The sequence below is a fragment of the Erythrolamprus reginae genome, chromosome 5 (assembly GCF_031021105.1).
Source record: "Erythrolamprus reginae isolate rEryReg1 chromosome 5, rEryReg1.hap1, whole genome shotgun sequence".
NCBI lineage: Eukaryota > Metazoa > Chordata > Lepidosauria > Squamata > Dipsadidae > Erythrolamprus > Erythrolamprus reginae.
The window spans coordinates 35,779,725-36,023,517 of NC_091954.1; the positions used below are offsets into that span (position 1 = coordinate 35,779,725).

The 243,793-nt window shown below is 42.1% G+C and overlaps 5 protein-coding genes across 6 annotated transcripts; 2 read left to right on the top strand and 3 right to left on the bottom strand.

The window, feature by feature from the left end:
* Window positions 1–5,954: 5,954 nt before the first annotated feature.
* FGFBP3 (fibroblast growth factor binding protein 3) lies at window positions 5,955–8,352 on the bottom strand. Its single transcript, XM_070752361.1, has 2 exons — window positions 8,220–8,352; window positions 5,955–7,277 (listed from the first exon to the last, which is right to left on the bottom strand). The coding sequence occupies exon 2, from the start codon at window positions 7,185–7,187 to the stop codon at window positions 6,411–6,413; it is 777 nt and encodes a 258-aa protein (XP_070608462.1). The 5' UTR covers window positions 7,188–7,277; window positions 8,220–8,352; the 3' UTR covers window positions 5,955–6,410.
* A 25,191-nt stretch (window positions 8,353–33,543) lies between these two features.
* On the bottom strand, window positions 33,544–34,866 carry LOC139168395 (D(1) dopamine receptor-like). Its single transcript, XM_070753974.1, has one exon. It carries the CDS (start codon window positions 34,864–34,866, stop codon window positions 33,544–33,546), a length of 1,323 nt encoding a protein of 440 aa, XP_070610075.1.
* An 81,247-nt stretch (window positions 34,867–116,113) lies between these two features.
* TBC1D12 (TBC1 domain family member 12) lies at window positions 116,114–195,178 on the top strand. 2 transcript variants are annotated; one of them, XM_070752362.1, is made up of 14 exons: window positions 116,114–117,125; window positions 139,818–139,941; window positions 157,014–157,070; window positions 163,294–163,409; window positions 165,554–165,636; window positions 168,680–168,797; window positions 169,134–169,240; window positions 176,366–176,446; window positions 179,375–179,469; window positions 185,268–185,339; window positions 187,036–187,164; window positions 188,755–188,864; window positions 190,773–191,031; window positions 193,542–195,178. In XM_070752362.1, exons 1-14 carry the CDS (start codon window positions 116,152–116,154, stop codon window positions 193,608–193,610), a joined length of 2,394 nt encoding a protein of 797 aa, XP_070608463.1. In that variant the 5' UTR covers window positions 116,114–116,151; the 3' UTR covers window positions 193,611–195,178. The 2 variants fall into 2 exon arrangements, with proteins under 2 accessions (XP_070608463.1, XP_070608464.1); XM_070752363.1 differs by lacking the exon at window positions 157,014–157,070.
* A 2,379-nt stretch (window positions 195,179–197,557) lies between these two features.
* On the top strand, window positions 197,558–242,947 carry NOC3L (NOC3 like DNA replication regulator). The gene is made up of 21 exons (XM_070752365.1): window positions 197,558–197,694; window positions 199,502–199,706; window positions 200,849–200,978; window positions 202,030–202,187; window positions 202,288–202,353; window positions 214,556–214,683; window positions 215,809–215,970; window positions 217,341–217,434; window positions 219,292–219,467; window positions 219,564–219,692; window positions 220,745–220,876; window positions 222,397–222,477; window positions 223,819–223,919; window positions 224,837–224,909; window positions 225,541–225,604; window positions 233,389–233,460; window positions 233,824–234,005; window positions 236,693–236,821; window positions 237,411–237,508; window positions 242,096–242,180; window positions 242,282–242,947. Exons 1-21 carry the CDS (start codon window positions 197,686–197,688, stop codon window positions 242,414–242,416), a joined length of 2,409 nt encoding a protein of 802 aa, XP_070608466.1. The 5' UTR covers window positions 197,558–197,685; the 3' UTR covers window positions 242,417–242,947.
* Window positions 238,432–240,268, bottom strand: LOC139168313 (piggyBac transposable element-derived protein 4-like). Its single transcript, XM_070753894.1, is given in 3 exon segments — window positions 238,432–238,998; window positions 239,000–240,138; window positions 240,246–240,268. Coding segments are annotated over 2 exon segments (1,701 nt in total). The 5' UTR covers window positions 240,134–240,138; window positions 240,246–240,268.
* Window positions 242,948–243,793: the final 846 nt, after the last annotated feature.

Below are 243,793 nucleotides of genomic sequence, written 5' to 3' on the forward strand. Positions count from 1 at the left end.
TCAACAACCTTCCCCATAAAGGGAAGGTTGGAGACTGGACGGTAGTTATTAAGCACGGCTGGGTCCAGGGAAGGCTTCTTGAGGAGGGGGTGCACAAGTGCCTCCTTATAAGGAGCCTGGAAGGACCCCCTCCCCAAGGAAGCATTGACAATCTCCTGGACCCAGCTCTGTGTCACCTCTCGGCTGGCCGAAACCAACCAAGAGGGATATGGAACTCACAGCTCCAATGGCCTTGTCCACTTCATCAGGTGTCACCAAGTCAAACTCCTCCCAGACAGATGGACAAAGATGAGTCCCAGTCACCTCGACTGACTTGTTGTCAGCTGATACTGCTATGCAATTGGAGTTGAGGTCTACCCGAATCCAAGCGATTTTATCAGCGAAAAACGAGTTAAATTCCTCGGCACTGCCCTGCAAGGGCTCCCCAACTCCCCCCTGATTCAGAAGGGAGTGGGTCACCCTAAAGAGAGCAGCTGGGTGGGATTCCGCTGATGCAATCAAGTAAGTGCCCGCTTGTGGCGGGGCAGGGCAGGTGTAGGTCCGGGGAAGCGCCGGTGGTGCGGGCAAATGCGGCATTGCCACTGGAGCTAGGCTACACGCTACATGGCCACCACTGGAACCGTATTTCCCACCATTTAGGCTGGGGCCCACCACTGTGCTCTGCTGAATAAACCACTGTGAAGTGATAATAAAGGATGAGCATGAGGAAGGGAGGACCAAGCGAAAGAGGACAGAAGCAAAGACCAACCTCCAGCAATCCAGAAGAGTCGCTAACTGGAGGAGAAAAGAGAAATATCCTTGTCCCATCTACATGAGAGATCCTTCCATTCCAATGCATCTTTTGCAGTCATATTTTCCAACCAATTGTTTTAAAGCAATTGTGGATTTTAAAAAATCCTTTCTTTCCATCCTTTTCCATAGCTAGGGGTTGGTGTGGAATGTCGATCATCAATAAACACGTGGTGACAACTTTTGTGGCAAGTATTTTGTAGTGGTTCTTCGTTGCTAGCAGCAATACAGCTTCAGGAGTGTTAGCCCTACAACAAAAGCCTATCACACTTTATCCAAATATTTCCAGAAATTGCTGGGAAATTGTGCTGCTTAGTGTTTGCTGCTTAGTCTTTGAATTGTGCAGCTCTGGATTCTATAAGTCCAGAAGAACTAATAGCACAAAAGGTGGTTTCAGAGAACCACATGTGGCCTGCAAATTGTTCAGTTATATTACCTGGTCCCAGAACAATTAACATTACTGCAGTAAAGGTTGTGTTTACAATGAAATCTAGATGTTTGGAAGATCACACATCTTGTTGCTATTGTTACATTTGTGGAGGAAGTGAGTAGTCATGTTGATAGTTTTAGGTTGTTGTTTTTTAAAAGCATCTAGCAAGGGCAAGCATACTTCTGCACGTAGAACTGAAAATTTAAAAATAAAATAAGGCTAAGGAATTATTCATAGGTTTATAGATACACACTGAACATTTTTCAGCAGAATGTGACTTATATAATCAAACTAGAAAGTGAGGACAGCCACATATGGTCTCACCTGAAAATGTTTTCATCATAAATAAAGACAAAAACGTGTGATGATGGCTACAATTAGTAGTAGCTAATCATAATGTACCCTATACTTTTAGTGTTCAACTGTTCTGAGTAAGGCAGTGTCAGAAGTATTCACAATTTTAATTTCTCACAGTACTTGAACCCTTAACAAACCTTAATTGTTGATGAAGGGTTTGGAGCTTGACACCTTTGGGAGAATCAGGATGGCAACAGATTACAGTCATTGCAACAGTGCTTTGTAGGAGTTCAAACTCTGTATTTTTTGAAGACGCTTCTGCCATTCCAAAACAAAATTAAGTCCACTTATTATTGGACTTTGTATTTTTTAAAAAGTCCATTCTTAAGATTCCTTATTTTAAGGCAGTGCTTCTCAAATAGTGGGGCATGACCTCCAGGGGGGGCACAGATTGATGTGGGTGGGTGTGACCCTGAAGAACAGGTGTGGTCCCTCTCGATCAATTCCCCCAGTGTTTCCCCAGTTGCATGTTGCTCTGAGCCCGGAAGAGAAGGCGGCCAGGCAGGGCAGGGAGGCTGAGTGGGTTCTTGTTGTTCTCAGCGGGTGCCAAGTATCCACGAGCAGTGTGGCGAACCTGCTGCTGGACAAGGAGGAGCATCCTCTGCAGCTGGGCAAAAGCTTCGAACGACACCCTAAAGCAGTGATCCCGTTTTTCCCTTCGGTGCCGAAAGCAGGTGTGCATCAGTGATGGGCTACCAAAATGTTTACTACCATACTGTGGATGTGGCTTATGCATTTTGTTTCAACATCTTTCAGTGCAAATTTATTTATTTATTTATTCATTCATTCATTCATTCATTCATTCATTCGATTGATTGATTGATTTCTATGCCGCCCTTCTCGAGACAACTCAGGACAGTGTACAACAATTGGGTGTTCTGGGGTGGAGCTACATTTTTGCTATCCCACTGTGCCCGCCCCCTGTCTGGGCAGTAGCCCACCCCTGATTATCTACTATGTAAAGTGTATGTACATACACGCATGCACAGCTCTTCTAAAATTATATACATTCAACCTCATTTACTGTGATAGGAAAAACATACCCAGAGCCCGGAAGGGGAAAAAAGAAATCAAAATTTTGCTACCAGTACTGTGTACCTGACTAAAATTTTGCTACCGATACTGCATACCTGACCATACCCATAGGAGCCCTCCACTGGTGTGCATGCACTATAAGTGCCCACACCCATAATTCAATGCGTGGGGAGGGCGAAAATTGCCTTCCTGCCCCCCCCCCCCCCGAGACCCTCTGGAGGCCAGAAACAGCCCATTTCCCAACTTCTGGTAGGCCAGTTTTTCATTATCCCCAGGCTCCAGAAGCTTCCCTGGAGCCTGTGGAGGGCAAAAACGCCCACCCCCATCCCCCCAGAGGCCCTCTGGAAGCTGAAAACACCCTCCCAGAGCCTCTGTGTGAGCCAAAAATCAGCTGCCCAGTGCGCGCATACACATTGGAGCTGAGCTAGGGCAACAATTTGCGTGCTAGCAGATATGGCTCCCCGTGCCACCTGTGGCACCCGTGCCATAGGTTGGCCACCAGTGCCCTAAAGCCCCCTTCCACATCATTCGCTGTGAATGCCCAGAAGAGGCAGCACTTATGGGCCAGGCCAAGGACCCCAAAACTTCAGCTTGATTAAGCTGGCCTGGTCCCATGTCAAAAGAGGCCCCTAACCATGGTAGCCTATGTCTGTCTAACTAAAAACAGGCTCAATTGAGTTCAGTGTGACTTATTCCCAGGTAAGTGGGTGGAGCAGCCTTTCCCAGCCAATAGTTTGCTTGCAGCTTATTATAAGTAAAATAATAAATATTAACACTAAAATTCCATTGGGGCCCAGATCGAAGAGTTCGTGGGGGGTGGGGGTGTGTTTACTTCTTCCTGGGAAAGCATAACAGAAAATAATTGAGAAACACTGTTTTAAGGGATGGATTTCAATATGTCAAACTAGTCCTCTTTCTGTTTATGCAAATTTGGATTGTAGGACAAAATAACAGATAAATTTAGACATCACTCTCCAGAAGCAGACAATTTGGTTTAATGGTTAAGGTGTGATTTAAGACTGGGAAACCCAACTTCACTGGTAATCTCTCAACTTTGGGGTAATCTGTCCTTCAGCTAACCTGTTTCACAGGATTGTTTGTGGTGTGAAAAAAAAATTGGCAAGAACCATATGTACCATTATGTGTGTTTGGAAGAAAAGCAAACTATTTTATGCCAAACAACAAATGAAAAGGGGAAGCAAATAGGAACATGAAAAGATAAAATACCACTTAGGATCCAGGATTTTTTTTTTAATCTTCCTAAAGAGAAGACCAAAAAGAAATGGAAAAAGTTCTCACAACCTTAAAAAGACCTCCATGGCTTTAGACCAAGGAAATAGTTTCTGCTTGCTGAATGCCTTTCATTTTGAAGACGTAATGTCGCTCAACATCCAAACTAGCTGTCTTGTGGAGCCCCCTTTTCGATTTCTCCAATGTTGAGATCTAAGAAGCTAGTGTGGTGCCTAGACCAATCACTTCCATTGAGTTCCTTGTACACCAGAACAAAAGAGCCAAAGGGTCAAAGGTTGCTGTCTAAACTGGGTCATGTGACCAACTATCTCTGGAGCTTGCAAACATCAAACAGGCTTTCCAAAGCTCCTTCTCTATTCATGGGGAGGTCTGGGTAACCTAGCAACGGCTTCTAGCAGTCCCTTTACTTTGTCCAAAGCTTTTCACCGCCACTGTGGCTTCCTTGTGAAAGCTTCAGATTTTTATATTTGTATTATTATTATTATTAGTTTTCCTTTGGTGGTCAGCGTGGTGCAGCCACCCTAGGGAAGCAGCGGTATAGTCCCCATTTCACATCCTCCTAATCCTGCATTACAGACAGTTCCTTCATTTCACCAAATTGTTTGCTCAGCATTTTGATGTTCTGCTGGAGCTAAGTGCAAACTCTAGGTTTATTTTCTTTTCCCAAACTCTTTCTAAATCTGCCTAACAAGGCTTTTAATTTATACTGCAATTGGTGGCTGGCTTCATTCATCGAATCTCTCTCTCTCTCTCTCTCTCTCTCTCTCTCTCTCTCTCTCTCTCTCTCTCTCTCTCTCTCTCTCTCTCTCTCTCTCTCTCTCTCTCTCTCTCTGTGTGTGTATTCTTCCCTTTATTCCCCCCTTTGCTACCTCTTTGTTTCTTATTGGGGGAAAATACTCTATATTGATTATAAACAAAAATCCAGGGTCAGGCCTTTCAAGAGCATAAGAAACCCCTCATCTGAAATGTGCTTTTCATTTGTAGGGTGAAACAATGGTGGCACAGGATTTCTTGTAAAACAAGAAATTATCTGAAGCATTTTTATACAATTTGAAATACTCTATAACAGTTTGAATGATTTGCATCCATAGATCAATCTATATTTGCACTGAAAAACAATTCTCAAGAGATCAGGTTCTTGGAACACGTGGTTGGATATTTAAAAAGCACCATGATTCAATGTAATGATTACAGGAAAATGACACAAGTGGAGGGGATTAGATCCTACCTATTTTGGTTAGAGAGTGTGTTGATGTTTTACCCAGAGTCCTCGTGAAACACTGTGAAGAGTGCTTAGTACAAACCCAAATGAAAATTAGAAGAAAATGTAGAAGAATTTGTAATCATGACTTCAAATCCAAGTTCAGTGTTTCCACTTCCAAAGCCTTAGAGAACAGCTCATTTGTCAGAGAACAGAGAAAAGAGAACTTCTGAAGGCTCTATAAGGCGAGTGGCGTGAAAACAAGAGAGCAATAGCTTCTTTTCTCATCTCATATAAACACTGACTAGTAGTCTTCAAGCATTTGACCAAAGCTATTGCATAAACTATGGTATCTCAAGCATGTGTATATCAGTGCTCGGAGTTGTTGAGAATATGGTGGCATGCACAGTTGATAAACAAATAAGTAAACAAGTAAATAAACAAATGAAATAATTGGATTAATTAGAATAGAAAGATTTAAAAATTAATTTAGCCATGTCTAGAATGACTTTCACGATCATCTAGAACTGGAAAAGTCAATATCGATACATTGACCTCCCTTATTATATCCAGTTCTTGAGCTATCCAAATGGAGGATATAGGGTAAACTATTTTGATGGAGCCAAGCAAAAAAGTTTAGATTTAAACAACAATCTAACACTTCATACAGCATTCTGCCACTATTGTAGACAGAGGAACAGTTCATATGGCATTCTGCCTCTGTTGTATACAATTTTGTCAAATAAATAAATTTGGTGTATTTGATTATATTGTTCCAACATGAACACAGATTATAATTGCACAATTGTGCAATTTTGATAGTAACATATATAATTGTATAATAGAACTTCATTTATTATTGTCATTAAAATAGTTGTTTAACACCCAGTAGCAAGTGGTACATTAGCATTTATTATTCAGTTGTTAGACATTTCCAAAGTACAAAATAAAACTCCATAAGCGACTGATGATCCTGTAAAATTTGTTACAATTACAGATTAGCATCTCAGTGATTGTAAAGCAAAAAATTATCGGAAGGCAGCAGAGCCATGTAGTACAAATGGATCCCATTTAGTATAGGAGGAGGAAGGAGACATATTGTATATTAATGCACAAATCCTATGCAAAAGTAACTTCCACACACCCTTAGCGTCTTCATAATCAAGGTTAGTAGGAGTGAGAAAATTATGTATCAAATAAAATTACAAATCTTTCATTGTTGCTCCACCATCTTTTCATTTCACCTGACTTCGTTTTGTTTCTACCCTTAGATCAAACCATCCCTTCCATATTTATCACTGTCTTCTTCTGTACACTTCCATCCCCCCTTCCTCTTACCCTGCAAGTTCAGCCATTCCAGATATTCACAAAAAAGTTACACAAGGAATGCCATTTCTCTTCACAATAAGTGTCTACCACGTCAGCATTAAGGTCTGTGGGCCATACAGTGCCTTCCCCCATTGCGGTTGTAGGCTGCCTAAGGGCTGGACGGGTTGGAGCGGCTGGAGAATTGGGGTTCCCTTTTCTCTTCCTCCCTTTCTTCTGCTTCTTCAAGGCACCATTCTTTGCTGGATTGGTGGCGGTCATATCTTGGTGCGCTTGTGGCGATCTCTGTGATGCTGGTAGGTTTTTGCCGTGGCTTTTCCCCTTGGACCTTCCTTGAGTGACATTTGCAGTGGTCACCGGGATCTCTGTGCTTGGTGTGGATTGTACCAGGCGCAGTTGGGCTTCAGACATCTCCTTCTTGCCGCTGCAAAGCCGGGATTTGAGAGGGCTGGTGTCCTGGCAGGGATGGCGTTTCCGGCGGAGCTTCCCCAGGATCTGCTTCCAGAACTGACGTCCTTTGGTACTGTAGGCCGCACATATCTCTGGCCGGCCCTGGTAGACACACCTCTGTGCCTCTCCTTCTGCTGCACGACAGGTGATCTGGAGCTCTGTATCCCTCTCTCCAGAGATGAGTTGCCAGCTGCACATATGCTCATCATGGGTGGAGAACTCCCCAGACTGAGCCCAAGGGAAAGGAGGTTTTCCTTTTTCACTGGTATCCCTACCCTTCTTAGAAGGGCTACATTCCAGGCAACTGAGGAAGAGGAGAGTGAGGGGGAATGTTTGGGGCAGCTTCATTTTCTGAAGTCAACAGAGCTGATGGCACCCCTCATTCAAGAGCATTAGTGGGGAAAGCTTGATCAAGGACTCCGCAGTGCCTTTCAGGTCCTATGGAGACAAAAATACAATGAGCCATCTGGAACAGGCATCATCAACAAGGATCAGCAGCAGCAGCAGCTAATTGCAAACAGGGTCTTCTACTTGACCAAGCACATTCTTCCTCCCCAACTTTTCAGCAGAGAACAATTCTACTATAGCTAAAAACAATAAACTGCAACCCCCATCAGATGTGGTTAAGACCTACACCAGATGGGGATGGGTTGCATTTACAAAAGCAGATGCTTGCTTTTGTTATCCGATCAGCCAGCGGTGGCAGATTTTGACTGATCGCTTTAGATTAGTAGGACATTCATTGGGTGTTCCCATTTACATTAGTGGCATTTTAACTCAGCCCACAGCCAATAAGTCTCTGCGTGTTTCACCAAGATAAACATTCTTGTTCTTCTTAAAGAACTCAATAGAAACACTGCCTTTTATCTACAGCATGAAATTGGTCCTTGCTTTCAATTCATGTAAATGCTCTAAATCCTTTTTTTTAGAAGTCCAAATGTGCATAGCTTGCTTTTACAGCAAAAGTCTTTCTGCAACTTCAGTGGAGAAAGAAAAAGCTTCATAATGTTCTTTTTTAGCTTGGCTTCTTGACACAATTCTCCTTCCGCGCCAACTCTTCCCAGTTCCCACCTTTAACAAAGATCCTGCACATTCAACGTCTCTTCTGCAATTCCCACTCTTTTCTTCCCTGCATTCCCTAACTGCAAGCAGATCTCTGAAACCTGGTGTCTTTCTTAAAATACTAGCAAGCTGGTGCAGATATGAGCATGAGGTTGCTGCTAATACAATGGTGGTGGTGATGGGGGGGGGGGAGAAGTTGCTTTCTTATTAAGGAAGCAACAATTTTAAAACCAACATGGCCCAAATCCTCAGGCACAATGAAGCCCATCTTGACACTCAATATTTCCCACTTCCCAAGGTCTTGCTGGCTCCACTTACCTTTGAGTGGAAGATAGCTGTACGGGAGAAATGCCAGTCTAAGCTCAAGATTAGACTGTTGGAGGGGAGTTCAGAGCATGCTTGCATTATCAAGAGTCCAGGAGGGGCTAACCACAGCCTATGCCCCTCCTCATGCATGCAAACAGGCACACACACACACACAAACACACACACACCACTCGGAGGCAGAGCAAGGGAAGAACCCTGAAAAGCAAACAGAAAGCTTTTTTTGTTTGATCCTTGTACGTTCAGGTGCCTAAACCATATCAGAGATTTTTAGAAATATGATCCTCTGCCCACTGGGGAAATTGTCACTGTTTGTCCTGTTTAATTGATTATTTATTTTATTATTATTTTATTATTATTTTATTTATTTAATTTTGTCCAATACACAATAATACTCCATGAAGGTAGTAGAGGAAGGGAAAAGGGGGGGGGGATTAGAGAAGGAATAGAAAAGAGAGTATAGGATAAGATAAATCAAAGAGAGAATTTGAAAAATATGTATTGGGCACACTCTTTTTCTAAAAGACCTCCTGATTGCAATGGAATATGGGTACTCCTTGACTTAAAACCACAATTGTGGCCAACATTTCTGTTAAGTGAGACATCGGGTAAGGCATTTTTTGGCCTTTCTTGTCACAGCTGTTTAAATGAATCCCTGTAGTCGATAAATTAGTAACCCTGTTGTTAAGTGAAGCCGGCTTCCCCATAGACTTTTCTTGCCAAGAGGTCATAAAAAGGGGATCCCATGACCTTGGGGCACAGCCGTGGTCATAAGTATGAACCACTCGCCAAACATTTGAAGTTGGATCACATGATCATAGAGATGCTACAAAGGTTGTAACTGAAAAATGATCATTCATAAGTCACTTTTTCCGATGCTGTTGCAACTTTGAACAGTCACTAAATGAACTGTTGTAAGTCAAGGCCTCTCTGTACTATAGTTTGTCACAGTTGCACCACAGCCCTGTTGAATAGAGAAGGACTGATGTACTTATACCAAATGTTCAGTGGCTGTGCATGTCCTATTTCGGTGATGGCGAACCTTTTCTTCCTCGGGTGCTGAAACTGCGTGTATGCATGCTATCATGCATGCACGAGTGCCACACCCATAATTTAATGCCAGGGGAGGGTGAAAACAGCTTCCCCCACCCCCTCAAGGCCCTCTGGAGGCCGGAAACATCATTTTCCCCAACTTCTGCTGGGCCCTGATTAGCTGTGCTTCAGGCAAAGAAATTACTGTAGCAGCCTTGTATCTTTCCATTACTCTTCTTTAAATGGCTGTTCATTTGATAAAAATGTATTATGCTTATAGCATATTAATTCATTAAAGCAGTGTTTCCCAACCTTGGCAACTTGAAGATATTTGGACTTCAACTCCCAGAATTCCCCAGCCAGAAAATGCTGGCTGGGGAATTCTGGGAGTTGAAGTCCAAATATCTTCAAGTTGCCAAGGTTGGGAAACACTGCATTAAAGATGAGATGCAGTAAAAAATATTCTTTGAATCTGAATGTCTACAGACCACATATGTGCTCTGTATTCAAAGAGAAACATGGAGCTACATTTTGCCACATGAAGTCCAGTTTGCATATAGTATTATGTCAATTGGTGACTTTTATGCCAATTGATTTTTATGTCAGTTGGTGAAGTAAATGTCAGAATTAACCCGGGGATGGGCGGATCTTTTTCCAAGCACGAACAAACAAAGAAAAGCCATCAAAACATAGGAAAATTGGCCAAAAATTCAGAAAAAAAAGATGCCACAGACCGAACCAGATCCATGATGCCAAAATTATGACAACTGCGGGTCACAAACGGTTCGGGTGAGCTGGTCCAAATCAAGAGGAATTCACCTCTGGTCACAATATCTATTAAAATGAACTGCTTCTTCAAAGATGCAAAAAAATTCTCTGTATTTATTACTATATTTTTCAGAGTATAAGACGCACCTTTTCCCCCTAAAAGGGGTGAAATTTTTGGGTGTGTCTTATACTTTGAATGTAGCTTTTTTGAAACTTTTTTCCCCAGCCCTAACGAGGTGCTAACAATCTTCCCAGCTTGCAGGCTTGTCTTCATTGCTACTCCAAAGTTAATCTTTGCAGGCTTGTTTTCATTGCTATTTCCTCTGAAAAAATATTTATTCAGCCCTAACCAGGGAATGAAACGAGGTGCTGAAGCTGACCAGATTAAGGATGCTACCCAGATGAATTTATTTGTTTATTTGTTTATTTGTTTATTTGTTTATTTGTTTATTTGTTTATTTGTTTATTTGTTTATTTGTTTATTTGTTTATTTGTTTATTTGTTTATTTGTTTATTTGTTTATTTGTTTATTTGTTTATTTGTTTATTTGTTTATTTGTTTATTTGTTTATTTGTTTATTTGTTTATTTGTTTATTTGTTTATTTGTTTATTTGTTTATTTGTTTATTTGTTTATTTGTTTATTTGTTTATTTGTTTATTTGTTTATTTGTTTATTTGTTTATTTGTTTATTTGATTGTTTGTTTGTTTGTTTGTTTGTTTGTTTGTTTGTTTATCTATCTATCTATCTATCTATTTATTTATTTATTTATTTATTTATTTATTTATTTATTTATATGCCGCCCCTCTCCGAAGACTCGGGGCGGCTAACAGCAATCAATACCTGGTATGTAGATTTCCCCCCTATTTTCATTCACATAAACTAAGGTGCATCTTATACTCTGAAAAATACTGTAGTTGGTGCATGCTTTCAAAGCACTGAGCTTTAGTCCTGATCTTTCTAAATGAATGATGGAGGGTTTTAATCGATGGATGGATGGATGGATGGATGGATGGATGGATGGATGGATTTACTTACTTACTTACTTACTTACTTACTTACTTACTTACTTACTTACTTACTTACTTACTTACTTACTTACTTATTTATTTATGGAATCTCTAGGGCCGCCTGTTTCAATTCAATTGACTCTTGAGTTGCAGAAGACAATCTGACCTTGACTGAGCATCAATCTAGATCCCACCTGGTGTGGACCACTGAGTACCACTTTGAGTGTTTCCCCCACCTGTGAAATAAAGAGACCTAACAATAGCAATTTTTCACTCCAGCTTTGCAAATTCCCTCTTGGTTTTCTTCTTCTGTCTGGTAGCTTTTGATCTTTATTATCAAGTCACTTTGCAAACTAAAATCAGAAACATGTTCTGATCTTAATCTTTCTTCAATCACAGAGGTTTAATTTCTCTTGTTTGAAATGATGGAGTTTGCGTTATCTATCCACAAATCAGTACTGAGGTTTTCACCACTTTTCATTTCTGTTCCTTTCATGGACACAACAGCTCTGCATTAACCACTGAGCAAAATCCTAAGCAGGTGTTTAGGGCACCAAAGGAAAAAGGGGGCACCCATTCAGTGCTAGATTCAGCTTTCATTCTCAGTACTTAGTCTTAATATTAACACCTTTCTATCCTCTTTTATCCTTAAAAAACCAGCTTACAGACCACAAATGTTTAAACTAGAAGTCTGTAGAGATTCTCAGTCATCCAGATCATGGTTGTCCCAAAGGTGCTTTTTCAGGAGTTTCTTGTTTTTTCTTGGTAGACGTTTTGCTTTTCACACAAGAAGCTTCTAAATGACCAGCTATCTGCAAGGGATATAAACCCTTCCATTCCCCACTATCCTGTCAGAGCTGACGAAGCTTCTTGGATGAAAAGTGAAAGGTCTTCAAACGAAAGAAAATAAGCTTTCTTCTTCGTCTTCTTCTTCTTCTTCTTCTTCTTCTTCTTCTTCTTCTTCTTCTTCTTCTTCTTCCTCCTCTTCCTCCTCCTCCTCCTTTATGTACATACACATACCTTAAAGGAAACATACAATAATAGTTCATGTCTCTCTCTCTTAATTTTTTTATATGCATATCTCAGATTATCCACACTGAATCTAACACCAACACTTTTATGAAAAATGAATACAGTATAAGATACAGCTCCTCACTGTTGGTCTGCATCATTTTAACACCAGCATGGAGTAAAAGGTCATTTTGCTGATATGTTATTTCAGCTGCTTTTGAATTTTTCAAAATCCATAACATTTATAAAGTCTTGCTCATGCTGTTCTTTTGTCTCTTCATTACTTCATTACTTAATTTCATCTTATTCTTTGTTATTATTGTTCTTTGACCCAGGAGACCTACAGAACAAAGGCAGTTTTTAAAAATATGGTATTTTTATGTCTCCAAGCTGTTTTTTCCATGCCTTCCTTCCCAAAGATGGACAATCTTACATTATTTGTGATGTTATGTCGCAGGGTCAGAGCAAATATATTCTCTGCATGAATGAATTTATGTCTCCAAGTACTTTCGCCATTTTCATTTTGCTCTAGAGTCTAGACAAAACATACAAGCAATAGGACATAGTGCCAAAAGGTTTACAGGCTTCATAGGCCACAGGAAGATAAAATATCTATGATTCTTCTCAATATTTCATAGCAACCTGAGAATTGATAATGTTCTATTCCAGAAAGATAATGTTCTTTGGCCCTCAAAGAAAATGTTCTATTTTCTTTGAGGGCCAAATCAGCATTGCAGTTCTCCTTTGAAGGCTGGTGAGGGGAGGGGAAGACGGGACGGGCGTCTCCTGCAGCATCCTGCCACCCACCACGGGGTGCGTTGGCTTCTAGAGGCACTGAAGGCCAGTCCTTTGCTATTTCCGGCTGGCCCAGCAGGCCAGATTTAAGGCTGCGGCCCATGGGCCTTGAGTTTGACACTTAAGTTTAATACGTGTGAGTGTGTGTTAAAAATTGCATTTTCTCTGCATTTTGGATTTCTTATAATCAAAAATATGATACAAATGCGGCAGTAATCTCATTACTGAGGTGATCAGATTTTAACTTTGGTAAAACGGGACACCATTCACTGGGGGGGGGCAGGAAGCAGCCATCAGAGCGAATAAAGCGCTTCCTTTCTCTTGGCGATGAGAGAAGCTTCCTCCTCCCAGTGCCCAGAGAAAAAAAGCACTTTATTCGCTCTGAGCCATCCGGTGGGAGAAGTTTATTCCCTCTCCTAGTGCCCAGAGAAAGGAAACACTTTATTCGCTCTGGACTGCCCAGAGCGTACAAGTGCTTCCTTTTTCTCGGCAGTGGGAGAAGTTCCCTAGCTTGACATGCATTCTTTCCAAAAATCAGAACTTTTTAAAAATGCCAGGGGACGCGGGGCAAATTATTAAATATTAGGACTGTCCCAACAAAAGTGGAATGTCTGGTCACCTTACTCATTGCACAATCAAGATGAAGCTAACTTTGGCTTTATGGGGTTCTCATCAACAGCTCTCTGAACCACAAAAGACCATTGGTTATTTTGGACTAAGAAAATACTTCATTGTTTAATATACTTTGTTGATTGAAGAAGGAAGTTCTGTATTAACCATTGATTGGAGTTAGAGCTTAGCTATAAAATTCCCAGCAGTTTGAATGGAAGCATCAAGCTGGACCAGTCAGCTGCACATAGGATGGTTTGTATCTGGCATGAACATGACAACACAAGAAGAAAGAAATTCTGTACTTGTACTTCTGTACTTGACCTGTACTTTCCAGGTCAAAATATGGGGCTACCTTTGAAGAGTGTTCGGAAACTTCAGATTGTCCAAAATGCAGCCGCGCAAGCGGTATTGGGTCTTCCAAGACATGCCCATATCTCGTCATCACTCCATGGACTGCATTGGCTGCCGATCTGTTTCTGGACACAATTCAAAGTGTTGGTTATGACCTATAAAGCCCTACATGGCATAGGACCAGACTACCTCCGAGACCGCCTTCTGCCGCACGAATCCCAGTGACCAGTGAGGTCCCACAGAGTTGGTCTTCTTAGGGTCCCATCGACCAAACAATGTCAGCTGGCAGGATCTAGAGGAAGAGTCTTTTCTGGGGGCCCCCAGCCCTCTGGAATCAGCTCCCCCTGGAGATTCGCACTGCCCTCACCCTCTTTGCCTTCCGAAAGAGCTTAAAAACTCATCTTTGCTGTCAGGCCTGGGTTTTTTAGATCTTCCCCCTGACCAATGAATGTTTCTTAGTATGATTGTTGAATGAATTGTTAATAGAAGTTTTTTTAATCAGAATTTTAAGGATTGTTTTTTAATGTATTATTAATTGGATTATTTATTACTGTTTCTTGTATATGTTGTGAGCCGCCCCGAGACCTTGGAGAGGGGCAGCATACAAATCCAATTAAACTTGAAACTTGAAACTTGAAAATAGAGGACTGCTCTGATATTGCTCCTTGAAGAGAAATATATTGCAGCAGAGGCGGAGTAACGACACGGACACAGAGAGCTGGATTTAAATTGGGTCATTTTTATTAATTAAATTTGCATAATTTATTCATTAAATTAGCATAAATTTAATTAAAACCTAACAAGGACCCGCAGGGTCAAACAATTATTTCCGGGGCGGAAAATGACGTCAGAAAAACTTCCGGGGCAACTTATGGGCGTAGCTCCATGCTGATCCAGTTGAAGGGCCCCACCTTCACCTCGATCCCAGCCATGCACCTACATGTGGGAGGTCTTGCCGTCTAACCCCTACAAGGGGATAGAAATGGGCGGGACCCAAAGACAGGTACCCCCCAATTGCTCAGATCGAACTAAAGGCACCATGAGCCTTTGGAGAGAACCTGTCAATCATCCCCAAAGATGCCCAACAGAGAACACGCAGTTGCTAAACACCACCCAGTTTTCCGCCCCTAACCTGCCTACCCAAATGACTAAAGGTAAGCCAATTAGCCTAAACAGGGGGCGAAGCACCCCCTAACCACCTATCCTTCACCACAGTGTGGAATAGGCAAAAAAACGGTCACAGAAAATACTGAGACCGCCAAAAATTCCTATTCGGCCCCCTGAAGGCGACCCACTGGAAGATAGGGAGGGCGGGTGGGTGTTTGCTGCTCGTTGTCGTCGGGGCAAAATGGAGGCCCCAAGCCTGCACAGTCTCTTTTATAGGGCTGGCAGGCTCCGCCCCCGACAACATCATCGGCCTGGGCCAATGACCCAAAATGGCCGGAAAATCTCACGAGATCCCAGCCTTCAAAATGGCGTCTGCGCTGAGGGCCGTGTCTCCCTGGCCCTGCAGCAAATCCGGGCTGGGGATGAATCACCGGCCGCGCATTTTTATGAGATAATTTGCTCCCCAGACTTTTTTGAATACATGTCAAGCAAATCTGAATTTTTCTGTAAGATTTAGATAGCTATTCTGTGCCTCATTCTGCTTTCTTTCTTTCTTTCTTTCTTTCTTTCTTTCTTTCTTTTTATTTATTGATTTGCTTGTTTTGTCAAGTATATGATGGTGCCATACAAAGATATAATAATACACTGCTCAAAAAAATAAAGGGAACACTCAGATAACACATCCTAGATCTGAATGAATGAAATATTCTCACTGAATACTTTGTTCTGTACAGAGTTGAATGTGAAATTGATTGTCAATCAGTGTTGCTTCCTAAGTGGACAGTTTGATTTCACAGAAGTTTGATTTACTTGGAGTTATATTGTGTTGTTTAAGTGTTCCCTTTATATACAGAATCTCTGTAAGGTGTAAATAATAAAACACTTTTTTATTTTTTATTGTTTTTCACACCTTACAGAGATTCCAATTTACATACCTCAAATTAAAATATACAATATAATATCAAATGCCAAATTCTTAGTCAAATTAATCAATTTTTTCTAATTATTTATCCAATTTATTCGGGTATATATCATTCATCCTGTGCTATCTCCTTTCCAAATACTATCATCTGGATTTTAGATATTGTTCTTCGCCTTCATTTGCATTTAAAGTGCTGTAGCTATCTAGATTTCTCTTGGCTATTTGCTGTTTTTCATAACTATGCCATCGTGCTTCAGTCCATTTCTAGCATTCTTACTAAACTCATTCCTGTTTTTATTTTAAAAAAACCTCATTTTATCGTAACTGCCCTTAACAAAAGAAATATCCAAATTTACTTCTGTTTAAAACCCAGGAAGGAAAGAAAAAAAAAAGAAAAAAGAAAAGAAACACTATTCATATCGTATCTTAATCTAATTATAACAATATCAATATACATAGGAGGAAGGGTTGTTGTTAGAAATTTTTTTGAGCAGCATATTTATATACATGATACTAGTAAAAAAAAAAAAAACATTAGGAGAGGGGCACTCCATTCTCCTGGAAGAAATAGCAACAACATAGGATTAGCCTGTTTTCATAAGAGATCTATGAGCTGTTGCTGTATTGCTGGGCTACCTTAGCTGAGCTGCCGAAATATGTCAATCAATCAATAAGAACAGTTAAAAAAATATGTATCAAGTTTTGCAGCTGAGATGCAATAGACCAAAATCTATGAGAGGAATCTACTTCAGTCTGGACAAGTAGTCTCAATGCTATAGGATTGTCTGTCTGTCTGTCTGTCTGTCTGTCTGTCTGTCTGTCTGTCTGTCTGTCTGTCTGTCTGTCTGTTTGTTTGTTTGTTTGTTTTTCTCAGCCTTCATAATTTTTACAAATAATTCAGGTGCAAAACATATCCGACACACCATCCTCCTATTTTCCCTACAACAACCCTGTGAGGTGAGCATGGCCGAGAGAGAATGACTGGCCCAAAGTCACCCAGTTGGCCCTCATGGTTAAAACGGGATTTGAACTCACAGTTTCCTCCATTTTAGGAGCCTTAACCTTAACTGGCTGTTAAGTAGAAACCTTCTCAAACCAAACAATCTCATTGATTTCCCATCAAGATCCATTAATGTTTGACCTGCGTGATTATTAACATAAATATACTTACCCATCTATATTAACGAGTCACTAGATTACCATTTTCCAAGTTAAATTTGCTGCTTCCAAAATGGTTGTGCCAAAGAGTTAAATTTCTGATTTATTCCCTGAAAATTTTTGATAAAGTGTCTTCACCCATCTGGTGCTTTCAATATCTTTTGAATCATATGTCCCACCATCTTCAGCATAATCAATCTTGTGATATAACTGAAAAACAGAACATGCAAATATAAAAGTCCTACTTTCATTTATTTTAATTCTATATTTTTAAAGCTGTTTCGGATAAGCTCAGAAGCAGAAAATATTTCCAAATCATTTGAATGAGTGATTCATATTATCTTGTGAGATTTTTCTCCTCATGAAAATTCAGATATAAAATAATTCTAAACTGTATTGACAGCGAATAGCAGTAGAAATATGGCACCTAAAAAGAAAGACTGATCTCTACTTCCCTTTGTCTTAGGCCATACACATAAGGAAAGTAAACACAGAGTTGTGTGATTGGCAGGTGGGCCTTACTCAGCGATGGGCTATTAGCCGGAACACTAAATTGCGCTCACCGCCCTGGCTCGTAAGTGCTTGTGGGACCGGCGCGATTTTGCTTCTGCACCTGTGGAGGTAGCAAAATTGCACATGGAGCGGCAGGTGTGTCCGTGTTTTGGCATGCGCAGAAGCAAAAAACCTTGCCAGAACATGGGCGCACCTGTAGCTCCGTGCGTGATTTTGCTACCTCCACAGGTGCACAAGTAAAATCACGCTGGCCCCACAAGTGCTTACGAGCCGCCACGGCGAGCGAAATTTAGCATTCTGGCTAGTAGCCCACGGCTGGCTTTATTGTTGTAACGCTAATATTATGGAACTGCATTTTGAAAGATGGTCATAAACTTTTCCAAGTTTATGGTGATTCAAGGTTTTGAATCACTACTCCCATCATCCTTTTGACCTAGGCCTGACTGAGTCTAGAACCGTGAGCTTTAAAAAATGATGATCATGATCATGATCATGACGATGACGATGACTTCAGTTGCTTTTGAAAGGAAATATAAATAGCAACTTCTCAATAAATGCTATCATAGAATTATACCTTCCTTGGCCTACTCAGTCTTTACCCAAAGATATAGTCTCTGACCTTATATAGTTTGCTAATATTCAGCTACACTGCTACACTGGAATTTACGTTCTCTAGCAGCATTAATCTGGTATGAATATTTTTAGCAGGCTATTTGGAATTTAATTTTTTGCATTTCATTTTATCAGCTGCATTAGTTAATTCTTGCTATTTTGCAAATTTGTTACAATTTATTTATTTGTTTGATTTCTATAACTGCCCATCTCAACAGGGATATTCTGGGTGACATACATCATGCCTTTTATCCTTATGATTTTATTGTTTTTACTCAAAAAATGTCATGTGTTTATTATAATTGTTGTTATCAGTGACCATCTAATTTCAAGGTGAGCTTGTCTAATTTGTGCTACAACTGAATAAACAGATGACTATTTACAAATGATTTAATAAATATTAAGAAAGTAAGTACATCTATTTTCTATTTCATAGAACTAGTGAAGGCACTAATTATTTTGAAATTCTGAAAGAAGTTACTGGAGAATATCTATATTTTTACAGCTCAAAAGAGACACCTAGTGGTATTTGAAATTAATTCTCTCTCTCTCTCTCTCTCTCTCTCTCACACACACACACACACACACACACACACACACTGAGTTGTCCAATTCAGCAATTTTATGGTCTGTGACTGGAGAATTCTGGGTGTTGAATTCTATACATCTCAAAGTTACTGAGCTTGAGAAACACTTCTCTAACCATTGCATTCAAGAAATGTGGCAAAGTTAAATAACTTCACACTTAGTGCTCTGTGAAATCATTACATAATTTTGAGTAAATGTTTATACATTTAGTAGCATAAAATAATGCAACATAATGTTCAGTTTAACACCCGATTTTCACTCTTTAATGTCAAGTGAAGTGGAAGTCTCTGTTGTTTTTACTATGGCAGATGGACATACCGTGTTTCCCCGAAAGTAAGACAGTGTCTTACTTTCTTTTTATCCCCAAAAGCCCCACTATGTCTTACTTTCGGGGTATGTCTTATATTGGAAAAAAATTGTTGAATTTTTTGTTTTAACCATAAAATTAACATTTAGACGCGGTGACGTATGGAGGGGGGGCGGCGTGGAAGTGGGCAGGAGGCGGCGCTCATTAAGATCAGAGGGAGGTGGCAGACGCGGCGACATATGGAGAGGGGGACGGTGCAGGCGTGGGCAGGAGGCGGCGCTCATTTGGATCAGACGGAGGCAGCAGACGCGGTGACGTATGGAGGGGGGGCGGCGCGGAAGTGGGCAGGAGGCGGCGCTCATTAAGATCAGAGGGAGGTGGCAGACGTGGCGACGTATGGAGAGGGGGACGGTGTGGACATGGGCAGGAGGCGGCACGCAGCTAGATGAGAGGGAGGCGGCAATACCCCCCGTGTTTCCCCGAAAGTAAGACATATGTCTTACTTTCGGGGTACGGCTTATATTAGCCGACCCCCCTGAAACCCCCGATACGTCTTACAATCGGGGGTGTCTTACTATCGGGGAAGTCCAGCAACACAGCTCAAATATATCCCATTCCTGGGTATTGCTCTCATAACATTTTACTGATGGGAAATATTTGCTGTATGACTAACCATAGTAACAGCAAACAGTGGGAGAAAACATTCTTCAGATTTAATTCTCCAACTTTTCTCATAAACTTAGCATCACTTTTCCCCTCCCTTCCCATTTCAGAAAACACCAGACAGTAACATAGGAGGAGTTGGGCAAGAGATGTGCTTAGAGAGAAATAATAATAAACACAACAATAACAAAATACACAACCCATTATGGGATGCCTCCTTGTGGTGATTCAGTGTTACTGAGAAGTATTCTGGCAGAAACTTTGTGCTAGAATAGGGGTGGGCAATTAATTTTGCCATGGTGCCGCATGAGAAATTGGGATGGTTTTAGAGGGCCGGACTAATATAATTAACTCAGTTCTATCCTCTTCCTTGTTTTCTTTCACCCAAATTACCCCCACCCCCCAATACACACACACACACACACACACAAAGAGTGCAAACCTCCCCCCTGTTCCTTATTTATTTATTTGCCCCTCCGCTCTCCTCCCCCTCCTCCCTTCACTTCCTCACTCATGCTGCCCCTCCCCAGCAGCCCATACCCCCACTCCTGGCTGGCCCTGCCCCCGCATTATCACAATAATACTCACTTATGGCAAAATAACACACAATATGGCATGAAGCCACCCGCCCGCCTTCCTCACCTCTGTGTCGGCCTGCTGCAGCCTCCCCCGCAGCCCTCTGCCCTTGCATCCTATCCTCTGGGCTGTTGTCTCCCCCCCCCCCATCTCAGCTGCCCAGCCTGTTCCCACCGTGGTTGGTCTGCTGCTGCTGCCTCCCTGTGTCTCAGCAACTGCCCCCCTCCTAACCCGAGCCATGAAGAAGCCATGTTGCTTTCCTGTGGCAAAACGGGACTAAAAAAGGCGACCCCGATTTGTCCCGCGATGGTGGGGTTCTAACAGAGTCTTGTTGGTGGGTGCTTTTTGTCCTATTCATTCATTCAACCACTCCATGGTTTCCTTCTTCAGGAAACCGGTCACAGACAGAGGACGGGCCAGATGTGGCCCGTGGGCCACCCCTTGCCTAGGTCTGCCCTAGAAGGATTGTCCATTCCAAGAAGACCTCAAGTGAGGAACGAGAGTAAATCCCAAGGGTGTTTTTTCAAACGGCAACTAGACTTTCTTGTTTTTTCTCTGAAGACATTTCACTTCTCATCCAAGAAGCTTCTTCAGCTCTGACTGGATGGGGGGAATGGAAGGATTTATACTCCTTGCAGACAGCTGGTCATTTACACCCTTTTAGAGAATCCTTGAGGCTACTTGGAAGTATCTCAACAACTGTCTAAAACAGTGTTTCTCAATTATTTTCTGTTAGCCCCCCCCCCCCCAGAAGAAGTAAACATTTCGTGTCTCCCCAACTCTCCACTGGGACGATTGTTTGCAATATTCAGCACATTTTCACTGACAAAACTCAAGCGGCTTATCAGCATGATAGGGGTATAATGTATTTAAGTGATGCCTTAATTTATTTGGCTCCATGCTGTCTACTGCCAACATTTTTACACACAGTAAACATACCGGTCTTTCCTCCTCTCCCACTATAGACACAGTGAAGTCAAGCACTACATAAGCTTTGTCATATTTCCTCATCTTAGCTTTGGGGAGACTTATGTTTGTCTCATTATGTCCGTCTCTCTCCTCCTTTCTTTTTATCCCTGTTAAATATTTTTTCATAGAGTCTCTTAAGGTTTTTTATATGCACTTCATATCTCCTGCTCTGTACTGTATGCTATTGTTCGGTTCAAAAAACCCCTACTCCTTGTGGCAAAAAAGCATGTTCCCCAGGTCACACACACACACACCCTAGCATCGCTCTGTGCCCCCCCAGGGGGGCCCGCCCCACTATTTTAGAAACACTGCTCTAAAAGGATGCAAATGATCAGAGTACTGTATAAACAAGAAAGTCCAGTTGCCTCTTGAAAAAGCACTTTTGGACAACTATGAATATCACCATAGACTTTTAAGTGCATTCTGTAACCCATATCTCAACCCTGCAAATCAATGTCATCCAAATCAATAACAAGGGGCCACAACCAGGTGGGGGTTCCAATTTACCGCCACTACCGGGGCTGATGCATGCGCAGCTCTGGGTGACCAGTAGGCATGCATGCATGCCTGGTGGATCTGCGTACACATCGGAGCAAGATTTGGCTTCTGCACATGTGCTGGAAGCAAATGTTGCAAGAAGACACGTGGGCGTGTGATAGTTCGGTGATTTTTTTTTGCTTCCGCACACGTGCAGAAGCAAAAAATCACCAAAATTTGCCGAAATCTCACACACGCATCCTCTCACAAGATTTTGCTCCCTGTGCATATGACAAATCCAATATTTAAAATAACTAAAAACCCTTATTAAAAACCAAACATACACACAAACATACCATGCATAAATTGTATAGGCTGGGGGGAAAGGAATATCTCAATTCCCCCATGCCTGACAACAGAGGTGGGTTTTAAGGAACTTATGAAAGGCGAGGAGGGTGGGGCAATTCTGATCTCTGGGGGAGCTGGTTCCAGAGGGTCAGGGCCGCCACAGAGAAGGCTCTTCCCCTGGATCCTGCCAAACAGCATTGTTTAGTCAACAGGACCCGGAGAAGGCCAGCTCTGTGGGACCTAACTGGTCGCTGGGATTCGTGCGGCAGAAGGCGGTCCCGGAGATATTCTGGTCCAATGACAATGTTAGAAGGATTGCAGCTTCCCTAGTTCTTACATATGTGGAAATATATCAGGAGAAGGGAGAAGAGCCAAGGATAGTGATGAATGTGGAGGCAGAAGTCTGTTCACGGCCTGTTTTCTCCTTCCTCCCACAGACTCCAGAAGCTGTGAAGAACTAAAAATGAAGCAAAAATGAAGCAATTGTTGATGAGGTCAGATAATATACAGGATGGCCAAATAAATGTAGATGAACATTATTGCAAATAATAATAATACTTATAATAATGAATTGAGCAGCAGCATTTTAATTAGATGATTGCTTGAAAGCAGCTTTACCAAATGATGTTGATCCCAAATGTGTGGGTTGTACTCCCTGTAATTTAATTAAGAATGGTTGCAGGAATTGGGTATGTCTAATTTAATGAAAAGAAGGAATAGGGGTGACAAGATAGTATTGTTCCTGTATCCAAAGGTGGGCTGCTAAGGTGGAACAGTGACATGTGCTCACCCCTGTGGCTCTGAGTGCTAGCAGAGTCTGACGCAATTATGCTACTGCACCTGGGCAGGTAGCAAAATCACGCACGGACATGCAGGGACCTCCACAGACTGGCATCAACCATTCCGGTTCCATGACATCATCATGACATCACTAGCAAGTTGCTACTGGTTCGGGCAAACCGGTCCAAACCTAGAGGAATCCACCTCTGATATTCTCCTACCTTTCAAAGCAAAGCTCTGAACTTTTAGCCAGGGTGTTATTTCATTTATCAAGAGCCTTCGGAGAGGGGCGGCATACAAATCTAATAAATAATAATAATAATAATAATAATAATAATTATTATTATTATTATTATTATTATTATTATTATTATTATTATTATTATTAAGAGAACAAATGTTTCATTTATGTGTGTATTTTTTGGTACACCATTAGAAGCTTTGAGCTTCAGCATTGCTCTTGGCCTTCTTCCGGCTTACAGAAGTTTTAGAAGTCCAGAAACCAGAATAATAGAATGTAAAGGTTTTTCCTCAATTAAAAGCTGGCTGGGGAATTCTGGGAGTTGAAGTCCAAACATCTTTAAGTTGCCAAGGTTGACTCTGCTGAAAGGATTACAAGGATAAAAGGATACGTGTTTTTAAAAGCCTCTGTTTCCAGCCACAATGATTAGTTATTGACTAATCAATACTTGTGAGAACTGAGATTTGTCTCTCTCTTCGCTATCAGCAATTATTTTTTAACTTTTGGAATTGTAGTCTATGCTAATTTCATCCTTTGAACTACAGTATTGTTCTTTTCATACCATTAGATGAGACCTCTCATAAGTAAAATGTATCACATTTGAATACACAACACATTTTATGCAAATGGAACATTCTTCCTTGTTGCAAGTGAATGCAATTCGGCCTGAAATAACAGATTGCTTCTACCCGGGATCTCCTTGAGAAGAACATTTTAAGAGTTGTTTACTCACTTACACCATGCTTTGTTTCACATCACTAATAAATTTTGCACAGCAGGTAAGGAATCTTTTTCTTTTTAATTTCAGCTATCGAATTCCTAATAAGATACACCAAACACATCATGCTGGAATCAAAGAAAGCATACGTTTGCTGTCATGTAAATGAAGGAAAAACTGGCTTAAACCAATCTAGCTTAAAATATTCATTTTTTAAAAAGCCTTTGCTGGTGTTACACAGAGCCCTACTGTAGTGTCTTCAGACATTTTCTTACCATCTTGCCTCCTTTCCCTTATTAAGCTCTAACACTGAAGGCCAGTAGAAAGCTAGAATGATGTCAAAGGGACACGGGTATCATGATATCATGTGCATGTTGCCATGACATGCTTATGTCATAACCCCCTATGTAGTGGACATGGAGACATGATTTCTGAACAAAGCTTTTCCAAGCTAAGAAGTTCTCTCTGAGCTGAGAATCCTGCTTGTACAGCTGCATTTATTCTTATAGCAAACTTCTTGTGTACACAATTACAATGATTGACTTACCCCAAAGATAGCTAGCAGGAACAGGTTAATATAAAGACAGATCATGTCAAGATATAGGTGACTGTGTGATACTAGTTGAACCTTTGCTCTTAAATAGAACAATAGAATAATCTGTACTCTAAACAGAAGAGCTGAGTAAGTAATCAGTACTCTAAATAGAAAAAGAGAACAGGATGTTTGTTTAGTCAATGTTAGCCATGATAGGCATCCCATATCACTGACAACAATTGACTACACTTCTACACATTTTTTTACAACCCTTTAATCCCTTTATTTGGGGTAAAGTCAACTGAATGGAGTTGAGAGTTTGCCAGCTGGATACCCTTCCTGATGCCTAAGCAGAGTTCACAGCAAATATTTTCTCTTTGCGCCCTGAAAGAGAAACATCTGCCAGTGCCTTGTATTGAACTGTCAACCTTCCAAATGGGAGACGAGTGTCTTCATGTCTATACCACCATGCCACTATAACACCCTACACAATTACAAGTAGGCAATTCATAGCATTTGTGTGATGATGATGATGATGATGTTAAGAATGTGTCAAGGCTCATGAACCTTCTGCAGCTTTGAAAATGAAATTTATTTATTTATTTATTTATTTATTTATTTATTTATTTGGATTTCTATGCCGCCCTCTCCGAGGACTTGGGATGGCTCACAACATATCAAACAATATACAATGTACATATCTAAAAATACAATTAATATTGCTAAAAAACTTTAAAAACTCTAATAACATTTAAAATCATTCATTCCCATTCACACAGCAAGACATGCTATACTTGTCGGCCAACTGGGTGTCATCAGCATATTGATGACAACACACCCTATGCCCTTGGATGATCTCACCCAGCGGTTTCATGTAGATATTAAACAGCAGGGAGGAGAGGACCGATCCCTGAGGAACTCCACAAGGGGTCACCCTCTGACTCCTCACTAACACTGACTGTGACCGACCGGAGAGGTAGGAGGAGAACCAGCATAAGATGGTGCCTCCCACTCCCAACTCCTCCAGTCAGTGCAGAAGGATACCATGGTCGATGGTATTGAAAGCCACTGAGAGGTCAAGGAGCACCAGGATAGAGGATAAACCTCTATCCCGGGCCCGCCAGAGATCATCCATCAGCGTAACCAAAGCAGTTTCCGCGCTGTAGCTAGGCCTGAATTCTGACTGCTGAGGGCCTAGATAATTATCAAGCTTCATCCAAGGACCGTTGGAGCTGGAGCGACACCATCTTCTCAACAACCTTCTCTATAAAGGGAAATCATATCATTTCTGAAATTTTATAACCAAAAGGGTCCCCCTCCCATGCAACTCTTCTACGGTTGAATTGGCAAAGAAGGTGATCAGTTTTAAGCAAAGCATATAAGTAAAGAGCCACAAATAGGATGCTGAAATTGATAGTGGGAGGAAAACAGAGTAATGACTAATTTAACCTAAAAACCAGATAGTAAAATAAGGCAAGGTACCATCTGTGGAAAAACAGGTTGCCCACAAAGTCTGCAGAGCTGCAGCTAAGTCAACTCCCTGAGCATATTGTGCCATGAGCTCAGGTTTACTTCCAATTCTGGAACAAAATGTTGATTTAGAACTTTATCTTGACAGTCTTAACAAACTGACCCACAGTTTGGGTCAGTAAAAAAAAACATGTCTCATGTTCCTCTATAGAGAAAGAAAGATGCCCAAACAAATGTGGAAGATACCATACTGTTAAGATATTCCTGAACTGGGAGAGCCATATTAACAAGGTTAGCCAATGAATAAGCATAGCAACTAAGTCATCCAATGAGAGCTAAACACTTCTAAGTCTGTGCAGAGAATCGAAACTGGAACTGGGTGGGGCTCCAGCCCTCTCTGTTCTCTGTCCTTTCTGAACTCTGCTGAAATGAAACTGTTATCTCCTGCTTGTGTTTACTTGAAGAAATAATCTGCTAATTATATTATAAATTCATCTGTTACTATGTTTATAAAGAAATTAATGAATCCAGCTAAATCAGTCATCTCTATGTGCTTCTGGTTTTGATTTTGCAACAAACACACCATAGTCTTTCCAATTTTTGTGTTCTTTTGGAGGCATTGATCTTCAATCCCATCCATCCCTTATCTCAAATCCAGCTCAACAGTGGGGAGCGGGAAGGGAAAAATCATGTAATTGATGGTATTATTAAGCAATACACTCAAAACAATTTTTTGGTTTACTAAAAATCTTTTACACATCTAGATATTTTCTCTGCCCACCCTTGTAAGAGAGGAGTTAAAAAAAAAACCAACACAAGTTAAAGGAACAGATGTCAAGCAACAAATGATTTATAGCTTTGCAACTATAATTAACTACATATTTTTTGCTCTGTTTATGGATTAATATATGTCTAGGTTATATTCATAAATGTAGATATTAGCAGGATACTTACAGGAGGTTCCTTCTGGGCTGAAATGGAGCAGATGGAAGCATGATTTTTCAAGTACACCACTATTTTAAGATAGTATAATGACTTTTCATGTTATGTAATTTGGAGGCTTATATACCCATTCTAATTCTTTCAAAAATTCTTGTAAAACAAATTAAAGCTTTTATGGTTTTAAATGGAAAAAATAAAGGTTTCACAGTAAAGCTTTCCAAAACTTGGGATTGCTGTTAAAATCCAACAAATGTTACAAAGTTTGCACTTAGATTTGGAAATTTTAAATTAGAAAAGTATCAAAAGCCTCCAACAGGAGCTAGAGCAAAGGACGAGAGTTCACCTCATCTCACAGCACCATTCGGTTTCTAACGCAGGCTTGCTAGCCTCTGACCCATTTCCTTACCACAAGGGCTCCTGTGCTCCTCTCTAGACACTAGAAGACAGGGGTGTCAGACTCTATTTCACTGAGGACTTCATCAGAGTTGTGTTTGACCCCAGGGGGAGTTGGTGTGTGTGGCTAACTCAATGCCACTTGTGTTGGGGATGCCTGTAGCAGCCCAAGCACTCTGCCAAAGAAAAACAGTCTCCCGAGCTCTGTTTTCAGCTGTGATGGCTTCCTGCAATCCTCTGCCAGTGAAAATAGAACTCGGGTAGGCTGCCCGGGGCCCTCACAAGCTTTGTTTTCACTGGCAGAGGCACTGAGGGCCAGTCATTTGCTGTTTCCAGGGCAGTCTCACAAGCCAGATCTAAACACCCCGCAGGCCAGATCTGGCCCCCGGGCCTTGAGTTTGATACCCCAGTATAAGACGAGGATTCCCTCTCCCTGTGTTGCATTTCATCTCAAAGTCTAAATATTTTTGTAATCTTATTCCATATGTCATATGTTAAATTGTAAATCTACACTACTCAAAAAAGTAAAGCGAACACTCAAAGAACACATCCTAGATCTGAATGAATGAAATATTCTCATTGAATACTTTGTTCTGTACAAAGTTGAATGTGCTGATAACATGTGAAATTGATTGCCAGTCAGTGTTGCTTCCTAAGTGGACAGTTTGATTTCACAGAAGTTTGATTTACTTGGAGTTATGTTGCGTTGTTTAAGTTGTTGCATTGTTTATTTTTTTTTAGCAGCATATATTGTTCTAAGAAGAGGAAATAGTGCAATGCAACTGTAGTCAACATATATATGAACGACAATAGATGAAATTCAACATTGCTGTACGCTGCTCAGAGCCACTTCTTGTGAGATGAGTGATATAAATTTGGTAAACAAACAAACAGTACACATTTTGATTTTGAAACTGGATTTTCCATGTAGGGGAATTTTGAAGGAATATAGGGAGTGCAGAGATAAGACAAATCACCACTTTCTGCTCTGTTGCTAAAAATAAATGTATCAAGAGGGGCATATCAAAGGATTTAATCCAAAGAGAAGAATTTATAAATACTTTTTAGCTTGATGCAATCAGCCTTATAAATTAAACATGCAACCTCCAAACTCTCAGAGTCTTTAACTGTTAACTAAGCTATTTATATCAGCAATATTTTTCAAAAAAAAATCATCTCAAATCAAGTCAATTAGATTTTCCATGAACATTAACTTTGAAGGGCTAGGAAAACAAAGTTTATACATAGACTATCTCCTTTTATAGCATGTAGTCAGTAGCAAAAAGTCCACAAGAAATCAAGGAACTGTCGCTGTAGAATTTCATGTTTCGTTTCTTATGATGCCAGCTCCTATTTTAGTTCAAAGCATTGCTAAGTATCTCTGGAGATCTAAAAAATCAAATAAGGCTTCGGCTTATCCAAGTTGGATAAATTGCTCCCTTGCTTTGAAAAAGACAACACTCTAGGGATCCTCCTGCAAAAAATGCAGAGCTGAAGAAACCTTATCTGCTTGATGCAAAGAGAAGATACCCATGCACTGTAAAAGATAATAAATTAGCTGGTTCTCGGTGCTTTCATGTTAAGGCTCCTGAGAGCTACTAATCGAAAGGCCCCATGCCACAGGCCTACTGTTTTCTTCTTGTTAAGGAAGAATGCAGAGTTAGCCCTAAGTTATCAAGGATGCACATGTGCACAAGAAGCGTGGAATTCTATCAGATATCCAGCAGATAGTCAGGAGATATGAGTAATGGTTTAGTCATACAAACCAGATACATTAAAGCGTATAAAATAGTATTTACCTTAGCAAATATTGTAAACAGTCCAGTCTTATCAGTCAATAACTCTCAATACATTAACAATACTACAAGCCTAACTTGTACAGCTTACAAATACATAAACTATCATCGAACACACAGTTCTTACTACAGCAGTCACAATGAATCGGCAATACCAAACAGGGAAATTATAGAGACAGAGAGAGAGAATCACCCTTCTGGCTCCCTTTTATGGCAATCTGCAACACTAACTCTTAAAGCTATAGTGCTTCAATACTTACAAGCATTCATTGTTAGCTTGTTTATATATTGTCAAACCCAAACTGTTATGTACATACTACTAACGCTTCTTAAAAGATTTTCTCTGGAAAAAAAATTACAGAAGAGATGCAGGTTGTAAATAGATATGGTGCCTGGCACTAATTTCTTATCATGGTTGTCAACCCTGGAGTTGATCTGACTGAAGTCATCTTGACAGCTTCAGTGCTGCCACATGGGAGCTGAGGAATAGGAAGGGGAGGGGTGGATTCCGCTTATCTTTGCTACCGGTGTGCATCGCAACATTTCGTGCGCACTTGCTCCTCTTGCACATGCGTGCACATCCCTTACAGCAATTTCACTTCAGTGCATGCTCAGAAAGTAGTTTCAGGATCTGATAAAGGAAATTTGAGTCCAGAGCAGAAAAGTAACTTCAGACTGTGTCTCAGACATGAAGGCAAAGAGTAGGGAGGGGGAAGCATATTTACACTTGCATGATTCTCTTACTCTAATCATAAGTAGTATTATCAGTCATAACTTTTCTTTCCTAGTCTTGTTTACCTCAAAGGGCTGATAGTCGCAGAGGTTTTGTGCACCATTTTAAACACACACACACATCCTTTCATAAAGCAAAAATCATCCTGTCAAAAATCACCTTTGGAGATCTGGGGTGTAGGCACTTCCTTGTTGCTCCTTGGTTGATATCTTATAAGACTATGATTACAGGCACATTGGATGCCATCCTGATCAGAGATGGGTTTCAGCAAGTTCTGGCCAGTTCTAGAGATATTTTGAGTAGTTCGGAGAACCAGAAGCGGAAATTTTGAGTACTTTGGAGAACCGGTAAATACACCACCTCTGACTCATCCTGCCCCCAACTATTCTCTTCCTTCTGGGTCCCAGCTGATTGGGAGGAAATGGGGATTTTGCAGTAACCTTCCCCTGGAGTAGGGTGTGAATGGAGCTTTTATAGTATCCTTCTGCTGCCACGCCCACCAAGCCACACCACACTCACCAAGCCACTCCCACAGAATCAGTGGTAAAAAAATTTCAATCCTACTACTGATCCTGATGCTCTTCAGTAGGGTTTGGACTCCAATTCCTAGAATTTATGTGACAACAATGAGGTCTGGAATCAGTGGCAGGCAGCCACTTACCTCGCTACCCGGATGGTCCTCGGCGGATGGCGTGGGCGCACACGCTTCCGACATGTGCACGTGCATGCCCCATGCGATATTGGGCTTCTGCGCATGTGCATCAAGCTAAATCTTGTGAGAGTTAAGTTAATTTCACTGATATTTTTGCTTCCATGAATGCGCAGAAGCAAAACATGGCAGAAATTGATGAATTCTTGTGAGCACAAGTGAGATTTCGGCTATTTTCGCTGGTATTTTTGCTTCCACGCATGCACAAAAGCAAAAAATTGGAGATTTTAGCCAGAAATCTGTCGGTGATGCTGTTACCCAGGCCATTTCTGCCACCTGGAGGGCATTTCCCCACGTGGGGGATGAGCCCATGACTGTCTGGAATGCTCTGCTGAATATTCCAACACAATTGTGAGGAAAACCAAAATGGCCAGCAGCATTATAGTTTCATTTGCCCCAGAGATCTTGGTGGGCATAAGCAGAGGTAACAACAGCAGCAGGAACTGAAGAATATGCAAGCGACTTTGGTTCTAGGGATATGGCAGAATGTAGAATCATTAGAGATTCTTTTGTTTATTGGAATTTTGACATTGTGTTCAAAAAGGAGTATAATAAGGCTGTCATGCACATATAATTACTCTGGATTCCAATACAAAAGGTACAATTAGGGCAAAACCATACTGAGCTTTGAAAATGCCTTCTTTAATGTCCAACTGATTTGTCCTCAAAAAGACATTTATTTTTGCTAGAAGATTTTTATTTGCCAGGGAGCTGAACAAAAGAAGTGAGAAACAAATGCTTACATTTCCTGTATAATCACATTTTCACTGGGCCTGATGTAGTCCACTGATTTTATGCCCACCATAACAATAGTGCAGAACAGTAACTTACACAACTGCAAAAGTGTTAAATTGCATACAAGCAGTATACTGTATTTTCAAAATCACTCTAAAGTCTCAACAAATACAAGTAAAGCATAAAACCCATCAGGAAAGACTTAATGAAGTCAATCTGTATAGTCTGGAGGACAGAAGGGAAAGGGGGGACATGATCGAAACATTTAAATATGTTAAAGGGTTAAATAAGGTTCAGAAGGGAAGTGTTCTTAATAGGAAAATAAACACAAGAACAAGGGGGCACAATCTGAGGTTAGTTGGGGGAAAGATCAGAAGCAACGTGCAAAAATATTATTTTACTGAAAGAGTAGTAGATGCTTGGAACAAACTTCCAGCAGACGTGATTGGTAAATCCACAGTAACTGAATTTAAACACGCCTGGGATAAACATATATCCATCCTAAGATAAAATACAGGAAATAGTATAAGGGCAGACTAGATGGACCACGAGGTCTTTTTCTGCCATCAGTCTTCTATGTTTCTATGTTTCTATGTTTAAATTAGACAAGTGATTAGCGTATATTCTGATAATATACTTGAGATTGCAGAGACTTATTAAGGAAACCATGTCTGATCTTCTATTATTCAACATTTTAAAAACAAGCAAAAGGATTTTAGTTTTATAAAATGTACATCTGTGAAAGGTTGGTATGGGAACATTAAAATATGCACATAAACTCTTATGCATAAAGATAATACATATCATTAATCCAATAAGAGACATATGGTCAAAATTATTTGAGTCTTAACAATCACCAGCTAAATTTCTTAGCTCAAAGTGGTAATGGCTATATCATTTAACTAGAGCTTCCTGTCCTCTTCACATAAGGCTGCTTTTTGATAAATTAATTAAAATAAACAATTGCAGCTGTACATTCTGCCAAGTTCATGTAACAGAGCTTTCCAAATTTTTCAACATGCATACTTGAAGTATTTATTGGCAAAATGTATTTGAAGCAAAATCTCTACACTATCTATTTTTTTATCTTTACACCCAATAAAGAATTAATTTGCATGATTTAAAAAAATTCTCATAACTTTGGGACAGATGGATTGTTCCACTGGAATAAAACCTAAATTTTTGGAATTAGGATATATTTCATTTAGTATAAATTTGCATTAATCAGATTAATATTTAATACGGAATTTCTTATTTCCTTAGATACTCCATCCTGGTCAATGGTCTTTGCAACATACTGTAATAGTAATAAGAGTAACTGAACACTAGCTGTACTGGTTTGTCTGGACATAAGAAAGAAAAAAGGAAGGAAGGGAGGGAGGGAAGGATTATTACTATTTATTCTGTATTACATCCTCATAGTAATATTGATAGATTATCCTGAAGAAATGGAGGCTGAGGTTTATTTCAAGTCAAACAAACTATCAACGAAAAATGCTTTGGGTATTTACATAAAAAGCAGCCAAGAGCAAGAAATGATGCAAGTTAAAATGGGAACTTACTGAATGTATAGGAAACAAAACATGAATATTGTAATAATGTAATAATGTAATAAATACACAAATAGAATGCTGGCAAGGAAAATCCAAGATCAAGAGGAAGGTGGATAAAGATAAAATCTGGCAATGGCTTACAATAGGAACATGAAAAAAGAAACTGAAGGCTTGATTTAGGCAGCTCAAGAACAAGTTCTTTGAACTTATAAAATCAAGACAAGAATTGAAAAATCATCAAGTGATTTAAAATGCAGATTGTGCACCACAGAAAAAACAATAGATCACAAGATCACACAAACTGATTATAAAAAATGACATAACATAGTGGCCAATCCAAACATCTGGCTAACTTACCAACCAACAATAATTCAACTCTTCTCAAAAGCCTCCAATTTTCCACAGTGCTAAATTTGAACCTGAGCTGCACCATTTCAAATAGGGATCCCTATTCACGCATACTCACCTTCTTATTGGAAACTTGTATGTCAGAAGAAAAGCTACGTTAAAACTATTTCTTCTGACATTACACGGGAAGATAAAATGTGTGTGTGTGTGTGTGTGTGTGTGTGTGTTAAATTCAAGCCAACTGCTATCCAGAAGTAGTTAGAAAAGTCAGACATGATTATGGCCACCGATTTAAATGACTGTGGAAAGGAATTGGCTGTATTCATGGAGCAACTTAGTCCAAATTCAGAAGCCTGTTGGGTTGCTATATACTTTCTAGAGATAGCCTACTTCGGCGTAGCAGTCACTCCAAACAACCCTTTAAGAGAACATATCAGGTGTGTTGGTCTCTTATTTTCTTCTTCTGTCCTAACATGTTCTCATGTGGTTTGTAGATCTAGGCACACATAGGCCAGCAGTACCACTCTGAGGTGAGGTTGGGGCGTTTCTAAGTTCCATCATGGAGTATATCCGTTTCCAAAATTAGCTCACTCTCACACTGAAAGGGAAGCAAAACTGGCATGTTGGAACTGCTTCTGCGAGTCCTTGGAGAGGATGGAAGCATCTCCTTCTCTGATAGGAGTCTCCCATGGTGCTCTTCTTGGATGCTTGCTGTGGAGGGGAGTGGCTCATTCCAAGCTACAATGGCCTGTGCGGGTAATGACAGCGGTGAATCTTCATCGTTTCTGTGGGGGTAGGAGGTCAACTCACCGCTCAGATGGACTCTCTGGGTGGCAGAATGGTTGGAAACACAACAAGGAAAATGGTGGCCACCCAACAGGCTCCTGAATGCCCGCTGGAAGTCTACATTGAAAGCATAGATCACTGGGTTGATGGTGGAGTTGGCCCAGCCAAGCCACATGAAAATGTTGAAGACGGATGGGTTGATGATGCAGGTCAGCTGTTCAGGGCTTCTGTCCTTGGGCCCTGTGTCACAAAAGGGCAACAGGCAATTGAGCAAGAAGAATGGCAGCCAGCAGCAGACAAAGACTCCTAAGATGATGGTCAGGGTTTGAAGCAACTTGGTTTCTTTGCACAGTGAGCTGCGCAGAGAAGAAACTGGCTCCTTCCCCTTGACCAAGCCCAGGCCACCTGCTCTTTCCAAGGAGGAGATGCGACGGATCTGAGCCTTAGCAATGCGAAATATCTGCGCGTACATCCCAATCATGACGGAGACAGGAATGTAGAAGCTGACCAGGGAGGAGGTGATGGCATAAGTACGGTTGAGACGAGTGTCACAGTGGTAGGGAAGCAAGCCAGAGTTCGCCTCGGCACTGTGCCAATGGAGGTGGACAGGGATGAAGGAAATGAGAACGGAGAGGGTCCAAGCCAACATGATCATAGTGAAGGCCAAGGACTGGGTCATCCGCCGCTCATAGCAGAAGGGGTTGGCAATGGCCCAGTAGCGATCCAGGCTGATGATGCAGAGGTGGAGGATAGAAGCTGTGGAGCACATGATGTCAAAGGCCACCCAGGTGTCACAGAAGTGGCTGCCAAAGAGCCACACCCCACCTGCCACTTCTGTGACTGCTTTCCAGGGCATGACCAGCAGTCCCACGCAAAAGTCAGACAAAGCCAAGGAGAGCACGAACCAGTTGGTGGCTCTGGTCCGCAGGTGGGGGAAATGGAGGACGGCCAGGCACACCATGCTGTTGCCCACCAGGGTGCTCAGCACCAACAGGGACAGCAAGCATCCTGCCAACACCCTCAAGCCACTGAGTGGACCCCGGGGCTCCCAGGCCTCCAAGCTGTGGTTGGAGGCATTCTCCATCAGGGATGATCTTTCTCTTTCTCCTTTTCTTGGCTTCTTCTTTGAAAAAAAAAAAAGTCCCTCCCCAAGGCCAAATTTGGCAGAGGACCTGAGCAGCACGGGTTCATCAGCAGCTCTGCAACACCAGCATCTTGTAATCAGGATCAGGATCACAGAATTGGAAGGGACCTTGGATGTTTTATAAGAGCCGCCGTGGTGTAGTAGTTAGAATGCAGTCCTGCAGGTTACTTCTGCTGACTGCCAGCTAACTGAAATTTTGGCAGATCGAATCTCATCAGGCTCAAAGTTGACTATCCTTCCATTCTTCTGCAGTGGGTAAAATGAGGACCCAGGTTGTCGGGAGGCAAGAGGCTGATTCTGTAAACCGCTTAGAGAGAGAGATCTCCACAGAGCGGTATATAAGTCTAAGTGCTATTGCTATTCTAGTCCAACCCCCTGCTCTCAATCAAGCAGGAGACCCTATGCATTCCAGACAAATGGTTATCCAGTCCCTTCTTAAAAACCTCCCGTGATGGAGCACCCACAACTGAGCCTTGGTGGTGCATTGGTCAGAGCGAAGTACCGCAAGCTGCTTCTGCCTGACTGCTGGCTGCAGTTCAAATCTCAGCAGGCTCAAGGTTGACTTAGTCTTCCATCCTTCCCAGGTGGGTAAAATGAGGATCTAGATTGTTGGCTGACTCTGTAAACCGCTTGGAGAGGGCTGTAAAGCAGTGAAGCCGTATATAAGTCTAAATGCTATAAATGCTATTCGGAAGCAAAGCCGTTCCACTGGTTCATCTTTTTCACAGTTAGGAAGTTTCTCCTCAAATTCCAGCTTTGTTTCTTCTGTCCTCGATCAGTTTCCGTCCCTTGTTTCTTCTCTTGCCTTCTGGGGCTTTGGAAAATAAGTTGATACACAGCCCCCCCCCCCCCCCCCCCAATCTCCTTAAATCCTGGGATATGACCGGTCGCGCATCGCCCTTCCTAATTAAACTCCCAGCCAAGGAAGAATTCTACGACCGGCTGCCTTCATTCTTGAGAGTGGTCCAAGGCAATGCAGACTGGAAGAAAGAAGAAAACTGGGCATCGCGTCTCCTTGGTTGAATTGCCCCTTCTCCTTCTATCAAGCAAACTTTCCTGCGCCGACTGGGATGCTCTTCGGAGGAGAACGGGCTGCTCCTTCCAGGCTGGAGCGGGTTCGGGGCTGCTGGAGCCGCGGGATGCTACGAAAGCCGAGCGCTCCGCCGCTCCCTTGACGCGGAGGCGAAGGAGACGAGGGGAGGCGAAGGAGACGGTCCCAGGCGCGGGGGTCGCGCCCGTTAACCAGGTTAGCTGGTTGCCGGCGTCTCGTTTGGAGGTGCTCCCTCCGGATCTTTTAACCAGCTTTCCCGCTCTTGAAAGGACGGGCAGATTCCTTCCTTTCGCTGGGTCTGACAAAACAGCTCAAATTACTGGCGCCAGTGTGTGTGTGTGTGTGTGTGTGTGTGTGTGTGTGTGTGTGTGTGTGTGTGTGTGTGAGAGAGAGAGAGAGAGAGAGAGAGAGAGAGAGTGCGTATGTGTATCTATATCTAATCTATATCTATCTATCTATCATCTAGCTAGCTAGCTATCATCTTTCTCATCTATCTCTCTCAATCTATCTATCTGCCTGTCTGTCCATCCATCCATCTATTATCTATCTATCTACCTATCGTCCATCATCCATCCATCCATCCATCCATCCATCTATCTATCTATCTATCTATCTATCTATCATCCATCATCCATCCATCCATCTATCATCAATCTATCATATCTCTCTCTCTATCTATCTATCCATCCATCCATCCATCCATCATTTAGCTAGCTATCATCTCTGTCATCTCTTTCCTTTTCTCTCTCTCTCAGTCTACAGTATATATCTATCACCTATCTGTTATCTATCTATCTATCCATCCATCCATCCATCCATCCATCCATCCATCCATCCATCTATCTATCTATCTATCTATCTATCTATCATCCATTATCCATCCATCCATCTATCATCAATCTATCATATCTCTCTCTCTATCCATCTATCTATCTATCTATCTATCTATCTATCTATCTATCTATCTATCCATCTATCCATCATTTAGCTAGCTATCATCTCTATCATCTCTTTCTCTCTCTCTCTCAGTCTACAGTATATATCTATCACCTATCTATCTGTTATCTATCTATCTATCTATCTATCTATCTATCTATCTATCTATCTATCTTCTGAGCTCTTTCCTATGCTGAGCCAGCTTCAGAGTGGGCTGTCTTCAAAGCATCATGGGAGCTGGGCAGAAATTCTACAGGTGTAGCTTTCCACTCTGATAAGAAGGAAGGGCAGGGTGGATGACGTGGTTGCTGCCTAATGCACAAAGGTGTAATATTTTACATTTTGTTAATATAAAAAAAAAACCCTACTGGATAGAAATGTCAACTGACAAAGGGCTGACAAAGTTTAAACCTGTGAAAAAAAGGGCAAACCAGTTTAGACATACTTATCTGATCCAAGTCAGCAATTTAAGAGCTGCGGTGGCTCAGTGATTAGAGTGCAGCACTGCAGGCTACTTCAGCTAACTGCTAGCTATAGTTCAGCAGTTCAAATCTCACCACCAGCTCAAGGTTGACTCAACCTTCCAACCTTCCGAGGTGGGTAAAATGAGGACCCAGATTGTTGGGGCCAATATGCTGATTCTGTAAAATTGCTTAGAGAGGGATGTAAAAGCACTATGAAGCGGTATATAAGTCAAAACGCTATTTCTATTGCTAATTCCTTTGAATTGGATAGTAATTAAAAGAATTTGGACACAATTAATAGAAGAATAGAATTGGAAGGGACCTTGGAGGTCTTCTAGTCTAACCCTCTACTCAAGCATGAGACCCCCATGCTATTTTCGAAAAATGATTGTCCAGTCCCTCTTTAAATGACATGAGTTCAATGTGTGGTTACCTGCTCTTGATTGTCAGGAAGCGAGATAAACCACCATATCTTGGGGGAAAGAACAAAAGTGAATTAATTTGTCTCTCCCTTCATCACACAAAAGCACCCAGTTTATTGATATATCTTATCGCAGCCCTGAAATCACCCTGAGGGTTTTTAATCTGTGCTATTGTGGCTTTTGAGAGGAGAGACAGCAGTTAATCTGATTAAAAAGGTTTCCTGAATTGTGGTTTAGCCATTCTGCTCAGTTGTTTGTTTTGTCTTTTGATTCGGAAACTTTATTGCTTCCATCCTTCACCAGAAAATTGTAAGAGCCTGACATTTGCCTTCCTGATTGGCCATCTCTATCCTGATTTTGTTACTCCCAGTCACTGCAAAGTGGCAAAGCTCAACACATTTTACATCCCTTCTGGTTGCCTTGAGACAGGGCTGACAGGAGAGAGAAAATGCTCCTTTAAGACCAGAATAACTAAGATTCTCACTCATGGAATTGACATGAAATGAAGGCAGCATAATTAATTTTTAGCATCATTTTCAAGTTTTAAAACTATATGTACTTTTAAAATACATTACTAATGGATTTCTCCATTAGTAATAGGGTAAACATTACAGGCTACAGTGTTGGATTTATTCATTTTAGGGCACTCCCCCTTTCGCTGAACTCACAAGCACTTGCCATCTTCACCCTTTTTAATGTTGCTGTAAAAATTATATATTGTTCTGTGAAAGTTCTTGGATCTAAATGAAGAAACCAGCTGGCATCCAGGTTGGTAATAACATGTTCTTTTTTTAAAAAAAAGTACAACATTGAATTTTTAATGTTGCAAATCTAAGCCATAATTTAAAACACAAAATAAGATTTGCAAAGAATAACCTCCATTTGGGCTTCTAAGTGAACTAAGCAATTGTCTTTTCAAAAATTAACCCAATTTTTTTTCAATCTTTGGAGAAACCCTTCAAGGCAATCCATTCTTTTATTTCTTCATGTGATTTAGATTCCGTTGTATTCAGGCAAAGTAGACATGAATGAACAGAATCCCAAAAATTAAAATATAAGCTAACTTTAATGCTTAAACCAACGAACAATTAAATGAATGCAAACAAAAGACATCTTTACATGTTTTCTTAAGAATTGGGTGTGATAAACTCAAATGCTTTCAGATAGTTCTTTGGAAAGTAACTGTTTTAAAATAAGAATGTTGTTTATACTTATCGTACCAAATAAAGGCAAGCCATCCTAACATTAAATCGTGTCCTTCAATTTTCCAAAGTTAACCATTCTTTTATCCAAGATAAGGCTTCTGCTTGGTAATATAATTTCCAGTTTGGAAGGGCGAGCCCACCCCTCATCTTCAAATCTTCTAAAACGCTCTGTTTTATTCTTGTTTTTTCCCCTTGCCATATATATTTTTTGTGATCTTAGTCAATTCTTTAAAAAAAAATTCTCCTGGGTTAATTGGAATTACCTGAAATATAAACAATACTTTTGGAAGAATGTTCATTTTTATTGTAGAAATTCTTCCAAGTACTGTAATGTTAATCGTAAATTATTCCATATTTCTAAATCTTTTTTAATTTGACTTAACAATTTCTCATGGTTATCATTCTTTAATGATATAGTTTTGGCAGTAATCCAAATACCTAAATATTTTACTTTCTTTGTTATTTTCATACTTGTCGACCTTTCTAATTGGTTTTTCTGTTGATCTGTCATATTTTTTGTTAGTAATTGCATTTTTTTCTTATTAATTTTCAGACCCGCCACTTTTCCATAATCTTCTATTAATTCTATTAATTTTAATATTGATGTCAAAGGGTCTTCTATTATAAAAACTATGTCGTCAGCAAATGCCTGAGCTTTATAAGATTCTTTTTTAGTCTCTAGTCCTTTAATGTCACTGTTAGGTCTTATTTTTATTAACAATGTTTCTAATGTTAGAATAAATAACAATGGTGAGATGGGGCAGCCCTGTCTAACTCCTCCATATATTTCTAACCTTTCTGTTTGTTCATTATTTAAGATATTTTTAGCTGATTGGTTTGAGTATATAGCATCAATGATATTTAAAAAATTTGTACCGACATTCATCTTATTTTATTGCAGTTTCATAAAAGTCCAGTAACATTATCAAATGCTTTTTTAGCATCTAAAAATAATAACGCCATTTGTTTTTCAGGGTGTTGTTCATAAAATTCCAATGTATTTATAATTGTCCTTAAATTGTTTTTAATTTGTCTACCTGGGAGGAATCCATTTTGATTTTCATGAATTATATCATTCATAATATTTTAAAATCTAATTGCATATATGGAAATAAATTTTTTGTAATCTACGTTCAATAACGATATTGGTCTATAATTTTGAATTTTTTCCTTCTCTGTTCCTGATTTATGTATCAATGTTATTAAAGCTTCTGACCAAGATCTGGGTAATTTTCCCTCTGCTGTTATCTTGTTAAAAATCTCTAGCATATTTGAAGTAAGAATACTACTTTTTAGTTTATAAAATTCAGTGGGTATAGCATCCGAACCTGTAGCTTTGTTATTTTTCTGATTTTTAAGTATTTGTTGTAATTCAAGCATTGTAAATGGAGCATTAAGCTTTTGTCATTGATCCTCTGTTAATATTGGTAAGTCAATAGAACTTAAAAAATTAAAAATCTTATCTTCTTTTATTTCTTCTTTTTGGTATAATTTTTATAAAATTCTAAGGCTATTTCCTTCTCTTCTTCTGCTCTATGTCTTATTATGACTTTATTATCTACTAATTTCTTTATTGTTTTAGTTTCTCTGTCTTTTCTCAGTTTATAAGCTAACCACCTTCCTGGCTTATTTGCATGTTCAAAATGTTCCTGTTTAGCTCTTTTTATTTTTGCAGCTATTTCTTCTTGTTCTATCAAGTTTATCTTATTTTAAAAGACATACAATTAGAAAGGCTTTATTAAATGAATGGAATGCAATAAGGAAAAATCACTTCTTAGTTATGCCAGAATGGATTTCTCCAATAGAAGCAATATGCCCCCCAAATCTATTACAAGAAGATAAAATTTGGAAGTATAGGGATGTATTAGATAATCAACTGAAATTAAAAATGAGACAAGAGTTACAACTGGCAGGGATAGTAACTGACTGATGGCAGTATGCGCAGATCAAATCCAGATTTCAAAAAGATGTAAGAACATATATATTTAAGAAAGACAATAATATACTAGGGAAATATTAATTAAAAGTCAAGGAAAATTGATCAGGAAGGTATATAAATACTTGATTAACTATAGGACAATAGGTTGGATTTTAAAAGATAATATGATAAGTTGGTGTAAAAATATAGGAAAAAAAATAGATATAGACCAATGGGAAAAGGTCTGGACATACAACTGGAAGATAACTAAATGAGTCTCTTTTAAAGAAAATCAAATAAAAATGTTCTACAGATGGCATTTGCCACTAAATAGAATCTCAAAAGTGTTTCCAAATACATCCCCTGATTGCTGGAAATGTAAAAAAGAAATTGGTACATATTTCCACTTATGGTGGATGTGTCCGAAAGCAAAGAATTATTGGAACAAGGTAGAAAGATGGCTAAGAGAAATAACACAACAAGAAATTAAGAAGACTCCAGAATTTTTCTTATTAGGTATTACAAAAGATAAATATAAAAAAGAAATATACTACTTAATAATTCATATTTTAGTAGCTGCAAGGATTGCAGGATTTTGTGCAAGGATTTGCACAAAAATGGAAAGATATGGAAATCCCCAAGGGTGATGATGTTTTTGGTAAGATTATGGAATGTGCAGAATTAGATATGATGACGAGGCGGTTGAATAATCAAGTGGATACAGAGTTTTATAAAACTTGGCAAAAGGTGGAATAAAAGAAATGCTTAATGATGTTGAAGTATAGAGTTTTAATAGTTAAATGTATTAGATATAGAATAGATTATATAAAGAAATTTTAAAGACATGTTTACTTTTCTGAATAGATCTAAATTATAATCAACTTTTCCTTTCTGTATTAAGAAGACTTCTATACTGACTGGAGCAATTGTAGCTCATTTTTATGTTAGGTGGTATGTTTTGTTTATTTTATGTTTGTCTGTCTTGTAATGTCTTATTATTTTGAAAATAATAAAAAAAAATATTTTTTTTTTAAAAAGTGAAGTAACTGTTTTGTGGTCTCAGGGATGAAACTACAGATAGTCCTTGACTTACAACAGTTCATTTTGTGACCGTTTGAAGTTACAACGGCACTGAAAAAAGTGATTTGTGGTCATTTTTCACACTTAACAACGACTGCAAGGTCCCCGTGGTCATGTGATAAAAATTCAGACAAAAATTCAGCAGGTTCTGAAGAACCTGGAGCAGAAATTTTGTGTAGTTCAGAAAACTGTCAAACACCACCTCTGGCTGGCCCAAGAGTGGGGTGGGAATGGAGATTTTGCAGTGTTTGTTTGTTTGTTTATTTATTGGATATATATATATATGTCACATGTTTTTTTTGCTGAATTTGAAAATTAAGGGAGACTAGGATAGATCTATTTTGGCCTTATATTGGCCTCATCAGCTGGCCATACCCTCACTGGGACTTGAACCTGCAACCTTTGCCTTGTAAGGCAGAGAATTAACCTCTAGGCTACAGTATCCAATCCCTTCAGCTCTGCACCAGGGAAGGGTTACATATTTTTGTGTCAAATCACCCTGGTGTATTGAAGGAACATCACAGCTCCTTATTTGCCTCTTGGCCCAACCAATATATATGCTGCCCCTCTCTGAGGACTTGAGGTGGCTTACAACATATAGAAAAACAAGATGAGCATACTAACCCAATTAAATTAAAACTACTTACTCCAAAAACCTCAATGATATTAAAATCAATCATTTACCATTCACACAACAGACATACATCCATTGAAGAGCTACCAAAATTTTTACTACCACACTGTGGGTGTGGCCTATGCAGGACATCCTGCATTTTCTTTCAACATTTGGCAGTGCAACTTGGGTGCTCTGGGGCGGAGCTCCATTTTCGCTACCCCACTGCATTTCCCCCCATCCGGGCAGTAGCCCACCCCTGCAATCATCACATTTGCTGGCCAGCAGGCTAAAGTCTAATAGCATAAATGAGTCTTAAGACTCTTGCAGAAGGCAAGGAGGATGGGGGCAGTGCGAATCCCTGGGGGGAACTGATTCCAGAGGGCTGATGCCCCCACAGAGAAGGCTCTTCCCCTAGGCCCCACCAAGCGACATTGTCTAGTTGAAGGGACCTGGAGAAGGCTAATCCAGATTGACTTAACAATAGTGTTACTAATTTAACAACTTAACAACTATGACAAGAGAGGTCGTAAAATGTGGCAAAACTCAGTTAATAAATATCTCGCTTAGTAACATAAATTTTAAGCTCAATTGTGGTCATAAATTGAGGACTACCTATATTAGGTAGGTAGTTAATAGCTTTTTTTTTTTACAGAAGTTGACACCTATTAATCACACTACTTTCCAAACTACAGGAAAAAGTGAATTATTATGCTCCATTGAGAAATAAACAGTCCCCTTTTATCAACTACCTTATTTAGAGACCATTATGACATTGAGGAAAAGTAACTTTATAATCTATCTGCACATTTACAACCCCCACAAATTTGTAAGGTAAAAGAAAGATGTTACATTCATTTGTTTCACTTAGTGAAAACTTCACTTAACAACTGAGTTGCCGATCCCAGCTGCGGCCAGTAAACAAGGACTAGCTAAGGAAAAATGTAGTCCTTGTTAATGGAGCTTGATATATAGGAACTTTTTTTTCTCTCATAAGGTTCTTGATAGCATTGGACAATGGCCCTCTCTTTACATCAGAGAAATCCCTATACCTATAGGTACATGGTGGACCACATTCAATTCGAGATTATGGATAAAAAGATGAATTCAATTAATGAAACTGATTTGCAATAGCTGATGGGGCGATGGAACAAGATAAGACGATATATGGTGAGTAGGATCCGAGACCAAGCTATAAGAAACAAGTTGGAATTACTCTCTAATATGTAAAGAAACATTTCACTCTTGGGTTTAAATGATTTATACACGAAATACCCCCAACTGGTGGTGGGGTATGATTGATTGTCTGGTGGTGGGATCACTGAGCACATGTTATATGTTGTGTGTGTGTTTTATATTATAAAAATCAATAAAGATATTAATTAAAAAAAAGAGAAATCCCAAATTTGGATTTGGGAGCACAGAAAATAGATTCAAGTACCAGTCAAACTGCAAAACGGACTGTATGGATATTTATGAAATCACTATCACACTTGATATACAGTAATCTATCAATACATTGAGCAAGTACAAGGTGTACCTCTTTTGTACAACTGATCCAACTGTACCATGCTTAATTTGGTATAATAATAACACTAATAATAATTATACTAATAATAACAATAATAACATAAATATAATAATAAGCTAATTTAAAATCATGGAAATAACACATCTATTCATTTATTCACTGATCAAACAGACAAGAGTCTTTATTGAAACCTATTAAACCAAGGGTCCCCAATTCTTGGTCCATGGATTGGCACTGGGCTGTGGCATGCCAGAAACCGGTTCACACAAACAAGTGATGCCTTATCCACGGGATTCAGCAAGTGAAACCAAGGGCACCTCTGGGCCATAGAAGCACCTTTTTCCACAGAGCAGGTCCCTAGTGTGCAAAAGATTGGGGGCCACTGTGTTGAATGACTGAATGTGAGGAAACTGCCTGACATATTAAACAGGTTTATTTATTTATTTTTATTTTTATATTTATATTAGAGAGGGTGATCCTTTGAGAATGGTATGCGATGTAATTTCATTTTAGTGTATGCCTTTTAGTGTATATTCAAAGTGACAATACAACAAAGTGTCTTGTTTTGTCTTGTCTTGTCTCTTCTTGTTTTGTTTTGTCTTGTCTTATTTTGTTTTGTCTTATCTCTTCTTGTTTTGTCTTGTCTTGTTTTGTCTTGTCTTGTCTTGTCTCTTCTTGTTTTGTCTTGTCTTGTCTTGTCTTGTCTTCCATCCCGTCCCATCCCATCCCGTCCCATCCCATCCCATTCCATTCTATTCTATGTAAGGGCAAGATGTAGTCTTCAAAAGATTATTACGTACTGAAGAATATAGCTTGGCAAAAATAATTACACATACATGTAAAAAAATTAGCATTGCAGATGTTAAGGAATAGTTTTAAAAGATGTGTTCCGTATGGTTTATTAAAATAGTTTTATTTTGTACAAATAAGAAAATGGAAACCTTAAGTTTCTTATGGTCTATGATTTCTTATGGTTAAGATTTTAAAGGACTGGTTAATTTGATATTCATAGTGTGTGGGGCTTTTAGTTTTAGTACAGTATGTACTAATTTCACTTTTTATTTTCAGCGCTAGATTATTATTACTGTCTTTATTGTTTATTATATTTGATTCTCAACATGTTGCCATAAAAATCATTTTAAACAATTTAAAAAGCAGCAGTCCCTTTATCCTATATGCCTGCCATTAGAAAACCACACATTGTTCGCCTCCATTGTAAATGAGATTCTAGATTAGTTGGTAAATGAAATATTAGAGTAGGATAGCTGAACAATATACTGTATGTTCAGGTTGCTGACTCAATAACATTTAAATACATATAACCCAAAAGGGGGGAATTGTGGGAAGCCCTTTCTAGAGAATGAAATATTTGAGGAAATGTTAAAAGAGGTAGAATATTATATTATCCCAAAAAGAGAAATGGAAAAAAATCTCAGCAACAACAACAACAAAAAGGGCAGAAAGCAGCTCCAGCAATAGCACGCGTGCCTGTGTCCAAACCTATAATGCGATGCCCTTCCCCAGCATGCATGCACACAACTTCCATGCTCCACCCCCCTGCACATGTACACAGGGCTCACTGAAGCCTTCGGACTTCCGTTAGGCCTGTTGGGCCATTTTTTGCCATCCCTGGAAATGAACTTCTGGTTGGGCCGTTGGGCCATTTTTTGCCCCCTGGGTTCAGGAGACTTTCCTAAAGCCCGGGGTTGATGAAAAATGGCCCAACAGACCAACTGGAAGTTTGCTTCTAAACTTCTGTTTGGCCCGTTTGGCCTTTTTTGCTATGCCCAGGCTTCAGGAGGTTTTCCTGAAGCCTGGGGAGAGTGAAAACAGCCAAAAGGAAGGCTGAAAACCAGCTGGCCAGCATGCGCATGCATGCTGAAGCTGACATGGGACAACACCTCATGTGCCCTCAGATATGGGTCTGTGTACTGTAATAACCGAGAAACACGGTCTCCAATTTAAATCCTTTTATTCTCTACAGGCTCTGTGCGAGCGGATAAACACTTTCACTGTATACGCGAGTTAACAGAAGAAGCGCGTAAGACAAGTAGCGCTGCTATTTAAAGACTTTCCCTCAGCAACAGCCGGCGGCTGACAGCTCTTCCATTTTGGCGCCCTCTACAGCAACCAATAGGAAGCAGGTAAACAATGCCTATGGTTTCTTTCAATTCTGCTTAACAACTCTTGTTTAACAAGTTACCCCAGATACAGAACAATATAGAACATTACAGAATTTACAGGATTTAACACCCCTCCCCCTTCTGGATGATTTTACAGGTATTTATTCGGACAAATAAGTAACGAAGTCTTCCAAGTGAGGGGGTCTTCGAGAGGTCCGATCTGACCGTCTAGGGTCGCTCATGACTTGTGTGTCCACCGACGAAGATGGTTCCTCTCATCCCGCAGACGCATTGCTTCCATGACCAGGAGATGGCAGAGCAGAGGCAGCGCTGGAATAGCTATTTCCCCCAGGTAAGTCCCAATCAACTGGTTCTGGGTTCCTGTTAGCCCTTGCGAAATTCCCTGTGGGGAGGGGATGAGTGTTATCTTTATGTCCTTCACTCTCGGCTTTTTCCACTCTTCCCCTAATGTGGTCAATGTGCCTCTTCCAGAGGCGGCCATCTAGTAATTTGACCATATATGTTTTGGGACCTGTTTGATCTTGCACAATGCCACTTTCCCAATGCTTTCCCGCATCAAAATTTTTAACATATACCTTTTGTCCCACAGCCACTGCACGCTCAGGCATTAGCACATTGTCCGGTTTTAATTTGATGTAGGAGGGGTGCAGCCTATCAAGGGGGGATCTTAACCTTCTCCCCATTAACAACTCAGCAGGGCTTTTCCCAGTAGTCAGACTAGGTGTTATGTGTTGGGTCAGCAAGAACGTGTCTAATCTTTCCTGGATGTCACCTGGAGCTGACCTCTTAATGGCCTCTTTGGCCACGCGAACATAACGTTCTGCTGCTCCATTAGACCACGCTGCGTGGGGCGATGTGAGTGCATGTCGGACTCCAAGATCAGCTAGGAACACTTCAAACTGTTTAGATGTAAATTGGGGCCCATTGTCTGAGACTAATATGTCTGGGCACCCATGTGTTGTGAATAACTTTCTTAATACATGTATTACTGCTGATGATGTGGTAGATGTTAATAACACTATTTCAAGCCATCTTGAATACGCATCAATCACGATTAAAAACATATTATTCCCCACTGGTCCGGCCAAATCAATGTGCACCCTAGACCATGGCCCTTGGGGACTGTCCCACTGTGCAGGGGTGGTTTTAGGCGGGTCTGGCCACGTTTCTTGGCACTGGCCACATGTTGCCACCCAGTTCTCTATCTCTTTATCCAAGCCAGGCCACCACAAATATCCCCTGGCCAATGCTTTCATCCTCACCACCCCTGGGTGTCCCTCATGCAGCATTTTCATAACCCGCGGTCTCAGGGCAGTGGGAATAACCACCCTCTCCCCCCAGAGTATGCAATCATGCATAACTGATAGTTCTAGCCGCTTTGTTTTGAATTCACCTACTAAGGGATCGTCCCCATTTGCTGGCCAGCCTTTTAGAATGTAACTTAAAATCCTGCTCAAAATCTTATCCCGCCTGGTTTCCAATGCCACCTCTCTGGCAGTGACCACAGGAGTCTTATCTAATTCAATAAGGAGCACCTCTGATGCTGGAGCTGGGTCTTCTACTCTCTGTCCCAATGGACAGCGACTAAGGCCGTCTGCGTGATTAATAGTAGATCCCCCTTTATGAATGAGCTTGTAGTCATATGCAGCTAAAAAAATAGCCCACCTGGACATACGGGGAGACATGAAGGGAGGAGTCGGCCGTCCTGTGGCCAGCAGACCCAAGAGAGGCTTGTGGTCTGTTACTAATTGGAAAGGTCTCCCTAACAAATAATGGTGAAATTTTTTCACCCCGGCTACCAATGCCAAAGCTTCCTTGTCAATCTGCGCGTAATTGCGCTCAGCCCCAGATAGCGTTCTCAAAAAATAGGCAATTGGCGCTTCCTGACCATTAGGAAAGATATGGGCTAACACCCCGCCCACCCCGTACGGAGAAGCGTCGCATGTGAGCCTCACGGGAAGTGTTGAGCTGTATTGCACCACTAAGCTATGGGACGACAAAAGATCCTTAACAGTGTTAAACGCCCGTTGCTCCTTCTCACCCCAGTGCCAATCTGTCCCTTTGTGGAGGAGCCTATGTAGCGGTTCAGCTGCGGAGGCTTTCTGTCTTAGGAAAACAGCATAAAAATTTAATAGCCCCAAAAAGGCTTGCAGCTCCGCTTTACAAGTTGGGGCAGGTGCTTCTTTAATGGCTCTAACTTTTTCTTCTGTGGGGTGAATGCCTTCAGCATCTATACGAAATCCCAAGAATTCGACTGATGGGGTCCCCCACACACATTTTTCTGGTTTCAGCCGCAAACCCTTGTCTCTCAACCTCGTGAGCACCTGTCTAATTCGACTATGCAGCTGGGTAGAGTTGTCACCACAAATCAAAATGTCGTCAAAATAAGGGACCACCCCATCAAGGCCCCCCAATAAGCGCTCCATTAACCGCTGGAATATACCAGGAGCAACACTCACTCCGAATTGCAGGCGCGTACATTTGAAAGCACCCCTGTGCGTTACAATAGTCTGCGATAAGGCAGTGGCTTCGTCTACTGTTAATTGCTGGTATGCCTGGGCAAGGTCCAGCCTCGCGAAGATTTTCCCAGAACCTAATGTGTGTAACAGCTGTTGCACTACTGGAATGGGATAGGAGTTGTGCTGTAGTGCCTTATTAATAGTAGATTTATAATCCGCACAAACTCGAAGCGATCCATCTGGCTTTAGTGGGGTTACAATTGGGGTTTCCCAGGGGGCATGTTCCACTGGAACCAATATACCTTGTGCTTGAAGTTTAGTTAATTGTTCATCTAGCTTACTGAGCAAGGGCAAGGGCACCCTGCGAGGTTTTAATCTAACGGGAGGAACAGCAGGATCTAATGAAAAAGAAATAGGAGGCCCTTTAAAGGTACCCAGACCAGCACGGAAAACCTCAGGAAATTCAGTGACAAAATTAGGGGCAGTAGAATATGTCAATTTGTTAAGACCCGTGACTGCTAACCCCAAAGGTGCCATCCAGTCCAACCCTAAAAGGGAATGATTAGCCCCGTCCACAACTAACAGAGGGAGAACATGGTGCACATTTCTAAAGGTTACAGGAACCCTGGTTTTACCCAAAACCCTAATAGGGTGACCCTGGAAGTCATTGATAGCAATGTCCAAAGGTTGCAAATCGTCCCGTGCCAAACTTGGTACATACAAATGTAATTTATGCCAGGGCATTAGTGTATATTTCGAGCCTGTGTCCAATTCCATATGGCACGGCTGATGGTTTAAGAAGAGGGGGACAACAATTTTATTAGGGGCAGGAGGGTTAAATTCAGAACCACTGAAAAAGCGGTTACCTCTGGCATTCCAAGGACGGCGGTAACCCCGTCCTTGTGGCCGGAAAGGACGGTAGGCTCGTGGAGCAGCAAAGGAAGGTTGTTGACCTTGTGGAGAAGAGATGTCATCTGGCAAGGCAGCACGGCAAGCGGCAGCGATGTGGCCTCTCTTCTCACATCTGTAGCAGAAGGCGTCCTTAAAGGGGCAGCGAGACCGTTGATGTTGACCTCTGCACCCGGCGCAGGCAGGGAAAATTGATCGGGCTTGTCTGTCTGGCGGCCCTCGAAGGTAGCAGCAGTGCTCATTGTAGTCCTCATAGTCGGCGACCTGAACTTCAGGTAGGCGGCGAACCGAGGCACGCTGAGAGTCTGCTATCTTAAAAACAGTTTGCAGCTTGTCATTGGATTTTAAATCAGCTGCCGCAGCCTCAGCTACCTCAGCTGTCTGAGCAGCCTTAATCACGTCTTGTAATGTGGAATCTTCAGTTGCCAAGAGCTTATTTCTGATGGTGACGTTTCGCATCCCAAAAATAAGGGCGTCTGTCAATCTCGCTTCCGGATTGTCAAATTGACATTTCGCCAAGATAGTGCGTAGCCGGGTTGTGAACTGGTTAATCGATTCCCCATCTGATTGAGACATACGTGAAAATTGATGCCTATACACTATTGGCGGCTTAGTCGGTTTAAAATGGGCAGCCAATTTTGTTTGTAAAGTAGCCCATGGCACAGAATTAGGAGGGTCGGGATCTGTCAAAGTCCCGGCTAATTCAAAAATATGCGTGCCGCAATAATTCAAAAATAAAGCACGTTTCCTGCTGTCCTCAGCAGTATGCAGACTGGCAGCTTCCAGGAATATCTCAAATTTAGCCATATAGGCTGCCCAAGTCGACCTTTCCGGGTCAAACAACTCCGGAGGCTGAATAAGTGAAGGGGTCGACATATTGATTTTTTCCTAAAAAAAAATCACCGCTAAGACCCTCGTCGCCAATGTAATAACCGAGAAACACGGTCTCCAATTTAAATCCTTTTATTCTCTACAGGCTCTGTGCGAGCGGATAAACACTTTCACTGTATACGCGAGTTAACAGAAGAAGCGCGTAAGACAAGTAGCGCTGCTATTTAAAGACTTTCCCTCAGCAACAGCCGGCAGCTGACAGCTCTTCCATTTTGGCGCCCTCTACAGCAACCAATAGGAAGCAGGTAAACAATGCCTATGGTTTCTTTCAATTCTGCTTAACAACTCTTGTTTAACAAGTTACCCCAGATACAGAACAATATAGAACATTACAGAATTTACAGGATTTAACATGTACCACCTGTGGCATGTGTGCCATATGTTCACCATCACTGAAAGATCATAAAGATCCATCCACTCAGCAAGCTAATTTTTCAGCTGTCCCAGAACTACATGTTGTTGGTTTTGCTCATCAATAAACAGAATCCTTCTTTCCAACCAGTCTCCATTTTATTTCCAGCGTCTTTTTCCTGGCTTGGAACCAGAGCAGATTTTTCTTCCTACAAATATGTACTATGTATGTTCCATGTCATTCTTTAGAGTTGGGAACCTTCCAGCTCTTACTGGGCTACATAGTCCAGCATCCAAGGCCAGTATGAGAGATGCTGGAAATTGTAGTACAACACTGATGGAAGGACTGGGTGCTTCAGAGTGCTTAAGCCTTTCTGTGATAACTGGCCAAAACTACAGGCATGCCAGTGTAATATAAAGAAACCATCAGTAAATGACGTGTTCTGATACTTTTAGTTGGGCCCTCAAGCAGTGTGCTTAGTCTACGAAGTTCAGATATACTCCTCCTTTTCCTTCTCAACTTTTTCCTGCCATCAGAATCAAAGAGGATATCAAAGAATTCCATGGAATTGTAAGGAGAAGGAGGGGAAATCACCAAACATTTTTATTATTGCTAAAGGAACTAAGACATCAGAAGGAAGTGACAAGGCGTATGATGATGTTTAAACATATATGCAAGAGTGGGCTACTGCCCAGATGGGGGGGAATGCAGCGGGGTAGCGAAAATGGAGTTCCACCCCACAGCACCGAATTTGCACAGAAAGATGTTGAAAGAAATGCAGAGGGTCCTGCATAAGCCCCACCCACAGTGTGGCAGTAAAAATTTCGGTAGCCCTTCATTGTATATATGCTGTATCTAAAGATTTCATTTCCATTCTTTCTTCTTTATCATTTGATTGCTGGCTGCTGTTGAAATCTAAATTTCCGAAGTTTTACAAAAGGATGTTGAGAACATGTTTGAGTAAGGCCAGCATATTAACTGACTTAAAATCATGTTTATTGTTAGACTTTGTTAGGCTGTAGGTATATTGTGACTTAAAATCTATGAAATATACCAGTAGGAAAAAGTTTTATAAATAATATTGCAAATAATATTGATTTCTATGCTGCCCTTCTCTTGAGACTAAGGATGGCTTGCAGGTGGGACAATGTAATTGTGGAGGATTTGCTTTGCAAAGTAGTATTTTTTTAAAGTGGTCCAATTAAGCCTGTCTTCAGGGTTGTCTTTCTTTTTAAAAAAGCTCTGCTATTTTACTGATCATAAATGTAGGACTTTTGCAAAAATCCTGAACAATCTTCCAAGTCTTTTTGAGAATAAGAGATTGCCTCATTAAAACTGAGCAAATGAATCTAGGCCATAGGGGTGACTAAACCTAAAAACCGCAGCGTGGTCATTGCTTGCTAATGACAAGACATTTGGTGTGACTTATGACCCCTGCCTCTACTTTCCCTGTGAAGGACTGGGGAATGGAGTAGACATCAATGGAATAGAAGCCGGTAAAATTAGTTTATTTCTTTAATAGTTAAACCTTGAGCTTCAGATGGAAAACAGAGATGATTAAGAGCAGAATACCTCCGAGCACATGGCCTCTCGGGAAAATAAATAACAAGTTCCAGATTTGCCAATCAAACCTTTTTCATTACAGCGATCTATAATGGATGGAAATATATGCAATTTTCCATGTTGGAAACATTTTTTAGATGTAGATAATTCAATAATAAAATGTCTCTTGCATTCTGAAATGGCATAGTAGTCCTCAATATTTACCAAAATATTTACTGACCATTCGCATCCTGGACATAAACAGTTTCAACTCCTACCCTCAAAATGTTGCTACAGAGCACTGCACACCAAGACAACTAGACACAAGAACAGTTTTTTTCCTGAATGCCATCACTCTGCTAAACCAATAATTCCCTCAACACTGTCAAACTTTTTATTAAATCTGCACTTCTATTTCTACTAGTTTTTTCTCATCATTTCTATCACCCATTTCCTCCCATTTATGACTGTGTGACTGTAATTTTAATATTGATTGTTTCCTCATTGCTTATTTGACCCCTATGACAATCATTAAATGTTGTACCTCATGATTCTTGACAAATGTATCTTTTCTTTTATGCACAGAGAGCACATGCACCAAAGACAAATTTCTTGTGTGTCCAATCACATTTGGCCAATAAAGAATTACATTCTATTCTATTTATGACCATAATTGAGCCCAGAACTATGATTGTAGGTTGAGGCAATTGTAAAACCAAGTGCCCAAATAATTGTCTTGCCTAATGGCCACAATCCCTGCTCCGCCCATTGCAGCCACGAAGTGATCACACAAGTTATTAAGTGAAATAGAGCAGTGATTGGTTGCTACCAGTTTGCACTGTTTAGCAGCAGCGGTGGGAGGCTCTGCCCACCCGCCTGGACATCATCAAAAATGGTCTGCACATGTGCAGGTGAATTGTGTGCATGGAATGCACACATGCGCACCAGCGTACTTCCATTCCCGAATCAGTAGCAAAAGTAAGTGGAACCCATTGCCAGAACAGGGATGCCTCATGGAATCACTTTTGGGAAAAAGACGCAACTAATTGCATTGGTTCTCAACTTTTCCTCCACAGTAGTGGCTCTCAACCTTTCTAATGCTGTGACCCCTTAATACAGTTCCTCATGTTATGGTGACCCCCAACCATAAAATTATTTTCGTTGCTACTTCATAACTATAATTTTGCTACTGTTACGAATCATAATGTAAATATCTAACATGCAGGATATATTTTCATTGTTACAAATTGAACATAATTAAAGCATAGTGAGTAATCACAAAAACAATGTGTAATTATATATTTATTTATTTATTTATTTATTATTTGGATTTGTATGCCGCCCCTCTCCGAAAACTCGGGGCGGCTCACAACAAGTGAAAAGACAATCCAATACATAATCCAATTTAATTAAAATATTATAAATTTAAGAAAAACCCCTATACTAACATACACACACACAAGCATACCATATATAAATTCAACGTGCCCAGGGGAAGATGTTTAGTTTCTCCATGCCTGACGGCAAAGGTGGGTTTTGAGGAGTTTACGGAAGGCAGGAAGAGTAGGGGCAGTTCTGATCTCCGGGGGGAGTTGGTTCCAGAGAGTCGGTGCCGCCACAGAGAAGGCTCTCCCCCTGGGGCCCGCCAACCGACATTGTTTAGTTGACGGGACCCGGAGGAGGCCCACTCTGTGGGACCTAATCGGTCGCTGGGATTCGTGCGACAGAAGGCGGTCTCGGAGATATTCTGGTCCAGTGCCATGAAGGGCTTTAAAGGTCATAACCAACACTTTGAATTGTGACCGGAAACTGATCGGCAGCCAATGCAGACTGCGGAGTGATGGTGAAACATGGGCATACCTGGGTAGGCCCATGACTGCTCTCGCAGCTGCATTCTGCACGATCTGAAGTTTCCGAACACTTTTCAAAGGTAGTCCCATGTAGAGAGCATTACAGTAGTCGAACCTCGAGGTGATGAGGGCATGAGTGACTGTGAGCAATGAGTCCCGGTCCAGATAGGGCCGCAACTGGTGCACCAGGCGGACCTGGGCAAACGCCCCCCTCGCCACAGCTGAAAGATGGTTCTCTAATGTGAGCTGTGGATCGAGGAGGACGCCCAAGTTGCGGACCCTCTCTGAGGGGGTCAGTAATTCCCCCCCCCCAGGGTAATGGACGGACAGATGGGATTGTCCTTGGGAGGCAAAACCCACAGCCACTCCGTCTTATCCGGGTTGAGCTTGAGTCTGTTGACACCCATCCAGGCCCCAACAGCCTCCAGGCACCGGCACATCACTTCCACCGCTTCGTTGACTGGGCATGGGGTGGAGATGTAAAGCTGGGTATCATCGGCATATTGATGATACCTCACCCCATGTCCTTGGATGATCTCACCCAGCGGTTTCATGTAGATGTTAAATAGCAAGGGGGAGAGGACCGACCCCTGAGGTACTCCACAAGGGAGAGACCTCGGAGTCGACCTCTGACCCCCCACTAACACCGACTGCGACCGGCCAGAGAGGTAGGAGGAGAACCACTGAAGCACAGTGCCTCCCACCCCCAACCCCTCCAACCGGTGCAGAACGATACCATGGTCGATGGTATCGAAAGCCGCTGAGAGATCGAGGAGCACCAGGACAGAGGATAAACCCCTGTCCCGGGCCCGCCAGAGATCATCCATCAACGCGACCAAAGCGGTTTCCGTGCTGTAACCGGGCCTGAAGCCCGACTGCTGGGGACCTAGATAATTGGCTTCTTCCAAGGACCGCTGGAGCTGGAGTGCCACCACCTTCTCGACAACCTTCCCCATGAAGGGAAGGTTGGAGACTGGACGATAGTTGTTGAGTACGGCTGGGTCCAGGGAAGGCTTCTTGAGGAGGGGGCGCACAAGCGCTTCTTTATAGAGTGATGGAAAAACTCCCCTCCCCAATTGTAAAATATTTATTTCTAATTACAAAAAAATGTCCAAGGGTTATAGCTTAATTTCACCTACCTGAAGTAGACACCCATTGACAACATTGGTGCTTACCCTAAGTAAGTAAGTAAGTAAGTAAGTAAGTAAGTAAGTAAGGAAGGAAGGAAGGAAGGAAGGAAGGAAGGAAGGAAGGAAGGAAGGAAGGAAGGAAGGGTGTGATATGGCTCAAGTGCGCTTGAGCACTTTGTTCAGCTGTAATTCTGTGCCTCCAGCAGTATGCCACTTCCAGCACATGTGCTATAGTTTCACCACATCTCTAAGCCAACCCCGAGCAAAGCCTGGGATGCCCTGCGAATTCATCCCCTTCCTAGCCCTTCAGACTTGGACGGAGTCACAAAATCTCCCAGATTTGGGCAAAACCAAAACCAGAAATGGTTGGCAGGACCTGTTCCAAGAAATTCCCTTCGATGTTTCCATCCAGTTGTATCCACTGAACCCACTGACTCCTCCTTGGGAAACATAAACCCAGGGGTGGGCTACTGCCTGGATGGAGGGGGGGAGAGCACAGTGGGGTAGTGAAAATGGAGCTCCACTCCAGAGCACCCAATTTGCACTGAAAGATTTTGAAAGAAAATGCAGGGCGTCATGTATAAGCCACGCCCACAGTGTGGTAGTAAAAAATTTGGTAGCCCTTCATTGCAAAACCCTCTCTAAACAGCTGTGTTTTGCATCTGCATAATTATCCAGCTTCTCTAACTGCATAGCTGTGGCTGAGGATAATGGGAGCTGGAATCCATGCATTGGGAAGGTGTCCATGGGAAGGCACCTTGGAGATACTCTCAGTTCAGGACTAGGACTTGGAAAAGGACACTTGAAAGCAGCAGCCTCCATTCTTCCAGCTGTACGGATTCAGCTCCAGTGATCTTAGAAGCCGATGTCCTAGAAGAACTTGAACAATTAAAGATAAATAAGGCAATGGGTCCAGATGGCATCCACCCCAGAGTTCTTAAAGAACTCAGATCTGTCATTACTACCCCCTTGACTGATTTGTTTAACCAATCCTTGTTAACAGGAGAAGTTCCTGAGGATTGGAGAATGGCCAGTGTTGTGCCTATTCACAAGAAGGGCAGTAGAGAAGAAGCTGGTAACTACAGGCCAGTTAGCTTGACATCAGTTGTAGTTAAAATGATGGAGACTCTACTCAAAAAGAGGATAAATCAGCACCTAAAAAACAATAACTTATTGGACCCAAATCAGCATGGCTTTACTGAAGGCAAATCATGTCAGACTAATCTCATTGATTTCTTTGACTATGTCACAAAGGTGTTGGATGAAGGTGGTGCCGTGGATATTGCCTACCTGGACTTCAGCAAAGCCTTTGATACTGTTCCACATAAAGAGCTGATAGATAAATTAGTGAAGATTGGACTTAATCCCTGGATAGTTCAATGGATTTGCAGCTGGCTGAAGCGTAGACATCAGAGAGTTATTGTTAATGGCGAGTATTCTGAGCAGAGTCAGGTTACAAGCGGTGTGCCACAAGGGTCTGTTCTGGGTCCTATTCTTTTTAATATGTTTGTGAGTGACATAGGGGAAGGTTTGGTAGGGAAGGTTTGCCTATTTGCCGATGACTCTAAAGTGTGCAATAGGGTTGATATTCCTGGAGGCGTCTGTAATATGGTAAATGATTTAGCTTTACTAGATAAATGGTCAAAGAAATGGAAACTGCAGTTTAATGTTTCCAAATGTAAAATAATGCACTTCGGGAAAAGGAATCCTCAATCTGAGTATTGTATTGGCAGTTCTGTGTTATCAAATACTTCAAAGGAAAAGGATTTAGGGGTAGTGATTTCTGACGGTCTCAAAATGGGTGAACAGTGCAGTCAGGCGGTAGGAAAAGCAAGTAGGATGCTTGGCTGCATAGCTAGAAGTATAACAAGCAGGAAGAGGGAGATTATGATCCCGCTATATAGAATGCTGGTGAGACCACATTTGGAATACTGTGTTCAGTTCTGGAGACCTCACCTACAAAAAGATATTGACAAAATTGAACGGGTCCAAAGACGGGCTACAAGAATGGTGGAAGGTCTTAAGCATAAAACGTATCAGGAAAGACTTAATGAACTCAATCTGTATAGTCTGGAGGACAGAAGGAAAAGGGGGGACATGATCGAAACATTTAAATATATTAAAGGTGAAGTAAACCCAGAGACAGGGTTAGGTAAGAACGGTTCCTTTATTTCAGCTCAGTAAGGTAAGTGACTTCAGCGGATACCGTCTGCTCTACCTGGGAGAAACCGCTTCTTTTATACATTTGCGGTTCCCGCCAGAGAGAGAGCAGCCGCGTCTGAGCCAATCAGGAGCGACTTCCTGATTGTCGCTCAGACAGTGTTTCCACACGGAACCAAACTATTTACAAGGATACAACACCCCTCCCTCCTTAGTCAGGATACATCAATCACGAAAGCCACGTGACGAAGTCCTCCAATCTGCTGGGTCTTCGCGAGGCTCGCTCCAACCTGCGCAGTTCAATTGAGTCCTCGCTGCCGACGGTGGAGGTCGGTTCGTTTGCGCTTTCCTGGTGCAGCTGGGGCCTGGTTTGGGCTCCGGCCTGCTGGGTTGATCTGACCGGCACAAGACCGACCTCGGAGGATGAAGATGGTTCGGCGTCGCTGGAGGATCCTTCCTGACCCGATAAGTCCATTTGCCAGTCTATTAAATCGGGTTGCGCATTACAGTCTGTTAAAGTGGGAGAATCTTTTTCAGCGGGTTGTTCCGATGAGTTTCCCATGCGCTTACGTACATGGTCAATGTGCCGCTTCCACATTCGACCATCCTCTAACTTAACAATGTATGTTTTTGGAGCGGTCTGTTGTACAATTTTTCCTTTCATCCAATTTACACCCCCATCAAAATTCTTTACAAAAACATTTTGCCCCAAATACATTTGTCTCTCAGGGTTTACATACATAGGATTTTTGGTACAAAACCTTGAGTGTAACCTATCCAGGGGGGACCTCAGTTTCCTTCCCATCAGTATCTCAGCAGGGCTTATCTGCGTGTGCGAGTTTGGGGTAATATGCTGGGTTAACAAAAACTGGTCCAAATTCTGTTGTACATCTCCAGGGCCTGATCTGCGTAAAGCTTCCTTTGCCACCCGAACGTAACGTTCTGCCAAACCATTAGCCCAGGGTGAGTAAGGTGAGATGAGCACATGTCTGATTCCTAAATTATCTAAGAACAATTCAAATTGCCTGGCTGTCAATTGGGGCCCATTGTCAGACACTAAGATATCAGGACAACCATGGGTGGCAAACAAACGGCGCAGAACCTTAATGGTGGCACTTGTAGTTATATTGTTCATTGCTATGATTTCCACCCACTTGGAAAATGCATCAACTACTATTAGAAAGTATTGTGACCCCACTGGCCCTGCAAAATCAATATGGACCCTGGACCACGGCCCTGCCGGTTGTTCCCACTCTGCTGGAGTTGTTTTGGGGGGGTTAGGCCGTGACTCTTGGCATGGATCACATTTGGCTACCCAGTTTTCAATATCAGTGTCCAAACCTGGCCACCATAAGTGCCCCCTAGCTAGGCCCTTCATCCTGACAATCCCAGGATGGCCCACATGTAACATTTTGAGTACTTTGGTCTTTAGACTCCCAGGAATGATTACTCTATCACCCCACAACAGGCAACCTTTTACATATGACAATTCTAGTCTTTTGGTTTTGAAATCACACAATTCAGGTTCCACAGAGTCGTTCTGCCACCCCTTAAGTACACAGTTTACCACCTTTTTTAGTATTGGGTCTTGCTGCGTGTGTGCAGCCACTTCCCTTGCAATGGTTAGTGGGTTGTCTTCAAGTTCTATCATTAGGACATCCGCAGACGGGGCAGGGTCCTCTACTAACTCTGCCATGGGGCACCTACTGAGACCATCTGCGTGGTTGATGGTTTTACCCCCTTTATGAATGAGCTCGTACTGGTATCCTGAGAGGAAAAGGGCCCATCTGATTAACCTTGGGGACATAAATGGGGGAGTAGGTTTGTTGGGGGCTAAGAGGCCTAGTAAGGGCTTGTGGTCGGTAACCAATTCAAAACTCCTGCCAAAAAGGTAATTATGAAACTTCTTCACTCCTGCCACTAAAGCTAGAGCCTCCTTATCGAGTTGGCTGTAATTCCTCTCAGTATTGGTCATTGTTCTCGAAAAGAAGGCAATTGGGGCCTCTGTATTATTTGGCAAAACGTGTGCCAAGACCCCTCCCACGCCATATGGGGAAGCATCGCACGTAAGCCTGATGGGTAGCGAAGTACTATACTGGACTACCACACTTTTAGAAGTTAGCAACTGTTTTATTTGTATAAAGGCTTCGTGTTCAGTTCTCCCCCATGTCCAAGGGGTTTCTTTCTGGAGCAAACGGTGTAGAGGCTCTGCTGCTGTTGCCTTCTGTTTTAAAAAGACGGAGTAAAAGTTAAGAAGGCCTAAAAAAGCTTGCAATTCTGTCTTATTTTGTGGTTCCGGGGCTTCTCTAATGGCTCTCAATTTTTCAGTAGTGGGGTGGATACCTTCCCCATCGATTTTATAACCTAGGAATTCTACACTGTTGGTTCCCCACACACATTTGTCAGGTTTGATTCTTAGCCCTTTGTCCTGCAGTCTCTGAAGTACTTCCCTTATTCTTTTGTTGAGCTGCTCTTGGTTTTCCCCTGCAATTAAGATGTCATCAAAATAGGGAGTGGCCCCTTTAATCCCTGATAACAATCGTTCCATTATGCTTTGGAATATCCCTGGGGCTATGCTTACTCCAAACTGTAATCTGGTACATTTAAAGGCACCCCTGTGGGTTACAATTGTCTGTGCGCGTGCTGTCGGTTCATCGACAGGGAGCTGCTGGTAAGCTTGCGCTAAATCGATTTTTGCGAACCTTTTTCCTTCCCCCAGGGAGTGAAGGAGCTGTTGTACCACAGGAATGGGGTAAGGGTGATGTTGGAGGGCTTTGTTGAGCGTAGATTTATAGTCAGCGCAAACCCTTAAGGAGCCATCAGGTTTCAGAGGCGTGACTATGGGTGTTTCCCATGGCCCCTGCTCTACAGGAATTAAAATGCCTTGGCTTATGAGCTTATCCAGCTGTAGGTCTAGTTTGGGGAGGAGCGGAAGGGGTACCCTGCGAGGTTTGAGGCGTACAGGCGGGACCCTGGGGTCAATAGAAAACGAGATAGGGGGCCCTTTATACGATCCCAAGGTGGGGCTAAACACTTCTGGAAATTCTTGTAAAAAGTTAGGCATGCTATCAGAGTTAACAGTACAAATACCAGAAATTTCAATTCCCAAAGGTTCCATCCAAGCCAACCCCAGGAGGGAGTGTTTAGCCCCTGTAACAACAATCATTGGTAGGGTACATTTAACATTTTTAAACACGATAGGTACATTCACTTGGCCTAAAACAGGAATTATTCCCCCTTGAAAATCTCTAATTACCAACGAGGTTTGTACTAGCTCAGATTTGGAGAGGTTAGGCATATACAGTTTAAGCTTTTCCCACGGCATAATGGTGTATTTAGACCCCGTATCAAGTTCCATAGAACATGGTTTGTTGTTCAAAAGCAGGGAAATTACAATTTTGCCCCCATTTTTTGTTGCCGTGTTATTCACGGAAAATTGATTGTTACCTCTTGAGTAGTCGCGGTTAGCGGTTGGGTAGTTCTTGCGGCCGGAAAACCGGAAGGACCGGTTTTCGCGCGGTTGAGGTGTTTGATTCTGGAAACGCTGAGGACGCGGGGTGGAGAAGGCTTCTTCAGGCACAGCTGCTCTGCAGGCTTCGGCGATATGGCCGCGTTGGTTGCAGCGGCGGCAAATGGCGTCCCGGAAAGGGCATCGTTGGCGCGGATGGTTTCCTCGGCAGCCGGCGCAGGGGGCGACAGGGCGAGGGTACCTGGGATGTCTTGGCTGGTCCTGTTGCAGCAGGAAACAGCTGTCCTCGTTGAGAGCTGGTGGGCTGAGGTCGTCTGGGGCCTCGGCGCGGGAAAACGTGGAGTCGATCTTGGCGATGACCTCCCGCTTGTCGTGCTCCTTCAGTTCCTTGGCAGCAGCGTCGGCGACCTCTGCGGTTTGAGCCAGCTTGATTACTGCCTGTAGGGTCGGGTCATCTTCGGTGAGGAGTTTGTTCCTGACCTTGGCATTTCTCATGCCGAAGATTAAGGCATCGGTGAGGCGAGCTTCCGGGTTATCAAAATTGCATTTTGCAAGCACCGTTCGAAGTCGCGTTGCGAATTGATTGATGGATTCGAGCTGAGCCATTCTGGAAAACTGGTGCCGTAAAACGACGGCTGGTTTCGTTGGCTTGAAATGGCTCGCGAGCTTGGCTTGTAGGACGTCCCAAGCGATGGATTTGGCTGGCAGCGGATTGGTGAGTGTCTGGGCGAGGTCGAAGATTTCTGGACCGCAGTAGTTCAGGAAGATGGCCCGCTTTCGTTCGGCGTCGGCGTCCCTTATTCCCGCTGCCTCGAGGAAGATCTCGAACTTGGCTATGTAGGCGTCCCAGGAGGATTTCTCCGGGTCGAAGAACTCAGGAGCTCGGCCGATCTGTAGGTTGTTCATTCTGCACGTGTGGTTCTTCCGTCCGTCGTCGCCAGTGAAGTAAACCCAGAGACAGGGTTAGGTGAGAACGGTTCCTTTATTTCAGCTCAGTAAGGTAAGTGACTTCAGCGGATACCGTCTGCTCTACCTGGGAGAAACCGCTTCTTTTATATATTTGCGGTTCCCGCCAGAGAGAGAGCAGCCGCGTCTGAGCCAATCAGGAGCGACTTCCTGATTCTCGCTCAGACAGCGTTTCCACACGGAACCAAACTATTTACAAGGATACAACAAAAGGGTTAAATAAGGTCCAGGAGGGAAGTGTTTTTAATAGGAAAGTGAACACAAGAACAAGGGGACACAATCTGAGGTTAGTTGGGGGAAAGATCAAAAGCAACCTGAGAAAATATTATTTTTCTGAAAGAGTAGTAGATCCTTGGAACAAACTTCCAGCAGACGTGGTAGATAAATCCACAGTAACTGAATTTAAACATGCCTGGGATAAACATATATCCATCCTAAGATAAAATACAGAAAATAGTATAAGGGCAGACCATGAGGTCTTTTTCTGCCGTCAGACTTCTATGTTTCTATGTTTCTTTCTGCCAAACCTGGCAGGAGATAGAGACAGAAGAAGGCAACCCAGAGAAGCTCACAACTACCTTTTCCTTTTGTCGATTTGTTGAAATACAGACCCAGCCGTTCTGCTGTGGTGAGCAGCCCTAGTATTCTTAGGCATGGCCTAACTGGGAATTCTGGAAACCAGCATTCAGAAATGTCTGTAAGGCTCCAAGCGAGACAGAGAGGATCAAAATCACCAGTTTGAGAGTTTGAACACACACAGGCAAATAGAGGAAAAGATAAAAACAAAAGAGGGAGGGGAAAAGTTACAGGCACATTCTTTGCAACAAAACCCTGGGAATTTACTGAAAAGGGAGAGGGCATTTTCAGGATGCCACATTCCAAACCAACCAAGCCACGGTTTCTGGACATTCTGATGCTTGTTCCTTGGGATGACTAAAAGGCATGACCAAAGCCTCTCTTGGCTTGATCAAGATCAAGATAAGGAAGCAAATTGCATACCTTTAACTTATTGCCAATTTCCAGTTATGCTAAGAGACTTGGCATTGTAGCCGATTGGTGTTGAGAGGTTGTAAGCTGCTGTTTAAGAAGGGCAACCATATAAATATTTTAAAGAAGTAAAAGTTGCTAAATTGGAAGGAAGCATGGTAGACTAAACACTCAGTAGGGCATAAGAGGGCTGGGGAAGAAAGACCCTACACCCATGGGGGTGTATTTGTGATGGGATGTGAGTTGTCAAGGACAGTGCTGTTTACAGATTACAGATTAACAGAGTTGGAAGGGACCTTGTAGGTCATTTAATCCAACCCCCCACCCATGCTGATGATGCTTACTCTATAAATGATGTGTGGTCTTTATTGGCTCTGGGACAAAGTGCATACCTGGCCACTGTGGAGTCAAAGCAACAAAGAACATCCCAAAATTTCAAAGAAGAAAAGATCCAAGCAACTGTCAGGGCAAGCTATTATGATAGACAGAGAATGACAGGTAGTGAAAGCACGGGGTAACAATCAGGATGTATAACAACTGAATGCACATTTTTAAAGGACTAAATCAAAAAGATGTCAAAAAGTTGAGAGAGAGGGGGAGAGAGGGAGGGAGGGAGGGAAGAACAGAAAATCACAGAATCATTTACAGTACATCTAAGTTAAGATTACTCCAAACTAATTGTGGATGATATACAGTACAACAGAGACAAATGACATAAAGAATTATAGAAAGTTGATATTGAAATTCTGCAAAGAAGATTATAAAATGACAGAAACATTAAATCAGAAACCTATCCCCCTAGAAAATTAGTTAGAAGATATAATTGCCACCTGTCAAAAAGAAAACCATCAGATGCAGAAGAAATACCCAGTGGGTTATTTAAAAGTTGAAAGACAGTTAAAGTGTGAAATAAGACCTTAGAGTCTAGAAAAGATCATAGATTCATAGATATATCTATACCAAAGAGCAGAAATGCAAGAGATGGTGTACTAAATCTTCAAACAATCTATTTTTTTTTTCATAAAGAAAATAGCCATGCTTGGAAGGAGATATATTTTAAAAAGAGATAGCCAGATGTGGAAGTGGATATGATAACTAAATCTTTCCAAAAAAAAAAATATACCCAGACAAAGGAATGTAAAATCAGATAGCTAGCATAGAATGAATTTTAGAGTGGATAAATATAAAAAGAAGGTTAACCTTTCCTGTACTGAGTATAACAAGATGCTTGATTATATAGATCATATCTGATGATGGGGAAAAATGAAAGCTAGTGCCGTAAGTATACCAGAAAAGCTGATTATTCTTTTGAAGAACATTCACAATGAACAAGAAGCTATTGTAAAAACTAAAATAAAAGTAACAATTGTTCAAAATTGGAAAGGGAATGAGACAAGGATGCCCATTGCCCCATATATAGTATGTATTTATTTTGGATGTTTCTGTTGTTTTAATTACACTATATTTTTTGGATTGAATGCACACAGTCATTGATTGAGATGGATGACTATCCATCAACAAACAAATAAATAAATCCATACCTGTTTAACTTGTATAGAAGATCTGGTAACTGGAATCGAAATACTATAAATATGAAACCTTTAACCATTTTTGACATTGAGATGACTCTCGCTGTGTTAGATGAATTAGCTGAAGATAAAAAAGACTTGAAACAATTTATTAGGTACATTTTTAAAATGTAAAGGAAAAAAAACAGGGTCAGGATTAAACAGTAAAACAGACTATGTCAACCAGCATAAGTTAATTTTATATTCCGATGCTCAAGGGCAGATCAACATCAATAGAATATGAGAGAAAAAAAGTTGAGATTTATACTGCAAGAAAGCAGTAGAAATCTTTCACAATAATGAAAATATTATTACACTATGTCGTAAGATAATCCTCATTTAGCAACTGCTTTGTTTGCAACCTTTCACAGTTATAACTGTAACTAATAAAATAACTGCAACCAATCCTTGCAGGTGTGTAAAGCAAAGGGAAGCTAAAGTGAAACTATATGCACAGTTGCAGTTTCAATAAGCGAATATCTTGCTTAACAAGTAAGTTGCCAATCCCAATTGTGGTTACTAAATGAGGGCTACCTATGTAATAACAAAGATCAGAATGGTTAAAACAATGTTTATTTCATTGGTAATGCACAGTGATGAATGCTGCGCCTTAAGAAAGAGGAAGAAATGGATTCAAAGATGTTTATTATGGACTGCCAGAAGAAGGTACCAATTGGTTCTGGAAGAAATAAAGACTTACTCTTACCTTGAATTGGCAACCGGCAAGCAAAAATGCTTCTGATACATTCTCATACCCCTTAAGAAATAAATAATTATATGCAGATTATACACTATAATTTTGAAACTTCTAAACCCAAGTTTTCGCACCTCCTGGAAGATGGTCTCGCACCCCAGTTGGGAACCTAAGAGGTCTGTAAGGGGCGTGCATAAGTGCACTTTTGTGCCTAATGTCCCTGTCCTACTGTCTTACTATCCTTTCTATTACTACGTTCTACTTATGTTACAGTATGTTATGTTAATATGTACTATAATACTATACTTGTATGACAAATAAATAAATAACATAAATAAACCTCTGATCTATGGTTTTTGATGCAGGTAGCCTTGAAAATACAAACAAGCAAACAAAAAGAAAGGGACAGATTTCAAATAGTTCCACTAGAGGGCAAACCTGACATTCTGAAAAAGTCCTTTTTTCCTGATTGCAGTTGGCTGTCTCTCCACAAGTCCCTCTTGTTCAGTGATTCACATTGTCTGTTAACACAGGCGAAAAATATGCCTCTTTCATTCTTGAAGTGTTAGAAGTTCTCAGTTTTAAAATGTTAGGAGACGAAGTGAGAGACCGTTTGGGACAAATACAAATTACACAGAGAAATATAGCAGCTTGGCAAGTAATCGGTTCTGCTGAGAAAAATAAAAATGGTAAAAAAAAATGATTGCATTTGTCAACAAGATAGCAAGGGAAGTTCTTGGCTTACAGCAGATTATTTAGTGATTGTCTGAAGTTACAATGGCACTGAAAAAAGTGACTTGTGACTACACCTATGACCAGTGAAGGGCCACTCATCTTTGGCGCTACCAGAGCGCCCGTGCCCATCGGCACGAGATTTGGCTCCTGTGCATGCGCAGCAAGCAAATTCCTGTGTGAGGATGCCTGCGCAAGCGAAATTTCACAGATTTTTGCTGAAATTTTTGCTTTTGCACAGAAGCAAAAAATTGGCGAAAATCACCAAAATCTCACTTGTGCGAGCATCCTCACACAAGATTTTGCTTGCTGCACATGCACAGGGGCATTTCTGAGATTTCACTACCGAGACAACGTACAGCATAGCATAACCTGGAACCAGCGATGGGCTCCTATGGGCACAGTCAGGTACGCAGAACCGGTAGAAAAAAATTGAATTTTTTTTCTTTTTTTTCCCTTCTGGGCTCTGAGTATGTTTTTTCTGTCACAGTAAATGAGGTTGACTGTGTATAAATTTAGAAGAGCTGTGCGTGTGTGTGTGCATGTACATACACATACAGTTTATATAGTAGATAAGGTATAGTTTTGTGTGCCTGTGTGTAATATGCATGTACACATATGGCATATGTACATAGAATTAAAGAGTATATTTTGGAGGTTCAGTAATAGTCAATAGATAGGGAAATTGTATCTCTTTGAGGCGAGAAGAGGCCAGGCACCCTAACCCTAACCCTTGATGTGAGTGATGTCAATTGGCCACCTTTAAGCCAGTCACATGACTTTAAGCCATCCTGGTCACATGATCATCAAGCCACTCCCATAAAATAAGCCACACCCACAGTATGGTAGTAAAACATTTTGTAGCCCTTCACTGCCTGGAACCCATTACTGCTTATGACTGTTGTAGCATCCCCATGGTCATGTGATCAAAATTCAGATGTTTGGTAACTGACTCATATTTATGATGGCTACTGTGTCCTGAAGTCATATGATCCCCTTTTGTGACCTTTTGACAAGCAACATCAATGCGGAAGCCAGATTCACTTTACAACCATATGACTAACTTAAGAACTGCAGTGATTCATTTAACAATTGGGTCAAGAAAAAGTCATAAAATGGGGCAAAACTCACTTAGCAACTGAAATTTTGGGTTCAATTGTGGTTATAAGTCAAGGACTACCTACAACTTTGCAATTACAAACATCATTGCATTCTGCAGCATTCAGCTCAGTCCAAAGAGAATTGTAACTTATGTTAGGAGCAGTTTTGAATATTTCTTAGAATGCACAACTATAGAATTTTACTTAGGAAAAATAATTATCCTGAAATAATTATGCTTTTCCTCCATGTTACAGACCAATTGATTCCCCTATCCTGTATTATAAACATTTTACTGAAAATAATTTTCACATTTTAGCAACTGAAAGATTGGCATCGATAAAATACAATATATGAATAGGAAGGTATGTTATAAGTCATCTAGTCCAATACCTTCTTATGACGACTTCTTATGATAAGAACAGGAATCAACTAAACCATCCACAAAAAGTGGCCATCCAACCCCAATTTGAAAGCATTCAATGAAGTTCTTACTGTGTCAACATGGATTCCTCTGATGAAAGAACATTACATTGTTTAATCACCTAAGTATATTATTGATACTTTCCCCCTATTTTGTTATATCAGTTTTACAATGCTGGGCTTGGTTGGTTGAAAGGCCACCAGAGAATTCTAGGGCTGCAGGCTAGTTTAGGAAGTCAAAGAGTCCTGGAAGAAACCAGTAGAAACCACTTTGATACTGGTATCAGAGAAAATGAATGGTTATGCCCAAGAAGACCCCAAGTTCAACTCAAAGGAGGCTTACTTCACAGGTGACCAATTTACAATAAATTTTAATAAACCTGAAGACCATTAAACCTATAATGCAGAAGCAGCTCAGCTAGCTTTAGAGCAGTTACCATGTTTTTAACATGCTTCTCCGCCTTCTCCTGGTGAAATTTCTAAATCCTTAGATAAATTAATAAATGGAGTATTATCTAAAGTTAAATTTAAATGTGCTGTAGTGCTAATAGCAGACATATGATTGGTTAGAGTGCCATAGGAATTTGCAATTTGTTAGAAGATCACCAATAGGATTATTTATGTTCATGTTTGCATCCCATATTGGATAATAAAGAGGCCAGGAGTTGGACTGACTTCTTATGATTAATAAAATTATAAGGCTGGACTATTTCCCTCTCCATTCATTTATATTTTCAAGCAGAAATTAGATGAGCATTTTGTTTTATTTCATGTTGGCAAAGTAAGAGTCACTAACGTCTTCCAGTAAGGGGGGAAAATCTGTAGCTTTTCAAGTAACCAATCGCTTAAATATGAGCAAAAAAGCCAATACAATCCTAAATTGCATTAATAGAGGGAGGGAATCAAGATCACATGACATTCTAGAACCAAACTGTACCAATATTTGGAATACTGCATCCAGTTCTGGTCACTATAATATAAAAAAGATGTGAGACTCTGGAAAGAGGGAAATGATTAGGGAAATGATTAGGGGGCTGGAGGCTAAAACATGTGAAGAATGGTTGCAGGAATTGGGTATGTCTAGTCCCGTGATGGCAAATCTGTGGCACGCATGCCACAGGTGGCACGTGGAGCCATATCGAAGAGCACATGAGACTTTGCCCTGTGTCAGCTCCAGCGTGTGCGCGCACGCTGGCCAGCTGATTTTTTTTGCCTTGGGAAAGGCCGTTTTGCCCTTCGGACACTTCAGGGAAGCCCAACGAACAAACAGGAAGTTTGGAAAAACGCGCTTTAGGATTGCCGTTGTGCTGTTTTTTGCTCTCTGGAGGCTTCAGAGAAGCTTCTTAAAGCCCCAGAGTGCAAAAAAACCCCCACTTCCAATTTGCTTATTGTACTGTTTTTTGCATTCTGGAGCTTCAGGAAGCTTCCCTGAACCCACCAGAGTGCAAAAAACAGCACAACGGCAAACCGGAAGTGCGTTTTCCAAACCTCTAGTTTCCCTGTTGTGCTGGGTTTTGCACTCTGGAACTTCAAGAAGCTTCCCTGAACCCAGCAGAATGCAAAAAAACCAGCACAATGGCAAACCAGAAGTGTGTTTTCCTGAACTTCCGGTTTGCCTGTTTGGGCAGTTTTTCACCTACCAGGCTTCAGTAAGGCCTGTGCGCATGCATGGGGGCCAGCGTGTGACAGGGAGTGCACATGCATGGGGGGGAGGGGAGGGGTGTGGGCACATGCATGCATGCTAGCACCCCCACACCTTTTGGCAGGTGAACCCAAAAAGGTTCGCTATCACTGGTCTAGTCTAATTAAAAGAAGGGTGATATTTGATGGGCTCCTATAAAGATGAGGAGATCAAACTATTTTCAAAACACTGAAAGGGAAGACAAGAAACAATGGATGGAAACTAACTAAGGAGCGAAGCAACCTAGAACCAAGGAGAAATTTCCTAAAGGTGATATCAACCAACCAATGAAATAGCTTGCCTTTAGAAGTTTTGAGTGCTCCATCACTGGAGGCTTTCAAAAAAAAAAAAAGACTGGACAACCATTTGTCTAAAATAATATAGGGTTTTCTCCTCAAGCAGTGGGTTGGACTAGGAGACCTCTAAGGTCCTTCCAACTCTATTATACTGTGTTCCATGTTCTATGTCAGTAGTAAGATCCTTGGGCAAATTCCTTTCTCATCCTTTTTCATCATCATCTCTCTCAAGGGTAAGCTATTCTGTTTGGCATTTATTGTTGCAATTGTTTTATAACCTATTATAATAAAACGGTGTGTGAACTCATTCCTGATTTAAAAACCATCTCAATATTTTAACACAGAGCTGGGAGATAGATGCTTTGTTTCAAAGACTCAGCATAATAGGAATATCACAGCCAAGTTTCTTGACAGCATTTTTAATAGCATATTTTCTACTCATTACATCGGCCTTCCCCACATAAATGCTTAGCAATTTTGGTTTATTTAGTTATCTATAAGTCACAGACTACCGTGTTTCTATAACCCATACATTTGCATCTCAGTAGCAAAACTGCCAAGTTTTGATTGGGGTGCTTTTTCCTTCTCTTTTTTTCAGAACGAAGGCATAAAAAAGATACACTAAGCCACTATAAAGTTTGATGAATTGATTTTATGGAAAACACTCAATCCTTTAGTTTATGTTATACCCTTTCCTGGCAAATAATTTTAAAATCAGGGGAGGGGAGGGATTTCAACTCTTTCCTTCTCTCTGATGGCATAATAATATAGCCAGTTGACCTTGGAGGTTAAAAACTCTTGCTATAATTGGAGGATAAAATTGTTCTTCTCTGCAAAGAATATGCTTCATATATGTCATGGATAAGCCAGTATCATGAAGCCAATCTCTCTCTAGATCAGAGGTGGGTTTCAGCAGGTTCTGACTAGTTCTGGAGGACTAGTAGCAGAAATTTTGAATAGTTTGGAGAACTGGTAAATACCACCTCTGACTGGCCCCATCCTCAGTCCCAGCTGATTGGGAGGAAATGGGGAATTTTGCAGTAACCTTCCCATGGAGTGGGGAGGGAATGGAGATTTTGCAGTAACTTTCCCCTGCCACGCCCAACAAGCCATGCCCACCAAGCCAAGCCATCCATGCCATGCACACCAAACCTTGACCACAGAACCGCTAGTAAAAAACATTGAATCCCACCACTGCGAGATGGCTTTTTCACATGGTGAAGAAGGCATCTAGAGCTTCATCTCCCTCATCAGGTAGGTTGATCCATTGTCTTATGAACTGCATTGTATAGCTGGCTCATCTGATAAGAACAAAAGAACATAAGAGCATAAGAAGAGCCATGCTGAATCAGGCCAAAGCCCATCAAGTCCAAAATTCTGTGTCACACAGGGGCCCATCAATTGTACATGGAGATCTTGAGCAGAAAGAGAAGGCAAAACCCTCCCTTTCCCTTGACCCCCAACAAATGGTACTCAAGGGAATCCTGCCTGCCTCAACCAACATAGAAGCGTCACATGGACATCCGTTTCAATAACCACTGATACACTTGGCATCCATGAATCTGTCTAATCCTGCCTTGAAGCTATCAAGGCCGACAGCTGTCACAATCTCTTCTGGAAGTGAATTCCATAAACCAATGTCCCTCTGGGTGAAGAAATATTTCCCTTTATTTGTCCTCGCTTTCTTACCTATGAGGTTTAGGGAGTGCCCCCTCATCCTAGTATTGTATAATAGAGAAAATATTTTTTCTCTATCCACCTTTTCTATCCCATGCATGATTTTATACACTTCGATCAAGACACTCCTTAAACGCCGTCTTTCAAGGCAGAAGAGACCAAGGCATTGCAAACTGGTTTCATAAGGGAGGTGCTCCATTTCCTTGATCTGATGAGCCAGTAGGCACAGATTATGCCCTGCATTCACTCACTGCTATGTGGAAATGGATGAGGGAAGCCACAACATGTCCCAGGCCTCTTGAACAAAGAAAGTTCTTCCTGTTACTCAATGAAGCCACACAGTTCCTCTCTGTTTGCAGATTCTTTAGACATTCAAGCTGATTTTAGAATGCAAGGTCATGTTTGCCCTTTCCTATGAGCTCTGAGTTCTGCTTCAAAGTTTTCTATAACAAAAGAATTTGAGGTTATCCAATAATTTCAGGTAAAGGAAAAACAATGGAAGGCAAAAAAATAAATAAATTCACAAACACCTAAAGTTCTACAATCCAACCAACCAACATATAGCCAACACATTTACTCTCCAAAAAGACCTTGACTTAGTCTCAGATTGGTCTAGCACCTGGCAACTTCAAATATCAACCAACAAATACTCTACCCTCCACATCGGCAAAAAGAATCCTAACCTCATATATAAACTGAATAAACAAATTCTCACAGCCAACCCACACTCAGTAAAAGACTTTGGAATACTAATATCAAATGACCTAAGTGCTAAAGCCCACTGCAACAATATCGCCAAAAAGGCTTCTAGAGTTGTTAACCTGATCCTACATAGCTTCTGCTCCGGCAATCTTACACTACTCACAAGAGCCTACAAAACTTTTGCCAGACCCATCCTAGAATACAGCTCATCTGTCTGGAACCCATACCACATCTCGGATATCAACACCCTTGAAAATGTCCAAAAATATTTCACCAGAAGAGCCCTTCGCTCCTCCACTAGAAACAGAATACCCTACGAAAATAGACTAACAATCCTGGGTCTAGAAAGCTTAGAACTACGATGCCTAAAACACAATTTAAGTATTGCCCACAAGATCATATGCTGCAACGTCCTACCTGTCAATGACTACTTCCGCTTCAACTGCAACAACACAAGAGCACGCAACAGATTCAAACTTAATATTAACAGCTACAAACTTGACTGTAAAAAATATGAGTTTAGCAATTGAGTTGTCGAAGCGTGGAACTTATTACCAGACTCAATAGTGTCAACCCCTAACCCCCAACATTTCTCACTTAGACTATCCACAATTGACCTGTTCAGGTTCCTAAGAGGTCAGTAAAGGGTGTACATAAGTGCACTAGTGTGCCTTTCGTCCCCTGTCCAATTGTCTTTCCTTTATCTCATATATCATATATACTTTCTTCTTTTCATATATCTTCTCCTCTATTTTATATTTTTCTTTATATATATTACCTCATGTCTATTCTCTTCTATGTATTTTGTATTGGACAAAATAAATAAATAAAAATAAAATAGCCATGGTGGCACAGTATTGCAGGTTAGCTCATTATTCACGGGCTCAAGGTTGACTCAGCCTGTTTATCCTTCAGAGGTGGGTAAAATGAGGACCCAGATTGCTGGGGACAATATGCTGACTCTATAAACTGCTTAGAGAGAGCTGTAAAGCACTGCGAAGCAGTATATAAGTCTAAGTGCTATTGATATATTTGGAAAATATCTGATTGGAGAAGACTAATCATATTTATTGTGCTCAGAAGCTTTGGACTTCATTTCTCATTATGTAAAACAATGCTTTTATCATTCCAGGTAATTCAGTGAAAATTAGTACCAACAATCTAATGGACAGGTTCAACCATTCAACTTTTTGGACATACTAAAGTAGATCTTCAGACTCCTCAACAATGTAATGCATCACATGAGAAGATTGAGTTCCTCAGTTTTTCAAGAAGTGTGCATGGTGGACCATTATTGCCTTCTTCCAATATATTTTGGTCAATTTCCTGGTCTAGCCTTCAGCTGTGGTAGTATATTCCATGTTGAGTGGAGAGAAAATGGCAAGTTGCAAAATATTGCAACTTTGGAACAGCAGTACATTCCTCTTTTCTCAGGAAAATGATTACCCTTCTCTATTTTATTTTATTATTTTATTTGCATCCCATTTTATCATTCTTATAAAGTGCATAAGTGCACCAGCGTGCCTTCCGTCCTCTGTCCTAATGTTTCTTTTATTTTTTTTCTACTAGTACCATGCCTATGAATATTATTATATCTAATGTTTCTCCTTATTTTTTCTTATTACTAGCATCATGTTTATGAATATTATTATTTTTTATTTTATTTATTTATTTTGTCCAATACACAATAATACACAATGAAGGTTATAGAGGATATAGTAGAGAAGAAATACGAGATATAGGAGAGACTATAGGACAGGGGATGGAAGGCACTGTAGAGCGCTTATGTACGCCCCTTACTGACCTCTTAGGAATCTAGAGAGGTCAACCGTGGATAGTCTAAGGATAAAATGTTGGGGGTTAGGGGATGATACTATAGAGTCCGGTAAGGAGTTCCACGCTTCGACAACCCGATTACTAAAGTCATATTTTTTACAGTCAAGTTGGAGCGTTTAATATTAAGCTTGAATCTGTTGTGTGCTCTTGTGTTGTTGTGGTTGAAGCTGAAGTAGTCTTTGACAGGCAGGACATTGCAACATATGATCTTGTGGGCAATACTTAAATCGTGTTTAAGGCGTCGTAGTTCTAAGCTTTCAAGACCCAGGATTGTAAGTCTAGTTTCATAGGGTATTCTATTTCGAGTGGAGGAATGAAGGGCTCTTCTTGTGAAGTATCTTTGAACATTTTCAAGGGTGTTAATGTCTGAGATGCGATATGGGTTCCAAACAGATGAGCTATATTCAAGGATGGGTCTGGCGAACGTTTTGTAAGCTCTGGTAAGTAGTGTGAGATTTCCAGAGCAGAAGCTACGTAGGATTAGATTAACAACTCTTGAGGCCTTCTTAGCAATGTTGCTGCAGTGGGCTTTGGCATTATATTTTTACATATGTACTTGACAAAACAAATAAATTAATAAAACTCAAAGTACTGAACATTTCCAACACACTTCCTGTTTCCCCCACAACAACAACTCTAAGAGATGAGTCTAGCTAAGAGAGACTGACTGGCCCAAGGAAATCTAGTTGACTTTCGTGGCCAAGTTGAGATTTGAACTCTTTCTAGCCTCGAGTCTTAACCACTAGACCAGGGGTAGGCAAAGTTGGCTCTTCTATGACTTGTGGACTTCAATTCCCAGAATTATTATTATTATTATTATTATTATTATTATTATTATTAATAATAATAATAATAATTATTATTATTATTATTTATTATCATCATTATCATTATCATTTATTAGATTTGTATGCTGCCCCTCTCCGTAGACTCGGGGCGGCTTACAGCAATGATAAAAACAATGTATAACAAATCTAATATTTAAAATCTCTAAAAAAAACACCCTTATTTAAAAAGCAAGAGATATACACAAACATACCATGCATAAACTATGGGGGAGATGTTTCAATTCCCCATGCCTGACGGCAGAGGTGGATTTTGAAGAATTTACAAAAGGCAAGGAGGGTGGTGGCAATTCTAATCTCCGAGGGGAGTGGTTCCAGAGGGTCGGGGCCGCCACAAAGAAGGCTCTTCCCCTAGGTCCTGCCAGACGACATTGTTTAGTCGACGGGACTTGGAGAAGGCCAACTCTGTGGGACCTTGTTGGTCGCTGGGATTCGTGCGGCAGAAGGCGGTCCCGGAGAATTCCTGAGCCAGCTCAGGAATTCTGGGAGTTGAAGTCCACAAATCATAGAAGAGTCAACTTTGCCTATCCCTGCACTAGACCAAACTGATTTTACTGTATTAAAAGCAAGAAGGTCAGGGAATTCTTGCTCTAACCAGCTTCTTTTGGAGTATTATTTAATATAACTGAACAAAGGAAAGCAGATTATACACTTAAGGGCCCTGTGTATGTGTGTGCACACAGATAAACTTGTACATAAAATTGAAAGACAGAGTTGCAAGGGACTTGGGAGGTCTCTAATCCAAGGGGTCCCCAACTTATGAATCATGGCCTAATTGTGGGCTATGTGAGGTTTGCAACCAGGCGCTGGAAACAGCCGGCAAGCATGAACACACATGCACCCCGACTTGCATGAGCAGCAGCTGAGCACATACATGTACTCTATTTAATTGACTAGCATTCATGCCCCTCATGCAAATGGAGCTGCATCACACTTGCCGCCTGCTTGTCCAGAGCCATCCCCTCTCCTCCTCCTGTTGATCCACAAATCCAGAAACATTGGAGGATTCTGTTTTAGTCCAACCCACCACTTAAGCAGAAGACAAATCTTTAGACCAATTGTCTCTAGTCTCTTCTCAAAAGCCTCCTGTTGTATCTTGAAATGGCTACCTTGTATTTCCTGTAGATAGTTTGTTCCATCTCCCAGCGCTGTCTGAGCCTAAGCAGGAAGTCGCTCCTGATTGGCTCAGACGCGGCTGGCTCTTGCTTTGGCGGGAGCCGCAAATGTATAAAAGAAACGGTTTCTCCAAGCAGAGCCAGTCGGTACTAGCTGAATTGTCACTTGCCTTGCTGAGCTGTCACTTGTTCTCTGAGCGGAATAAAAGTACCGATTTTGTTTGAACCCTGCCTCTGGGTTTATTTCACTGGCGACGAACGGACGGAAGAAACATCGCGTGCAACATGAGCAACGTCCAGATCGGCCGGGCTCCAGAATTCTTCGACCCCGAAAAAACGTCCTGGGACGAATACATGGCTACCTTCGAGATCTTCCTCGAGGCGGCAGGGATACAGGACGCCGAAGCCGATCGCAGACGGGCTATTTTTCTGAATTACTGCGGCCCAGAAATCCGTGGCCTTGCCCAGACTCTCACCGACCCGCAGCCAGCAAGAACCGTCGCTTGGGACGTCCTACAAGACAAGTTAGCGAGCCACTTCAAACCGACCAAACCAGCCATGGTTTTTCGGCATCAGTTCTCCATGATGGCTCAGAAGGAAACGGAATCAATCAACCAGTTTACAACGCGACTTCGGACGGTACTTGCACAATGCAAGTTTAAAGACCCGGAAGCTCGCCTCACCGATGCCTTGGTTTTCGGCATGAGAAGCGCCACGGTGAGGAACAAACTCCTCACCGAAGACGAGCCGACTCTACAAACCATGATTAAACTAGCGCAAACCGCAGAAGCCGCCGACGCAGCAGCTAGAGAATTAAAAGAACACGGAAGGCGAGAACTCATCGCCAAGATTGACTCCGCGTCTCCCCGCGCCGTGGAATCAGACGACATCAGCCAACCAGCTCACAACGGGGACAACTGCTTCCTGGTACAAGACCAGCCAAGACACCACAGAGCTACTCACCCCCCAGCCCCCTGCGCGGGCTGCCGAGGGAACCACCAGCGCCATCGATGCCCCTTCCGAGACACCACATGCCGCCGCTGCAACCGTCGAGGCCACATCGCCATCGCATGCAGAGCAACGGCACCGGAGGAGACATTCGCCACACCGAACCATCAACGACCACAAAACCAGACGCCCCAACCGCGAGAAAACCGACCTTTCCGCTATTCGGGTCAAAGGAACTACTCAACCGCTAACCGCGACTACTCTAGAGGTAACACTCAATTTTCCGTGAATAACACGGCAACCAAAAAAGGGAGCAAAATTGTTATTTCGCTGTTACTAAATAACCAACCATGCTCGATGGAGCTTGATACAGGGTCTAGGTATGCCATTATGCCTTGGGAGAAATTTAAACTGTATATGCCTAATCTGTCTAAATCTGATCTAAAACAAACCTCTTTAGTAATCAGAGATTTTCAAGGAGGGGTAATCTCGGTCCTGGGAACAGCAAATGTACCTATTTTATTTTATTATTTATTATTTGGATTTGTATGCCGCCCCTCTCCGAAGACTCGGGGCGGCTCACAACAAGTGAAAAACAATCCAATACAATCCAATTTATTAAAATATTACAGTGGAACCCCGACATACGAGCAGCTCTACTTACGAGCTACTCGAGATACGAGCTGGGAGAGTAGAGAAATTTTTGTTCGACTCACGAGCTTCCATTCGGGATACGAGCCGAGAAGAGCCGGCCTGGCTTGCTTTGCTTCCGAGCTGATGCAGAGCCGAATAAAGCGTCACGCCCCTCTGACGCTTTCGGCGGCTTCCGAAGCGATGCTGGGCTCTTTTGCCGCCAAAAGCGTCAGGGGGGCGTGACGCTTTATTCGGCTCTGCATCAGCTCGGAAGCAAAGCAAGCCAGGCCGGCTCTTCTCAGTATCCAGCTCTTGGTGAGTCCTTGGCTTCTGCTGGGGGTGCAGAAGCGGGCGGGGGGGGGGGGCGGCAAAAAAAACGCCCGGACAAGCACTTGCTGCGAGGCGGGCGGGGGGGGGGAAAAAAAACGCCCGGACAAGCACTTGATGCGAGAGGCGGGCGGGGGGAGGGCGGCAAAAAAAACGCCCGGACAAGCACTTGCTGCGAGGCGGGCGGGGGGGAGGGGGCAAAAAAAACGCCCGGACAAGCACTTGCTGCGAGGCGGGTGGGGGGGGGGGCAAAAAAACGCCCGGACAAGCACTTGCTGCGAGAGGCGGGCGGGGGGGGGCAAAAAAAACACCCGGACAAGCACTTGCTGCGAGGCGGGCGGGGGGGAGGGGGCAAAAAAAACGCCCGGACAAGCACTTGCTGCGAGGCGGGCGGGGGGGGCGGCAAAAAAAACGCCCGGACAAGCACTTGCTGCAAGGCGGGCGGGGGGGGGCAAAAAAAACGCCCGGACAAGCACTTGCTGCGAGGCGGGCGGGGGGGGGCAAAAAAAACACCCGGACAAGCACTTGCTGCGAGAGGCGGGCGGGGGGGGCGGCAAAAAAACCGGGGCACTTTCGCTGCGAGTGGCGGGAAAAAATAAGCAAGAAAAAATAAGCGGCTTTTCCGCTGCCTCCTAAAGCGGGGAAGTTCGCCAGGAGGCAGCAGAAAAGCCGCGCGTGTCTTTTAAAACATCGGAGCCGGCATGGGGAGGCTCTCAATCAACCCCCGAGTCCGGGTTCGGGGCTCGGGGGCTGATTAAAAGCCTCCCCATGCCGGCTCCGATGTTTTAAAACACACGCGCGGCTTTTCCGCTGCCTCCTAAAGCGGGGAAGTTCGCCAGGAGGCAGCAGAAAAGCCGCGTGTGTGTTTTAAAACATCGGAGCCGGCATGGGGAGGCTCTCAATCAACCCCCGAGTCCGGGTTCGGGGCTCGGGGGCTGATTAAAAGCCTCCCCATGCCGGCTCCGATGTTTTAAAACACACGCGCGGCTTTTCCACTGCCTCCTAAAGCGGGGAAGTTCGCCAGGAGGCAGCAGAAAAGCCGCGCGTGTCTTTTAAAACATCGGAGCCGGCATGGGGAGGCTCTCAATCAACCCCCGAGTCCGGGTTCGGGGCTCGGGGGCTGATTAAAAGCCTCCCCATGCCGGCTCCGATGTTTTAAAACACACGTGCGGCTTTTCCGCTGCCTCCTAAAGCGGGGAAGTTCGCCAGGAGGCAGCAGAAAAGCCGCGCGTGTCTTTGAAAACATCGGAGCCGGCATGGGGAGGCTCTCAATCAACCCCCGAGTCCGGGTTCGGGGCTCGGAGGCTGATTAAAAGCCTCCCCATGCCGGCTCCGATGTTTTAAAACACACGCGCGGCTTTTCCGCTGCCTCCTAAAGCAGGGAAGTTCGCCAGGAGGCAGCAGAAAAGCCGCGCGTGTCTTTTAAAACATCGGAGCCGGCATGGGGAGGCTCTCAATCAACCCCCGAGTCCGGGTTCGGGGCTCGGAGGCTGATTAAAAGCCTCCCCATGCCGGCTCCGATGTTTTAAAACACACGCGCGGCTTTTCTGCTGCCTCCTGGCGAACTTCCCCGCTTTAGGAGGCAGCGGAAAAGCCGCGCGTGTGTTTTAAAACATCGGAGCCGGCATGGGGAGGCTCTCAATCAACCCCCGAGTCCGGGTTGGGGGCTCGGGGGCTGATTAAAAGCCTCCCCATGCCGGCTCCGATGTTTTAAAACACGCGCGGGGCTTCTTTGCTGACTCCTGGCGAACTTCCCCGCTTCAGCCGACGTCTTTTCCCCTCAGCCCTCGGGCTTGCACGCATTAATCGCTTTTACATTGTTTCCTATGGGAAACAATGTTTCGACATATGAGCTGTTCGACGTGCGAGCCTCCTTCCGGAACCAATTAAACTCGTAAGTCGGGGTTCCACTGTATAAGTTTAAGAAAATCCCCTATACTAACATACACACATACAGGCATACCATATATAACTTCAACATGCCCAGGGGGAGATGTTTAGTTTCCCCATGCCTGACGGCAAAGGTGGGTTTTGAGGAGTTTACGGAAGGCAGGAAGAGTAGGGGCAGTTCTGATCTCCGGGGGGAGTTGGTTCCAGAGGGCCGGTGCCGCCACAGAGAAGGCTCTCCCCCTGGGGCCCGCCAACCGGCATTGTTTAGTTGACGGGACCCGGAGGAGGCCCACTCTGTGGGACCGAATCGGTCGCTGGGATTTGTGCGGCAGAAGGCGGTCTCGGAGATATTCTGGTCCAGTGCCATGAAGGGCTTTAAAGGTCATAACCAACACTTTGAATTGTGACCGGAAACTGATCGGCAGCCAATGCAGACTGCGGAGTGATGGTGAAACATGGGCATACCTGGGTAAGCCCATGACTGCTCTCGCAGCTGCATTCTGCACGATCTGAAGTTTCCGAACACTTTTCAAAGGTAGCCCCATGTAGAGAGCATTACAGTAGTCGAACCTCGAGGTGATGAGGGCATGAGTGACTGTGAGTAATGAGTCCCGGTCCAGATAGGGCCGCAACTGGTGCACCAGGCGAACCTGGGCAAACGCCCCCCTCGCCACAGCTGAAAGGTGATTCTCTAATGTGAGCTGTGGATCGAGGAGGACGCCCAAGTTGCGGACCCTCTCTGAGGGGGTCAATGATTCCCCCCCCAGGGTAATGGACGGACAGATGGGATTGTCCTTGGGAGGCAAAACCCACAGCCACTCCGTCTTATCCGGGTTGAGCTTGAGTCTGTTGACACCCATCCAGGCCCCAACAGCCTCCAGGCACCGGCACATCACTTCCACCGCTTCGTTGACTGGGCATGGGGTGGAGATGTAAAGCTGGGTATCATCGGCATATTGATGATACCTCACCCCATGTCCTTGGATGATCTCACCCAGCGGTTTCATGTAGATGTTAAATAGCAGGGGGGAGAGGACCGACCCCTGAGGTACCCCACAAGGGAGAGACCTCGGAGTCGACCTCTGACCCCCCACTAACACCGACTGTGACCGGCCAGAGAGGTAGGAGGAGAACCACTGAAGCACAGTGCCTCCCACCCCCAACCCCTCCAACCGGTGCATAAGGATACCATGGTCGATGGTATCGAAAGCTACTGAGAGATCGAGGAGCACCAGGACAGAGGATAAACCCCTGTCCCGGGCCCGCCAGAGATCATCCATCAACGCGACCAAAGCGGTTTCCGTGCTGTAACCGGGCCTGAAGCCCGACTGCTGGGGACCTAGATAATCGGCTTCTTCCAAGGACCGCTGGAGCTGGAGTGCCACCACCTTCTCGACAACCTTCCCCATGAAGGGAAGGTTGGAGACTGGACGATAGTTGTTAAGTACTGCTGGGTCCAGGGAGGGCTTCTTGAGGAGGGGGCGCACAAGCGCTTCTTTATAGAGTGATGGAAAAACTCCCCTCCCCAAGGAAGCGTTGGTAATCTCCTGGGCCCAGCTCCGTGTCACCTCCCTGCTGGCCGAGACCAACCAGGAGGGACACGGATCCAGTAAACAGGTGGCGGAACTCACAGCTCCAATGGCCTTGTCCACTTCATCAGGTGTCACCAGATCAAACTCTTCCCAGACAGGTGGACAAGTACGTGCCCCAGTCACCTCGACTGACTCGTTGTCAGTCGACTCTGTTTTACAATTGGAGTCGAGGTCGGCCTGGATCTGAGCGACTTTATCAGTGAAAAACGTGTTAAACTCCTCGGCACTACTCTGCAAGGGCTCCCCAACTCCCCCCTGGTTAAGAAGGGAGCGGGTCACCCTAAACAGAGCGGCCGGGCGGGATTCCGCTGATGCAATCAAGGCGGCATGGTACGCGCATCTTGCCGCCTTGAACACCACTTTGTAAGTCTTAATAAAAGCTCTTACAAGTGTTCGATCAGATTCAGACCTACTCTTCCTCCATCGCTTCTCTAGACGTCTCTTTTGGCGTTTCAACTCCCGGAGCTCCTCGTTGAACCATGGGTCTCTACGGGGTCTAGCGCCACGGAGAGGTCGCAAAGGCGCAATCCGGTCGAGAGCCTCCGCAGCAGCCGTATTCCAGGCCTCCGCAAGAGACTCCGCCGAACTGTGGATGAGTGCCTCTGGAATAACCCCAAGCGCCGTCTGGAAACCCTCTGGATCCATTAGGCGTCTGGGGCGGAACATCTTCATTGGTTCCGCCTCCCTGCGGGGAAGGATTGGAGCCAGGAAGTCAAGCCGTAGTAGAAAATGGTCTGACCATGACAAAGGCACTGCTTCTAAGCCCCTTAGTCTCAGACCATTGCTCAATTGCTCGGAAAGGAATACCATGTCAGGTGCGTGCCCCCCCTCATGAGTCGGACCCCGTACTACTTGAGTCAGGTCCATGGCTGTCATGGTGGCCATGAACTCCTGTGCCAACCTCGAGGTTTCGCCGAGTGACGGCAGGTTGAAGTCCCCCAAGACAATAAGTCTGGGGAACTCCACCGCCAACCCGGCTACCTCCTCGAGTAGCACAGGCAGGGCTTTTGACACGCAGCTGGGAGGCAGGTACGTGAGAAATAAGCCCACCTGAACCCCTAAGTCCAACCTCATCAAGAGTGACTCGCAACCCGCAATTTCCGGAGCAATGAGTCCACGTAGGCAAAGGCTCTCCCTGGCTATAATAGCCACTCCTCCCCCCCTTCCCTGGGGTCGAGGTTGATGCCATATCTGAAACCCAGCTGGGCAAATTTCAGAGAGAGGAACACCTCCCTCTGGGCCCAGCCAGGTTTCAGTGATACATGCCAGGTCGGCCTCCTCATCCAGGATCAAATCCCGGATGAGGAGAGCTTTATTTACCACCGACCTGGCATTGAGCAGCAGCAACCTGAGTCCAGGGCCAGAGTTACACTCATCACCAGTACCCAAGATTGGGCTCACAGAGTTGGAACAAGGGACCGTTATTAAGCAACGGTCTCTCGTTCCCCTGGAACGGCTAACTCTGTGACCCCCGCCATATCTGCCTCTCCCCAGCAACACAGGGATATTCCGGCCCTCTGCCACCCCAGAGATCAATGCCCCTTCCTCCCCTGCCTCCCGAGCGTCAGGTGTGCCAATTCTGTCACTCATACTACTGTCACTCATCCCATCCATACCATATTCCCACCCACCCCAACCATCACACTCATACTCATTCATTCCATATACAACATTGAATCTACTCCAGTCATCCATTAATTAGACCCCCCCCCATATTAAAAGAGGATTAAATTAATAATAGATAAAAATGCTGATAGAATATAGCACAGTATAATACATATAAATAGAATAAAAAGTTCACAAGATTAATAATTAATAATATAAAATAGTATAAAATGTTAAAAATGGTATAAATCAGTTCTTAATATTAATTATTAGCTAATCGTCGGTTAATCAATCGTCCCAGGTGTAGTGTCTTTATAGGTCTTCAATATAACTTAGATCTTTAAAAAGTCTTAAAAAGCTGCTGTTGTTTTTTCCAGCCGGTCCGCTAGGGGGCATGGATCTTCTGTAAAGTGCATAGACATGCATAGAAGCCAGGAGGGGGGGGGAGGGGGGGAGGGGGGGGGACAAACAAGATGGTCATTTGCAAAGTTAGTATAAGCAATGTCCCTGGCCAATTGGCCATATTGGTCCCAGGCAACCAGTCAACCAGTCCCAGGCAACCAGTCCCATCCTTCTCACTCTCCTCAATGGTTCATCGTCCAGCAAGCCCGTCTCCACAGTCTTTCCCACCTAATCTTCCCTTGGCACCAGCAGCTCTCACCCGCTGGTGCCATGCAGGAAGGGGGGGCGGGGGGGTTGTTATTCCAAATATACTCCGCCAGCAATTATCCTCCACTGGAACAGGTCGCTCTTCGTCATCTCCATTTCCCCTGCTCTCTCTCTGCCTCGACACCGGTCACTCTCACTCACCAGGTCGGGGGGGGGTCAGTTCATCAGTGGCCCCACACTCCACGTTCCACGTTCTTTCAACACCATCCACTTTCCTCCTTTCCTCCTTCTCCGCTGTTTCTTAGTTTTTGCGCAAGGCACCGCCGCCATCTCCCGCGTCCCAGTCAGCCACCTCTCGACGCTGCGGTCTTTTCCGGTGCCTACAGCACCCTCCGGCCCCCACCATCTCCGGCCCCCACCATCTCAGTACGGTCTGCTCCCATCTGTCGGGCCGGGTCGGGGGGCTCGGCCCGACAGTCGCTCTGTATCTTCTCGGCTGCTCTCTTCCCTCCGATGTCAAAAACTCTGCGCGAGGCGGCGCCGCCATCTTCCGCGTCCCAGCTGGTTCCGCGTCCCAGCTGGTCGCTCCGCAGACACCCACGCGCCTCTGACCCCAGCCTCAGAGCTCTGCAGTTGGGGATACCGTTGGGGATACAGCAGCAACAGCGATAACAGACAACCTTCCATCCTGGACCAACATTTTCCGACGATATGCCGTTGTTCAGGGGAGCGGCGGACCCACCATCTCCCCACCGCTCCCCACCGCTCGAACCGGAACCGGAAAATGTATTGTATTCAAGAATGTCAAATGTACCCTACCCATGCTTATTGTAACGGGGGCTAAGCACTCTCTCCTGGGGTTGGCTTGGATGGAACATTTGGGGATTGAAATTTCGGGTGTGTGTAATGTAAACTGTGATAATATGCCTAACTTTGTGCAAGAGTTCCCCGAAGTGTTCAGCCCCACCTTAGGATCGTATAAGGGGCCCCCTATATCATTTTCCATTGACCCCAAGGTCCCACCAGTCCGGCTCAAACCTCGCAGGGTACCCCTTCCGCTTCTCCCCAAACTAGACCTACAGCTAGATAAACTTATAAGCCAAGGTATTTTGGTCCCTGTGGAACAAGGGCCATGGGAAACGCCCATAGTTACGCCTCTTAAGCCAGATGGTTCTTTAAGGGTTTGCGCTGACTATAAATCTACCCTTAATAAGGCCCTCCAACATCACCCCTACCCCATCCCGGTGGTACAACAACTCCTACACTCCCTGGGGGAAGGAAAAAGGTTTGCAAAAATCGACCTCGCGCAAGCTTACCAGCAGCTTCCGGTCGATGAACAAACAGCAAACGCACAAACAATTGTAACGCACAGGGGGGCTTTCAAATGCACGAGGTTACAGTTTGGGGTAAGCATAGCCCCAGGGATATTCCAGAGCATTATGGAACGCCTATTGTCAGGGGTAAATGGGGCCATTCCATATTTTGATGACATCTTAATTGCAGGGGAAAACCAGGAACAAGTAAACAAAAGAATAAGGGAAGTACTTAAGAGGTTACAGGATAAAGGCTTAAGAATCAAGCCTGACAAATGTGTCTGGGGAACCAACAGTATAGAATTCCTAGGATATAAAGTAGACAAAGAAGGTATCCACCCCACAACAGAGAAACTGAGAGCCATTAGGGAAGCCCCAGAGCCACGAGATAAGAATGAGCTGCAGGCATTTTTAGGCCTCCTTAATTTTTATTCCGTTTTTTTAAAGCAGAAGGCAACAGTAGCAGAGCCTCTACATCGTTTACTCCAGAAGGAAACCCATTGGACCTGGGGGGAAACTGAACGTGAAGCCTTTTTCCAAATAAAGCAATTACTAACTTCTAAAAGTGTGGTAGTCCAATATAGTGCTTCACTACCCATTAGGCTCACGTGCGACGCTTCACCGTACGGCATAGGAGGAGTCCTAGCTCACGTTCTGCCTAATAAGACAGAGGCCCCAATCGCATTTTTCTCCAGAACCATGACCAGCACAGGGAGGAATTATAGCCAGTTAGACAAAGAGGCTCTAGCTTTAGTGGCAGGGGTGAAGAAATTTCACAATTACATTTTTGGAAGAAATTTTGAATTAGTTACAGACCACAAGCCTTTACTGGGTCTGCTAGCCCCCAATAAGCCCACTCCGCCATTTATGTCTCCAAGACTGATCAGGTGGGCTCTTTTCCTCTCAGGGTACCAGTATGATCTCACCCACAAGGGGGGGAAGGAAATCAATCACGCAGATGGCCTCAGCAGGTGCCCCATAACAGACTTAGTGGAGGACCCTGCTCCGTCCACAGATGTACTAATGATAGAACTCGAGGATAACCCACTAACCACGACCAAAGAGGTAGCTGCACACACGCAGCAAGATCAAATCCTTAAACAAGTGGTCAACTGTGTACTTAAGGGATGGCAAAATGATTCTGTGAAACCTGAATTGTGTGACTTCAAAACCAAAAGACTTGAGTTATCTTATGTAAAGGGTTGTCTGTTGTGGGGAGATAGAGTGATCATCCCCAAAAGCCTAAGGGTAAAGGTACTCAAAATGTTACATGTGGGCCATCCTGGGATTGTCAGGATGAAGAGCCTAGCAAGAGGGCATTTATGGTGGCCAGGTCTGGATGCTGATATTGAGAGCTGGGTATCAAAGTGTGACCCATGCCAAGAGTCACGGCCTAATCCCCCCAAGACAACTCCGGCTGAGTGGGAGCAGCCTGCTGGGCCTTGGTCAAGAATCCACATTGACTTTGCTGGTCCAGTGGGGTCCCAGTATTTCTTAATAGTGGTTGATGCGTTCTCCAAATGGGTGGAAATAATAGCAATGAACAACATAACCACAAGTGCCACCATCAAGGTATTGAGTAGACTGTTTGCCACCCATGGTTGCCCAGATCTCTTAGTGTCTGACAATGGGCCACAGCTAACAGCCAGGCAATTCGAATTGTTCCTAGATGGCCTAGGGGTCAGGCATGCCCTCATCTCGCCTTACTCGCCTTGGGCTAATGGCTTGGCAGAACGTTACGTTCGTGTGGCAAAGGAGGCATTGCGCAGGTCAGGCCCTGGGGATGTACAACAAAATTTGGACCAATTCTTGCTCACCCAACACATCACCCCTAACTCGCACACACATGTAAGCCCTGCAGAGTTATTAATGGGAAGAAAATTAAGGCCACCACTAGATAGGTTGAACCCAAGATTCTGTATTAATAATAATCAAATGTGTGTAAAACCTGAAAGAGAAATGTATTTGGGACAAAATGTATATGTAAAAAGTTTTGATGGAAGTGTAAACTGGATGAAAGGAATTGTTGTTAAGCAAAATGCACCAAAGACTTATATAGTACAACTAGAGGATGGTCGTATGTGGAAACGACACATCGACCACATTCGGAAACGAACAGAAAATCAGTTGCCACGACCCACTGACATGGACTCTCCCCCTTCAACAGACTTTAACACATTGCCCGAATTAAGAGACACGCAAAGGGACTTATCGGGCCAGGGAGAGCCATCCAGCGACGCCGAGCCATCCTCCTCCTCCGAAGCCTTCGTTGGGCCCGCCAGGCCAAGTCCACCGCACCGGGAGAACAGCGGCGAGCCATCCTCCACAGTCAGTGTCGAAGGAGAAATTGAACTGCGCAGGTCAGAACGAGCTTCACGGAGACCCCACCGATTGGACGACTTTGTCACATGGCTTTCGTGATGGATGCGTCCAACTATGAGGGGAGGGGTGTTGTATCTTGAAATGGCTACCTTGTATTTCCTGTAGATAGTTTGTTCCGTCTCCCAGCGCTGTCTGAGCCTAAGCAGGAAGTCGCTCCTGATTGGCTCAGACGCGGCTGGCTCTTGCTTTGGCGGGAGCCGCAAATGTATAAAAGAAGCGGTTTCTCCAAGCAGAGCCAGTCGGTACTAGCTGAATTGTCACTTGCCTTGCTGAGCTGTCACTTGTTCTCTGAGCGGAATAAAAGTACCGATTTTGTTTGAACCCTGCCTCTGGGTTTACTTCACCTCCAGTGTTGGAGTACTCACAACTTCTGAAGGCATGCTGTTCCACTGGTTGGTTGTTCTCACTGTCAGGAAATGTCTCCTTAGTTTTAGGTTGCTTCTCTCTTTGTTTAGTTTCTATTCCATGCTTCTTTTCTTGCCTTCTGGTGCTTTGGAAAATAGGTTAACCCCCTCTTCTTTGTGGCGGCTCCTCAAATATTGGAACTTAGAGTAATTTAGATAGTAAGATAGAGAAAAATGGGGTGCTAAATGAATTTATCCATTTGGCAAGATTTATATAGCCTAAACCTATCTTTCTTCTTTCTTTCTTTCTTTCTTTCTTTCTTTCTTTCTTTCTTTCTTTCTTTCTTTCTTTCTTTCTTTCTTTCTTTTCTTCCTTCTTCCCTTCCTTCCTTCCCTTCCCTCCCTCCCTCCTTCCTTCCTTCTTTCCTTCCTTCCTTTCTGATACCAGCCCAGAAAGAGTTTATCTCTTATCATTGCTTGGATAAGCAGTGGGGTTGGTGTACAAAAAGCATATTAAGCCTGAAGGTAAAGAGGGGGAATTGGCAAAATTGGGAAGAGTTTAATCGATTTTTTTTTACTTCAGCTTGACTGACAAGCCATAAAGAGAGGGTTGGCCGTAGCATGTTTAGGACAGTGCCGTTTGATGTCTAAATCACAGGATACAGCTTAGCATGGTGTAAACACATGATGTGAACACAAAGACTGTGTTTTCTTCAGTAAATCATAGAAGATGCAAGCTATGGCCTAGCACACCCATCCTGGCATATATGAACCCAGTTTTGGCGTGGTTTAAAAGAAAATGAAAACAAAGTATACTGTAATTGAGGCAATTTTGACCACCATTATAATTTAAGAAATACATGAACCAAAATTATAATCCCTGATAGAAAAACCCTCAGAAAGAAATCAACTCCACTGCAACCAAATAAACGATATAGACAAATTAATTTCTTTTCCTAAATGAAGATATTTTACCCATTGTAAAAATATCTTCACTTAGGGGGAAAAAATCCACCAAGTGCATACAGCAGGCTACAAACAGAGGCCTGGTTATTAGACTTAAGGCTTTGATGTGATATAACATTGTTGAATAAGCTGTTGTAGACAATTAGCTGCAATACTTTCAGGCAGGGCCGCCGATAGACCGGTACTACTGGGAGTGCCGTACCGGGCCCGGGCAAATTGGGGCCCGCAGTCAGCGGCTCCTTGCACATGCCCAGTCTGTACCCTCCCTCTTTTGCCGGCTGCCTGCCTTTACCCCACTCACCGGCTTCCATCGCTCCCACTGAAATCCCTGCCGCCGCCAGTGGCAACTTCACCTAGCAGAACCGCTCTCCGAAGTTGACACATTTGGGGCAGGGCCCCCTAATTGGCTGGCGCTTCCGTCGCTCCGACTTTCCAAGCTCCGCCTTCCTCCGCCTTGATAGACAACCCCGCACCCTCTTCTCGGCTTTCTCCTGCCCAGCCCCCTCCCACCCCCTCCACTGCCGCCACCGCTTGGAGTACACGTGGGCGCTATTGCAGCTGGGCGCCTTTTTTGGGGCCATGTGCGCTACGCCCGGACGTTCGACCCACGGCCGGCCGGGAAGGGAGAACTTCTGGCAACAGGTGGGTTGAGGTAATGCCGTCAATCAGAGCTTCCCTTCGGTAAAAGAAAAATAACCCGGATGAATGGACGTGAGGGAAACTCGAGGCGCCTTCCCAAAGCAAAAGAAGGGAGGCTTGTTGTCGTGTGGGGCTGGTCTTCAGAACCCGGTTGTAACTTATACAACGATAGAATCCCTGTATTATCAGAGGGTCTCCAACCTTGGCGACTTTAAGACTTGCGGACTTCAACTCCCAGAGTTCCCCAGGCAGCTTCGCTGGCTGAGGAACTCTAGGAGTTGAAGTCCGCAAGTCTTAAAGTCGCCAAGATTGGAGACCTCCTGCTCTATCTACAGTGTAATCTGCCCAACGAGGTCTTTTAACCGGCCCGCCGCAGCTCACGAGATTTGAGGGACCGCTTATCCAGGTGGGCGTGGACCGGCAAGCCGCCCTCCGCTCTCTCTCTTTCTCTCTCTGTTGCTGGCGTGGTGTATGAGAGAGAAAGAGAGAGAGCGGAGGGCGGCTTGCCGGTCCACACCCGCCTGGATAAGCGGTCCCGCATGGCCCCAGCGCCGGACTCCGCCGTTGATCTCCGCCCCCGTTCGGCTCTGCAGCTGAGAAGCAGCAGCCACGTCCACCCCTTCGCCCTCCCCCTGCATCCCCGGCACCCAGCATCTGGCCCCACACCGCCTCCACCACCCGGTAACGCGCCCGATCTCTACCTCTCCCTTTCTCTCTCTGCTGCTGGTGTGGTGCATGAGAGAGAAAGAGAGAGAGAGAAAAAATAAGGGAGAGAGAAAGAGAGAGAAAGGAAGAGAGAGAAAGGAAGAGGAGAGATAGAAAGGGGGAGAGAGAAAGAGGGAGAGATAGATAAGGAGAGAGAGAAAGAGAGAGATACAAAGAGAGTGAGTGAGAGAAGGAGAGATAAGAGAGAGAAAGAAAGAGAGGGGCAGAGAGAAAGAAAGAGGGACAGAGAGAAAGAAAGAGAGGGACAGAGAGAAAGAAAGAGAGGGACAGGGAGAAAGAAAGAGGGACAGAGAGAAAGAAAGAGAGGAACAGAGAGAAAGAAAGAGAGGGATAGAGAGAAAGAAAGAGGGACAGAGAGAAAGAGAGGGACAGAGAGAAAGAAAGAGAGGGACAGAGAGAAAGAAAGAGGGATAGAGAGAAAGAAAGAGGGACAGAGAGAAAGAGAGAGAAGAACAGAGAGAAAGAAAGAGAGGGACAGAGAAAGGGAGAGAGAGAAAGAGAAAGAAAGGTAGAGAGAAAGAGGGAGAGATAGAAAGAGAGTGAGTGAGAGAAAGAGAAGAGAGAGAGAGAAAGAAAGAGAGAGGGGGGAGAGAAAGAGGGAAAGATAGAGAGGGAGAGAGAAAGGAAGAAGAGAGATAGAAAGGGAGAGAGAGAGAGAAAGGAGGAGACAGAGAGAGGGAGAGAGAAAGAGGGAGAGATACAAAGAGAGTGAGTGAGAGAAAGAGAAAGAGAAAGAGAAAGAGAGAGAGAGAATTAGAAAGACAGAAGGACAGAGAGAAAGGGAGAGAGAGAGAGAGGAAGAATAAATATTAAATATTGTATTTGTTCCCATTTTGTTTTTTATTTTAAATAAGGTACGTGCAGTGTGCATAGGGATTTGTTCACACGTTTTTTTTAATAGTCCGGCCCTCCAACAGTCTGAGGGACAGTGAACTGGCCCCCTGTGTAAAAAGTTTGGGGACCCCTGATCTACACTGTTAAAAAAAATAAAGGAAACACTTAAACAACACAATATAACTCCAAGTAAATCAAACTTCTGTGAAATCAAACTGTCCACTTAGGAAGCAACGCTGATTGACAACTTGGAGTTTATATTGTGTTGCTTAAGTGTTCCCTTCACCTTTTTTTGAGCAGTGTACTTTGAAATTAACTTGGATACCACGGGCTCGTTCAGACCTGCGTTCACCGATGGGCGTAAAAACTAGATCGAAAAGGATATTGAGATGTGAAGCAATATGAAATAGTATTTGGGTTTTTTTTAACAGCTCCTATTTTAATACCACTGATAACTACACAACCCCCTGGATAATTAGAATAGAATAACAGTGGGAAGGCACCTTGGAGGTCTTCTAGTCCAACCCCCTGCTTAGACAGGAATCCTACACTACTTCAGACAGATGATTTTTTTAAAAAAAGTAGTTATTATGTAAATATTAAAAAAATAAGATAGTACATAATCTATCATTTTACAATATACTTATTTGTTTGTTTAAATTTTGTATTTGCATTTTATAAGACAAGCAACAAAACAACACAACATAACAAACACCACCCCCGTCCCTTTTGAACTGTTATCCTCACAGTTCCTTCTTTATATAGTTATACGGCCTGTAACATCAGCGGTTATTATATGATTATTCTATAGTTCCAGTAAAACTAAGGTCAAGTTGTTGCTATCATAATCATAATCTTATGAATAAAGTTAATTCTGGGAACATCGGGTTTTATTTACAGCTTAAAAACTTTTAAAAAGTAGTTTTAAAATGGCGGGGGGGGGGCAGACACTTAGGCTGTATGGGGCCCCAAAATTCCTGATGGCGACCCTGCTTTCAGGTTATATTAATAGGATCACTTGAGAAAAGTTATGGAGTTCACCAAATCATTGTATCTATCTAAGCATTACTGTACTTTAAAGAAAGCAGTTAGCAGTAGCAACCAGAAATAGAAAGGTGTAATCTGGAATAGTTCTAGGGGCATGTACAATGGCCGGGATTAACTATATTTGTGCAGCAATGTATCAGCGTTATGGAATGCAATAGAAAACCATTAGTCACTGGGGGTGGGGGTGGGGAATAGCAAATAAAAATCCCCAATCTCTAGTAAGAAAAAAAGTATAAATGTCGTTTTCCTGTTTGTTTTTTCCTTAGTGGAGTCTAAGCATTTTCTCTTCTAATAGTTAATGTGGTTGTTGTTGTTGTTAACTACTATATACTCAATTATTGACCATTTGCTTTGTATATAGAAGATTCCAGATTCAATTCTTAGCTATTTCCAGATACAAAGAGGAAACCTCTTGATTCTGATTCTAGAAAGTCACCATCAATCAATGTCAACAGTATTAGTTTAGTTGATTCAATTATTTGGCTTATGAGACTTTCCTATGTTTCTTTTTCAAATATATGTTGGTTAGATGCTTTGAATGGCAAAATGCCCGTTAACATAGCTGTTTGGCCCATGAAAAATATCACAGAGAGGCAAACTGAGTCTTTGGAGAGGGGCTGCATACAAATCTAATAAACTAAACTAAACTAAACTGACAGCTGGTAGGGGGTGCTTTGCTATCATTCACTTTATCTCTTTCATTACTAATTTTGTAAGATAAGCCATACAATCACCCCCACCAGTTTTAAACTTATAAAGTCTTGTCACAGATAACCATAGCTTAAGTGATCGTACCTGGATTAGTTGTTAAGGGTAACAGAGCACACTTTATCATTTTTGCAAGAAGTTTCATAGGAATTTCTCTGGAGAGCAAAGATCCAGCTGCCAGGAAAATTATGAGGTTTCCTCCTCTTTCTTCAGAAGAAGCTGCCAATTTGAAAAAAACCTCTAGAATCAATTTCAAGCGAAATGGCTAATATACTCATCTAAACAATATTTGGTTTCCTTTTTGATTCATCATAATTTAATGTATATATGAGAAAAAATATCCCCATAAGTCAGGCCAGATCCTGTCCTTTGGCTATCCTTGCCCAGCCTGCATCAGAAATTATAGATCAAATGTAAACAGGTGTTCCACAGGCACATAAGAAAAAGACAAATCAGATCTGGGTCTGGCCAGTTGTCATATGTTCCATGTAATGAAGACGAGGGAAGACTAAAACAAAAGTCACTATTTTGTACCTATGCAGTGCTCTCCCCTCACCTGTAGCAGCCTGAGAAATTGAGGTGATAGAGTTTGAGGACATCAAATCAGGTAAAATTTGTTTGCCCATCTACAACAATCTCAGTTTGTCATGAGGCAGCTTGGGAAAATTAATTGCCTACGCCCGACATAAGATAACACTATGAAAAGACATGTGAGTAGGGAAGTAAAATGTAATTAATACATTTGTCTTACCAGTCTTGAAATAGGAACTGGACCTCTCTTGTATTCTCATAACAGGAAAAAAAAAGTTTAGATTGGATACAAAGGCCTTGTTGTAATTAGAACAATGAATAATGAATGGATTGAACAAGGAAGAGTAATTCAGGGGGTACTATCTCCCCTGATTTTGCTGAAATGACATTCTGTAGACTTAAATAACATTGATAAACGTAAGTTCCTTTCTGGGGATTTGAAAAAGGCTTTGTGAAAGGAGGTTGGTCCAGCGTTACTCACTAATGGTTCTTTGTATGCAATGACTAGCAGCCTTTAGTCTGGATGTAAATACTGTACACAGCTCCCTTTGCATCAGTCCAGCAAGATCCATATTGACTAAGTTGTACAATAGCAATTGTACAATCCAGTGTGAAAGAGGCCACCCAACGGGGACATATTGGACATGATTTGTTGCTTTGACTGTGCCAAAGAATGTATTAAAGAGGTTGGCTTTAACAATTTTATCATTACAATTTTATTGTTAGGTCCTTTTAGGTAGTGGTGGGCTACGAGCTAGAATGCTAAATTGCGCTTGCCACCGCGGCTCGTTAGTGCTTGCGGGGCCTGCGTGATTTTGCTTCTGCACCTATGGAGGTAGCAAAATTGCGCACGGAGCCACAGGTGCGCCCGTGTTTCAGCATGCCCGGAAGCAAAAAAAGTCACTGAAACACAGGCACACCTGTGGTTCCATGCACGATTTTGCTACCTCCACAGGTGCAGAAGCAAAATTACGCTGGCCCCTCCAGCTCGTAGCCCACCACTGCTTTTTGGGGATGGATGGTTCTCATCTCTTTAAGTTTGTTGTTTATGAAATTGTAGAATGCATGGTTGGATTTCGTGCACAGGAGGTTTTTCTCTTGGTTGATGTAATAATTGTTACATTTGTTGGCATAAACAAATGGGGTGGCACAGCAGGTAGAGTGCTGTACTGCAGGCCACTGAAGCTGACTATAGATTTGAAGGTCAGCGGTTCAGATCTCATCACCAGCTCAAGGTTGACTCAGCCTTCCATCCTTCCGAGGTGGGTAAAATGAGGACCCAGATTGTGGGGGCAATATGCTGGCTCTGTTAAAAAGTGCTATTGCTAACATGTTGTAAGCTGCCCTGAGTCTAAGAAGAAGGGTGGCATAAAAATTATATATATATATGACGGTCTTGGTATATTCGGGTTTCTTCTCGTGTAGGATTTGGAAATTTCTGGCGACGTTTCAACGAGGTCCCACTCGTCATCTTCAGGCTGGTGTTTCTGTCCTTGTTCTAGGGCGAACACAGCAAGACCTGAGCTGCCTTCCTTCTATAAATACTGGTGGCTAGGTGTGGTTTGATGGCTCAGCAATTGCCTGCTGTGTAGAAACTTCCTGGTGAGTCAGTGGGGTAACACCTGGGGTCGTTGATGTAACTGAGGAAACCAGCCCTCAAACGTATCCCAGCCATAGAAACTGAAACCAGACTCAGAACACACATTGCAAAACAATCAAGTAGCCTGCAAGCTCCAACTATTCAGGATATCACACCTAATCCACAACCATTAACTAATCAGCATACCTCAGTTACATCAACGACGTCTATTGTGCTGTGATCACTGTTGGAAAAGGGTTCTTTTATTTGTAATCCATAAATTGAATTTGAACTGCTGTAGAAGATGAGATCAAGGCAGTTGTTGAATCTAGTGTTGTTGGTTACTAGTTGATCTAATCCCAGATTAGTTATGGTATTGTACAGGGTTGAGTGTATAGGTTCTGTTGTACATTTGTGAATAAATTAGCATTTGCTGGTTTCATTTTTGGAAGTTGCTGGATTGTGAAGGCAGGACTCTTTCCAGATAACACACTGAAACAAGCTTGAACAAGCTGGAATATTCTGGAGCATGTTGAAAATCTCTGTATAGTGCTCTGATGTATTTTTTTTATTTATTTATTTATTTATTTATTTATTTATTTACTTACTTACTTACTTACTTACTTACTTACTTACTTACTTACTTACTTAAATTACTTACTTATTTACTTACTTATTTACTTACTTATATGCTGCTCAATCCAAAGCGGACTCAGAGCGGCTTGTAGGGACCATGCACACTCAAACAGGATCTGATCCTTGTTGGGGCCATACACACACATAAACCTCACCCCACCTCACCCCCACCCCCACAGGATCAAGCTACATGGAGGCTCAGCCGGATCAGACGGTCTCAGTCACCCAGGGTCAGATGACTTCAGGTAATCGCGGCCTCCACTGCCCCACCAGTCCTGGTTGTCGAGCGGTCCCCTTTAAGCAGTCCCCTTTGAGCGGTCCCCTCCAAGTGATCTCTCCTGAGTCACACAGCAATTCCCTCTGCGCTCCGAGCTTCATGGAACTTTGTGGCACTTCTTCCGAGGCTTGGTTGCATGGGCGATCCCTCCCGGACCTTCGTGGAGCTTTGCAGCTCATCTTTCAAGATGGCTGATCTAGCACTTCCTCTGAAGGTCATGGTATTTTGCTGCAGTTCTTTTGAAACTGGGATACTATGACCACTTTAGCCGATTGTCTTTTGGGTTACTCACCCTCAGTTGGCCTCGGTTTTACTTTGCAGCCACTTGAGCATTTCTCTGGCCATTCCTGGCTCCACATGGTTGATTTTTTGTCTTCTCTTTTTGGGTTTCCGCTGGTCCTAACCCTTAGAATCTGTCATCTTCTTTCAGTAGTTTTTACCCTACTTCTAATACTTTACTAGGTTTTTTTAGGTCTCTTCCCTACTTTTAGTCTTCAGTGATGGGACTAGGCATCTGCTTCGATCGTCGTCTTACCAGAAGAGAAAATTCTTTAAAAAGAGTAATGTAAAACAGCAATTTAAAAGCAATATAAGATTTATATCCTTTATTTTTCTTCTTGTTAGGGAGCTTGAGGCAACTTATATAATTTTCTTCCTCCTATTTTTCTTCTCCAGAAGAGTTATCCTGTGAGATAAGTTGTGGTAAGAAAGTGATTTTTTTTTCCAAATTCACACAAGAAGTTTCTGCAGCTCAGACTGGAATTCCCCTCTCCTTCTCTCTGGTCCTAGGCCCGTGATGGCGAAACTTGGGCACGCGTGCTACTGCCTGGAATGGGGGGGCACACGCATTGGAGTACCGAAAATGGAGCTCCACCCCAGAGCACCCAATTTGCACTGAAAGATGTTGAAAGAAAATGCATAAGCCACGCCCACAGTGTGGTAGTAAACATTTTGGTAGCCCTTCACATACTACAGGTGGCACGCGGAGCCATATGAGGGTACATGAGACTTTTCTGTTTCAGCTCCAGTGCGCATGCGCAAGCTGGCTAGCTGATTTTTGGCCTTTGGAAAGGCCGTTTCCTCCTCCAGACATTTCAGGGAAGCTTCCCTGAAGTTCCAGGGGCCAAAAAAAATCCCCCAATGGACAAACCAGTAGTTCTAAGTAGTTCAGAAAAATGCACTTCCAGTTTGCCTGTTTGGGCATTTTTGTTTTACCTAGCAACAGTGGTGGGAGGGGTAGAGCCATAGCAATATGAACCCATTTTTGGGTGACTTTTTTTCCTGGCATCTCTGTGTGGAAGAAGCCCTCAGCTGCGCTTTGGACAAAGTTTAAAGGTCAGCATTAAGACACGGTGGGGAGGGCTTCTTCTGACATGGAGATGCTGGGAAAACCCCCCGCCAAAAATCAGTGGGTTCACATCAATACGGCTCTACCCCCCACCCACCCCACACACACTGCTGTTAGGTATGAACCCGCTACTGCCTACCTGGTTTCAGAAAGGCCTGTGCGCATGGGGAAACTGTGACCTTCCCAATGTGGAGGAGCTACAGTAAAGGGCTACAAAAAGTTTTACTACCACACTGTGGGTGTGGCTTATATTATGGGTGTGGCTTGCAGGCTATGTGACCAGGTGGAGTGGCTTGACAATCATGCAAGCGGGTTGTATGGCTTAAAGGTCATGTGACTGGCTTAAAGGTGGCCAACATGACATCACTCACATCAAGAGTTAGGGTTAGGTTCTCCTCTCCTCAAACAGACACAGTTTCCCTATCTATCTCCTATTACTGAACATCCAAAATATGCTATTTAATTCTACATATATATTCCATATGTATACATACATATTACACACAGGCACACAAAAATATACTTATCTATTATATAAACTCTATGTATATGTATACACACACAGCTCTTCTAAAATTATACACATTCAACCTCATTTACTGCAATAGGAAAAATATAGCCAGAGCCCAGAAGGAAAAAAAAGGGGGGGAGGGAAATCAAAATTTTTCTGCCGGTTCTGTGTACCTGACCGTTCCCATAGGAGCCCATCACTGAGGAGCTACCATTTCCAACAGCCTCAGTCATTCTAATATGAAACGTCATAGGTCTTAGAATGGTGAACACATTAAGTCAGAAAGAAACTGGTGATCTTCCTTCCTCTTTTGAAGGCTATTTTCAGAGAGTCAAAGGGGCAGAATTGGAAATCATCTTCTCTGCATAAAATAAAAGCCAATTTTGCTTAGATTGGACAAATCAATCTCTTAAATAATTGAGACCTTTCTGTGCTTGTTGTGCTAAGAGTAAAGGAAGAAGTTATTATTGTTTATACCTTGAATGTCTGATTCAGTAGAGGGTTCTAAAACCCGTTGCTACCGGTTTGTGCACGCACTCGCATGCGTATGCAGCACTTCTGTGCATGTGCAGAGTCTCCTGCTCCCGGCGTTACTGGTTCACAGAATCAGGCCAAACCAGGAGCAACCCACCGCTGGTCTGATTGATAATAATAATACTAATAATTTATTAGATTTGTATGCTGTCCCCTCCGAAAACCATTTCTATGCTAGGAATTCGCAGCACTTAGGACTCCATACTTACAATCAGTGATGGAGTTTAGAACCATTACTAAGCCAGTGATGATGTCACACAGCTGATTCTGTAGGTGCCAGTCCGTGAGTGCCGCCATGTTATTTTTGGCTTCTGCACATGCACAAAAGCTTGGTTTTTGGCATTGGACATGCACACGCGCCCACACAGTGCTGGAGGAAGTGAGCCCATGGCAAGTTAGGACCCACCCCTGATCCATAGAGTCTAGGACTGTTGGTAATTTCAGTACATTCCCCATATTCCTAGATTGGTAGCAATTTTCAACAGTTAGAGAACTGGAGAGAGGAAACTGAAGGTGTAGAAGTGTCCTTGCATTAGAACAGTGTTTCTCAACCTTGGCCGTTTGAAGATGTGTGGACTTCAACTCTGGCTGGGGAATTCTGGGAGTTGAAGTCCACACATCTTCAAATGGCCAAGGTTGAGAAACACTGCATTAGAAGATTGAGTCTTTCCTCCCCCTCAGCCTTGTTCTCTTCAATTTTGAGGCACCTTCTTCTATCAGCTGGCAATCAGCCACCCGCTGAATTCTTCCTGTTAAGTCTGTATATAACCAATGTAAAATTCTGTAAAAGAAAAGACCTTGTAAATACTGTTTAAACTATGAATAAACCTTGGCCGCGTCTGATTGGCTAAGACGCACGGCCGTTTCTTTTAGGCGCGAGCCTTAAACGTATAAAAAGGGCTGTTCTGACACTGACAGCTCAGATGCGTTCCTTGCTGAAGTCACTTCGAGAGAGCTGAATAAACGGAACCATCTTGTACTCCTTGTCTAAGTCTCATTCATTTCACTGGCGACGAGAGAACGAAGAATCCACGAGGCAAGCATGAATCACCTCCAGATCGGCCGGGCTCCCGACTACTTCGACCCCGAGAAGTCGTCTTGGGACGCCTACATGGCGAAATTTGAAATCTTCCTAGAAGCGGCAGGAATGGGAGAAGCTGAAGACGACAGGAAGCGGGCGATCTTCTTGAACTATTGCGGGACTGAGATTTTTGACCTCGTCCAAACGCTCACCGACCCGCTTCCAGCTAAATCCGTTCCGTGGGACGACCTCCAAGCAAGACTTGCAAACCACTTCAAACCAACGAAGCCTGCCGTAGTCTACCGACATCAATTTTCCAGGATGACCCAGCGTGAGTCTGAGACAATCAATCAATTCGCCACGAGACTTCGCACGGTACTGTCAAAGTGCAAATTTAACAGCCCAGAAGCTCGCCTTACAGACGCTCTGATCTTTGGGATGAAGAATGCGACGGTCCGAAACAAAATCCTGACAGAGGACGACCCAACGCTTCAGTCAGTCATCAAGCTGGCTCAAACAGCCGAAGTAGCTGACGCGGCCGCCAAAGAACTCAAGGAACACGAAAAGAAGGAGACCGTCTCCAAAATCTCCGTTGCTGTTTCCCGCGCCGAAACCACAGATGACCTCAGCCCAGCTGCCACGGACGACGACACCTGTCTCCTGCTGCCATCCGAGCAAGCCAGACAACCCAGATACCAACGCCCCTCCAACCCATGCCCCGGTTGCCGAGGAAATCACCCACGACAGCGTTGCCCCTTCAGGGACGCCATTTGCCGCCGCTGCAATCGACGCGGGCACATCGCCGAGGCTTGCAGAGCGCCCCTTCCAGAGGAGTCCTTCTCTACACCCCGCCAACAACGTTTCAACAACCAGGCACAACAACCGCGAGACAACAAATTTTCCAGAGGCTTCAATCGCAGAAACGACTCTACCGCTAACCGTGACTACGCACGAGGTAAAGCACAAACTTACGTAAATTGCGCAACTGCTAAAGGAGGGAACAAGATTATCATCTCGCTACTTTTAAATAACAAACCATGTAACCTAGAATTAGACACAGGCTCTAAGCATTCTATTATGCCTTGGGACAAATTCAAAATGTATATGCCAAATTTTCTTAAAACTGACTTTGTTAACTCAACTTTAATAATAAGGGATTTTCAAGGTAATATCATACCTGTTTTGGGGAAAGTAGATGTGCCTGTAAAATTTAAAAATTGTGAATATTTTCTTCCTCTGATTGTGGTTGAGGGAGCCAAACACTCCCTCCTGGGGTTAACATGGATGTCTCCTTTGGGTATTGAAATACTGGGTCTTTGTCATGTAAATGCTGAACCTGATATTCCTAACTTTATCCAAGAATTTCCTGAGGTTTTCAGCCCTACTTTGGGCACCTATAATGGGGCCCCTATCTCCTTCTCTCTAGATCCCAAGGTACCCCCAGTCAGACTTAAGCCTCGAAGGGTACCCCTGCCACTATTGCCTAAACTAGACATCCAATTGGACAAATTGATTGCCCAGGGCATCTTAGTCCCTGTAGAACAAGCGCCATGGGAAACCCCCATAGTCACCCCAGTTAAACCTGATGGCTCCTTAAGGGTCTGTGCAGACTACAAAGCCACTATCAATAAGGCCCTTCAACACCATCCATACCCGATCCCAGTAGTCCAACAATTGCTACATTCCTTGGGGGAAGGGAGAGTATTTTCGAAAATCGACCTGGCGCAGGCATACCAACAGCTTCCGGTCGATGAGGCCACATCCCTGGCCCAGACCATAGTAACCCATAGGGGTGCTTTCAGGTGCACCCGCCTGCAATTCGGGGTCAGTACCGCCCCAGGTATTTTCCAAAGTTTCATGGAACGATTATTGGCAGGTATAAAAGGAACCTCCCCATATTTTGACGATATATTTATATCAGGAAAAAAACCAAGCAGAATTAAACATGCGCATCAGAGAAGTATTGGCTAGACTGCAAGCTAAGGGGTTAAAAGTAAAACCAGACAAATGTGTGTGGGGAGCCAGTAGCATAGAATTTCTGGGCTATAGAATAGACAGTGAGGGAATACACCCCACAGCAGATAAATTAGAGGCCATAACCAAAGCACCCGAGCCAAATAATAAGACAGAACTCCAAGCATTTCTGGGCCTCCTTAATTTTTATTCTGTCTTCCTGAAACAGAAGGCAACGGCAGCAGAACCGCTACACCGACTGCTGCAGAAGGGAGTTCCCTGGACCTGGGGCACAATGGAGCGCGAAGCTTTTCATAAAATAAAACAGTTATTGACCTCTAAAAGCGTAGTGGTTCAATATAGCTCAACTTTGCCAATAAGGCTCACGTGCGATGCTTCGGCGTATGGGGTTGGCGGGGTATTAGCCCACATAATGCCAAACAATACAGAGGCCCCCATCGCCTTCTTTTCTAAAACATTGTCCATGGCAGAGAGAAATTACAGCCAATTAGACAAAGAGGCATTGGCCCTAGTCTCTAGCGTTAAGAAATTCCATTATTATCTCTGTGGGAGGAGTTTTGAACTAATAACAGATCACAAACCCCTGCTTGGTCTTCTAGCTGCCAATAAACCAACTCCTCCCTTCATGTCCCCTAGATTAATAAGATGGGCTCTATTCCTGTCAGGATACCAATACCATCTAACACATAAGGGGGGAAAATCAATAAACCATGCTGACGGTTTAAGTAGATGCCCCATGCCCGAGTTAGTCTCAGATCCAACCCCCACAGAGGATGTTTTACTAATTGACCTTGAGGAAAACTGCCTGACCACTGCCAAAGAGGTGGCTGAGCACACTAAGAAGGATTTACTATTGTTAAAAGTAATCAATGGTATTCTAAAAGGATGGTTGGGAGACTCTGAGGAAACTGGGCTGTCAGAATTCAAATCTAAAAGGTTGGAATTATCCTACTTGAAGGGATGCGTGTTATGGGGCGACAGGGTGGTCATTCCCAATACCTTAAAACAGAAGGTACTAAGTATGTTGCATGCAGGCCACCCAGGCATTGTCAGAATGAAGGGTTTGGCCAGGGGTTACTTGTGGTGGCCAGGTTTAGATAGGGACATTGAGCAATGGGTAGCAAACTGTGACCCTTGCCAGGAGTCACGACCCAATCCCCCGAAAACAACACCTCTGGAATGGGAAAGACCCACTGGGCCATGGTCCCGCATTCATATTGACTTTGCAGGGCCTATTGGAACTCAAAACTTTTTAATTGTGGTAGACGCATTCTCCAGATGGGTGGAAATCATTGCTATGCAAAACATTACTACTTGTGCCACCATTAAGGCATTATACCATTTGTTTGCCACACATGGGTGCCCAGACATCCTAGTTTCAGATAACGGGCCACAATTGACTGCCAGACAATTTGAGTGTTTTTTAAGCAACTTAGGGGTCAGACACGCACTCACATCCCCTTACTCGCCATGGGTTAATGGCCTTGCAGAACGTTATGTACGTGTGGCCAAAGAAGCCTTGCGCAGGGCAGGCCCAGGGGAAATACAACACAAATTAGATCAATTTTTATTAATGCAGCATATCACCCCAAATTCCATCACAAACAAAAGCCCAGCAGAGATTTTAATGGGTCGAAAAATAAGGTCCCCCCTGGACAGGTTGCACCCTCGTTATTGTACTCAAAATGTAAATAATGAAACATGTATAGCACCTGAAAGAAATATGTACCTAGGCCAACTTGTTTTTGCTAGAAATTTTGATGGGGGGTTGAGTTGGCTGAAAGGAAAAATAATGCAACAAACAGCCCCAAAATCTTATGTGGTACAATTGGAAGATGGCCGCACATGGAGGCAGCACATCGATCATTTAAGGGGGCGCATAACACCAAATGAAGAGCCGGCCGCTAACGGAAATTCTTCCCCCCAAGCAGACATTAATTCGCAACTCGAACTTTTGGAATTACAAAAGGACTTACCACGGCCAGATGCATCCTCCAGCGACGCCGAGCCTTCCTCCTCTTCTGGGCACGGTGCGCCATCAGCATACTTATCTCCGCAGGCCAGAGCCCCAACTTGGGCCCAGCCGCGGACAGGAGACAACGACGAGCCAACCTCCACCATAGACATACCAGCCGGTAATGATCTGCGCAGGTCTGAGCGCACGTCACGCCGGCCCAACCGATTGGAGGACTACGTCACTTGGCTCACTGATTGACAGTTTGACTCAACTAATTAAGTCTGTATATAACCAATGTAAAATTCTGTAAAAGAAAAGACCTTGTAAATACTGTTTAAACTATGAATAAACCTTGGCCGCGTCTGATTGGCTAAGACGCACGGCCGTTTCTTTTAGGCGCGAGCCTTAAACGTATAAAAAGGGCTGTTCTGACACTGACAGCTCAGATGCGTTCCTTGCTGAAGTCACTTCGAGAGAGCTGAATAAACGGAACCATCTTGTACTCCTTGTCTAAGTCTCATTCATTTCACTTCCTTTTCAGTTTTTAAACTTCCAGCATGAAATCTCTGCATAAGGTCAAGTGAAACCAAAACAGCCACCACTATCTTTTATCTGGATTTGGCCTACTTAGATTTATACTCATGCAAGGACTTGCAAGGCATAAACATCACGGTATGCAAACAAATTGATAAAAATATAGTGTTCTTCACACAACCTCAGATGTGGCTAAGGAAGAGAATGCACTTGTTTGAAGAATGTCCCCCCCCCCCTTTGTTCTACATTGGATTAATCAGTGGCTTATGTTACTGAGGTTGTCTTGCTCTTTCGCTCTGACTTGGAATAATCCCAAGTGTTGGACTTTGATAGCTACATAACTAATGAATTTGTTTAACAGGAAAGTTTCTTAGGACACTTTATAAACATAGGCCATATAATGGATTTCTTTGAGCCCAAAACAGGAGACATCTGGAAGCCATATGTATTTAGGAGAGCATGAAATGGAAGGATACAACAAGAATAAAATAGCCCATCGTAGTTAGTAATATCTGAAAATACTAGCAGTGACCCTTTCTGCACTGTTCCGCTGGCCTTTCCAATAACTGTCATATCAGCAAATGAGCTGCCACTGTAGTTAGTTAAATATTTCTATCCACCATATCCTCAAGAAGAGACTTATTTTTGTGTTTGTGAGAGTGAAAGTTTCATAGGCAGATGACACGAGAAACATTAACAGTGGTTGTCATTGGTGGGGTGCGTTGAGGAGAAGAGATTAGTATCATCAGGCATATTTATCACTGTTTATAAGCAAATTTGTCATATTATCTAAGGGCACCCATGCATCTTCTCTTTCTTCTCTAGCAATGTAATTTTTCCCTTCCTCTTTTCTAAGAACTCTCTTAGGAAGAATGCTTCCCTTGTAACAGAAGTGAACTAAAGAATGGAAAACCATCGCTGCTGTAACCCATTAATTCCCTTCCATGATCATTCCCAGATTTTGTGATTGTGTAATTCAGATGCTGTTGTGGAAGCTAAACGTATTTACAAAGCCCTGCCTTGTTGGTTATGTACAAACATGATAGCAACTAAATAAAGAGGTATTCCTGTTGTTTAAATGAAGATCTTTCAGGAGTCATTCCTCCCGCGGCTATTTATTTATTATATTTATTTATTATATTTGTCAAACAAGTATAGCGTTATAGTTTGTATTAACATATCAAAGTATAAAGAAGTGATAAAAAGGATAACAGGACAGAAGGACAGGGATGGTAGGCACAATAGTGCGCTTATGCACGTCCCTCATAGACCTCTTAGAAAAGGGGAGAGGTCAACAGTAGATAATTTAAGGTTGAAGATGTCAAAATTGTCAACATGGCAGTTCCTCCTCCTAGCTTTCAGGCAGGTGGTAGACAAGGGATGACCTTGAACATCTTGAAAGAATGTGTTATGGATACATCTGTTTGCTCCTGAAGTCACCCCTCCCAGATTCTCATAGTCAATATTCTAATGATAGCGTGGCGAGCTGATGTTTTCCTCCCCAACTTCTGCATCAGCTCGACATAGATTGATCTATGATCATTTGCTTATTTCTTGATTAACCAGGGTAATCTGCAGGATTCTTCTCCAATACCAAACTTCAAAAGAGTCAACATTCTTCCGAGCCTGCTTCTTCAACATTCAGTGTTTGCTTTTGCAGGGAAACATCTACGGACACATCATGGTGTTAAATATCTTTTTCCAAATGCTGCATTTCTACCTGATCAGATGCTGGTCGGCAGTTCATTGTAAAAACTAATAAAATAATTAAGAAATTCTGCAAACCAGTGATTTTGGCTGCCTGAAGCTACTACCTCATTCTGCAAGCAGTGCGGAATCAGTGGTAACCATCATAAATTATACTTCACATGCATCTTCTCACCACCACATTGGAAATTACACTAATCAAAATGTAGACCTTTTACATGTGAACACAGGAGCTCTATTGCTGAGTTACATAGAAACATAGAAACATAGAAGTCTGACGGCAGAAAAAGACCTCATGGTCCATCTAGTCTGCCCTTATACTATTTTCTGTATTTTATCTTAGGATGGATATATGTTTATCCCAGGCATGTTTAAATTCAGTTACTGTGGATTTATCTACCACGTCTGCTGGAAGTTTGTTCCAAGGATCTACTTACAGATCTCTTCTGACTCCTAAAATTTAATGCTGCATCTTCTAACAGGGCCCTCCAGAAATAAATCACAGTGAGTTCTGAAAGGCACAATAGTGGAACAAAAACATAAATCTTGAAACCTCCAAGCATTATCCTGTAAGTCATTGAATGTTTTCAATTTTGCTTTGAAATATTTAACTTCCAGATGGAGATACTGTACGCCAAGTTTCTGGATTGTACTTTTATAGCTGAGTTATAAACCTGTGGAAAAAAGAACTTTGTAATATTAAACCGAACAGATCCAAAATAGCAAGGTTAAAAAAGCAAATGCAGGACAAAAAAGTATTTGGTGAAGGATAAACAAAATAATAAGGGTGACATTGAGTTTGTCAAACAAGATTGGCTAAGGACAGGATAAACTTGTTTTGATCTCTACATTGGGATACACCCTGCAATGTAAAATATTATGAGGAAATATTTGGTCTCATATCTTGAATATAGTAATACACATGCATATTCAAATAATATGTATTCTGTAGAAAATTACCTTAAGCAAAGTTCTGATAAAAGTTTGAAGTTATACTATAACAAATCTAGCAGCTCAAATTCTGTCATGTTTCTATGGGAGAAAAGAAATGTTTCATTTGTTTTTGCTGGATTTTAAATAAATGTAAACTTGAAACTTTGAGCTGATCTAATACCTTTTCCTCTGAAATATTTGCCTCATATAATACTATTTTCAAATGTTTCCAAGGGTTACTTTACGAAATAGCAGGCCAGATGTCTTGCTTGTATGTACTTGAATTAGACATTTTAATGGTTTTTAGTGTTACAAATTATACATGGGATGCTATAAAAACAAACAAACAAACAAATAAATAAATGTCATGCATACGGGTAGTCCTTGACTTACAACAGTTCATTTGTTACAACAGCACTGAAACTTTCACAGTTACAACTTTTTGTAACATTCTCATAACCGCGGGATGACAATTCAGATACATGGGCACCTGGGTCATATTTATGACGGTTGCTGTGGGGGTCATGGGATCCCCTTTTGCGACTTCCTGACAAGCAAAAAGCCAACGGGGCAGCCGGATTCACTTAACAACCGAGTGACTAATTTAACACCTTCAGTGATTCACTTAACAATTGTGGTACGAAATGTCATAAAAATGGGGCAAAGCTGACTTAACAAATGTCTCACTTAACAACAGAAATTCTGGGCTCATTTGTGATTGTAAGCCGTGGACCACCTATATTAATTTTCACTCTTGACATTTGATAATCTAACAATATCAGCACCGTTACTAGGGCTAAGGAAAGGGTAGAAAAGTATGAACGTAATTGACTGTAGAGCATTTTAGTGCCAGTAAAGCTTCTCAGAACAATGAAAGCAAAAGCTTGCTCCCTTATCTGCCTAACTCTGAATGTTTCTGAGCCTGCATAGCAGCTGGATTTTTTTGGAAGTCTCAGTTATAGCCTTGATGAGGCAGGAGTGTGAGCCTTCCAAATAATGTAGCCTCTTTTACACTTTGGGGAAAGGCATTTTTCATGTAAATGCAGAGTTTGGAGTACAGGATTAGTCCCCGACTTACAACAGTTCATTTAAGTGACTGTTCAAAGTGACAAGGGCGCTGAAAAAGTGACTTGTGACCATTCTTCATGCTTACCACCTTTGTAGCATTCCCATCATCACGTGATCAAAATCCAGCTGTTGGCAACTGTCTCATACTTTAGATCGTTGCTGTGTCCCAAGGTCAAGCAAAGTTAATGAGGAAGCCAGATTCAATTAACAACCTACATTTAGAATAGAATTCTTTATTTAGTTATTCTTTATTGGCCAAGTGTGATTGGACACACAAGGAATTTGTCTTGGGTGCATATGCAAATATACATTTGTCAAGAATCATGAGGTATAACAATGATTGTCATAAGAGTCAAATATGAAAGGAAGAAACAATATGAATAAAAATCTTAAGGATACAAGCAACAAGTTACAGTCGTACAGTGGGAGGAAATGGGTGAGAAAAAACTAGTAGTAATAGTAGTGCAGACTTAGTAAATAGTTTGACAGTGTTGAGGGAATTATTTGTTTAGCAGAGTGATGGCGTTTATTTAGTTGTCTGTAAGTTACTAAGTTACTAACCATGTCTGCAAGTTGTCTAGTTGTCTGTAAGTTACTAAGTTACTAACCATGTCTGTAAGTTGTCTAGTTGTCTATAAGTTGATAAATTACTAACCGTGTTAGTAACTTATCAACTGCAGTGATTCATTTAACAACTGTGGCAAGAAAGGTCGGAAAATGGGACAAAACTCATTAACAAATGTCTCACTTAACTACAAAAATTGTGGTTGTAAGTTGAAAACTACAACCAACCTATTATGGGCAGGTTCATAGGGTGTTGCTAGATAAAACAATTCTATATTGTAGTAGCTTTAAGAGTCTTTGAATAGAAAGCATGCATTCACTAATGTGACAAATTCGGTTTTTAATCTGATTAGCAGGACAAACTTTTACTAGGAGAGTCCTTGACTGCAGACAAGAAGATAAACCTTAATTCCATCACTGGCATAAACAGTTGATAATCTCTTTTCTATTGTCCCCTTTTCCATTATCTAACCCACCTACCCAAAAAAGAATTGAAGATGATTTTCAATCAGTTGGCTCAAAAACTCAAAGGAAAGTTGAAAAGTCCAGAGACAAAGACTTAAGTAAAGACGGTTCCTTTATTCAGCTCTTAAAAGGGAAGTGACAATCAGTGGGAACACGTCTGGCTTAACCTGGAGAATAGCCGCTCTTTTATACATTTGTGGCTCCCGCCAAAAGAGAGCAGCCAGCGTCTGAGCCAATCAGGCACGACTTCCTGTTTCAGCTCAGACAGCGTTTCTCATGGAACCAACTATTTACATAGGATTCAACACCCCTCCCTCCTTAGTCAAGATTACATCAATCAAGTAAGCCACGTGACGAAATCCTCCAATCTTCTCGGTCTACGCAGGGCTCGCTCCGACCTGCGCAGTTCATTTGAGTCCTCGCTCCCAACGGTGGAGGTCAGTTCGCCTGTACTTCCCCAGTGCGGCTGGGGCCTAGTTTGGGCTCCGGCTCGCTGAGTCGAGTGGGCAGGCACAACACCGACCTCTGAGGATGAAGATGGCTCGGCGTCGCTGGAGGACCCTTCCTGGCTCGATAAGTCCATTTGAATGTCCATTAAGGCGGGTTCCGCGTTACAGTCTATTAGAGTGGAAGAGTCTGTTTTAGCGGTTTGCTCAGGGGAGGTTTCAATGCGCTTTCGTACATGGTCAATGTGCCGCTTCCACATTCGACCATCTTCCAATTTTACAATATATGTTTTAGGAGCAGTTTGTTGTACAATTGTTCCCTTCATCCAATTCAAACCCCCATCAAAATTCTTTGCAAAAACACTTTGACCCAAGTACAATTGTCTTTCAGGATTTACATACATAGGATTATGAGTACAATACCTTGGGTGTAATCTATCCAGTGGGGATCTAAGTTTCCTTCCCATTAGTATTTCAGCAGGGCTTATGTGTGTGTGGGAATTTGGTGTAATATGTTGTGTTAACAAAAATTGGTCCAGATGCTGTTGTACATCTCCAGGGCCTGACCTGCGCAATGCTTCTTTGCAACCCGAACGTATCGTTCTGCCAACCCGTTAGCCCAGGGTGAGTAAGGCGAAATGAGAGCATGTCTGACCCCCAAGTTATCTAAAAATAATTCAAATTGCCTGGCTGTCAATTGGGGTCCATTGTCTGACACTAAGATGTCAGGACAGCCATGGGTGGCAAACAAATGACGCAGAACCTTAATTGTAGCACTAGTGGTTATATTATTCATTGCAATGATTTCCACCCACTTGGAAAATGCATCTACCACTATTAAGAAATATTGTGACCCCACTGGCCCTGCAAAATCAATATGGACCCTGGACCAAGGCCCTGCAGGTTGTTCCCATTCTGCTGGAGTTGTTTTGGGAGGGTTTGGCCGAGACTCTTGGCATGGATCACACTTGGCTACCCACTTTTCAATATCAGTATCCAGACCTGGCCACCATAAGTGCCCCCTAGCTAGACCCTTCATCCTGACAATACCAGGGTGGCCCACATGTAGCATGGTGAGTACTTTGGTCTTTAGACTTTCAGGAATGATTACTCTATCACCCCACAACAGGCAACCTTTAACATATGACAATTCCAATCTTTTGGTTTTAAAATCACTTAAGTTAGTTTCTACAGAGTCATTCTGCCACCCCTTAAGTACACAGTTTATCACCTTTTTCAAAATTGGGTCTTGCTGCGTGTGCACAGCCACCTCCTTTGCTGTTGTTAGTGGGTTATCTTCGAGTTCTATCATTAAAACATCAGCAGATGGGGCAGGGTCCTCTACTAACTCTTCCATTGGGCACCTACTGAGACCATCTGCGTGGTTGATGGTTTTACCCCCTTTGTGAATGAGCTCGTGCTGGTACCCTGAGAGAAACAAGGCCCACCTAATTAGTCTTGGAGACATAAATGGGGGAGTTGGTTTGTTGGGGGCTAAGAGGCCTAGTAAAGGCTTGTGGTCGGTAACCAATTCAAAACTCCTGCCAAAGAGATAGTTATGAAACTTCTTCACCCCAGCCACTAACGGTAGAGTCTCCTTATCTAGTTGGCTGTAATTTCTCTCAGTATTGGTCATTGTTCTGGAAAAGAAAGCAATTGGGGCCTCTGTATTATTCGGCAACACATGTGCCAAGACCCCTCCCACGCCATATGGGGACGCATCGCACGTAAGCCTGACGGGTAGTAAAGTGCTATACTGGACTACTACACTTGCGGAAGTTAACAACTACTTTATTTGCAAAAAGGCTTCGTGCTCAGTTCTCCCCCATGTCCAAAGGGTTCCTTTCTGAAGTAGCCGGTGTAGAGGCTCTGCTGCTTTTGCCTTCTGTTTTAAAAAGACAGAGTAAAAGTTTAGAAGGCCTAAGAATGCGTGCAATTCTGTTTTATTCTGTGGCTCTGGGGCTTCCCTGATGGCTTTTAATTTTTCAGTAGTGGGGTGGATGCCTTCCCCATCGATTCTATATCCTAAGAATTCTACACTGCTGGTTCCCCACACACATTTGTCAGGTTTGATCCTTAACCCTTTATCTTGTAGTCTATGTAATACTTCTCTTATTCTTTTGTTGAGTTGATATTGGTTTTCTCCTGAAATTAAAATGTCATCAAAATAGGGAATGGTCCCTTTAATTCCTGACAACAAACGTTCCATTATGCTTTGAAAAATCCCGGGGGCTATGCTTACTCCAAATTGTAATCTGGTACATTTAAACACACCCCTGTGGGTGACAATTGTCTGTCCGAGTGCTGTCGGTTCATCGACAGGGAGTTGCTGGTAAGCTTGGGCTAAATCGATTTTTGCGAACACTTTCCCTTCCCCCAGGGAGTGAAGGAGCTGTTGTACCACTGGAATGGGGTAAGGGTGATGTTGGAGGGCTTTGTTGAGCGTTGACTTATAATCAGCGCAAACATGGGTGTTTCCCATGGCTCCTGCTCTACAGGAACTAAAATGCCCTGGCTTATGAGCTTATCTAGCTGTAGGTCAAGCTTGGGAAGGAGCGGGAGGGGTACCCTGCGTGGTTTGAGCAGGACAGGAGGGACCTTGGGGTCAATAGAAAAGGAGATAGGGGGGCCTTTATACGATCCCAAGGTGGGGCTAAACACCTCTGGGAATTCCTGTAAGAAGTTAGGCATGCTATCAGAGTTAACAGTACAGATACCAGAAATTTCAATTCCCAATGGTTCCATCCAAGCCAAACCCAGGAGAGAGTGTCTAGCCCCTGCAACAACAATCATAGGAAGGGTACATTTAACAGTCTTAAACATAATAGGTACATTCACTTGGCCTAGAACAGGTATTATTCCCCCTTGAAAATCTCTAATTACCAATGAGGTTTGTAAAAGGTCAGACTTTGAGAGGCTAGGCATGTACATTATAAGCTTTTCCCATGGCATAATGGTGTATTTAGACCCTGTATCAAGTTCCATAGAGCAGTGTTTTTCAACCGGTGTGCCGCGGCACACTGGTGTGCCGCGAGACATGATCAGGTGTGCCGCGACGCTCAGCTTCTGAGACCGGAAGCTGAGCTTTATTCTCCGTGCCCAGCTGGAGCTTCCCTGGCAGGGGCAGCAACAAATCTCCTTTGGGGTCCGGCGGGAGGGCACTGGCAGCGAACGGGAGGCTGCCAGCTGCAGCGGCCCCGGGCAGTCGCCGGGGAATGGCGGCGGCAAGCAAGAACTCCAGGGCGGGGGCAACGGCAGCACCCTGCCCAGCTGGAGCTTTCCTGGCGGGGGTGGCAACAATTGTCCTTTGGGGCCCGGCGGGAGGGCCCCAAATTTGTTCAATTTGTGCCAGCGCACCCCAAAATACCCCCCCCATGCACCCTTTTCCAGGGGCACGCAGAGAGCCGCGGCCACCCGCCCGCCTGCCCGATTTCCCTCCACGCGGCTGGGGACGTGGATCCACCGCCCTCGCCAGCCCAATCTCCCTCCACCCGGCTGGGGAGGTGGATTCGCCGCCCCCGCCAGCCCGATTTCCCTCCGGTGGCTGGGGACGCGGATCCACCATCCTCGCCAGCCCGATCTCCCTCTACCCGGCTGGGGAGGTGGATTCGCCACCCCCGCCAGCCCGGTTTCCCTCCGCGCGGCTGGGGACGCAGATCTACCGCCCTCGCCAGCCTGATCTCCCTCCGTGGGGGGGGAGGGGCGCGACAAACCGACGACCGGGGGCTGTCCGTCCGTGTTGGGTGGTGCAGGGCAGGCACAGGCAGCCCCAGGGGAGAACAAGGGAGGGAGAAAAAGGAAAGAGAGAGAAAGGGAGGGAGAGAAAATTGAATGAAGGAGGGAGAGAAAGAAAGAGTAAGAGGTAGAAAGGATAGAGAAAAAGGAAGAGAAAGGGAGGGGGAGAAATGAAAGAGGGAGGGAGGGAGGAGAGAAAGAAGATATGAAGGAGGGAGAAAAAGAAAGAGAGATAGAAAGGAAAGAGGGAGAGAAAGGAATGAGAGAGAAAGGGAGAGAGAGAGAGAAAGAGAGATAGCAAATGAGAGAGAGAAAGAGAGATAGCAAGAGAGAGAGAGAGAGATAGCAAGAGAGAGAGAGATACAAGAGAGAGAGAAAGATAGCAAGAGAGAGAGAGCAAGGGGGAAGGAGGGAGAAAGAAACACATAGAGGGAGGGAAGGAAGGAAGAGAGAAAGAAAGAGGGATGGAGAGAGAAAGGAAGGAAGAGAGAGAAAGAGGGAGGGAGAGAGAAATAGAGCGAAAGGGAGGAAGAGATTTTTTTGTCCAAACTTTTTTAGCCCCCCCCCCCTCAATGTTCCCCAGGATTTTGAAAATATGAAAAATGTGCCGCGGCTCCAAAAAGGTTGGGAAACACTGCCATAGAGCATGGCTTGTTGTTTAGGAGCAGTGAGATTACAATCTTGCCCCCATTTTTTGTTGCCGTGCTATTTACGGAAAATTGATTGTTACCTCTTGAGTAGTCGCGGTTAGCGGTTGAGTAGTTCTTGCGGCCGGAAAACCGAGGAAACCGGTTTTCGCGCGGTTGAGGTGTTTGGGTCTGGAACCGAGGAGGACGAGGAGTGGAGAAAGATTCCTCAGGCAAGGGTGCTCTGCAGGCTTTGGCGATATGGCCGCGTCGGTTGCAGCGGCGGCAAATGGCGTTCTGGAAGGGGCAGCGTTGGCGCGGATGGTTTCCTCGGCAGCCGGAGCAGGGGGCGACGGGGCGAGGGTTGTCTCGGCTGGTCCTGTTGCAGCAGGAAACAGTTGTCCTCGTTGAGGGCTGGTGGGCTGAGGTCGTCTGGGGCCTCTGCGCGGGAAAATGTGGAGTCGATCTTGGCGATGACTTCCCGCTTGTCGTGCTCCTTCAGCTTCTTGGCAGCAGTGTCGGCGACCTCTGCGGTTTGTGCCAGCTTGATTACTGCCTGGAGAGACGGCTCGTCTTCAGTGAGGAGCTTGTTTCGGACCATGGCATTTCTCATGCCGAAGATTAGGGCATCAGTGAGGCGAGCTTCCGGGCTATCAAACTTACATTTTGAAAGCACCGTTCGAAGACGTGTAACGAACTGATTAATGGATTCGGATTCGAGCTGGGCCATTCTTGAAAACTGGTGCCGGAAAACGACGGCTGGTTTCGTAGGCTTGAAATGGCTCGCGAGCTTGGTTTGCAGGACGTCCCAAGCGACGGATTTGGCTGGAAGCGGATCGGTGAGAGTCTGGGCGAGATCGAATATTTCTGGGCCGCAGTAATTCAGGAAGATTGCCCGCTTCCGTTCGGCGTCGGCGTCCCTTATTCCGGCAGCTTTGAGGAAGATCTCGAACTTGGCCATGTAGGCGTCCCAGGAGGATTTCTCCGGATCGAAGAACTCAGGAGCCCGGCCGATTTGAAGGTTGTTCATTTTGCACGCGTGGTTCTTCCGTCCGTCGTCGCCAGTGAAAAGTCCAGAGACAAAGACTTAAGTAAAGACGGTTCCTTTATTCAGCTCTTAAAAGGGAAGTGACAATCAGCGGGAACACGTCTGGCTTAACCTGGAGAATAGCCGCTCTTTTATACATTTGCGGCTCCCGCCAAAAGAGAGCAGCCAGCATCTGAGCCAATCAGGCACGACTTCCTGTTTCAGCTCAGACAGCGTTTCTCATGGAACCAACTATTTACATAGGATTCAACAAAAGTGAAGATCGTTAGTTTACCTTGACCTTACATTATATTTCTTTGTTTGGCATCATAACCATGCCTGGGGATGGGGGTCAGGGGAAGCTGAAGGGAAATCAAGATACAGGACCTCTTTCCCCTGGAAAGACTTACCATCTTGGCTATGGAAAATGGTTAACCTAAAGCAAAGTTTCACAGCAGTATCAAGTATACAGTGAGAATCACAGTGCTGCAGAGCTGATCCTGAAACAAGTACTAAGTTATCTGTACTTGATCTTCAAGGCAATATTCTGTTCTACTTTGGCATTGCACATGTGTTGTCTGTTTGACTTCTGATACACAAAAACAGATCAAATTCAGCCAGAGGCCATACTATTTGTTCAGTATTGGTGTAACTCTTTAAAAGGTTGCTGAACAAATGGTTGTTAATGGCCTGCCACCATTTAGTTATATATGTGTGTTGTTGCTGGGGTGGTGGTGTATTATTTTATTATTTTAAAATTCTTTTTATTTCTTTTATATGGTGCATTTTTATCCTTGTGTTTTTTTAATCCTTGCAAATAGAAAACTGGAATATCAGGGGAAAGGTTAATCAGTTTTTCCACCTCCAGTGATATTTTAAAACAATATTTAGCATGCTGTGTTGTTTAATGTGAGAAATACTGAAATGCCATTTGCCCATGAGGTTGGTTTGCAGTCTGAAGTACTATATCCAGGTAAGTGCCATATTAGGACTTACCTGGATATAGGCAAAGTCTAAGTTCTTTTTATTTGTTGGACGAAATGTGAGTATCAATGGACTAGAGACATATATCACATTAAATTTAAATTATATCTAAGCCTAGTTTGTATATTGGCTGGTGGGCTTTTCAAATCGTAAGTGAAAAAAGGCCAAGGAATACTGTGCATCTGTGGCTCAAAATCAAATCATGTTTTGCCAGGCGGCAGGAACCATGTTCTTATATGCAACCTTTCAATTGAAACCAACTTAAAGAGTTTTATGTATTTCTAGTCACAAGATAACTGCATGTTTAATGAAGTTTAATCTGACCAGTGCACACAGAAACTCAAGTTGAAAATACTTCGGACAGTGTTCAATGTTTTCAAACTTGACAACTACAGAATTATTTTTTTTGTCAATTACATATTGGTAATATACATATATAACATAGTTTATATACATAAGATGGGTACTGAGAGTGATGGTGTGCCAAATTTATTTACTGCCACAATGTGGGCATGGCTTATTTTGTGGGTGTGGCTTGAGGGTCATGTGATCGGGTAGGAATGGCTTGCCAGCCATGTGACCAGGTGGAAGTGGCTGGACAATCATGTGACTGAGGAGGTGCTGGCTTAAAGGTCATGTGACTGGGTGGGAGTGGCTTACCGGCCAACATAAGTTTTCAAATAGATGTTTGGACTCTTTTTCAGTTGATTAAGTCACATTATTTGAATAGTCACAAAAAGGACAAATGATAGACAGCATGATTTGTTGAGAAGCACAGTCACATTTTAAGGTTTTGTACTGAACCCAACAAGGTTCAGTATGATAACAGATTAGGCAAGTAGCTCAATTTTCTCTAATTGCTATAAAAGTTTAGTTCTAGATAAGGTTTAAAATGATTAGCGTTTATGGGTTAAAAACTTACTATTTAATTATTCCCTATTTTAAAAGTAATTAAGGATCATATTAAGGTACTATAGAAGGAAGGAGAATTTAAAAAACTAGTAAGTATTCAATAAATAGTAACTTACTACCCCCACTGAGTCCCCCCCCCCGGGGGGCAGCAGCCCATCACTGGGCACTGATAAGAGGGAACATTAGGACAGGGACGGTAGGCACGCTGGTGCGCTTATGCACGCTTCTTGACTTCAAAACTCCCCCAAACCACAGTTCAGCATGTGAAGGTTGGGAAAGAGACAAAAAGAGGTGATGTCGCAAACAACAGCAACCCCCACCCCCCCTTTTTCAAAACAAGAAAAAGCGGCGCGTTTTTCCACCCGCCGTAGACCTCTGTTTCGTCGGCGGCGCTTTTAGAGACTATACGATCAAGCCGAAAGGCTTCTGTCCATCTTCCTCGGGGCGGCCCCCGAGACCGCAACCGGATGTTTACAAGCTGCATTTCCGCCCCGACGAAATCGTCTCTATGATCGGCCACCCCCGGGGAAATCGCTGAGGGGGCCGGATGCGCCTGCGCGAGCCGGGCCCCTTTAGGCCGCTCCCGCCGCCACGACCATCCCCTGAACTGTATGCGTTGAGCGGAGGAGACGCGCGGGCTCGGCGGCGGCGGCGGCAGCAGAAGCAGCAGCCGCCCCTCCCTCTGCCCTCCGGTGGGCCCCGCTGTGCCGCCGTGAGGGGTCGGTTCTCCTCCCCGCTTCCTCTCGCTCTCGGCCGGGCCGCTGGCTCCCCTGGAGTCCCGCGACGGCAAATGGTGGGGCCGGAGGATGCCGGAGCTCAGGGCGGCGCAGCTTTGCTTGCCTCGGGCCGGGACAAGGAGGCGGAGGAGGCGGCGGCGGCGGAGGAGGCGGCGGACGGCGGGGAGGACGCGGAAGCGGACGGCGAGCGGGATGGGAGCCGAGAGGACCGGCTGCATAGCTACCTGGCCGGCAAGAGGCCGCCCAACGGGGACGCCTGTGGTGGAGGGAGGATGACCAACGGGGACGCCGGCTTTCTGCTCCTCTCGCCGCCGGTCTCCGAGGCGGCCCCGGCCCCGCAGCGCGCCGAGGAGAAGAAGAAGAAGCAGCCGCAGCAGCTCCACAACGGCGGCTGCGCCTTGTTCCTGAGCGGCGTGGCCGAAGGGGCTGAGCCGTCTACCCTGGCTTCGGCCCCGTCGCCTTCGCCCGTCTCCTCCGCCTCGGCCTCCTCCTCCTCTTCCTCCGCCTCCTCCAGCTCCTCGGGGACCCCCGAAGAGCCGGAGGGCAGCCTGTCTTCCCCGGCCAGGGCTCTCCCTTGCCTGCCCGCCTTGGCCTTCATGGACATCAGCCTCAACTCCCGAAACACCTTCGAGGTGAACCGTCGCCGCAGTGCCCCGGAGCACTTGCCGCCCCCGGAGCCTCCCGACGACCCTTCCGCGGCGGCCGGGATCGGCTCGGAGCAAGGGGATCGGGCCAAACGGTTGAGTGGGATCGCCGGGTCCAGTTTGGCGGAATTTTTCACGAGGTAAAAGAAACTATTAAAAAAATGTAAAAAATGACTCATCGGGCCCCTCCCTTGCGCGGGCAGAGAAGGAAAAGAGGTACGGGGCGCGCGGGTTGCCGCAGACCCGAGTTGTGCAATTCCGGGTTCGCCACCAAGAAAGGCGAATGCGGGAGAGAGAGAGATTGGTTATAGATTAGATAGATTGATTAGATAAATAGATAGATAGATAGATAGATAGATAGATAGATAGATAGATAGATAGATAGATAGATAGATAGATAGATAGGAAAGAAAGATTGTTTAGATAGTTGATAAATTAGATAGATTGATTATATAGATTAGAGAGGAGGATAAGATTAGATAGATAGGTGTACAGAGATAGATAGATGGAAGACAGACAGACTTGATTGATTGGATTTATATGCCGCCCCTCTCCGAGGACTCTTGATATATATACATGTCCTGGGAGGATGGTGCAGGATCCTGATCTGGGAGATGGGCTGCAGAGAAAACCAATTCCCTGATCCACCCTCCCCTGGTGGAGTCAAGATTGGATCCTGCGAGATTCTGGGCTTTTCTCCATCAATCCTCAAAGTAGCATCGATCTTCCCAAGCCGCCCCATTCTTGCTGGCCTTCCATCCCACTGGTTAGATAGGCTATGCAGTGGAAGGAGTTGAGTTGTCTTTTAACTTCACTTCCAAGCCTTGGCTTTCCAAGCCGAATAAGGCTCTGAATTCTGGATACTTGCGAGGTTGCTTATTTGCACTTCCCACCACTTCCCTGCGCCCCCAAGCAGGTATTGTTTTTTGGGGTCTCCTGACCTATTGCAAAGGCTACAGATCTGGAATGAGGGGTCTTATGTTAAGTTGCTAAGGTTAGGCTAAGAAATTCCTTGTGAAAGGAAGAAGAAAAATCTTACCAGGTAATGTTTATGGATGTCTAAAAGCATGGTCCCATCATCACTATTGCTTCACTATTCATTACTATAATAGTAACTAAGTTACTATGGTAAGCCCGCCCAGAGTCCACTGGAGTTGGGTGGCATATAAATTTTACTAAATAAATAATTTTTTACTAAATAAATTACTGATGAACCAGTTCTGAAGGCAAAGAAAATTAACATGTAGAGGATGTGTGGGTAACCTTCAGAGAGGTGTCCTTAACTTTTATTGAGTGTGTCATTCACTTAAAGCACGCTCAACTCTTAATGCATTCATTGCAACGTTTAATGCTTAACATAGGGTGCATTTTAAAAATACTTTAACTCTGTTCCATTCAAAGATATTTCTACCTGTAAATGAGGTGCAATCGTAGTTTATGCTTTGGATGGCATTTTTCTGTTTCTGCACCAAATGCCATATTGATGGAGTATGGGATTAATGTTCTGCATTGGATGTCTTGTTACAATAGCTGCTTCTTGCATTGCTATACACTTGCTTACGTTCGAAAGCAAAAGGTGCTTTTATTGACCTCTACATTTCCTTAGAAGCCTATACCAGGAAATATTGGAAGACCTTTTAGTCAGAAGCATCTACTATTTCTTAGCGATACATTTTTTTTGAAGCAGGGAGCTGTTTTTTGTGACATGTGAAAGAACATACCTTGATAAATCATTAGCTTCTGGGGCCTCTCAAGTAGCTGCACAAGCACATTAGAATATCTGTTATAGTGAGTCTTACCATTTATAAACTAATGTTTCCTAATCATTTTCCTCTTGCATGTTTTGCTGTACCACAAAATATTATTTTGACATTCTTTACTACAAGTAATTAAAGGCTTTACATTGGTTAGGCTAATAGGTTTGTGTTGCAGTGTTACATTGTTCTTTAAGTATGCATGACATACTCCAAATTGAGCAGTTTTCAAGAATGAAACCTTACATCATTATATAGCTGTATTTTCAGTTTTATGAAGAACCAATGCATTCTTACTTGTTCTTAGTTTCAGTTATGCTGGAAGACTTAATGAGTACTGGAAATGGTGGAGTAAAAATTAGCCACTTCAAATTATTTTTCTAAAGGGATTTTATTCTATCACACATTGATACAGTATTCAGTGTTCTGGACATTGAAGCCATTTATGTTACGTTAAGTTAAGTTTCGTTTGTTATGCTAGCTGGGTAGCAAAACACGGAACAAATAAATTTAACAAATGTATAAATTTATGCTCCTAAGCTTATGGGAAAAAACCAGTAAAAATAGGTAGTTTTTGAGTCTCTACCTTGATGTTTACAATCTATAACCCATGAAGAGACTCGGCTTTTCATCCACACCTTCAGAGAGGGAGAGTAAAACTCTTCATTATGTTTGCCATTTGTTATCACTATGTTTTATTGATCTTATTGTAATGTAATTATGAACCACCAAGAGTTATTGAGACGAAGAGTCAAGTTAAATAAATTATTACTGTAAACTTATGATACAAAGGAAAAACAAGATGGAGCTTGTAAAAGAAAACAAGATCATGATAGCGTCAGTTCTTAATGTTACAGGGATTCGAATCTCACCTGTAATAAAGCTCACTGGAGAGGTTCTTAGTTCACTGGTGTGAAAGAATCAGAGAAGAAATTTAATTTTTTGAGGAATATAAATGGTGGCCCTGCTTTCCTTCCCTCCCTCTGACACAATACAGTGGAGTGGTTTCTGGATTATGGCAGTTATTTAGAGGAGGAACTTTAATGCTGAGTGGCCTTTTTATGCTAAAAGGTAGGATGGTAGAGTGTTTTTAAGTTTTTCCACTATGTTGTTGATATATGTTTTAGCATACCTAATAAATTTTAAATCATCTGTTTTTTCAACTTTTGCCTGGTGAAGGTGGGAAGAAAAGAGGAGAGAGGGAAATGTCGGTGTCAGATCCTTTTGAAGTAGCCTACTGATATTTTGCAAAATATCCTGCTGAAACATCTGTTGTAATTTACCATACTTGCCGGAATTGTGATTCTTGTATTGAGGAAGTATTTCATGTCTGGGTATTCATGAATAGCTGATTTGTTGCCAGTTGCTCCTTTAACAATTATCTAGAAACACTTCTCCATCTGAAATGCTCACTACTCATAATACGGTATATCTTAATGTAGAAAATGTTTCAATAGAGAAATATTAATCCTATTTACAGAAATGTGTCATTTACCTTGAGTGATATAAGTATTATAGCATTATACCAGTGCTTTTTTCTAACATCCATTTTATTCACCATTTCAAAATCATCTGGGTTTTTTCTAACTGCATTTCCTAAACATCAACAAATCATGATTAATAGAGGAATAAAATTATTTAATTATAAAATCTGCAAAAGTTGAATTCCTAAATTTTTAAGACTGCAATAATCACATGAATGCTGTTTGTATTCATTGAGCAGAACTCTTTCTTTCTGCATTCAAGTTTAGTTTCCAACCTTCTTTCTTGTTTACCCTACAGCAACTTTGTAAAGTAGATTAGGCTGAGAGAGAATGAATGGCCAGAATCACCCAAGGATGAAGATGGCATAGAGTAGACTATGGGTCATTTAACCATGGCATCATCCTGGCTTTGTGTTTTGTCTTGTGAAGTTCATGGTATGAAAGCAGAGACTAAAGCCTGAATCACTTAGTGTATCCCCTATGTTCATATGAAAAGTATTTTGGAATTGTACTTGATCATTGATCAAATATGAGTCAGTAGTATGACTTGGCTTTTAGAAAGGCAAAATGCAAATTTGAATAGCTTCAGTAGATGCATAATGTTTCGATTACATGAAATAAATAGTTCCATTTTCTTTTTCATTAATCAGAGACTGGACAAAACATGTCCAGTTTCAAATATGACATTTTTTAAAAAGTTCAGACAACTGGCATAGGTACGGATGATGAAAGCACTGGAAACTACAGTCTATAAAAGATAAATAAAAAATTTAGAGGTTTTGGGAAAAGGGAACTGTCAGCAAGCATTTTCCAAGTATCTGAACGTGGGGTCATAAGAGTGGAGACCCATTTTCTATTGCTTCAGGAAAAAGGATACAGGCTAACACAGATTTTGTCTGAATGTGAAGTTAGGCTTAACATTTGAGTGGTAGAAATGAATGTTCCAGGCAGCCAGATGTTCGATGCTTAAAGTTGGGTTCCTGCACTGTGAACATAGTTTGATTTAAGGATGTAAAGAATCCTTTCAAATTTTATGATTCTGTGATAATTGTCTCAATTCATCACTTTTTTGCTTTGACAAGCTGCAAGTAAAAAAGCAACAATGCCAGTGGTGTCTGGTGTAATACCGCCTGAGAGGAAAATTGGTTCTCTATCCCTTCTAGAGTCATTTAGGAAATTCAGAAGGTATGTCAAATTGCCCCCACAATATTGTTAAAAGGGCATGTAATCTATGGACCTTGCTGACAGTGCATCCCGAGGATCTAATCCGATCCCACTGTTCATTCTGAGAACTGATAAAATCGCATCTCGGCATATTTGCTTGGTTTATTGCTTATTTGACCCCTATGACAATCATTAAGTGTTGTGCCACATGATTCTTGACAAATGTATCTTTTTCTTTTATGTACGCTGAGAGCATGTGCACCAAGACAAATTCCTTGTGTGACCAATCACACTTGGCCAATAAAATTCTATTCTATTCTATTATCACTTTTCTTTCATAATACATTTTAAAGTTCTGCAAAATCTGAAGTCTTCCTGTGTTAGTTGTTACCTGTTGCTGTATCTGGTAGTAACATGAACTGTCAATTTTATATTGAACAGCAAATGCTTAATTTCTGCTAAAACTGCAGGCTAGAATTTCTTTTAAAGTTTGTATCTCTGAGCAGCCTTAATAAAGGGTTAGAATGTTAACCATTTCAGAGTAAGACATATGTCTGAAAATCGAACTTGTATTAAAGTACTTATAACACTCTGCTATATAAATACCCATTAGAAATAATGTATTTGAGGCAGCAGTGTCCAAAATGTGGAGTCCTACTTGCTCTCCGAGCTTGGTTGTTTGCATGCTGACATTTTGTTGCCGGACTAGATAACTCCTTCAGTGTAAGCTGCATATGAAATTTGGACAAAAATGATCCATGAGTAAAGGAAAACAAATAGTTGAATGCAATTTATATACATATCCAGACACACATTTCATACATTGTTATTCTTTTTATTACATGTTTTATGTGCAGTATTGTAAGCTATGCTGCTAAAACTGTAAAGCTAAAGTCATTTACCAAGGATAATTTATTTTTGAGTTAATGCAATGCAGTAATATAATTCAGTCCTTCAGATGTTTTATATGTACAGTACTTTCATAATTGGTACTATAAGAGAAAAGTGTTTTAGGAATTTCTTATCTAAAAATGAATAAAAAAGAAATTCTATAAAGACACACCTCTATTCTACTCTAAGTTTATACTGAGATAAGACTATAAGTAACCTGCTTAAAAAGTTGATAAACTTGAATGTTGCAGGACTGTAATGTGCTGTGGCATGTTTTATTCCAGCTGTGATGTTTCAGAAATTTAATATTTTAATAAACACAAATTGAAACTGGAACAAATCTAGCCAAAGAGTGAGTACCTGTTAGCTGTCATTTTAATTTAATTTCTCCTAGTAACTTAGCTGAAACTGAATGTTTCACTTTGATTGTAAACTTGTTTTTCTGGTTGTGATTTCATTCTCTCTCTTTTTTTTCATATTTATGTGGGCATTACTTAGGAGTGTACTGAATGACTTTCACATGTACTGGTATCAGTTTCACCTTTGTCTCAATCCACAGTGTTTACAAAAGTGCTGATAGATACTTAGGTTATGCATATTTAATTGAATACAGGTAGCGATTAATAATAATAATAATAATAATAATAATAATAATAATAATAATAATAATACATTATTAGATTTGTATGCCGCCCCCCTCCGAGGACTCGGAGCGGCTCCCAAAAGCAATAGTAATACAGTAGAATACAAATCAAATATAAAACTATATTAAAAAGCCATTACTGTATTATTAAACACTAGCAATTCTAAAACAGTCACACCAATCTCATATGCTTAAGTCAGAAAGGTGGGGGAGAAGTTAATCCCCCCATGTTTGGCGGCATAGATGGGTCTTCAACATCTTGCGGAAGGCAAGGAGGGTGGGGGAAATTCGAATCTCAGGGGGGAGTTGATTCCAGAGGGCTGGGGCCACCACAGAGAAGGCTCTTCCCCTGGGTCCTGCCAGACGACATTGTTTAGTCGACGGGACCGGAGAAGGCCAACTCTGTGGGACCTAATCGGCTGCTGGGATTCGTGCGGCAGAAGACGGTCCCGTAGGTATTCTGGTCTGACGTTCGAATTCTGGTCCATTGACTTAAAACCATTATTTAGTGATTGGTACAGTGGTACAAAAACAAATGACATATGACAATTTTTTACAAATATGATTGTTGCAGCATCCCTGTGGGCATATGATCAAAAGACAGAAGCTTGGCAACTGGCGTGTATTTATTTATTTATTTATTATTGTATTTATATGCCACTCATTCCAAAATGGACTGAGAGAGGCTATTTATGATGGTTGTAGTGTCCCAAGGACATAATCACCTTTTACAGCTTTCCAACAAGAGTCAACAGATTTTCTGGATATATAGGGGTGGACAAAAAAATGGAAACACTTGACTTTTTGGCATCATAATATTTGATCATGTTTAAATCAATCAAATCTTGACATATTTTAATGTTTTTTTTAAAAAAAAATCTGTTATTTGATATGTCTTTTTAAACTACCTTTTTTAAAACAGAAATTTAAGGAAATTGGTTATAACCTTCTAGAAATGGCAGACCTCTCAGACTTTCAAAGAGGCCAAATTGTTAGTGCTTGAATGGCAGGCACTAGTGTAACAGAAATTGCCCAAATGTTTGGTGTTTCAAGAGGTAATGTCTCAAAAGTAATGACTGCTTTTGAAAGAGAAGGGAAAACGTCCTCAGCCAAGCATGGGTCTGGTCGAAAGTCGAAGTTGTCTGAGAATTGTTAAAGAATGGCACGAGGAACATTCTAATGAAGTTCAGCATTTCATCTGGCCACCACAATCACCAGACCCCAACAAGAGACGTTTTCCCTTCTCTTTCAAAAGATGTCATTACTTTTGAGACATTACCTCTTGAAACGCCAAACATTTGGCCACTTTCTATTACACTAGTGCCTGCCTTTCGAGCACCAACAATTTGGCCTCTTTGAATGTCATGAGAGGTCTGCCATTTCTAGAAGGTTATAACCAATTTCCTTAAATTTCTGTTTTATAAAAAGGTAGTTTAAAAAAACATATCAAATAACAGAATTAAAAAAACAAAAAAATTAAAATATGTCAAGTTTTGATTAATTTGAACATGTTCAAAAATTATGCCAAAAGTCAAGTGTTTCCATTTTTTTGTCCACCTCCTGTATGTTGTCAGTCTTGGGCCATCAGACCCCAGCCTCTGCCCAAAGAATGTATTTAATGCAATAGTATGTCCAGTATGTGACAGATTGGTTTTAAATGTTTAGTTTTTAAGATAATTTTTAACTATTCTATTAATTGGCTTAGAAATGTTTTATATAATTTTGTAAGCCGCCCCGAGTCCACGGAGAGGGGCGGCATATAAGATGGATGGATGGACAACCATTTGTCTGAAATGGTGTAGAATTCCAGCCTGACCAGGAGCTCCAATGTCCCTTCCAAATGTGTTATTCTATTCCTATTCCTATAATTCCTGTTCCATTCCATTATATAATCTATATCTGTGATGGTGAACCTATGGCATGAGAGGCATTTCCCTATGTTAGCTCCAGTGCACATGTGCGCACTGACCAGCTAATTTTTAGCCTTGCAGAGGGCCAGGGGAGGTCATTTTCGCCCTCCTAAGGTTTCAGGAAAGCCTCCAGAGCCTGTAGATCGTACAGAGAGGGGCGGCATACAAATCTAATAAATTATTATTAAATTATTATTATTAAAACAGACCCCATGGGCCTAATAGAAGTTCGTTTCCAAAGTTCGTAAAAGAATTTCTAGTGGGCCAATTGGGCCACTTTTCACCCTCCCCAGACTCCAGGAAAGCCTCCAGAAAGCTCTTTTGGTACTGAAGCAAAGAAAGGTTCGCCATCACTGTTCTCTGTTCTGTTCTATTCTATTCTGTAAAGTACAAAGAAAGTAGGAATTTATATCCCACATACAGCATTTATTTTCCTTTAAAAATCTACTCCATCTTCATTATTTTTTCAGCACAGGAGCCGGTTACAACAATATGTGAAGTTGTAGGTATTTCTACTCATACAATAGATTTCATTGAATGTTTGAGTGAACAAAAACTAGCACAATCTTCCCCACAATAGTGTTCCTTGCAAATCTCTTCTAACTCAGAAATATTCTTGGGCTTCTCTGACTACGCTACACATTTTGAAATCTCCTCATAGATTGTTCAATAATATTCAAGTCTGAGGAATGCGAAGGCTATTCCAAAATTTGTGTGTGTGTGTGTGTTCCTGGAAGTATTTCATGGCCACTTTGGAGGATGTTTTGGATTGTTGCCTTGCTGAAATATCAAGTTTGTGTTCAGCTTCAGCTTATTCACTAACTGGGGACATCAGCCCTCAGGGATAAGAAAAAGGTCTGTTACTCCAAAGATGATTAGATTTGCAAAACAGAACCCCTGATCATTCCAGACAAAAACAGAACCCCTGGTCACTCCAGATAACTGCTGAAAAGTTAGCTGACACTAGAGTAGTTTTCTGCAGCCTTATTGTATAGGATTGCTTATATAACAGTGATCTTCATATGAGAGTTGTAAAAAAAAAAATTCTGGTTCTCGACAACAAAAGCCAGTTGTACAGTATATGTCGTCCTCAACTAATAACCAAAATTGAGCTTGGAATCTTCCATTATTGAACAAAGTAGTTGTTAAGCAAGGCATCACATGACTGCTTCATTCAATGCTCACAATCCCATCTCTCCCAGTGTGATCTTTAAGCAATCATATGGGCATGCTGGGGCCCTGAGGTAGAGGGGGCTCTTTGCAGATTACAGGGCCCACCAGTGTGTGGAAAGTTGTCATAGGTCAGGAGGTCCAGACCAGCTGCTATAGGGGCCACTGGCACCCAGAGCCTTCTGAACAATTATGAGAATGGCAACTGCTTGCAGATGGGAGTTTCTGTAGGAAGGCCATTCCTTACATTGATTAGGCGTGCCTGTCAGCAGCTGCAGAAAAATGCAAAGATAAGTGGAGCCATTGATGACCATATAACTGTCCTGGCCCTCCCTGCCTATGGCGGTTTTCTATATAGACCAGTGGGGGCTGCAGTAACTGGCCCAGGCTACCTAGTCCATGGCAACTTTACATGCACTCCTGTAAGTGGCTGTGGCCTCCCAGGTAGGGTGGGGAGTAGGTAAGGATTAAGCAAGGATTATTTGTATACAAAAGAAAACCTTGAGTAGCCTGAGATATTTTGGATTAAGATCAAAGGGGGTGGGAAAACTGTTTGGCTGAAACTATTCAAGATACATTCAGAGAAAAGGAGTGTAGCAGGAGTTTCAAGAAAAGAGTCCCCTGACAACCATTAAGCACAGGAGTGGCTCTATTATGCTTTGGGATTGTGTGACAGCCGGCAGCACAGGAAATACTATGTGGCCAAGCCGAAGTATAGATTCAACTAAATAGCAATATATCTGAGAATATTTCTGGACTAGCAGAGTTCTGCAAGGAAGAGTGGGAAGTATTCTAAATAAACAGGAAGACTCTTTAACTGTCAGTAGGAAATATTTGGAAGCTACTGTTTTTCCAAAACAAATCTTAATTAATAATCATAAGGCAGTCTGAATTTCTACAATAATAATAACAACAACAACAACAGAGTTGGAAGTGACCTTGGTGATCTTCTAGTGCAACCCCCTGCTTGGGCAAGAGACCCTACACTACTTCAGACAAATAGTTATCTAACATCTTAAAAAATTCCAGTGTTGGAACATTCACAAACAACGTCTGGAGGCAAGCCTTTCCACTGATCAATTGTTCTAACTCTCAGGAATTTTCTCCTTAGTTTTAAGTTGTTTCTCTCCTTGATTAGTTTCTACCCATTGCTTCTTGCCCTACCCTTAGGTGCTTTGGAGAATACCATGATTCCCTCTTCTTTATAGAGGGAATCATCAGATATTGGAAACTGCTATCATGTCCAGGAGGAAAGTGTTTTTAAAAGGAAAGTGAACACAAGAACAAGGGGATACAATCTGAAGTTAGTTGGGGGAAAGATCAAAAGCAACATGAGAAAATATTATTTTACTGAAAGAGTAGTAGATCCTTGGAACAAACTTCCAGCAGACGTGGTAGATAAATCCACAGTAACTGAATTTAAACATGCCTGGGATAAACATATATCCATCCTAAGATAAAATACAGAAAATAGTATAAGGGCAGACTAGATGGACCAGGACGTCTCTTTCTGCCGTCAGACTTCTATGTTTCTATGTCTCCCCAGTCCTTGTTTTCATTAAACTAGACATACCCAATTCCTGCAACCGTTCTTCATGTTTTATCTTCCAGTCCCCTAATCATATTTGTTGCTCTTCTCTGCATTCTTTCTAGAGCCTGAACATCCTTTTTACATTGTAGTGACCAAAACTGAATGCAGTATTCCAAATTTAGACTTACCAAGGTATTAACACTTCAGGTGATCTTGATTCTATCTCTCTGTTAACGTAGTCTAGAACTGTGTTGGCTTTTTTGGCAGCTGCTGCACACTGCTGGCTCATATTTAAATGATTATCCATTGGGACTCCAAGATCCCTCTCATAGTTACTACTGTTGAGCAATGTACCACATATACTGTATCTGTGCATTTTTTTTTGTTGCCTTAATGTACAATCTTACTTTTTTCACCATTGAATTTCATTTTGTTTGATAGCGCCCAATGTTCAAGTCTGTCAAGATCCTTCTATATCTATATCCTATATTCTGGAGAGTTGGCTATTCCTGTCAGTTTGGTGTCATGTACAAAATTGATGAGTTCCCCATCTATCTCTTCATCCAAGTCATTGATGAAAATATTGAAGAGTACTAAGCCTAAAACAGCCTTGGGGTACTCCACTGCATACTGCCGTCCATGTAGATGCAGTTCCATTGAGCACTATGCATTGAATGTGGTTAGTTAGCCAGTTTTGAATCTGTCTGGTGGTGTTGCTGTCTAACCTACATTTTTCAACTTTATCTAGTAGTAGGTTATGGTCTATTTTATCAAATATATTACTAACGTCCAAGTAAATTAAATCAACAGCATTCCTCTGGTCCACTAATTTTGTCACTTTGTCAAAGAATACATTAAGATTAGTCTGGAATGATCTGTTTTTGACAAACCCATGTTGGCTTTTGATTATCACTTTGTTTGCTTCTAGGTGCTCATTGATTCGTTGCTTGATTATTTTTTCCAGAATCTTCCCTGGGATTGAGGTCAGGTTGATAGGTTTGTAGTTTCCTGGATCTATTTTTTCCCTTTTTTGAATATGGGAACTATTTTTCCTGTCCTCTGGCAGTTTTCCGGTCCTCCAGGATATTTGAAAGATATTGTTCAATGTTTCTGAGATCTCATCTGCCAGGTCCTTCAGAACTTTGGGGTGTAATCCACCTGTTCCTGGTGATTTGAACTCGTCTTGGGTAACCAGGTGTTCCATTACCATTTTCTTCAATATTTTAACTTGTGTTCCTGATATCTTTTTTGTGATGTTGTTTTTGATAGGTTGGAGTGTTTTTTTCCCTTTGTGTAAAGACAGATGCAAAAAACGAGTTAAGTAGCTCTGTTTTCTCCTTGTTGCTTGTCACCTTCTTGCCACTTTCTCTCTGCAATGGACCAATTGTTTCCTTGACTTTTTTTCTTGTTTTTAATATGTTGGAATAGGTTTGTTACTTTTTACTTTTGTCGCAAGCCTTTGTTCATTGTGAGCCTTAGCTTTTCTCACTTCATCTTTACAGGCTTGGGCTATTTGCTGATATTCTGCCTTAGATATTTCCCCTTTTTTCTACTTTTTATTCTTGTCTTTTTTGTCTTTCAATTTGTCACAGAGTTCTTTATGCAGCCATGCTGGTTTCTTTTGGGACTTATTATTTTTCTTCTTCATTGGTATTGTGTTAGACTGGGCCTTTATAATCTTGCTTTTTAAAATTTTCCAAGCTTCTTGAGTTGTTTTCCCCTTGATGATTCTCATCCATGGAATCCTTCCCAAGCTTTATTGAAATTAGCTCTCTTAAAGTCCATGTTCGAGTTTGTTCTACTGCTTGTGTTTGCATAATGTTGAATACCAATATTGCATGATCACTTGCCCCCAAGGTTCCTGCAGCTTCAACATCTTCTATCATTTCATTTCTGTTAATGAGAAATAAGTCCAATATGGTTGATCCCCTTGTTCCCTTTTCTACTCTTTGGGTAACAAAATTGTCTACTAGGTGTGTTAGGAACCTGTTGGATGTTCCACTTGGTGCAGAGTTTGTCTCCCAGTTGGCGTCACGGTTATTAGAATCCCCCATTACTATTGTCATGTGCTTCCTACATACCTTATAAAGGTTCATGATTTATTCATTCTTCTTTTCATATTTTAATCTGTAAACAACTGCACATAAATATTCCTTAATGTGTTGTTAAACTATATTCCAAAGGTTGAATTGCTTAGTTGGATTGTCCTGTAAATATATATAGCTAGTTTTGATTTACAATCACAATTAGGATCAGAAAATTAGTTGTTAAGCTGTGTAGTCTTTAAACAAGGCATCATGTGACTGTAATTTGTAACCTACTAGCTTCACCATTGATTATGCTTGTCGGAAACTGTCTAGGAAGTTACAAATGGTGATCACCCCAACAGTACAGTATGAGGATTGATAATAAGTAACTTTTTCCAGCACTGTTGTAATGTTGGAACAAGCACTAAACATATGGTTGTAAGCCATTGCCCACCTGCAATGCCACAATGTATGGCCTAAGTATTAAGATTTGTGTGCTGTCTTCCTTGAGGAGACCATACTATGAAATGGTGTGTTTCCATGGAATTGTGTGTGTCTGGTAGCATTGATTGCTATACAGTACTTGAATATTTGCTCAATCAACAATACAAAATGTGCATTTTAGTTGCATGCAGTACATCCACAAAAATGTGTGTGTATATCTCTGTGTGTGTGTGTTAAAACTTTGCAAACTCTTCAACATTTGAAAGAGCTTCCATTTTAAATCTTCATTATGCAGCACAGAAGACGAGGGATTGCTATTTCTTCCTAGAAGTAGCAAAAACTGGATAGGACAGGTAGAGCGCCATTATTCAACAAAGAAGAATGGTGACTCACAAATGACTTCAGTGCTTGCTATAAACCATCTAGCTAATTTCTCTGAATAATTATACATATTGATTATGCAAGTCAAGTTTTCTTGTTACTTTGAAGGCAGCATGACAATATATGCATGGGTGGGCAGCAGGCCAGATGGAGTGGAACGCAGTTCCACCGGCGCAAATGAAGCTGCGTGCGCAGCTCCAGTTGACTGGTGGCAGTCACTTCCTGGATTACTGGTCTCTGCTCAGCTCTCCTTTTTCCCCCCTGCTGCTGCGTCTGCGCTCCTCACTTTTTTCCTCTTTCCTCCTTCCTGGTCTCATATGAGCTTACCTCTCTCCTGCCCAGCTCCCTTCCAGCCTCCTTTGGCCACCTCCTGAGGCCAGGAAGGAGGAAAGAGGAAAAAAGCAAGGAGCACGCAGCAGCAGGAGAAAAAAGGAGAGCCAAGCTGAGCGGAGCCATGTCAAAACGATCTGGGCTGCGGTCTTTTTCCCCTTGCGAAGCCCTCACTCCGCCTGCAGTTGAGATGAAAAGGCATTGTGCAATAATAACCTTGTAACTCCTTCGGCTTTCCAATATTTTTTAATCCCCCCTTCCATCCACCTCCTCCTCCTTAGAAAGCGGCAGGGACACCAGCACCGGCAGGAGTTGCAGGGGGCCCTTTTCCTCCCTCCTCTTTTCTCAACAGCTGATCAGCACCCATTTGCCTAGCTACCCAGCCTGAGGCAGGGGGTGACCCAGAAAGAAGAGCACAGAAAACGCAAAGCAAATTGTCACCCCAGCGAGCAACACTGGTGAGGTTGTAAGTCGAGGACTTAATAGTTCACTTGAACGATGATGATCATTCAAGCCACTCCCACTTGGTCACAGGGCCGGCAAGCCGCTCCTACCCAGTCACATGATCATCAAGCCACACCCACAAATAAGCCACACCCACAGTGTGACAGTAAAAAATTTGGCTGCCCATTACAGTGATCCCTCGAGTATCGCGAGGGTTACGTTCCAAGACCCCTCGCGATACTCGATTTTTCGCAATATAGTGGTGCGGAAGTAAAAACACCATCTGCGCATGCGTGCCCTCGCGCATGTGCAGATGGTGTTTTTCACTTCCGCACTTGGGAAGACCCCCGACCAACAGCTGAGGACCCGCCTGCCCGCCGCCGCGCCGCTCGTGCCGGGAACCAAACAGCCTGAGTTGCTCCCGGATTCTCCTCCGACCTGCCCTCAACTTACCTTCCAGCTGATGCTTCGATCCTTGGAAGAGGCCAGAGCGCCTTTCTGCACCACACTCTCCGCTTCGGTTCCTTTCCGGAAGATGGAAGTTTCTCTCCTTCCATCCTTTCTAGCAATACAATACTCGATGGTTTTAACCATCCTTTCTAGCAATACAATACTGTACTCGATGGTTTTAACCATCAAGTATTGTATTGCTAGAAAGGATGGAAGGAGAGAAACTTCCATCTTCCGGAAAGGAACCGAAGCGGAGAGTGTGGTGCAGAAAGGCGCTCTGGCCTCTTCCAAGGATCGAAGCATCAGCTGGAAGGTAAGTTGAGGGCAGGTCGGAGGAGAATCCGGGAGCAACTCAGGCTGTTTGGTTCCCGGCACGAGCGGAGCGGCGGCCGCGTTCCTCATGCCGCCGTTGCTGGCGCGGGCGCCACTTGCGAGGCCGCTGCGTTGCTCCCGTTTGTGCGGCCGCCGCGCCGCCGTTGCTAGCGCGGCCGCCGCTTGTGAGGCCGCCGTGTTGCTCCTGTTTGTGCGGCCGCCGCGCCGCCGTTGCTGGCGTGGCCGCCGCTTGTGAGGCCGCCGCGTTGCTCCCGTTTGTGCGGCCGCCGCGCTGCTCCCGTTTGTGCGGCCGCCGCGCCGCCGTTGCTGGCGCGGCCGCCGCTTGTGAGGCCGCCGCGTTGCTCCCATTTGTGCGGCCGCCGCGCCGCCATTGCTGGCGTGGCCGCCGCTTGTGAGGCCGCCGCGTTGCTCCCGTTTGTGCGGCCGCCGCGCCGCTGTTGCTGGCGTGGCCGCCGCTTGTGAGGCCGCCGCGTTGCTCCCGTTTGTGCGGCCGCCGCGCTGCTCCCGTTTGTGCGGCCGCCGCGCCGCCGTTGCTGGCGCGGCCGCCGCTTGTGAGGCCGCCGCGTTGCTCCCATTTGTGCGGCCGCCGCGCCGCCATTGCTGGCGTGGCCGCCGCTTGTGAGGCCGCCGCGTTGCTCCCATTTGTCCGGACGCCGCGCCGCCGTTGCTGGCGCGGCCGCCGCTTGTGAGGCCACCGCGTTGCTCCCCTTTGTCCGGATGCCGCGCCGCCGTTGCTGGCGCGGCCGCCGCTTGTGAGGCCGCCGCGTTGTTCCCCTTTGTCCGGACGCCGCGGCGCCGTTGCTGGTGCGGCCGCCGCTTGTGAGGCCGCCGCGTTGCTCCCGTTTGTCCGGCCGCCGCGCCACCGTTGCTGGCGCGGCCGCCGCTTGTGAGGCCGCCGCATTGCTCCCGTTTGTCCGGCCGCCGCTTGTCCGCGCGCCCGCCCTTCGCCTGCCCACGCCGTTGCTCGCGGAAGCAGCGCTGGGGTTTCCCCGCCGCCCACGCAAAGGGGAAACCCCGGCAAGAGGGGGAAGACCCAGGGAAGCCGCCCAGCAGCTGATCTGCCCGGCGGGGAAGCAAACTCCACCATCTACGCATGCGTGGCCATAGGGGAAAAAAAGGACGCACATGCGCAGATGGTGTTGTTTACTTCCGGGTTGAAAAATCGCGATATAGCGTTTTGCAATAATCGAGATCGCGAAACTCGAGGGATCACTGTACTGAATATATGGTAGATGCCAAATACTTTCCAAAATTATATTTCTGCTTCTCCTAAACCAGGGGTACCCAATGGCATTTTTAAGACTTGTGGACTTCAACAAGTCTTAAACTTGCCAAGTTTGAAGACCTCTGTCCTAAATCCTATCTTTCCTCCCATGTGTCAATTTAGTTTTTTGTCATGCATGCATGACATTACCAAATTTTTGGAGTCAGCTCTGTCTTGTCACATACCTAAAATCATATTTATAGATAACCTGTGCAAAATGTCCTATGTGGCATGTGTGCATTTCTCCGTACTGAAGGAGCGGGTCCAGCAGTCACATGGGTTGCTCATGTCCAATCCGGTGGAACTGAGCCTAGTATTAAAAAAGCTTGCCGGATCCGCCCCTTCCCCAGAATTCGCTCAGTTCGCATATCCTGCGGTTGTATGTGATAGCTCGTTCAACATTCTAACACCTTCCCTTCGATCTTTCCTTCAAAAAAGTAGTAAGATTTATTGTCTTTATTGTATTACTTGCACTATTTGCGCCAGCCGTTTTTAAAGGGAAAAAAATAAAAAGCGGCTAGGCTTTTTTACTTGGGAGAAGTTGCGGTTTCGTTTTCCCCCGGCGGTTTTGCCGGTTACGATTCCTGCGGCCGCTTGTGGATTCTTCTAATCCCTTGGCCTGGAGGTCCTGGTGCAAGTATTTATTATTGGATTATTGCTTAATTATTGTATAAAAATATATTTAAGGGCTTATAAAATACCTCCTGCGGAGTGGGACGCCTTTAGTCTCCTGGACTTAGTCGATCGCTTTTCCCCTTAAGAAATTCTACGAAGCGATTTTTTGGCGCGAAGGCCTTCGCGCCCTTTCTTAAAATATCTAGGCCTCTCGTGTTGGCCTTCTGCCAGCCGCGTAGGCCTCAGTCCACCGCGTGGATCCGGGAGCGGGCCTTGGGGGTCCCAGGCTAAATTCTCCACCGGCCTAGCCTCCAACCAGAGTGCCTTGGTTTTACTTAATTGCAAAGTTTAGGGAGGCTGGCCCCGCTGGATTTGGGGGCACGAACTCTGGGTTTGCCCAGATTGTCCTCACGTTTCAGCAGCTTCGAGGCCTCGAAGCAGGATCCATTCCTCTTGGGAAGTCCTTGAAATCTTCTCCTTTTAATTTAATTATTGGCTCAGCCTTGTCTTCTGTTAATTGTCAGACTATGGCTACCTTTCCCAAGAGAGGCACAACTAAAGGTCCCAGAGAGGCCAGGCCTACAGGCGATGAGATTACTAGTATCCCCCAGGCCTCTTCCTCCTCTTCTCCAGGGGCCCGCCCCTCGACCAAGGTCACCAGGGCCGAGAAGAGAAGGGACCTAGCCCTACAAAAGATTCATGATAAATCAGCAAAACGTTTGAAAGTGCAGGCCCAAGTAATCAGTAGTCAAGACCCACCAGAGGCCTCTAGCCTGCCTCCTTCTGGGGTCCCTGTGTTATCTCTGGATGAGCCAAACCTAGACAGACCCCAACCTAACCTATGGGGCATAGGTCCAGAGGAACCAGATATTATGGAAGATTCCCCCCAGCCAGGATCCTCCCAGGCCTTTAGGGATTCTTCTGCCATTTCTGCTGATATTTCCAATTTACCTCCTGAGTTCCAATCTATTTTTGCTGTGTTGTCCAAAGCCATTGATGCCAAACTCTCCTCCATCAATGAGCTTCCTTTACCTCTTCCTCCTTCTCGTTCCTCCCGCCCCTTGGGTTCTTCCCCAGCGGTCAGAGCTCCTATTCAGGATGACTCAGAGTCCTCCCAAGATGAATATGAGGATGTAGAGGAGGATGAAGACCCTTTCCAGGGCTTATCTGAGGACGAGGAATCCCAAATAAAGGTCCCTCCTCCTATTACTATTTTCCCTTCTCAACTATTCAAATCTCTCCTCCTCAAAGCTAGAATTTCTACGGGATTAGCGGCCCAGGAGAAACAAGCCTCCACTTCCACTGATCCCCCGGAGGAGAATTTACCTTACTTCACAGAGGAACAGGAGGATAACGAGGTAATCCCTATGCCTAAATTATTTAAAGATGCCTTACTTAAACAGTGGGAATTTCCAGCCTCTGGCCTTAATCCCTCTACCAAGGACAGAAAGTTGTATAAACTCTCCTCTTCCTATGAAGAGCTTCTATCTTTTCCCAAACCAGATGAACCTGTCAAAATTCTTCACTCGGCAGCGGCTGTGCCAGGCGAGGCGGAGGAAGTCCTCCGTCCAGAGGACAAGCGCATCGAGCAAATGCTCAAAAGAGGTTTCTCCGCTGATTCCTGGGCCATTAAAAGTTCTGCAGCAGCCTCCTTCTTCTCCAGAGCCATGCTGCTGTGGCTTCGCCAACTTCAACAGCACATTCCTCCAGATGACTTGAGAGGTCAACAAGACTTCAACAAGGTCTTTGCAGCTGCCCAGTACGTGGCTGATGCCACCTTACAATCTACTAGATTTTCTGCTAAGTCTATTGCAGCCTCTACAACGGCAAGAAGACTCCTATGGATTCGCCCTTGGCAAGCGGGAGTTCGCCAAAAGTGGCAGTTATCCCAGGGCCCCTTAAAGCGCGACCTTCTCTTCGGTGATCTTCTGGATCCTCTCCTCACGGAGACCACAGACAAGAAGAAGGTTTTGGGCCCAACCACAAAAAAGGTTACTAAAACGCAGTCCTTTCGTCGCCCAGGGCGCCAGCAAGATCAAGCGGCTTCCTATCAGAGATCTCCAGGTCAGTATTCCCCCCGCTTTCGTTCCCAAGGTAGGAACTCCAGGGGTAGAGGTTTTCGCTTCCAAAGGGGAGCTTCCTCTAACAGGGCTTCAAAAAAACCTAGATGGTAATCTTTCCTCCATTCCCATAGGGGGTCGCCTAGCTCATTTCGCTTCAAATTGGCGTCTCACCTCCAAGGACCCTTGGGTCATTGACACTGTTCAAACAGGCCTTCTTTTAGAATTTATTTCTCCTCCCCCTAAACGTTTTATTTCCTGCCCTTCGCCCAGGTCATCCTCAGATTGTAACCGTATGGAGGAGGCCATTTCTCATCTATTGTCCATTAGAGCCATTCAGCCGGTCCCTTCCGGTCAGAAGGGCCTAGGTTTTTACTCCATCCTATTTATGGTTCCAAAGTCCTCCGGAGGTTGGAGAGCCATTTTGGATTTAAAGAAACTAAACCTATTCATCAAATATAGGAAGTTTAAAATGCACTCCTTGTCTTCTATTTTGGCCGCCATTCACTCGGGAGATTTCATGGTCTCCTTAGACCTCACTGAGGCCTACCTTCACATTCCTATAGCCAAATGCCACAGAAAATTTTTACGTTTTTCCTTTCAAGGCAGGCATTTCCAGTATAGGGCGATGCCATTTGGCCTTTCCTCGGCCCCTCGGGTCTTCACAAAGCTCTTGGGGTCCCTGGCGGCCTATATCCGGGCGTCTCCCATCCACATTTTATGTTATCTTGATGATATTTTAATTCATGGGAACTCCCTAGAGAGAGTGAAATCAGACCTTTCTGTCACCATGTCAGTCCTTCAGGACCATGGGTTTTCCATCAACTTTGAAAAAAGTCACCTCCAACCTTCCACTTCCATTCCTCACCTGGGAGCCATTATTGATTCAAAATCTTCCCAGGTTTTTCTCTCTCCCGAGAGAAAACTCAGTATAGTGGAGTTAATTTCTAACATTTTATCTAATCCTTCAGTATCCATAGTTACTCTATCTTCTCTTTTGGGGAAGATGGTGTCATGCATAGGCATCATTCCCTGGGCTCGCCTTCATGCTAGGGAACTCCAGTGGCTTCTGTTGCCTTTTCAGAGATCGGGGCACAGCAACTCAAATCGACGCATTGTCATTCCACTGAGTGTTCGCAGATCCTTCAAGTGGTGGAAGTCTCCGGCCATGGACAGAGGATCCCCGTTCAGGTGCCCGGATCAATTTGTCATCACCACAGATGCCAGTCTATCGGGATGGGGCGCCCACGCCCAGGGGATGATAGCCCAGGGCACGTGGTCCCCGGAGGAAGCTTCCAGGCCAATAAATTGGCTAGAGTTAAGAGCCGTCTCCCTGGCTCTGAAGCATTTCTCTCCTCGCATCCCCAACCGGCACGTTCTCATTCTCACCGACAACATTGCCACAAAAAGCCATATCTGCAGGCAAGGGGGCACGAGATCCAAGGCTCTCATGAGGGAGGCCCTCAAGCTGGGCTTTTGGGCGGAAAAACATCTCCAGTCGCTCCTAGCCGATCACATCTCGGGGAGTCTCAACATCCAGGCGGATTGGCTATCCCGAGCAACGATAGACCCAGGAGAGTGGAACCTCCATCAAGACCTGTTCCATCAAATCACCCTCAGATTCGGCCTACCAGTCCTGGATCTCTTCGCGACCAATGCGAACGCCCAACTCCCTCGCTTCTATTCCAGATTTCCATCCCCGGGAGCGGAAGCGATCAATGCCCTCCGGAGTCCATGGCCTCCAGGCCTACTCTATGCATTTCCTCCAATTCCAATCCTCCCGGACGTGATTCACAAGGTCCTCACCGAGAGGGCCCGAGTAATCTTAATCGCCCCTCATTGGCCCCGCCGGCCCTGGTTCGCAGATCTCCAACAGCTGTCCGTCCAGGACCCTTGGCGACTCCCCGTTTCGGGGGATATGCTGCGGCAGGGGGCCTCTTTCCATCCAGACCCGGAGTGGTTCCACCTCACCGCCTGGCTGTTATCAGGAGAGATTTAGAGCTGCGTGGGCATGACCCTGATTCAGTGGAGGTCATTCTAAAGGCCAGAAGGGGCTCGACCAATCGAATCTACGACCACACGTGGTCCAAGTTTCACCAGTGGTGTCTTCAGGAAGGTCTCTCCCCTCTGTGCATCCCCATTCACAGAATTATTTCCTTCCTTATGCAAGGTTTCCATAAAGGACTCTCCACCAGCACCCTCCGGCGTCATCTGGCAGCCATTTCATCTGTCCTAGGGGGCCCCCGCAGACAGCCTCTCCGATCCTTCCCTGAAGTTCAGGAATTCCTCAAGGGCATAGCCAACCTCAGACCTTCCAAGGTCCACAGGTATCCATCCTGGGATTTGCCACGGGTTCTCCACTCCCTCACGCAGGCACCATACGAACCCCTAAAATCGGCGTCCCTCAGGTACCTATCCTTTAAGGTAGCTTTCCTGGTGGCTATTACCTCTGCCCGACGCATTTCGGAGCTGGCTGCCCTCTCAATCAGGCAGGACCTTTGCCAATTCCATCAGGACAAGGTAGTCTTGCGACTGGACCCCACCTTCTTACCCAAGGTCAGTTCCATGTTCCACAGATCTCAGGATATTGTCCTACCTTCCTTCTGCCTCCAACGAGACCATCCCTTGGCAATTAGATGGCACACCCTGGATCTCACCAGAGCGCTGAGAATATATATCCAACGCACAGGACCCTTTCGGAGGTCAGAAGCACTTTTTGTAGCCTATCATCCCAGGGTCATGGGGGCCAAAGTGTCTTCAACAGTAATAGGCCGTTGGATCAGAGGGACTATATCTAAGGCCTATGAGTCGGCCTCCCTCTCAGTTCCAAGGAACATCACTGCGCATTCCACCAGGAGCGCAGCCACCTCGGCCGCTTGGGCGACTCAAGCCCCGTTGGAGGAGGTCTGCAAAGCAGCCACTTGGGCCTCGCCAAATTCCTTCATCAGGCACTACAAAATTGATTCTTACGCTTCAGCGGACGCTGCCTTTGGCAGAAGGGTACTCCAATCCGTTATCTCACACGATAGCAAGCTAATCCCACCCTAGGGACCATCTATTGGGTATGTCCCATGTGACTGCTGGACCCGCTCCTTCAGTACGGAGAATAGGCGTTGATTGCTTACCTGAACGCCTCTTCTCGTACGGTGAGCGGGTACAGCAGTCACTTCCCGCCCTTGTATGTGTCTTCTTTACCTTTCTATCTCTTTCTTCCTCTAACAATGAGAGTTGAACACTACAGAGCTTCACAACTGAGCCTAGTCTATGGATTCGCGAATTCTGGGGAAGGGGCGGATCCGGCAAGCTTTTTTAATACTAGGCTCAGTTCCACCGGATTGGACATGAGCAACCCATGTGACTGCTGTACCCGCTCACCGTACGAGAAGAGGCGTTCAGGTAAGCAATCAACGCCTAATTTCTAGATTTTTCCTTATCTTATTCCATGAAGATAAAACAAAACATTGATTTTATAGAAGAAAACAATAATGCAATGTTCAACAGGGAGAATGGATCTCTGGGTCAGAAGTATATAATCAATTGTTATACAACTGTTATACAACTGTAATAACTACATTTGTATTTTATAATTAATGTCAGTAATTTTGGACTTTAAATTACAAAACATCAAACATCAAACAAAAGAATCTTTACTGAGATATTAATGTTTCTTTTACTTGATTTCAGTGAAGTTTCTACTCTGAAAGTCTTATTTATAATGTCAGTGATACATCTACATTAATTTAATACTTGTTCTTTTAAATATTGAGACTGGGAAAATAGGTTTATTTCATTCCATTCTAGTCAGAATAAATGAAAGATTTTCTAATTGCTGTAAAATTGGTAATATATAATGTTCACTTTTAGATGAGACAACTTTCTGTTTCTGTCTGTTAATGTAAGTGAAAACATCTACATTTAGATTTTTTTTTTTTAACAGAAACTTCTTTACCAAAAGAACAAAGGAACTCAAGCCCGGCATCCACAGTGCTCCTGGCTGGAAGTTATTCGGAAAAGTTCCACCAAAAGAGAACCTGCAGAAAGACTCCAAAATCATCCAACAGGTTAGCATTCTAGAATGGTAGGATAAGCCTTTATCTTAATTTTTAGACAGTTCTTCCATTTCAAGTATTTTTCAGAGTGATTAACCCTTTAAAAAGAACCTGGTATGGATTCTGTAGATTTGATGTGCATTTGCTTTAATGGCCGTCAGTTGAACAAAACTCCTATTGACTTCAGTGACATGCCCAGTCGTCCACCCACTTTCCTTAGCAGCGGCTGGCTGATCTTGTCTAAGCTAGAAAGCTAAGTGGGTCTGGAGCTACTTAGTACCTAGGTGGGGAAACTACCAGGCGAATTGAAAAACATGCTGGAAGACGAGTTGGGCAAACTTACATCTATAGTGATAAAGATGATGGATCAGGGAAAAAAGGACTCAGAACTGCCACTACTACTACTATCCCTGCCTATCTGGCCCACCTGGTCGGTCTTCCCAGTAGCTTTCCTCCCTCCCCATTTAGCCACTGCTCATTACATAGCCATGTTTAGTGATAGGAAGAAGAAAAACTGCAGCATCACAAAGCTTAGTACCGGGAATAATACATGCATTGATGGGAATAAGGAGATCGCTGACCATTTCAATAGCTACTTCTGTTCAGTTTTCTCAAAAGACACCTTACAAAATAATACTATAGAGGGATATAGCATTGCTTCCAGCTGTACGGATTCAGCTCCAGTGATCTTAGAAGCCGATGTCTTAGAAGAACTTGAAAGATTAAAGATAAATAAGGCAATGGGTCCAGATGGCATCCATCCCAGAGTTCTTAAAGAACTCAGATCTGTCATTGCTACCCCCCTGACTGATTTGTTTAACCAATCCCTGTTAACAGGAGATGTTCCTGAGGATTGGAGAATGGCCAGTGTTGTGCCTATCCACAAGAAGGGCAGTAGTGAAGAAGCTGGAAACTACAGGCCAGTTAGCTTGACATCAGTTGTAGTTAAAATGATGGAGACTCTACTCAAAAAGAGGATAAATCAGCATCTAAAAAACAATAACTTATTGGACCCAAATCAGCATGGCTTTACTGAAGGCAAATCGTGTCAGACTAATCTCATTGAGTTCTTTGACTATGTCACAAAGGTGTTGGATCAAGGTGGTGCCGTGGATATTGCCTATCTGGACTTCAGCAAAGCCTTTGATACGGTTCCACATAAAGAGCTGATAGATAAATTAGTGAAGATTGGACTTAATCCCTGGATAGTTCAGTGGATTTCAAGCTGGCTGAAGCATAGACATCAGACAGTTATTGTTAATGGCGAGTATTCTGAGCAGAGACAGGTTACAAGTGGTGTGCCACAAGGGTCTGTTCTGGGTCCTATTCTTTTTAATATGTTTGTGAGTGACATAGGGGAAGGTTTGGTAGGGAAGGTTTGCCTATTTGCCGATGACTCTAAAGTGTGCAATAGGGTTGATAGTCCTGGAGGGGTCTGTAATATGGTAAATGATTTAGCGTTACTAGATAAATGGTCAAAGCAATGGAAACTGCAGTTTAATGTTTCCAAATGTAAAATAATGCACTTGGGGAAAAGGAATCCTAAATCTGAGTATTGCATTGGCAGTTCTGTGTTAGCAAAAACTTCAGAAGAGAAGGATTTAGGGGTAGTGATTTCTGACAGTCTCAAAATGGGTGAGCTGTGTGGTCGGGCGGTAGGAAAGGCAAGTAGGATGCTTGGCTGCATAGCTAGAGGTATAACAAGCAGGAAGAGGGAGATTGTGATTCCCTTATATAGAGCGCTGGTGAGACCACATTTGGAGTACTGTGTTCAGTTCTGGAGACCTCACCTACAAAAAGATATTGACAAAATTGAACGGGTCCAAAGACGGGCTACAAGAATGGTGGAAGGTCTGAAGTATAAAACGTATCAGGAAAGACTTAATGAACTCAATCTGTATAGTCTGGAAGACAGAAGGAAAAGGGGGGACATGATTGAAACATTTAAATATGTTAAAGGGTTAAATAGGGTTCAGGAGGGAAGTGTTTTTAACAGGAAAGTGAACACAAGAACAAGGGGACACAATCTGAAGTTAGTTGGGGGAAAGATCAAAGGCAACATGAGAAAGTATTATTTTACTGAAAGAGTAGTAGATCCTTGGAACAAACTTCCAGCAGACGTGGTTGGTAAATCCACAGTAACCGAATTTAAACATGCCTGGGATAAACATATATCCATTGTAAGATAAAATACAGGAAATAGTAAAAGGGCAGACTAGATGGACCATGGGGTCTTTTTCTGCCGTCAGTCTTCTATGTTTCTATGTTTCTATGTTTCCAAACTTTCCAACAATTTTTCAGCCTTTCTTTATCAACCACTGCCTGCCTAGACTTCCCTTCCACCTTTCTTCTCTCACCTGGGACTCAAACCTGATCCATGCACAGAAGAAACCTGTTTTTTAGGAGAAGCAGAAACCACTTTCCAGACTGTTTCTCCATATAATGGACATTTCTGTTATTTCAGGGCATTATACCGGAACTCCTGAAGTCCCTGAAGTGGTAAATAATTAAATTGTAGGTTTATGTACATATATAAATAGTGTAGATAGAATTATAAAGATCCAGTAGCTTAAAGCCATATGGTATGTTTCCAATAACAGCATAAATTTCATCCTTCAGATTTGAAGGTGGGAAATCCCCATCCCTATAGCTTCTTGCCTGTTTTTCTTATTTTAGGAGGTCTGCTATCTCTAGAACAGATTTAAGAATGCATTTTGACTGCAGAAAAGAAAAAATCCTGTTAGGATGAGAAGACCCAGTTTTATGAACAGGAACAATCACATTTTAATAAATAATGTGAATAAAAATACTTAATCACGGGACAGAACCAGACTATTTTATTATTATTTACTAAACCACATTTGCTGCCAAATTCTTTCAGTAGTTTTCCATAAAAATATAAAACTACAATTAAATCTGAAGTTACTAAAAACAATTAAAAATCCATTTGAGAAGGCTAGGGTTTTTTAGGCACTTATAAAAAGGCCAGCGAAGATTAAGTCCTTCAACCTAGTTGAGTTCATTTCAAAGAACTGCTGATTTCTGCTTCATTTGAAATTTCAGATCAAGTACTCAACTGGCTATGTGCAGGAGTGCCTGTAACTGATTGGGATAGGCTCAATATTGTCATGGTTGCCAGAAATTTCTATTATCAGAAGAAACAAATCGCAAAATAGATTATGTAGTTTATTTAATGCTATGAATCTGGAAGATTCAAACATCAGCTCAGTCACAGTTTTCATTAAGCAGTCCATAGACCAACAGAATTTTCAACGTATCCCTAGTTCCAAAACTGAGGTACACACACTCAGTATAAACCCATTGGCTTTCAATGAGAGCTACTATTCTTTCTAGATCATAGCAATGCCATTTTCCTTGCTTTACTATCAATTGGAATAAGCAAAATCCATACTGGCCCATCTGTTTCCACCAGGCATTCTTCTGTTACACAAAGCCAATTAGCTTCCTTACCTTTGATTTATGTTGAACTCATCTGCTATTAGAAAAGATCAAGACTTTACTGGGCTGAAACCCTGAAAAATAAAAGTGGGAAATAGCACTTCCATTTTTAATCTCTTTTCGCTTGTAACAGATTACTAATTTGTCAACACCAAGAATGCTGTTCCTCATTACTACCGTAATTGCTACTCTGGATTAAATAGATGCACAATATATATATATATACTCCCCAGCCCTGATGAAGTTCCGAATGAATAATACCAATAGCTGTTTAATAGGGGAAACCAAGTATTGAAAGAGGATGCCTTTGAAAAAATGGCGAATCTTTCAAATGAGAATCATATCAGGGTTGTCAGGAAAATCTAGCACATTGTAATTCACCCTAGAGATTGAGTATACAGTAATACCTCGTCTTACGAACTTAATTGGTTCCAGGACCTGGTTCGTAAGGTGAAAAGTTCATAAGATGAAACAATGTTTCCCATAGGAATCAATGGAAAAGCCAATAATGTGTGCAAGCCCAATAGGAGAATCCAAAATACGTATTAAGGCTAAAAAAAAAAAAGCGGTGGCCAGACAAAGCTCAGGCGAACAGAGTGGGGGAAGGGAGTCCCAACGAAGCAAGGTGAAAAGAGCCTCTCTTGAGCTCCATGAGGCCCTGCCTCCCGTTCTTGTCCCCCCCACTCTGCTCATCTCCCCCACACCTTTCTCCTCCCTTGAGCTCCACGAGTGTTTTCTTTCTGTTTTTGTCCACCCCACTCTCCTCATCTCCCCCACACCTTTCTCCTCCCTTGAGCTCCATGAATCTTTTCTTCCCGTTTTTGCCCACCCCACTCTGCTCATCTCACCCACACCTTTCTCCTCCCTTGAGCTCCATGAGTCTTTTCTTCCCGTTTTTGCCCACCCCACTCTGCTCATCTCACCCACACCTTTCTCCTCCCTTGAGCTCCATGAGTCTTTTCTTCCCGTTTTTGCCCACCCCACTCTGCTCATCTCACCCACACCTTTCTCCTCCCTTGAGCTCCATGAGTCTTTTCTTCCCGTTTTTGCCCACCCCACTCTGCTCATCTCCCCCACACCTTTCTCCTCCCTTGAGCTCCATGAGTCTTTTCTTCCCGTTTTTGCCCACCCCACTCTGCTCATCTCACCCACACCTTTCTCCTCCCTTGAGCTCCATGAGTCTTTTCTTCCCGTTTTTGCCCACCCCACTCTGCTCATCTCACCCACACCTTTCTCCTCCCTTGAGCTCCATGAGTCTTTGCTTCCCGTTTTTGTCCACCCCACTCTGCTCATCTCCCCCACACCTTTCTCCTCTCTTGAGCTCCATGAGTCTTTTCTTCCCGTTTTTGTCCATCCCACTCTCCTCATCTCCCCCACACCTTTCTCCTCCCTTGAGCTCCATGAGTCTTTTCTTCCTGTTTTTGTCCACCCCACTCTGCTCATCTCCCCCACACCTTTCTCCTCTCTTGAGCTCCATGAGTCTTTTCTTCCCATTTTTGTCCATCCCACTCTCCTCATCTCCCCCACACCTTTCTCCTCCCTTGAGCTCCATGAGTCTTTGCTTCCCGTTTTTGTCCACCCCACTCTGCTCATCTCCCCCACACCTTTCTCCTCTCTTGAGCTCCATGAGTCTTTTCTTCCCGTTTTTGTCCATCCCACTCTCCTCATCTCCCCCACACCTTTCTCCTCTCTTGAGCTCCATGAGTCTTTTCTTCCCGTTTTTGTCCATCCCACTCTCCTCATCTCCCCCACACCTTTCTCCTCCCTTGAGTTCCATGAGTCTTTTCTTCCCGTTTTTGTCCATCCCACTCTGCTCATCTCCCCCACACCTTTCTCCTCCCTTGAGCTCCATGAGTCTTTTCTTTCTGTTTTTGTCCACCCCACTCTGCTCATCTCCCCCACACCTTTCTCCTCCCTTGAGCTCCATGAGTCTTTTCTTCCTGTTTTTGTCCCCCCTACTCTGCCCAGCAGAGCACCCGTTTTTGCGATCCTGGGATTCCCCTCCTGGGATTTCCCTACAGCATTGCAAAAACACGGAAGTTAGGAGGTGGGGTTTGCCATGGAGGGGAGCCTCAGGGGATCCCAGAATCGCACAAACCTGCGCTTGGCTTGCAATAAAGTCTGGAGGCGGGGCATCTCAGTGGCGGCGGCAGGATTGTAAGGTGAAAAAAGTTCGTAATAAGAGGCAAAAAAATTCCAAACCCTGGGTTCGTATCTCGAAAAGTTCGTATGATGAGGGGTTTGTATCACGAGGTACCACTGTATTCCCTAAAGTATTAACCAAGCTTAGTACTTTACATCACTCCCAGTGAGTTCCTTCTGTTAACACCAGTTGAGCTGGTTAGACTTAATCAACCATGTTTCTGCTGATCTTGATTATTTCCCAGGGATAGCTTCAGGTTTTTTATATTTTCACACAAACCCACACCATAGCTGTAATCTTACAGCCTTCATTTTTATGTTATTCCAAAGTGTCATTTACCAAAGGAATAACTTCCATTTCTATCCATGCTAAATAGTCTTTAAGTGCAACAATCCCAAAGAGATTCAGCCAGTAGCTGGTTAGGACAGGTCCTCTTTTGAATCACAGCTGACAAGCAATGTAGTCTCCTCTTCCATGCAAGGCAGATGGCCGACCTAAGCAGTACAGAAATTCAACATTGGATCATATGTTTTCAAGAAATTTGTTGACCTAAGCAGTACAAAAATGCAATATTGGATCATATGTTTCCAAGAAATGTGTCTCATGTGCTCCTTGATTGTCTTCTACTTCTGTAGTACTGCTTCACCGACTATTGAAAACTATAGCTGTAATTTAAAACACATTTGCTATGTTTTTCTACTTACGGTTGTATAATTAGCCCGCTTTAAACATTTTACATTGGTTTTCTAGTAATATCTTTCAAGATGAACAGTAGTAATCAGTTCAAACAGAGAAAAAATAATTTACATTCAGCTTGCTATTTTGAAATCGCTATATAAAAAAATAGTAGTAAAATATATTGATACAATTAGAGCCATTAACTTTTGTGCGCTGCAGAATTATACTGAACTAGACACAGGCCCTACTTGCTACCAGGCATCTTAGTCACTCCTTCTTTCTTCCAAACCACACCTATTTGTACTTCCAGAACTATAGGATAACACACAGGCAGTTTTCAGATATGCTTTTTTTTTGCCCCCGCCGCCAAAGGATGGAGAAATCAAAGTCTTTTGGGACTTTGCACACTTGAAATTTAATCATTTAACCACTAAATGTTAGTGGTGTGATTTGGAGCTGATTTTCAATGTTTAGAGATATTTTAGTGATGAAAATAGATTGTAGCGCTGTCTTGCAGCCTCTGAAATCTCAAATATTATCTACTTGGTATAAAAAGATACCAGGAAAAGATTTGGAGCAGCTTAATTGTAAGCAAAAGCCATACGTAGTAGGAGTCAAAATATTGCCACTAAAAAAATGGCGAGGGGAACTATGCACACAGTTGTACCTGGTTGGTTTATTGGATTGTGAAACATAAAATGTGTTTTGTATACCTCTATACTAAAAATAAAGAATAAAGAATGTTTTAACTTAAATGGATTGTGGTTCTTCTTGTTGCTTTTGGACTCATAATTCTGGTTTTGGTGATTAAACAAATCTGTAGCTATTTAGTAAATATGCATGCTCTGATAATACAAAGATAAAAGCTGACAAATTGTTTGTCATGAAATCAATTTAGAATGAATTTTATGCATTATTCCAACAATTAAAGTTAGCTTGCTATTTATTATGAACTTTTTAAAACTACCATATTTAACGAACTTTTTTTTTGGGGGGGGGAGTGGATCACTGATGTTCACTAGAGCGGGGAAGGAAAAAAATTTCTGCTGATTTTATGCTGTCCTGCTTCCTTAAGCTATTGGAACAATGGGCTTGCTGTAGCATGAAGATGCTTTATTTGACTGTATTTTGAGGGACATGCCATGATATCGTTGCCTCCATTTTATACCCAGCTTGCTACTGAGGCAGTCTAAAGCCATCTTTAGTTGTTTCTATTTTGAAGTAGTTTGCTTTCCCATGCCAACACTCTAGGTTGCTCTGGAAGAATACAGTGGAACCTCGACATACGAGCAGCTCTACTTACGAGCTACTCGAGATACGAGCTGGGAGAGGAGAGAAATTTTTGCTCGACTCCCGAGCTCAAATCCGGGATACGAGCCGAGAAGAGCCGGGCTGGCTTGCTTTGCTTCCTTCCCGAGCTGATGCAGAGCCGAATAAAGCGTCACGCCCCCCTGACGCTTTCAGCGGCTTCCGAAGCGACGCTGGGCTCTTTTGCCGCCAAAAGCGTCAGGGGGCCGTGACGCTTTGTTCGAGTGGCTCACTCCGGAAAGGAAGGAAAGTAAACCAGCCCGGCTCTCCTCGGCTCCTATCCCGGCAGTTGGTGAGTGGAGAGGCGGTCGCCTCCCCTGCTGCCCCACTCTGGGGGTCCTTGGCTTCTGCTGGGGGTGGGGGGGTCCGCGCACATCGAAGAGGCACCTCTCGCCTTCTGCCGCTGGCCGCCCGCCGTGCCGCTTTCCTTCTTCCCGTCGCGCCTTCCAAAGCAGCGCTGGGCGAAAGAGAGCGGGCGGCCAGCGGCAGAAGGCGAGAGATGCCTCTTCGTGCGCTCGATCTCGGGGGTTGGGGGCGAGCTTGCCACCAGGCTCGGCTGGGGGGGGCTTGGCTTCTGCTGGGGGGGGCGGCGGCCGGGTCCGGCTCCCGCCGCTGACGCGCCCCTCTGACGGCGTTCGGCGGCTTCCAAAGCACAGGGAAGGGCTTAAGCCGCCGGCTTTTCCCTTCCCTGTGGGAGCGCCAGACCTCTTGTCTGCCCGGCCCGAGGCACGAAACCGCTGTTTATGCCGGGCGGCTCGCCTGGAACGCCAGCAATGCCACCGGGCCGATTGCCGAGCAGGGGCGGGGCGCGGGAGGAGGCAGCGCCCCCCCGGACCCCTCAGGCCGCTCCGCCCGGGATGGGGCTCGACCCGGGTGGAGCGGCCTGAAGGGTCCGGTGCGGCGCTGCCTCCTCCCGCCCCCGCTCGGCAATTGGCCGGGCGGCATTGCTGGCGTTCCAGGCGAGCCGCCCGGCATAAGCAGCGGTTTCGTGGGTGCTGGCAAGCCCCCAGGTCGGCTGCAGTCTTTTAAAACAGCCCCGCCGCTTCTCCGCTGACTCCTGAAGCCAAAAGCCAAAGGCGAACTTCCGCGCTTCAGGAGTCAGCTGAGAAGCGGCGGGGCTGTTTTAAAAGACTGCAGCCGACCTGGGGGACTTGCCAGCACCCCCCCCCCCCCCCCGGGCGTTTTCAGCTCCCCAATCCTCCACGTTCCTTCGCTCCTTTCGTGGCTAAATCGTGTTGCAGCGAACATGCTTTGGGGGTTTGGAAGGTGCTACTTCTCCTCCCCAGCTAAACCCCCAAAGCATGTTCGGTGCCACACGATTTAGCGGCGAAGTAACGTGAAGGATTGGAAAGCTGAAACCGGGCGTTTTCAGCTTTCCAATCCTTCACGTTACTTCGCCGCTTGGAAGCTGGGAGGGGGGCGGAATGTCTTTGGCCACTTAGCTCTTCCGCCCCCCTCCCAGCTTCCAAGCCGCATTCGCCTTCCTCCGCCGCCGCGGTTCCGAGTTGGGGGGTGGGGGGGGGTGCTGGCAAGTCCCCCAGGTCGGCTGCAGTCTTTTAAAACAGCCCCGCCGCTTCTCCGCTGACTCCTGAAGCCAAAAGCCAAAGGCGAACTTCCGCGCTTCAGGAGTCAGCTGAGAAGCGGCGGGGCTGTTTTAAAAGACTGCAGCCGACACGATTTAGCGGCGAAGTAACGTGAAGGATTGGAAAGCTGAAACCGGGCGTTTTCAGCTCCCCAATCCTCCACGTTCCTTCGCTCCTTTCCTGGCTAAATCGTGTGGCAGCGAACATGCTTTGGGGGTTTGGAAGGTGCTACTTCTCCTCCCCAGCTAAACCTCCAAAGCATGTTCGGTGCCACACGATTTAGCGGCGAAGTAACGTGAAGGATTGGAACGCTGAAACCGGGCGTTTTCAGCTCCCCAATCCTCCACGTTCCTTCGCTCCTTTCCTGGCTAAATCGTGTGGCAGCGAACATGCTTTGGGGGTTTGGAAGGTGCTACTTCTCCTCCCCAGCTAAACCCCCAAAGCATGTTCGCTGCCACACGCGAGCGATCCGGGAGTCCAGGAGGGGGAGAGAAAGAGAAAGAGAGAGGGGGGGAGAGAGAGAAAGAGAGGGATAGAAAGAGAGAGAGAGTGAGAGATGCTCAGTGAGCCTTTCTTTGAAGTTGCCTTTCTTTCTTTCTTTCTTTCTTTCTTTCTTTCTTTCTTGCTCTTTTTCTTTCTCTCTTTTACCTTCCCTTCCTCTATTTCTTCTTTTCTTTCTCCTTCCCACCTTCTACCCTCCCTCCCTCCCTTCACTCATTCCTCTCTTACTCTCCCCTTTCATACGTTTCCTTGCTTCCTTCCTCTGTTCCTGTCCTTCCCCCTTTCTTTCTTTCTTTCTTTCTTTCTTGCTCTTTTTCTTTCTCTCTTTTACCTTCCCTTTCTCTATTTCTTCTTTTCTTTCTCCTTCCCACCTTCTTCCCTCCCTCCCTTCACTCATTCCTCTCTTACTCTCCCCTTTCATAAGTTTCCTTGCTTCCTTCCTCTGTTCCTGTCCTTCCCCCTTTCTTTCTTTCTTTCTTTCTTTCTTTCTTTCTTTCTTGCTCTTTTTCTTTCTCTCTTTTACCTTCCCTTTCTCTATTTCTTCTTTTCTTTCTCCTTCCCACCTTCTTCCCTCCCTCCCTCCCTTCACTCATTCCTCTCTTACTCTCCCCTTTCATAAGTTTCCTTGCTTCCTGCCTCTGTTCCTGTCCCTTCCCCCTTTCTTTCTTTCTTTCTTTCTTTCTTTCTTTCTTTCTTGCTTTCTTGCTTTCTTGCTTTCTTGCTTTCTTGCTCTTTTTCTTTCTCTCTTTTACCTTCCCTTCCTCTATTTCTTCTTTTCTTTCTCCTTCCCACCTTCTTCCCTCCCTCCCTCCCTCCCTTCACTCATTCCTCTCTTACTCTCCCCTTTCATAAGTTTCCTTGCTTCCTTCCTCTGTTCCTGTCCCTTCCCCCTTTCTTTCTTGCTTTCTTGCTTTCTTTCTTGCTCTTTTTCTTTCTCTCTTTTACCTTCCCTTCCTCTATTTCTTCTTTTCTTTCTCCTTCCCACCTTCTTCCATCCCTCCCTCCCTTCACTCATTCCTCTCTTACTCTCCCCTTTCATAAGTTTCCTTGCTTCCTTCCTCTGTTCCTGTCCCTTCCCTCTTTCCTTCCTTCCCACCCTCCGTCCATTCATTCACCCATTCCTCTCTTGATCGCTTAAAGCCGGTCCCTGGTGCAAAAAGGGTTGGGGACCTCTGTCCTACAGGATTGGGTGGCAGAGAAGTTGAACATATGTAAATTTAAAAGTTTAAGAAAGTTTACAAGTTAAGTGAAAGAAACTTCATTATTCATTTATATGTACATGTACATTTCTTCATTAAAAACATGTCTTTCTGCACAATTTAGACTAACTTTGTGAGTTTTTTGAGGGCTGGAACCAATTAAAATTATTTACATTAATTCCTATGGGGAAAAGTCGTTCGAGATAAGAGCTGCTCGACTTAAGAGCCCAGGTCCGGAACGAATTAAACTCTTATCTCGAGGTACCACTGTAGTCTGCTGCACAAACACACACCCATTTCTGACAAATCACAGGTCACTGCTTCTCATGTCTGTTCTGTCTTTTACTCTTTCCATTGCATTACTGATCTCCCAGGAGACTAAAGGATTTGTCAGCCAGGAATCCTGTTGTTTGATTTGTGCACGAAGGCAGTTGGAAGATACATTTGTTTATTTATTATTTAATTTGTACAGCTGCCTGATTCCCGCTGATTGGACAGTTTACAAATGATTTAAAATGTGAAAAACAAGATAAAAATAACAAAAACAAAAGAGGGACACAGAGAATGGAAGCAAAGGAAGCAACCAAGATTAAAAGGAATCATCCACATCAAAGGCCTAGACCAGTGATGGCGAACCTTTTTTGGTTCCTGTGCCAAAACAGTGTGTGTGTGTGTGTGTGTGTGTGTGTGTGCTAGCATGCGTGCACGTGCCTATACCCCTTCCCTTCTCCCTCATGCATGTGGAGGTTGTAAACAGAGATGTTATATAGGCATACAGAGGCATTCTGAACCAGTTGAAGTTTGTGGATGGTGTTCAAGGTCAGCCCCATGTGGAGCACATTGCAAAAGTCAAGCCATGAGTTGATCAGAGCATGAAGGATGCAATTGGTGCATCAGATGAAGCTGCGCAAAAACCTCCTTAGCTACAACCGCCACCTATTCTGAGTTCAGGTAGATGTTCAGGTTGTTACGCAAGTCGGGAAGGGCATAACACATTCACACAAATACAAAATGCAGAGTGAAAAAAGCCAGATCTGCCTGATCAAAATCAATTTGTGGAGGGAATTTTGGCTTTAGGATGAGAGATATAGAACGATGTAGATCCTAAAAAAATTCTGAAAGTGATTTCCTTTCCTTAAATGTGGTTGGGCCATTGTCAGACTGGACTTAGTTTGTTTCCTAGGGAAGAATGACCTTTGATTCAATCGGTGTTAGGGAAAAGCTACTTTTACTAGAGAGGCTGAGTGCAATCCTCATTGTCCAAAACCCTCCCCCCTGGGAGAATAGTCCAATCAGGGCTTCCGATGTTTTGAGAACCTGGTGCCTCAGGGTGCAGTAAATTCATTTCCCAGGGCTGGGGTCATTGAGTGCAGGAAGATAGCTCGGTTTGGACCTTCTGGTTCCTGTCAGTCTCCATAGTCCCCAATTTCCCATAGCTTTCCTTTCATACCTCCAGCACTCTTCCCCTCCCTATCCCCCCCCCCCTTATGACTGTTGCTAGAAAGCTTCAAAGACAACAAATATGGCAGCTGACAGCCATGCTGTCTCTTGATCACTTTGATCACGTAGTAAGCCTGGATCCAACCTGTTAGAGTCTTTGATCATGCCATGTAGATATTACTTTCAGACTCATTGATGCAGTAGTTAAAATACTGTAAACAGTAGCTTTTCACTAAGTCCAAAATTGAATTTTGCATAGTTAAACGGCAACATTTTACGTATAGTGGTCTTCTATATTGGTTTTGTGCTAGTTTCACATTTATCTTTAAATCCTGTATCTAGTGTGTGACCTTGTAGCTTGTGGGTATTTCTTCAACTCCATTCATTCCAAGTTCACCGACAGTTCTGATGTTTTAAAGCAGAGAAATTATTCTTAGCAACTTTTTTCTCTCAGCATATGCTTAATGAAATGTAGAAATATCTAGTAGGCTACAGGTAGTCCTCAACTGATGAGCATAATTGAGACTGAAATTTCTATCGTAGGTCCGTGCATTCTAACTGTGCTCTGCATTCTGACCACCCTGACTTACAATGGCAACTCTGGTTCTCTTTTATGCTGTCATTAATTGAAAATGATGGGTTGTTAAGTGACTACCCATCCCAATCAAGCCATTTCCAGGTTTGGTCTCACTCCTGCCCATCCCAGGCCTCAGTATGATCAGGGATAGCCTTCAACTTCCCCCACCTGTCTATCTCCCTCCCCATCTCAGTTCTTTTGGTCACCCTGCACTCTCCCTTGCAGAGCAGCAAGTCTGATCCAGCAAACAAAACAAAACATTTCTTCGATTCCCAGCAAGTACCACTAAGCATACATGCACCCAGCTACCCAAGTTGCCTGCACAACCATTAGCCTTTTGAGCCCAGGTCTTTGCTGTGTCCTTTTCAGTCCCAGCTTCTCCAGTAACCTTCCTCCCTCCCCATTTCCAAAATGACTAAAGCCGCACCCTGTATTTTCAAAGACCGTGTGGTTTTGACTGGAACAGAAGTGGATCCATAAAGGAGATAGCAAAGACCACAAGGAAGGTGCTCAAACCCTTCTCAAGGAAAAAAGGTTGGTATGGAGACCTGGGAGAGAAGATAGAATGCTTGCCGGCAGTTGCTGAAGCTTTGGGGGTGGGATGGCCAAGCAGTTCTGGGGATTGCCCCACAAGTCAGGGCACAAAGTGGCCAACAGGGCAGAGATGGAGTGGGGGGGATAGATTGGTGAGAGGAGTTGAAGTACCCCCTATGGCAGTGATGGTGAACCTGTGGCAAGTGAGCCACAGGTGGCACGCAAAGCCATATCTGCTGACATGTGAGCCGTTGCCCTAGCTCAGCTCCAGTGCACACTGACCAGCTGATTTTTTTGCTTGTGCGGTGGCTTTGGGAGGGCGTTTTTGGCCTCTGGGAGGGTGAAAATGCCCTCCCCAGGCTCCAAGAAAGCCTGTGCAGCTGGGGAAGGAGAAAAATAGGCCCACCGGAAATCGGGAAATGGGGCAACGTGGTGGGCATTGAATTATGGATGTGGGCACAGACGTATGCACGATAGCATACATGTGTGTTTTCGGCACCTGAGGAAAAAAAGGCTCGCCATCACTGCTCTGTGGCCATAAGTGCAGGTGAGATGCCAAATGCCTGAATGTTGATCATTTGACTTCAGGGATGCTGCAGTGTCCATGCCTTCCGGCACAAGTCATGTCCATTTTTTCAACACCATTGTTATTTTAAATAATCACTGACCAAATGGTTGTAAGTCAAAGACTATATACAGCCAGGATTATATTCAGTCTTGTCTGCAAATATGGCGAGGTTTTTTGTGCTGTTTTAGAGAAAAATCAGAAAACAAAAAGTCTCTTAAAATATGAATTATTTCTAAACAATGCAGTTATCAGTAGAGTAGAAAGCAGACCAGATGTATGCATATCAGTTACAAATGAAGCTAGCAATTCAGCAGTGCTTAATAGGGCAGTTTTTGATCATGTTGTGTAAGGATAATGGGCAGAATCCAAACAGATTGCAAAAATAGTTTTGTGATCATCAGCACACTTGAGGCTTTCTTCTTTATCAGTAAAGCTTTGTTCCATAGTTTTCTTCTTGCTTGTTAAAAATGGTCAAGTCACAGTATGGAAGTTGCTCTGAAGGAAAAGGAAAAATCCCCAGGCAGTCAGGAAGTATCATATGCGTGAAAGTGGGTGGGGTAGAAAGTAAGATAATTCCTGCTGGGAAGAGGTGTTTTTAACTCCCCCCCCCTTTTTATAAAAAAATATTTGATAATTAAAAAAAATCTCAATATTACAAAAGTTGTTTGGAAAAGTCTTAGGATACAAATGAAGTGTTTTGGCTTGAGATCTTTGATCTACCATCTCTTCTGGCCTACTATCAGCAAGAACATAAACAACATAATTGTTTACTTATAATCTTCCGCGAATGTTCTTTTTTAATCTAGCAGTGAAGGTCTTTTATGCCAGAACAGAGATATTTTCTAATCATTTATTTTAATTTCTCCTATAGAAAGGAAGCAAACATTCCACATGTATTAGCTGCATTAAAATAGTCACCTCTGAGCACTTGAGCACAATTGAAAAGAAAACTTTCTTTTTTAAAAAAGTGCCCTAGAATTACAATCAATATGGTATATTTTCCAGAGCTTCTAAGTTCTTCTTGAGTGGGCGAAACTGAAAATCCCTAGTATCAGCTTTTCTGCTTCCCTTTTAAATATATCTACTCTTCTCCTTTTTAATAATGTTATTTCTCTTAATGCATTGTGTCTAGTTTGATATTGTTTGGTGATTTTTGAACAGGTTTTTCTGCTTAATTTTGGGAAACAATGTTAGAACAGTTGTGAAGTGCTCTAACATGGGACGTACTGTATATTCTAATTTGGGGGTGTGTGTCATTTTTTGAGAGTAACTTTCTAGGTTCGTGGGCAATCATTTCTGAAACCAAAACATTTTCAAAACCAGTACGTTAAGGTCACTGACTGTCCATGCAAAACAATGTAAAATAAAATCTGTCTTTTGTATATCCAAGTTCTGGATTTTAAAATACCTCAATTAAATTGGAGTTAATAAGTATATTTTGATCAGGTTAATACCACAAGGATTCTGTGTTACCTATAAATAAGTGAAGCTTTTTTTCTAATTTGCAAATATATTGATGCAGTACAGAAGAAATGCTTAGTCCCACATAATGGACTTTCAAAGCTATGAGCAAATAATCCATAAAATTTGCTCTTAATTTGCTATTAAGTCTCCTGGTATCTGAGTTCAACTGGCCTTCTAGGATTTTTGGGATTATTACTCAGTTTCTGAGAAGTAAAAAAAAATTGTTGGCTTCCGCATGTGTTATGATGTCTAGATCTAGAAATTTGTCAGCATTTTGATTGGAAGGGGCTATCTAGGAGAAGTCATTAACTGGAATTGGTTAGAAGATGTGGTATGAGAAAAAATGTTTTAAACAAATAAAAATTGTGGCTCATACCTCCTTGTACCAGACTGGCAAGGTATACAGTATATCAATACAGCATATCAATATATCTATCCTGCTGTATCATATACAGATTGGCAATTTGAACAGTTGTGTTACCCCTCTTCCCTGATAAACTCTGCATAAATTAACCATACCATTAAAATATTTTAATAATTACTTAATAGACATTTAGTGTACATTTTATCTACTCATTAACTAAAAACAATGTCCCAACAACAGAAAATAAAACCAACCAGTAACACAGGAAATAGGAGAACAGTTTGAATTTTTCCATAAAATGCAAGTGTGCATGTATGGGAGAATGAAGAGGTCACAAACAGATAACTGGTGGTACCAGGCACTTTCTTTGAGAAGATATTTTGTAAATGAGGGTACTCCAGCTGAGAAGGCCTCTTTCTTCCTAACTCTCAAATTTCAATTATAAAGCTTAGAGAAAACGTAAAATAAATTTAACAAATGTAAATATTTTAGAGTGAGCTTTTAAATTTGATAAGGGTTAAAAAAAGACTGGGAAATGACATTTCATAATTATGTATCCCTGTTGAACCTCTCTACATAGATTAAATATTTGTGACTTACAGAAAATCATTTTGATAGAGCCTATGATATGGGAAATAAAGGTAATTAATGATAAGAGACTTTTAAACAAGCAATTGGCTATTACTAGAAGGGCTTTTTCGTTTTCGAGAATGAAAATGGGATAGCTATATGACCAAATGCCAGATACCTTTGAGACTGCCTCTGAATGTTTTCTTATCTTTTAAAGTAACTGAAATCTTTAAAATTGTAAGACATTGTCAGATTTAAATTTAAACATGTCATTTTTAAAAACCATAAATCCTACTAAATGAATGGTATAATTAAACAACAAAGGTTTAGCTAGGCTGCGGTAAAAGCCAAATTCCTGAAAGAATTAAAGATAATAGTTGGGTTTGGTAAATCTTCAGCATTCAAAAATAAAACTCTTTATCTAACTAGAACTTCAAATTCTAGTATAGCTGTTCCTTAGGCAAACATGTCTCTTTGCATAAACTCTTGAAACAACTAGAACTTTTTATAATAACTGTCCTACACACACACACACACACACACATGCAGACAACTTCAGCTGGCTGAATTTGAGCCATTAATCTGATTTACAGTACCTAGGTTATAAAGGAAAAGGTAAAATTTGCATGCGTAATGCTGTATGTTAATGATTGTCAAATGTTTCTCTTAAGGATCTACTTCTGTTTTTCTCATTAGGAAGAAAGTTCTGGCACTGTTGCATCAGTATCTACACTCAGTCTATTAAACACTGGGGTATGAAATTTAATATTTTTCTTTCACATTCTATGCCATTTAGGATCTTCGTAGCATTTATTAAAATACAAGGTACATTACATAATTGTAGTAACAAGTGAAAAGTACTAACACATCAAGTCATTAAATGTCATTAACAAAAAGGGGGGATTTATATTAACTGCTTTTGTTTAATATAAAATATTATATTAACTGCCTTGTTTCTCTTAAGTTTACATAATTTTACTGTTCAGTTGAAATATGCTTTAATATATACAGTAAATTTCATTTATATTCAGTTGATTTTGTTGCATAATACCTTTGGCCAACTTATGTTGTTGGTGTAAATGTGTAGATGTCTTCAGTAGCTTTAATATCTCATTGCTTTATGAAAGTTGTTACTTTAAATACAATTGAGTGTTGAAATCTTCCAGCAACAAATTTAAATCAGTTGTTGAAAAAAAAAAGAATGTTAGACTTGAACTTGTTAAAGGCTTTGGTTATATTCTTGTAATTTTAAGAAAAATGCTACAAGAATAGTTGTTTCTTTGATCATCTGGGCTCATATAAAATATAATTACATATTTGCTCTTACATATACTACGGTTCACTTCTTCCAGCTTTATACTTGTTCTTTCTTTAAGGTTCAGTGGTTCAGAAAGGAGTGATTTATTTGTTTTAAAAAATCATACAGTATCTAATTACAAAATAAATCTTTTAATTACAAAGAATGAGTGACAACTAATAACATGATCCACACACATCATAGTTGGGGATGTAATGACAAATGGGATGATGAATAACAGTCTTAGCTTTTTATTTAGAAATTTGATCCTGTCCTCTTCAGAGGCAGTTACAGCTTTCAGTGTCACTATTTTATTAGGCAGCAAATTATGCAAAGTTTTTCTACTCTCTTAATTTTTACTAGCGTCTTAAAATTTTATTAATGTCTTAAACCACACAGTAGTCTAGCCTATTGAAGAATTTTGTTTGGAATTCTCACTGAATTCAGTATTTAGATCTTCTTAACTGCTGTTTAATATCTTTTGCCCCTTTCAGTTGTTGGCATTGGTTTTAATAGAAAGTCACCATGTAAGAGTTACTGGCACCTCATTATGTTTGAAGATTATGAATTATATTCCATTTTATCAGAATTAGAAATAAATTGGGTTGATTTCAACATATGTTTACAAATGGAAGAGGGCTCAGGTTTGCCATGATATTTTCCTTACCTCACTTTCTGCTTTGCCTCTAATGAGCTAGTTTTTCAATCCTGTATATGTTTAAATGGCTTTTCTTATTTTGTGACTTTCCATGAAGCCAAAATAATAGTAATTTTGGTAACAAGATAGAATTTGTGGGCTGATGATGGCATTTAGTTGGAATCCTAATACTTGGGGGGGGAGGGAGGGTTGGAACATCTTTATAAGAGGCCTGACTTGAATTGGAATCTATGGAGTGTAGATTAGATTGGAAAGTAAAAAAAAAAAAATTAAAAGATGACAAACCTTTGTACATATGCTGTATAGCTGCCAAGAATTCAAGTTGACTTGAGGGCATCTCTCTTTTATCAGATGTTTTAAAATAATGCTTCTTCTTAGGACTCTTTATTGCTTTGTATTCAAAGGAATAAAGTGCATCTGAAACATTCTGTTGTTTACAAAAAAAAGAGACATGTTGATTGATTAGTTACTCCATTTAGTTATCTTCACTTCCTCTTTTTAGAAGTATGTTGCCATATTGGCAATGCAGCCTGCTTTTGTTCTGATTATTTTTTTATGAGGCTTCCTGTTTAATATCCACCAAAGTCTCTTTGCTAATGCCAGCATTTTCTCTCTGAAGTGCAAATTTTGAAATTAAGTGCCTCGATTTTAGGAAGACCTGATTTTGATTTTGATTATTTATTTAAGTCCAAAGAGAAATTCTGTTCTATTCTAGGAAGAATGATATATGGTGATTTGGTATATTAAATAGAATACTCAAGTTTCAATTTTTCAAGAAAAAAATCATATAAATGGGGGTCTATGATGCAAGAAATTGGATTAGTATCTCAGAATTCCTCTAAACCGTATTTTTTATGGTTTACATAATAAAAACTTTTGGGTTTCCATCAATTCTCTTGAACATGTCTGTTTTCAACAGGTAATGGATTGATAAAACAAGACAGAATTAGCAAACTGTATTTCCTGAGTATTAATCTAAGGCAAGGATATTTTGTCCTTTTGTTTTGTTTTTGATTTAGTTTGTTTTGCTAGCCCTCTGCCAGTGAGGCATTTTGGACTGGTCTTTCGCTGTTTTAAGGGCGGCCCTGCAGGCCAGATTTAAGCACCCCACGGACCGATTCCAGCCCAAGGACCTTGAGTTTGACACTCCTGATCTAAGGAATCCAGTTGAGTCTAGGACTGAAGACACTAGCCTCCCATTCAGAATAATGAGAGTTTAATCCTAGGTAGCTATAGATATTTCTCTCCTAAGAAACAAAGAAAACTGTGAACTGCATGTGGCATCAGGAAGGGCATCCAGCCAGTAAATGTTCAGCTCCATCCAGTTGACTACCCCAATTAAGGAATTACAGGGTTGTAAAAATAGAGTTTTTTTAAAAAAAATCTAAGGAATTCAATATTTCTGTTTATTCTAAGAGCATAAAAGACACATAGAGCTTTTAAAAAACCAAGATATTTCCTGCCTGAATACTTATGGTATACTATAGTTTTCCGCCCAAGTAGAAAAGGCAGCGGGAGGAAACTCCTTGCCAGATTTCTTTGAGAAAAAAACTAAGTAAATCTCAATGGAATTAGGAGAACCTTAGATGCTGCTACATATCTACAGCAACGGTGCTTGCTGAGGCTGTGCAGCTGTTCCTTTTGGCATTTCCCCCATTGCAGTAAGCACGAAGCATATGAACTGACTTGTTTACAATGTACAAATTAAAAGCTGTAGCAAATGTTCAGCTGTGATGTGCAAACATGATACTCTGCAGCGTATCTTGCCGACTAAGTACCTTCAGGAAATGGATGGCTTCCCATCCTGCTCATAGCATCATCATGGACAGTTTAGGAATGGGGACGAGAAGGAGGCCTATAAATCAATCAACCAACCAACCAATCAATCAATCAAATAAATAAACCACATTTCAAAGATCTGACTGACACAATGCAACAGAAATTAAGGAATATAATGTGGATTAATTTTATTATTTTAATCTAGATTTATTAGTTCTTAGCAATGTTTAAGACAGTTTACCAAATGTGCAGCAATACAAATTCAAAGGGCAAAACATGATTTGGAATATAGGTGGGTATATTGTACCCATAACATTTTCTGGGCATTCTAGATGAGTTGAAGAGGGAGGTTGTGCAAACCCAAATAAAGTTGCAGCTGCTTTAATGTATTCCGAGCAGGTCCTTCACTGTATATTTTGCCCTTCAGATTGGGAGCTCTTTATGGCTCTATTATGTATATCATCTTGTATTAGTCATAGACCTGATTTATATAAAGGACCAAGTTTATTTACCTGTGGTTTTCTTGGTGTGGATTTATGTGCTAGGCACCCTTAGCCACTGTGGTTTGAAAATGATGGTGTATGCTTTAGTATAATCTGTATAATTCCTAGTTTCTACAGCTTCTTCTGGAAAATTATCATTTAAAACTGGATTATACAATGTATGTGTGCAACCATTGCTTTGTAACTCCTTAATTTTTATTCTTGAAAACAATATGTCAAACAAGAAAACCAATCTGTCATAATCTGGGACAACATAATATAATATTGTATATTTTCCTCTTGGTTAATGTATTTGAATTACTTGAGACTGTGCTGCATATGTATCTGAAGTTTGTGAACATTATTTGGTCTGTTTTTAGCAGGTGTTAGTTAAAAGAAGTCATGAGATAACAATATTAGCTTAAAGCATTATTTTATCTAAAATATACAGCACTATTTTATTACAAAGCCTATAGTGGATTGTTTTTCATTTTCTCACATGTACCAAAATCTAGAAAGTCAAGGTTTAGAATTTTTCATCTTTGGGGAAAACTGCCCAAACTACATTTTTTAAATTGAGTTTCATTTTTTTTTAATGAAAAAATTGTTATTTACCTTAACTGTTCTTAAAAATATATTTAAATATTGATCTATTTATTAAAAGATATAAATCATTAGTGGTTTCACTATACAGCATAGAATTTATATTGGTACAGAATTCAGTAATTTAATAATTTCAGCATTCATATTTTTATGTTATTTTGAAGAGCAATTTTCTAATCCTTACATTTAGAAGGCTAATATAAAAGTACTAATAGGCAACTCCTGGGTAATTATTCACTTTCTGTCTGTATCCTAGATTACTAGGTAAGTTTTAACAGGAGAAGCAAATAAAGTATGTGCAGGAAGCTGAAGAATTACAGCACATTAGCACAACATGTTTTGAGTATTCTTTTGAGTGTGCTGCCTGCTAATAAACCATGAAACCCTCTGCTGCACCCATGTGTTCACTGACACTTTTTCTGTTGCATTTTGTTGCACCATTTGCACAAGTGTATTGATTCTGCTGATTTGTTCTTTGAAGTATATCTATGTATATTCTATCCATTATCTAAACTACTGATTCTTTGCAGTGGATCCAATAGGTGGAAATAAATTTAAATTTGAATTTGGGTGGTGGTGGTGTGTGCAATTATTTGGACTTCTATTGACAGTTATTTAAGATAAAAATTCCAGGATATTAATAAAGACTTGAGATGTATCAGTCAAAGAGTATTTTGTAAGGGTCAATTCAAAATTATTTAGCAAAAAGAAATTGCTGATTCCATCAGATAGATATAAGTAATAAAGATATTTTTCATGACTGATATACATAAATTATAAAACAAGCCCAGGTAGTCCTCGACTTATGGCCACAGTTGAGCCCAAAACTTCTGTTGCTAAGTGAGACAGTTGTTAAGTGAGTTTTGCTCTATTTTGTGAGCTTTCTTGCTACAGTTAAGTGAATCACTGCAGTTGATAATTTAGTAACCCAGGCTGTTAGGTGAATCTGGCTTTCCCATTGGCTTGTCAGAGGGGATCAGATGATCTCAGGACACAGCAACTGTCATAAGTATGAACCAGTTGCCAAAGCTTTAAATTTTGTTCCCATGATCATGGGGGTGATGCAGAGGTCGTAATGGTGGAAAAGGGTCATAAGTCACATTTTTCAGTGCCATTGTAACTGAATGGTCGCTACATGAACTGTTTGTAAGTTGAGCAGTACCTGCATTTATTTTTGATTGAAGTATCATGTAACAGCATACAAAATGTAGAAGAGGTACAGGTATTCTTTGACTTCTTACCACAGTTGGATGGAGTTTTGGTCACTAAGCACTGCAGGTGTCAAGTCTGTCATTATGTGACCGGACTTGATTTTACGACCATTTTTACAATGGTTGTTAAGTGACTCAGGTGGTGGTTAAGTAAATCTAGGTTCCTCAATTGACTGTTCTTGTCAGAAGCCAGTTGAGAAGATTGCAATGATGGCAAGGCCCTGCAGCTGTCATAAATGTAAGCTAGTTACTGTTGCAAGTGGTCCACGTCTGGCTCAGCTGCTCACAGATTTCGAATTTTGGATTTCAAATCTCCAAATTGCAGTCATGGGACAACAGTCCTAACTTTAAGGGTGGGTCTTAACTTACTTTTCCAAGCTCATTGTAACTTTGAACTGTAGTTAAATGGTTGTAAGTCAACAACTACCTGTAGCAATATAAGCATTGGACCATTGTTCATGGTGTAGCATTTTCTAGTAATGCTGTTCTGGTTTGCAGCTTGATTGTAACCTTCTTTAATCAGAATTTAAGATCAGATATTATATTTCAGTCCAGTTGTTTTAAAATGGGAGAAAAAGATTCTCACTCCATCCTCAGTGAAGCAGGAGGAGGACGATGGTGCAAATATGAATCCAAGGTCCTTGTACTCTTATTTCATTTGAACTAGGAAAATGTTATCTCCCTGGTGTCTTTCCTTCTCTTTGCTTGTAACTTTCAGCTTGCATAATATTATTGTAGGTTGTAAGTGTCAGAAACTACATTTCTCTGTGGCACTGATACAGTGTTTCAATTTTAATCTTAAATTAGCTCTTCTTCGTGGCAACCACTGTTTATTTAAAACGAACCTGACATAACTTTAAATCTCTTGATCTCAATAGAGAGAGGGAGACTGTACAGGTTATTATATTTGCAAATCTGTAAAAGTATATTATTTAATTTTGTTTAGGAATATGAAGCACGGATAGGAAAATTGTGTAAACCTGCACCCCAGGCAACAAGGCGCAGGCATTTTGAATTTGAGCCACTTTCAACCACTGCTCTTATTCTGGAGGATCGACCATCGTAAGTCCTTGTGGATTCTTTTTACAAGTGTTTCACTGTCAGATCAAAAAGTAAGCTGAGATAGATACTCAGGTGTATTATGCTTGGATTGTAGCACACAGCGCCTCCCCTTTCCTAAAAATAATTAAACTTAGTTTTTAATGAATATAATATAAAGGTATTTGCAGTGGAAATACATACATACATACATACATACATACATACATACATACATACATACATACATACCAGTAGTGGATTCTAAACTCATTGTTACTGGTTCGTGTGCACACTTGTGCACATAATGCTCATGTGCAAAAGCATCGGGACGAGTGGGCAGAACTTCCTGCTGCTTGTGCTATCGTTTCACAAAACCGGACAGAACTGGAAGCAAGTCACTGCTGATACATACATACATATATGCAAACATACGTACAATAAAGCTATTCTGTAGCTCATGTTAGAAAACTAAATTTTATCTTAGTAGGAACTGCAAAAAAGTATCTTAATTTTAATAAGTATCATTTGAAAAAAATCCTTTAAACTAACCATCATGTTCTAGTCTGTAGTCTGTTTGAATAAAATTCAATACTACTTTACTTTTAAACTTAAAACATTTAAAAATCTAAGTGGATGCAACTTTACCACATAAGAATGTAGGCATTAATGTTAGCATATATCATGAATTGTACCATGCCGCTGAAAGTAATCCTGTTTCTAAAGCAACTGGTAATGCTTTCTTTGGAACTTTGATTTTGAAGCAAAGCTTTGAAATATAATACTAAGATTAATAATAATCACTTAAATATAATTAGCGTCTACTCTGCATGGAGTTGAAGCTGATTCAGTGAAGTAACTTGTTGCTTGTTTATTTTTATTTTTTATTTATTATTTATTTAGAAGATTTACATGTCGAAGGTTTATATAAGGATTCAGACTGTTTGAAATTTTGTATATATCAAGAGTCCTTTTGGCTAAAATCAAGTTTGAAGATTAGGCTACTTAGGTTGATAAAGAAGTAAACAATGAAATGTTTATAGAATAACATTTAATAAAGCATGAAGTTGCTATTAAGAATAGAAATAGACACTTCGGTAATTTATACTTTGCTCTTTCAGCATTAATGCGGGTAACATACTTGGAAATATTTTTTTAGGGACTAGAGCAAACAAATTTGCAGTTGTCAATTTGCATATCTCAAATACTACTTGTCCATATATGTAATGTTATCACATCTCCCCTTGTAAGAGAGCTTTTTAAATCCTCTAATCAGTTTTTTTCTCAAATCATTCCTATCACTAACTAGAGTAGCAACAGAACACTTTCTAAAATCCTTCAACATTTCTTTTAAGTTTGCTTTGAGAGGATATTATGACTTCAGGGAAGGAGTAAATTATTTGAGTGACTGGAGTAGGAGTTAGATGAAAAGCAACTTATTGGAGCTGCAGGGCTTGGGTAGCGAATAATAGCAAGGAAAGAGAGAAGGATGTCAGAATGGATATACTGTACAGTATAAAGTTTGTGTGCAAGAGGTATGGCCCTATTTTTTTGAATGCTTTGGAATAGGCTGTTCTCAAATGTAGATGAACAGTTGAATTATTAAAACAGTGACACTGTACCGTACACTGGAGACTAATTATATTATATCTCAGGGGGCCTATTCTTTTAGGTTTCATGGAACCATTATCTTTTTTGTCTTATTTCTGCACATACGTGCATTGGTATATTTTTCCCATGTTCTCAGAACCAATGATGGGATATGTTTATACTTTAAACAATTTTCAGCACTCTTATTCAGTAATTCCAGGTCTCCTTCAGATAGAGCAGTAATAATCCTGTATCATTTCAGATTATCCTTCAAATATCCTTGGTCCAAATTTGTCAGAGAACGAATTGGTTTGACATGCACCTTGCACTGAATTTAGAAACCGAACAGTTTTAGCGTAAAACCATTTAGTTCAGAATATAATTTGTTCCATTATTTGTAATTAGTTTTTCTCCTAAAACATTAGTTATACATTATTATGTAAATTATTCTTGATAACGTGTAAAATGAAGGATCTGTTGGGAAAATATACCATTCAAGCATTCCATTTTTTTTTAACATGGAACATTTAACAAGACTTTAATTTTAAAGTCTATACAATACTTAAAATTCTTTTCAGGAACCTTCCCGCAAAATCTACAGAGGAGGCTTTACGTCACAGACAAGAATATGATGAGATGGTGGCAGAAGCAAAAAAGAGAGGTATGTCTGATCTAATATATTTAGTCCATGATGTAATGTATCAGATTTAACAAAACTCTAAAAACTGGCTTGTTATATTGGCACTGTCCTGTTTATATTCTTTAGATAAGGTTAAAACATCATTCTTCCAAGTCTTACAGGATATTTTTACTACGTCAGGACCTATGCTACAGAGGAAAATTTGTAAACCAGAAATTTCCATGATTGATTAATTGATTGTTTCATATTTAAACCAAAACTTGAATTATGATGACTCATTACTGAGTGTAAACATTCATAAACTAAGATATAGGTAAAGCTTTTTAAAAACGTGTTTTCTCATACACACAATATATCATTATTTATTTATTTATTTATTGGATTTGTATGCCGCCCCTCTCCGTAGACTATTTATTTGCATTCTGCCTTTATTTCTTTTTACAAATAACTCAAGACAGTGAACATATCCAGTACACCTTCTTCCTCCTTTTTCCTATGTGATGAGTTGGGCTGGTCCATGGCCACACAAATAACTAGATAAATCATATCTAATTGCAGATTATCCTGGAAGAATTTGTAGCATGACTTTTATAAATTTATACACACATAAAACACATTGAACAAGTAAATTATATAGTATATGATTATAGACATGAAGAAGTCCCTTTTTTCTATCCACAATAATATTTCTCAGAATAGCATTGTTTGTGTATCTTGAAATAATTGTTGTTTGATATATTATGAATGTAAGTATTAAATTACTTCATGATTTGATCTTTGGCTCTCTTTGTCAAGCTGATCATCTTTGATGACAAACCAAAGGTGCTACCAGTACTAAACACGCACACACACACACACAAACACACACACACACACACACACACCTTTATATAGATGAAAGAGATTGTTTATTATATATGCTTCCCAGAATTGCTCAGACTCATTTGGCTGAAATGGAAAAACTATAGAAATTAAATGGATGGATGGATGGATGCTTCTTTCTTTCTAGCAGCAAGATGTTTGCTACATAAAAAAAGTGTAAACTATCATACAAAATAAAGCACATTTGGCACATGCTATTATGTTAAACACCTATAATTAGTATTTCCAGTATTTCAGTCCCAAGTATGCTACTAAACCAGATTCATTCCATAGCTTATTTTAGTGGGCTTGATCTATAGAAAATTATACTGTATTTAATCAGACAGAGAACTCTTGTATTTAATACCACAAATATTTCAACAACTATAAATCAGAACATGAAACAACTATTGTTGATTGTCACATATTTCCAGGTGGAAAATTCCAAGATTTCAATTATTCCTTTTCATCTTTTTATTTAAGTACAGTTGTGGTTCCGAGTATAGTAATATTCTGATGGGTCAAGAAACTAAGTCGTAAATTATTTTTTAATATGACCTTTGAGGGGATTTTTAAGATTCTGAGAGAACAAGAGGCAGCATTTTATTCTGATGTTCCCTTTTTGTACATTGAAATCGTGGCTGGGAGAATATGGGGAATTATTGAAATAATTGTTTCCATTATATTTTAATAGATTATTTTTGTTAATTTGAATAAATAATACTGATCCATTTATTTTGAAATACTAAATTAAGTTAGGGATGAGGGATGGGGACCCCACCATTGCTGGAACCTGTGGCAATTGTCCCATTCTTTAAAAATCATTAGATCCTTTTTCTGTTTTTTTCTCCTTTTGTATCCCTGTGCTTACATACAATTATTTTGTTAGGACAATACCTCATGATATGAAGTAGATTCTAATCTAATCTCAGAAAGCGTATTTAAATAAAAGTACTATTGCTGTCCAGGGGCACCAGCATGCCCATATCAGTTTTCCTTGACATCTGCCAAACTCTGTGTCTTGATGACTTAAAAAGTGACATGAGAATTTACTATGTAGATTTTCAAAGTCACGAAATGGTGACTGTAAGATAAGAGTAAAACACTTCATCCTTAGAAATGTAACATTCTTGGAAATGTTCCCATTTTATTCCAGATTATGCCACCTGACCATTCCAAGTGTTATGGGGCTATTCCCCCCCCCCAATCAAATCTTCCAAAATAAGGAAGTGATTTATGATGTTCTAAATCTATTTCTAGAAAATGGTTGGACACCACTCTTGGGACTGCTCAATGGGGAAAAAAACCATAACATTGTAGAAATCCTCAGAATGTCCCTTTTCTGGAAATGGAAGACTTTGCACATACCATATTTTTCGGAGTATAAGATGCACCAGAATATAAGACACAACTTAGTTTTGGGGGAGGAAAATAAGGGGGGAAATCTGCTTACCGGGTATTCATCTAGCTAGTGTCCTTAGTCTGGTCAGCTTCAGCACATTATTTTATCCCCTGGTTAAGGGGTTAAATTTTTTTTTTATTCTGAGAGAGTAACAATGAAAGATCTGGGAACATCATTCGCACCTGGAAAGAAACAGTCTGAGCAAGTAGAGCAATGGAAAAAACCCTGCAAAGACTTAGGGCTTGGAAAACATTCTTCTTTGTAGAGAGTAACAATGAAAGAGCTTGCAAGCGAGTAAGAGCTGGGAACATTATTAGCACCTGGTTAGGGCTGGAAAGAAATATTTGGAGCAAGTTAGACCAATGGGGAAACAAACCCTGCAAAGACTTAGGGCTTGGAAAACATTCTTCACAGAGAGAAACAATAAAAGAGCCTGCAAGGCAAGAGCTGGGAAGATGGTTAGCAGTTAGTTGGGACTTCCCCCCTCCCCCACTTCCTGGGAAGCTACGTTCAGAATATAAGACGCACCCTATTTATCAGCCTCTTTTAGGGAGGAAAATGTGCTTCTTATACATCGAAAAATACAGTACCTGTTTACTTTTTCTGATGTTGAAAAAAGAGCTGCAGCAGTCTAACAAATACATTCATTCCTGTAATCAGAATTATCTCTGCTATGAGCTGCTTTATATAGCAAATATATATTTTATAAGCATTTATATTTAGGGGACCCATATCCTTTAATTTTTTAATATTTGTTTTAAATATGGCTTTTGATTGCAATTAAAATTCTGAATTTAATAGAAATTAAAGAAGCTCACCGAAGGAAGAAAATAATGAAAGAACGCTTCAAACAAGAAGAGAATATTGCTAATGCTATGGTGATTTGGGTCAATGAAATTCTGCCTAATTGGGAGAGCATGTAAGTGTAGAATACTTGGTAATACAAGATTGATGCAAACTTCTCTGTGTTTTCCTTTCTGTTCTCTGCTGTACTTTTAATTCATCACAACATAGAATTACTTTCCCTTGTATCTGCTATTCTATTTTTTAATGTAGAAATCACATATTAAGAGAGCAGTGCCGTCTTATAAGATCAGGCAATATTACACACTCAGGAAGCAGTGCTAGTAAATTCCAATGGAAGATCACTGGCTTTTCATGTGAAGCTAAAGTTTCCTGCTGTATTTGATGCTAGGATATTTCTAGCAGTGCTCAAACGATTATATTTATCTTACTTTTACTTCTCTCTTTATAGGCGTTCTACAAGGCGAGTGCGAGAATTATGGTGGCAAGGATTACCTCCAAGCGTTCGTGGAAGGGTTTGGAGTCTTGCTGTAGGAAATGAATTGAATATCACTCCTGGTATGTCTGAAGCATATAAGAGTTTCAAGTGATCTTCTGCAACGTAACTCAACCTTTGGTTGTTCTGAGTGTATGATAGTGTGTATGATGGTGTGCCAAGGAATAATTACATTATTAGCTGTCACACTTCAGTAACCTAGTGCTTCCCTTATAAATGATGAAATTATGCAGCAACTCAGATCCCTGTCTTAAATTTAAGCCCTTTCTATATAAGGCTGAATGAAAAAAAACAGAGTTTTTGAATTATTCTACAAGTTAAACTAACATTTCTTATGATACACATTTAGTTAGTAACAATCTATAACAACTTAGAAATAATGCAAGATTGATAGAGAGGTGAATTCATTTGTGAAACCTTAACAAACTAATTTTCTTTTTAGTTTTAATGGTTAATTTCTGAACAGATTATCAAGGGTTTTTCTATAAAAGTGCTCCCTCCCACCACTTCTGGTTTAGGATATTGCTGATCTACTCAGTATCATTGTAATTAAGTAAATGTAGACATATTTTCCCCAGAAGGAAGAAACTACCAAAAGGATATTAAATGGTGTGTGTATGAGTGAGAGAGAGGGAGAGAGAGGGAGAAGAAGGAGAGGGGGGAAGGGGAGGGAGAGAGAAGCCTATTTTTCAATAGCTGCAGTTGTGATTCAGTGACTATAAAGGTGGATGACCAGGTTGTTTGAGCCAAACAATGATAACCAGCAGTTTCTCATCAAACTTTAATTAGGTGTCAAAGGGTGTACCATTCAATTAGATCGTGGGCTTTCAACTCTTCATTGAGTTCATAATGATTTAGATATATCACATTTGCAGTTAATGCAAAACTTGATGGTAAAATGAATACTGTAGCTCACGAGCAAAATTCAAAATGATCTTGACTAATCAGAACATAGAAGTGTAACAAATTAGGATTATTTTAAATGAGAACAGAACATTTGAATTGTAGTTGATTGTAAAATGAATGTGAATCAGCAATGTAACAATGCTTCTAAGTAGGCAAATTCAATTTTAGGGTCTATGAATCTACTTTCAAAAGTTTAAGTTTTAAGTTTAAGTTTAATCAGATTTGTATGCCGCCCCTCTCCGCAGATTCGGGGCGGCTCACAGCAATAACAACACAATGTAAAACAAATATAATCTAATATTTAAGTTAATTTAAAAAACACCACAAATTAAACCAATCATACATACTAGCGTACCATGCATAAATTTTATAAGCCTCGGGGGAGGGAAACATGTCAATTCCCCCATGCCTGACGACAGAGGTGGGTTTTAAGGAGCTTACGAAAGGCTAGGAGGGTGGGGGCAACTCTGATATCTGGGGGGAGTTGGTTCCAAAGGGTCGGGGCCGCCACAGAGAAGGCTCTTCCCCTGGGTCCCGCCAAACGACATTGTTTAGTTGACGGGACCCGGAGAAGGCCAACTTTGTGGGACCTAACTGGTCGCTGGGATTCGTGCGGCAGAAGGCAGTCCCGGAGATATTCTGGTCCAGTGCCATGAAGGGCTTTATAGGTCATAACCAACACTTTGAATTGTGACCGGAAACTGATCGGCAACCAATGCAGACTGCAGAGTGTTGGTGTGACATGGGCATATTTAGGAAAGCCCATGATGGCTCTCGCATTCTGCACGATTTGAAGTTTCCGAACACTTTTCAAAGGTAGCTCCATGTAGAGAGCATTACAGTAGTCGAGCCTCGAGGTGATGAGGGCATGAGTGACTGTGAGCAGTGACTCCCGGTCCAAATAGGGCCGCAACTGGTGCACCAGGCGAACCTGGGCAAACGCCCCCTTCGCCACAGCTGAAAGATGTTTCTCTAATGTGAGCTGTGGATCGAGGAGGACGCCCAAGTTGCGAACCCTCTCTGAGGGGGTTAGTGACTCCCCCCCCCAGGCTCATGGACGGACAGATGGAATTGTCCTTGGGAGGCAAAACCCACAGCCACTCCGTCTTATCCGGGTTGAGCTTGAGTCTGTTGACACCCATCCAGACCCCAACAGCCTCCAGGCACCGGCACATCACTTCCACTGCTTCGCTGACTGGACAAGGGGTGGAGATGTAAAGCTGGGTATCATCTGCATACTGATGATACCTCACCCCATGCCCTTGGATGATCTCACCCAGCGGTTTCATATAGATATTAAATAGTAGGGGGGAGAGGACTGACCCCTGAGGCACCCCACAAGGGAGTAACCTAGAGGTCGACCTCTGACCCCCCACTAACACCGACTGCGACCGACCAGAGAGGTAGGAAGAGAACCACTGAAGGACAGTGCCTCCCACTCCCAACCCCTCCAGCCGGTGCAGAAGGATACCATGGTCGATGGTATCGAAAGCCGCTGAGAGGTCAAGGAGCACCAGGACAGAGGATAAACCCCTGTCCCGGGCCCGCCAGAGATCATCCATCAGCGCGACCAAAGCAGTTTCCGTGGTGTAGCCGGGCCTGTATCCTGACTGCTGAGGACCTAGATAATCGGCTTCTTCCAAGGACCGTTGGAGCTGGAGCGCCACCACCTTCTCAACAACCTTCCCCATAAAGGGAAGGTTGGAGACTGGTCGATAGTTATTGAGAATGGCTGGGTCCAGGGAAGGCTTCTTGAGGAGGGGGCGCACAAGTGCCTCCTTGTAGGGATCCGGGAAGGACCCCCTCCCCAGAGAAGCGTTGACAATCTCCTGGACCCAGCTCCGTGTCACCTCCCTGCTGGCCGAAACCAGCCAGGAGGGACACGGATCCAGTAAACAGGTGGCGGAACTCACAGCTCCAATGGCCTTGTCCACTTCATCAGGTGTCACCAGATCAAACTCTTCCCAGACAGGTGGACAAGTACGTGCCCCAGTCACCTCGACTGACTCGTTGTCAGTCGACTCTGTATTCCAATTAGAGTCGAGGTCCGCTCGGATCCGAGCGATTTTATCAGCGAAAAACATGTTAAAATCCTCGGCACTACTCTGCAAGGGCTCCCCAACTCCCCCCTGATTAAGAAGGGAGCGGGTCACCCTAAACAGAGCGGCCGGGCGGGATTCCGCTGATGCAATCAAGGCGGAATGATACACGCATCTTGCCGCCTTGAGCGCCACTTTGTAAGTCTTAACATGTGCTCTTACAAGTGTTCGATCGGATTCGGACTTACTCTTCCTCCATCGCTTCTCTAGACGTCTCTTCTGGCATTTCAACTCCCGGAGCTCCTCGTTGAACCATGGAGGTCTACTGGGTCTAGTGCCGCGGAGAGGTTGCAATGGCGCAATTCGGTCAAGAGCCTCCACTGCAGCCTTGTTCCAGGCCTCAGCCAGAGACTCTGCCGAACTGTGTACGAGTGTATCTGGAATAACCCCAAGCGCCTTCTGAAAGCCCTCTGGATCCATCAGGCGTCTGGGGCGGAACAGCTTAATCGGTTCCGCCTCCCTGCGGGGAAGGATTGGAGCCAGGAAGTCAAGCCGCAGTAGAAAATGGTCCGACCATGACAAAGGCAACACTTCTAAGCCCCTTAGTCTCAGACCATTACTCAGTTGCTCAGAGAGGAATACCATGTCAGGTGCATGCCCCCCCTCGTGAGTCGGACCCTGTACTACTTGGGTCAGGTTCATGGCTGTCATGGTGGCCGTGAACTCCTGTGCCAGTCCAGAGGTTTCACCGAGCGATGGCAGGTTAAAGTCCCCCAAGACAATAAGTCTGGGGAACCGCACCGCCAACCCGGCTACCTCCTCGAGTAGCACAGGCAGGGCTTGTGACACGCAGCTGGGAGGCAGGTACGTGAGAAACAGGCCCACCTGGACCCCTAAGTCCAACTTCACCAGGAGGGACTTGCAACCCGCAATCTCTGGAGCAACGAGTCTATGCAAGCCAAGGCTCTCCCTGGCTATAATAGCCACTCCTCCCCCCCTTCCCTGGGGTCGAGGCTGATGCCTTATCTGAAACCCGGCTGGGCAAATTTCAGAGAGAGGGACTCCTCCCTCTGGGCCCAGCCAGGTTTCAGTAACACATGCCAGGTCGGCCTCCTCATCTAGGATCAGATCCCGGATGAGGAGAGCTTTATTTACCACCGACCTGGCATTGAGTAGCAGCAGCTTGAGCCCAGGGCCAGAATTACACTCATCACCAGCACCCAGGATTGGGTTCACAGAGCCGGAACAAGGGATTGTTATTAAGCAACGATCTCTCGTTCCCCTGGAACGGCTAGCTCTGTGACCCCCACCATATCTGACTCTCCCCAGCAAGACCGGAATATTCCGACCCTCTACCACCTCAGATATCGGTGCCCCCTCCCCTCCTGCCTCTCTAGTGTCAGGTAGGCTAATCAAATCATTCATATCATTTCCATTTATTTCATCCATACCAGAGTCCCACCCAGCCCACCCATAGCAATCATTCATTTCATACATATCATCATGCCCACCCCAATAATTCATTAGTTTTAAAAACCCCTTCTAATAAATTAACTAAAATATTAATTATTAAAAATTCCATATAAATTCAATTAAAAAGCAATATAAAGATCAATACACTAAAATAGGATACCAATTAACACTAAGTTATTCTCAAGATCTTAATAGAATAACATATAATTATTAAAAATCGTTAAAGTTATAAAGTGCTAAAGTTATAGAGTGCAAAAAATATAGGAAATAATTAAGATGATATTCCATCAGGTCAGCAATACAGCACCAGTTCTAAAGAGTGAGTTCTGGAGAGAAAAGTTCAATGACCAAGGAGAAGTCCAAGTATATTGTTTTTCAGGATCTTGGGATATTTGGTGCCAGCCACTGCCACTGGCTGGCACTCTCAGTTCTTTCTCTGGATCCACAATCACTTTTTCTCCTCTGCTCCAAGTCTCCAGTCCCTCTACAGTCTTATATGGTTTTAGTACAAACTCCATGTGGACTCAGTAAAATGAGTTTCAATCTCTGACTCCGACTCGGTCTCCTCCTTCCTTGTAAGTCCACCTATTCCGATGGCCCCTCCGATACCGGGCGCCCCCACCATCTGGCGCCACGGCTTCTCAGGACCATCCAGTTCAATGGTGAGGATCCAGCTGGCTTGCTCAGTTCCAATAATATTACAACCACTTAAGGCAGCAGCAGCAAGCAGATGACTCAGCGAAAAGGAAAAAACAGTGAACAACAGCTGATGGTAAGCAGGAAGTAGACAGGCAAAGCGGCAGCTGGCTCCAGTTCTCATCAGGGGGCCGCCATTATCCGAGCCCCAGCTGATTGCCTGGTGATATCTTCCTTGCGAAAAGAAAACAGCCTGCAAAACGCTGCGGAGCAAGGGGGGGGCATCAGAATCTCCTCAGATTAAATAAGGGAGTGTCTTCCTCTGGGGCTCTGTCTTCTCTCTGCTCTCTGTCCCTCCGAAACGAATAAACAGCAAACGGAGGCAACAGGTGGTGTGCCTCAATGCCGCAGATGACAGGCGGCTCAGCCACGTCACAACGCCGCAGTTGCCATTTTCGGAGCCCAGCTGATCAAACTGTCGACTCTGGGGTAAAGAAGGGGACGGAAACAGCGCGGGGGAAGCAGGGGGCGAGGGTCCTCCTAGGCAGCAAATGCTCACCTCTCCAAAACTGCGAGTCCTGTATAGTATTAACCAGGGGTTCCTATATTATTCGATGTTATCTACCGTAGCCAGCGGAGCAGCAGTTCCACCCCTCCTCTCTGCTCCCTCACCGGAACCGGAAAACCAAGGGAAGCAGTAATTCCCTTTAGCTTTGGATTGTTCAACCCTTTTTGTTGGCAAGAGTAGGATAGGCTTGTCCTAGGAGGACAAAATGGTTCATCACGTAGCCTGGACCTAGCCCATATGGGCTTTAACAGTCATAACCAATACCTTGAACTGTACTTGGAAGCAGACTAGTAGACCAGAGGTGCACAGGGCAGAGTTGCAATATGTGTCAGATGCAAGAAACCAGGAATCAAGGTTGTTTAAATGAGTACAACATTATTCCATGCTAGCTCTCTTCAAGAATCTGAATTAGTAACAACCAAGGCAAATTGGCAGATTTGTGTCAAAAGAATTCAAGGAGGGATGGACTTAGAACTCTTATGGTTGCAGAGGAACTTCAAATTGCATACTTGACCTCTTCCTCAGGTTCAGCCTGGTCATTTTCTACGTCACTGGCCATCCCAGGGGTCCAAAGACTATTCTCAGTGCCATGCTTTGTACCACCAAAGCTTCTGAATGAACATCAAGGGTATCCTCCTGTAGACCCCAATCCAGTAGTCCAGTTGAAAAATGACCATGACTTGAGTAATTGAGCACAGGGAATCATGATCCATGAAATGTCACAACTGGTGTACAAACCGGAATAGTGCAAAAGCACTCCTGGTCGTGCCTTCCACCTGCTTTTCAAGCAGGAGATGTGACCCAAGGAGAACCCCTAAGTTGAGAACTAGGGTCTGAATTTAAAGGCCTACATGGCTCATACCAGAATATCTTCGAGACTGCCTTCTAGCTCTCAACGACCGGTAAGATCCCACAAGGTTGGTCTTCTTCGAGGCCCGTCAGCTAAACAAGTGTCAACTGGCAGGTCCACGGGGAAGAGCCTCTCTGGAATCAGTTACCTCCTGAGATTCGCACTACCCCCAACTTATTGGGGATACAGAAAGCCGAAAAGACCAGCCATTGACCTCGGGGGGATGACTAGCGAGGTTGGCCATGAATGTATAGATGGCTGCAATTATTTTAAATTGAAATGTTTTTATACTGATTCATGTTCATTTTTGTTGTGAGCCACCCTGAGCCCCTAGGGAGTTGGGCAGCATAGAAATATAATTAAATGAATAAATGGATGGAGTAGTTGTTGTCGCCTAACAACTGCAACTGGGATTGACATTTTGCCTAACCTTGCTTAGGGATAGAAATTTCAGTCCCAGTTAAGGTTGTTAAGCAAGTACCACCTGTATGCATACTCAGGGTAACAAAAGGATGTATTTCTCACTTTGTATTCTCTATTTACCCTTTGGTGTAGAAGGTCCTAAATCAATAAACTGAGACTTCCACTAGTCAATTTATAAAAGTTCTGATTTTTTTTTTAAAAATCAGTGAGTTAATACTAAAATGGAAATTATACAGTTCAATTTGCAAAATCATGAATTTGATTTTTGACTACATTTTGCTGTGTTTTGCAGAACTCTATGAAATCTTCTTATCTAGAGCCAAGGAACGATGGAAGATTTTTGGAGAGACAGGCACTGAAAATGATACAGAAGGTATTTTGAAATGGCTGCTCATATCCTTTCACAATAGATGATATACTGCTTGTAGTGTTTATTGTAATGTAAAGACATGTTCAGGGATTTTAACAATATAATTTCCCAACAGAACTATTTTAACACACAATTGTATGTTTCATACTTATTTAAAGGGAAAGTCAAAGTGAAAAATTCTAGAAATGTTAAGTAGAAGCTCACATTTGGGACTCTAGTTTCTGAAAATAGTACAATTCTGAATTATCAGTGTCATGTGAAACTGAAAATACTCAACCCCGTGTTAGAAGATTTTTGTTTTACATTACAACTTCATAGCTATTGTTGTTATAAGCTTCATAATGCCCCTTTCTTCTCTGAAATAACAGTGGCTTTATATCTTACCCTGTTTCCTCCAAAATAAGACATCCTCTGATAATAAGCCCAATCGGGCTTATGAGTGCATGACAATAAGGCCAAGCGCTTATTTCAGGGTTTAAAAAATGTAAGACAGGGTCTTATTTTCAGGAAAACATGGTAATAAGATTCTGGTTTATGTCCAGTCAGTTTTGTTCTTTTTTCTTCTGACTAGTTCAAAATTGAGGAGGAAAAATGATACTTTTTGGATACAAGATCATAACTAACCCTGTCATCCGCTAAATGGCTGCATGGTTTACATATTCCTAACACACTTATGAATCTTAATTATATCTAAGTCCTTATTCAACAGCTATTACAATTCAGTTATAATTCAAAGTTATTACACAGCTGAATGTGACAGGTCCTCATAATTGTAGCATTTCCGTACCTCACATGATCACAGTTCAGATGCTTGGCAGCCAGCTTGCAATCATAACATTACAGCATCCTTCGGTCACAGAATCCATCATCTCAGCCTTCACTGTTGGCTTCCAATGTGCAGAGTCAATGGGGAAGCCAGCAGAAGGCCACAAATGGCAGTCACATGATGTTACTCCTAATAGCCCTGCAGACTAAATCTAACAATAGCAACTGGAACTGCCATCATAAGTCATTGCAGCCACATCACATTGCACTTTATAGTCATGTCAATCAACAACGGAGTTCCAATTAACTGTCATTAATTGAGGATCACCTGAAGCAGTGCCAGGATAGGAAAATTAAGTGTGCTGTTATGGAAACCTCATAGTGAACAGCATGTGTATTTGGTGTAGGGAGAAGAGTGCATATTAAAACGCAACAGAGTTGAGTCATAGCTGATTATGCAGAAAAAAATTGTTTAATTAATTAAAATAAAATGCCTCCCTGGTATCACCCTAAAGTTTAATCTGGAGAAGGAAAGAAGAGTGGGGAACCATCAAGAAGGGATAAAAGATAATGAAAAGACAAAAAAAAATTAAAAAAAGAATGAGAGAGAAACAGAGGGGAAAACATTGAGTCAAAAATTCAGATAGAGGAAAGCTAGTGAAAATGACAAATGTGTATAATGCAGCATTTCACAAACACAAGAATGTGGATTCATATGAACATGAAGCTAGGAGAAGTTCAGGTCTGCTCTTGGAAAATACACTAATTCAGACTTCCAAAATTTAGTATTATAAAATGTTTTTAAAGTGTCAGTTTAAAAATATTTACACAGTCGCAAAAGAAGTTAAACAAAAAAAAGCTTGCTTCAGGTGGAAAGCAAAAATGGCTAAATTTGGTTCTAGGTTAGACACAAAAGATTCACGGTGTTTGGTTTTGTCAGCAGAGGAGAGGCAGTTTGTAGCCATAGTGGAGAAGTTTGAATAAGCAAGCCCGTGATTTATGGAGCCTCGGAAAATTCAGGTTTAGGAAAGTGTTCTCCATGTTAAGAAAGAGTGATCAATGCTTATTGTAGAATGGGAAGAATGGAGTCACACAAAATGGAGGTCTGGAGGAAGTGGGGAAATGGGAAAACTCTGACCAAACCAGTCTTTGAATTTTGCTATGGAAATCATTTTCTTCTGAGAATGATAAGTCAGTCATTACTAAAGTTTAAAGTAGATTAACATAATAGAAATATTGAAACAGTTGAAACAGTTTTACTTGAATATTGAAGTAGCTTGTGATGAACTTGCTGCCCTGTTCCTTCTTTTGTTTTTTAATTAGCATTCCATTTGGAATACAGGTAGTCCTCAACTTGTCACTTAGTGATCAGAATTACAACAGATGTCTCCTTGGGTATAGCTATGACCTGGATTTGAAGTTCTGACAATTGGGGGGAACGGAGTGCAGTCACATGACCACTTTAAGCATCGGGAAACTGGCCACATTTATGACTATTGGCAGCGTCCCAGTCACATGACTGTTTTTCACTGAAAACCAGCATCGATGTCCAGTTTCTGGCAAAACTTCACCTATATAGTGAATCATTGAGCCAAGAGCTGTGGTGGTGCAGTAATTAGAATGCAGCATTGCAGGCCGTCATCAGTTCACCGTCATCAGTTCAATTCTTACTGGCTCAAGGTTGACTCAGCCTTCTATCCTTCTGATGTCAGTAAAACTAAGGCCCAGATTGTTGGGGGCAATATGCTGACTTTGTAAACCATTTAGAAAGGGCTGTAAAGTACTATGAAGTGGTATATAAGTCTTACGTGCTATTGTTATTGATTTATTTTAATGACCATGGTGATTCACTCCATGACTATGGTAAAAATATTTTTAACATGGATTGAACGTGGGAATTATTATTATTATTATTATTATTATTATTATTAATTAAATTTGTATGCCGCCCCTCTCTGTAGACTTGGGGCAGCTCACAACATGACCTAGTTTATGACCATTACAACTTTTCACTTTGATGGCAGGACACATTATGTAACAGAAGGACTACCTATATGTCTGTGATTGATTAAAGGAAACTTGCAAACTGTATCAACACAACATAATTTTGTATTACTGAGAATCAGTCTACAAACATGTATAAATATGCAGGTTTACTCTCTTTAGATGCTGGAGCATCACTTGCTGATCGAGAAGCTAGCTTGGAGCTAATAAAATTGGATATATCCCGTACATTTCCATCCCTTTATATTTTTCAGAAGGTAACATTTATTGATTGTGCTTTGAGATTAAACTGCTTTTAAAATAATGGTTGCTAAAAGCAAGAATTCTGCAGTTGGAAGACTTTTTTGTTGTGGTTTAATGCAGTCGGTAAGTTCCATCTCCATTAAGAGGGGCTTAACTAAGATAAAGATAGTTATAAAATACATACAGCTTGTATTTATTATAAACACTCTTGCAAGCTGAAATATGGCAGAAAGGTTGAAGTTTGCATTTCTTTAGAACTGCAGCTGTTACGTGTTGAGTGTTTTAAAAGCCTATACAAAAAGAATAACACAAGCAAATTACAAATACAACAGTACAACATCTGTGTTGTATTTTTCAATCAAAATACATTAGGGTGGAAAATTTACATTTTCATTTTCAAAGTTGTGTAAAGGAAAGAATTCAACTCCAGTGTTTGTCACAAAACCATTTTTAAACAGCATATTTATTTTCATTTATACATAATTTAGTGTTCTGGTACTGGTATTATGCTCCTCAAAATGTTACTATTACAGTTCCATTTCTTTATTACAGAATAATAAATGAAGTAGTAGGTTCCTCTGATCAGTGTCTCACTGTGAAATTGAAGCTGCTCAATGTTTTACAATAGTATTTCCCAACCTTGACAACTTTAAAGTGTGTGTGGGCTTCCCAACAAAATCCTTAGCAATAACTGTCAACCATCCCGTTGGCATATGCAGCAACATTATTTTACCAAGACTATAACTTTACTGATAGATCCATATGGGCAAAGAAGAAGTGAAGCTAGCTCTGAGTTTTTTGTGTGAAAATCAGCATAGTTAATTTCCCCCTTTCCCCATTCAGGCACTCATTGTCCAATATTTGGCCACCAATCCAATTCATTCTTTTTATTTTGGGAAAACAGTCTGCACTTTTGGAAGATTCCCATCGCATGGCCTTGAAGTGGGATTTTATGAAGTTGCAAATGGCTCACATACATTCCTTACCTTTCTCCCAGCTTCCAGGACATTCCAAGGATTCTCTCTCCTTTCCTTAGTTTATATTGTCAAGTTGTGAGTTGAGGTGTGTTACGAGTTAGCCTTGACAATGGGTGTTTTGACTAGGAAATTTTGATAATTGAAGTCTACACACTTTAAAGGTGCTGATGTTGGAAAACAATTGTGCAGTAAAGTCCTACAACTAGTCTGGGAACAAGGCTGACATATCTTGCTCAGGCAGAAGGCAGTTCTGAGCCTCAGTATTTCCCTTCATGTTCAGTCAACCTGCACTTTGAAACGAACATTTATCAATAAGAAAGCACATTTCCACTTTCTGTTTGCATTACAAAATGCTAAAACATAACCTTTGAGTTTGAAGCCGCCTTTGTTTCTTCATTATTAAACACATACTATATGACTGCATCATTTTTATTAAAGTGCAAATTATTTCAATCATGTTTATTGCTTATAATTATCATTGCCTTGTCCCTAAATTAAGTACCGTATTTTTTGGATTATAAGATGTACCAGTGTATAAGATGCACCAAGATTTCGAAGAGGTGAGTTAGAAAAAAACATTTTAGTCCTCCTTGGCCCCCAGAAGCACTCTGCAGGCTACCCAAACTGTTTGCGCACCCCGTTTTTTGCAAAAATTGGTCTGTTTTAACCCATTTTTGTGAAAAATGGGGTGCACAGAAGATTTCGGAGGCCTACAGAGTGCTTCTGAGGGCTGGGGGAAGACAAAAACACCTCCATTTTTGCAAAAAACAACCTATTTTTTTTTTGCAAAAACAGGCATTTTTGCCTTCCCCCAGAAGCACTCTGTAGGCTTCCAAAACCCTTTGCACACCATGTTTTACAAAAATGGGCCCATTTTTAATCTGTTTTACAAAAAAAACGGTATGTGAAGAGGGTTTGGGAGGCCTGCAGGGGCTGGGGGGAAAGCCAAAATGCCCCCTTTTTTTCTGAAAAATGCTTTGGTTTTCACCTAGTTTTTGCAAAAACTGGCATTTTTGCGTTCCTCAGCCTCCAGGAGCAGTCTGCAGGCCTCCCAAACCCCCTACGCACCCCATTTTTGCGAAACTGAGATGTAGGGTTGGGCCTTCAGGAGGCAAAAATGGCTGTATTTGATGTATAAAATGTACCAACCTTTTCACCAGCTTTTAGTGGGGAAATAAGATGCATCTTATAATCTGATAAATATGGTATGTCATAAGAGAATGAACATACTGGATTTCTTATTTTTAATAAAATTCCTTTTTAAATGCAGTAGCTGTCCAGAGAAAATGATGAGTGGAGAACAGATTGGATGTATTATCCTGGACCAATAGCTCTAATGACCTGATGTAATTCATAGTATTGATTAGAATTATTTTCTATATTAATATTTGTAAAGTACTATTAGGATTGAGGAGGTAAATAAATTGCCCAAATTAATGGGTAAAATGCCTCCATAAGAAATAAATTTTGTTATACCAAACAATCCTTCCTCACATATATGCTAATTGCCAAGCTGTGCACTGGTTAGCATCCTGACTGCCACATTTATATTAATTGAAATTTTTGAACATTTCCATATAGAATATATTGTATTCATAGATCTGTCTAGGCAGGAATATCGGCTTTACAATACAAAATTTAGAATATTGGAATGTCCTGTCGTCAAAGTAGAGTATAAAGCATTTCTTCTTTGCTGAAGTTGAACCTAGTATGTATTTTTCTTGAAAAATAAAAGCGATCGACATTCAAGATAATTAATTCATACACATGAGTTTTAATGAGATTTTAGAAGTAATTTTGATGACATGATTGCTGGGTGATAAAATGTTGGTTGATATTAATAGTTATTTTATACACACACACACACACAGAGAAAGTATGTCACAGAAATGAGTACACCCCCTCACACTTTGTAAATATTTAAGTATATCTTTTTATGTGATAACCCTGAAGAAATGACACTTAGCTACAAGATAAAATAGTAAGTGTACAGCTTGTATAACAGTGTAAATGTGCTGTCCCCTCAAAATAACACAACAGACAGACATTAATGATTAAACTGCTGGCAACAAAAATGAGTACACCACTAAATGATAATGTCCAAATGGGGACCAAAGTGTCAATATTTTGTGTGGCCACCATTATTTTCCACCACTGCCTTAACCCTCGTGGGCATAGGGTGCAGCAGAGCACGGGCACACAAGTTCTTTGGTCGACCATGGTAAGGCCTGTTCTGAGTAGAACCTATCTTGTTAAACTGCTATATGGTCTTGGCCACCGTGCTGCAGCTCAGTTTCAGAGTCTTGGCAATCTTCTCATAGCCAAGACCATTTTTTGTTTTTCCAGATCCTCAGAGAGTTCATTGCCATGAGGTGCCATGTTGAACTTCCAGTGACCAGAATGAGAGAGTGAGAATGATAACACCACATTTAACACATCTTCTCCCTCTTCTCACCTGAGACCTTGTACCCCTTGCGAGTCACATGACACCAGGGAGGGAAAATGGCTACTTGGGCCCCTTTTGGACATTATAACTTAGGGTTGTACTCACTTTTGTTGCCAGCAGTTTAGATATTAATGACTGTGTGCTGTGTTGTTTTGAGAGGACAGCACATTTACACCGTTATACAAGCTGTACACCTACTTTACATTGTAGCCAAGTTTCATTCCTTTAGTGTTGTGACATGAATATATATACTTTAATATTTAGAAAATGTGAGGTATTGTACTCACTTCTGTGATATTATAAGTGTATATGTATGTAAGTAGCATATTTTTGCTGCTAATGAAAAGTAAGGGAAACTGCATCTATTTCAAGCTATTTTACTATCATCAGCTAGTCATACCCTTACCGGGATTTGAACCTGGGCAGTCGGCCTGTAAGGATAAAATATAGTTGGTCGGCTATAAAAATTAACTGCCTTGAATGGCCCCTGGAGGAGCTGAGTGGCAAAAAGGAAGCAGTATGCTCCCTCCCACATTTGGAGATACCAGGGTGATTCAACAGAAAACCAAACAAACATGCATACATACTTGTTTGTGTGTGTATTTGTATAGAGGCAAAAAGGAAGCAGTATGCGCTCTCCCATATTGGGTACACCAAGGTAACTTGACAAAAAATCACATATAGCCCTTCCCTGGTACAAGCTTGAGAAGAGAGCCTGCAGTCTAGACACCAAGGTCACTGCTTTACAAGTCAGTGTTTTACAAGGCATTTGTAGGTTCAAATCTCAGGAAAGGTATGGCTAGCTGATGAGAACAAATAAGCTTGAAATATATCTGTAACCCTTCCCTGGTACAGAGCTGAAGGGATTGGATACTGTAGCTTAGAGGTTAATTCTCTGCCTTACAAGGCAAAGGTTGCAAGTTCAAGTCCCAGTGGCTAGCTGATGAGGCCAAAATAAGACCGAAATAGATCTATCCTAGTCTCCCTTAATTTTAAAATTCAGCAAAAACATGTGACATATATGTATGTTTGTTTTCGTAGATTTTCACGGTTAAAGGTATGACGGTCTTGGCATATTCGGGTTTCTTCCCGTGTAGGATTTGGAAATTTCTGGCGACGTTTCGATGAGGTGTTCGCCCTAGAACAAGGACAGAAGCACCAGTCCGAAGATGACGAGTGGGACCTTGTCGAAATGTCGCCAGAAATTTCCAAATCCTACACGGGAGGAAACCCGAATATGCCAAGACCGTCATATACATACATACATACATACATACATACATACATACATACATACATACATACATACTATATACATGTAACATATTTTTGCTGATAATGAAAAGGAAGGGAGACTAGTATAAATCTATTCCAAGCTTTTTATGCCCTTATCAGCTAGCCATACCCTTACCGGGAAGGGGGGGGGGGCAGAGAGAGAGTAAGATCACAGGTAGAGAGACTGAGACAGATGAGATATACAGTGGAACCCCGACATAAGAGCTGCTCTACTTAAGAGCAACTCGAGATAAGAGCTGGGAGGGGAGAGATATTTTTGTTCTACTTACAAGCCCAAATTCGAGATACAAGCGCCAAGGAGCTGTCTCCTGAAGCCAAATGCTAACTTCCGCGTTCGGCTTCAGGAGACAGCTGTGAAGCGGCGCGCGTGTTTTAAAAGGTTGCAGCCGGCCTGGGGGGCTCGGGGGGGTGCTTGCAGCTTTCTTTCTTGCTCTTTTTCTTTCTCTCTTTTACCTTCCCTTCCTCTATTTCTTCTTTTCTTTCTCCTTCCCACCTTCTTCCCTCCCTCCCTTCACTCATTCCTCTCTTACTCTCCCCTTTCATAAGTTTCCTTGCTTCCTTCCTCTGTTCCTGTCCCTTCCCTCTTTCCTTCCTTCCTTCCCACCCTCCGTCCATTCATTCACCCATTCCTCTCTTGATCGCTTAAAGCCGGTCCCTGGTGCAAAAAGGGTTGGGGACCTCTGTCCTACAGGATTGGGTGGCAGAGAAGTTGAACATATGTAAATTTAAAAGTTTAAGAAAGTTTACAAGTTAAGTGAAAGAAACTTCATTATTCATTTATATGTACATGTACATTTCTTCATTAAAAACATGTCTTTCTGCATAATTTAGACTAACTTTGTGAGTTTTTTGAGGGCTGGAACCAATTAAAATTATTTACATTAATTCCTATGGGGAAAAGTCGTTCGAGATAAGAGCTGCTCGACTTAAGAGCCCAGGTCCGGAACGAATTAAACTCGTATCTCGAGGTACCACTGTATGTATTTGTGTGTGATTATTCTATGCAGTTTTTTCCTTGATTTAAAATAATATTTATCGTGTATAGTATCTCCAATTTTAAACTTTAGTTTTTAACCTTTACTTTCTATTTTAGGGTGGCCCTTATCATGACCTCTTGCACAGTGTCTTGGGAGCATATACATGTTACAGACCTGATGTAGGATATGTAAGTATTTGTAAAGTGTTGTCAATCTTTCAACGATAATGACAATAATAAAGTAGAATGACTGGAAAAGAAAGCAAAGGTGGTAGTAATAATAATTAAGGTTCTTCATACAATCTCAAACTATCTGGGGCACAACTTGAGCATTGACAAAATCATCAGTCAGTTGCAAAAGGCAGCTTTTCTTGGATCAGTTTATGTTCTGTGACTCTACTTTTAACACCATCAAATAACATCTTCCTATCTCAAATGCATAGGAAGCATTTGATAGGTGGTTAAAATGTCAAAAGCAGGGTAAACATTTGGCTGACTGTGCAACCAACCATAATAATGATAATAAGGTATTAAATTTGTATGCCTTCCAACTCTTAATAACCCAGGTATTTTACAAATACAAAATAGAAATTACAATAAAATCAAAGCTTCCATAATTTATTATATCGATAAATATGATAATTAATATGATTATAAACATAGGTTTTATAAACTGAGTCAGTTATCACAAATTTAGCTTTTTGACCCCAAAAGGGAAAATAGGTTCTGCTACACTTTGTTTCCATAGTTGAATTTCAATTATGTTGCTGTCTAGGGAATTCTGGGAGTTGACGTCCATTCCTCTTAAAGTTGGTGAGAAACTGGTGTAATTATTCTACAGTGAGGTATTTCATATCAAAGGGTGATCTTATTAATATTGTAACTCTTTGTATAATTGCTAGGAATACAGAAGAGCTATCCCTAGCAAATATAAATATCTTAAGATATCTAGGGATAACCTAGATATCTCAAGATACTTCTCGATAAACATGCACGGGATTGCATTACTTTAAAGTGATATTTTAGACCAGGGATGTCAAACTCATGTCATCACGGTGGTGTCACATGACATATCGGAACTTTTCTCCCCTTCAATAAACCAGGCATGGACATAGCCAGTGTGTGATGCATCTGGCCCACAATCTGGGAGTTTGACAGCCCTGTCTAGACCAGGGGTATCAAACTCAATTTCATTGAGGGACACATCAGGGCTGTGTTTGACCTCGGGGGGGGGGGGGGTTCTGGTTGGCATGGCCAAGGAGTGCATGGCCAGCTTGACATCCTGCAGCCCTCTGCCAGTGAAAACGAGCCCAGGAAGGCCATGTGTGTCCCTTTTGAGCTCCATTTTCGCTGGGAGAGGCACCGCAGTCCAGTCCTTCATTGTTTCCAGGGTGGCGCCCTGGGCCAAATCTAAGCACCCTGCGGGCCATACATGGCCCACGGGTGTTGAGTTTGACATCCATGGCTTAGCCGTTTGGTATGAAGTCATCTACGACCTTGCCTTAACTAGATCGCAAATTACAGGGAAACGTCAGGGAAATATCAGGGAATTTCAAAATGCTTTCCCCCCTGGACATCCTGTGGCTTAGAAACATGTCAAATTTTAGCTATCTTAAGTAAAATATTGAGCATCTTTAACTCATGATGGGCAATTTTTTTCCCCAATATAAATAATCATGTTTACTTTTAGACTAAAGTATAATTCAGCAAGTAAGTGAATGAAAAAAGGAGCATCTAGTTCACAATAAGATGCCCATCTTATTGTCATAATTTGTTAATATCCTAGTTTTCAAAAATACTAAAACTTTTGCCACAGCATAAAAATGAGTCTTTTACATAGTACACTCAAAACTTGTTTGTTTGTCTGTTTGCTTGTGTGTTAAAGGTCCAGGGAATGTCTTTTATTGCTGCAGTTCTCATACTTAATCTGGAGGAGGCAGATGCTTTTATTGCCTTTGCAAACCTTTTGAACAAGCCATGCCAGCTAGCCTTTTTTCGTGTGGATCATAGCATGGTATGTGCCCATGACTTTTTACCAATTGACTTGATTTCTTCTTACTGCAAAATGTTCGTGGACAAGTAAGTAGATGTTGGATTACTGTAACAAAGTCCGCATTGGGCTACCTTTCAGAAAACACTTCAGAAGCTGCAGTTCTCCTGAAAAATGTTGCTGCCAGGAAAATACTGGGCTTATTCTTGCATTGTTCCACTAGCTGCCAATATGTTTGGTCCAGAATATCTAATGTTTCCTCCCATACCAGAAATGGGAATACTTGTGCCTTTCCAGTTGTTACCGAATTACATGCTGGTGGGGAATTCTGGGAGTTGAAGTCCACTCATGGTAAAGTTGCCAAGGTTAAGAAACACTTACTTAGAATCTTCTCTGTCTACCTACCGTATAGAGTGGAAAGGGTGAGGAACTTAGATCATTTTTAGTGTTTGCACCAATATTGTATGACATTGCACCTGGTGAGACACTGGGGGCTTAGCCTCAGGTTATGTTTTGCCCTTAGTGAATATAGTGTAGTCTGGGGAGGCGTCATTTGATCTGTTGGGCTAAAGTTCATTGCTAAGTCACCTTTGTGTATTTTTATAATTTTACTGTATTTTTAATTTAAGTGCATGTTATGCGGAGTTTAAATTATTCTAAGACTATGCAGCTACATTTATTGTTGTTTTCTTCCCAAAAGATTTCAGTTTGTTTTTAAATTGAACTGTACAGCTGTTACAATGTTAGATGAAAGATAGAAAGCATTCTGAAGTGATTTGTCTTGATTGGATTTCTTTACAGCTCAAAAACCTGGCAATTTTAACAGGGGTGTATAGATTTTCAGTATTCACTGTATCTTTGAACAGTGTTTGAAGTAATACAGGTAGTCCTTCACTTACAACAGTTTAGTGACCATTCAAAATTACAATGACACTGAAAAATATGACTTATGACAATTTTTCACACTTGCATCATCCCCATGGTCTGATGATTTACGTCCGAATGCCTGACAACTGGTTCATATTTATGAAGGTTGCAGAGCCCGGAGGTCATGTGATCACCCTTTGCAACCTTCTGACAAGGAAAGTCAATGGAAAAGCCATTTTCACTTAACAACCAGGCTACTAATTTCACAACCGCAGTGATTCACTTAATAAACGTGGCAAGAAATGTTGCAGAAATGGGATGAAATTGACTTAGCAACATAAATAAAACTTCTTAACAACATAAATTCTGGGATCAGTTGTGGTCATAAGTCAAGGACTGTTTGTATCTGTATAAGTATTTCTCAACTTTGACAACTTTAAGATGTGGACTTCAACTCCCAGAATTCTCCAGCGAGCAATCTTAAAGTTGTCAAGGATGAGAAACACTGGCCTACGTTGCCAGGGTAATTAAAAGCTGGAATTATTAACCCTGGAGCATTTGAATATTAGCTAAATTATTTCTCAACTGCATAATCTATTGTACAGAAATTGCAATTTCACTTTAAGATTTACTTAAATAACACACACTCTACTCTGTAAGCTAACGTATAGTTCTGCAGAAGTTTCAAAATTTGTGGCATTTTGTATGTTTTCCTGAATTGTGTATTTTTCTCCCTTTTCTTTATAGATGCTGAAGTACTTTGCAGCATTTGAAGTATTTTTTGAGGAAAATCTGCCTAAACTGTTTCATCATTTTAAATCCTATAATCTTACCCCCGACATATACTTGATAGATTGGTACGTTGAAAACTTAGTTGTCACATTATGCCACATTGATACACTTTCAGATGAAGTTATATGCAAGCCAGATTTTAACAGGAACTCTAGGATTCCTTGTGATTGAGGGTTCTCCAAGCTTGTGGGTTGGTTTCCAAACATTTTGTTACTAGGCTAGGTAACAAAGATGCTACCTAGTGGAGTTTAGGAGATGTCAGTGTTCCACTGAAGATGTTACCTACCCTGATAACAAAACATTCGGAAACCAGCCTACAAGTTGTTCTGTTCCGGGCCTACGCAGATGGAAACCCAAGGAGGAATTCCACTCGATGCTGTTTTAAATTAAACTTTTTAATAGAAGAAGCAGCATTTTACAAGCATATTAGTTCATCTTGGCTGCTTTCCCAGTGAAAATGCAGAAGAAATAAGAGTCCTGGTCAATCAAAGCCAATTAACATTCTAGAGGGATGAGATAGGTTTTTCTGAGTCACACAGACCCTTACCGTTTCTCTAGGCATTCAACAGATGGGCATTTTGACTCCATGGATTTTAGCAGAGAAATAGCAGGGTGCTATCGTGTGGAAACTTCAAACCTCGAACTGACTCCATTACAAATGTTAGAACTCCGCCCTGATTTTCCCACGAGGCCACCTTTAAATACCTATTCGGAGTGGTCACAATTTCCTAGAGTTAAAAACTATAGATTACTTCCTTTTCCCATATAAGTATTCTTGTCTTTTTTCTTAGTCTTCTAAAGCGGGCATCTAACAGAGGCTCATGGTCTACCTCCTGCTCCTCTGAGTCAGATATTACCACCTTTGGCATATCTGCCATCTCTGGTGGTCCCCCAGGTTCATCTAGGTCTATCTCTTCTTCACTTTCATTCTCTGCATCAACTGGCAAAACCACTTATCCAGGGCACCAAGGTGGGCCTGGCTCATCCTCTTCAGAATCTATCATTACCAGAGTTGGTTGAGGACCACTCATAACACAAGTTTGGAAGAAGAAACCTTCATCCTCATCCTACACCTGAGCTACAGATATTCACCATTATTGCAATCCTTATGATTGGTTAAGGATATCTGGTTAGGAGAACAGAAGTAACTGTAACATGTATGCATAAAACATAGAGGAGTAAACAAGAGAATAGAATTTAACTGGTAGGTGGCTTATTGAAGGTTTAACCTTCCATTGCTTAATAAAACAAAAATAGTTTTCTCCCTGGCCAAATAAGATTGGTAAATATGAGAAGAGGAGAATAAACAGTGTTTCACCTCAGTAACTTCTGAGCTAAATTTTTCCACTAAAAACAAATTTCTGGATTGAACTGCATCCCAGAGAAAAACCTGCTTCTTATAATATTATGTGTTCACCTTCTACTGCCCCAATGTATCACCAAACACAGTGGGCAGGTTTTTTAAAAATGCAGTACTGAAATCTAGTCAATGGACAGAATGGGTTTTTATCTAAATATAACTACATATCCACTTATTAAATTGTCTTTTCTTTTTGGAGTTTTAGAGTCAGTGTTGACTTTAGGCAACTGGACAAGTTTTCTGGACAAATTTTCAGAAGTAGTTTGTCAGTCCCTTCTTCCTAGGGCTGAGAGAGACTAGCCCACAGTCACTCGATTGGCTTTGTACTGAAGGCAGGTCTAGAATTGTTTCCTGCTTTCTAGCCTGGTATCTTAACCGCTACACCAAACTGGCTTTCTAATCTTCATATTCCAGCTCTTCACTTGGAATGTAGGAGGTACAACTTGGAAATGGAGAGAGAGCTGTTGCAAATGAAACACCTACTGGTGTTTCTTTCCTTAACCCAAAACATGGTTGTTTATCTAGATTAAATAATCACTGATATTACAAGAGAAATTAGAGGGGATGGTGTTTTGCCCTTACATGCCTGATTCTTTTTAATTTCAAAATGCAGGATCTTCACCCTGTACAGCAAGTCACTACCCCTTGATTTGGCCTGTCGAGTTTGGGATGTCTTTTGTAGAGATGGAGAAGAATTTTTGTTCAGAACTGGATTAGGAATCCTTAGGTTATATGAAGATATTCTCCTGCAGATGGACTTTATTCATATAGCACAGTTTCTAACAAAGCTACCCGAAGATATCACGTCGGAGAAGCTCTTCTCGTGCATTACATCTATTCAGATGCAGAATAGTAACAAAAAATGGGCTCAGGTAAGTACTAACTGTGTGTAATGGATAAACGTTTAATTTTCTCAGAAAGCAACTCTCAATTTAAAAGAGAGGTGCAGCCACGAACAGAGATGGCGATTAACCTTGTCTAGGAAAATAAGGCTTTACCTGTTGCTGAATGAAGGTGGTTGCCTTAAGAATAGCATTCTTGCAACAGACAAAGTCCTGAACTCTCTGGCCACCTGCCATGTACATGTGGTCCTTGATTTACAACCACAATTTAGACCAGAATTTCTGTTGCTAAGCAAGGCATGGCCAATTTTATGACCTTTTTTGTTGTTGCTATGGTTAACCACTGCAGTTGTTAAGTGAATCATGCAGTTTTTAAAAGAACCCAGCTTTCCCCAATTGACTTTGCTTGTTTGAAGCCAGCTGGGAAAGACACACACATCCTGACATGCTGCAACCATCCTAAGTGCCTAGCAATAGCAAAGCATTTAGACTTATATAACGCTTCACAGTTCTTTACTGTCCTCTCTAAGTGGTTTACAGAGAGTAAGCATATTGCCTCCAACAATATGGGTCCTCATTTTACAAACCTTGGAAGGATGGAAGGCTGAGTCAACATTGAGCCTACTGAGATTCGATCTGCCAAACTTCTGGCAGCCGGTGATCAGCAGAAGTAGCTTGCAATACTGCACTCTAACCACTGCTCCACCAAGGCTCTTTACAAAGCTCCATTTCTGCAAGTACAGATAGAGCCTACCAGTTGCCAGGTGCCCGAATTGTGACCGATTGCCTGTGGAAAAGATGCAGTGCTTGATAAGTGGGAGAAGTGGTTATAAATAACTTTTTTTCACTGCCATTGTAACTTTGAAGAGTTGCTAAATGACTGTTTGTAAATCAAGGATTACCTGCACTAAATTGCAGGTATCTGAAAAGCATTTATTGAAAATATTGCCTTTAGACGAGGACAGGCAGATAGCGTTGTAAGAACTATTGAAGCCATGAAGGACTTTGATGATTAAAACTGGCATTGTGAGTTCAATTGCTATAGTTGAGGCAATCTGATTTTATATAGTCCCAGTTAGTTTAATGGGTGTAACTTGGAAAACAGTTTGTATATGTCACATCACCTTAATCTGAAAATTATCAGCAAATTGGTGAAAGTAGATTTTCATTGTCCATGCAATTCCTTTCTCTAGAAAGAAGTGTGTAAGAGATTACTTGTGTCTTAGGTGATACAATGAAGACTCACAGGCTGTGTACTTAAGTTAGGGGAGCTACAGTTCTGCATAAAAAGTGCCAGTGAACCATCCCCAAGAATCGTTTATGTAGACCAGGGGTCCCCAACCCTTGGGCCATGGTCTACTGCTGGGCCACAGCCCATTTGAAACCAGGTGGCACAAGTGGTGGGAAAATGCATTCACTTCTACAAGTAGCAGGCACTCACGTGCAAAGCTCCATCTCTGCTCATGGTAGGCACTCACAGAGAGCTATCCCTTCTGTCATCATTCCTGGCCACCGGGGCCCATTCAGAATCGGGCCATGCAAGCAGTGGGAGAATGTGGGTGCGCAGGGCGACTTTACTTGTGCAAGTGGCAAGCCCTCATGCACAAAGCTCCATTTCTGCAAGTACAAACAGAGCTGCGTGTGCTCGTGCACACTCCTGCCAGTCACACAGAACCATCCCCCAGGGCGCCTAGCCGCAAGTTTTAGGGACCACTGGTCCAGATGGAATTGATTGTTTCTCATTGTTGATTGATGCATCATTTCCAGAAACAGGTGGAAAAACAATATGAAAATTATTTCAACACAAAAGATACAGAAATAAATATATTAGATGCAGTCCGTGCATCCCTGCTGTCAGGGATTTTCTAACTAACTTTCAGAAATTTAACAAGTTATTATACTTACATTTTTCCAAATAATACGCTATAATAATGATACTGCTGATTATAGAGCTTCCCAGATGGCATGCTGAAATTTAATTGAAATCGTTATTACTTTGGATACATTAGAATTCATTATTCTTATGTTAGAGTATATTCCTTAAACCCTCCCTACACTACTAAATGAGCTGCCTCAAGTCTTCGGAGAGGGGCAGCATACAAATCTAATAAATAATAATAAAATAATAATAAATGTTGAAATCAGTTGAGTTTGGGTCTTAAGTTACTCATGATTAACTGAATCATAACTGACTGGGTGAGTGGTTTCCTTAATTTATCACATAAAGCAGAGGTCCCCAAACTTGGCAACTTTAAGACTTGTGGACTTCAACTCCCAGAATTCTCCAGCCAGGAATTTTGGCAGTTGAAGTCCACAAGTCTTAAAGTTGCCAAGTTTGAAGACCTCTGACATTGTTATTTGGTTCTGTTTATAATTAATTAATATAAAACTAATATTGAGCTGTTGAAAAATAGCGGTAGGGGATTGATGGAAAGTAAACGGTTATGATCCACGGCCGATGATGACTAGTTTTTATAAAAGTTAAAAAGAAGTGAAGTTGTGGCCTATTTTTAAGTTTTATTTTAAAAACTGGTTTTCAGGTGTTTGCCTCATTAATGAAGGATAGCAAAGAAGGAGAGAGGAACCATAGTCCAGCACTAAAAAGCTAACTTCCAAGTTCAATTGGAAAAACCACTTGGTTGTGAAAGAATTCTTCTAAAACATCTTCTCAGTGAAAAACCACTAAAAACGGCTTCAGAGACGAAAGAAGAAACAGTATTGACTGAACGCAGTGGTGGAATTTGACGGTCCTTATCCTGCTGCCAGTATTAAAGACCTCTTTTGTTAGAAGATTCCTTTTCACAGGAAGCAGAACAATAAAGTATGAAACTGAGAAAGTGGCTATCGCATATTTAATATTTAAAGTTGAACGCAATAACATTTGTAATAACTTTTGTTGGTACTTAACATTTTGAGGGATACCTTTTTTATGATTACCACAAAGGCACTTTTGGGGGCAGGGCTGGTGTTTTAAAGTAAGGCCCCAGAAACTGCTACCTGAACCAAACGCTTTGGTACAAATACCTCCAAAATGACAGATGAAACCCTTAGGACCAAATCAGGTTTTGTTTTGGTGTACAGGCTTGCCCAGGAAACAGGAGGCTTTTACACGCATCTTTACGAAACTCCTTTTAAACCACAGTTTCGCTTTCCAACTAAGGGAATGCGTGTAAAGCGAATACAGAGGAAACTGCATGCAATTTTGTGTGGAGCCTTTGGCAAATAAGTCTTTTGGCTGAAAAGTGGCAGTAATTGTGGGCTTAGGTAAGCAGCCAAGCAGGTGTTCAGCGTTTTACATTTTGAAGTACTTTGCTTACAGGAAAATTGGTTTCTAATCCATAAAAATCATATGAATTTTTTTTTAAATCAAAGTGACTTATACTTGATGAACACTAGTATAATTAATAAGCTAGTGATAACCCTTTTGCACATTTTACGCAATGTTAATGTTGAAAGTTTTGAGTCCCTGTATATTAAAGTGTTTTCTCATTTAAATTTAATGTTGATTACTGCAGTGTGTACAATAATGAGTACCCAAAATGCATATTGTTAGTCCATATTTTCTCTTTTAACGTCAGAATTGATACTGTAAAGATAACATGTGGAAGGTCGAACTTCCTTCACACTCCAAAACATTTTAAAAATGACTTTTGAACCGAGGGGGATGGAAAGGATACCTCTTAATCTCTCCGAGCAGCTAATGCTTGTTCTTTCTAAGTCCGTTTTGATAGTATTAATGTAAATAAAATTGCCTTCCCGTTGTTTTTTTTCTTTGTACCTGGTCCTTGTATGTGCAAATGAAGTCAAAATTTATCATTGCATTAAAAAGTAAGTGAGACTGCTTCGGTTGTCAAGTGTTTAAAAAAGTTGCAGAACCTATTTTAAAAATTTGGTTACAGTATATTGTAATATTTATGTTGCTATCAAATGTAAACCCACACTTCAATATTACTTATTACAACACTCAAGTTGGAAGTTCAAATGTCTGCTTTTTTTCTCCCCTCTTATGTATTTCCTTGCTCCGGTGTATGTCCTTTACTTGGGTTCTCTTGTACAGTTTTCTTACTTTTCAAGTACAGTATATACATGTATATAAATTGTAAATAGAAGGAATTCTGCCTTCATTCAAAACTACTAGTAACAATTCCTGTGTAAATAAACTTGTAAGCAGAATGAATACTGTCGTCTTTTCAGTTTGTTCAGCCTTCATGTATAAAGGAGAATCTTCAGTAGCTTCCCCAATGATCTGCTTCAGAAGTTATTCCTAAGCCCATCTAGACATGAACGCTAAAGTCTTTTTCAAAGTTAGGCTTTTAATGAAAGATTATGGTTTGTATCTTCTCAAAGAATTGCCACTGGCTGTCATATGTTGTGATAGAGATTGCTAAACTGCAGCCACAGGCCAGACTGAGGTAATGAGAGTTGTCATTCAGCACGCATATAATCCCCATTCCTATGTATATGAAATAAAGCTAGATATGAAGAATTCAGGATAGCAATCTTAACTGTTCCTTAAACTGATTTTAAACTTAATTGACTGGTGTACTTACAATGCCCTTATCATAGTAAATGAACAGAAGTTCCTACATCTGCAAGTGCTGTCTTCTGTTTTTACCTGATGGTTATTGTTTTGCACCGTCAAATAATAACACAGTTTGGGTTTCTTAGATAAGGCAGCCTTAACAGAACCCACTTCAGAGATGGGTACAAATTACTCAGTTCAATGCAAGGGAATAGTGCCCAAAGTGTTACCCTTGCCCTGAGCAAGAAATCAATCATTATTACTGCAGGGCAGCACAATGAAGCAAAAAGCTTTACTTTTTTTAAACACTGCACTGTATTTTAAAGAATTGTAAGTCGCACATTACCTATATTGTCTGAGCTGTGCCGACACTAAATGAGTTCTGGTAACTTGAGGACTATCTTTATTGTCTGAGCCATTCTAAAGCTTCTGTTATTTTGGGCAAGCTCAGAAATTGTGTATATGTCAGCATTTTTTTGCACACGTCAGATTGTGCATGAGGAAATAATTTTAGAATAGCGGTTTACAACTATATAAAATGCAAAACAATAATAATAAGTCAAATATAAATACCTATAAAAGTATTAAAAAAACCATTATAAAACCCACAATACAGTCCAAACAACATGCATACCAATCAACATACTTCAGCTGTGACAGGTGTTAATATTCATGGCCCTCAGGCCTGACAGCAAACCAGGTCTTTGCAGCCTTTCAGAAGGCCAGTAGGGTGGGAGCAGTACAGGGGGAATTGGTTCCATAGAGCCAGGGCAGCCACAGAGAAGGCCCTTCCCTGTGGTCCCGCCAACCTGCATTGCTTAGTGGACGGGACCTGGAAAAGGCCAACCCTGTGAGATCTTATTGGTCTTTGGGAGATATGTGACAGGAGATGGTCCTGTAAATAGTCTGATCTTACAACCAAGAGTTGTAAGATGGACAGCTATACAGATAATTGACTTATGACCACAATAGATCCCCAAATTTATTGGTGAGATAGTTGTTGAGTTTTCCCCCCATTTTAATCTTGTCTGCCACATTTATTAAGTGAATCACCGCAGTTGGTAAGTTAGTAATACAGTTGTTAAGTGAATCTTGCTTCCACATTGGCTACTTGTCAGAAAAGGTGATGACACTACAACTACAACATTATACAGTACTACAACTGTCATAAATATGAATCAATTTCCACACATCCAAATTTTGATAACGCAACCAAGCAGACACTGCAACAATCATGCTCATAAGCCACTTTTTTTTAGCGCCATAGTAACTTTGAATAATCACTAAATAAATGGTAAATTAGCGACTACCTATATAAATGAAACATGCTAAAGATTATGTCCTGTCTTTTTAAATATACATTTTTTCAATATTTTTCTTTAAAAATGTTTTACATGAATCACTGCGGCATACAAATCTAAGTAATAAATAAACCGTAATGAGTTTCCAAGCATCTAAATTTTGATCACGTGTTCATGTCGAAACTGCAATAATCCTGTGTAAAAAAATACTCCTGTCTTTTTTAAGTGTCGTTTGAATAGTCAATGAATAGTTGTAAGTTGAGGACTACCCATATAAATGTTTTATGTAACTCTTGTAGCCTGTCTGGAGCACTCGATTAGGATTCCCCTTTCAGATCTGTTCATCTTGAACAATTGTGTCTATCTCGGGCAGAGCAGGCTGGCATTTTGAGACTTAAAAGTTTCAATAATTACTATTACTTCTCTTTGATTTTTTTTGGGGGGGGAGGGCGGGCTTCCAGAAAAAGTTTGAAACAGATGGCACTACAGGACGGCATTGATTGATTGATTGATTTTCCTCCTTTTTATACTTTAATTGCCAGAAAGGGATTGTCACGGCAGCATCCCCAAAGGAGGAGTTGACACCGGGAAGAGCCAAAGGTTTCTCGGTCCCCCAGCCTTCCATCCCATGAGCTCAGCTGGGTGGTATCAGCCACGATGCTCCTCCCGGATCGCTCGCCGGTCCCGGTTTCTTTCCCGGCTCTAGAGCTGACGTCGAATCCTCCTATCCGCCAGAGGGCGCCGTGGACATGGCATTTCCGGTCCGACTAGCGCCACTTCCGCTGCTTTATCGCGTGCCTGAAATCAAGCGCCGGGGGAATTCAGAGCGAGAGCGTCTCTTTTCCACGCTTGGCCGCTGCCATGAAGCCGGTGAGAGTACGAAGGGTCGCTGCCGGGATAAATAGCGTGGCCTGAGCCCAGCTGGATGTCGGGGCGGAGGGGTGGGAGAGGATAGGCCGGGATAGTGAGAGCGCAGCCCTTCAGAACCAGGTGCCCTGCTCGAGTTTTCAGGGCGGTTTAAGTTTGTATCTGTTGTGTGCTCGTGTGTTGTTGTGGTTGAAGCTGAAGTAGTCGTTAACAGGAAGGATGTTGTAGCAGACAATGTTATGGGCTATGCTTAGGTCGTGTTTAAGGTGACTAGTTCTAAGTTTTCTAAACCTAGGATTGTAAGTCTAGTTGCTGTATTCTCTTGCGAGTGGAGGAGTTGGAGGGCTCTTCTAGTAAAGTATCTCTGGATGTTTTCTAGAGTGTTTAGGTCCGGGTATGGACAGATGAGCTGTATTCAAGGATTGGTCTGGCAAAAGTTTTGTATGCTCTGTTTAGTAGTGTGAGATTACCGGAGCAGAAACTACATAGGATTAGGTTAACAACTCTTGAAGCCTTTTTGGCGATGTTGTTGGAGTGGGCTTTGGTGCTTAGGTCATTTGATATGAGTATTCCAAGGTCTTTCACAGAGTGAGGGTTGTCTGCAAGGTCTTGTTTATTCAGCTTGTATTTGGTGTTCTGATTCTTTTTGCCAATGTGTAGGACAGAGCATTTCTGGTTGAGATTTGGAGTTGCCAAATGTTTCACCATTCAGACACAAAGTCAAGGTCTTTTTGGAGAGTAGCTGTGTGAATATGGCACAGTGTTTGTCAACCTTAGGCAACTTTAAGATGTGTAAACTCTCATTTCCCAGAATTCTTCAGCCAGCCATTTCTTGTGCCGGCTGGGGGATTCTGGGAGATTAAAGTCCACCCATCTTAAAAGTTGCCACAGTTAAGAAAACATTGCCATGTGGTATTTGTTATAAGGCATGGGGATTTATTTTCATTGCCACGAAGGTGTTCCTAGGACTGCATTCCAGCACTTTAAAAAAAGTTGGGGGGGGGGAATGCCCATAACAACTGGCCCCATATTTTAATTTTGATTGTAATAAAAGGCGATAATTTTTGTATGCAGTATTAATAACATGGTTAACTACAGTTAATAAATTGAGTATAATTTTAATCAATTATATTTAGCCCTACCAGTATTTTATCCCACTAACTTATAGAGTCACTCCAAGACCAAATGTACATCTCAATTCAAGAGATGTTAAAACTCATATAACCCTCTGTCAATATTGTAATTTTTTTAAAAAAATAATACTACACTCCAGAATCCTCTGTAGGGGTCAGTCTCCAAAACATACATTGAGTGTATGCATGGGCACAATAGAAAGTTGTGAAATAGATATAAAATTTGCCTTTTTTTCTTCAATTATATTGGATAATTGCATTGTTAAAAAATTTCTAGCAAGAATTTTCCACTTGTCTTAATGCTTTTGCTTTGTATAATATTAATTTAATGTTGCTATTGAATTGGTTTTATAGTTTCAAAAATGTGTTGTAATGAATAAGATGTCAGCCTAGGAGAAAGTTCAGGTTCAGGTTGTTGTGGGAAAATTCAGATAAAGAAGAGTTAAATATGAGTTCATGGAAGAGAAGTAAGATATAAACTAATCTGTCATTATACATATTTCTTAATGTTTCAAGATTTGACATATGCCTTGATATTTTGTACGTAGGTACATACATACATACATACATACATACATACATACATACATACATACGGCATTATAAGCTTATATAATATATATATAAGCCACAGATTGGTTTAAAAGGCATACTAATCTGATTCTTATTGTCTCCAGAGAAGAAATAAAAAACGAGTTCCAAGTTTTCGGAAGTTATTGAAAACAAGTAAAATCAAACTTGAAAACAAGTTAAAAAACAAGCAGTTCAAACAGGAAAGTGCTGTCAAGAAATATCGAAAAGAACAAAGGAAACTCAGACAAGCTGTAAAAGATGCTGTATCTCGGAGGCCAGTGCCTTTGGAAGATCACAAAAAACCTCCAAGTAAGTGCTCTCTCTCTTTCTCTCTGTCTGTGTGTGTGTGTGTGTAAATATATACGCTATAGAGATACGCTTGTTAAATGTCACTATTTTATATTATTGACTCTAAAGATTATTTAATAATCAGATTGTTGATTATTAGGAGTGCCCTATTTGCAGGCTATTTGATCTTAGAAGCATTTATGTTGCCTACAGAGAAGCAACTTGGAGGTAATCTCTGTAGTTGACATAAAAGCTTTTAGGTATCAAATAAGTAGCAAATATTACACTCCTATTCCAGAGGTATTTTTCAGTTCAAACTGAATAAGCTTTTTAGATTAGAAGTAAAACATTTTCAAGGAAAAAAGTTATGAAAGTCTAGCTGCTTTTTGGAAAAGCATATTTTGGGCAATCCTAACTTGGGTTATTGAGAATCTTCATAGACATTTAGTCCTCACTATCTTAATAGGAGTTTAGTATAGATTATAAAAAAGAGAGCCCAGAGCATGGATGTGAAAGTCAAGGCCTGGGGCACGGATCTGGCCCATGGGGTGCTTAAATCTGGCCCTTAGGGTTGCCCTGAAAACAGCAAAGGACCTGCCCATTGGGCCTCTGCGTGTGGCCCTCCTGAGCTCTGTTTTTACTGGCAGAGGGTTGCAGGAGGCTGTCCCAACCGAAAACAGAGAGCGGGAGCCCATTTTTGCTGGCAGAGTGCTTGGGCCACCACAGGCGTTCCCTGACATGAGTGGCATCATGCTGGCCACGCTCACACTGGCCCCTCCCCCAAGGTCAAACACAACCCTGATGGGGCCCTCAAAGATATTGAGTTTGACACTCCTGTTCTAGAGGATAGTAGCTTGAAGAAAAGTGTCTAAAACATAGAATAAATCAAGTTTAATTTTGCATGCTCTTCTTCTGCTTTATAGATATAATAACATGCAAACAGAGACCAAATGCAACATAACAAAGGCTGTTCATTTTATTATTGATAGTTATTTCTCTTTTTCTTGTCAAATGGAGTCTTAATGTTGAATTATTTGTTCATTTTCTCAGACAAGTACACAAATGAAAAATCAATATATTTCCACCTACAGTACCTACCATAGAGCAGACTTATGTATGTATATTTCTGTGCCTCTGATTTTTCCCCCCACTTGCCTCAACAGAGAGAGTTGAGAAAAAAGAAGAGGAAGAGGAAGAAGCACTCCCTCTAGATATGATGGATGAAGATGATTTGAAATTAATGGAAGACTTGGCTCAAAAAGCATCTTTTATAACAAGGGACTTGTCTTCCAAGTGAGTGCTGGCAAAAAGAAAACTTAATAGAAAACCTTTCAACACTTTCTTGTTTATTAAGCTTTCATTTCACATTCACTGGTGTTTATTTATTTATTTATTGGATTTGTATGCCACCCCTCTATGAGGACTCGGGGCGGCTCACAACATATCAAAACAATATACACATCTAAAAAATCCAATTAATATAGCTGAAAAACTTTTAAAACTCTAATAACATTTAAAATAATTCATTCCCAGTCACACAGCAAGACATGCTACACTCGTCAGCCAGGGGGCTAGGGTCTAATGGCCCCCAGCCTGGTGGCACAGATAGGTCCTTAAATTTTTACAGAAGGCAAGGAGGGTGGGGGCAGTCTGAATCTCTGGGGGGAGCTGATTCCAGAGGATCGGGACCCACACAAAGAAGGCTTTTCCCCTAAGTCCCCCCAAACGACATTGTCTAGTTGATGGGACCTGGAGAAAGCTGGCTTTCTGGGATCTAAGTGGTTGCTGGGACTCATGCAGCAGAAAGCGGTCCTGGAGGTAATCTGGTCTGATGCCATGTAAGGCTTTATATGTTATAACCAACATTTTGTATTATGTCCGGAAACCAATCGGCAGCCAATGTAGTCCGCGGAGTGCTGGAGAAATATGGGTATGCCTTGAAAGGCTCATAACCACTCGCGCGGCTGCATTCTGGACGATTTGAAGTTTCCGAACACTCTTCAAAGGTAGCCCCATGTAACCAAAGTCTAAAATATAACTAACGTATTATATGTTGATCTTTCCAACTTAGGTCTCAGGGGTTAAGAGCTTGACCATATTTTGTTTTTGGATAGTTAACAACTGAAATAATAGAAATTATTTAAAAATGTCAGTGAAGCATTAATTATAATAACTGCATAGTCCTCATGAATACACTCATGCAATTTGGCAAAGCGGTCACTGACAGGGCCCTTGGCCATTTTAATTTTTAATGGTCTTATTAGGTAGATGGTCCTTCATAGACAAATTAATGGCCCAAGTCGTTTGAATAGATAATGAATCATATGGGGATTTCATTCCGTAGTGAACCAGTTCACGCCAAGAAACGCAAGAATGAAAGTGTGATTGAAAAATATGAGAAGATGCCGAGGCGCCTGCAGTCCGAACCTGAAAAGGAACTGATTCACCTGCTTCCAATCAAAGATAAGCAGAGAATTATTCCACAGACCATGGAAAAACCAGGTCAGATATAGTTAGGATTGCCCCGCAAACTGTCAATAATAAAATGTGCAATCTTAGGGGGTTTGCTTTTTTAAAAAAAAGAAAATGCTCTTTCTTGCAGTTACAAGTGTTGAAGAGGAAACAGAAGAGAGAGAAGAAATAGTTGAAGAAAAGGAAGTGGCAAAAGGTAATTAATGCTTGTAAAACAATAATTTGAAGTACAGTGGTACCTCATGATACGAACCCATCGTCATACAAACTTTTCGAGATATGAACACAGGGTTCGGAATTTTTTTGCCTCTTCTTATGAACTTTTTTCACCTTACAAACCTGCCGCCGGCCGCTGGGATACCCCACCTCCAGACTTGAGTCCCTCCTGTTTTTTCCCACCCTGTTCTGCACCTTTCTCCTCTCTTGATCTCCATGGGTCCCTCCCGTTTTTTCCCACCCTGTCCTGCACCTTTCTCCTCTCTTGGTCTCCATGGGTCCCTCCCGTTTTTTCCCACCCTGTCCTGCACCTTTCTCCTCTCTTGGTCTCCATGGGTCCCTCCCGTTTTTTCCCACCCTCTCCTGCACCTTTCTCCTCTCTTGGTCTCCATGAGTCCCTCCCGTTTTTTCCCACCCTCTCCTGCACCTTTCTCCTCTCTTGGTCTCCATGGCTCCCTCCCGTTTTTTCCCACCCTGTCCTGCACCTTTCTCCTCTCTTGATCTCCATGGGTCCCTCCCGTTTTTTCCCACCCTGTCCTGCACCTTTCTCCTCTCTTGGTCTCCATGGGTCCCTCCCGTTTTTTCCCACCCTGTCCTGCACCTTTCTCCTCTCTTGGTCTCCATGGCTCCCTCCCGTTTTTTCCCACCCTGTCCTGCACCTTTCTCCTCTCTTGATCTCCATGGGTCCCTCCCGTTTTTTCCCACCCTGTCCTGCACCTTTCTCCTCTCTTGGTCTCCATGAGTCCCTCCCGTTTTTTCCCACCCTGTCCTGCACCTTTCTCCTCTCTTGGTCTCCATGAGTCCCTCCCGTTTTTTCCCACCCTGTCCTGCACCTTTCTCCTCTCTTGATCTCCATGGGTCCCTCCCGTTTTTTCCCACCCTCTCCTGCACCTTTCTCCTCTCTTGGTCTCCATGGCTCCCTCCCGTTTTTTCCCACCCTGTCCTGCACCTTTCTCCTCTCTTAATCTCCATGGGTCCCTCCCGTTTTTTCCCACCCTGTCCTGCACCTTTCTCCTCTCTTGATCTCCATGGGTCCCTCCCGTTTTTTCCCACCCTGTCCTGCACCTTTCTCCTCTCTTGGTCTCCATGGCTCCCTCCCGTTTTTTCCCACCCTGTCCTGCACCTTTCTCCTCTCTTGGTCTCCATGGCTCCCTCCCGTTTTTTCCCACCCTGTCCTGCACCTTTCTCCTCTCTTGGTCTCCATGGCTCCCTCCCGTTTTTTCCCACCCTGTCCTGCACCTTTCTCCTCTCTTGATCTCCATGGGTCCCTCCCGTTTTTTCCCACCCTGTCCTGCACCTTTCTCCTCTCTTGGTCTCCATGGGTCCCTCCCGTTTCTTCCCACCCTGTCCTGCACCTTTCTCCTCTCTTGGTCTCCATGAGTCCCTCCCGTTTTTTCCCACCCTCTCCTGCACCTTTCTCCTCTCTTGGTCTCCATGGCTCCCTCCCGTTTTTTCCCACCCTGTCCTGCACCTTTCTCCTCTTGATCTCCATGGGTCCCTCCCGTTTTTTCCCACCCTGTCCTGCACCTTTCTCCTCTCTTGGTCTCCATGGCTCCCTCCCGTTTTTTCCCACCCTGTCCTGCACCTTTCTCCTCTCTTGATCTCCATGGGTCCCTCCCGTTTTTTCCCACCCTGTCCTGCACCTTTCTCCTCTCTTGGTCTCCATGGGTCCCTCCCGTTTTTTCCCACCCTGTCCTGCACCTTTCTCCTCTCTTGGTCTCCATGAGTCCCTCCCGTTTTTTCCCACCCTCTCCTGCACCTTTCTCCTCTCTTGATCTCCATGAGTCCCTCCCGTTTTTTCCCACCCTGTCCTGCACCTTTCTCCTCTCTTGATCTCCATGAGTCCCTCCCGTTTTTTCCCACCCTGTCCTGCACCTTTCTCCTCTCTTGATCTCCATGGGTCCCTCCCGTTTTTTCCCACCCTGTCCTGCACCTTTCTCCTCTCTTGATCTCCATGAGTCCCTCCCGTTTTTTCCCACCCTGTCCTGCACCTTTCTCCTCTCTTGGTCTCCATGGGTCCCTCCCGTTTTTTCCCACCCTGTCCTGCACCTTTCTCCTCTCTTGATCTCCATGAGTCCCTCCCGTTTTTTCCCACCCTGTCCTGCACCTTTCTCCTCTCTTGATCTCCATGGGTCCCTCCCGTTTTTTCCCACCCTGTCCTGCACCTTTCTCCTCTCTTGGTCTCCATGAGTCCCTCCCGTTTTTTCCCACCCTGTCCTGCACCTTTCTGCTCTCTTGATCTCCATGAGTCCCTCCCGTTTTTTCCCACCCTGTCCTGCACCTTTCTGCTCTCTTGGTCTCCATGAGTCCCTCCCGTTTTTTCCCACCCTGTCCTGCACCTTTCTCCTCTCTTGATCTCCATGAGTCCCTCCCGTTTTTTCCCACCCTGTCCTGCACCTTTCTCCTCTCTTTTTTTTTTTTAATATTTTTATTTTATTTTATATGACTTACAAACATTTAGACATCAAACAATACAACATTAAACATTTACACTTAATATATTTACAAGATTTATTTTTTAACAATTCTATTTACTATACCTTTTTCTTGATTTCCACCCAGTTGTAAATTTTTTCCCACACTTTGTAATAGTCCTTATTTTGTTGGTTTTGAATTTCGTATGTTAATTTGCTAAATTTGGCGCAGTCTAATATTTTTTTAATTACCGTTTCTTTGTTTGGAATCTTGTCTTGTTTCCAGACTTGTGCATATGCTAAGCTTGCAGCAGTAAGTAAGTGATTTATTAAGTAGTAATTTTCTTTGCTATGTTTGCCTCTAATTATGCCTAATAAATACATTTCCGGTTTTATTTCAATTTTATAGCCCAATATTTCTTCCATCCATGCCCTAATTTGAATCCAAAATTTTTTTGCTTCGTTACATTGCCACCATATGTGGTAGTATGTTCCCACTTCTTTTTTACACTTCCAACATTTGTTACTAATGTTTACATTCATTTTGGCTAGGCGTGCTGGCGCATAATGCCATCGGAAGAACATTTTATAAAGATTTTCTTTATATGGTGTTGACAAAGTCATCTTATAATTAACTGACCATAGTTTTTCCCAGTCTTCTAGCTGAATTGCATATCCAAAGTTGGTCATTCAAGATATCATGTTAGGTTTAACAATTTCTTCAATGTTTTCATAGTTTAATAGATAAATATACATTTTAGTTATAAATTTTTTGTCAGATCCTGTCAATATTTTGTCTATTTCATTTTGTTTATTACATATTCCAAATTGTACCAAGTCCCTTTTATATCTGCTTTCAATTTGGTAATATGGAAGCCAATCTATTACTATACCTTCCTCTTTAAGTCTTTCTCTAGTTTTAAGACTTCCTTTAGTGTTTAATAGGGCTTCGTAGGTTATTTTTTGTTCTTGGCTTATTATGTTTGGGTGAATTTGAGCTTCTAGAGTGGATAGCCATCTGGGAATTTCATTATAGTATTTTTTCCTGACTTTCCGCCAGTGTGTCAATAGTGTATTCCGAATTTGGTGTTGTTTAAAGTGAGAATGTTTTGAGTGTTCTTTTTCCCACAAATGTGTGTGCCATCCTTCATTTATATCGTGGCCTTCTATTGTTAGAATTCTAGGATTTTCAAGGTTGACCCATTCTTTAATCCATAGTAATTTAGTGGCTTGGTAGTATATTTCTAAGTTGGGTAAACCGAATCCTCCTCTTGTTCTTAAATCTTGTAGGGCTTTCATGTTTATTCTAGGTTTTTTATTGCACCAGATAAATTTAGAAATTATTTTATTTATTTTAGCAAAGAACGATTTGTTTAGTTGTATTGGTGCTGTTTGGAAGAGATAGAGCCACCTTGGAAGTATATTAGACTTTATTGTATTGATCCTTCCCATTAAGGATAGATTTAACTTTGACCATTTTTCTAAATCTTCTTTTGTTTTTGTTAATAATTTTGTATAATTTAGTTCTTTCAGTGAAGAATACCTTGTCGTAAACCAAATCCCTAGATATTTAATTTTCTTTTCTATTTGAAAACCTGTTTCTTTTATTAATAATTTGTTTAAATCTTGATTACAATTCTTGGTTAATATTTTAGTTTTGTTCCTATTTATTTTTAAGCCGGCCACTTTCCCATAGTTCTCTAATTCTTTTACTAAATATATCATTGAGCTAACTGGATTCTCTAAGAAGAAGACCAGATCATCAGCGAAGGCCTGTGTTTTATAAATTTGTTGTTTAATTTGGGTGCCCTGTATTGATGATTCCCCTCTAATTCGGTTTAATAGTATTTCTATAGACATTATATATATTAAGGGAGATAGTGGACAGCCTTGTCTCACTCCTTTTTTAATATCGAATGTATTGGTTAAATCTCCATTTATAATTATCCTTGCCTTTTGTTTGGAGTATATTTTATTTACCGTATTTTCCGGCGTATAAGACGACTGGGCGTATAAGACGACCCCCTAACTTTCCAGTTAAAATATAGAATTTGAGATATACTCGCCGTATAAGGCTACCCCTCTTCTGTACATCATAGACCTGACTGAGTCTAGGTCTATGATGTACTTGCATTGAGAAAAAAATCATTTCTGAACATGATAACACAATATTTTAATTACTAATGATGAAGATCTTATTGTTAAAATTATGAATGAATTATTTAGAGAGAGAGAGCCAAGTGGGAGCACTCTTCTGTCTATCTCTCCATATGTCTCTGTCTATCTGTCTTGTCTGCCTCTCATATTTCTCCTCACCACAATTAAGTTTATTATTATAACTCATCATAATTTGTCAACACAAAAAGGTGAACCTGGCTATTTTCCTTTCTCCTACCATCTATTCTGCAGGTATCTTTCAGTCTAACATGCAGCATGCTGACACCTATGTGAGAATCTATTATGGAATGAGAATCTGTATGTGATATCATGATATCGCAATCCAAACAGCCCATCCATTTTTTCCTCTTTCCGCACTTGTCTTTATCCTCTTGCAATGTCACTTAAACAGATTTTAACTTGTCGGGTTTACCATTAGTGACCCTGCCAATTTTCAGTACTGTGCAGTGTGCTATGATACAGAGCAGGGTGAATAATATGACCTCAGCTTTTAAAGTTATTTTAAAATGTTGCCTAAGAAATATGAAAAGATGATTCTTTTTGGAGGAAAAGTACATTTTCAATGGTTAAACATAAGAACAAATACAAACAGGCAGAAATAAATGCATCCAGTTTAACATTCAATCATTTCCCTGGCTCTTTTTATTGAAATGAACAAGTTCATACATTCAATTTTGCAACCACTAATAATGTTGGTCAAGTAGGTACAAAAATACCTGGGGAAAAGATCAAAGTCTTTCTCTCTCCCCCTCTCTCTCCCTCTCTTTCTTTCTTGCTATCTCTCTTTCTCTCTTTTTTTTTTGCTTTCTCTCTTTCTCTCCCCCCCTCTCTCCTTCTCTTACTATCTCTTTCTCTCTCTTTCTGTCTCCCCTCTCTCCCTCTCTCTCTCCCTCTCTTGCCATCTCTTTCTCTCCCTCTCTCTTTCTCTCTCCCCCTCTTTTGCTCTCTCTTTCTCTCTTTCTTTCCCCCCTCTCTCCCTCTCTCTTTCTCTCTCCCTCTGTTGCTATCTCCCCTCTATCTTTCTCTCCCTCTCTTGCCATCTCTTTCTCTCCCTCTCTCTTTCTCTCTCTCCCTCTCTTGCTATCTCTTTCTCTCTTTCTTTCCCCCCTCTCTCCCTCTCTCTTTCTCTCTCTCCCTCTGTTGCTTTCCCCCCTCTATCTTTCTCCCTCTCCCTCTCTTGCTATCTCTTTCTTTCTCTTTCTGCCCCCTCTCCCTCTCTCTTTCTCCTTCTCTTTCTCCCTCTGTTGCTATCCCCCCTCTCTCTTTCTCTCTGTCCCTCTGTTGCTAACCCCCCCCTCTCTCTCCCTCTCTTGCTATCTCTTTCTTTCTCTTTCTGCCCCCTCTCCCTCTCTCTTTCTCCTTCTCTTTCTCCCTCTGTTGCTATCCCCCCTCTCTCTTTCTCTCTGTCCCTCTGTTGCTAACCCCCCCCTCTCTCTCCCTCTCTTGCTATCTCTTTCTTTCTCTTTCTGCCCCCTCTCCCTCTCTCTTTCTCCTTCTCTTTCTCCCTCTGTTGCTATCCCCCCTCTCTCTTTCTCTCTGTCCCTCTGTTGCTAACCCCCCCCTCTCTCTCCCTCTCTTGCTATCTCTTTCTCTCCCCCCCTCTCTCACGGAACTGAGGCACGGACGGCGGCATGTGGGCGAGCCTGCGCTTTGCGCAGGCTCGCCCAGCTGGGAGGCGGTGTTCGCGCCCCCCCAGCTGAAACTGACGTCCGGCCGGAGCGATTCTTCCCCGGCCGGACAGGCAGCGTTTGAGCGAGCCTGCGCTCCGTTCAGGCTCGCCCAGCTGGGAGGCGGTGTTCGCGCCCCCCCAGCTGAAACTGACGTCCGGTCGGGGCGATTCTTCCCCGGCCGGACAGGCAGTGTGTGAGCGAGCCTGCGCTCCGTTCAGGCTCGCCCAGCTGGGAGGCGGTGTTCGCGCCCCCCCAGCTGAAACTGACGTCCGGCCGGGGCGATTCTTCCCCGGCCGGACAGGCACGCTTGTGCTGCCAAAGGCAGCGTGTGGGCGAGTCTGAGCGGAGCGCAGGCTCGCCCAGCTGGGAGGCGGTGTTCTGGCCCCCCCCCCCCAGCTGAAACTGACGTCCGGCCGGGGCGATTTTTCCCCGGCCGGACAGGCACGCTTGTGCTGCCGAAGGCAGCGTGTGGGCGAGTCTGAGCGGAGCGCAGGCTCGCCCAGCTGGGAGGCGGTGTTCTGGCCCCCCCCAGCTGAAACTGATGTCCGGCCGGGGCGATTCTTCCCCGGCCGGACAGGCACGCTTGTGCTGCCAAAGGCAGCGTGTGGGCGAGTCTGAGCGGAGCGCAGGCTCGCCCAGCTGGGAGGCGGTGTTCTGGCCCCCCCCCCCAGGCTGAAACTGACGTCCGGCCGGGGCGATTTTTCCCCGGCCGGACAGGCACGCTTGTGCTGCCGAAGGCAGCGTGTGGGCGAGTCTGAGCGGAGCGCAGGCTCGCCCAGCTGGGAGGCGGTGTTCTCGCCCCCCCCCCCAGCTGAAACTGACGTCCGGCAGGGGCGATTCTTCCCCGGCCGGACAGGCACGCTTGTGCTGCCAAAGGCAGCGTGTGGGCGAGCCTGAGCGCAGCGCAGGCTTGCCCAGCTGGGAGGCGGTGTTCTCGCCCCTCCCAGCGATCGCAAATATCGGCGCCACTGTCCTATATCCGGCGTACAAGACGACCCCCCACTTTGGAAAAGATTTTCAGGGGTTAAAAAGTCGTCTTATACGCCGGAAAATACGGTATTGTATTTTCAAAGTTCTCTCCTAAATCCATAGTATTTATTAATTTTTTGAAAAAGTTCCAATTGAGGTTATCGAAGGCTTTCTCAGCATCTAGAAATAGCATTGCAAACTCCTTATCATTATGGCTTTCATAATATTCTAGCATATTTAATGTAATTCTTATATTATTTCTAATTTGTCTGTTAGGTAAGAAACCATTCTGATCAGAGTGTATTATTTTGTTTAATATTTTTTTAAATCTGTCTGCTATTATTGCCATATAAATTTTGTAGTCTACATTTAACAGAGATATTGGTCTATAATTCTTAATATACTTTGGATCTGTGTCTTCTTTATGTATCAGCGTTATGTTAGCTTCTTGCCATGATACCGGGCATTCTCCGTTCGTTAACATTTTATTATAAATTTCTAATAATAATTCTCCCGTTACATGGAATGTTGCTTTATAGAATTCAATTGGGAAGCCATCTGGGCCTGGTGTTTTATTATTATTCTGTTTCATAATTGTTCTTTCCAATTCTTCTTTTGTTATTTCTTTGTTTAATATTTCTTTATCTTCTTTACTTATTAAATTGATTTTAAATGTCTCTAAATATTTTAATATATCTTCTTCCTTAATATTTTCTTCACTATACAATTCTTTATAGTATTCTAATGCAATTTCTTTCTTTTTTTTTAACTGGTAATGTGTTATTTCTTTTTTATCTGTTAATTGTTGGATTAATTTCTTCTCTCTTTCTTTCCTCAATTTATACGATAGCCATCTGCCAGGTTTATTTGCGTGCTCAAATTGATTTTGTTTTACTTCTCTTAGTTTCTTAGTTACTTCTTCTATCTCTATTAATTCTAGTTTGTGTTTTATCAGCATAATTTGTTGCCTTATATTTGGGTTTCCTGGGTCTTTTTGGGATTCTTTTTCTAATTTTCCTAATTTAAATATCCACTCTTTTTGATTTTGTCTTTTTTCCTTGTTTTTTCTTGATTTATAGGCTATTGTTAAGCCTCTTTGATAGGCTTTTGCTGTATCCCATAAATTCTGGAGGGAGGTATCTGGATTGTTATTTTCTTTTAAAAATAATTTCATTTCTCTTTCAATCCAATCTATATATTCTTGTTCTTTTAATAATTGTAGATCTAATCTCCAACTCCTATTTTTTTTCTCCTCCTCATTCCATATAATTTTTATTGGGTTATGATCAGCCCAATCGTTTTTATCAATTTGAATTCGTTTTATTAAGTTTCCTATCTTATTATTAACCCACGCCATATCAATCCTAGACCAACTTTGGTGCGCATTGGAGTAGAATGTATATTCTTTTTTATTTTGGTTCCTTGTTCTCCAACAATCCCTCAGGTTTAATTCTTCACACATCTGATCAAACGTTTTTGGCAGTACTTTTCTTTTTTTATATCGATTTTTATTAGCACTTTTGTAATCCTTAATGGGATCGGTAATACCGTTAAAGTCACCTATCATGCAAATGTCTTCTACTTCTAATTCAATCAGTTTCTGGTGCAAGTTATAGAAGAATTTTTTTAAATTTTTATTTGGTGCATAAATTACTACTAATGATACAAATACATTAACAATTTTAACTGTCATGATTAAAGTTCTTCCCTTTTTATCTGCATATATTTTCCTTGGATCTAATTCTTTTTTAACGTAAACTGCAATCCCTCTTTTTTTGTTATGTGATAAGGACGTAAATACTTTCCCAATTTTCTCATTTTCTAATTGCTTTTCATTTTTTTGTGGAATGTGTACTTCCTGTAGACAAACAATGTCTAAATTTTGTTTTTGTAATTTATTGAATATACTATTTCTTTTCATAAATGAGTTTAAGCCATTTACATTAATTGAGATTAATTTAATTTCTGTTCCCATCCCCCTTTAATTCCTTATTTGTCTTCTGTTTGTCCTGTTTTCTTTCTGTGCTCTTGTCAATATTCTTTCTTCCTCCTGTACTATATCTTTAGAAGTACAGTGGTACCTCATGATACGAACCCAGACGAAGCTGAGGCGAACGGAGTGGAGGGAGGGACAGCGAGAGGTGGCAAGAGGTGGCATTCCCAACGAAGCAAGGCGAAAAGAGCCTCTCTTGATCTCCATGGGTCCCTCCCGTTTTTGCCCACCCTGTCCTGCACCTTTCTCCTCTCTTGATCTCCATGGGTCCCTCCCGTTTTTTCCCACCCTGTCCTGCACCTTTCTCCTCTCTTGATCTCCATGGGTCCCTCCCATTTTTTCCCACCCTGTCCTGCACCTTTCTCCTCTCTTGATCTCCATGGGTCCCTCCCATTTTTTCCCACCCTGTCCTGCACCTTTCTCCTCTCTTGATCTCCATGGGTCCCTCCCATTTTTTCCCACCCTGTCCTGCACCTTTCTCCTCTCTTGATCTCCATGGGTCCCTCCCGTTTTTTCCCACCCTGTCCTGCACCTTTCTCCTCTCTTGATCTCCATGGGTCCCTCCCATTTTTTCCCACCCTGTCCTGCACCTTTCTCCTCTCTTGATCTCCATGGGTCCCTCCCGTTTTTGCCCACCCTGTCCTGCACCTTTCTCCTCTCTTGATCTCCATGGGTCCCTCCCGTTTTTTCCCACCCTGTCCTGCACCTTTCTCCTCTCTTGATCTCCATGGGTCCCTCCCATTTTTTCCCACCCTGTCCTGCACCTTTCTCCTCTCTTGATCTCCATGGGTCCCTCCCGTTTTTTCCCACCCTGTCCTGCACCTTTCTCCTCTCTTGATCTCCATGGGTCCCTCCCGTTTTTTCCCACCCTGTCCTGCACCTTTCTCCTCTCTTGATCTCCATGGGTCCCTCCCATTTTTGCCCACCATGGGACCCATGGAGATCAAGAGATGAGAAAGGTGCAGGGCAGGGTGGGAAAAAACGGGAGGGACCCATGGAGATCAAGAGAGGAGAAAGGTGCAGGACAGGATGGGCAAAAACGGGAGGGACCCATGGAGATCAAGAGAGGCTCTTTTCGCCTTGCTTCGTTGGGAATGCCACCTCTTGCCACCTCTCGCTGTCCCTCCCTCCACTCCGTTCGCCTCAGCTTCGTCTGCCGGCAGCTTTTTTTTTTTTAAGTCTTAATGTTTTGGATTTCCCTAATCGGCTTGCACGCATTTTTGGCTTTTCCATTGATTCCTATGGGAAACATTGTTTCATCTTACGAACTTTTCACCTTAAGAACCTTGTCCTGGAACCAATTAAGTTCGTAAGACGAGGTATTACTGTATTGGCGTTTTTCCCACCTCAAATGTTGTGAAAATTACTGGGATGGTGGCATAAGCCGTTTAATTGGTATTTCTTGGGAAAGAAGCTAAGCATAGATAGTCCTTGCTTAACGACAGTAATTGCAACCAGCAACTCTCTCCCAAACAATGTGGTTATAAGGCTTGACATCAGGGGAGGATTCCTCTTACCTTTTCCTACCAGTGCACGCGCATGTCCCCTAGTGTGATTTTGATTCTGCACATGCGCAGAGGGTCAATTTTACTTCTGTGCATGCTCTGAGAGCCAAAAAATTGGGGGAAATTAGGGGAAAACATATAGTGACACGCACAGATCGGCAAAGACAGCACTGGCACCGTTGTGCCAAAATTGCATGATCGGCGGGCCACTGCTGGAACGGCGCACTGGACTGTACTGGGGGAACCTACCTCTGCTTGACATCATGTGACTGCCAACTTACAATAACACTTTGCAGCAGTTCTGGTTACTTCATTAAGCAAATCCTGCTTAGCACAATCCCACTTGTGGCCTCCTGCCATTGACTTCAGTGGTTGGAAGCAGCCAGGGAAGGTCACAAGTTAGCAACCACACAGCCCTGAGATGCTCTGATCATAATAATTGCAAGCCAGTTGCCAAACACCTACCTTGCAGTCACCTGACCAGGGGAGCACTGAAATGGGTGCAATTATGAGAACCAGTTGTAAGTATCCTTGTTCAGAACCATCATAAGTTCAAGCGGTCACTGAACAAATGGTCATTTAGTGAGGACTACCTGTAGCTGGACTTTAGCCAAGCAATAGACTGCTGTTAAACTGTTCCAGGTGTCAGGCCAGCTCTGATCAGAAAATTGAAAACTGTTTTCAAAATGAGGCAGATATCTGAGCCATTGTTTGAAAGTTATATAGTGTGCATTAATTTACAACCGAAGCAGACTGGGGCCCTCCTTAACAAAAGCAGAGCCTCCAAGCCTAAGGGAGGTGATTGTGTTATCACATTTTAAAAGAATAGGATGTTCTTTTAAATCTCCACCTAAATGCTGGGGCAACTCTTAAGAGTGTCAATTCTTAAGCTCTGTGGTCAATATTTTTCTGCAAATCTGTAAAAGTCCTGGCTTTTCCGACAGGCCTGGGGCCACTGACCTCGTGTGTGTGTGTGTGTGTGTGTGTGTGTGTGTGTGTGTGTGTGTTTACTAGCGAGGTTGACCCATGGCTGCAATTGTTTTAAATTGAAATGTTTTTATATTGATCCATTTTGTCAACTGGATTCTCCAGAGCATGAAGCCTGGGTAGGTTATTTCATGCATGCATGCATGCATGCATGCATGCATACATACATACATACATACATACATACATACATACCAGAACTTCAGAAGCAGAAATTTGCAACTTATTTGCTGCAATTTAAAATTATAAGTATTTTCTTTACTAGAAGCACTGAGCCTAGGGCACAGCATTCCAGAAAATCATAAGATGGAAGCAAAGAGATCAAAAAGGTTTAAATAAAAATCCTCTGATTACAATGTTTCTTCCAGATGCTGTCTTTGCTATTTTTAAGTTAAATGTTTCCACCCTGGCTCGCTTGAATATATTTTTTAAACAGTTACCAGGTAATTGTTTTCTTTATTACCAGCCCTGGAAGACCCCTTATCTAATCTTACTGTTGAAGAATTATTAGTCCATCGGAAAAAAAAGCTACAGGAGAAGAAGATGCAAATAGCTGCTTTAGCCTCTGCAATTTTGTCTGATCCAGAAAATACTGTAAGTAACCCTGGTTTTGGAAATAATGGACATCTTGAAGTTAAGGCAGAGAGAAGTTTTGGGATTAATGGCTTGGCACAATCAGGTCTCCCAATGATTTACATTCAGTTTTCCATGCCATCATCCTAAACTTTGTGGAAATTACCTTTTAGATGAAAAGACAGTTTTCTTTCTCTAAACCGGGGGTGTATGACCTAGGCAATTTTAAGATCTGTGGACTTCAACTCCTTTAAGAACTGTGGAATTATGGGAGTTGAAGTCCACACATCTTAAAGTTCCGGTGTTGGACACCCCTGCTCAAACAGTATTCATGATATTATTCTTGGTCACACTTGCACATTTTATTAAATGAATACTATTAATTTTGATAAACAATTATTTAAAAATATTTTTTTTAAAAAATACTGTTCTCTTTGTTAAAGATGTTTAATAAAAAATGAAACCTTTTTAGCTGCCAATCGGGATAATAAAAAAGCTTTAGAGCGAAAGATTTAGAACTGGCAAGCAGAGTTGAATGATTCTGGGGAATTTTAGAGAATAGATTGAAAAAAGATAATTCCTGGCTACTTGTCTGAAATGCCACCTGGAATATACTAAGTGATGAGCAAGCAGAAAGGTTTCATTTTATTGTGGAAATATAATTACTATAGGGTCAACCACCTACCTCTCTTTCCCAAGCATCAGAGTTCAAGGATAAATATAAGTTTATCAATCATACAACCTCTGAAAAACTTCAATTGGCTAATGTTAAAATTTCATGAAGTTAAAATTGATAATCTGAAAAATAACATGTTGCTCAGCTCCAAGCCTCTTTGAGCATTTTTATGCCAAAACTCAATGTCGCTAAAATTATACCTAGGTGAGTTAACTGGAGCAGCAGTGCTAATTCTTTCTCTAATCTGGATTTTATCATTTCTATCCACTTCAGTCTGAAAAGCCAAATATCAGAGGTGATAGGAATAGCAGCAAAAATATATTGAATTGTTTTGGTTGGTAAAATTGGCTATGGGATTCCCGGATTAGCATAACATTGGGATATCTTATTTTTAATAACAGCATATCTGAACATTTGCACTTTAGCTTGCATAGTGACAGGTGTCTCAACAATGTGTCTTTTTTGAGCAGATAAAGAAACTGAAAGAGCTGCGTGCCATGTTGATAGAACAAGATCCCAATGTGGCTGTGATTGTGCGAAAATTGGTGATGATTTCTTTGATGGAGCTCTTCAAAGATATTACTCCATCCTACAAAATCAGGCCTTTGTCGGAAAAAGAGAAAACCACGAAGGTGAGGTTATACAATAACAGCGGCTTAATATTGAAACTGGGAAGGTTTAAAATACTTTAGGGGAAAACCATCAAGTTTTTATTAGAAGTTTGCAATTTGGGTTTTAACAGTCTTTTGAATAATTTTATCTTGATCTTGGCATCATCACTCATCCCTGCTGATTTATTGAAAGAAAGTCAACTTAAATGTTTGTCAAATATCAAATTTGCAGAGATTGCACAGTTTCCTAGTGAATAAGAATGTGAAGTTCTACAGATAGTCCTTGACTTATGATCACAAATGAGCCTTAAAATTTCTGCTGTTAAGTGAGACATTTGTTAAGTGGCTTATGCCCCATTTTATAACCTTTCCTGCCACAATTGTTAAGTGAACCACTGAAATTAAATTAACACAGTTAAGTGAATCTGGCTTCCCCATTGACTTTGCTTGTCAGAGGATCACACAAGGTGATCACATGATCTTGGGACAAAGCAGTGGTCATAAGCATGAACCATTGACGTGTCTAATTTTGATCAATGATCATGGGTGTGCTACAAAGGTAGTAAGCATGAAAAAAGGTCATAAGTCACTTTTTAGTGCCATTGTAACTTTGAACAGTCGCTAAATGAACTATTGTAAGTTGAGGACTAGCTGTACTTATTGATGAAAATGGAATTTAAATTAAATCCTGGCGCTGTTTTTTGTTTTTGTTTTTTTAGAATTTGCCCCATGAATTAGCTACTTGAGTTAGAAATCCTATGATGCTCTTATAATAAATGGATTTAAGCTCAGAATGTCCCAAAGGTGCTTTTTTCAAGAGGCAACTGGACTTTAAGGTTTTTCTTTTACGACATTTCGCTTCTCATCCAAGAAGTTTCTTCAGCTCTGATTGAATAGTGGAGAAGTTTTTAAAGTTTTTAATAATCCAATTTTTAATTTAATTGGATTGATTTTCATTGTAACTTACTGTTTTTTTATGTGTTGTAAGCCGCCCCAAGATAGATAGATAGATAGATAGATAGATAGATAGATAGATAGATAGATAGATAGATAGATAGATAGATAGATAGGTATGGAGATTAAGCTCAGAATGTTTTTTTACTGAAACTTTTAAAATTGTACATGTGAGAAAAGGGGAATCTAGTTGCTAAATTTCAGAGAGTTTTTCAGCATAGAATGCAATATTTTTAATACCAATGTTGTATATTTGGCACAGTTCCAGTGAAATAATTTCTTTCTCAAATCTTGTACATTAATTCATTCAGACTTGCACATTACACTAAGTGGAATACCTGCTGCTGAGTAATGTATTTTAAATGTAAATGATCGAGTACAGTAATACAGTTGATACATGGCAACATATTTTTACAAAGTTTCCCTTTTATCTGCAGGTTAAAAAAGAAACTCAGAAATTGAGAGAATTTGAGGAAGGCCTTGTGAGCCAATACAAGTTTTATTTAGAAAATCTGGAACAATGTATAAAAGGTATAATCTGCAGCATGGATCAAAATACAAATAAATGTGATTTTTTAAAAATAGAGTGTCCAAGTAGGAAGCATACTAATTCTTATAAAAGATTAGTCTTACTAAAGCCAGTGGATAAATAGTATAAAATTATATTTGAATGAGTCTTCTCCCCGCTACAATACTGGGTATTCGATAACAGAGAAGGAAAGGGAATCACTCTTGCTGTAAATTATAAACCATAATATTTAATAGAATCTAATTTTAGAATTGTTGCTTATGTGTTTCTGATTCTTTTCCATTTTTAGTCTGTCTCTTCTCTTTCTCCAATTCGGGTCTTGGTTTTAGTCAATATTTTATTATTAAATATGTTAAATACCATATTTTAGATTATAAAACACACTGGAGTATAAGACACACCAGAGTATAAGACATACCTAGATTTTAGAGGAGGAAAACAAGGAAAAAAGTATTTTGAACCAAATAGTGTAGTTATATACACTGCTCAAAAAAATAAAGGGAACACTCAAATAACACATCCTAGATCTCAATGAATGAAATATTCTCATTGAATACTTTGTTCTATACAAACTTGAATGTGCTGACAACAAAATGAAATTGATTGTCAATCAGTGTTGCTTCCTATGTGGACAGTTTGATTTCACAGAAGTTTGATTTATTTGGAGTTATATTCTGTTGTTTAAGTGTTCCCTTTATTTTTTTTTGAGCAGTATATTATTTAATAAAATGCCAGTGTAGCAGAATACTTTTTACAATCATGTATACTTTTTAGCACTATGGACATTTTTTACAAACTTCAAACTTGACAGCATTAAGACTAGTGGACTTTAACTCCCAGGATTCCTCCTCCAGTCATGCTAGATGGGGTAATTAGAATGCAAAAATATGTCTGTTTTTGTGAACAGATAGTTTTTCACCCGTTTTTTTACAAAAATGGGGTGGACAAAGGGTCTGGGAAACCTGCCAAGAGTTCCTGAATGCTGGGGGGTGGCAAAAATGCTCCCGTTTTTGTGAAAAATGGGCCTTTTATTGCCTGTTTTTTCACAAAGTTTGGGGGCATTTCCCTAGTAGCTGTCTGCAGGCTTCCAAGACCCTCTGTCCATCCCATTTTTGTGAAAAAAATGGGCCCATTTTTCACAAAAATGGGATGCGGGGTGGGGCTTTGGGAGGCCAAAAGTGGTCACTAAGTGGTCACACCACAATTTTACAATCTTACTTCAGCTTTTCTCCACTTTAAAAGCCTTTACGTAATTGCAATGACTGATCACAAAATAACTTTTCATTGTAACTCTGAATGATCACAAGGAAAAGGCATTCACTAATAGTTGGTAGCTTCAGATCTTTGCTAAGAATTTACTGAAGTCAATAGTGGGATTTGTCAAAAGACTGCCAACAAAGGGCTGTGTGAGTGTGTCCATATGTACATAGGCTGAGGAAAGCCTTCAAAGTAGTCATACCAACTGTTCAAGAGGATGCAGCTGCTTTAATGCTCAGAGTAAAATAAATTTGCCAATCACTTTTTTCAAAACGTTTGCATTACCCTAATTTTCCTCAATCTTCCACTGTGCCTGTGCAAATTTGGTAGCATTAGCAATATCATAATCTACACTTAAGGAACTTGCTCAGTTGAAAGAGCTCTAATGTTTTGAGAAAATTTTTTAACAAAGCAAAGCTCCGTCTTTCCAATATTCCATTAGATTCTTTCAGGAGAATATCATCCAGTGGCGAAGTTAAGTGCCTGATTTTCAGGCATTCTTCCCCTCTGCATTACAAACTATTCCATTCAGGTTTTGAAATTGTACTATTAGTAACGAAGGGATCTGGAAGTACTGAAGCTTTGCGTAACGTTTCCTTTAGATTGGAAGCAAAGGAAGCTGAAGAAAAGCAACGTGATTTCAGTGAAGGCATACAAAGGCCTTGCCGAGATTGCCGTGAAGTGCCTTTGTGAGCTCCTAGTGGCCCTGCCTCACTTCAACTTCCACAATAACATCATTGCATTGGTTGTACCACTGATGAACGATGATTCAAAAAAGGTAGGCCTTCCAGTGCTACCTGCTCGGCTTAATTTCATACTAAGCATATTGATTTCCAAAATGAATCCTCTAAACTGGGATTTTTAAACCTGGTAGATTTCTGAACCGTGTTGTGATGCAATAAGAAGCCTCTTCAAGCAAGATAAGTTAGGTGTTGCTTCTCTTGGTGCGGTGAAGGTCATTTCTGGCCTGGTAAAAAGTCGGAATTATGATGTGAGACCTGAGGTGAGTTTGTTGATATGTTTGTTTTTGAGAAAGCGTTGAAGATGAATTCTCCTGTTTGTATTGAAATGGCATCAAATGTTAAATTCAGTGCTTCAATTGAAGGTTTGATATATTTATTTCTGTCCTTCATGAATGACTGGCAAGAATGACAGCCGGGAACCTCTGGTCTCACAGGTGTCTAACCTTGACCACTTTAATACTTGTGGACTTCAACTCCCAGAATTCCTCACCCAGCCATTCTTGCCAGTACTTCATGCTGCTCTTTCTGAAATAAATTGTTTTAATTTTTCATACATTTTTTTTTTTGTAAAGTCTTGACTTAACTCTATAATTTGGACCGGAATTTTGGTTACCAGATCATTAAATCATTAAGCAAGCCATCATGTGACTAGACCCAACTTCATAACCATTGTTTACTGTGGTCATTAAAGAAATCATATCACAGTTCATTCTAACTTTGCTTGTCAGAAGCCAACTGAGGTTCCAAATCACACATCCTAGCGACTGATTAGATCGCACAGAGTTGGCCTTCTCCAGGTCCCGTCAGCCAAGCAATGTCAACTGGCGGGACCGTGAAGAAGGGCCTTCTCTGTGCCAGCTCCAGTTCTATAGAATCAACTCCTCACCCCCCAGAGATTCGCACCACCCCCAACCTTCTGGCCTTTCAAAAGGCTTTTAAAACGTGGCTTTGCTGGCAGGCCTAGGGCCGTTGAGCGACAACGCTGCTCCGACCAATATTATAAATGATAGATGGAGGAATTTTTTAATATTGTGGTTTTAAATTTTGTATTTGGTTTTATTGTTGTAGGGCACCCAAGTCCACCAGGAGAGGGACAACTTATAAATTTAAATAAATAAATAAATCTAAATAAATAAGTCACGTGATTGCAAGATGCTGTGTCTATGATAAATGTAAGCTAGTTACCAAGTGCCCGGATTATAATCCTATGAAACTGGGAGTGGTACAATCATAATTTTGAGGGAAGGTCACAAGTCACTTTTTTCCAGCACTTTCACTTTATGAGAAATAAACGCATGTGGATTCTGTTTAGGTTTTAATGGTGCTACTTCATCTAAGAATTAAAGAAGTGGAAGTAAAAAAAGATGCCAAAGACATTACGCCAATGAACAAATTCATGACCTTCAAAGACAAAAGGAAAAATCTATCCAGGATGCAAAGAAAGGTATTTTTTCTTTCCTACAGTGAGCAAAAATGGAATTCAGAACTAATAATATGTCCTGGATTCAGAGCCAAGTTCAATTGGATACTAAGGGAAGAGTGGCTGATTGAGAAGACGGCATATACCATAATACTTTGAAATCTGTTTGGGTCTGATGATATTGTTGGTCCAATATATAAAATGCAGAGCATCCAATCGTTGGTAGCTCAACCTTGCACATTGTATGAACATCACCTTGCCCTTATTTTCTCCCCAAAAAATATTCTTGTCTATTTTTGATGGATTTTCTTAAAAAAAAATACTAGCCAAAAATTATAATACTGAGAAAAAATTTAAGTATTGTGAATTCTATGTGGGGATTTTCTAGATCAGGAGTGGGTAGAAAGTAGATCCTAATCTTTGGTGATTGGAAAAGCGCAGCAAAGAATTCTGATTCTCAGTTGTTCAAGAATATAAGCACAAAATGCACTCACAAGCACTTAGATACCCAAGTTTATAAAACATGAATTACTGTATTTACATGGACACACCATAGGTATACTTCATTCTAAAACCCCAAATTCTTTCATTCTGACTAAAACATGCACATAATAATTTGACGTTTAAGGGCAACATGTAGTCTTAACCACATTTGCCGTTTCTACGACAGAAGAGAAACCTGTCAGATATTTGGGGAGTACTGTATTTTTCGGAGTATAAGATGCACCTTTTTCCACCCTAAAAGAGGCTGAAAATTTGGCTAAGTCTTATCCTCTTCCCAGCTTGAAGGCTTTATCATTGCTAATCTCTCCGAATAAGGTTTTTTCCAGCCCTAACCAGGGCATAAAATAATGTGCTGAAACTGACCAGACTAAGGATGCTAGCCAGATGAATACCTGGTAGGCAGATTTTTTTCCCCTGTTTTCCTCCCCCAAAACTGAAGTGCATCTTTATACTTGCGTCTTATGCTCCAAAAAATACAGTAATGCAGTGTTTGCCAACCTTGCTGGCTGGGAAATTCTGGGAGTTGAAGTCCAGATATCTTCAAGTTGCCAAGGTTGGCAAACACTGCAGTAATACATTAATACATTATATATTATATACATTATATTAATACATTATATTGATACCCATTCAGCTTTAGAAACTCTGACTGGGTAGCATTCAATAAAACATCATCAGAGAATTATAATAATCACATGGATAAAACCCAAGAATTCAGGGTCTTAGATATCGACACTCTCATCCAGTCTCCTCTGACACAGAGCCTGATGACAGCCATAGTGTCCCTGCCTACATGACTGGTGTGTATGTGTACATACAGGGGGGGGGGGGGGGAGAGGTAAAGAAAAACCCAACAGTAGAGGAGGGCCCTTATGCTCCCCCATCCAAGTGTTGGCTGACTTGGTCATGGAGGAATTCAGTGCTGTTATCAATAATTCAGGGGAAAATGCCATTGCAGTTTGAAAGTTCAGGGATTCAAAATCATTTGTGTTCCAAAATGCCAAATCCGGTTAGCTTCTAAATCACTTGTTCCTTTTCAGTGGAAGAAAGCAGAAGAAAAACTGGAGCGGGAGCTGTTGGAAGCTGAAGCCTCTGAAAATACAGAGAAAAAACTGAAACTGGTATCCACATTCTTCATGCATTTTATATCTTCCGGGGTCCTATTGTGTTGCACATGAAGTGGGACTAGATCCCTGGTTCCTACGTGGGGAACCCCCCCCACAGGGGGCAGTTTGATTTTTAATAGGGACAATTGGAACCTGTTTAAACCAAATCAATGGCCTTTACTCCACATGAGTAGGAGTTTACTTTTTGAATAGTAAGACTTACGTGTCACGGGGGCAGGGGGGGGCATGAGGATTTTAGAGAAGCTTAGGTGGGGCATGGGCAAAAAAAGGTTGGGAACCACTGGGACTACATCATGCAATGTATTTCTTCCAACTTCCAACTTCTTTTTACGCTGTGGCTCATCAGAAACAGTGGATTCAAGTAGAAATGGAGGCCACGAATAATTCTCCTTAGACTCAGGGCGGCTTACGACATGTTAGCAATAGCACTTTTTAATAGAGCCAGCGTATTGTCCCCACAATCCGGATCCTCATTTTACCCACCTTGGAAGGATAGAAGGCTGAGTCAACCTTCAGCCGATGATGGGATTTGAACCGCTGACCTTCAGATCTACAGTCAGCAAAAATGGAGCTCCACCCCAGAGCACCCAATTTGCGCTGAAAGATGTTGAAAGAAAATGCAGGGTGTCCTGCACAAGCCACGCCCACAGTGTGGTAAAAATGTTGGTAGCTCTTCACTGCAGGTAGTCCTTGTTTAATGACCACAATTGGGGCCAGCAACGTCACTAAAGCTTGTAGTCACTAAATGGAAAATCATGTGATTGTGACAGGCTTACCACATAACTTCCCTTTCAGTCGTTAATGACCACAATTGCGGCCATCCCCTGGCCACAATTTGCTATTTTCCTTCTCCATTTTCTGTTAATTCTTCTTGTTGGAAGCCAGTTGCAAATGCCTCCATAGTAAGTGCATGACCATTGGGCACTGCAGTGATGATAAATGTGAAGGCTACTCACAAACCTATTGAACGGTCACTAAATGAAACGGTCAGTAAGCAAGGGCTACCTACAGTCATGGGTTCATATCTCATTGTGCCATTGGTATTCTTCAGAAGTTTAGCGAATCCAAAAGTATAGCAATATACTGTTACTTTGAGCTGATAGTTTTTTGTTTACTAGTGTGATTAATGTGGTCACTGCTACAGTTGCTGCTAATTCAGAATGGTATAAAGCTGTAATGTTTCTGGCCACCAAAATTATAAGACAGTTTATTGAAAAAGCAGGAATAATAGTAATTTAGGATTAATAGCTTTTAAAGTGATGCGTGAAGAAAAAAAATATTTGATTGAAATAATTTAGGTTTATGTATCATTTTATGCCCTTTTTTTGACTATAGCATACAGAAACGTTGAATATTGTATTTTTGACTTACTTCCGAATTTTGAAAAAAGCCCAGAAATCTCCTCTTGTGCCTGCTGTACTGGAAGGTCTTGCAAAGTAAGTATTTCAGAATAATATTGAGATTTCTTTAAAAAGAAAATAAAAAGAAATCCAGGGACTAGACGCTAAGGTCTGTGCTTACGTTTTAAACCAGGGGTCCGCAAACCTTTTAAACAGGGGGACAATTCAGGGTCTCTCAGACTGTTTGGGGGAGTGGGTGGACCAGCTGGGTGGGTGTGGCTATGTGGTCATGTGACTAAGTGGGCGTGGCCAATTTTAAAGTCCATTGAACAATGCACACAAATTTTAATTTGTTCTGTTCCTGGGAGTGTTTAATTTGCTTTTGTTTGCACGTTGCTCTTTTGGATGTCTTTTCTTTTTTACTAGATCGTTTTTTCAGTTATTTAGATCTAGTGGTTCAATTCAGGAAACTCATTTTTGCAGCAATTCTTCTCAGCCCCAAGGAGCTTCAGAAATCTCTGTCTCTCTCCCCCTCTCTGTGTCTCTTTCTTTCTTTCTCTCTCTCTCTGTCTCTCTCTCTCTCTGTCTCTCTCTCTCTCTCTCTCTTCTAAAGGAAGGGGAGGTAAAAAATGGGTTCTTTATCTGCTTTATGTTTTATCTTTTGTTATCAATATAATTTTGAGCTTTTCAAAATTCCTCCTAGTAAGTGAAATGGATCTTTGTTCTTTGCTATGTGCATTTATTTAGGAATGAAAACAATGCTACAAAAACAGGACTAAGGGACAATCTGAAGCTAGGACCTCTCCATATAAAATACCAAAAGAAACAAACAACATAGAGCAGAGGTCTTCAAACGGGCAACTTTAAGACTTGTGGACGTCAACTCCCAGAATTCTCCAGCCAGGAATTCTGGGAGTTGAAGTCCACAAGTCTGAAAAGTTGCCCAGTTTGAAGACCTCTGACTTAGGGTTTTGTGAATGAATGCTGTGTAAAATCAAGTTTATTTCATTTAGATTTGCCCATCTCATAAACTTGGAATTTTTTGATGATCTTCTGATGGTTCTCCATTCCCTTATTGTGTCTGGGGTAAGTTTACTGCTTTCTGATTAAACGAAGGCCCTTATTCTGTATCAGAAGGAAGAAATCTGCAATTCGCTGCTTGTCATGGCATTTGCTTTATAAGGCTCCATCTTCAGATTCCCCATTTTCCCACTGCCCCACCAGTAAAAAAACAAAAACAGATTTTCTCTCCTCTTTTTAAAAAATCTGTTTCATTATAGATAATAAAATACAGAACAGTAAAAGCAACAAACAAAATGAAACAAAGGAAAAATATACATTCAACCCCAGCAATAATTTTTTTAAAAGGAAAAAAAAACTGTATAGAAAAGGACGGAAAAAAAGGGGGGAAAGCAATAAACTATCCTCTACTTTTACAAGTCAACAGGTTGAACTAAACGTTACATTAATCTAAGATTAGGGATTTTCTCCCCTCTTAACTCAGAGGAGGAAAATGATGCATGGATCAGCCATTGGGCAAGTGGGGCTGGACATAGAAAAATGGTGTCTTCTCGGGCTGCATGTGGATGGATGAAACCAATTGGGAATGGCAAAGAAATGGCTGCAGCTTGGCTCTAAGAGTCCCCTACCCACCCCTCATTTATTGTCACAGAGCCTTGAAGTCTATGCCTTTACAATTCACCTTTGACCTTTTCAGGTGTTAAGCCATAGGGAGAGCCTGCACTGTATCCTCTCAGCATTTCACATTTTGTCCGGACAAGGTAAAGGATTTGGTTTGATATTGTGTCGGGTTTGGCTTTGTATAAAGGGATACAATTCTATAGTTCAGGTTGAGAAATTAAGAGTTGTTAATTTTGCATCAAAAGTCTCCTTAAGACAGCTTGTAAGAAGACAGCAAGGAGACCTTTTTCATCTGGAGCTAAGCTATGATCACTGATTTTGTTGCCTGTTTTTTGTTCCTGTGAGTTTTCCCCCCCTTCTGACTACTTTTGCATTTGTAACTCAAACACACTGCATTTTGGACATAAATACTTTAGAAAATGTCCAGGGATACTTTACTAGAAGAGCCCTCCAGTCGCAACTGAATACCCTACGCAACTAGACTTACAATACTAGGTTTAGAAAACTTAGAACTACATCGCCTTAAACACAACCTAAGAATAACGGATAATATATGCTGCTAAAGCCTCAAAAGAGGAAGAAATTGCCAAATCTGTAAAGAAGGGGGATAAAACCTTCTTCAGATATATTAGTGATAGGAAGAAGAAAAACTGCAGCATCACAAAGCTTAGTACCGGGAATAATACATGCATTGATGGGAATAAGGAGATCGCTGACCATTTCAATAGCTACTTCTGTTCAGTTTTCTCAAAAGACACCTTACAATATAATTCTATAGATGGATAGAGCATTGCTTCCAGCTGTATGGATTCAACTCCAGTGATCTTAGAAGCCGATGTCTTAGAAGAACTTGAACGATTAATAAGGCAATGGGTCCAGATGGCATCCACCCCAGAGTTCCTAAAGAACTCAGATTTGTCATTGCTACCCCACTGACTGATTTGTTTAATCAATCCCTGTTAACAGGAGATGTTCCTGAGGATTGGAGAATGGCCAGTGTTGTGTCTATCCACAAGAAGGGCAGTAGAGAAGCTAGTAACTACAGGCCAGTTAGCTTGACATCAGTTATAGTTAAAATGACTCTACTCTACTCAAAAAGATGATAAATCAGCACCTAAAAAACAATAACGTATTGGACCCAAACCAGCATGGCTTTACTGAGGGCAAATCATGTCAGACTAATCTCATTGATTTCTTTGACTATGTCACAAGAGTGTTGATGAAGGTGGTGCTGTGGATATTGCCTATCTGGATTTCAGCAAAGTCTTTGGTATGGTTCCACATAAAGAGCTGATAGATAAATTAGTGAAGATTGGACTTAATCCCTGGATAGTTCAGTGGATTTGCAGCTGGCTGAAGCGTAGACATCAGAGAGTTATTGTTAATGGCGAGTATTCTGAGAAGAGACAGGTTACAAGCAGTGTGCCACAAGGGTCTGTTCTGGGTCCTATTCTTTTTAATATGTTTGTGAGTGACATAGGGGAAGGTTTGGTATGGAAGGTTTGTCTATTTGCCAATGACTCTAAAGTGTGCAATAGGATTGATATTCCTGGAGGCATCTGTAATATGGTAAATGATTTAGCTTTACTAGATAAATGGTCAAAGCAATGGAAACTGCAGTTTAATGTTTCCAAATGTAAAATAATGCACTTGGGGAAAAGGAATCCTCAATCTAAGTATTGTACTGGCAGTTCTGTGTTAGCAAAAACTTCAGAAGAGAAGGATTTAGGGGTAGTGATTTCTGACAGTCTCAAAATGGGTGAGCAGTGTGGTCGGGCGGTAGGAAAAGCAAGTAGGATGCTTGGCTGCATAGCTAGAGATATAATAAGCAGGAAGAGGGAGATTGTGATCCTGCTATATAGAGCACTGGTGAGACCACATTTGGAATACTGTGTTCAGTTCTGGAGACCTCACCTACAAAAAGATATTGACAAAATTGAACAGGTCCAAAGACGGGCTAGAAGAATGGTGGAAGGTCTTAAGCATAAAACGTATCAGGAAAGACTTAATGAACTCAATCTGCCTAGTCTGGAGGACAGAAGGAAAAGTGGGGACATGATTTATTTATTTATTTTATTTATTACTTAGATTTGTATGCCGCCCCTCTCCGAAGACTCGGAGCGGCTCACAACACGTGGAAACAAATCATAAATAATCTGACAATTTAAAATATTAAAGATTTAAAAAAGACCCCATATACTAACAGACATACACACAAGCATACCATATATAAATTAAACATGCCCAGGGGAAGATGTTTCAGTTCCCCCATGCCTGACGGCAAAGGTGGGTTTTAAGGAGTTTACGGAAGGCAGGAAGAGTAGGGGCAGTTCTAATCTCCGGGGGGAGTTGGTTCCAGAGGGCCGGTGCCGCCACAGAGAAGGCTCTTCCCCTGGGGCCCGCCAACCGACATTGTTTAGTTGACGGGACCCGGAGAAGGCCCACTCTGTGGGACCTAATCGGTCGCTGGGATTCGTGCGGCAGGAGGCGGTCTCGGAGATATTCTGGTCCAATGCCATGAAGGGCTTTAAAGGTCATAACCAACACTTTGAATTGTGACCGGAAACTGATCGGCAGCCAATGCAGACTGCGGAGTGATGGTGAAACATGGGCATACCTAGGTAAGCCCATGACTGCTCTCGCAGCTGCATTCTGCATGACCTGAAGTTTCCGAACACTTTTCAAAAGTAGCCCCATGTAGAGAGCATTACAGTAGTCGAACCTCGAGGTGATGAGGGCATGAGTGACTGTGAGCAATGAGTCCCGGTCCAGATAGGGCCGCAACTGGTGCACCAGGCGAACCTGGGCAAACGCCCCCCTCGCCACAGCTGAGAGATGTTTTTCTAATGTGAGCTGTGGATCGAGGAGGACGCCCAAGTTGCGGACCCTCTCTGAGGGGGGTCAATAATTCCCCCCCTAGGGTGATGGACAGACAGATGGAGTTGTCCTTGGGAGGCAAAACCCACAGCCACTCCGTCTTATCCGGGTTGAGCTTGAGTCTGTTGACACCCATCCAGGCCCCAACAGCCTCCAGTCACTGGCACATCACTTCCACCGCTTCGTTGACTGGGCATGGGGTGGAGATGTAAAGCTGGGTATCATCCGCATATTGATGATACCTCACCCCATGTCCTTGGATGATCTCGCCCAGCGGTTTCATGTAGATGTTGAATAGCAGGGGGGAGAGGACCGACCCCTGAGGCACCCCACAAGGGAGAAACCTAGGAGTCGACCTCTGACCCCCCACTAACACCGACTGCGACCGGCCAGAGAGGTAGGAGGAGAACCACTGAAGGACAGTGCCTCCCACCCCCAACCCCTCCAGCCGGTGCAGAAGGATACCATGGTCGATGGTATCAAAAGCCGCTGAGAGGTCAAGGAGCACCAGGACAGAGGATAAACCCCTGTCCCGGGCCCGCCAGAGATCATCCATCAACGCGACCAAAGCTGTTTCTGTGCTGTAACCGGGCCTGAAACTCGACTGCTGGGGACCTAGATAATCGGCTTCTTCCAAGGACCGCTGGAGTTGGAGTGCCACCACCTTCTCGACAACCTTCCTCATAAAGGGAAGGTTGGAGACTGGACGATAGTTGTTAAGCACAGCTGGGTCCAGGGAGGGCTTCTTGAGGAGGGGGCGCACGAGCGCTTCTTTATAGAGTGATGGAAAAACTCCCCTCCCCAAGGAAGCGTTGGTAATCTCCTGGGCCCAGCTCCGCATCACCTCCCTGCTGGCCGAAACCAACCAGGAGGGACACGGATCCAGTAAACAGGTGGCAGAACTCACAGCTCCAATGGCCTTGTCCACTTCATCAGGTGTCACCAGATCAAACTCTTCCCAGACAGGTGGACAAGTACATGCCCCAGTCACCTCGACTGACTCGTTGTCAGTCGACTCTGTTTCATAATTGGAGTCGAGGTCGGCCCGGATCCGAGCGACTTTATCAGCGAAAAACGTGTTAAAATCCTCGGCACTACTCTGCAAGGGCTCCCCAACTCCCCCCTGGTTAAGAAGGGAGTGGGTCACCCTAAACAGAGCGGCCGGGCGGGATTCCGCTGATGCAATCAAGGCGGCATGGTATGCGCATCTTGCCGCCTTGAGCACCACTTTGTAAGTCTTAATAAAAGCTCTTACAAGTGTTCGGTTGGACTCAGACTTACTCTTCCTCCATCGCTTCTCTAGACGTCTCTTCTGGCGTTTCAACTCCCGGAGCTCCTCGTTGAACCATGGAGCTCTACGGGGTCTAGCGCCTCGTAGAGGTTGCAAAGGCGCAATCCGGTCAAGAGCCTCCGCTGCGGCCTTGTTCCAGGCTTCCGCAAGAGACTCTGCCGAACTGTGGACAAGTGCCTCTGGTATAACCCCAAGCGCCGTCTGAAAGCCCTCTGGGTCCATCAGGCGTCATGGGGCGGAACATCTTAATTGGTTCCGCCTCCCTGCGGGGAAGGATTGGAGCCAGGAAGTCAAGCCGTAGTAGGAAATGGTCTGACCATGACAAAGGCAACGCATCTAAGCCCCTTAGTCTCAGACCATTACTCAGTTGCTCGGAAAGGAATACCATGTCGGGTGCATGCCCTCCCTCGTGAGTCGGACCCTGTACTACTTGAGTCAGGTCCATGGCTGTCATGGTGGCCATGAACTCCTGTGCCAACCCAGAGGTTTCGCCGAGTGACGGCAAGTTGAAGTCCCCCAGGACAATAAGTCCGGGGAACTCCATCGCCAACCCAGCTACCTCCTCGAGTAGCACAGGCAGGGCTTTTGACACGCACCTGGGAGGCAGGTACGTGAGAAATAAGCCCACCTGAACCCCTAAGTCCAACTTCAGCAAGAGAGACTCGCAACCTGCAATTTCCGGAGCAATGAGTCCACGCAGGCAAAGGCTCTCCCTGGCTATAATAGCCACTCCTCCCCCCCTTCCCTGGGGTCGAGGTTGATGCCATATCTGAAATCCGGCTGGGCAGATTTCAGAGAGAGGAACACCTCCCTCCGAGCCCAGCCAGGTTTCAGTAATACGTGCCAGGTCGGCCTCCTCATCCAGGATCAAATCCCGGATGAGGAGAGCTTTATTTACCACCGACCTGGCATTAAGCAGCAGCAACCTGAGCCCAGGGCCAGAGTTACACTCATCACCAGTACCCCGCCATATCTGCCTCTCCCCAGCAACACTGGAATAATCCGACCCTCTGCCACCCCAGAGATCAGTGCCCCTTCCTCTCCTGTCTCCCGAGCGTCAGGTGGGCCAAAACTCCCATTCATACTATTATCAATCAACTCATCCATACCATAACCCCACCCACCCCCACCAACCCAGTTATACAGTAGAACCCCGACTTACGAGACTAATTGGTTCCGGAAGGAGGCTCGTAAGTCGGAACGCTCGTATGACGAAACATTGTTTCCCATAGGAAACAATGTAAAGTCAATTAATCCGTGCAACAACAAAAAAAATCGCTGCCGCCGAACGCGGAAGTTAGCGTTCAGAGACAGCTGCGAAGCAGCGCGCGTGTTTTAAAACGTGGCAGCCGGCCTGGGGGGCTCGGGGGGAAGCCCCCGAGCCCCCCAGGCCGGCTGCCACGTTTTAAAACACCCACGCCGCTTCGCAGCTGTCTGCTGAATCCGGAACGCTAACTTCCGCTGTCTGCTGAATCCGAACGCGGAAGTTAGCGTTCCGGATTCAGCAGAGAGCTGCGAAGCAGCGCGCGTGTTTTAAAACGTCACAGCCGGCCTGGGGGGCTCGGGGGGAAGCCCCCGAGCCCCCCAGGCCGGCTGCAACCTTTTAAAACACGCGCGCTGCTTCGCAGCTGTCTGCTGAATCCGAACGCGGAAGTTAGCGTTCCGGATTCAGCAGAGAGCTGCGAAGCGGCGCGCGTGTTTTAAAAGGTGGCAGACGGCCTGGGGGGCTCGGGGGCTTCCCCCCGAGCCCCCCAGGCCGGCTGCCACGTTTTAAAACACGCGCGCTGCTTCGCAGCTGTCTGCTGAATCCGAACGCGGAAGTTAGCGTTCCGGATTCAGCAGAGAGCCGCGAAGCGGCGCGCGTGTTTTAAAAGGTTGCAGCCGGCCTGGGGGGCTCGGGGGCTTCCCCCGGAGCCCCCCAGGCCGGCTGCCACGTTTTAAAACACGCGCGCTGCTTCGCAGCTGTCTGCTGAATCCGAACGCGGAAGTTAGCGTTCCGGATTCAGCAGAGAGCTGCGAAGCGGCGCGCGTGTTTTAAAAGGTTGCAGCCGGCCTGGGGGGCTTGCCAGCACCCCCCCGAGCCCCCCAGGCCGGCTGCAACCTTTTAAAACACGCGGGATACGAGCGCCAAGGAGCTGTCTCCTGAAGCCGAAAGCGGAAGTTAGTGTTCGGCTTCAGGAGACAGCTCCTTGGCGCTCGTATCCCGAATGTGAGCTCGGGAGGCGAACAAAAATGTCGCTCCCCTCCCAGCTCTTATCTCGAGTAGCTCGTAAGTAGAGCTGCTCGTATGTCGAGGTTCCACTGTACCAATCATTCCATTCATACCCACAAGTATACTTATCCCAGTCATCCATTACTTAACACCCCAATTATATTAAAAAACAATTAGATTAATAACAGTATAAAATAGCAATTGATAAAAATTTAAAACACAATAACATTAAAATTATACTTATATAAATATAGGATAAAAATTATAAATTAGTAAAAATTGAAACATTTAAATATGTTAAAGGGTTAAATAAGGTTCAGGAGGGAAGTGTTTTTAATAGGAAAGTGAACACAAGAACAAGGGGACACAATCTGAAGTTAGTTGGGGGAAAGATCAAAAGCAACATGAGAAAATATTATTTTACTGAAAGAGTAGTAGATCCTTGGAACAAACTTCCAGCAGACGTATTTGGTAAATCGACAGTATCTGAATTTAAACATGCCTGTGATAAACATATATCCATCCTAAGATAAAATACAGAAAATAGTATAAGGGCAGACTAGATGGATCATGAAGTCTTTTTCTGCTGTCAGTCTTCTATGTTTCTATGTTTCTAATAGCCCATAAAATTATCTGCTACAATGTCATTCCTGTCAATGATTACTTCAGCTTCAACAACAACAACACACGCACACACAACAGATACAAACTTAAAGTAGTAAACCGCTCCAAACTTGACTGCAGGAAATACGTTAGTAAATGAGTAGTTAATGCATGGAACTCACTACCAGATTCTGTAGTATCATCACCTAACCCCCAAAACTTTACCCTTATAGTATCCACTGTTGAGCTGTCCCGATTCCTAAGAGGTCAACAAGGGGCATGCATAGGTGTACCAGAGTGCCTTCCGTCCCCTGTCCTAATGTTTCTTTCTTAACTAGTATCATGTATATAAACATTGTTATATCTTTGTATAATGTAAATATGTACTTGACAGATAAAGAAACAAACTATAGCAAACATCTTGACCAATTTCCAAGATGCACTTAGAGGTACTCCTCTACCATAATTGGGTCAGGCAACTCTCACTAAGAGACACGGTTGTAAAACAAAGTATCACATAACTTTGCCATCTTATAACAACAGTCCAGATTGTTGTTAGGCAAATCACAGTCATTATGCACAACACCACATCACCGCAATGTGCAACTTCCTGCCAGTTTCCCGGTTGATTTTGTTGGAAGCCTGCAGTAAAGATGACAAATGACTGTCATAATTATACACCAGTCACCAAGCAACCAAATTGTGATCACATGACTATGGGGACACTGTGATGAACATAACTAAAGGGACCAGTCATAAGCTCCACTCATTTATTACTGTTATGTTTTGAATAGTTTAGTGGCTATTAAATGATAACTACCTGTATATAAAAAATAAATTAATTCTCATAGAAGGTAAGGTTTTCAATCTTAACACCTGAGAATCCAAATGCATGGATTTCCAGATATAAAAACCTGCTTAACTAGAATTCCTTTCCATAGGTGATGTCCTTAACATTGACCCCTTGAAGTTCTACACTCATCTTTACAAGACATTATTTAAAACACATGCAGGTAATTCCTGATTTAAATGTACTGAATATTAACATAATATATAAATATATAGAAATGTATGCTTTCTAAATGCCCAGATTTGTTTCATTGATATTGTCCTCTAATATTTAAAGTTTTTTGGGGTCACAAAATTTTAAATGACATATTTGAGTGGCATCCACCCCCTTTTACATCAGATGGCTTGAGTGTCTCAATAGCTTTGAGATGTTTTTGCAACTCATCAAAGAAACTAAATCTCAGTATAAATCCACGTGAGATTCTATGTCTTTAGCCAAGTGATCCTTAACTGATTAAAGAAAGGGTAGTAGAACTGTAGCTTTTCAACTTTTTGGGTTCTTACTGGGGTTTCATTTTGTCTTCAAGGAGCTACAAATGAAGATGCAGCAATAGTGTTGCAATGTCTAGATATAATGCTCGTGAAGCGTAGAAAACAGGTGACTCAACAGAGGGCGCTTGCTTTCATTAAGCGTCTTTCCACCATGGCGCTCCAAGTCCTTCCGAACTCCAGTATTGGAATCTTGGCAACCAACAGAACATTAATGCATGTAAGTTTGTAATAGCCTGGCTGATATCTCACAAGTTATGGGGTGCAAGCTGCTGTTGCATCCACTTTCTTGCCAAGAATCTCATTATTAGGAGCCGTGGTGGCACAGTAGTTAGAATGTATCAGTTTGTTGCAAAAAAATCAATTTCCAGAAGCGCACACAGATGACTGATTCAGCTGGATTCATAAACTTCTTTATAAACATAGTAATACTATATATATAAACAATACCACAAGTAGATTATTTCTTCATGTAAACAGAAGCAGGAGAGTTAGTTTCATTTCAGCAGAAAAGCACAGAGAGGTCTCAGAGTATAGATTGGACTGAGCCACATCTAGCCTTAAGCTTAAGTTTTCAGTTTTGATTCTCTGCACAGACTCAGATGTGGTTAGTTGCCATTGGCCGACTCAGTGGCTATGCCTATTCATTGGTTAACATGGTTCTCCCAGTTCATGAATATCTTAACAGAATGTAGTATTGCAGGCTAATTCAACTCACTGCCAGGAGGTTGATCCTGACCGACTCAAGGTCGACTTAACCTTCCATCCTTCCAAATTGGGTAAAATGAGGACCCAGATTGTTGGGGGCCATATGCTGACTCTATGAAAGTGGTATGTAAGTCTAACTTGTATTGCTGTTCTGTTGTTATCGCAGCTTTCCTATTTATTTTCTCAATTTTTCTTAATCCTTTGAGTAACTATGTTTATATCTAATTTAAATGTGTAGAGAAAATATTCTCATCAGATCACTCTCTTACTTAAGGAAGAAACAGGCCATATCTTTCCAGTGAAGAAATTATATATTTATTTATTTTATTTAGTTATTAATCCAATTTATATAACCACTCATAACCATATCAACAAGTATGAACATGCAATGGCTTTTATAATGCCGACACCTCCAGAAATTATGAAATGGGGAATTTGAAAATCAATCTGCTGGTCCTCATCAATATTCAGCCCATGAGCTCCTTTTCATTGAAGATCTCAGTATCTGAAGGGATTCAAGGAAGATATCATAGGCTGAATAATAACCTACTTAAATCCCTAGGAGACAGCAGAGATGTTGATGAAGGAGCTAGCCTAATCTTGGAATTAGTATTCATGCTTTCTTTTAGCAGCAAGCTATATAGGGCCTGTAGGGCTATTGCTTTTTACTATTTTTACATTGAGTTTTCATCCTTGTAAGTTTGCCCCGAGTCACTGAGAGTGAGTTGGGCGGCCATATAAATGTTCTTAATGAATAAATAAAACGTGGAAGTAATATACCATCCGCTGTTGCTGCCAGATGATTGTGTTTCTTATCTGCTTAGTCTGAGGCCTGCCTCCTGGGGCTGCTGTAACAAAATGCCAGTCTCAATATTATATTCCCAACTAAGATAACTATGGTAAAACATGTTAGATGGGATTGAAGTGAGGAGAAAAGTGAGGGTACATTTATGCTTGGAAACAAAATATACTGCTCAAAAAAAAAAAAAAAAAGGGAACACTCAGAGAACACATCCTAGATCTGAATGAATGAAATATTCTCATTGAATACTTCGTTCTGTACAAAGTTGAATGTGCACAACAGCATGTGAAATTGATTGTCAATCAGTGTTGCTTCCTAAGTGGACAGTTTGATTTCATAGAAGTTTGATTTACTGGAGTTATATCGTGTTGTTTAAGTGTTCCCTTTATTTTTTTGAGCAGTGTACATTACCAGTTATAAACTGAGTTTTATATATTTTAATAGCTACAGTTGATAGAAGTTGTTCTGCTTTAAATGTGTTCTTACTTGTTGCATCTCCATAGGTGCCCAACGTTTTGTATTGATAAGATATAAAGAAATAACCGTGCAACGTACAGAATAATCCAAAGCTATTTTAGTCTTTATGAGGTAGAAGAATCTCTTTCAATAGCTAACATCCTGTAGATCAGGAGTATTATTATTATTATTATTATTATTATTATTATTATTATTATTATTATTTATTGGATTTGTATGCCGCCCCTCTCCGCAGACTCGGGGCGGCTAATGATAAAAAACAACATGTAACAATCCAATTTAATAAAACAACTAAAAACCCTTATTATAAAAACCAAACATGCACACAAACATACCATACATAACTTGTAATGGCTTAGGGGAAGGAATATCCTAACTCCCCCATGCCTGGCGACAAAGGTGGGTCTTGAGTAATTTGCGAAAGACAAGGAGGGTGGGGGCCGTTCTAATCTTTGGGGGGAGTTGATTCCAGAGGGCCGGGCCCCCCACAGAGAAGGCTTTTCCCCTGGGGCCCGCCAAACAACATTGTTTGGTTGATGGGACCCGGAGAAGGCCAACTCTGTGGGACTGTATCGGCCGCTGGGATTCGTGCGGTAGAAGGCGGTTCCGGATGTATTCTGGCCCAATGCCATGTAGGGCTTTAAAAGTATCCAATCTAGACAACTTTAAGACCAGTGGACTTCAACTCCCAGAATTCATGGCTGGCTGAGGAATCCTGGAAGTTGAAGTCCACAAATCTTCAAGTTGCCAAGGTTGGTTTGTCCTACTGTGAACCATATGTACAATAGGGATTCCATATTAAGAATTAAGTACTCACTTGGGGGAGAAATTGTTGTCTTCTTTGAGATGAACATGGCATCTTGTAATATATTTATATTTTTTGTGGGGACACCCCCCCCCACACACAAATTTCATTACAGGTTTTCCCAAAGACAGATCTTCTTTTAGACAATGAATCGCAGGGGAGTGGTCTTTACCTACCTGAACTGGATCAGCCAGAATACTGTAATGCTCAGAACTCGACCCTCTGGGAGTTGCATTCCCTCTTGGTGAGAACTTACATTTTGTAGCTTTGTTCTTGATTTCTAGTGTAGGAATCCCATTTTCTTTCCTTCTGAAGAGTTTTTTTTTTCCTTCTGAGCTAGAAGGTCTAGGAATGAGTTTAGGAATTTTATGTACTATTTTCACTGTAATATGAATATTCACCTGCTAATGTTGGGTTTTTTTAAAGTTTTTGTAATCCTGAGTAGTTTACATACATGTTTATTCCACTCCACAAAGTCTTTTTTAAATTAAAGCTTTCCTGGTTGCTTTGTTATTTTCCAACTACTACCTTTTTTCAGATTACCTTGCCCAAGTGGTTTAAGATTACCTAGACCTAAGGTTGACTCAGCCTTCCATCCTTCCAACGTTGATAAAATGAGGACCCAGATTGTTGGGGGCAATATGCTTAGTCTCTGTAAACCGCTTAGAGAGGGCTGTAAAGCACTGTGAAGCGGTATATAAGTCTAAGTGCTATAATGCTATTTCTATTACTATTTAATCCGTTGATTTTAACAGTTAAATAATGTTTATGATGAACTCTTCAGAGAATGCATCAGAGTTAAGTGCATTTGCCGTGGCTTCCCTTGTTTTCAGAAACACTATCATCCAGTTGTTCAGAAATTTGCAGCTCATCTTTTGGCAGGAGCTCCAGCTGAAGGATCAGAAGCTCTTGGGCATGACCTTGGACGGAGGTGAGAGAACATTCTGGGCAGTGCACGGTGGATTTCATTTAACCCTGCTGTTCTGTTCGGGTCGTATTTGATCCGAAGCCAAGTTTGAGTCCCTGTAAAAAGTTTTCCCTGCATATCTGAAACTTGAAATTCCATGAGGTTTCATCATTTCAGGGGTTCTCTCTATGAGAATTTTTTTGGGGGGGTGGGGGGTTTCTTTCTTGCTGAAAAAAAACAACTCCCTAATGTTATGTTCCCGGGTCTATTTGACCCGGACTGAAAATTGATCATTTTAGGTACTTATATTTGGTCTTTTTGAAAGCGTTTTTCACCTGGAAACATGTTTGAACATTTCTGCACACAATGGAATGAAAATTGAATGGAAAAAATTAATCCTTATTGGTTTATTTTGCACATAAATGTGCCTCCCCCCCGTTTTTGTGAATTTTTTTAGGTTTATTGATAATTTTGCCTGCAAAATGCATTCTATTTTACTAAAGTTGGTGTGGGATTGGTAGCTTGAACATTTCTGCACATAATGATATGAAAATTGAACTGAAAAAATTGACCCTTATTTGTTTATTTTGTCACAAAAGCACCCCCCCCCGGCTGTGTGCAATTCTGTTCATTTATATCTTTATTATGCTGCCATTGCCAACATTTCTGAAAACTTTATGCATTATATTACAAGTCTGAACATTGCTAATCACACCAAAATCAAATTTGAAATGAAAAAATTATGTTTACTTGTTTATTTTGTTCACAAAAGCTCCTCCCCCCGGCTGTGTGAAATTATGATTGATTTATTGCATTCTGCACATAAACAACAAACATGCCAGTTTTAATTTACTATAAATTTATTGATAACAAATGGAACATATAAGACCACAAATGAAAAATAACAGAAACAGTTTCTTTTATATATACAAAACGTTTGAAAATATTTAATGCTTGCTGCAATGAATACAATAGTAACAGGTATGTGCTTTGCAAATGTATTTTTTACAATTAATACAAGTAAGATTAGTTTTATTGTCATTAGAAGATGGACATAAGCCACATCTCCTCCTTTTTGTGCTGGGAGTGCTGCTGGTGGAGGGTGTGGGGTTTGTTTCCTCCTGAGCATGCTGCTGGGTAGCCTGCATTATGGCTAATGCTTCTTCACATCTGGGCTGATATTTTCTGGCTTCTAAATATGGCTGTATTAGAGACATACCTAATTCTTCCAGGAGTAGTCTTCTCTTATGAAGCCTTTTTTTATTCCAATTTGGGTCTATGTCTGACCATAATACAAACAAATTATATGCTGAAACATCTATAATATTATAAAACATTATCATGGGCCACCGGTTTGTTTTTCGTTTGCATGTGTATGTGGATAATGCTTGGTCCAATGTATCCACTGCGCCTTTTGTGGCATTGTAAGATAATATCATTTCCGGCTTTTTGTCTGGCCTTCCGCTAATATTATCATCGTGATGCATGGTGCTCATCAAAATCACTTGTTTGTTTGTTTTTTGGAACGTAAGACACAATAGATGTTTCATTACTGAAATAAAAAGTGGAACTAAATACCTCTCTTTTGGCAAGGATGCCTACTGGTAACTCTGGCTTGTTCTTCCTAACAGTGCCCAGCATGGTGAGTTTTCTTTTCAATAACAGTTGTGCCAAATTATATGATGTAAAAAAATTGTCACAGGTTACCTTTTGCCCTTGCAGGCCATAAGTCAAGTCTAAAACAACTTTCAAAGCCAAATTTTTTGTAGGACCTTCTCCAGGGATCCTACCAGTGTAAACCTGCGCATTATAAACATATGAGCTTTTACTATCACACAATGTCCATATTTTAATTCCGTATCTTGCTGGTTTACTTGGCAAATATTGCCGAAATGGGCACCTCCCTTTGAATCCCACCAGTTGCTCATCAACTGTTACACACTCACCTACATTGAATAGTGTTGGAAGAATTTCAACCCATTTGTTCCATAAATCTCTAATTGGCGCCAGTTTATCCACAGCCCTTCTTTGACTTCGGTCTTTTTTATCATCAAACCGCAACACGCTGGAAATATTGTAGAATCTTTCTACAGACATTGTAGCTCTGAATATGTGGCGGCCTGAATGTGCAGCCCATAAACTTCTGCACGATTCGCCGTATGATTTATACACCCCGGCTAAAAGAAGCAAGCCAATGTATGCATGTAGGGTGGCTGTATCTATTGGATCCCAATTAGCACCATAAATATTTTTTCCCTCAATGTTGGACATTTTGATTATCATATCTGTAATTGTAACATTTAGGAATAATAGAAAGGTTGATAATATATCAGATGCTCTAGAAATGGCAAATCTGGTGGGACCAGGAGTAGATGTAATTACATTTGCAGCAGACAGTTTTCTGGTGTGGTTATATTTTGAAAACCAAGTGACATCCCTGTTTTTGGAAGGGATTCCTTGCACATCTGGAACAGGTGTTTCTGGTTCTTCTGGTTCTTCTGCTTCAGAATCAGAGTTTTCAAATCTGCTGTCCCCATCACTGATGTGATCCTCCTCTTCAGAAAGGTTTTCCTGTGTGAAGTCATCCTCAGAAGAGGCGTTGGCAACCTCTTCAAGTTCTGCTTCTGTTAGTGGTCTTTTGTAAGGCATACTTTCTGTAATTTGTAAAAACATTAATTATAAGATCTGCCCCCACAAAAAGAGAACATGAATGATGCAAAAAAATCCACAGAAAGCAGGAAAAAATAGGTTTGTAACATACCAGATAAAGATGCAGTTTATTTCCAAGGTCAACTCTGTGAAACAGATGCAAAGTACTGAATCTAGGCAAAAATAAAACATTTATGTCACATGCAGCAGAAGGTAACATCCCAAAGAAAAACATAGCTGTTTTACTTACCAGAGAAATAGACTTGGATGAATGACTGAAAACTGGTCACTCTGTTATATAGCTGTCCCTCTAATGGTTTGAAAGATTGACAAAGGATGTAGGATATTGCTTTCAGAAATATTTTAGCAGCCGAGGGGGGGGGGGCTTATTTCTGATTTTAAAAAACCAGCAAGAATCATTTTTTTCAGTTCCTTTATATTTTTCTTATATTCAGAAATGTTCAGGCTACCAATCCCACACCAACTCCAGTAAAATAGAATGCATTTTGCAAGCAAAACTATCCATAAATTGAAAAAACTTTCACAAAAACGGGGGGGAGGCACATTTATGTGCAAAATAAACCAATAAGGATTAATTTTTTCAGTTCAATTTTCATTCCATTGTGTGCAGCAATGTTCAAACCTGTTTCCAGGTGAAAAAAGCTTTCAAAAAGACCAAATATAAGTACCTAAAATGATCAATTTGCAGTCCGGGTCAAATAGACCCGGGAACATAACATTAGGGAGTTGTTTTTTTTCAGCAAGAAAGAAACCCCCCACCCCCCAAAAAAAATTCTCATAGAGAGAACCCCTGAAATGATGAAAACTCATGGAATTTCAAGTTTCAGATATGCAGGGAAAATTTTTTACAGGGACTCAAACTTGGCTTCGGATCACATACGACCCGAACAGAACAGCAGGGTTAAATCAAGTCAATTTAAATCATAATTTTTAAAGAGTAACTGTCATCTCTATCCTGCAGCAGCTGACCTGTTGACTCACCTGAGGCCTAATATACAGCCTCATGCTACTTAACTAAGCTCCGTTTAATGCTGAATAAACTAAATTATTAATGTATCTTAAGTAGAAAACTATCTGTAGATATATACAGGGTGTCCAGCAAACCTGGAAAACAGGGAAATCAAGGAATTATCAGGTAAATCGGCAGTTTGGGAAATAGCAGGGAATCGTGAAAAAAACAGAATAAATCAGGGGAAAAACCAAATTGTATTAAAATGTTTAAAAGTCAGGGGGGAAAATTATGTTAAAAAAAAAAAAGGATCACGCTGCCTGGCAGAGTCAAGTAAAAATGATCATAACTGTGGCAACAACTTGCTTCCTCAGCTACCGATATTTCTCCATGGCTTAGCTGTTTGGTATGACATCATCTACGACCGCACCTTAACTAGATTACAGGTTACAGGGAAATGTCAGGGAATTTCAAACTGCTTTCCCCCTGGACACCATGTATATATTTACTCCAAAAGCATTTTATTAAAATAAATCTGATTTTAGACAATCAATTTAAAAAATCTTAAAATTGTATTTTTATCCACCCTGGTGCAGTGTCCACAAACAAGCCAGCATCACTTTTATCATCATATTACATTCAGTGGGATAACTACCTCTAATCCTGCAGGCTTTATGTGGCTGTTATGACTGGTCATCAAAAGATGTTTTCTATATTAATTTCAAAAAGAAAATAATCTCTTAATTCATTGTTACCCTTAGTGGGAAATAAAGGATTTTCAGAAATTAACTTATATCTTAGTCTCTAGAATTGTACTTCTGCAGTATCTGAAGGCCAAGCATTCCTTCTGGTTTAAGATCTAGAGAACTCTGTACATTTCTGGCCTAGATTCTTTCATTACTAAGGCCTATTGCTTTGCTTTTTCAAAACTTGTTTGAATTTTAAGAAATCGTTTGAAAATAATGAAAATTAAATATTGCTATGTATCCTAGGTCTCCCGGTGAACTTTTTGAGGCGTACAGCATGAAAGATATGACATTTGATCCTTCTATCCCATCAGTTGCACGTAGGAAAAAGGTATTTCTTCTGAAATTTGTTTCTTAAAATATGGGACATTACCATAAGGTTTACAACTGTTTACTTTCCATTTTTTATGAACCTATGCTTCTTTGTTTCAGGGTAAATTTTTACAAGGTGATTTATTTCTGAATGAGGACCTGACTAAATTGGTAAAGTTTCATCTTGAAGAGCCTGGTTTTCAAGATGTACCCCTGGATTTTTCTGAAGACATAAAGACATTCCCAGCATTATAACTATATTGCAAGCTAATTCAGCCTGTTTGAAAATACCAGAGCTATGAAAATGTTACTTGTTCCACTGAAGACTAAATTTTCAGACTGCAAAAATATGTTAAAAGAGATTTTTGTAATTCCTAGAATATTTGAGGTAAATTCTTTAAAAATTCAGAAATGATGACTTCATACGATGGCTAAAGTTTAGAATTTCTAATTTATTCAAACTGGCATTTGTAAAAACCAATTGTACAGTGCAAAATAATGCCTTTTTTATAACTTTATAAAGATGGTTGATTCCTAGAATTTTTAAATTATAAATACAAAACTTTCTCTTTTTTTAAAAAAATGATGATTTTGGACTAATTTGTGCTGACTCATAATCTGAGTGGTGTAATCAGAGCTTGAACAGATGTTTAAAAACAAAAATGTAGAGTTTTACACTAGTACACACTGTGTTCATTTTTTCCATCATTACATAGTTGCATATCATCTGTTAAGAAGAAAAATCTCTGAAATAAAATATTATCTGGCCATTTACTTTATTTGACAGAAGGTGGAGTCAAAAATAGTATTTGTGTGTCAGGATACATTGACGGAGTTTAAAGCACATTTTGGGTAACTTCAGAATGTTCTGGCCAGGTACCTAAGGTGGCTTAAGCTCTGTTTCTACCAGATGCTTAACCAATGAAGTGAAGGAAGGTGTTGTGCTATGGAAACACCAAAAAAGGTGACTTAATCCTGCCAATTTACTCTTACAGATATTAATGTACAGTGGTACCTCAAGATACGAACCCCTCGTCTTACGAACAACTCGTGATACGAACCCGGGGTTCAGAAAAATTTTGCCTCTTCTTACGAACTTTTTTTGAGTTACGAACCGGCGTTCGGAGACTGCTGGGAAGCCGCGTGGCTGTTTTAAAAGGTGACAGCCGGGCAGCGGGGCTTCTTAGCAGCCTCCCGAACGCCGGTTCGTAACTCAAAAAAAGTTTGTAAGAAGAGGCAAATTTTTTCTGAACCCTGGGTTCGGTTCGGGAGGTTGCTGGGAAGCCCCCCAGGCCGGCTGTCACCTTTTAAAACAGTCGCGTGGCTTCCCAGCAGTCGCCGAACGCGGAAGTTCGGGTTTGGCGTTCGGCTTCGGGAAGCTGCTGGGAAGCCGCGCGGCTGTTTTAAAAGGTGACAGCCGGCCTGGGGGGTTTCCCAGCAACCTCCCGAACCCCGAACTTTTGCCGAACTTCCAGGTTCGGGGTTCGGGAGGTTGCTGGGAAGCCCCCCAGGCCGGCTGTCACCTTTTAAAACAGCCGCGCGGCTTCCCAGCAGTCACCGAACGCCATTTTTTTGCGGGGTTTTTTTTGGGTTGCACGGATTAATTGACTTTACATTGTTTCCTATGGGAAA

What these genes read in the sequence shown, in the direction of transcription:
- FGFBP3 (XM_070752361.1), bottom strand. Translation starts at nt 7,187, where the DNA reads ATGAAGCTGCCCCAAACATTCCCCCTCACTCTCCTCTTCCTCAGTTGC.
- TBC1D12 (XM_070752362.1), top strand. Translation starts at nt 116,152, where the DNA reads ATGCGCCTGCGCGAGCCGGGCCCCTTTAGGCCGCTCCCGCCGCCACGA. An exon ending in TCAGTCTATTAAACACTGGG is followed by an intron (nt 157,071 to 163,293) that starts GTATGAAATTTA and finishes AATTTTGTTTAG; the next exon opens with GAATATGAAGCACGGATAGG. An exon ending in ACAGACCTGATGTAGGATAT is followed by an intron (nt 185,340 to 187,035) that starts GTAAGTATTTGT and finishes TGTGTGTTAAAG; the next exon opens with GTCCAGGGAATGTCTTTTAT.
- NOC3L (XM_070752365.1), top strand. An exon ending in CAGAGAAAAAACTGAAACTG is followed by an intron (nt 222,478 to 223,818) that starts GTATCCACATTC and finishes TTTTGACTATAG; the next exon opens with CATACAGAAACGTTGAATAT. An exon ending in ATTCCCTTATTGTGTCTGGG is followed by an intron (nt 224,910 to 225,540) that starts GTAAGTTTACTG and finishes TGACCTTTTCAG; the next exon opens with GTGTTAAGCCATAGGGAGAG.
- LOC139168395 (XM_070753974.1), bottom strand. Translation starts at nt 34,866, where the DNA reads ATGGAGAATGCCTCCAACCACAGCTTGGAGGCCTGGGAGCCCCGGGGT.